Genomic DNA, 285,380 nt, shown 5'->3' on the forward strand with positions numbered 1-285,380 from the left:
ACTGACACACATCCTCCTTACCCCATATTACAAGACTGTGAAAATACAAGAATCACAGACTGAGCAGATGCTGGCAAACAAACAGGCTGACCCAACTTTTTAAGTCACTTCATTTCTGCAACTGAAATAGAACTCTACATTGAATTTGTACATCAAATTGCTCTGCACTGAATATAATATTGAGCTCCTGTGCTAGGTATAGCCATATTTCCTAAGAGGCTACAGGTTTATGTGGACAAGTAGCAGCTGGTGGAAAGAGACAGGAGTGAAGGCATTTCCCTTCCAGGCACAGGAGCTGGGGAGCAGGAGCTGGCTGGTGCCTGGTTATACATGGTGGGAATGCCGGGTCCAGGCTGCTGAGGCTGCTTGAGTTGGTGCCAGGGCTTGAATAGGCTGGCACTGCCAGGAGGGGTGTGTGAGCAGCAAGTGGGACCCAGCTTTGTGAGGATCCCTTTTCAGAGGGCTGCAGTGCTGTGAAACTCAACACAGCTCTGAGGAGAGAGTGGAAGCTTTTCAAATGTACACGCTGTACTGCACCGCTCAGAGAGGCCAGGGATCACATTCATTTACTCATTTTCCAAATCTCTTTATATTAATTGCACAACATCCACCAGTTTTGGCCAAAAAAAATGTATTTTTTAAAATCCTGACCCTTTGCCTGTGTGCGGATCTGTATCGATTTCAACATTTCGTCTCCTTGTACAGATTCTGAAAACTGCAAGCACAGTAAAGGAAAAGAAAACAGCACAAATAAGGCATCTTAAATCTGGGATTAACTGTCTGAGATCTTAAAATAAAGGCTTCAGATGAACTAATCCAAGACATAAGGGCTACCAGTGTGAGTGGCAGTGGCAAGCTGAGGCCATTTTATGGTCAGGAACGTGACTCTTATTGCTCTGACACTTGTATCATAAAATTCAGTTTACTTTAGAACTTATTCCAGTTGAAATCCAAACTTAACAGTCAAAAGTGCCTTGAGAGGTCATGTTAAGGACAACAATTATTGTCAGGGAGGCTTTTTCCCCTCAACAGTTTGAAAAATAAGCCGCATTTTACATATTATTCATGTGATAAACTGTATCTACAGCCTTCCAACAGAAAAAGAAAAAAATAAAATCAAGCCTCTCCTCTTCCAAATGAATTTGGCAATTAGCATTTATTTTAGAAGTATTTTTGGGTACAGTGATGAAGCATATGATACTACTACAGCTGGGACATCAGTATAATAATATGGATATATTTATTCAAAATAACATACCAGTCCTGTGGGGCAGAGTTGAAGAATACCTAAAATAGCATTTGCTGGGTCACTGGCTGCTGGTGGAACTTGTGACAGCTCCACAATTATGTTGGTATTTACACTGATTAAAAATTACTACTTGGGTTGTAAAAATGACTACTCCACTGTCAGCAGCTGTCCATAGCTGGTTTCCTTTCATATACTCTCTACACCTTCCCTAAGGGCCCATTGCAATCCTCCTTTTTCAGAATTGTATGAGTGTTCTTAAAGGAAATTTTAAATCATAGAATCAGAGCATGGTTTGGGTTGGAAGGAGACATTACTGCTCTCAAGTAAATGCCTTAGTATTAGTTGTTGAGCATGGTCCATACAGTGGGTCTGTAATCTATAATATCAGTAGTTGTTCATGTGCTTTTTTGAAAGCAACTCTAGTTCTGAACATAATTTAGGCAGAAAAATAAAGTAACTGCATCAATACAATGTTGTCCTCAGTTTAAAAATGAAAAAAACACAATAAGGTAATGTGGAAATGTAAATGTAATACCCTACATTTTATTTACAGCTGGTAGATTTAATTTGAGTTAAACACATGTTAATTAAAACACATTTCACCAGCTACTTATAAAATTAAGCACCATTTTGTTTGATGTTGGTAGAAGCAGGAAATTTGGAGTGATGTCTACTGCTACAGCTGTTTGCAGTCCTTATATAACAATCTCACCAGATGTGAGATTGATGTATCTGCATTTTGTCCTCTCCTGTGAATCACAAGTGATCAAACAGGCAAAAACATAATGACAGGATGATTGGACAAGTTTAGCATGAAGGGAATTGTTGAAGGCATTCATAAACCACTGCACAACCACACACACAGTGAAGGAAAATTTATTGTAATGTCACAGATACGCAAAACCATTTATATCTACAATGCATTTCAAATACAAGGGTATTAATGGTAGAAAAGTCTTTTCCATATCTTAACCAATAGTCTTTTGAAAGATGTAATGCTATCAACCACACAAAACTGGGTGTGTTTTATAAAAGCTAGGTGTGACAAACAAAGCAATGTGAGAACAAACATAATTTTCCACAAATTTATTCTTGTTATTAAATTATCCTCATATAAATGAGCTTTGCTGTGAAATACAGATGCTAGAAGGAGTAATCATCTATTTAAATGTAGCCATATTGCAAAATTAGTGTGTTGCTAAAAGTTGCTACAGCATCATCCATACTTTGCTTTTTCTGTTGCTAGAGCCAACCTGCGAATGTTTGCTATGCAACCAGCTGCTGCCTCCTGCAGAGTTTCATCTGTAGAGCCTACCATAGGCAGTAGGAGCTAGCAAAAATACAAAAGAGACACAGCATAAGAAAAATTAATAGGTGTGCAACTATCTAAATAATATTCAAATCTTATCCAGAAAAATAGCATGAATTTACCCCCACAGATAATAAAATACTAAAATCATGTTAATGTCACTATTATATATGTATGTATACTTATATGTGTACACTTTTGTAAACATATATGTATCAATGTACACATAGTGCACAATGCTTTATATTTTATCCTATTTATACCTGTCAATTGATATTTTCATGTCTGTTTTTCTGTTTATTGCATCATGCCTGTCTGTTGATTGTGACTGGGATTTTTTCTTGTAAGTAGAAATTACATTTGCTTTATTTGAAATCGTGGGTTTCCCCCCAAGGAATACAAGTATATTTGTACATGGTCAAGAGTTTTAATAAATAAAGCCATGCTTTTTTTTTTCTGTTTGGCCTTGATCATGAAACTGGATCCATGCGAATGGACCCTCGTGTCACATTGACTGCAGTAGGTTTCTTTATTGTCACAGTAAGCCACTCACATTAAAGTGCTTGGAAGGATACAGATCTGGGTATATCAGTCCTACACATGTGCACATAAAAGTAAAAAACAAAAGCTGAAGAAAGGTTCCAAACTTTTGGAGCTGATTCAGCTTTTCAGTCATGTGGTCTAGTCCTTTACTCTGGAAGTAATTCAGTTTTTTTCAGTGGAAATTCCCTTGGAGTAAGGTACTGCTCAACACAAGTATGACATAAGACAGGCCCTGGTGATAAAACATTTTTACATATCAGAAAACCATTAATAATGTTTTTGGATCTCACTTGTTCAATGTGTTGTAAGTCAGTGATGCAACTGCAAATGCAATATATGTTGGAAAACAGAAGACTCTTGCTTAGCTTAAATCAGCTCCATGCAACCCTTGGATCTCTGAAAATCTGCCAAGCTTAATGTGTGTTCAGGTATTTTGAAGCTCAGACAGCTCTAATTAAAACCTATATTTTCAGTCTGCAATACTTCAGATTCTGTGTATACCCAAACAATGTTGAGTCAAACCACAGAGAAATCTGTTATCACTCAACTCTGGTGCATATTTTTCATACAGCTAAAATATCACACAAAATTATGAACTGCTAAATATAAAAGCATAAATTGAATGCAGACACCAAATTCATATGCTACCTTTTTCTAACCTTCCAGCAATCATGAGGCAGGGGCCACAGCTGCACACATATGGCATTTGCTTAGAGAGATCAAAGCATTTTATACTTGAGGAAGTATTTGTGTTAGCCAAATGTACAAAACAAGCATCTTGCCAGTCACCTTTCACCCTCTGACCCCTACATGTAACTTTTAAGGTTGCTTGTGATAGGCCTGAAATATGTTGGAGGAGTATTATGTAAATTAAGCATCAACTACATATTTTTCTAGCAATTCTTCTTCCTATAATTTCCATTACTGTAATCCAGTATGTGGTTCTCAGCAATCTAATATAGTTGAAGGTGTCCCTGCTCACTGCAGGAGGGTTGGGCTAGATGACATTTATAGGTTCCTTACAACCTGAACTGTTCTACGATTCCATGATTTTGTGTCTATGTACAAGTATCTAGATAAGAACTCTGAAAGTATGAACACTCCTGAAAGGATATGCCAGAGTTAAAACCACATGAGAAGAAATTATATGAGAAAGCTTTATGTTCTTTATTTGCATGCAAAAGCTGGGCCAGGGTCAGCAACCAAAGAAGTCAGTGGAAGCAAGACTTCAGCTGACTTCAACTGGAAGTAAGACCAAGGAGTATGTCTCTGCCTAGTGATAAAGCTGCTCTACAAAGCACAAAGGCCAGAATGCAGGTCTTATTAGATGTTTAACTTCTTTTTTTTTTTTTTTGCTTAAGAAATACTGCTGCATGATGATCTTTCTTCCTTGCTATTTCCCACCAGCTGATTTCTCATCAGCTTAGACTATAAAGTGCTTCTTTGGGTGCCTCACAACTTTCTTGTGTAACTTACAGAATAAAACTGGTAGAGATACTTCACATCCCTGACTCAAAACCTAAAATATGTATGCACATACTGTTCGTACAGTGGTTTTGGTAAAGCCATAGGTTTCAAATTTGGGGGCAAAGAAACTATGTCTTATGTGATTATTCACTGCATCTTCACAGACCTAGTGCAAGGCTTTTTCAGTGTACTGAGTGTGGAAGTCAAACTTTCATAATTATTTCAGCATAGGACCTATTATCAACGCATAAGAGTGGAAGTTCATCACAAAAATAATGGTTTGAAGATACATTATCTATCAGAAATACAGCAAAACCCAAAGATAGACCTTTGCCTTAATAATGACTACATGTTAGGTAGGACTTAATTTAAAGTTATTAATTTCTTCTTTCAGCCACCACTTCTTTCTAGGCTCAGAAGACTTAGGAAAATAGGTATTTTTTTTGTCACTTTCTCTACAGAGCTCAACATTAAGCAACGACAACACCTCTAGGGGAGTGTCTGTGCTTTTTGTTGCAGGTGTATTTTGGAAAATCAGGGTTAAATATCAAAAAAGAGCATACATGACACTGGCTCAAAATAACCAAATAGATGCTTGAAGACGTAGAGGTACTAATGCAAACGGTGAGAACAGCAATTTTTAGAAAGGTATCAAATACTGATTGTTCTCCTTCTGAGTTCAGGAGATCAAGGATCAGTTGCTCTCTAATTTGTTTTTCTTCTAAATCACTTGCCAGAGGTAACATCTGTAAGAACTGCCACGTCATACAAAATCCTCTACTACACGGTGTCTCAGGATTTGCACAATATGCACAAGATGACTTCAAAGAAATATTCTTGGAAACACAGTCCAGTACAGTAGCTGCCTCTAAGGACTGAGGATATACAGCAACATTTGCCAGTTAACCTACTCCTTTTGTGCTAACAAAAAGACAGCTGAAGAGAAGAAAATTGAGAATGCAAAATATTTCAATATAAGTAGGTAATTCCGCATTTAGGAACCTAACTTTGAAGATTTCTATATAAATCCTGCCTTAAATGAAATAAAATTTTATTCTTTTTGTATACAAGAAGAAAGATACAATTCTTTTACTTTCTGACTGCCACTCCTTAACCCTTTCATGGGTTCAGTTCAATTTACTGGCAATTTGGGTCACACAATTCAGGTATGGAAATGTATTCATAGATAGTACACACACCCTATACCTACATATTAAAAATATTTGACAGGTCCAAGAAATCTTTCTTTTTTATTCTAACGTACCAGTACAATATAACATGTCCTTTTTCTTGATGCAATGCCCTTGAACTTCATGTATCCCTTCCTTTTACTGTTCAGGTATTGTTTTCTGACACACGTAAATGTTAACAGATGTGAGAAGCAGTAAAAAGCATGTGGTACAAATGCTTCTTTCTGGCACATATGAGGCATTTTCCATAGACAGAGAAAGCATTTGCAGCACTATGTAGCCTTCATTTTCTGTTGGCAGGTATCTATATTCTAAGGCAAGAGTCCAAAATTTTTTGCACAGTTAGCACGTCATACCAGCAAATAAGCACAAATACAAGCTGTTTGGAGAACGTACAGAGCATATGTAGCGTTTCTGGGTTCCAAAAGCAAGAGCAATGCACAGCCAAATCATTTAAATATTCAGAACAATTAAGATTTTGCTATTACTATCCCAGCTTTAAAATAGCACAGAACTGTGATACTATGTTAGGATTGCACAATCATAGAATAATTCAGAAGGGAAGAGGTCTCAGGAGGTCCCTAGTCCAATGTCATGCTCAAAGCAGAATCAGCTATGAGGTTAGACCAGGTTGCTCAAAGTTTTATTCAGCCTCACCTTGAAAACCTCCAAGGATGGAGATGGCAGAACCTCTTTGGGCAACCTATTGCAGCGTTTGACTGTCTTCATATAGAAAAAGGTTTTCCCTGCACGCAGTTACTATTATTTCAGTTTATGCTTATTGTCTCTCATCCTCTTCCCATGCACCACTGTGAAAAGCTTAGCTCTATCTTTTTAATGACTGACCTCCTTGCCCTTCAGTCTCCTTGACTTCCCAGAGCCCTTCAGCAACTTTCCTTGTCACCAGCATCCAGGTAGAATACAATCCATTAACTACTTCATTCTCAGCTGGATCATCCAAACAGTTTTAATCCATTTGATTGTTCACACATTTAGACTATATATACAACATTGTAACTTGGGTCAAAGTATGCTGTGGGAAACAGTTTTGAAAACCTTGCTAAAATCAAGGTAGATGACATCCACTGCTCTCCTCTCATCTACAAACTTAGACACATGGAGGGTGACCAGTTATTGTTTCAGATCATCTCCTTCTTGTGCCCACAAATGTGTTCCAAGGGGACTCCCTCCCTAATTTACTCAGATGCTGACCAGTCTGTAGTGCCCCAGACTGGAAGGAGGAATTGCTGCTCTGAAGAGACTATTTGTATATTGTTGTGTTTTACACTCTCTGGCATGCCAAAGGTGTAACAAAATCAGAAAGTCTTTTGTTCCTCAGGACAGCAGTAAAAGGTAAGGAGATAAACCGTAGTATTTTCTTGCATAGTCATGTATCATGAATGATGCCATCTCCCACTGTCTGGAAGAACAGCTTCCTTCCACATAGTATCCTTACCATCACAAAATAACCAATTGAAAATGTTATTTCAAACAAGATAACACAAACATCAACATAAGAACTTGTAAAAGTGTCGTTTCAAAATGGTGTGGATCCTTGGATGAGTAAGAAGAGTAATAGAAATGGGCTAGTAATTTTCTTTTTTACCAAGATGTTTTTCTGTTTTTTTTACTTCCACAAAAGAAGTAGCACAAGGGGATTTGAAAGCAGAAAAAATGTAGACAACCAACAAACCCTTACTCTGATGAAATCTCAGGTGGTAGAGATGCTTCATGTACTGGTTACAATAATTTGTAAGTACCTACTTTCCTTTAGACAGAGTCATTGCAGCTTCCAGACTCAGAGGCGGGAAGCAGAAAACATAGGAAGTGATGTTTTCAGAGAGAATAGAGTTTTGCACATATTAATCTTTAAATAAAAGGTTAGTCATGTGATGTGTCTTCAACAAGTTTTCCAAAACAGTGGAAAGTGTTAAACAATCCTGCTGCAAAGGGATTCCCTTGCTCATACAAAACAGATAAAACATCAGCCTATTCAATACTCTGGAGTCCTGTGAACATGAAAGCGAATAATGAATAAAGAATAACTATAAAAAATATTTAATGCCTTTATTTATGGCTTCTTTAGGTCTTGTGTCCTATAAAACAAATTTTATTTGATTTTTCTAATCAGAAGGAAATACGGACAAACTCCTTTGACAAGATTCATATCCATACTGGGAAGCTAGTCAGAGTTCACATAGAGCTTAAAATTCCTGGAAATAAAGGCATTTACTTCAATACAACATCTTGTAGATTGACATAGCATTTCCAGTTGGTGGTAGGACTTGCCATTTTTTTTTAAATTTAGCTTTAGTATCTGACTTCTTTTACATGCAACATTTCCTAAAGGATGCTAACTTTCTAACACTGTGATTTTCTAATTGTGCAACACTTCTTTTCCAAAAAAGACATTTTTCACATGCTTTTTATAAGTCTAACCTAAAAGAAAAAAATACTTTAAATAAAAGCATATGGTAGAAGCTTATCCAAGAAAGTATCAGTCTAGATCCAGCCAGCATTTTCTAACTTTCAACACCATATTGCATACTGGAAAATATTAAAGCACCTAGTTTGAGTGTTATGTTACACATATTCCTATTCTCATAAAATTAAATTATAAAGAATAAAACACACTCCACAATAAAAGCATAATGAAGGTTAAGCTAAGTCACTGTTTCTCAAGTAAAATTCAGGCCAGTTTCTTGATTTCCTCTTTCAGCTGAGTGAAGGGGTAAGACAACATGTACCACACAACAGCCTCCTAAGAAGATGCTCATCTAAGTTCTGGGCATTTTCTGTTAATTTTCTCAGGTGGCACAAAGATAATAGATTTTAGATATAAAGTCCTGTATGTCAGGGAACACTCTGACCTATCAGACATACAAAATCCAGCACTAAGAAAATCTAGTAAAGGCAAAAGATGGGCAGGGCCCCTCACTATAAGTGTGAGTGGCCACTCACTCACTGTGCTGATTCCCTCTTGTATAAGGTCTCTCCTCTCTGGGAACGAAGTCAGAGAAACCCCTGGTGTAGCCTAGTTCACTTGCTCTGCATGTAAAGAGGTGAGAGCTGAATCTTGTTGTCTGGGGTGGGGGAGATCCCAGGAAGATTGAACCTGGCTTCTTTTCCTTTCCTCTCTTATTTCTGTCTTTCTTCTTCTCTCTCCCATGAAACACATCTCCATTCTGGCAGCCACAAAAAAAGGATAACAACTTCTGGAGCTACGCAAGCGCAGCTTGGGACATGAGGAGGTACAAAGGATGTAGCTTATGCTAAGGTACACCTGATTATGGTGGTGATGAGCAGGCTAGCCAGGAGCTGTCTCTGATCCTTCCCTTCGTCCCTCAGAAAACCAGTGGAAGAGCATAGGGGCAGGCAAACCTGTGCTCTTCCTGCAAACAGGTGCAGGACACATTAGGATGAGAAGAAACTTGTCTGCAGTTTGAGGCGCACTTCCAGATATTAAACCATCTCACCTATCACAAGACAGGTGACTTGCTCTCAGCAAGTTTTTACTTTTTCCTATGTGATGAAACAGCTGTTGGTAAGCTGAATCCCACAAAATGCTGGGAAACAAGAGAGGAAGAAGAGTAGGGCTTCATAGACTCCGTGAAATATTCTGAACATATGACTAGTGGTACCTTACCATGAGATGTTTACTATTTCTTTAGAATACGCAGCTTTGGTGAACCTAAACTGATTTTATGCCATGATAGATTTGAAATTTAAAATATGCCCCTGCTATGCAAAGACATAATAAATGGGCAAAGAACTCTGAATGACAAGGAGAAAGTTAACAGAATTCTAAATGGTTAAATATAAAATAGTATAAAAAATGTAAACTTGCAGGCCACTTTAAAATACACTAAGTTTAAAGGTTATCCCATCTCAACGCATTACTTATAGGACTTTAGGGGATATTTATAACATTTTCAGATGTAAATCTAACTAAATATAAAATACCATTAAAGGAAATTGTAGCTAAATGAAACTCGTAATCAAAAGTATTTCTAATCATTAAAAGGTACAGTTATATGTAACCAATTGGAGTCCTTAAAGTTCAAATCTACCTTCAGCTGTAAGATGTTCTGTGTGATATTAAGAAAGAATCCAATCATCATGAACATTCCGATGTGCAAAAAGTCTTATGGGATATGAAATTCATCCCACGAAGAGAAATAGGCAGATCTGATAATCCAGAAGTGATGAAGACCAGGGTATTACAGCATATTTTTATTTGAACCACTTTCTCTATTCTATTTTTATTTCATTGTAGTTTTCAAAAGAAGATTAACATATAAAAGAGTTTTGGTGGGATAGAGGGAAAAAGAACTTTTTTTTTGTAATGTCAACGGAATGACATTTTTAAAAAGATTTTTCCAATTCACTATGAATTAATTTTGTTAGGATTAAAACAGGAGCCTGCTTACTTACTGCATAGTGGACATTCAAAGCAGTAAATGTGTCATGTATGTTCCTTTCCTTTCACAATCTGTTTTGACCCAATAACATGTTGGGGACTATCCTTCCCTTATATTGCTGCTAGCCTGTTCAATCTTTCTTCTTTGTATTTCTATCTCCTTTTTCACACTTTGCTTTATTTTCATTTTACAGAGGCATGGCTTTTACCTCGCCTTTCATTTTTTTACTGAGAGGTACTGTAGGAAATTGAGAAAGAATTGCTAACTCTGTTTTGCTTTTCCGAATTTGTTAATGTTGCTATCAATATGAATACTATCATTTTGTCTATCTCTTACAGTCACATGAAGATTATACAAAAGTTAAGAAGGGGCAGTTGCAAACAAACTATCAGCAGCAAGTCAGAGGAAAACAAGGAGGCTTAAGCTGTCCATTCACATACTGAAGGGTTCTGCTTGATGTTACAGCAATACCATGGAAACAGTATGTTTTTTTCTCTGGTTTGTCTGATATTCCTGAAATGCACTATAAGTAGTCTGTCTTTGAAGAGAACACTGAACTGCAGCAAAGAGGCACCATGGTTCCCGGACTACGGACAAATTTTGCAATGTTTATCTCAAGTTGCATCTTACCCCTAGAACAGGTACAAAATCTGACTGTAGTGGTATGTTAAAAGTATGTTAGATCTACTGGTATACGTGAACTGACTTCAAATTATCTTCTGTATTCAATTCCAAGTGCTGATTTTGATCTTCAAAGTTAATACAGCTTTAGGTCCAATGGTCCAAATGTCTGTCTTTCTGCCTACATATGATCATTTATAAGCAAAACCAGTGGGGTGCTTTTGCTAGTAAACATTACATATCAAAGTCTACAGATAGAAGCAGGATGTTCTCACTGTAGATCTAAACACTAGCATTTATTTCAAATAAGGAGTCAGGGTATTTTAAAGCTGGTTGTTGGTTTGGGTTTTTTTGTGGCATGCAAGAAGACTGATCTATAATCTCATGGTTTTAGATTTGTGGGTGGCAACAGTGCATATATTTACATAAACTGAAAGATGAGTGAGTGGTATTGTTCACCTTATAGTCTGTTTTTAGACTAGTAAATGTTCAATTAGAACATAGTATAAATAAATGTATAGACAGTATAAACACAGCTCAGCTTTATTCAAACAAATATGAATGTGATGAAGCAAGAAATAAGCGGGGGCTGTTCATGGGCAAAGATCTGTGTATAACCCACACATTAATTCACATTTGTTATTTGCTTAGATTTAAATATATGATATCAGAGAATTAAATATGTGATACCAGAAAAAAGGGAAAGCAACAATGGACATGGAGTGGAAGTTACTTTTCAGGACTGTCAAACTGCTTGGTTTTTTTCTTAATAGAGAAAAACATAAGAAATTATTTTATACTGGTGAGTCAACTTCCTAAAATCGACCCAAATATCTGAGTCGTTTGAGCATTTCTTTACGAACAGAGTCTGATACAAAGGTCATAAAGTATATTTACCAGTGACAAAAATCTATGTGCTTTTCTAAAGTCTGTGTTGTGGAAAAACATTACCATGTACACTTCCTGTGACAGAGAAATAGTTTGGGTTTTGGTGATTAAAACATGAGGGGTGGCTTGAACTAGTACTCCATTCAGGTCATATTCATCCAAAGCATTTGTGATTTGCATGGAGTTCTCTGCAGAGGAGTTAGATTTTTTACTTTTTTTTTTTTTTTTTAATAAGCAAAACATCTCCACATAACCACTCAAGGACTCACTCTGGCCACAACCTGCTCGAGTGGCTGCTGGATTTTGGGAGCTTTGTGAGATCAGAGATTCCTAAAGACACTGTGTAGCCTACGAGCAAGTAATAATAACACCTGCCTGCCTGACTTGTGTATGCCAGGCAGGAAATACTGGAGGCCTTCATCTGCTTCCTTATTAATTAATAGAAGTTAAATTTTAAAATTTCCTCTGATTAAAGTCTGTTCCTCACCTTTTTTATTGAGCAATTGCTCAACTTCAATTCCAAGCTTCAAGTTTTGGAAATGTTTTTGGCTTACTCGTTTGCAGTGCTTTTTTAGCTTTATAAAAACAAGGTTATAGCTGTGCTTGGGCAAGTGGAGGTTGTAGCACATGTATAAAAGCTCTGAAACTGGTTAAAGCGTGCGGGGGAAGATGTGAAAATCAATTTCCTAAACCCATGCAGCTCTGCTTTAATATAGAAACAAAAATATCATGTGGACCTTCTAGCTGAATGCTACCACTGCAAAAGGTAAAAAGAACCATGATTAATACTCAAAACATAGAATATTAAATAATAAACATGAATAACATGGAGGTTACTTTGTATCTCAGGTAGGATGAAATAGTTGGAAAGGTTGGTTAACTAGCTACTCAAAATATTATTTCACAACAATGGACATTCTTGGGTGAGTACACCACCTAATTATAACACTACCACCTAATTATAACAATATGTGGAAGCTGGTGTAAGATAAAGCACTACTCCTACACAGGGAATGTACGCTCTTTTTCATCAGTTCCCAAGTAAAGAGGCTACTTTTTCAGGAAAACAGAGCATCACAAGCTTGAGTCATGATGCAATTAAAAAACTTAACATCCTTTCCTTTGTGCAGAACATTGGCATTTGGCAAAGAGTGTTTTCCCAAAATACAGGTCCCTTATATGTATTTGTGATGCTAAAGAATTAAAGAGAGTAGCAGTTTTTCCCCAGCTCCCCAGGAAGTCAACACAAATATAAAGGTAAGTAACTCCTACATTCAGTTGCAACTTCTATGGGAATTTCTGGACTATGATAAAAAGAGCAGAAAGATTGATCATTAGCAAACCCAAGATCAAAGTCAGGGATTCAGGGTATCCCTAGCTGTGTTACATTTTTCTACCCACATTATTTGTGAGGACGTTATTGCCTCGCCCGAATACATAGACATCTTTTCAGTTCTAACAGATAGTTTCTGTCTGTTCCCTTGCATCTGCTGCACATGTAGTGTGTGGTACTGCCCAGTGTAGTAAATCCAGGTTTTTTAACAAAAGGTAAAACCTTCCATTGAGTTATGATGTACTTGCACAGGAAATTTGACCTCCATGGGTCAGCATCATGAACTGCAGTTCGCAACTGGCTATCATCCCTACTACCATGAAGAGCTTTACCCTCAGCAAAGTTTGCAACCTCATCATTCACCACCCTTCATATTATCACTTATGGAACACTTAATGGCAAATTAGCTGCAAAACTTGATCCTAATTACTACACTATGATTCCTCATTTTAAATCAGTTATTTATCCTTCTTAGGACTTCACCTACTTACAGCATAGCAGTTTAAGAGATTCTGGTGAAAAGTGCTCTTGAACGCTCCTTTAAAATCCAAGCATGGTCAATTCCACACTTCCAAATAGCAATAGGATTATTGCATATGAGCAGACTATACAAATGATGAAAAGGCAAAATACTTTGAGAAGCAAAAGACTAATAAAATATTCTCTGTACATTGAATGTCCAGGAAATCCAGTACAGAAGTATGACACACCTTCTTTAGATACATACACACTCCATTAGCCTACAATGCCTCTGGAGTCCAGCAAGTGCCTCTCTTTGGAATTCTGCAATGGAGCTAATCTACTCTAATAGCTGTTGGATTTATGCAGATTGCACAGATATAATGTGCAGAGATAAAAAGAGCAAATTCAGGACAGAATACTCATCAGCCTCATGCCGCCCGGCAGCCTTGTCAGGTCTTTAGACTTTATGCCAAAGTACAGAACACTGACCAGGAACATTAATACTAGAACCCATCCCATAATGTACACATTGCAAATGGACTTTTCCTTAGCATCTTTACTTTGAAAGTGACAGCAATAAGATGTGCCATATTACTTAAAAGGCCATATTACTTAAAAGACACCGCAGAGTGCTCTTTGAAATGGCGACATAAAAGAGATTACAATGACTAGGGCTTGAAGCCAATTTGAACTGGTGATTAATTCTACAGGAAGAAGGAAAGAAAGTTTTTATAGACGGCAACAATGAATGCATAATTCAGTACATTCAGGGCTTCTGAGTGACAATTCAGCCTCTATTTACACGTCTGTATACATATGCATGTGTATGTGTGTGTGTGTATATATATTTATATTGTTCTTGAAATTTCTCATGTTCAGCTGCTTTGAATAGCTCCTTCCATAGATGGCACCTATTTTTGATCAGCTGCATGCCAAAAATAATTACCTGGCATTCTGCCCTTGTGCATTAAGCCAAATATCTCTCAATTAAGAAAACTAATTTTAATATCTGACAATTTAGCTAAAACACTATTCTGTGAAGATAACAATATTTTAACATTCTGCTTTCTCATTATTGCCAAATTAGAAAGAAACATTTCACATAGTCACAAGGATAAGACTGGTGCAGGGAGCTAAACAATTGCGTGTTTCTGTGGTTTGGAAATAGTGCCAAGTCGGAAGGAAAAGACATTCTCTGCATTTTCTAAAGCAAGATAAATACAGAAAAGAAATATAGATGAAAGATGGAACTGCTATCTATGGACTCTGCCAGATTCCTTGGCTTTTTGGCACACCTACTGAAGCTGGCAGACTTAGCCAGTAGCAATCTTTTCCATTAAAAGGAGCAGCATATATTTCTGTTAAACACACTTTGTTTGTGCATTTCTAAGCTTCAAAAATGTCTGTGTAAAATTTTTTTTTTTAATGATTCCTTCTGTACAGTTGGCTGCAATTGCATTTATTTGAAGCGGCTCATTTATCACTGAGAGCGCTGCAGGCCACAGCTACCGTTAAGCAGCTCCAACAAACCTACAGCTTAGTGGGACAAGCTTCTTTTTATAAGACTAAAAGATGTTTAAAATGTGCCAAGAGGAGCTTTATGCCAGCCTCTAGGTTTGTTATCCAAACGTTACTAAATTAGAGGTCTTCTGAAGCACAGTATTTGGGCAAAGATAAGCTGATCTCCCTTAGGCTGCTGGTTTTTCCCATCCAGGATCAGCCAGATTTTAACAGAACACTTGCTACGTATCATAAACTTTAGTAATGTGAAATTTTGAAAAACAATTTAAAGTCTGAGGCTTAATCTACACTGAAGCCAAACTTCATTACCTTTGGCAACTGTGCAAAAGCAAAATGTTTTACATGTAAGTATGCCTATTTTATGAATGGTGAAATGTTGCTTATTAGGAAGGTAAAGGCTTACCAGTTTCTGCTTTCTGGAGCTAAAACTGTAAGGAAGATGTTCACACCTGCCAGTTGCTAACACAATAGAAATTGCAGTGGTGTAACCTTGTCACTTTTAACGAATCCTTCTGACATCAAACAAAATATGCCAGTATTGGACTTAGTTCATGGAACATTTTATACCTGAAATTTTAAAGTATGGTGTGATCAATATATTTGTGGGTGAAGGGATTGGGCATACTTCCTGTAGACAACAGACATGCAGAAATTTTGCCATCTAGTGCCCTCTTTCTTGACATCCAAGAACTGTAACAACTAATTTACAAAAAACAACAGGCATCCATCAGCTTGGAGCATGTGCCAACTGCTTTATCTACAGCCTGAACTGTGGAACCTGAATAGAGCCAACCATGGCAGCTAACAAGTGGGTTCTTCTAAACTTAAAATATAAATATGAAAATGTAAATATGCAAATACATACCATTGTACCTGATAATACTATTGTAGAGACATTATACAAAATATTTTGGATTGATTTATAAAGATCTCATCTTAAACCTTACTTCATAATGTAAAACTCTATATTCTGCATTCATTGTTCTCACCAAAGGCCTTCCACAAAAAAATCCAACCTCAGCCAAATACTCCTAAAGAGTAGGCGACAATACTTCTGTATTTTATATTCTAAAATCCAGATATATATGGTTTGTGGCAAAAAGGTTTTTTTAGAATGCGTTTAGTAGAAAAAACTAGCAATTGTCATCCATATTTTGTAATTCACATCTATTTATTTCAAAAATATGGTCTTATGAAAGTCTTTTCACCTAAAATGGTCAGCCAAAACTACTTTTTATGACTTTAGGAAACAATGATCAATATTCTGTGAGCTGTGCACAATAACATACACAACATATATTTTTAATACAGTCATTATAATAAAGTATAAAAGAACTCTCCAAATATTAAATCTACATTTCACAATAACTTTCATAAATCATGGTTAAACCAACTGGGTTTATATCTTAGATTAGGAGGAATGGAACAGCCTACATGTGATTAACCTTTCTACCACTAAGAACAGAACTCAGAAAACCATAGACACCTATTATGAATTTACCATAGAATTCAGAAAATCATTATAGCCTTTATTGTCCCCTCCCCCCAAGAAAAAAAAACCCAAACAAAACACAGACTGAAAAAAACCTCATGCATCTCTTGACTCTATAGTCTAAGGAGAAGACAGGAACAAATCTGAGGAATTAAAAAAATATACATATTAAAATGTATGAAAATACAAATCAAGTTCCAGTCTTGGGAGCACGAGTCTTTGCGTTGCCTGCGTTATTGTAGCAAGCACCGGAAATTAGGCTTTCAGCATCCCCAGTGAAGTTCCTATAAGCTAAAATTGATATTCTAGAAGACATCTATTAATATTTCATAACATTAAGAAAATTGAGCACTTCGATGTTGTGCAAATAATTCAATAAAGCAGACCACAGAGTAAGGCTAAGGATCAATTTTATGCACTGGTAGGCTGGATAGACACTTTCAAAATTTAAAAAGTCAGAAAGTGAATGGAAAATCTGATCTTCTGCATTCCAGATATGTAGTGTAATCATTAAGTTAATGCTTCCTCAAGCCCCAAAATAATTCTGTATGTATAATGGAACAAAAACGTGAGAAAATGGACTTGTTCATAGCTCACCACAGCAATACTGCCTTTAAACAACTTGTTTAGATACGAAAAGCAGCTCAGAACAATGCAGAGCTCAACAGAGGCTAATTTACTCTGACTTTGTGTAGTCTTCAGCAGACATATATATGCAAAAAACTGCCAACAGCACTAGTTATGGTTCCCATATGGTATAAATGCCTTAAAGTCTGGGTGACTGGTACTATCCAGTGGTCCTTGGTTTTCATAATCAACTTACAGTCAACGTTTGGTGTTAATGTTTTACTTACTATAATTGAGTTGTAGCTATGAATTAACAGCAATTGTATCTTGGTTTGCTTGAGCTATGAAATATGATCAATAATACAAGCATTTTATTTTTTTACTCTACTGCTCCATTCCCGTTTATTCACCTCTACCTCGTTGTACGCTACATTTAATTTGAGGTTTTCTGGAGTGTTCTTCCTCTATAAGTATATATCTGTCCCAGCAAAGCGAGCTACCTATCTGTGATCAATGGCTTTATGTATCATCACGTTACACAAGAATAAATGAATAAATAGAAAAAATAATACTTTTACTTTTTATTATTCAATTAGTCCAGAATCTGAGCACAAATTTAAGTCAGAACATCAAGAAATCTTCATATGAGATACTGGGAAGATTTCATAAATGCTTTAGAATAGTTATGTGCCACCTGAACAGGTATTTGCAAATATATCATTTCATTGGCAAGCAGAAAAGGCGTTTTTTAGTTTCATTGTTTGCAATCAAAGACACTGATATTCTTTTTGCAGGCCTTAATCCATTTGTGTCTACATAATTCAAAAGTATTTACCACTTCCTCAGCCAGTGAAAAACTTCAGCTGTGAAGGAGTGTCTGTGTTTAATGAATCTTATCTTTGCTCAACCTGGAATCCTCCATTGTGGAGAAGCAATATTTAGTTTTAAATGCAGTACAAAAAGAGTCAATGAGTTGGTTTCTTAAAATTTTCCTCTCTAAGACAATAAAATGCTTAAATAAATTTTGTGGCTGCTTTTAAATCATGAATTATTCTTACAAGAATGAAAGCAAACTCATCTGACATTTATAAAGTGTATTTGTCTCCTGACAAACAAAAAAAAAATCAACTTATATCACAAGGTCTAAATTCACTGGTGATTTACATTAACAATATTACCGAACTTTAACTCCTGTGTATGAAGGCCAACGTTATAGCATGCGGATGTCTAACCTGGGGAATAATTTCCAAAAAAAGACATGGAAGTCAAAGCAGAAAGCTGGCCTAGTATAAACTTTGAGGGCAATACTGTGGCCAACCAGAATAATGAAAACCTCTGATGTTCAAACAGAGCTCATACAGAAACAGGGAAGTTATTTTACCTGTTTTAAGTATTCATACAGATATTACTGGAATACCAAATTCTGTTCTGAACCAAATTCTGTTCTGAAGTATGTTGAAATTCAGTCCAAAAGGGAAGTTCAAAAACTAAAAATCAGAACTGACATACAAATATAATTAAAGAATTAAAAACATTTCCATCAGAGATTACACTTACTTGACTAATTAAAAATATTACAATGTGACAAGTATTTGATCTTACTCAATAAGAATGTGTATGAGAGTAGCAGCAATGTAGGGCTTTCCAGTTTACCAAGTAACAGTATCATACATGTAATTGCATAAGATAAAGCTAGACAAACCTTAGGCTACAAATAAGGTGCAAATGTTTTTATGGGGAAGGTATTTAAGTACTGGAACAAGTTATGATGGCTCTATTGGATTTTCCATCACTGGAATTTTTTAAGTAAAGAGTCAGTGTTTTTCTAAAAGATATACTCTATTCCAAACAGAAATAAATTGAAGCAATGTCTCTGGTTTGTTATGAGCAAGGCTAGTCAGTCTAGATCATTAAAATGACCCCTTCTAGTATTATAATGTGTGTACCTATGATAATTTATCACAAGAATAGTGTCCAGTGTACCTGACTAAAATCTTATTTAGGCTTTTTAAATATTGGCACATTACCTTTCTTCCAGCCCTACAACTTCCCCTGTACAGCAAGCTTGTTGAAAATCAACATTCAGAAGGATATTAACTTAAATTCAGCTGTCTGAAGCTAGCTGTTTAGTCTGAGCTAGTCACCCAGGTCCTTTCTGTACTCAGTGGAGAAACTAGGCACTTTCATAAGGCTGTTCCTTCCAGATATCTTGGGCATCTATCTTCATCTAGGACAAGTCTGCAGGTCCTTTTTATCTTTCCATTAACTACAGAAGGTGTTGTAGACTACTTTAAACTCCATACCTAAAAGTGGCCGAAGTTAGATGAAAGGAATACATCCTTAATACTCCAAAGATCTTTCTTTTTTGGAATCCCTGGATTCAAAGTTAGTTAGATTTACTAATTTAAAACACCTAGCTCCATTAAATTATGTTCAAAGTGTGCTTCAGCTACTGCTGGGCAGATAGTGTTTCATCACCATCATAGCATATAGATGCATCTCACCTGTATTTTTCTGGAAAAACAATAAATTATTTTTTTAAAAGCTCTTTCTTACTGCACTATTATTCAGAATTCTGTAATTCCTATCTAATAATGAACTGGACTGTATATTCATTTAAACACGTTCTCCACTGCCTTGGGATGGAATTCACCCTATTAAACATAGATACTTACAATGTAGTTGTGCAGATCTGAACTTTGAACCTGCACTCCCGTGATAGCCAAAGGAGACCAGAAAATACTGCCAGTAGAGGCTGAGGTGCCTTACCTCTGCATAAATGTCAAAATTAGAAAGATGAAACACAGTGAAGAATCTATTCCTCTTCCTTGACTGTTATTAAGAATTTGGGTGACTATTGCAGGTTGGCATGTCCACAATGTAAACATTTAAAGTTAAGATCAACTATGACTTTGATGAATTTTGTTCTTCCACAGGCTGATTGTGGGTGCTTATTTTCCCTTGTTCTTATTTTTTCATTACTTAATAATCTCTCATTAGCTTCCTAATAAAAGACTTGCCTAAACTCTGTAGGTGATGAGGCCATTCAAACTTCCCAGGCCTTCTTCGCACAAAAATAATAATGATATTCCACAAAACCAAATCCTTCATATTACTTAGAAATCAGAAATTAACTTCCACAACAACAGAAATTAACTTCCACAATAGATTGCCTTTCATCTTTCTTCATTTGCAATGTAAGAATGACCAGGGACAATCAGTTTCATGTTTTTCACTTGTATATACTTTTAATATTTTTAAATATCTGAAGTCTTTTAGAAGGTATAGTATGAGCAATATCATAAATGCCTATGCACACCACTATCCTCACTTACTGACTTCAGAAGCATATCCCAATTTATAGCTTGCCAATATAACCAAGAAAAAGTGTGACACAGAGAATCACTGGTATTAGTGATCAGTATTAGTCTGACACAATGACATGATCTCTAGGACAATTATTTAAATATTCCTTCAGGATCCTCAGATGACTTGAATTCTTCCTTTAAAACATGTTTAGACTAATTTTTTCACTACTAAAGTAGTTGCACTTCCTCATCTGTGTGTGCCTTGCAGAACAGTCTTTCTACAATTCGTCTCAAAAGAGCATTCCTATAAAAAATCCTGTGCTTTTTAGTGAACAGTTGGAGATTTTTCATGAACAAGCTTGATTGTTCTAAGGCTTCAGCAGCAATCAGCTGTAGGTGGACAGCTTTGCTCTTTTTCAACAGCAACATTTTAAGAGAGAATTTCTGATGTTTCTATGAAGAATCTGGTAATGGCTGGGTGCTTCCAGTTGTCTGCAACTTTTCCTTTTTTTCTTCTCTCTAATTGTGACAGACTCCGAATGTGAAGAACATTGCCTGGTACTGCTACTTATCTTGGCTATAAACTGCCAGTCCCCCACTGGATTTCTTTTCTCCCTTAGTCTGTGGACAGCTACCTCCAATTTTGAATTCAGGTCAAAGCCTGTTCCTTAGTCTGATATCTAAAAATTCCTCCTGCTTTCTAGTGTCCCACATGTCATTACAGGGTCTCTGAAAACACAAATCTCTTTTCCAGCACAGCCATGAATTTTTACTTCATAAAGAGGAAATATTTTCTGGTGTTTGGTAGAAAGAAAGCATTGATCCATCTGTCACAGATCATAACCATTGTTTCATTCCCAGTCATAAGAACATTGAGTGTGAAACTGAACATAAATGAAAAACTCTATAAAACTGCATTTCTAAACTTCCCCCAAAATCACCGTGTTTATCTACTCAGAATTTCACATGGCAACTGATATACACCAGTTATTTCCCAACCTTTTTGTCACATACCCTTGCTTGAGAAAACTGAGCGTATTTTGGGTGCAGTTACAACTAGGTAAAAAATCGGAACACTTTTTCTCTCACAGCCTTGTGCATATACCTGTTGTGTTGTGATTAGCAAATATTGTTTGCAGCAGTGGCAAAATGTGAAGTACGAGAATCTGGCTGAAATTACTTTCTCTCTCTGTTTTTATTCCTGGTTTCCTGGACAGAAACATGTATATACACATTGCTCAGTGAATAGTCAGAAAATATGATGCTTTGAGAAAGTCTCTGATGAGCTGTTCAAGCTCTTAGCAACTGTGTCATTCATGCAGAGTAAATGTTTCCCTGAAGCATCAGACTTTCTGTGCATGTTATCAATGTGCCAGAATTGAAACTGCTCACAATAAAGTGCACTATCATTACTGCAGGCATAAATTCAACATTAACAACACTGCATCGTAAGTCAACTCTTACTTTCAATATGTTTGCCTGAACACAAAGTAAAATGAAAAGTCTGTATGATGGTGAATTTTTCAGGAAATTTATGAAAATTAAGAACTTCTATCATCTCCACCTCTAAGGCCATAATCCTTATCTCTCCTTTGCCAAAGGAATAATTCTTCTGACTTTAACTAGGGAGATAAAACTTTGCTAAACAGATCTTTTTGAGAGAAAAATTCTTTCTAAAGTAAGGTCTTTGCAGAAGATGCTCATAATTAACCACTAAAATAAGAATTTTTATAAGTACCTTCAGAATTCATTTAAACAACTGCTGGTAAACTAAGCCTTTGTATTATTCTATCTTGCTTTGTCCCCAGATCCAGTTACTCTCTGTTCCTAAGTGACTTTCTGCCATACTTGGAAACCATCCATTAAGATAACCCAACTTCTTTTGCACAAGTCACTTGTGAATAACAAAATGCTGATGTGACTGATGTCACTACTGATCGGGTCAGAGTCATGCACTATAGAGGTGAATGTTCACATCATATTTCCATTCCCAACAGTCACCTAACTATAGTATCTTTAGCACTAAAATATGGTTCCCTAACTCATTACTCGACCAAAAATTCTTAGAATGAAATTCAGAAAATGTGAGGTACACAGCCATATTCAAGAACTATTTCAAATGAAAGTTCTCTTCTCTTGACCATACCAAGCCCCTTTGATTATCTGAACTCCAAATAAGAAAAAAATCCCACCTCACCTTCACCACTCCATTTTCATGCATGGTGATACAGTTGTTGGGATCCTCTGAAAGCTGATACAAAGCCTGAGCTGTAGCTCTGTGAACTGATGGATCATTTGACCTCAAGTAACGTACTAAAGGAGCTACAGCATTGGACTCTCCAAAGGCAACTCTATTTCTCCCCCACATGCAACAGTTGGAAATGGCCTCTGCTAAGTGACGTCTTAATTTGTCATTGTTCTGAGGAAGGTAAAAAAAAATAATACATTAAAGACAACATAATACAACAAAAATTTCCTAGAAAACCAGAATTGTATTCTCAAACATCTTTAAGGCATCCTATGCAATACAATTAAAAATTGGTGAAAGCTGTAAGGCATGGAGCTAGTAGTCCCTTATTATTCTCTCTAAAGGAAGTGCTGTGAATTTTTATGTTATTTCAAAGGTGCTTTTAGACTGACTGGAAATTAGGTAAGATCAGCATTAAAATTTAACATACAGACCATCACTGAGATTCTTTGCATGGTTCAGATTTATTGCTCTCTCGATCCTTTGTGCTTTTTTCATACAGCAGCTGCATCTCTCAAATGCAGTACTAAGCAACAAGGGCTATTAAAATTAAGCTCATCTTCCAAAGCAGTTTTAGTACCAGCCACAGAGTGTTTTCATGCCTGAAGTACATCAGCTACATACAGCTCTTCCTTGCAGCTGCTATAGGATCTTCTGCTTTTGTCATAACCTTTTATTTGGGTATAATGCAGTCTGTCATAAGAAGTTCATATACTCAGTATAATATGTTTAGATGTTACTTACTGTGTTTGCTAGTTTTGACAACAGAGAGACGACTCCATGATCGGTTAAAACAGCTAAATTTTCTTCATCTTTAGCTATATTTGTAATGGCTCCACATACACTTGCTAAAACTTCTTTATTCTTTGATTTTAGTAAATTGACTACCAGTTCCAAGCCACCAACAAAAGATCGAACCATTTCCCCAGCATCCTTAATGAGAATGAAAAGAAAAACTATTTTTAAATATTGAATCTGTACATACATGCAAACGTTAAAAAAGAGACTGGCATGATATATTTACAACTGCAGCTTTTGCTGTGCTTCGTTCACCAAGAAATATGATTCATTCAGAACACAGCTCTCTTAGTTGACATAGAAGAGTTAGACTGTCTTACACACCACCAGCTAGGCAGAAATTCAATGCCTAAATAAAGATTATCTAGTGTGACTTTAGATACCACAAGTGTCATGTTTAAGCAAGGTATTCTTAATGGCCTCAAACTGTCACTCCAGAATGGTGCAAATCACCCTTATCCGCTGTATTACATTGGCCTGAAGGGTGCCACACATACCTTAGAAGATCTAAAGCAGCAACAGACATCCCTGTTTAGGCTCTCATAGTGTCTTTTATTTCCTATATTAAGTCTGACAGCTAAAACAAAGGAGTGCTAATATTATTTTCTGGTAGCAGTGCCAATGAGTATTTAGGAATATTTAAGAGGGGAGGTTACAGAAGTCATGACAACTGTGGGAGAACCATGGTGCACCTCAGAGTATGAACAATCAAAGTAAAATGTGACTAAAGGACACAAACTCCTGATCTTGAATACAGAATGCAGATGCGGTCCACCTTTTCCATCCTGAAAAAGTTATAGTAAAATTAGACAAGGCTTAGAGACAACAAGAATAATCAAAGATAGGGAACTGCTCTGTAGAAGGAATGACTAACCAACTAGGACATTCAAGGTAATAAAAGATAAAAGAGAAGAGGTATGATAGAGGTGTATAGAATCTTGAGTAGAATGGAAAGGACACACAAGGATCTCTCTTCTAGGATAAGAACTGGGAGCATCAGATGAAATCAGCTGGTGGCATATTCAGAACAAAACAGAGTTATTTTCAAACAAAGCATAATTGAGATATTGAAGTCCTTGGAGCTGGATTGCAGTGGCTGTTAGAAGTTTACACATTATTAAATTAACAAAATTAATTAGACAGATTCATAGGGAAAAAAAATTCATTATCAGTTATTCAGTATAAAAGTATTCTCTCTGATTTGGAAAGTTTCTGAGTCCCAGATTTCTTGAAGGTAGAAGAGCATAATGGTTTGCCCCGTTCCACCTTTCCTTAGACTTAGCATGAGACTACTTCCTTATGGACTAGTATGAGAAACAATACTGTGTTAGTGAATCTTTGTTCTGACAGATCACTGGCTGGTCTCACAGTCTTGTGTTTATTATTGAACTCAAATTATCAAGCACATGTTTACATGTCAATGGGTAAACCAGAGAAAACCAGCAGTTTTGGCAGTGTGAGACTGAATTAACAGGTATGGAATCCATTTTGTTGCCCCAAGCAAGGAGGAACTGGCAGTACCTGATAAAGTGACACACAGCATACAGTACTTCATGTACCCTTACAAGTATGTGGGGTATAACTCTTAAGTTTTGTTTAAGCACGAATTCTTAACTGATTAAGTTACATAGTCACTTACCAAAGAGTTGTAAATGTTCCATACCTGGCAGTGTTCAAGGCCAGGTTGGACAGAGTCTTGGGCAACATGGTCTAGGGTGAGGCATCCCTGCCCATGGCAGGGGGTTGGAACTAGATGATCTTAAGATCCTTTCCAACCCTAACTATTCTATGATTCTATGGAACTTCAAGTGCCTAACCTGAGGATATCAAGTATTCTTCCAATGTCGTCTGGAAAAATCACTATTTCTGCTTGAATGGGCCTATCAGTTACTTTAGTTGAGTGGATCTCTATACTAAGCATAGGTATTTGTGTTTTATCAGGACTTCTTTATATAATCTAATAATCCAGCCCAGCATTTTTTGCTATATTTTCAACCTTTCAGATGTGGATCTGGAAAGATGAATGCTTCTCTTGAAGTACTTTGTCCAATGAATATAGAAACTAGCAAATGACTTATTATGGCTAACTTAAAGTTTTCTGTAAAAACACAAGACTTAAGAAAAGCACATGGACTATTGATTACAAAATAGATATGAGTCAGAAACCACTGTGGGCAAGAACTTCAGGGTTTTTTTGATGGTCATCTAATTTTTATGGAATTATTCACTAGAAGTATGCCAGTAGAGCCCAAATCATATCCTTCAAAAAGGGTATTGAAAACAGGAATAGAGAATAGGTGAGAGGAGATTCTTGGCGTCACTGTGGTGGCACATCTGCAGATGGCATTGGATGGCATGGTGTTAAACTGTTACTAAACTGGAAAGAGAGTAAAACTGATTGGCCAAATGGCTAGCAGTAACTTTGTAGAAGGAATTTTAGCCTGTGCACATCAGTGATGGTAAATGTGCAGAGATGGAAAGGAAGGTCTGCAAGCGGACTTACTTTCATCTGCTTCCTTCAACAGGTCAATAGGAAAATTTTCAATAAAAAATACCAGACACTCTCCTGAAATTCTTTTGGACTGAAAGGTCTTAGGACTTCATGAAAGTGTAAAGTTGGATAGTATAACTTTCCTAGGGCTAGGGAGTGACCCTGAGACCAAGAGTGGTTCTGATTATATTTTTCTTTTTGGGGGCTGATTTATGAACCAAGTAGTGTCCAACTGTATTGTGTTAGCTTTGTTGAGCAAATCCATCAGATTGTTCATGGACTTGGTAAACAAAAATTCCAGAAGATGATGCAGTTCATCTTTTTTAGTTCTGGGTCTAAATGCTATACAGAGCTCTTAGCTGTGATGTTTCTTTCTCACAGAAAGGACAAGCAGTGGGTAGGCCCATCAAGAACAAAATATTTTCCACCACAGGCAGTGCAATTCTTGAGATTGGAAGGGAGAGGTTGAAGCCATACAGTGTGAGGATCAAAACCAGAAGCTGAAGCATGTGGAAAAAGATTAGTACCCAAGAGCAAACTTCATGCTGAAGTCCTATAAAACCCAGAATGAACATATACCAGAGGTCCTTCTAGAAATCTAAATGGTTATGTGGAAGGACAATACAGGTTTGTGACTCAGAAAAGCAGCTGAGAGAAACAGAGGAAAGGCAATGCTCTGCCACTTCTACTACCATGTGAACTACATGTAAAGGGAGGTGGGCTTACAGTGTTTCCCACGAATACACTAGCATAAATGTTTCTCTGTCATTGTTAGCGCATGCATACCACAATGTAAATGTATCTACAATCACCCAAATAAAAACAATATTTCTCAGAATCAGTTTTCATGTCTGTCTTGAGATATTAAAATTTGACTAAAGGTGGTAGATAATGGGTTTCAGAAAAAGATTGCTACACAGAAATTTCTTATCTATACATATTAGAGGGATAGACAGTTACATGACTAGATATAGGAGAAGGAAAGAAAACAAGGTATTTTACATTTAGCTCAATTCCTTAAAAGTTACTACAGATGTGTCCATTACCTTGTATCTAAATAACAGCTTAACAAATGAGAAAGGCTTTTGTTCAACAGGTAAACTTTACAGAGAAGTGTCTAAGAGCTGAAAGGACCCTGCTATACATTAAAATGATTCTGCTTTACTGCATGGTTCAGATATCTGTGTATTATTCATGCTCTTGAAAGATGTTTCATGAAGAGATAGGATAATCTGTATCCCATCTTCACGAACTAGTATGCACATTTTATATTTTCCTACCTTGCATATTTTCTTTCCAGGTGTTTATATTCCTACTTGTTAAATTTCTTTCCTGACAAGCTTATATTTTCCACATTTTATAAAGGAGTACAGTCCAATTAAACTGATGGAATAATATATAAACAATTCAGCAGTAAGTAAAAGAAAAGAGTGTCAATAATCATCTGTGAAACCAGCTAAACACAGGGACAGAACCTTCAAACAGTGATGAAAAGCAGAGGGAAACTGCAGAAACCACATGTCAGGAAAGTTTCCCAAATGTGATTGTGGGTGTAGTCTGCTGGTCTGTTTAAGACAAAGAGAAAAACAAAGAAGCAAGAAATTTGAAGAACAATGAAAAGAAAGTTGGACTGAAGTGAGAGCTTTAAAATCCATTATGTTATATACAAATCTATTTTTTTTTTCCCCCAAAGAAATTTAAACAACAAATGCAATCTTTCTGGCATCATTTAGCAAAACCACATACTTGCTTTGCATAGTAAATTTCTACTCGTGCTGGGGGGGGGTGGGTGGTGGTTGTGTGGTGTTGTTTTAGGGGGGATTTTGGGTTGTTTTGGGGTTTGTTTTTTTTAAAACTGAAAGATGTGTATTTATTATATAAAATTGCCATACTTTAAAGATGTTTAAAGAAGAAATTATATGAAGTTGTGCCTGTAATTGCAGAGGTCTGGATTTAATTCTTCTGAATCTATGTTCTTTGCGTATTCTTGCATTAATTATCATACAGCTGTTCATACTATAAAACCTAAAGTAGTTTCTGTGATTTTAGTTTCCAGATACTCTCAGGCATTTTCATCTATACTTATTTTTGTAACATAAGAGAAGAAAATCATATATAACTTGTCTTTGGAAATATTTTTTACTTTTTGTTTCACACATGAAAAAATACAATCTTTAAATTCTATCTTCTAAATTAATTGTTGTGTTCTAAATACAGTAATAAGTTGTGTTTGAAACACAAAGAGTTTGTCATTTCAAGCTATTAGTGTGTGTTAAGCATTCATACTGAAACAAAGGGGGGGCATAACTGTAGTCCTTAAACCTCACTGCAGATATGTAAATGGCATTGTTTCAAAGTCTGGGTTGTTTGCTATGAGGTAATAACATGATTTTGCTATTGCAATTGAGGGCAAAAGTGTTCCATTTCCAACCCGATACTGGCTACACGTTACATGTGAAGTTATTCAAAAGCTTCAGTATTTTGAAAAGCTTAGAGTACATCTTTGTATATAGCTATACAAACAACAACTTGAAAGAAAAAGAAAACGCATTTAAGTGAATTTCGGTAATTTCTTTTCTCCCCTTACCTGTTGTGCCAAAACCTTACTTCTTGGTTGTCCTGAAAAGGCTAATCAGCTTTAGTTAGGCAGGAAAAAAAAATGGTATGGTAAGAATAAAGCCTAAGAAACACCCTTTATAGATAAAAATGTTGATAAAATCACTAATAAGCAATAAAACAGATAATGTTATTGTACACATCTGAGTGCATGTGTTAATGATAGGCTGACTGCTTCTGTTTTAACAATAATATTTCCTGAGATAAACAAAATAAGAAGCAAAATGCAAACATTTAGAGAAGCAATAAAAATGTTTCTGAAAACTGGGGGGGGGGGGGAGCAAAAGCAAGAGCATTTTACCGCATTAACAGGAAATATGTTCATTTTAATCTTCATCATTTTTATAACTTTTAATGTAATATTTAACCTGAGGTGACATATATGAAAAAATACAGATTGTTTAACTACATTTTAAGTGGCTGAAGAAGACAGGAAGAGATAACAGGAATTTTCATGACTTCATATGACCATGTCTTCTAACTAGTGGACAACAAGTTTTTATCCTCAGAATGATAATGCTATTTATTTTAAAATTGCATTAAAAGGGAGGAGTTTGCAATCTCAAGCAGTTAAAAAAAAAAATCTAGCATGAATTCTGAGGGCAACAGTTACCTGTTTTGCTAACAACAGACTCACCCTGCTATTCTTTAATCACTGCATGACTATTACAGTTAAAAAATTCACTTAATTTTCCGTTTCACTTATTTCTACATTAGCTTCTGCCAAGAGCAGAAATACTGTAAGATAGACAAGCTTCACACATTTTTGTTAATTAGGAGCAGAAAACATTACGGTAATTGCAGAAAGACAGATTTGGAAAAATCACTTGATCTTCACAGTATTTATACAAGGAAAACATTTGGGATTTTTGAGTTCTCTTGTCATTTTTTTTTTAGTGGTTATTTTCATTAAGTAAATAGAATTCTTCAAACTTGAGACATACAGTTCTTATAAAAGAGTTACTGAATTCTTTTGTAACTGAATTCCTTTCTTATTTTTTCCAAAGTGAATACTGGTTTCTTTATATGAAAGACTTAAAGCCAAACACTGTATTACAAAAACATTTTGTGTTTATTTTAAAAAACACTCCACTTGTAAAGATGAAAGTTTCTCCACTAAAAATAAGTAGTATTTCACTCTTAGAACTTCTTAAAAAGCTTAACATGTCAAAGCTGATTTGTCAAGTTGAATTGCTTTTGCCTAAAAAAGTGATGGTATAGCTGTGCAAATAAATTTTAGTTATCAAGAGTCATCTTTAAACCATGTTTTCTTCAATGAAGGAGTCTGTCCATTTCCATCCCCTATTGCCAACTGAGTCACTTAGTATCCTAAAGCACTCTGAAATTTAAAATTCAAAATGAAGAAATGCAACAGATAAATTTCTGTATTATAGTTGTTCAATTAAAAGGGAAACACAATTTATATAAAGAAGTTTCTATTAATTTTTCTTATTAAACAGCTCAATGGTAACATTAATCCAATTTATTTATATTTAAAGGCTAATTTTATTCCTGTCTATACAGCTGTGGAGGCTTCCACTGTAGCAGAACAGATGAAGAAACATCTTGTAAGATGACACTAACTCACTACATCTCACAAATTTTCTTCTGTGTTCGGAAAATACAATGTGTTGGCAAAACAACAGCAGACAAGCAACATAGATTTTCCTGTCCTCTTCGCCTCACTGAAGCAGCTAAAGCCAGAGTGGGAAAGCAGAGTAGCTTTAACATGGCTTCAGTGCAACTCTGTAGCCCAGAAGAACACAATTCCTTACTCCTGGCTCTTCAGGATTTGATCATAGAATCATCACACAGTTAAATACTTGGCAAGTATATTGCTGTTCATAGCTTCAAGAAACAAAAGCAAAGTCCATTAGCCAAGTGTACAGCCCAAGAAAGCATGCAATGCATGTTCTCTAAAAAGATGGTGGCTGAAAAAAGAAGTCCACATATTCAGTCATGCAACTTCTAATAGACCTTTCATCTATTGTTTTCCTTGCTTTTCAGTCTGGTGGCCTACACCTACATTTCCTTCCTCTCCTCTCAACTGTCACTGAAGTTCAGTACTGAGTAAATGCCAAAATCTACATTTTTTTCACAGAAGCAGTGAAACTACTACTATCAAAGTCCTTTGAGGCCATAGTAGAGACAATGTCATGATTTGCATTAGATTATTTTAGAAAAACATTTTAATAATGGAAGTATGAGAAACAGATAACATTGAATTACTGGAAAAGCTAGGCTTTGTTTCCATCAGTTTTGGATTGGATTGAATTGAATCCAAATAAGCGTCTAATATTCTTCATATAATTATTAATATGTTTATGAGATAGTCACTTCTAATACAGAACAATAGAATAGTTAGGGTTGGAACGGACCTTAAGATAATCTAGTTCCAAACCCCCTGCCATGGGAAGGGACACCACACATTAGCCCATGTCATCCAAGACTCCATCCAACCTGGCCTTGAACACTGCCAGGGATGGAACATTTACCACTTCTTTGGGGAGTCTGTTCCAGTGCCTCACGACCCTCCTAGTAAAGAACTTCTCCTTTATATCTATCCTGAACTTCCCCTGTTAAAGTTTGCAAAGGCCCTTCGCAATAGTTTGCAAAGGTCCAGTGGATTCTTAGGGGAACTCAATGTGGGTAGTGTCTCTGACAGAAGAGGAAGTCCTATAACCCAAAATGAGGGTGGGGTATGGATCAGCAGGCCAAATGCCCACCAGCATCAGTTCACACAGATTCCAGGCCATAGTGAATGCTTCCAAGAATGAGATGATCTTCCTTTTAGCAAGATGTCCTATAGGGAAAAGGTGATCAGAAAAGGACAAAAGCGTACGTGACTGAGAGCTGCTCCCCAAAACCTCACTGCTCCTTATAAAAAGGTCTAATGCCCTTATTAGACAGGTTTAGCTGGTTGCCAAGTGTATTTTTATTTTTGGTACTGTAATTCAGACAGATTTAAATACTACCATCCATAATTACTAGAGATTGAAGTTGGTACACTATATCTTTATTTTACCCATAGAGGAAAATCAATTGTAGGTCAGACATCTGCCAATGATTAGAATCAAGTGTAGGACAGCCAGCATTATAAACTCAAAAACTTTTGACCTGCTTCTGCTTACACCCTCAAACTGAACAACATCACAGTGTCTCCAGTAACGTTGGTCACTAGGACACGACACGTATGTAGCTTAATATTGTAGAGATGCAAGACAGCAATATTGGAATGTTCTGAGGACAGCCTAGGTAAACAATCACTGCAGTGACAATGCAAATAATAAACTGTTATAACAATTATTCTTTGTGTCCTTTCAACTCTGGCATTGTTCCATAAATTTGAGGTGGTATATAAGAAAGCAATCATATCATAATATACCACTTACCATTACAGACCACTCAGAATCTGAACAAGCATGAAGTATAAAATATGTTATAGTTCAATCAAAAGCTTCTATGTTAGATAAAATGATTGCTTGAAATTTTATTGTTTATATTATGCAGCAAATGAGACATGACGATCTCCATGCCCTTTTCTTGCCTTAAAATCTATGGAAGTTCCATGTGGCAAGTGAGAGGGTAAAGATAGATAGATAGGGAAAGCACGAGACAGAGAAGAAAGAAAACAAAGAAAAGATGAAAAAGAAAAAATGGGAGAAGGAGGGGGTTTAAACTTTTTACAGGTGTTTAAAATCCAATTAGCGAGTATAATTTAAAAGTACAGAAGCTACATGACAAGCTGTTGACCAGTATGTGTAGCTATTATAAACTAACTGCAAGAAAAGCTGGTCAAATATTTTCCAGTGGAACAGTATTCCATCAGAAAATGCTAATGGAATGGAACCAAAACCTTCCATAAGAATACAACGACTTCTTGAAAAGTTTTGACAGAAACCAGGCAGAAAGGCAGGCAAAATTACCAACGTGTCTCTTCATCTTTTCTCTTGTCAGCCAGATGGCTGGTGAGTAGCCTGCCAGGCTGCTTGGCTTCTGGTTTTCACAGAATCCCTGACTTCTTGCCTGATGGGCTGCCAAACAGCTGGAAAGCCAGATCTCCACGAGCTCCTAAGCTTTTTGGCTTCTTATGGTCTCCAAGCTCTCAGGCAGCTGCTTTGCATGGAACTTAAGACCTGAGGCTCCCCAATAACAAAGATATGGGTTATGTTCTTCGTTTCCCTTTGGTTCTCAGCTTTCAGGTTACGTGTCTTACAGGAACTGGACTCCTATATTTGTAGACACTAAGCACCTCAGGGCAACTTATGTCAGTCCATTCAGGATCTCCAGGGTAATGTGTCTATAGGAGGCCAAACACCTCCTGATAGCTAGTTCACAAAACTGGGCAGCCTGTGTCAAGAATCATTGGATAGGCTGGTTTTGCATGTATATTGGCAAGAAAGGCAGCCAGCAATTGATTCAGGAAGCCAGGTCCGGCTTTCTGGGCTTCCTAAATCTCCAAGGACTCTGGGGCTCTGGAAGGCCTGAGGGGCCTTTTTTCCCTCTCTTATAGTACTCTTTTGAAGTTTAGCTCATAACAAATGCTTAACCATTTGGAAAGTCTACATCCAGATATCAGGGATTAGCAACTGCATAAAAATCAGATCAAATATAGAGAAATAGGTATGACTGATGTTAAAAATGCTAATGTCTAGAGAAAACAAATAGGAAAATGGAGAGTGGTAAGAGCACTGAGTTTGAGGTGCCAAGGTTTCTGTATAGAATTGCAAGAAGCATAGCAAGGAAAACAAAGAAACTGGAAAATGCTGTACATATTCAAGTAGGGAATTTTGACATTATAGGCTTAACCAAAGAATGGTATATAAACAAAAATGCATTGGCACTATTTAAGTAAAATTTTTAAAACAAATGAACAACAGTGTGCATTATGGGCATGACTGATCCTTGTATACTAGAGTTTTAAATTAGCAAAATGTGTAAACAAAGCATCTTAATTTATCTAAAACAGCAAATAATTTTACTATTTGTTAAATATCAGAAGAATTTCCAAGTTCAACTATATTTCTTTGTTACTTTTAGTAGAGAATTATTCTCTGTGGTTTTATACATATGGTTATGTTAAAATTTCCATAACAAGCAAAATCTGTGTAAGAATCCTAAATAGCATGGGTCATCAGCAGCATATTTTCCACCCACAGGTTAACTCCAGACTGCTGGCTCCAGTAGAAATCACTTCCTCAGTATATAATACTTCTGCAGTAATGAAGGCTACTTGACCTCCACACACACCCATCTCATGACCCTTCCCTCTTAAACCTACTTTAAATTTTGATTCTGGACTTTTTTTTATTTTGTGTCATCATGGACATTCTTTTTCCCCAAATGTAGGAAATACATGGGCGATTTTAAATGGCTGATCATCCTTCATCACACCCATGAAATTGCACTGCAGAGCTGAAAGGGATGCAATAATTTGGAGGGTGGGGATAGAATCATGCTTTGTCGGAAAAGCGTGAAATGTCATTTTACAAGTACATTTTAAGAAAATACAGTAACTTTCTCTCTCTCTTCTTACAAATCCCCAGTCTCAGACTGTTTACTTAAATTATTTTGATAGACTTTATATGTAACTGGCTTCTGGAAATTCTTTAAGAGAGCCTTCACAGTTGTAGCTATAACAAAAGCTAAACTGAAACTCTGGGAGTTGAAAGCACCAACAAAAGACAGAAAAAAATATGACGGCTGACATTACCATTCCTAATCTAATGTTTGTACCCAAAACTACTAAATATGGGGATGGAAAATAACCCTTACAACTTTTTCTGTTTCTTCTTCTTTTTCTCCTTTTTCTCTTTTTCTTTTTCTTTTTCCTTTTTCTTAAATTTATTTCAAGACATTCTATTTAAAGGTTACTCTGTGAGGAAATAGATATTTTCATACAAACTCAAGTTGGCAGCGCTTCTCTTATTGGTACTATGCCTTTGGATGAATTTTATAATAGCCCAAATAACATCTTTGTAGAGTTTCTGTAAATTTTTCTGTTTGGGCTGATATACATTGCGAGAACATTATAAACACTGTTTTTCAAAGAAGCATCATAACTAAATATTGCTGTTCCAACATCAACAGACTTGAGTAGACTTTTTGTAGCCATTTTTCATAATCATTTGTGTTTCTTGGACAGTGCACTTACACTTTGTCATTACCATGTGCCTGCAGTAGTAACTTTTACTTTTGGAAGTAAGGAACTAATTAATAAGAAACTGCTCCTATTAAGATAATCCCTTTGAATAAATGACATCCTTGTCTACTTAAGTCTTATATTTTAAAGAAATGTGTGAACTAATTTATCCAAAATAATGAGAATTTTGTCTAAGACTCACTAGTAGCACCTTTAGGTGCTGTGCAAATTTGTTGAACCACTCAAGTTATATCACTGTCAGCCTACCCATAAGATCTTCACTCTCCAATAAATTCTTAAGTCTAAACACAGTTAAAACTAATCCTGGCATACAGAATTGGTGACTGATACCAAACCAATATTATGGCTGTCAGAGCTGTAACAGCTTATGTACTATAGTGTACAATTTATACCCTCTATTTAAAAAGTCTCAGATCTGTCAGGGATCAAATATCACTAACCTGTATCGTACTGCTGTAAAAAAAAATGTTCTTTAGCTATACCACATTGATACAATTCTATGCTATGGGAAGTATTTTGAACCAGCTACCATACTGTAACTCTTGACATATATAATATAGGGTTATTGGAACTTGGATTCTGTTCCCTTTTCAAGTTTAACTTCCTGTCTAACAGCAGGCAAACTAGTTAGACTCAAAAGCTCAGAACCAGCTAGCACCTAAACATCTTAAGAATTCAAGTCTTGGAGTTTTGTGACTCTTATCCTCCTAATAATAAAACAGAAATGATAGATTTTCTAATCTGAAACAGATTATGGTAAATGCTTGACAGAGAATCACATACTCACATACTACGACAACAGCCTTGTCATTATGATAGATTACCTTCTAAGATTTTATAAATATTACAGAAATTAACCTTTAAGTTAGACTTAAGTATTCATAAGTACAGAAAATGTCTGTGCAGAAAATGGATGCTGTAATACATCGTAGGAAAAATTTGGTTTTGATACTACTAACAAGTTCTATTACATCAACGAACCTCCACACTACAAAAGAGAACCATTACAACTTCCACAAAAGAATACAAAATGAAAACAAATCCAGATTCCAAGATCACAGCTATTTGAAACATGGTTTGCAGTCCCAAGTACAAGCTTGGAAAAGACAGAATGCACATAAACCTTTTAAAGTCATAAACTTATTATTGCTTTTGAATCAAGCACTGCATAAACCAAACTGTGCTTCTTGGAAGATCATGTAAGTTCTTGAATATTATTAACTTTGAAGAAAAAAATCAAAATTTTGTTGAGAAATAGTTACTGCACTTCCACAGTGTGGCTATAATCACTGCTTTATACATATTTCTTTCCATTCAGTGTCAGAGGAAAGGGTATTATTGGTAGGTTTGCTTCAGTGTGCCACTTTGCCTTCGTCTCACACAAAGAACTCTTTGTGGGGTCACAGATTAGCATTAGGGCAGGCAGCCAAGAGAGATGAAAGGAGGATAGCTACACTAAGGATGTACATAGCTTATACTTATCAAATATCCCCAGGGGAAAAAAAAGTAAAATCCAAGACAAAAATCCATGTAGTCTATAATTTCAGTAGCTGTCTTAGTTGTGGTTTTAGAGGAAGCTCTAGAAATGTGCAGTTCTACTCTGGCACTACAGGTTGCAGAGCCTTACACATAATAATTATTACCTCAGTACTGAGATCAAATATTATTTTAACATCCAGTTATATAGGATTACTGTTCAAAAGAGATGAAGGCATAGTCATATCTTGACTGAGGAGAAATGTATACACCCCATTTGGTAACAAAAAAAAAAAATAAATTATACTACAGTGTACATTAAAAAAAGGGCGGGGAGGGGAGGGAGAAGATAACCAGCATTTCTGAAATATGGCAAGCAAGCTGCATTTTAAAAATCACTGTGAAGAAATAGAAAATGTTTAAGTTATAAAAATCAAGACCAATGTTCTTACAATTCGTTCATCCATATATCTACATCCATTCATCTATATAAATTAAAAGCAACCTAACAGTGTTCAGTTTCAAATAGGAAACACTGCCTGCAAACAGTATCCAGCACTTTGAAGGAATTTCCATTCTTTACATAGTCAGGATCTCAAATGACACATAGAAGAGTATACATTTGTGGTACAGTAGAGAGAAGACGCAAAAGTTGCATTAAATATGGAGGTAAATTAGAAATGGAAGATATTACTGTACTGGGATTATGGATAAAAGACTACTTAGTATTCTAGGAAACTTTCAATGGGAAACAAAACCTTCCCCATTTATTTTTACCACAGGTCAGTCAGTGGTAAGAATACACTGCAGATGACTTACAGCTTATACTTGCCATTTTATCTCTATTTAGAAACTGACATGAATCAAATTAACAGCTCAGTCTTCTGTGTACAACTGACCTGCACAACAACCACTATTCACAACTGGCACTTTTTGTTGGCAGTCTGAGCAGAAAATCTAAGGATTACATTGGCACCAAGTCTGAAATATGCTCTGAAACCAAATGATGGTCTCTTGAGAACACAGCTGAAGTACCTCATAGTGAAGAACAACTACAACTATCTCTGTTATTCGTAGCCTGTGAGTGAAAAAAAAAAAAATCTGTTTTCAGCATTGTCAGATTTTCAGCATGTTTTATTTGGGAACAGTTTAGGTCCTGATTAAGTTATCAAAATATATTTTGCAAATACAGCAAGCACTGTGAAGGCAAACTAGAATGCTATCATGAGTGTTAGATGGAGGACTATTCACTTTTGAGAAGTGAATACATAATTTTAGTAAGCAGTTATCAGAATGAAATGAAGAAAGTGTAAAAAGCAAACAGAAAAGTACTGCTGTAAATCATCCAAATATAAAAATTATACATGGGGATATATATAACAAAACTATTCCTTTAAATACTTTCTTACCTTAGCATTATCAATGCAAGGACAAATAGCCCAGGCTGCACTTGCTTGAATATCTGGATTAGGATTTTTCAACAACGACCATAACAAACGAACTCCATCTAGATGGTCAATTATTCTATTGCAGAAACAGACCAAAAAAAAAAAAAAAAAGACATATTTAAGAGATAATTAATTATGGAGTAGACAATGTTAAATTTTAAAATATGTTTCCTTGGAACACTGCTTTAAGAAGTATTGGTATGATTTTCTTTAACATACTGTTTTACTTTATGTAAGTGCTTGTGCTGTATAGTCAGCTAATTGCCACCAACATATTCAGTAAACATTGCTTACTATAGCCAATGGGTGTGAATAAACGATGTAAAGACAGAATATGTTTTCTAACTAAACCTCATTAATGTTTTTTACTCTTTTCTCAGCACTGTCATTCAAAATTCTTACAGAAGATAAACTATATTATAACCAGGACTCATATAAACATGAAAACAAGCATGTGACTTTTTAACGATTGGCATGCAAAGTTAAATCTGAATTCAAGCATACTGGCTTCTTTCATATAGTAACAAATACTTTCCAAAACAAATATTTATGCCCAAAACTATGTACTTAACTTCTTATTCAGTCTATGCCTAATGTATTTACCTTACTCTATGACATACTTTAAAATACTATGTTTCTAATCTAGCATTAGAAATTAAAATGGCCACACCACAGTGCATCCTTTGTCGGGCATGAATAACATGTAACTTGTTTCCCCTGTGTGCTCTTTACCAGCAAAACTAACACTGAATATTATGTCATAATTATTTAAACACACTGTAATCAAAGTATCTTTGTGATTAGCTGAAAAATGAATTATCATCAGAATCATCTCCAGACCATCTGTGTTGTGTTTATATTATCAATTAGGCTTCAGGATCTTAACTTCACATCAGGATCCAGTGGAAAGGATGGTCCTTACATGGAAAGGAAGGTCAAACAACACTTAATAGCCTTTACAAACGTGTCTTTTTTTCAAACAGATATGTTAAAACGAAAGCAGGTGAGCTGAAGATAAAGAAAAGCAAGTACACCTTCAATGGCTAACCTCAAATTAAAAATCCAATTGTATAGAGTAAAAAATTACGTATTTAATTGTAAATACAAGATACAACTAAATACAGATTGTGCTTAAAATTGTCTAATAAAACATCTCATTTGTGTTCAGTATATATAGGTTTGCCAGGAAATTTTTTAACCAATAGTAAAATCAGCTTTGTACGTAATCCTATCATCATTTGAAGCAGAAATAATAATTACAGACATGAACTCTGACTAAAATAACCCAGGATTTTATTCATAACGCTTTGATTCAAACTGGTTAAAAATGTTTTTCAAAATAATACTTTTTGCACAAAACTATGGTTAAGATGAGACACTATAAGTTTTTTAAGGTCTGCTAATTTTAATACAACTTATTTTATTTTACTCAGCTCCAAATCAGCTGCAAGGAAAACATCATTCAAATGACAAATTCAGAAGTTTTAATGCAACAAAATACAACAACATGATCACAAACTATGCAATTACATATATATGTTCAGATAGTAATAGTGATGTAAATAAAAGCTTTGAAACAAGCTTTTCAACCCCTCCAAACCTCAAACACTTTAAAGCAATTTTAACATCACTTCCCTGTCGTTTCAGAAAGCACGAGGAATTTTTTTCCTATATGGGAATTAATTAAAAAATAACCCATGAATCTTTCTCCTAGTCAAGCAGAGTACTGATCATTTACCAACATGAGGTACTTCCTCCCAAGAGAGGCTAAATATAAATGACCCAGCTCCAACCAGTATATAAAAATCAAGAGACAGAAGCCAAATACTGAGCTGAGATTTTTCCACCATACTTAAACAAACCCTAGGTTGATTTATCTTTCATTTCTATTTTTTTTTTTAAAGCTTCCTTTTAAATTTAAAGTTTACTTTCATTTTCTTTTCAGATTTCTTGTTTTCTCTTCAGCTTTTAAAGGTTTACTTTATGGTTCATTTTCTTAAGAAGAGTTCTGCCTTTTGCTTGTAGACCAGAAAGACCAGTTGTCCTATACCCAACAGAACAGAATATCTGAAAGTGTAGTTCTCCAACCATTCAACATATATAAAATCAAACTAAAAACCAGCATGGACTAAACAAACAAATCTCCAAATTACATTGTTCATTGCTGATTACTGCTTTCTCTCAGTTACACTAGATTAACACAAATGAAAAGAACTCTACATGAAAAGAACTATGCTCTTATATTATTGTGCAATCGCCATACAAGCACAAACCTCTTTATTTTTATCTTGCTGAGAGCATATATTTGCCAGTTAAGAAAGCACTGCTGAAGAATTCAATTTTTCTATGGTTTCACTACAAAATGTAGCGAATGAAGAAAATGGGTGTTAAATGAGCATATCTGCTATAAAAGCAAAGGGAACACTAAAATAAATGGCCCTGAAAAAATGTTTCCTCTATAAAAGTGCTTAGACATTAGTTTCTTTTCTATGCGAAAAATCCTTTTTAAAGTGGACAAAAATACACATTTTCATGTCTTTAGAAATAAACAACAAAAAAAAAGGAAGAGATGGGGAAATATACCTGTATATCTTGCAAATTTCAGCTCTGATGGCATAATGCTAAGCAATATTCTGAGTTGCTTTTGTATATGGCTTTTGTATCTTCCTCAGATTTATTATAACATTATTAGCAGGATGCTGTAATAAGCTACTTACCACATTAAATACATGCAAACATACCTTAAAATTTACTATCGTTGGCATTCAGTTCTGTAATGATCCATGGTTAGTACATTAATCACTCTGTGTTTACATTCATGTAATGATATATTTTATGGTAGTTTTTTGACATTATGATGATAAAATTAAACTACAGTTAAATCTGCATTAAGCCACCACGACTGTTAAAGGACAGGTCTTTTAATAAAGATATGGAGCATTTTCTTTGAAAGCTGAAGGGAATCTTATATAAGCTGAAATAATGTGATATTTAGTTGATAGTAAAAATGTCAATATTTCACAAAGTTTAAATATTTAAATGCTTTATAGAATAGCTGAACTGTATGCATGTAATGTATCTAATGTACAGAACACTATTAGTAGGCAAAATCTTAACAGGCATGAAAGTCACCTAAAGTAGAAATAAAAACTTTATTATATGTAATTGCTGTCTGGTGTTTCCCTATAAGTAACACAACAACATATAAATACGCAGAGTTAAGAAGCAAGAGGCCAGATTCTGAATTCTTGTGCCTCTATACCTTAACAGGACAGAGGCATCTCCCAACAGACCTGGACCAAGATGGCCAGCTGGCCTCCTCTGATTCAAAGCTCTGTGCCTTGTCATAGACTGCTCTTATTTGATCATTGATATATTTAGAACAAGGTGTAGATTATTCTGCTCCTTCAAAATAACCAAGAATAGTTGTATTGGCAGTTAGAATTAGCTGGAGTGAAAGGGTGCTTCTATCATGTACTCTTGTCCTGGTCAGATACAATTAGAGCACAGGTGAAGGGGTATGCAGCTGACATCACTTTTACAAAAAGGTAACTGGAAGGTGTTAAACATGGTATATACAAAAAAAAAGGTATATACAAACCATCTTCCTGGTATCCCCACAGAACAGCTGATGTAAGGTGTACATAGAATATGCCTTATAGACAAATAATATTAATGCAATAAAACCCATTTAGAGAGTTCGTAATGTCTAGGTTGCAGGGAACTAGTATTTGCCGTTTGACCAGTGCAGATAATTTAACAAGATTTTTTTTTTTAGAACGTTTGTTGGTTGTTTACAATCAACAGTTGCTTAATAGACTTTTCACTTAATTTTATTTAAGAACCTTGATATCATGACATCACTGAATATCATGAGATCTCTGTACAAGACATGGGTCACAATTATAAAAATTTACTTCTTTTTTTTATATATCTGAAACTAGCAATGCCGTTAATCTGAAATAGTACTGATCTCTCAAATTCAAACTTAATATTGAACATTTCCAGTAGAAACTTTAACATGAATTTCTTAAACACACATACATATGCACAGCCTAGACATCTGTTTGTCATATCTACCATCTTTCTTTCTTACAATGTTATTTGCCAGAACTTTTGAGAACTCTGGTTTAATTGCCTGCCAATTTAGACCACAAATACAAATGTAAATAAACAAAGTTATACTGACTCTGTATTGCGCTCACTGTAAGATTATAGGGTTTAATTCTGGCAGAATGTAATCTCGTCTTTTTTGAAACCACAATTTAGCATGTTTCTTAAAACTTTCACTAGTTACTGTGGACTGATTTGATAAATAGTATTATATACCAATGTCTCAAACTCCATCTGTTTGGCTAAAATAATTGTACATTTTAGTTTTTAAGATTCCAAACACTCAGTTTTGAATGCTAGAGATTAAGTCTATGGATTTTCAAATTAAAATGGCAAATGATAATCTAATGGCAGTTAAAGAATAAGCACTAGTCCTCTTAGTAAGAGAAAATGAGTAATGCAAAAAGTTCCTCAAAAAGACAAATGTACATAAAAGATGTATGCAGCAGCATCCCTGCCAGTAGCTGCGCAGCAGACTTGAGTATGCAGAACAGCTTCACGCTGTCCACAAAACAGTAAGGAAGTTCAGTCACATAGTTATGCTTTTTGTAAAATAAGTCAACTTATTTTTTGCTGTGAGAGAAGCTGGATGCTGTTCTTTAATTTACATAGCTCAATAGAGTCAATAAGAATCACTTAATGGCTTGAAGTTGCCCTAAAGTAAAGGTTTGATGCAGAAAAGTAACATTGTTGTAACTTCCACTCAGCAGCTGTAGAAGTTAAAGTGTCAACTAGTAAACATGGCAGAGACAAAATACGTAGATGTAGAAGCTGTAGATCCACCTTTGCCAATCTACTTGTCCCTCTTTTTCAGTGCAGGCTTTCTCCATAGAACATATGCTAAACGTACAATATTTCTCTCAGAAGTTAACTGCACTGCTTCATTGAATGCTTCTCTCTTTTTTTTAATAATCCATATTATTATATTATTTCTCATATTAATCCCATCGTCTTCCTTACATACCCTTGAATCATTCACAGAAACTACATGAGCACCAGTCTCAGTCTGTCTGGTTTCCACATACCTACTGCTGCAAGTATAACCACATTCAAAATAGAAGACTGCTCAACTGAATATTTGGTCTGTAAGCCCCACTTTGTTAAACACACAGCTAATAAAATGTAAGAATATATCTGAAAATTCTCAATCCTTATGAGGGCTTGATACTGTCTTTAAATTTTCCTGCTTTGTTCTGTATTTCTGCTACATATGAAAGTCAATGATAGCAGAATCCAGAAAAATCATCACAGTTTTCAGAATTTCTGTAGTGCTAAATTAAAAAAGTAACTCTTTAAGCAGTTCTTGTCTGTAACAGATGACAAAGAAAACAAGCCTCAAGACCCATCAGCCAAATTTGTCAGGAGAAAAGCTAATAGTAGAGAACAACTTATCTAGAAACCTTGAAGCCATTTGGAGGAATAAGTAATTATGAAATAAGCAATGTAATAAGGATCCAGCCAGATGAACCAGGAATACCAGAAACAGCAAAGCACCAACCTGCAATGGGAAGTTCTCATCACTCATCATTAAGTATCATGTATATACTTCAAGGCTACAAGTGGCCTGGCTTTGCTTCTTTCTAGAAGACAATCCTGGCACATCTCTACATCCTTGTTAAGATCTATCCTTTTGCTTAAGAACTTCAGAAAATATTTACAGAATGAGAAGGAACTCTGCAGTAGCTTCTAACAAGTCTACTTATTGTTTTAGTCCCAAAATCTGTAAATTCCATAAAACAGCCTATGTATCTTCATGTCTTCAGTCACTGACTCTTCCCAAAAAGGAGAGTAGTTTGGATGAGGAGCTACAATTTCAATTCCTGTTGTATTATCTGACAGGAAGAGAAGGCAGAGGAATGGATGTCCCTTTTTTTTTTTTTGGGGGGGGGTGAGGTGCTCTTAACTCTGTGAGAGGCAGAGCTCCCAACCAAGCAATCATTAAATATGTGAAAAGTCTCTGGTGTCAATGCTCTGGTGTCAAATGTTTTAACTAAGTATTGTTTTTAAATACCTTGATGGATTGGTATCAAACTTATATACAACTGGATGAATCATGCCATGGGAAAAGACAGCAGCATTATCTCTTCTAGTACTACAAGTCTAACCAGCACAATAGAATCATAGAATCATAGAATCAATCAGATTGGAAATGACCTTTAAGATCATCAAGTCCAACCATTCACCCAGCTACATATCACAGTCTTGCTAACAATAGTATAACAGTTTTTCTGTATTAATAAAGTACTCTTGATCCAAGATCTTATTTACTTTGTCAATGTTTAAAAATATTTTTAAAAACATTTTGAAAGTTGAGAACCTTCAATAGAGAATTTTTTCAGATGAACCAAATCTGACATTTGATTCCTTTGTTCACTCTTTGCAAACTCTGTAAAATTTTGATTCAAACAACCTGTACTCTTTCCTTCTTAAAAACAAGATGGACTTTGTTCTATCACAATTTCAGCAACATATTTTATTATTTGTGCTTATACTGACCACATTCCAGTATGAAGGTATCCATGGACACTACAAGTAACAGTCCTGAGTATTGGAGAATCTCTGAGGCTTGATAAATACAAATTTGTATTTATTGGCACTCAAATTTCTCAGTTGGTTCACAACACTAATTCTGTAAGGTTAATATAGTACTCCAAAGGCTGATTTTTAGTAAGGTATGTTGTGAAAGTGATTTCATTTATTTATACTGTTATGCTACATGGCTAACTGTTCACACAACTCATGTTTACAGTTGTGTACCATCTAGCCTTTTGCCACTGGGTGACAGCCAAAGCATGAAAACAAAAGCCCTATTCAGAAAAGGAATTCCCTGCACTGCTATATGAATATCAAGTGAATTATGCAAATCAGAACAGGAGGAGCTTCATAAAACTCTCTTTCTGACCTTCCTTATGTACAGGGAGAGAAATATGCCATGAATCTTGAAGTAAATATCCCTGTAAGGGAACAGTAAGCACAGTAAATGTCAACCTCAGCATTTATCTGAAACACTTAATCATAAAACTCAAGGATCTTTTTAATTTGCACAAATCCACATCAAAAAACCAAAGAAAGCACTGACCCTCTCAGCAAAAAGTGAGCCTTTTTCTTTGGTTCTGCATAGCAATAAGAGGGGAGAAAAGAGTACAAAGTCTGAGTTCATAAAAGGAATGATGGAAAGGGAAGAAACAGATAAAATACAAATAATACTCTACTTCAAAATTTTTAGAAGTATTTTTCATTACAGCAAATGTGCATATCTCCTTTTAGAATTACTTTCTCTAATTTAGGCTATTATTTATGATGTGAGAACAGATGTAAAAGGAGAAGGCAAAACAGGTATCTATTACATAGCACTTTAAAATGGTGCTCTGTAACTTTGAATTTTAACTTTAAGACAAATCAAAACCTTTACTAAAGGTTTATCTGATCTTCCACAAAATGTAAAGGCTTTATGTTCTACATACTTCCTTTATTATTATTATTATTAAACATATAGCATATTTTACAGTAGAATGTAACTAACCCACACATCCCTGTGGAAAACAAAAAGTAAAGTCCTTTAAAGTTAGATTTTAAATGAGATTAGGATGATTATATTTGTGCCAGAATTACTTTTTTTTTTCCTTCAAAATTCAGAATGCTATGAATATGAAAAGCTTACCTCATACTTTCAGGTTCTGTTGCACAAGCTCCCACTGTTTTGGCGACATTCACAAGTAATGCCTGATTGGTTCCAGTAAGTAACTTCACTAGACGTGGTATTCCTTCACATGCACGGATAGTATTTCGATTTACTGTCTCCTGGCAACATTCTCCAAGTGCTCCAACGATATTTACAAGGACGTCTTCAGGCTGATCAGTAAGCAGTCCTACCAAAGTTTCAATGACTTTATATTCCCGAAATCTAAAAAACAGCAATAAAACCAAAGTTGGTATTTTCAGTATGTTACTGTTATAAGTTTAATTTTATAATATAGTTTACATTGTACTCTATTATAATTGAAGTACAATGTTTAATTTCTGTATGTAAATTAGCTTGTTGAAGAAATCACAATGCAGATAAACTACTAGTTCTTGAAAGTGTGACATTATCATCGTTTAACCCCTGCTGGCAACTAAGCACCATACAGCTGCTTGCTCACTCCTCCCTGCAGTGGGATGGGGAAAAAAATTAGAAGGGTGAAAGTGAGAAAACTCATGGGTTGAGATAAAGCAAAAGCTGTGCGCAAAAGCTGTGCGCAAAAGCTGTGCACAAGATCAAAATAAGGAATTAATTCACTACTTCTATCACAGACAGGTGTTCAGCCATCTCTAGGAAAACAAGGTTCCATCACGAGTTCTTTGGGAAGACAAACACCATCACTCTAAATATCCCACCTTTCTACCCTTCCTTCTTATTCCCCCAGCTTTATGTAGTATGAGATAACTCTTTGGTCAGTTGAAGTCAGTTGTCCTGGCTGTGTCCCCTCCCAGTGTGCAACCAGACTACTCACTGGTGGGGTGGAGTGAGAAGCAGAAAAGGCCTCAACCTCGTGTAAGCACTGCTCAGCAGCAATCATAGAATCATAGAATAGTTAGGGTTCAAAAGGACCTTAAGATCATCGAGTTCCAATCCCCCTGCCATGGGCAGGGTCACCTCTCACTAAACCATGCCACCCAAGGCTCTGTTCAACCTGGCCTTGAACGCCATTTGCACATACATTTAATGTTGCCCATAAATTATTATGCTGTTACTGATATTTATGAAAGAAATTCAGTGGAAAGCCATCACTTATTTACAATGGATGTTCTAAAAAATAGATGCTCAATATTTGTCTTTTGCTAACGTTTTTTTGCATCTGCTTCATAAATTTATTATAAATGTGCTTTTACTAAAAGATTTTCAGTCATACCATTGATTTAATTGCACCATGCATAAGTAGAGCAACCTGATACGTTGGACAAAATTCCTGATGGATATTATTTTTTAAAAAAATCTAATTTTGAGAACTTTCTTCAAAACTCTTGGGCTTCTCTGCAGTACTTTCAGGGAACTTCATACCTTTTATCTGACAGTAGACTATAAAACCATTGAATTGCTGAGGTTTGGAAGGTTGTCTAACCAACTTGCTTCTCAAACCAGGGTCAACACTGACTTCAGAGCAGGTTGCTCAGGGCCGTTTCCCACCAGATCTTGAAAATGCTTGGGAACAGACATTCCACTCTGTGCAGCCTCTTCAGATTCATAGAATCCTAGAATAGTTAGGGTTGGAAAGGACCTTAAGATCATCAAGTTCCAACCCCCCTGCCATGGGCAGGGACACCTCACACTAAACCATGTCACCCAAGGCCTCATCCAACCTGGCCTTGAACACCGCCAGGGATGGAGCATTCACAACTTCCCTGGGCAACCCATTCCAGTGTCTCACCACCCTCACAGTAAAGAACTTCCTCCTTATATCCAATCTAAACTTCCCCTGTCTAAGTTTGAACCCGTTACCCCTTGTTCTACCACTACAGTCCCTAAAGAAGAGTCCCTCCCCAGCATCCCTATAGCCCCCCCTTCAGATACTGGAAGGCTGCTATGAGGTCTCCACACAATCTTCTCCAGGCTGAACAGCCCCAACTTCCTCAGCCTATCTTCATACAGGAGGTGCTTCAGTCCCCTGATCATCCTCGCGGCCCTCCTCTGGACTTGTTCCAACAGTTCCATGTCCTTTTTATGTTGAGGACACCAGCACTGCACACAATACTCCAAGTGAAGTCTCACAAGAGCAGAGTAGAGGAGCAGGATCACCTCCTTCGACCTGCTGGCCACGCTCCTCTTGATGCAGCCCAGGATACGGTTGGCTTTCTGGGCTGAGAGTGCACACTGAAGCTGGCTTATGTTCAGTTTCTCATCAACAAACACCCCCAAGTCCTTTTCTCTGCAGGGCTGCTCTGAATTTCTTCTCTGCCCAACCTGTAGCTGTGCCTGAGATTGCTCCGACCCAGGTGTAGGACCTTGCACTTGGCATGGTTAAACTTCATCAGGTTGGCATCAGCCCACCTCACAAGCATGTCAAGGTCCCACTGCATGGCATTCCTTCCCTCCAGCGTATCAATCGAACCACACAGCTTGGTGTCATCAGCAAACTCGCTGAGGGCGCACTCAATCCCACTGTCCATGTCACCGACAAAGATGTTGAACAGGACCAGTTCCAACACCGATCCAGGAGGGACACCACTCATTACTGTTTTCCAACTGGACATCAAGCCATTGACCACAACTCTGCGTGCGGCCATCCAGCCAGTTCTTTACCCACCGAGTGGTCCACCCATCAAATTGATGTCTTTCCACTTTAGAGACAAGGATGTCGTGTGGGACAGTGTCGAACGCTTTACACAAATCCAGGTAGATGACATCAACTGCTCTACCCCTGTCCCTCAGTTCCGTAGCCCCATCATAGAAGGCCACCAAATTGGTCAGGCAGGATTTCCCCTTAGTGAAGCCATGCTGGCTGTCACCAAGCACCTCCTTGTTTTTCATATGCCTTAGCATGCCTTCCAAGAGAATCTGCTCCAAGATTTTGCCAAGCACAGAGGTGAGACTGACTGGTTTGTAATTCCCTGGGTCATCCATTTTCCCCTTCTTGAAAATGGGGGTTATATTTCCCTTTTTCCAGTCGTCAGGAACTTCACCTGACTGCCATGATTTTTCAAATATGATGGACAGTGGCTTAGCAACTTCATTTGCCAGCTCCTTCAGGACCCGCGGATGGATTTTGCCAGGTCCCATGGACTTGTGTACGTTCAGGTTCTTAAGATGGTCTAGAACCAGATCCTCTTCTACAGTGGGCCTAGATTCTTCATTCTCACAGTCCCTGTGTCTGCCTTCCAAGACTTGGGTGGTGTGGTCAGAGCATTTGCCAGTGAAGACTGAGGCAAAGAAGTCATTAAGAACCTCAGCCTTCTCCAAATCCTGGGTAGCCAGTTCTCCTGATACCTTCTGGAGGGGGCCTGTGTTGTCCCTAGTCTGTTTTTAATTCATTATGTACCTATAGAATCACTTCCTATTATCCTTAACATCCCTAGCCAAGTTTAATTCTAACTGGGCCTTAGCTTCCCTAACCTTTTCCCTAGCTTCCCGGACAACATCCCCGTATTCTTCTCAGGCTGCCTGTCCTTGCTTCCACCTTTTATAAGCCTCTTTTTTCCTTTGAATTTTCCTGAGCAGCTCCTTATCCATCCAAGGAGGTCTCCTGGCCCTCCTGCTGCACTTCCTTCTAGTTGGGATGCATCACTCCTGAGCTCGTAGTAGGTGATCCTTGAATATCAACCAACAGTCTTGGGGCCCCCTGCCCTCTAGGGCTATATCCCACGGGACCTTACTAAGCAGGTTCCTGAAGAGGCCAAAGTCTGCTCTCTTGAAGTCCAGGGCAGTGAGCTTGCTGCACGCTTTTCTCACTGTCCTGAGCATCTTGAATTCAACCATCTCATGATTGCTGCAACCAAGGCTGCCCTGGAGCATCAAATCATAGAATAGTTAGGGTTGGAAAGGACCTTAAGATCATCTAGTCCAAATGCCCCTGTCATGGGCAGGGACACTTCACAGAAAACCAGGTCGCCCAAGCCTCTGTCCAGCCTGGCTTTGAACACTGCCAGGGATGAAGCACTGACCACTTCCTTGGGCAACCTGTTCCGGTGCCTCACCACCCTCACAGTAAAGAATATTTTCCTTATATCTAACCTGAACTTCTCCTGTACTAGTTTGAAGCCATTACCCCTTGTCCTACCACTACAGTCCCTAATGAAGAGACTCTGTGGCATCTCTGTAGGCGCCCTTCAGATATTGGAAGGCTGTTATGAGGTCACCATGCAGCCTTCTCTTCTCCAGGCTGAACAGCCCCAATAATCCGTTGTACATGTGTCTTTTCTTTCATACAGAAGATATAATATTTTTTATATTTTGATGGCAGAACTAGCACTGCTTCAATAAAAGTTAATCTTTCCAATCTGGTTTATCAGTATAACAATTAGAGTAACTGAGGAATAAGAAACTATCATTTTTCATCATTCAAGTCTTTGCTTAGAGAGAAATTTTTCTGTGTTTGCTATAACTTGGAAATATCTATTTTTTTCAAGAGAAAACATCAACAGCATGAAAAAAGAGCAGCAAAGCAAAAAAAACAATTTAAAAAAAGCCCTGATTTTCTCTGGCTACTTTATCTGTGTTACACATCCGCTGCTTCCCAGATGGAAGGGTGTGAGCCGGCTCTGGAATGGGCAGGCTATGCTCTGACAGAGCTGTTGGCTCAGGCCATCTTGTGTCCAGAAACAGTACGGTTGCTTGCATGCAAACCAGAATCTGAGCTAGCTAGTCCAAGTATCAGCTCACTGCTGAGTCAGAACATCTCAGCAATGTACTTCAGGTATAGGAAATACCATAGAGTAGTTCAAAGATACATGCAGGAAACAGCAGAGTTCGATAGTTCTAGCTTCATGCCAGACTCAAGCTCATCCCTCTAGATCTACTTATGTGTTCTCATATTATCCTTCCTCCCTGTCCTGCAGTGTCCTCCCATCCTGAGTTTGGGTAGAGTTTACTGCTTCAGACTCAGCACTACATGATACATGAATGCAGCTCAAGCCTGGAGCTGTGCCTGGCTAGTAACCTTTGCAGAGCTTCAAGCACTTGCCAAAGATGTATGAGTAGCCCAGCAAAAATCTGTTTGAATTTGGCAGAATTATTTGCTACAGCTATTTATTAGTATAATAAATAAAAAAGGCTGGGGCTCATTCTCTAGCCCTGAGGAGAACAAGCACAACACAACACCCATATGGCTAAAATCTCTTACCCTCACAATTCAGGGTGGCCTCACCCATTCTGTCTAACGGAAACAATCTGTTGCCTGCACTGTTTTCAAGGAGTGTCTGGGCACTGTCTGAAGGAGCACTTGCTGGCACTGACCAAACTGTGTAAGGGACTGTCATAAAAAGTTAAACAGTATGGAGAAACACAACATAGTGCCTTAACCCTGAAAGGTTTGGCCCAGTTTATTTTACCAGTACAGAGGGAGCCATTCAGTCCATCTCATCACTTACTGATCCAGAACCCGGATTTCTTTGTGCAGATACCCAAAGCCCACAGAAAAGAATATATCATTCTGAAAACAGGTCACTGTGCAAACAAGAATGCAAAAAGCAGCGGAGTATGTAAAGACCATGGCTTTGTATACCAACAGCTTGGGAACTCATTTGGAACAGTAAAAAGCCAGACTATAAACCCTTATTACTAGATTCTTCGTGATTTTTATCCATCAGTAATCTATCATATCTGCTAGTCCAGCACAGTAAACTACAGAGAGAGTGGGGATATGAGATACACCTATGTATTAAACATTTAGTATGTAATAGTACCCCTCCTGATTCATTGTCCTGTATCTTAACTGAGGCACCAATTGTCCCCATTGACTCTTAAGATGCTAGGAACTTGATGCTATCTATCTCCACTGTACTCTGATGAGGTCAGGTGGCACTATGAAACCAGAGCTGAAAGCCCAACGTATTCTAAAGTATGTTTTTGAAGAGTCATGACATAACAATTTTGAAAACTATAGAGGCCCATAAAATCAAAACATAATAATGTAAAATTAAATTCTTACTTTGCCACATTTTCTTCACTGATTGCACATTTCCAGATTGCTCCTGTCACAGCTGCTAGAAGTTGTTTGTTTTCAGAGTTAGCAAGCAGAACAGATAGTGGCTGTAGACCTCCATGCTGTCTAACCAGGTCACGTGTTTCTTTATCTTCTGCACACTGTACAAGAAAAATTAAATATATATACAATGTGAAATGTTAAAATTATTTCTTCAAAAGCTAGATGTATTATGTTGTAACTAGTAAAAGCTAATACAGAACAAAACATAAATATTATATTAAAGTATCTGAATATGCTAACAACTGACCAAGAGAATTTGACAGCAACTGCTCCTATATATGCAGCAGTGCTTATACTGTCACATTGTCCACTTTGTGAGCAAAAAATCCGTAAAAAAATAAAGCAGCTCTTTGCACTGTATGCCCTACCTCTCTCCATTGCTATCTGTGCAATTTAGGGCTCGTGCACAAGAAGAGCAATTAGGAATTTAATTACAGTATTAAACATGCAGCTAAAATATTCTCATATGAATTATCCAAAGACCATCAACATTTTTATAAACACATTAGAGAAACAGTAAAACTAGAAATATTAAAACTGACAACCACATGAAAACAAAGGGCTAATCCTGGAACTGATCTACTGGATGGACTCTTCATCAGGGACTGTAGTGACAGGACAAGGGGTAATGGGTTAAAACTTAAACAGGGGAAGTTTAGATTGGATATAAGGAAGAAATTCTTTACTGTGAGGGTGGTGAGGCACTGGAATGGGTTGCTCAAGGAAGTTGTGAATGCTCCATCCTTGGCGGCATTCAAGGCCGGGCTGGACAGAGCCTTGGGTGACATGGTTTAGTGTGAGGTGTCCCTGCCCATGGCAGGGGGGTTGGAACTAGATGATCTTAAGGTCCTTTCCAACCCTAACTATTCTAGGATTCTATGATTATAACAACACAATTACCTTAAATATGGCACTTGCACAATGCATCTGAAGCTCCACATGTTCACTACTCAGATTTTTCACAAGGTACTCAATCATTCCTTCTGTCTTTATTGCAAGTCTGTAACTTGGCTAAAAAGATAAACTGCATCTTTAAATCCTGAATATTAACAGTTAATAATACTAGTTACAGTAATAATACAGTGCTACAATTCTAGGCTTTGATATTGAGAAGCCTTGTACTATATTTTAAGCACAAGGCATCTGCATTGCTTTGAAAATAACTATTCTGTTCTCTAAGTTAATCAAATACATAAATTCTCTGCAGTGCTCAAATCACATTTAAAACCAGGTGCTGCAATGCTGATTTTGTAGCCACCCGGCTTAAACAGAATTCAGTATATTCTGAAAGGTATCCAAACTCCCTGCTCACAGCCAAGGAAGAAAAAGATGCTTCAAAATGGGATCATGAAGTACCCACTCACTTCAACAGATCTATTCCTAGAACGAGGTTAGAAAAAACTGTTCTTAGAATTAATTTTTTTTTGTGATCTTTTCTTCCAAATTTTAACCCACAGGCACTGTAACAGGGGACCATTATTTAAGAGAAGGAAAACATCTGTGTAAGAGATGCATTTAGTGTTATTTCCAAATTCAGCCAAATAAGAAATCTCAAAAACTTCTCCTTCTCAATACAGACTTACTGAAACTAAAATCTGCCAGGTTGCTGTCTCATGGAACATGCATAAACCTGTGCAGTTTCAGGAAGTTAATTTTGAAAATACAAAGTATTTTAAAATGTAAAATCTTTCGAAAAATCATGTCTTCCATGTTTCAAATTCACCAAGAGAACTTACGTATAATTTTTAACTTAATGTCAAGTAAGTAGTCCACAAAAAGAAAAATAACCACTCATCCTATATGGCAATGGTACATACTACTTGTATTCAAATTTAAAAACTGAATATACTCAGACCTGTGAAACCTGCAAAGGCAACCTATAAAAAAATCACATATATTGCTTTCTTCTTTTTGCAATTGGTCAGACATCATCTTACCCAATTCACAAGGACATTGTAAACCATACTGTCCTGCACTGCATTGGATCTTCTTGGCCACACCTGCAGGTTAGCTTTGCAGAATTTAAATGTACTGATTAACCAGAATATAGCATCTTAAGTTGCTAAACTTGTCAAGTATGATGAAAAAAACAAGCAAACAAAAAAAAACCCCACAAAACAAAACAAAAAACAAAACCAGGAGAAAAATAAAGCTGGTTAAGGATTTCATTTCCATATGTTTTCTTTCACAAAGAACTCCTAGCCTTTTAAATAAAAAAGATGTTGTCTTTACTTCATTACAAGCTGTGACTTTCTCAAAACACTTTGGCCACACAAAGCATGAACTTCCAGATGGATAATTGCCCTGGTTTAAGTCAAATGCATGCTTCCTTTTAGTAGCCAATTGTTTTAATGTTTAGAAATAACGCAGCTCCGTGTGTTTACTTACCATTGAGGCACATTCTTGTAGCGTCCCCACTACTGGAGTTAAGATGTTTGCATGTGAACATTTGAGCCATCTAGCTAATAATGGAATGCCACCAGCTTTATGGATTGCTGCTTTATTTTTGGTATTTTTGCTGCAGCTCCAGAGTGCCAAAGCTCCACAACGTGCCATTTCACTATCTTTTGCTTGGTATGGTATTAGACTGCTTGATCCCACTGCATCACAGTCCAACAGCCCAACCTAAAAAACCAATTTTTTAATTATCTACAGGAAAGCTTGATATTATACTGCTTTTTAATTACGGAAAAGACTACCACAAGAATCATACATACAACACCACACATTTTTTTGGACAAAAATGTGCATATGAAAAGGGTATAAATTTTAATGTCTGCTTACCAGTCTCTTGATTCCTCCATGCTGCCTAACTGTCTTTTGTGCTCGCTTAAATCTAGCAACATTAGCAATTGTTTCAGCTGCCAAACATTTTAGTTCTCTATCTGGAGTGTCCAATATTTTCACCATAATCTCTAAGCCCCCAAGATCTGCAATTGCTTGTCGGATCAGGGTATTTTGACTAATTTCCTTCAGGATTTTTAATGAACCAATCTAAATAATGGAAAATAACAAGTTAAACATTATTTAAGTATACACAAACAGAAAATTATTTAAAATTATGGGCTATCTAAAACATTTTATCTGTGAAATTGAATCAGAAGAAAGAAACTGAAAGTAAAAGAAACAGATTTTTTTAAAAAAAATCCTTTAAATCAAGAAAATACAGAAATAAGAAAATAAATCTATTTTCTTTATACTGTATTACTTTGGAAATTGAAAAAATATTCTAAAAGAAAAGATATATTCCTTGCTGTATTTGACAAAGCTACTTACCTGACATTTAATTTCTTCTGTATCAAGCAAATTAATTAACACTTCAAGACATCCAATGTCCCTGATGGCCATCTGACAAGTTTCTTGAGCCAGATTGAAATCTTTCATCGAACACAGTGCAATCACAGTAGCTGTTGGATTACCTCCCTAAAATAAACAAAAAATAAACAAATGAGTAAAGCACATTAATATAAAACATACTCTATTCAACAGTACTAGTTAAACTACTACAAAATAAGAAACATGTTAGATTATTTCAGTTCCATGGTGTTAAGTAACACAGACTTGATAAGAAATAGAATTACTGGCTTTAAGATGACAGAGGGGAGATTTAGATTAGATATTAGGGAAAAGTTCTTCACTATAAGGGTGGTGAGACACTGGCACAGGTTGCCCAGAGAAGCTGTGACTGCCCCATGCGTGGAAGTGCTCACAGCCAGGAAGATGGGGCTTTGAGCAACCTTGTCTAGTGGAAGTTATCCCTGTCCATGGCAGGGGGTTGGAACTATATGATACTTTGGGTCCCTTCCAAACCAGACTATTCTATGATTCTATGATTATGTCTCGAAATGGCACAAAGATTGGAGAAAGAATAGCACAGTGTGATAAATGACTAATATGGCTTGCTGTGAACAGGCTAGTAAATTAGGCAGTCAAGTATTGTGAGTTTTCTAAGAGTGTCTGCAGATAGGAAAAGAACACAGTGAATATACAGACATTTCAGAGAAGCTACTTGCATTCTTTGCATTGGTATTCACTCTGGAAGAAACCAAAGTGATTCCAATGTGTATCTTCAATTGTGGACATTTCAGAGGATTTTTCTGAAACTGAAGCCACTGTAGGAAATTTTTATTAGAAAACTCTGACATTGTGAAGAGTAACAAACTGCCATGATTAGACAGTATTCAACTGAGTTATAAAGGAAATGGTAAAATAGTTGATTCAGTAAAAGTGGCATTTACCCTTTCACTTCAAATTGCCCTGTTGACAATGTCCTGGGAAAAAAAAAATGTGATGTCAACTTTGAAAAGAGTTCAAGGGTTATCCAAGGCCTTTTAGCCAAATATCTGTGCCGGACAAATTGGTAGATTGTAATAAAGAATTAGCAGACATCTGTCTAAATATGATATTCTTGAAACAATATGAGAGTCACCATGGATCTGTTATTAGATCCTTTCAAAATTTACCAAGCTAGTTGATAGGTCTAACTGAACTCCATAAGGATTTTTACAAAGTCCCTCCCTGATAGCTTTTAAGGAAACTAAGCCACAATGTTATAAAAGGAAAAGTCATTGCATGGATTGAAAAGAATGACTAAAGAGTTAGAAACTGAGGATAGGAGCAAAAACTCAGTTCAATAAAGGGATACGAGTTAGTGGAGTTTCACTGATCTATGCAGAAGTTACACAATTCAACATACTTATAAACACCCTGAAAGACTGGTTATGTGATCCAGTTTATTGATATTATGATTCAGGCCCAGTTTTGACAAGCTGCTGAAGAGCTTGCTAAGCCTAAGAGGGCAATAAAACAGCACATGAGAAATGATGCACATCAGAAAAAATAATCTTTATAGATGAAATTATAGTTTTTCAGCTGTCCATTAAAAATTAGAAATGATATCCTGAAGTTAGGGTAGATGGAAATAGAAAACATAATGGAATATTAGGCAAAAAATAGTGAACAGAGAATGTCAGTATAAGACAGAAGAAATCCATGGTTCACATATACCTTAAAAACTTCATGCAATTCTGCAGCCCCAGTTTCAGTAAGTTTACTACAGCACTGGAAAACTTTCAAAGAGCAGAAAAAATAATCCAAATATTTTCAGTCTAGAAGACAGATGCCTGAAGGGGTATGACAGTCTCAGGAATGGCACTGAGCATGACAGATAGTGATTGACTGGTAAATGTCTCTTTAAATACAGATACAATCTCTTTTAATAATGAGGTATAGTAGGATTGAGGTTGAAAATATAAAAAAGGGCTTGGTTCTTCAAATGAGGTAACAGACTAGTAGAACTAGTTGCAAAAGGATTCTGCTGTGAAAGTTAAAAGTTTTCACTGAAGGTCAGTAAAAACATACGTATCTCACTCAATTTTCAACTCCCTGAGCTAAAAACAAGTGGCAGCTTGGAGAGTATTAGTAATTAGAAAGTAGCAGAAAGTTGTGTGTTCTTACTTCACCCTGAGCATTCATTTAGGGTCCTAGGTTTCTTCTGCCTTGGTAGAATATGAACAGAGTTTCACACTGCTGTAAGTTACGCAGTTAAGTCTCCCACATTTGTGGAAATCAGAAGACAGGTCATCTGGAGTGCAAAAGATGAGCTTTAACCACAGAAAACTTCCATCCTGATCACTCTGTCTCACTTGCTGCTGCAGTCAGGTTATTGGGATATGTTATTTTTTGATGTGCCCAATACAGTTTCTTTTATGTCTAATTTAAAGGTCATACACTTAGAAATAATGAAAACAGGATACAGCTCAATGTAGAAGTTCTATGCTGGAAACAAGAGCATATAAAAAGACTTGGGATGCTGAATATGAACTTGAGATTACAATGTAATACTTGATTAAAGGATGAATTTTGGGATGTATAATTCAAAGTACTGGAGAGGAACACAGATATTATCTCTTTTTAGGCACCTGTGAAACTACTACTGAAATTCTGTGTAGAATTTTCCTTTATACCATTCTAGAAGGAAAGTGAAAATATGGAGATGATTCAGAAAAGAGAAATAAAACTTATTTTAAGCCTGGAAAATTGTTGCATTAAGACAAATATAAGAAGCACTATTTAGTTTATTAAAAAGAAAACTAAGGTATGATTTATTCATAATGAATAAATAAATCTATGAGGATAAGAACGTGATCACAGAGAGCTCTACAGTCTAGCACAGATGTTTGCTGATGTGAAGTTAAAGGTACTAAAATTTAGATGAGGAGTAAAGAGCTAGTTTTCTATTGTGCAGTTAATTATTCTTTGGAATAAATTACATAGAGTGATAAGATTTCAGCAGTGGAAATTTTTCAGTCAAGACTGGAAGTTTTTCTAAAAGATAAGCTCTATTTCAGTCACAGTTACTAGACTAAAAGCAAGAAAAAGATCAAAGAATACACCCTATGGTATGCAGAAAGTTAAACCATATGATAACAATGGATTCTTTTGAACCTGTAGCATAGATTTCCTATTAATCAAATTGGGGACGAACCCAGCTGCACAGAAATTAGAAGGGCTGTGCTACCATGTAGCTACAACAGAAGCTGGAGTGCATGAGCAATGCCAACTGGTGCTAATGTGGAAGTTACAACTCAGAGCACCTAGTAAATCAAACTACAATATGCACCTCCCACATGCCTCTGGAATTCCAGGGAAGCTTTGGCTGTGCTGCCTAAGCCCATCTCTTTCAAATTACAGTTCTGAAACTGTAAAGAACTCTGAGACAATCCTTTCCAGAGGAAAATATTTTGCTGAATTGTACACATCATACTGAAATACAGAATATTAAAAAAATGAGTAACATTTGCTAATATGAAACAAGCAGATCTAACAAAAGCAGAACTTTCGCAGTATATTTCTTAAATTTAAACAGAAACAGTAGGACAAATAGAGTAAAAAAAGTCTTTAAATTTGATGTGCTTTTCAACTGATACCATAAATGTAGCAGAGAATTGTAAGTGAGAAAATAAAGCCAAAAAGAATGTGAGAAGAATACTTCGTAAGGTTCAGTAACTTACATCGGCCGGAACACTTCTGATAAATCAACAAAGTGTATCCAGGTGGCACTTCATAGATAATTTTTACTTACACTTCTTGTAACAATAGATTTCCACAAAATTTCCCCACAGAAAACTGGTTAAATATAAGAGTAATTTTTTAACATCTGCAACATATAGTGTCGTAAAGGAAGATTCTTATGATTTTATGTTATCCTTTTTTTAATCTTCATCATCATCTTGACTTCAGAAGAAAATGAAACGCATCTTGTTTTAAGAATGTATTTTGAGAACATGTCCTAGGGAATATAATATTGTAACATTGTCTTCCTAGAGAAACTAGCTTATCCACACATATCAAGCTCAAGTCTAAATGATTAAAAAAAAAAATCCCTAAGATATGATTACAACACTACACAGAATATTCTGTAGCTCAAAAGGACTAACAGCTGTTCTTTTATGAAGTTTGTGGTCTTTTCATATAGTATAGACTTCAAGATTTACTTCGCTTTGTATTATAAAAATTTTGCAACAGGTGCTTAAAGAGAAAACTTGTCTTTTTACTATTTAACATAAATGTAAGAAGTATGTCACTAATCTGACAAGCAACATCTCTTCTTTTGAGGATCATTTCTCCTACGGTGAATCTACATTTATACATAACATAGTAATTCATAATTCACTTATTTTACATGTATAATGGTTGGCATATGACACCTAATATGGACCAGATTTTTTAAAAATAAATGACTTTAAATTCTCTTCTATTCAACAAGAAATAGAACTTTATATAAAATACATATATGCGTTTTATTTTTTCAGCTTCCAAAATGCATGCACCACTTTAAGTGTTTTTAAAGTAAAACCACAATAAAATATTTTTCATATGTGCTGAAGCATCAGTTCTACAAAATAAGAAATATTACTGATGGTTTCAACAATTATTTTTTGTTTCTTGAAGCTATCATTACAGTAAGTCTTGCAGTACTTACAGCATAGATTTTAACATGCATGGAAATAGTTACCTCTCCATTAAGCTGACATAAAATCTGCATCATGTTGTTATACCATTTGAAATCTGATATGTTGGATGCAAAATAAACTCTACTGGCAGATCAACAATCAATTTTAAGGCTTGAAATTAAACACAGACTTAGTTTAAAATGTGCCTCTCTTCCCATGTAGTGGTATAACATATATATCCACAAATTAAATTAAAATAAACCATATCAATGCTATGTTATCAGTAAAACATCTTCTGTGCAAATGTACGTGTAATGTCTCTCACGATACTAGAGATCACCACTGACAATTACAAAACTATAAAGAACATGTAGCAAAGCCTGTAGCTCTTTCGCTTCTATTTTTAGGTGTTTAACACTTTTTTAAAAACAATAATGAACAGATTAATCTAGTTAAAACTTTTAATGTATGTATACAAAGGCAGCTGCTTTAGACAATAGTAAGATTGTATATGAATTTGTTATCTGTGAGTCCGACCTCACTGGTTTAGCCACCACTATACTAGAAACATCTATATTTGGCAACATCGCTCCCAACATGACTACATGCACCAGTTAGTCCATTCTGAATGTACAGCAAGATGGAAGATGCATAAACTTTTGGCTGCATCCAGCCCTCTTTTCCCTGGCTTTCTTAGTGTCCTATCTTTCTCCATTTAAAAATTCTTGAGCCTGCAGAAATTCTTCATTATGATCTTAGGAATGCTGGATACTGTTCCTGTTACCTTTTGGCAGAAACATGTTCAAATATAGCATGCCTATCGCACACTGCTCAAAGACCTACTAGAAGATGTCCTGGCCCATGGCAGGGCATTTGGACCTAGATGATCTTCAAAGGTCTCCTCCAAGCCAAACCATTCTACAATTCTATAAAGTTATGGTGGCTCCTCAACAACAGCAGTGGTAGAAAATAGCTACCCATTTAGTTACTGGTGACAATATTTGTTAAAAATAGTATTTAAGGTCCTACTAGGGCTTCTCAAGCCACAAGGGTTCCAATGGGAGGAAAAAATGGAAATTAGCTATAGGGATATATTCTAATATCCTTAAGCATTTAACTTTTATCCCTATAAGATTGTTAAGTGAATTTTACAGTGAAAAAAAACTGGCAAAAAGTGCCTTTGTGCTTATTTTGTGGCCATTACCTCCTAAAGCAGCTGAAATCATCTTGATTCCCAATGAAAGTCAGGAAAGTTTGAAGGTTGGTGGCCCAAGATGTTTGACACCTAAACCAACATTTCTAGATGGCAGTGATAAAATAGCCATTAAATTAAAGCTAGTAGGAGGCCAGAAATTCATCCATTGTTGTTTGGTAAATTCAGAAAACCAGAAGGCATGATGCAATTGGAAAGAAGCAAAGAGGAAGCTCAGAAGAGGCATTAGTGCCTTTTAAAAATTATATAATGAGTACAAAAGCAAAAATCTCATTGAGGATGAAAACCATAAAGTGTAGAAAGAGATTAATTAGGCTAAACCATGAACCCTGATTTGGGTTGAAACTCAGGAATCAGAGAATGAAGACAACATCAAATAACTAAGAATGAAAATAAAAGAATAACACAAACATATAAGGGCACAAACCAAAATACGACTACCAAGGGACACACAGGTTAAAATCGTAATTCCATTGATACCTTCCTAATAATCAAGAAGAAAAAAACCTATTCAATGACAAGTGTTCAACAAATGAAACCAAGAAAGCTAAAAACATTAATGGGTCTTTTTTAATGCATTAGTCTTTACTGTGTTCTAATAATGTACCATTAATGTCAATGAAGATGTAGTAAACACTCTGCTTATGCTAAGGACATAACAAGTCAGTAAGTACTTAGATAACTTAGATTATTTTGTATTATCTGATCTGAACAGAATCTGTTTTATGGTACTGAGAGAACTGGCTGATGCCGAGGATCGTGATTAGTTTGCAGAACTTCAGAGAAAAATCTGGTGTTAACAATGGAACGCAATATAGATATTTCCTATCAACACCACAGTGTTGTCAGACAAAAAACCACACTTCACAGAGAGACTTATAACAAGATTTCTAACCTGTAAGATAGAAGAAATCATCTGTATTTGTTTTGGCACTAATAAAACAACAGCTTAAGTACTCATGCTGATGCTAGGTATCATACCTCAGAAAAGATAATGACCAATTTGATGAAGATCAGAAGAGGACAGCAAAATATCTCAAAAGTATGATCTAAATAGAAGAACAGAACTGGAGTTGTTTACTCTAGAGAGGAGAACAAGGTGGTGGTTTAAGGAACAGCTACAAAAACAATAATCAGTCCTCCACGTCCATTGTAGGCAAGACAAAAAAAAATAATGGGATTGAACAGCATGAGGGCTGATTTATTCTAGATATTAGATAAACTTTTTTAATAGTAAGAATATTTTCTTTCGGAATAATGGCTTACAGCAGTTATGAAATCTCCACCATAGGAAAGTTACAGAAATATTTGTCCAGAAGACACACAAATAATTGATGCTGCTTTGGAGGCAAGCAGGTAGGCTAAATGACCTCCTGCATTCTGGTTTTAGCCCTGTTTTCTATTAGATATATTCACAGATTTTTATTACCATAAAATTTTGGAAATATTAAACTTACCAAATATTTCCTTCTCTTCTTTAAAAAAAGAGGATTGATTCGTAGTATATACGATCACAGATACAGATGATAGATAATAAAATACACAGGCTTAAGATTTTAGTATCACATGTCCCATCCAAATTATAACCCTTCCTAGTAAACTCAAAGCTTTAAATTTTGAAACTATGATTTCAATTCAGTAGGCTAGGAAATAAAGATACAAAATTTCCGCTAGAGTCATCTCGGGAAAGGGTAAACACTATTGAAGTTTTTGCAGATGAACTGGCAGCAGGCAGAAACATAAGCTTTTCAGATAGCTGAGACTGTACAGGCGCTGTACGGGAGACCTATGGAATATCTATCCTGGTACAGTTCTCTTTATAGCACATATTTCCTCTTTCCTTTTGCTTGAACCCTCTGATATGATATGTAGCGTAATTATACTACTTTGACTGATGTTTCTAGAGCAGAGACCTGTATCAGAATTTAGAATTGTCACAACTGACACCAAAGAAAGGACGGCTCTATAAGAAAGGCCCCATACCTGGATTCAAGACACCAGTGGTCCTGGAGCCTTTGACAAAATTCCTGCCTGCTACTGGCTAGATGCCTTTTCACAGTATCTTTGTTTCCAACTTTCAACTGAAATCTAAAAGCATTATTGAAGCACAAGCAATGAAAGTACTAACAGGACTATAAAGAAGATGATTCCAAATGTGTTGCTCAATCTGTAGTAAAATACAGATACATGCATTGAAAAATACAAACATCATAGTAAAGTTATAGTGCATTTCAGTTTCTTGACAGAAAGCAAAACTACATAAAATGCAAATTATATACCTTTTGGCTCACAAACATCTCTATAAATACTATACCTACTTGGAGTTTTTAAAATTAATTTATTTAATTTGTGTTTGGATTTAGAGTGACTATGACTGAATGCAACCCGAAAATGAAATGTTGTTTTACTTCGCATGGCAATATTGAGGATTATTTTTTCATCTGTTTAGAACTATGGCTAAATATTTTTTTACCGTATTAAAAGTTCATTTTATTTACTGTGTTAAGTCCTAGATAGATGCCTTAATGTGCATGTCTGTGATAGTAAGCCTATGACTGAATAACAGGAATGAAAATTGCTGTTCATGGGCATTTTGTCATTCTTATGTATAATAATACCCTACTTCTGATTATGCATATATATAATATGAATAGAAAATACAATATACTTGACAAAATTAAGACTGAACATACCAAGACAATGTATTTTTAGAAAATACTGAACAAAATAGTTTTATGTTGAAAATAGGTCAAATTACAGAAACCTTTATTGTTATACCAGAAATTATTTAACTAACATGCATCAATGGAATGAAAAAACTCCTAGAACAAAAACAGTAAGTGGAATCCCAGCCCAAAATATTATTAAAATATTGCCATTTTTATAAAACAAGAAAGCCAAAGCAAGTAGTAAAGTGTGAAACAGAATTCTTCATTTACAGCTTTGTGACTTTTGGATTTTCTGTTGAACTTGACTCCCTCAAATCAGACAATTTTGTAATTTTCTGATGGAAAATACCTCAAAATTTAAACAAATTCTGATAAAGCTTAATGAAAGACTCCGTACTGCTGTATAATATGTACAATATGCTTCAGCAAGGCAGTTTTTCTGTGCTAGTGAACCTCTAAAAACTCTGAGTTTTGTTTTGGTTTAAATACTAGTTCCAATTTTTCATTCTAGTTTATAAAATATACAAGCTGCAAGTTGTTAAGAGATGAGTTATGGACAAGTATAACTGAGTTATGGAATAATTCCCTGCCCCATTTCCTGAATCTTCTGGCATTCTTTGGCTACAGCCTGGCAGTATGTAAACCATACAGATTAATATAAGTAAAGCCAGTGGAAAATCACAGGCATCACAAAATCACAAAATCCAAAATGCTCACTGCACAGAAGCTGCACGGCTTTAGTTGCAGATTAATACCTTGACCCTGACCCTTGACAGTGGCAGAAGCAACATATATGTTATAATCAAGACATAGTGAGTTTAAATTGTCACCATATTTTATGAAATTGAAAAGAAATGAGTTTCCAAACAAAAGAATAAGTCTATTATTTTCTAAGTGAACCAGAAGGTTTTGCTAGGCAACTGCTGATTCCCTCTTGAAAACTCTCACAAGACATGCATCTATCCTGTTAGAATTCTTTTTCTGATTCATAGTAATTGGATTCTACTATTGAGGAGGTAAAAGTCCATGTAGTTCATGTGCAAACATATTAACTTTTACTTCATCGGACTACGAATAGTAGAATGTTTTTCCCAGTAACTTCTCAAACCTCAAACTCGGAGAGAAGTGAATTGCTGACCAAAAAACACAGAAAACCCGGCCAAGGTAATATATAATATCTCAACACTTCACGTTAATCTTCTCATTTGTGAAATTTTCAGTTTAGGAGTGTATTTTTTCCCCAGTTACATCTGGACAATTTTGTAAAAACAATGGACCACACTTTTTTTATCCTAGGCAAATTTAAAGAGAAAACTATAAAGATTGCAATGTGCACAACTAACCTATTCCCTCTCAGCCCATAAGGATGCTCTTTATGCTGCCTCTGCAATCTCCCTCCTAAAAGATGCCAACCAGCTGAAAAATACCAAGTGAACAAGAGGTATTCCATCAGGAAAACTGCTAACTATGGCTAAATATGTGTTGCAAGAAGAAACAAACAAGCTCTCAAATGTATTTATGTGCCAGATAGCTGAGAACAGCTAGTTGGGCTAATATAGACCAAAGTAACTTAAAGGCCAAGACACAAATCTAAAAGTGAATCTTGGGTAAAGACAACAAAATGCTGTTTTTCAGAACAGTGAGTAACTTAGATCATACGATTTCTCAAAGAAAGGACATATGCATATTTTAGTGACTAGGAGGCAGATAAGGTCCCTTGCGTCTGTGTAGAAATTACTGGATTTTTTACTTTGTTTTTCTGATTGCTCAGAGATCAGTCTTGGTCAGATATCACAAAATTTCCACATGTTGCTGGGTTTTGGTCAGCTAATTCTTGCAAATTCCTTAGAGACATTTATTTAGTCCTGGTTTTCTCCAGAATCCAGATAGCCTCTCTCTTTGTTCACCAACACAGTGTCTATAGAACTGTCCAAAAATGTGAGGATGTGAGGATACTTTGCAGCCCACTCCCTGAAGAGCTCAAGATATAGTGCAGATCATGGCGACAAGAAAAAAGCCAGTAGGTCTGGTCTACTGAAACCCTGCTGAGGAACTAGAAGCAAGATAAACCTGTAGGATCCAGATTACATGCACATCATCTATGTAAACAAAACTCAAGCAGTCACAAAGCTGGTCAGGCCAAAGTTAGATTATAGGGATCTAGCAGATGCCCATCAATTAATTCTCCTATTAACTGCCAATTAGTTTTTAAGGCTAATCAGCTGATCTTTATAAAGCACTCCAAGGAATAAAGGCCAGAAAGCATGCAAAGCCCTGTGTCCAAATACACAAAGAAGCTGGAATAAGAGTAGGCCTTCAAAAGACTATTTCACATGACTCTCACTGATGATTTGAAATGCTCAAAAGTGTGGGGATGGGAGTCATCTGTGTAAATTCACTCATCTACAGCCAGCCTACATTCTGATGATTAAGATCGAGTCACCTATAGCCATCCTACGTTTCTGTTAATTGAGATTAAGTCAACAATGAACTTAAAAACCTGATCCATCTCATTCTGAATAGATGCTTAAAATATCAGATGAATCACATACTTAAAGTGCCTACTTTTTCCACTGATCATAAAGGTAGCCTTGAGCGCCCAGCTCAGCTACAAACACCTACTTTGTTTACATTTAGAACTAGGTGAGAAGAATTCCAATCTAGGCACTGACTTCTATGTCTTGGCACTAGAACAAGGTTACAGCCCTCTCCCTGCCTTTGACCACTTCATCTGTGGAAAATAAAGCATATCTATTTTTAGACAGAACATGCAGAAATTAGCAGGAAATTAGGGTTGAATAAGAAAAAGAAAAGGTTCTAGGATTAAATTAAAAAAAAAAAAAAAAACCAAACAAAAAAAACACACCAAAAAACCTACACAAGCAGCACTACTGTTTTTTAATTTAACATTGATACTTGTAAGTCCTGACTGCAGACTTGGAGATATGATATATGCCACCCATAACACAGATGTACTACTGACCTCCTGTGACAGCATCAGACTTGCCTAAACAATTTTGATTTTGCCTAGCACTTGGCTCCCAAAAGCCTTAATGTTATTACAGCTATTTTATCTTTATGGATCCAGCTCATTTGGGAAACCAGTGGAGAAAATTTAATGACGTTGAACTAAGAAGGACCTGTGCCTAGACTACTGGAGAGCTAGCACACTGTAGAAGCTTAGTAAGCACTGAGCAGACAGAAACGACAGTGTCACTTGAAACCAGGCAAAAAAGATTTTGCGAGAAAAACAAACAGATACTGATAGTTTATGAAAAGCTAAGAGGCAGATACTCTGGAGAAATAAAACAAAAACTGAGCTTAGTGAGAGTATAGGAAAAACAAACATAGATGAAGACATGGCTGAAGCACAGGCATGCTTCTGAAGTAACTGTGTATAGTAAGTCGTGATTAATTGATCCTAGGTCCAATGTGGAACATTTAAAGCCAATGAAAAATGCTGTTATCACTTCTTAAAACTCTTGATAGCTTTCAGACACAGCCATGTTATAATTCTTTAGGAAAGCCAGCAATCTGGTTATCTGCTTCAGGATTATAAAGCCTTAAACCAGTTTGAAACAGCTGTGGGAGTTTACAGTTATTTTAGAGGTACAGTAGCTACAGTGGTGAAACAGTAGCTCATTAATTTAGTATTAATTTAATTACCTGCTTATACAATAGAATACAATCCTGTAGAAAGAGGGAAATTAAACATCAGTTGTTTTTCATTCTTTTCCTTAGCCCTTAATTTTTTATATACCGTATCTTTTTTATTGTTTTTTTGTTAAGTTCTACACTTTTGTTTGTTTTTTCTTTATTTCTGTCTGGTTTTCCTTCTTATCAGCTATGAAACTCTAAGGAATGGGTCACCCTCAGAACATTAATTAAACTTCCACTACACAGAACTTCATCAGAGTTGGTGCTAATGGTCAAAACTCAACTGGTTGTTATGAATTTTATATGTCTCTTGTGATGAGGAATGATTGTTGGTACAGTATTTTGAGGTGAGAGCTATGCAAGTGCTTCAGAGTTGCCAGTTATAATAATAATTTGATACTTCACTATTTGCCAATATTTCCTACATAGTAAATTTATCATGAAAAGACTTCTTTTTCATGATCAGCACTGGCTAGGTTGTTAAAAAAATACGTAACTATAAAATGCAGTTTTCCCATATTTTTATTCCTCCTCCCCTTTTTTTTTTTTCAGTAACCACATTCTTTACCAAAATTTAAAAAGCAAAAAAAAAAAAAACAACTTGTTTAATACTGGAAGATAGGAACAAGAGATGTTCATGAATAGTGGAGAAGAGAACGATATGGAGGCTGACAGATTTGCCAAGGCTGACAGGTTAGCCAGACATGTGCCTAGAAATACTAGCAGGTGGTACCTGATTATGTCTCATACACTTGGTATTTTTTGAAAAATAACAGTCTGCCACTTAGCCAAACTACAGCAGAATTCATTTTTCATCTTGATCTTTCAGTTCAGTTCATTTCACTCCTTCAAATTACCCCACCACATACGTTGATAAGTGAAAAGATATATTGTTCAACAGTCTAGTAATAAGTTCAGGTAAATTATCCATAAAGTTGGTCAGTCCTGAAAACATCCATTATACAGTGGCAAAATTATTTTATATGTGAAAATCATAGAATAGTTAGGGTTGGAAAGGACTTTAAGATCATCAAGTTCCAACCCCTCTGCCATGGGCACTCACTAAACCATGCCACCCAAGGCTCTGTCCAACCTGGCCTTGAACACCGCCAGGGATGGAGCACTCACAACTTCCCTGGGCAACCCATTCCAGTGTCTCACGACCCTCACAGTAAAGAACTTCCTCCTTATATCCAATCTAAACTTCCCCTGTCTAAGTTTGAACCCGTTACCCCTTGTTCTACCACTACAGTCCCTAAAGAAGAGTCCCTCCCCAGCATCCTTACAGGCCCCCTTCAGATACTGGAAGGCTGCTATGAGGTCTCCACACAGTCTTCTCCAGGCTGAACAGCCCCAACTTTCTCAGCCTATCTTCATACAGAAGGTGCCTCAGTCCCGTGACCATCCTCATGGCCCTCCTCTGGACTTGTTCCAACAGTTCCATGTCCTTTTTATGTTGAGGACACCAGAACTGTACACAGACTCCAAATGAGGTCTCACAAGAGCAGAGTAGAGGGGCAGGATCACCTCCTTCGACCTGCTGGTCATGCCCCTCTTGATGCAGCTCAGGATATGGCTGGCTTTCTGGGCTAAGAGTGCACACTGAAGCTGACTCATGTTCAGTTTCTCATCAACCAACACCCCCAAGTCCTTCTCCACAGGGCTGCTCTGAATCTCTTCTCTGCCCAACCTGTAACTGTGCCTGGGATTGCCATGACCCAGGTGTAGGACCTTGCACTTGGCATGGTTAAACTTCATAAGGCTGGCATCAGCCCACCTCACAAGCATGTCAAGATCCCTCTAGATGGCATTCCTTCCCTCCAACGTATCAACTGAACCACACAGCTTGGTGTCATCAGCAAACTTGCTGAAGGCGCACTCAATCCCACTGTCCATATCACCGACAAAGATGTTGAACAAGACCAGTTCCAACACCGATACCTGAGGTACATCACTCATTACTGTTTTCCAACTGGACATCAAGCCATTGACCACAACTCTTTGCATGCGGCCATCCAGACAGTTCTTTACCCACCAAGTGATTCATCCATCAAATTGATGTCTCTCCAATTTAGAGACAAGGAGACAAGGATATATTTTATATGCATTTATGTATGTTTGTTTTGTATTTGATAGCTAAAATAACCTGTAATGCAAGTCTTGCTAATGTGATATCATAAAGAAAAAACAGTTAACTCTTATTATCCAGATTGTGGAAAAAATAATACGATGTACAATATATTTTTGACACAGATTAGACACTTTTACTTCTGCTATTAGATTCTAATATTTCCATCTATTCCATATCAAAAGCCAGATTTTAATATTACATATAGGGGTTTTTTTATAATTCTGCACACAAAATAATTCCTAAATTCCTATCAGACCAAATTCATAAGTTGTATGTTAATCATCTATGCATCCAATCATAGCTGTAAAGTTCTACCCACCAGTAAATTTCTGGGGAAATAGAAGCAGAGCCAAGAAACAGAGAGTTAGTTCCTCAGAATTTGTATTTGCAGTTGTCTTTGTATTTTGTTCTTCTGGCATATCCATAAACATCAGAGACTTTAGGTTTTTTCTGTGACTACCATAAAATTTTTGAGCAGTATTACAATGTGTAAAACAAATAATTGGTACTTTAGTGAGTACACTGTAACACTAATAGTATTTTTTCTTGTCTTACAAAATTTAAAATTACTTCTTGTGTAGTTTCACTTTAATTAGTACTTGAAGACTCATTTTATTCCTTAGGCTAATATGTTAATGTCTCTTTTGAGGTTCTGTGTTTCAGAATAAAACTGAACTACTTTTCTGCTAATCCCAAAATACAATCAATTTCTTAATGCATGCATACTTTATGAAGATGATTTAAATTTTTATGAGTACTAGTGTAATCTTAATAATGTGGAACATTTCCAATACCATTATAACTTAATAAAGCTATACTTTTCCATTATGCAGTTAAAAAATACTATCTATTCTCTATTTCAAACAAAAATTGAGAAAAATCTACAAACCACATCAATGCCTTTGCAAGTGCCATAAATTTATAATTGTTTGATATAAAAGAATTGCTGTATACACCACCTGTTAAACCACAGGAAGGCTGAGACTGCTACACAATTTTAATTTGCACAAAAAAATATTTATTTTGAAAGGCTGGACATTTTCTATTACAAAATTTTATGAGGAAGATACCTGTTTTTCAGATAACTGAATCCTTAGACCTCAGATATGACAAGTCTCATCTTGGAGATAAAGTGTGACTGACTTTATATTAATGAATAGTAGAGAAACATGCAAGCAGTTGTTGTTGACTGACTTTCCCTCCAAGTAGAGAAATGTCATATTGTAAACCTTCCATATAGAATGCAAAAGAACTCCACACACACAAGCAACTGCCATTTAAGATTTGGTCCTCAAATGTTCTGAAATAGGCTCCCTGTTTCTGCAATAGTTTGGACTTTCCTTGTCCATATTCCTAACCTTCACACATACATGGATTCCCTGCGCCCTGGTTTACCCCTAGCTCTTAAATTCCAATCTCCAGGTTTAAATTTCCAGCTCTTAAATTTCCAATCCCCATCTTTTCTTGGAGAATAAAACTATCTTATACTGTTCATCAACAATACATGAAACTTTCATTTGAGACTATGCATCTTAGATCCTGGCAGAGTCCCCGAATCATTTCACTGTCTACTTGATTTTCTGCATTTCTAGCCTGTTCCAAGAATGCTAGTGCCCTTCATGTACAAGGAGCTCAGCTGAGGATTCACTATTCCTTCCTGCAAGCCAGTATAAAGCTGCATTTCCCTAACTGAAAAATTTGAGCTTCCTGAGAAGAGGAAATAAATTCTGCCTGCAGTGCAGCAGCTACACTATGTCCTCCTGGCTTAGCTCTGTTCACACTGAACAGTGCGAAGGGGAAGCAGAAGTGATGGGCAGTAGTTCTTGCACAGCCAATACTCAATGCAACACATGCACTGTAAGAACTAGACCCATAGCTTTGATCTCATAAAACTTTCGTTTCCTTGACCCAGTTTCCTAGAAATAAGTGAGGACTTTCAGAGGAAGTTGGAGAGAAAGAAAAGGGAAGAGGCAAAGACCAGAAGGATCTTTGTACAGAAAATTCTGTACATTTCTGCCTCCCTGATCTGTTTGCCATCTTTATGTAATGTAAGCCCAACACAGAGGGGCCTCCTGCCAGCTACAGAAATGTTAGTTGAATGCAGCAGCTTCCAAAGATCCTGCCAAAATGCAGCTGTGGAGCAAACCTGAATACACCCAGTGTATCCTGCAGTTCTCTCAACCTTTTCCTTGTTCAGTGAACGAGTTTTCACTGAGTCATGTGACAAACACCCAGTGATCCCCTGCTATGCATTGCCAGGGCACATAGGCACCTAGGAACTGGTACTCAAGGCACATCCTCCCTAACTCCTGTGCAGTACATAGCCTTTCCCCACCTCCTGGAGCTGGTACAAGATGCAAACTGCTGGGGAGAGGCAGAATATTTGTCCACCTATGATTCCAAAGTACAAAAGGAACACAATGCTGTTCTAGGAATGAGGTTGGTCGAACTGAAGTAATTCAAAACAGATAGGAAATTAGTGGATACTTTACTTGATGTGTGAGGTTTCACTACTCTACTATACCCCTAAAATATAGCCAAAAGTAGAATACTTTCCAAGTAAGAAACTGAAAGAAGAATTCTGTAACTAACATAGTCCTGCAGAACTCCATCCAGAGCTCACCCTTGCATACGAGTACACATAAATCATGCCCTTACAGGGAACCAAAACCAAGCAGAACAAGGGTTTAAGGGATTAAAGACTTATTCTGAAGATTGGAGTTATTCCTGGTGCAATCACCAGCCCCAATTCACCCTTCAATGTCTCAACTTTATCTTAAAACTGGCAATAATCAGAGCTCAGCAGTAGCAGCACAGATCATTGTGCCCACCTCTGGGCAGGAAAGCTTTTCTTTTTTTTTTTTTCAGCACAGCCTCAGCTCTGCCACAAAGAAGATTCAGCATTTCTACCTGATGTTCCCCATTTCTTGTAAAATAGATCATTGTAAAACGTGACCTCTTCACCCTATCCCCATGTAAAATGTAGTCCTCCCTCTAAAAATCTAATACTTCAGAAGCACTACTTTAATAAATTAGAAATCTGAAGCAGGCTTTCCTGAGTAAATCTCATCGTTACAAACATAAAGTGAACACTTCATTCTGATTTTGTCTACTCTAGGCCCAAAAGATGCTTAACACAACACCATCACCAACCTCACTGATCAATCTTCACTGCCATTCTTAAGTTAATGGTGAGACATGGCAAGAGCACACATTCTCTTGTCTTCTGTTTCAGAGCCTTGGGAAGATTGAAGGTAGGAGAAGGAGCCAGACCACAAAAGCAGCTGTTTCCCAGTGGAGCAATTCCAACATGGCTGATCTTTCCCGGAAAGGAGAGGGAATGTAGAAGGGCAAAAAGTCAGAAGGGAATTCCCCCTGCACTGGAATTTTCTCTCCATGAGGAGGTATACAAATACATAGCCTACAGGCACAATCCACAGGATCTAGCAAGTTTGCTTTACACAGGAAGCAACTGTCTCTTTAAGTTTGAAAGACAATCAAACACTGGTATAAAAACTAGGTATCTTTCAGCTTTTATGGAAGTTTTATGTTTGTAAATCGGTCTTTTATAGAGTCTTGATGAACTGCAATGCACATTTACTTTAGCAGACATTCAAAAAATGGTCGCATCTACAAATTATTAGATTTTCTGTATTTCAAGCATCTATTATTTAAGGCATTTTATTAATTTTTTAACATGTGTGAACAATGTGTACAACCATTGAAGACACAAAACCCCTTGAAATTTGTGCTTCTATATAAATACGCTTGTAGATACTTAAATATTGCAGTCATAAATGTATTTTCTCTTATATTGCATGTGTCATGAACAATTGCCCACATGAACAACAAGAATGCCAAAAAATCTCCTAAGTCTGGCCAGAAGTGCAGTATTTATACTTGAATTAAAATGAATTCCATGTGCAAGCTAAAGTAGCACTCCATCAATAAAACATTTCAACCACTGTCTGTGGTATGGCACTGAGGCATCTCTTTTCAGCTTTATCTGACACTAGGGATTTCTTGCTTTACGTAGCTAAGAATCAACAGAGAACTATTTTCAGTATATCTTCAAGTACTTCATTTAGTTTATTTCTAATTTAAAGAACTATTGGAAGACTCAGGTGTGCATGAATACATAAACAAGTATACATTTGAATTTTCATAACAAAACTTTTTCATATTATGGAATTGTTGTATTAAACACTTCTTAGCAGGTACTCACAATTTGATAAAAATGCTCCCCTTTCTTTTTCTAGTTCTAAGCCATTAAGTAATTTTGCTTGTTGACAGCTGGAATAAAATGCACTAATTTCTAAAGCAGAGGAGCGTGAAAAATACTTTTCCTATTTGCCATTCTCACTCCTCATTCACAATGGTTTCATGCAAGTCTAGATATGTTTCAGTACTGAATCACATCCCATATTAAAATCTAAACATGACTATATGAAGGATCTAGAGAGGAAATGGAATTTGAGAATTATGTAACCAGGAGAGATGATCCTTGTTGGTAAAGAAGGTGGTTCAGACATGGCCTAATGAAAAGATTTCTGGGAGTTCACCAACAGTAATGGGTTTGAAGTATCCTCTCCAGGAAGACCTTGAGTGTTTACTAAAAAGTATCAAGGTTATTTCTCTGGGCTCCCAGAAAGAGGTGGTCCATAAGATAGACAGAACAAGCTATTAGTAGACTGACAGATTTGAAAACACCTTGAACTGTAACTACATGCAAATATGTAGTTACATACATAACTACTGTATCATGCAAAATGTATATATTGAGTGCTCATTAGGGAATACCTGAGCAAGTTACATTCTGAATGCTGCACAAGATTACAATTGCAAAGAGCTATTTTAGCATAGACAAAATGACAAGAATATAAAGGTCCAATCTAGAAAAGATAAAGCATAAAGAATTGTAGAGACTTGTATTATCCAAGTATTTCTGTATATCTTTGGCTTCAATCAGTAGCACAGGTTCTACATACATGAACTGAGAACAAGCAGTGTAAATGCACTGAAAACTGCTAAAAGACTGTTACTCTTCTACAATAAGCCAAAGACTTTGCTTATTCCTCCTAAGTATTTCTGCTGTACCAAATGCCAGCACCATTTTATCAGTCAGATGTGTGTACTCTATAGCTTTACTCAAAAAAACAAATAAACCAGTGCTTTTATTAGTAACTTACAGTACATAAATTCCAGTACAAACTTGAAAAGGAATTTCTCCTGAGGGAAAAACATAATTAGTTTTAGAGTTTTCCAGAATAGTAGAGGATTGTTAGGTTTTCTTTAAAGTGTTTCAGACATACACAGAATTCCAAACATCTATATTTATAGGTTCCAAAAGATTTTCAACAAGTCTGTGTAAAAAACCTTCTTTTTCTCTTTAGAGAATGCCTGTTTATCATACATTTTCTTGTCCACTAACAGCATCTATCCAGACATAAGACCACGTTAGAATTATTTCAGTCATGCATTAATCATAGTTGATGAAAGACTTTAGGCACATATTCAGTTTTAATAAAAACTCTTGAAAAAAACTCTTGAAAGTTATTATACACATAAAGAAATACCTTGGAAAGTTTCACCCAAAAAGCAAAACAGAAACCCAATAATTAATAAAGAGATTATACCATCTTAACTTTTAAATTGTGCACTGAACAGATGGTTTAATCTAAGGGTCTGTGTAAGCCAAAACCAGCAGATTAAAAAATATGCAGGAGAAACGGGTGCATGACAGGAAAGTCCACAGTTCCAGGGTTTGAACATACTGTGTAGCCGGGCTGTTCTAAAATATATGGAAGGTGGAAATGATGAGGAGCTGGTCTGGTGGCCTCAGATGTAGAAGGTAAAAAGTAGCTGTTTATAACATTTATCAATGCTTCTTATTTACCTTTAAATATTTTGCAAGTTTCTGAATTCCCCAGTATTCCGATGGCAAATCTGTGCCTCCTTCATGATGACGTACAGGCTGTTCTTCATCTTCCTCAGTCTCTGAGGAACTTTCACTAACATCACTAAGCCTGGATGATGTTTTACTAAAAATAAAAAACAGCATTACCCATTTTAAACAGCTATAAAGTAACATAACAAGCACATTTTAAACAGGTATGACAGCACTGCCTAATAAAAGAACTAGAAAAATATAACTGACAATACCAAATATTAAGTATGTTGATAATTACTGTAAATACTGAAAATAAATTAAAAATTTGAAGAAAGAAGAATAAGTAACCCATACCGTTTTGAAGCTGGTTGTATTTTAGCAGATTCAGAAGAAATGCCATTGCCTTTCTTTTTGATTTTCGCAGACACAGTCCTACTTCTCCTTCTTCCTTCTTCAGCATCTTTTCTTGCAGCTTTGTCAGTAATATGTTTCTTTTTATAAAAAAAAATATTTTATATATATACACATAGAACTAAAAAGCTGTAGTGGGAAACATGTCAGTACATATGAGCTTATGAACCTACACAATAAACTCTATTAAAAATAAAGAGTCTTGTGCCTTAACTAACTAATTTAATAGTGGAATATTAGAAAATATGTATTATGCTGACCTGTATGTGATACAAGAACAAAGAATAAATATATTCATACAGACCATAGGTCCATTTAACCTAGGATACCACCTCCAACCATGACCAGTAACAGCTATCTAGGTAACAGCAGGTGAACAACGGAAGAACATGGAAATTCTTTTTTTCAGCATATTCTTCAGAAAATTGTGATTCAGGGCACTCCTGATTGTCTAGCAGTTTTGGATGAATTTGTCTTCCATGAACGTGGCTGACTGCTTTTTGAACTCACATAAACAAATGGCCTCTACCATCCCATAGCAAAGAACATGACAGCTTAGCCACATGTCATATGATTCTCTTCATTCTGAACTGGTCTCACTGGCTCTTTTCATTTGATGCCCCTTATCCTTGTATTAGAACAGACAGTGACTACTTGCTCCCTATTCACTGTCTCAGTCATGATTTTCTGTATCTGTCTTATTGTCCAACCAGTCATCTTGTTTCCAGGCAGAAGGGTTCTAGTCTGCCTAGCTCTTCCACATGCTCAGCTGTTCCATACCTTTTATAATGTAGAATACAATATATTGCTTTCCTCACATAGACTCCTAGGCCTAGCTGGGCACAATCGCCCATGCTTTTTTGTCCCTAATTTCCAGTGTTGTGAAAACAGAATGTCCTTTCAAGCCTCGGCTGGTCATACTATCACAGTCACAACAATAAAACAGAATATTACTCATGATTACAACCAATTTTACTACATCTAGACTATAACAATGGCTGTGGAAAAAGATAAGCCCTTGCCCTGGAAAACCACATTTTTTAACTGATGACTGTAGGTCACATCCAAAATCTCTTAAAATATTTCTTGCAACATGTCAAATTGGCAGACTTGAGAAGATACTTTTTTTTTTTTTTTTTAGGATGTAGACTTTCCTTCAGATATTCTTCTTCCTAAATTAACACGTAATCAGGAAACACGACATCAGAACAGAGTTCTGATTTCAGAAGACAAATCCAACAATATCCAATATAAGTATGCTCTGCTTCTGTGTGTCCAAAGTTTGAGGTAATCTCATTAGTAAAGATTGCTGCTAAGCAGAGCTAGAAAAGTGGCTCATATAATATTAAATCATTAAAAATTGTAGCGTAAGAGTCATCCTGATTTTCCATCCTGGATCTCTTTTGCTTCTCTCAGAAAGTGTGGTTTAGATTAGACTGTCTACTCTGTTTCATTTTAAAGGGCATTTTACACCAAAAATACGATAGTATCAGAGTCCTGGAGGATCAGTATGGCAGATGGTTGCAAGATATTTCCCTGCTTTGCTGTGGAAATGACATAACATCAAAGTTGTTGCATAACAGAAGAAAACTGTGAAATCTCTTTAGTAGTCTGTACTTTCTTCTTAGAAATTAACATGTAGTAAATTCTGTTTTATTGCTCTTAATATAAAAATGCAAACCTATACCACGCAGTCCAATCATTAGCAGTTTAGAGAGATCTATAGGAAAATTTATTTATAAAGATAACTACTTATCTGCGGAGAACAGAAAGCCCAGCATTCTTCCAGTTCATAGATGGTTCTAATTTCTTCTTTTCAATGGATCTCCTTGACACAGAACTTTTTACTTGCTCACCTACTTTATTTTCCATAAAATCATGAAGGCTCTGGGATTGGCCAGAGACCTTAGCCTCAACTACTCCCATATGCTGGAAGTTCTTCTTATAAGTTGGTTCCTTAAAAAACCTGTATTCCTAACAAAATGAGACATGGTTTGTCAGTCATATTGCTATATGAATAATGCATATTAAAACAATAAGTTCTAAGCACAATTCCAGGATGCTGTGCTTAAAAATTTTTATGTATTAAATGTGGAATCAGACTACAAGCATAAAATCAGATTGCCTTTAAAATAATGAAACATTAATCTGGAAAGTAGCTGTTACCATGTGCAAAATAAAGCTTTTGAAATAAATGAGCTCAAGAAATTTGGAACTTCCTGAACATACTTGAGTATAGGGTGTTGGTTAAATTCTGAGATGTTAAATATTTGTGACACAAGCACTTTTATAGAAACTAATTCCAAATTAGTTTTAAGATCTAGAATTGCAAAGTCAGTCATTCTGTTTCAATGGATCATTCATATTAAAACTATTCCCCTGCATGAAGGATTTACAACAAATTCCCACATAAAAAAGAAAAATTAACAAAAATGTGAAAATAGGCTATGATAAACTTCTAGACTTCAGGTCCAAGTAACTTAATTTGATATAGCTTAGAATTTATATAAACACATTCCATTTCAGTTTTTTACATCTTCTGTCTCTTAGGACAAAACATTGTTGAACAAATCAGGTACAAGAATGGAGCTGAGTGGCACCTACCAATTCTTCAGCTGTCTGTGTTGAGTACCATGGCTGATCAAAAGTACCCATATCAGACAGGACTCTTGTCAACTCTTATTCTCTACTGGAACATATTCAATTTTTACAGGAAAGACAGCGTACAACCATTACCTACTATTATTATTATTATTATTGCAGCTGTCACTACCAGATAGGTGAAGACATTCCTTTCTCTATCTGATTCAAGGCAGTTTTAAGGAGACTGTCACAGTATAGTCAGTTTTCGACTAGCCCCTGACATGAATCGGCTGTTCCACACTTGCTGACTCAACTGTCTCATCATAAAACAACTCATGCTAATTCTCTTCTTCAGAAAGTGTACTCCAGACAGGACAATTTAACATATGATAAATAAGACAAATCAAAGGGGAATTGATGCTGTAGCTTTACCAGCTAAGCACGTGCTAGAAAGTACGTTTCCTACAGCCGTATACGCCAACACAGCAATTCCAAATGTTATCTTAAACAAGGCAAAGAAGATACTATAAAAGTTAATTTATTTTGCAACATATTTTTTGCAATGAGCTTTTTGAAGCTGACCTCAGAAAATAAATCAAAACTATTTCCAGCCATAATTTATTTCAGGCAGGCAACCTTGGAAATACAGCTTTTCTCTGCTTTTCAGAGTTCTAGAGTAGAAATCTTCCCTCAAATACGAATGTTCTGGATCTCTATAGTACTAACTTGTTTAAATTCTAGTTTTAGAATGCAGAATATACTAAACCAGCTTTTCAGCAAAGCAGTATGATATGATATTCCTAAATCATTAAAATGGTATAATTTGTACTCTTCAGCATAAACTTATTTACGCCGTCAGGGAGCACTAAGTGGTTTATATGATAACTGAAGGAAAATAGAATAAATTCTGTTTACTCTTATTTAAGAAGTGTACACATTTCTTGAATATCTGCAATATCTTTATAAGAGCAGAAAACCAGTACAGAATGGTATATTGTCTGTATTATTGACATTAACATTAACTTACATTAACATTTAGAACTGTAAAACACTATTAAAATATTACTGTATTTTATCTTTCAAGACCATCAAATGTAGCCAAATCACATTGAAAATACATTAAACAAACCATTATATCTAAAAACATTCATATATTGTCACATTTATGAAACGCAAACCAATGTGTAGATACAACATTAAAAAAAATACTTGCCTATGGGAAAAATAAAACATATTTTGGCATTTATTGCAAACAGAACAATTTACAAAGTTAGTTCCATTACTGTTAATATAAGCTACCATATTTATGTGTACAAGTTGAAATGTCTTGTCAAGTATCAATTTCTCAAAAAATATAAATATCAGCCCTACATCCCAGAAAACTAAAAGTACAGGATAAGAAAACTTCCATGTTAATTACCTCCTTTTTGCAATAATTAAAATTGCATATAAATAACCACAACAAAACTTTTTACCAATTTTAACCTGTAATGAATTTTGCCACCATGTTATTAACGTTATAACCACACTAGAAATCTGAAAAAAAATTTTATCAGAAATAATGAAACATGTAAAGTTGAAGTGGCACTGTGTGATTCTAGTCAATATAGAGCTCTAAATAAAACTAAAATACTTGCATCTTACATTGGATGAAGCAACACAGAGCATAAGCTGCAAGCTTAACTCTCAGCTCTGATATTTAAATCAGGCAATTCTCGTAAAAATGTTGGGCTATTTTTTATATTTGGATTACAAAGAATGAAGATAAAAATGTAAGTGGTTTTGATCATGGAAAAGTACTGTCATAAGAAATTGACCTTTTCTGAAAGGATATCATATTTTCCTGCTTTAATATTTCCAGTGCCTCATGGAGAGTAACACTAGAAGACAAGCAATACTTTTTAGGCAGAATTAGAAGCTGACCTCACATGTTGGATCAAAACTTATAATAAGATATGATAGAACAATATGTGCAATAGTATATTATTTGCTATTTACGAAAGGAACATATTTAGTGGAAACTGAAACATACCCAAAGAAAAATAACAAATGCAGTTTTTAGAATTCTTCATTTAATCAGAGACTTATCTTTGGTAAAGAAAGGTTCAGGAGGTTTTTAATGTAGTTCTTACCATTATACAATGTATGTTTGTACAAACTAGAATATACACCCAGTATCAGTAAGCACATACCTGTTTAGCCATATTTTCTACAAATTTAGGTGATCTCTCCCTTAAAAATGTGACAATATCTTTATATATATCACTTTTTCTTTCATAGTCAATGCGATCTTTACTATCTATCTGACCCTTAAAAAAAAAAAAAAAAGAATAAATTTGAAATTATTAATAGTATTGTCTTATCCAGGTAATTTAATCTGCATCATAAAATAGCATTAAAAGAGCACAGAGGTCATACTATAATGCATTAGGTATAGAACTCTCATGCTTAGAGTCTATTCAACTTCAGTAATGCTTTGTAAAGATGCATGGACCACCTCCATGGGTCCCAACAAATAATCAAGATCTTACATAGAATTCTGCAAGCAATTACAATCAGTTAATTGTGATGTGTGTAGTTTCACTGGAAAGAATTTATGGCTTATGGTAAATAACCAAGTAAATATGAGCTTCCAGTGCAATATAGCAGATGTCGAAAAGGATCAGGAGATAATGTAACCTGACTAGCCTAAGCTTTATGAGCTTAATCCATTAAAAACACGTTAAATCAAAATTTTCCTGGATTTTTAACTCTTAGGAAATCAATTTGACTGATGGACTTCAGTACCTCTTCAAAATGAATATAAGAGCTCTGTTCACCACTTAACACACATAGGGGACTATCATGTCTAAATAAAACCAATCTGTAATGAAAGAGATAACCACAATTAAAAGTAGAAGAGCTACATAATTTCCAGAAAGCTTCCACTGAAAGGAGAAAGAACAGCTTAACATTCATAGAAAGACAAAAGCAAGCTATGTTAGCCACACACAATTATATTACACCTCAGATCAAGAGCAATGAGGCACTAGAGAGACATCTAGTCACACAGTACCTTTAAATAACAGTAGTGTGAAGGACATGTTTAAAGACTAAGCAAACACTGCCAGCAAAGAGTGCAGAATACCATCCTATATATATTTACCAAAAAAAGCCCTCCAAATGTGTGGGAAAACAAGCATGCTTTTGTTACTGTGTTGTCTTCTGTACCAATAAACTAGCTCTGCAGGTCTCAATACTACTCCTCAATACTACAATCCCAATACTACTACCCTAAACTGACTGATTCTTGATTTTAGCATGTAAAAATATTCATTACTCCATGGTATCATTTATTATTACTTACTCCATTTAAAAACACTCCTGCTGTGCTGCAAGTGATACACAAAGGATCAGTGTCATGTGGGTTGATGACTAAGTAACAAATTTCTCCATGCACTTGTCTCCACGGAGGAGCTCGGCATCCATTAGAGAACACGTAATCTGTAACCAATTAGCATTAGTGTTTTTATCAAGTTTTAAAGTATTTTTTATAGTTATTCTTGATGATTAATATAACATATATACCCAAACAATACATTACTCTCAAGAATTCATACTGTTAGGAATTAATCATGCAAAGCTCTTAGACCTGTGGCCCGATTCAACTCGGAATTGCAACTGTGCTTAGCACAGGATCAGGGACGCAGTTCACTTCCTCTGTTTCCACTGAAGATACTCATAAATGGAGATTATTTCTGTACATAAAGGCTGAAGAACAGCATTCCATATATGAAAACACTTCCTATTTTACCATATAACTTTAAAATAGAAATAAACACTTTAAACACTTGAAATTTATTACTGAAATTAATTAGCAGATTTCACACAAAAGTCAACTATCACAGAATCATATGATAAGTGCTTTAATGAGATTATATATAAATATGAGATATGATCAGATCTGGACCTGATGTATACTCCAGTGATTCCAGTACTGTATCTTCTCCTTCCCCAGAGAAATTCTTGAGAAGATTCACTTCATTATTTACAGCAGCTGGATTTAGTCTTATGTCTCTGCAATTAATAGAAAATGGGTTAAAATGTATTCATGAAAAGGATGTACTCAGAGAAATAAAAAGAGAATATTACATGATTTTTTCCTTTTACACCAAGTCTTAATAGTAGCAACAAAATCTGGAAATGGGTCATCTTCAATTATTTTGCTTAATTTTATCTGTTAGTTGTAAAATATTAGTTTCATAGCTAACATGAAGTCCTTGTAGTTTCGAAACAGGCTCAATGTAATACTTACTATACTTCCATGAAGAAATAAACATTTCCTTGAAAACATTTAATTAACTAACTTTATTGTTTGTACAAATGACTTCAATTTGCTACCAAAATGCAAACCACATGCAACAAACCAACCACACTCACAGGCACACACTTGCACAGCCACACTTACAGCAAAATCTCCAGGAGAAAAAAAAAAAAGAAGACCATTTTTTCAATAACTTAGTGAACAGTGAAATTTATTTCAATCACCTTCTTCATGTCACACCAAAAGCACACACTGTGGGTTGAAACCAATCTAATTTAACAATAAAAACAAAAAATGCACTGGCTGACATGCTTAGCTTCCAATTGAAAAGCACTTACTGTGAAATTTGTTTCAAAGAACTATTAAGCAGTTGCAAATCCAACTGATGAAGCAGAAGAAAGATTTTCATTTTCACCTCTGTTTCAGGGTCACCACCTTTTTTCACTTTCTCAAGTAAATGCAAGATGGACCTATCGTCTCCTTCAACAGTCCCATATTCAGGGCCAAGAATTTGCACTATAGGATCTCTGTTAGCTGAAAACATGAACCAGAATCATATAATGTGATACTATGTTTAAAACTGTTAGGCAAAACAGTTTTTAACTTTTTATCTTTCTCACAAGATGAAGACTCAGGCAACCAAGAGGTGAATATTACATACTTTCCTTTATCAACAGCCACCTTCCCCAAAAATATGCCTGGCTGATCACAAAAAAAACCAGGAAATCAATGGATTTAAGTTAATGAAAATTGATAATTTTGTAAATATGATTTAGTGTTAAAGAACATCTTTAAAGTTTTCCAGCAGCATTCCCAATGGCCCCATTACTTCCTCAGCTATGCCAGCTGTTCTTTTTGGTAAACAGTGACATAATTGCATATCAATGGGTTTTACAAAATCAAATGAAGTCCCATGCATCTATGAATGCCTCTGCATGATATCCTGTCCATATTATTCTTCCTTATTATTCATGGTTGATCACTGTCAGTGACAGGACCCTAGATTATTGGATCAATCTGATGTTTGATCCAGTATGAGCATTTATATTTTAGCATTGCAGATGTAATTTCCAATTACCAAATTCCCAATTTCGGAATTTCTCAATTTTTTTTCTAATTTTCCAATTCCTAAATAATATTACTAATATCTTCTAGCTACAAGAGGAGGATATCCAGTTTAGCATATCAAGGGTCTTCTTGTTAGTTTGAAAATCTGACACACTTGAATACTTGGACTTGAGTATGACACACGAGAAGTACTCGATCTTCTATTTTAAAAGCCACTGTGAGAAGGACCTAGAAGTGCTCACTGTGAACCTTGTGCAGGTGAGAATGTCTTAATCGTGTAAGATTTTTCTTTTTGCTGTTTTTTAAGGATGTAACATTTTGAAAGAAGATCAAACTACAAATACATGAGAAACTGCTATTAGCCTCCAATGAGACATTCTTTTTCAGAAATTTAAACCTACTGCCTGCTGCAATAGCTAGGGTATTACTCAGTATGTGTTAATTTGTAGATGAGATTCAGCAGTTTCAGCTTTATTCCAGATTTCTGTTAGTGATTTTGTGAAAATAAAAGAAGCATTAAGTTCTTTATCAGCCCTTTTAGCCACCTTCCCATATACTTAGAATGAAGGCATGCCTTTCTGCACATCTCATAAACATGAACTGAAGAAGACATACTTTTTAAAAGAAATAAAATATTAAGAAAACAAAAGAAGAAAGGAAACCTTCAAGGCATGCCTGTACTTCCTTTAACTTTTTTTCCATTGCAATTTGTAGCACACAGGACAGCTGGTCGAAACTACGAACTCTGAGAGTTGATTTCGTGAGAAGCAGCAGTGATTGGCCATCTTTAGCTCTGGCTTCAGACTGAACAGTTGCTTCACTGGAAAAATGGGATTATATCCTTTTAGAACAAGACCTTTAACCACAAATTTTAGACGACAAGCTTCACATGATAAAGCATATACAATTTCTTTAACCTGTATTTCAGAGAACTTCCAAGGTAAACCAATTTTTTCACTGCAAATTTGGAGGTGGATGTGTCTGAAGGAGGCTGGGACACCATGGAGAGCCTGTACGGGAGCACTGGCAGGACCAGTGACCCGGTGGAGAGAAGACCCCATGCTGGCGGGACTTGTGAACCCGCAGGGGACCCACACTGGAGCAGTCTGCTCCTGAAGGGGTGCACACTTGGAAGGGACCCACAATGGAGCAGTTCATGAAGACCTGCAGCCCATAGGAAGGATCTGTGTTGGAGAAGTTCATGGAGCACTGTCTCCTGTGGGCGAGACCCCATGCTGGAGCAGAGGGAGATGGTGAGGAGGAAGGAGCATCAGAGACAATGTGCAAAGAACAGACAGCAATCCTCATTCCCCATCCCCCTGTGCTGCTTAAGGGTGAGAAGGCAGAGAAAATCAGGAGTGAAGCTGGACTTGGGAAAAAGGGAGGGGCTGCAGGGAAGGTGTTTTAAGATTTGCACTTATTTCTCATTATCCTGCTTTTGACTGACAATAAATTAAATTAATTTCTGTGAGTCAAGTCTGGTTTGCCCATGACAGTAATAGGTGAGTGATCTCCCTGTCCTTATCTCAATCATGGGCCTTCTGCCATATTTTTCTCCCCTGTCCAGTTGAGCAGGAGGCGTGACAGAGTGGCTTTGGTAGGCACTGGGCATCCAGTCAGGGTCAATCCACCACACAGGAGCCACTCCTAACACTACACAAATCTCAGGGTTAGTCACTGTTAGATGCTTTCTATAAAAGGAATAGAGAGTGTAAGCTGTAAACATCACTAACTAAATGGGTCTGTATCACATCCGAGATAGAACAGTCCCAAACTCTTGGGGGGAAGAAGCAGCAAATTTTAACTCAAATTTTCAATACATATCAGTAAACCCCCACCCATTTCAGCCTCCCAAATACACTAAAGCACAGTTTGCTTGGTAGCTCGCCTTCATAATTTCAAAATACACTGCAACTCAGACTTACGTGATCTCATAACCATTTCCAAATGCTGAACAATCCACTTGTGTTTTCCACTCAAGGGGCTCTTTGAAGACAAATGCTGCTTCCTGAGGATATCTAGTGCTGAAGTCCTCCACAAACTTTATAATTTGATTTAAAAGAGATTCGTTCAAAGGGGTGATTTCGAGTGTGCCAGCTCCAGAACCAGCAGCAGTCCACTGAGCTGCCCTGGCCAATGCCGCTCCCATGGTGTCAGTCAACTAGCATCAAAGTATCAAATACCTTTGCAAAGAAACAGTCAGAAAATGACCAACCTGAGCTCTCAAATGACAAATGCAATATGCTGTGGCTGTTATAATTTGAAATAAACATAGAATCATAGAATCATAGTTACTGAGGTTGGAAAAGCCCTGTAACATCATTGAGTCCAACTGTTAACCCAGCACTGCCAACTCCACCACTAAACCATGTCCCTACGCACCACATCTACACTTAACTCCCTCCAGGGATAGTGATTCCACCACTTCACTGGGCAGCTAGTTTCTTCTAACTTGTTTAAATCCTTGCAATGGGAAAAGGAGAACTGAAGAAGACAACTTACAAAATTTAAAGAAATAGGGAAATAAGGTGAAAACACAGGGGTTTTCCATGTTAATTAATTTCCGGTGCTATTAGAAACTCAGGGAGCTGACAGCAGCAGGCCTCTGTTGTGACTGTAACAAAAGGCATTTGGGTTCTCCTTGTGAAGTTGATCCCACTGTTAAAAGTTAATGTGCAGGTGGACAGTCACATACAACCCCAGCACTGACCCTCCCCAGACACCTTCTTTAAACGCAGGAAAACGGGGGGGTGTCAGACCTGCCCGCCAAGCCTGGACAGCCCGAGAGCCACCAGTGCGACGGGCATGGGGAAGCTTCACCCCGAGAAGAGTGCAAGGCTCCCGGCACGGCGCCGACCCACTACAGGCCGCGGGAGGAGGCGGGAGGGATCCTGGAGCCCGACGGCCGCTTGCGGGTGCCCCGGGGACGCACGGAGCCCCGCGGATGGCCGCCCCTCACCGCTCGCCCCCATACCTTGCCTTGGGTGAGCCGCGTCGGGCCCCGCCATCGGCTCTGGGGCCGCGGCGGAGGCTGGCGGCGTTGCTATGGGGACGGGCCCCGGCGGCAGCCGTTACCCGGTAAACACAGGCGGCGCCTGGAGGTGGGGAAGGGCCGGTGTCGAGCTGCCGTCTCTTTCGCTAGGCGTGCAGATTGGCGTGGCGGCCTCGGCCCTGAAGGACAGGTTGGAGGTGTTCTGAACCCCGGAGAGCAGGTGGATGGGTGCGACGGATAGTTGCTGCTGCAACTGCTGTCCACAGTGTCCCTCAGACTCTGTTTGCGCAGAGATATGGACGCCTTAATAAAGCTTGCACTTGAAGTAGTGGTAAGCAGAAAGCTTTGGGAGCAGGGCCCAGGGTTGTGGCTAGTGAAGCTGAGGCTGAAGGGGCAGGACACTTCTCACTAGCAGGTACGAGGACTTAAAGTGATAAAACAGGCCGTGCTTTTGGTGTGGGATTAAACAATGTAATGATTAGTTACTTTACACCAGAGTTTAAAGCAAAATCACTGAATACTTTTTAGCTTGAATGTTAGCCAGTACAGCTTAAACTTTTCACTAGCATTCAGTCATTAGAAGAAAACAGCTTTAATTAGTAAGGTTAACATTGACCAATTTTAGTTCTTGAGGCAGTGTGACACATTTTGCTTAAAAGGCTTATTGTTAAAAAAAAAAAAAAGTAACATAAAATTAGTGTTCTTGAAAGAAACTAAGGAAATACGTATGGGCAATGCCAATGAATAGAGTCCATTCACATACTGAGGACAACACAAAACTATAAATATGAAAATAAAGCACCTCAAATGCAGAATGGAAATTAATACTATTTCCCCAAACCTATTGTTGATCCATGATGTGAATGAGCCATCACTCTGGATAAATTTTTGAGCTATAAAGTTGCTACTGTACTTCCACCTGCCTGTCTCCTCTTTTGTACAACTGGGCCTATAAGAACTGTATTCCCTGTCTTCCTTTCCAACCTGTGAATTCTGTTCAGTTATATGGGTCCACCAAAACACCTATCAGATAATAAAAATCATACTGAGATTTGACCTGGGAAGGAATGGCTACCTGTTGCACACTAGCTGAATAGTGTTAGGAAACTATGTTCAGCTTTCCAGTATATGTGTCCTTCTGAAGGCATAGGAAAATAATCATTTCAAGGACAGTCCAAAGGAAGTACCCAGCTGTTCCAATACCATAGAGTTAACATAGCCACGGTTTATTTTACCAACTGAGAACTCAGCTGGGTAAGAAACCTCTAATAATGAGGAAGGTCATGGAACATACGTGGGATGCATCTCAGAGAATAACAGTGTGGGATTAATACATCTTTTTCACGGAGATGATTGTCCGTATACATTTTACTTGCTGAAACTTTCAAGCAGTAACTACAGATAAATACATGCAGACTGCACAATAATGACTTAAGAATAGCATTGGCTTTTTTTGTTTGACTGCATCACTGCATAACTTTGAGAAGATAGAAAATGAATCATTTGATTAGGTGAAAATGAAAGAGCATTTTTAGTAAAAAGCCTGAGTAAAGACTTAATGCCATGATGTTTCTGTATGGAATACTATGTATGAATGCATTTTCAGTAAAGATTAAATCTCCTCTTTTTACTGAAATAATGACTATTAAAAAGTTGAATTTGATGGGCAGAAGGTGCAAACAGCAAAATGTGAAAGGGAGTAAAAGTATCCCCATCATGGGTGGTGGGGAGTGAAGACAGTGAGTTTTCACACAGAGCTGGGTATTTTAAGCAAGAAGTCGGTGGAGTAAGAAATAGAATTCCTGAATGAGATCACTCTGTTCCACTGAACAGCAAAAAGGAAAGATATTTTGGTGGCAAAGATAAATGGAATTATTTGCCCTCAAAGAGTATGCATCCCCACTGGCCATAAAAGGAGCTTTGCTAACTGCTTTAGGCTTAGTTACCAGTGGAACTTCCTGTGGGGACAGATAATTCAAAAATTAAACAGCAGAACACATCCTGCAAGCCAGCAGCAAGGAATGCTGCTGGGATCTGGTATTAGAAACTAAAGGCCTATGGATGATCTAGAGATTGGAGGTGCTTTTCTCCTTTCTTCTTTGTGGCAGGCAAATACTGAGTTTTTAGCTCAGCAGAAGACTGAGAAGACTTTACTCATAGGAGGACTGGTGTAACTCTTTTGAAGACTAGAAACCATCTGATTTAATTTCTAACCTCAATTCACATGACTTTTTTGTGTCTGTGTGTTCTTGTATCAACACTGGTCCTTTATTTTCAGCAGCTACTTTTCCTCCTTAGATTTTACACCCAGATTCTGAGTTAGAGTATTTTTCTCTTAGACTTCATTTTGCTAGGTTAAACAAGTTTAGTTCCTCTAGTCCCAGCCTGCAAGGTCTTAATTTCTCTTACCATCTTAATATCACGTATTTTCTGTATTCCAGGCTGAGCTTGTTTTTCTTAAATAGATATGACGCTATTTTGAAGGTCACTTCACCAGGACTCATTACAATGGCATTAACAGTCTTAATCTCTTCTGGAAGTTCCTCAACTATTATATTCTAGGATTGCATTTGTTTTTCAAATCCTATTAGGGATTGTTGTCACCTTGCAATTGAATAATACAACCAATTTTTAATCCATTACTTTTATTTTTACCTGATGAGTTTGTAGCTTTCTGCAGGATTTAAGTATAAGGATGCTGGGGAGGGACTATTCATCAGGAACTGTAGTGACAGGACAAGGGGTAAGGGGTTCAAACTTAAACAGGGGAAGTTTAGATTGGATATAAGGAATAAATTCTTTACTGAGAGGGTGGTGAGGCACCGGAATGGGTTGCCCACGGAAGTTGTGAATGCTCCATCCTTGGCGGTGTTCAAGGCCAGGTTGGATGAGGCCTTGGGTGACATGGTTTAGTGTGAGGTGTCCCTGCCCATGGCAGGAGGGGTTGGAACTAGATGATCTTAAGGTCCTTTCCAACCCTAACTATTCTATGATTCTATGATTCTATATAGTGTTGCACTTATCCTTACAAAATCAAATTCCATTTCTAAAGAAAAAGAATATTTCTAGCAGTCTCCTTCTTTTGGTCCCTATCCTCTTCATTTTTCCGACATAATTGTTGAATGTGATATCAAATTTGAATCATATTTCACAGAGGGTTGTAGTCTTGGAAATAATTAAGCTCCTACAAGTGTCGTAAAACCTGAGGTTGTTGAATTGATGGGAAAGCAAAATTAATGCCCTAGCTGAGGTAAAGACAGGCATATGAGCTGCAGGTCATGTTCTGTAGCAACCAGCCAGCCAAGTGTTATGTTCAAACTATGCTGGCTACTTAGAACTTGAGTAACCTCAGCCTTACCCAGTGGGTGTTTTATGGAGAAGTTGGACAGCAGAAGATTAAGGGACAAAGCACATAATTTTATAAGAAATCAGATCTCATTACTTTTGTTGTTCATGAACTCGTTCCCTGACCTTCAAGTCAGATGAGAAGGTTAGGGAGTCTAGGGTACAGTTTGTGGGTGCAGGGACTTCCGGATGGTGCCTGTTCACACACAAGTACTCTGCCATGCTTGCCCTGCACCTCGCTAGATTCTGTGAGCTGCATTCTTCAGTGCCAAACTCTTTATTCATTCCCTTATGTGATATGAACAATTTCTCTTCCTGCTGTCTGCTCATAGTCCGTGTGCTCTATAGTCATCTGCACGTTTTCAGACATGTATTGACTATAGCAAGTCATCACTGCAGTTACTGCATTGGTAGGTAAGCTCTGGGTCATTCCCCCGGTTACATTCAAACTTGTCTTGCTGGATGACAAGAAGTCACGCCTTCTTGCATCAGCTGTCCCTAAGAAATAAGCTCTTTGGAACTCCCTTACTGAGCCAGACCGAAAGATATTTAGTACCACCTTTTGCTTTTATGAGATTTGATCAATCAGTGCTATTAATACCTCCTGGCACAAGACTATAGAAGGGTATCTTAGAAAATTTTGTCTGACCGCTGAAGTGTTACATAAAGTAATCACTTAAAGAATTATGAAAGTGTTCTCTTGGTGACTCAAAATAGGGGTGCAAAAACTTCCAGGCAATGAAGTCATAATGTAGTCTCAAAAGCAGCTTACTCAGGAACTGAGAGCACCCAGTGATGGCATTTGCATCATGTTTGACTAATTCTATAAATTAGTAATAGTACATTTATGTGCTAGTGACTTTTTACTGTAAGTTATTTTCACTTTTTTTTTAATGTAAAAGACATTTTATAAAACAGTAGGTAAAATGTTTGCCTGAGCATAGTCAGAGATGAGATCATTTGTTACTGGCACAAAGAAATGGGGAATATGAAGAATTTGCTAACATGGAGAGAAGGGCAATTGGAAATCTTTTTTATAATCTCAAAGCTGCAGCCAGAATGTGTAAGCAATTCTTCTTGTATATTTTTCCTCACATTATTGTAGACAAGGGTGTAGATGATTACTGTTAAAGTAGAACAGTAATACAAGTTGTAAAAAACCCAGTTTTAAAGGCTTACATAAAAAAGCCATTCAAGGTGAATAATACCAGCTATTCCTTCTGCTAAATAGCCGTAGCTTTTTATGGACAGTTTGTCAGACAAGTTGAAAATCAGAAGAAAACATAATATTTGTTGATTTCCTTTTATTGTTCATAAGCTTGCTTTTGTTGCAAAATTTACATATTTTGGCATTCACAAACAGAAGTCCTACTGATTTGGTGAAAACGGCTTAGCTAGAGAAATAAAAAATCCAGTTGTGCTGGCTTTCTTTCATTTTGTATCAGTACAAATGCACTGTTTAGGTGCCTAGAGTTGCTAATGAACATTTTTATGCATCTTAAATTCTTTTAGTCCGTTGTTAGTTTGTTGTTTTGTGTTTAGGGGTTTTTTTTACTTAGGGGGTTGTGGTTTATAGAAAGGGAAAGTTTCAACTCAAAGGGTAACCTACCTGAGAATGTAAAAAGAGGGAGAGGGCATGATGAATCTATTGATATCTTTTGTTTAGGCATGATTTTATGGCAAACAGTGTTCAAACCCTAATCCTTTGAAAGCAAATGGCTACTCATTTTTTCACTGAGTCTGATTTCTGTGCTGTAATCTGCTACTTACCTCTTGTTTTCTGCACAATTATGAGTTTCAAAAAATGCCAAATGATCTAAAGTGAGGACTTTTAAAGGTTAGACATTGTGCAATACACTGTCTTGGCCCTAAAAATTAAAACCTAGAAAAGACCATTTTCCAAATGGGACTCAATGTAGGTAACAAAGAATTATCCAGTGTCTGCATGGATGTCTGGCAAAGACACAGTTACTTCAAAAATCTTCAAGGAAAATAAAGCAGGACAATATTTTGGTTAATAAGTTATAGATTAACAATAACTGGATAGTTATTTCTGAACAATGACAATAACAGAGATTCTGCAGTTCTTTTTTAGAAATGGCTTCCAGATGGGAATCATGGTTTACAGTCCAAGACTGAATATGATTTGGTAAGTTTTTATCAGTAAAGAGTATAATATTTCATCATATGAACTATTTCTAGATGGTGCTTCACTCTATTCATAGATGGTTGCTTATTCCCTTTTGTTCATTTCTGTTTACTTCTGCCCAGGTCTGTTGAATATTTCTGAGTATAATTTGGAAGAAATGATCAGTGTGGTGTAATAACCAGAACACTGTGACTATGTCTTAATAATATTTGGAGTACAAAGTTAAAAGACTCTGATTTTGAAAGAAGTAGTAAATTCATTCACATGTTTTCTTTGTAGCATCTGAACAAGATAAAAGTCAGGTTATCAGGGGCTTAACATGGTGGACTATCTTTTTTTTTTATCATTTTTCCTGGGTTTGTGATACTTGAGTGGGGAAATAATTGCATTTGAGGATTTTCCTTTGTAATTTCTTTTTAATTCCTACATTATTCTTCTGCCACTATCTGCAACCTCAATTCCCTCTTCATGATACTCTGTCTGAAATTTCTGTGATTAAAATATGTATACATAGTAACTTTGAAAGAGAAAGCTTCAGAGAAAGATATTCTGGAGTAGAGTTATTTAAATGTATGAATAAATTTTGTAGACTTTTTTAAATATACAAATAAATTTTGACTTTTACAGGATGAGTCACCAAAGTATTGACTCCATCAGTTACCTTGACTTGTTCATGTACTGGTGCAACCTGTTACACACAGAAAATATTAATGGCTGATTGTATTTATTTTTCTGATTGATTCTTCCTTGCATAAATAATTTGTATTTTGCTTATATTTTCCCTTGGGGAAAGAATATCTGTGCATTTTGATGTTTATATAAAATGCTTTTTGTAGAACTGGTTAAGTATTCTGACCTTAATAGTACAGCAATTCAGTATTCATAGAAGCTACATGATGTCTTTTAAAGCTTGCTCATTGGTTACTTGAATTAGTTTTGTGGGTGGATTATAACTACAAAGTTAATACAGGTTCTCTACAGCCATCAGAAAGCTACAAAAGCCTTTTAAAGCTTCAGTGTAAATCAGGCATTCTAATTTATATTAAAAAGTTGATGGAACTTCAATAGTGATATTTTTCTTCGAAGTAGTAGAAATTCAATTAAAAGACAACAAAACCAACAGAATATTTATCCAAAATAGTGTGTGCCAAGTGGAATGGACAAAGTGGTAACCCTGCAAATCAGAGCACCTACTCTACATTGGGGGTATCCAGAACCACAAGTCACCTTTGCAATTTAGAAAAGATTTTGTCTGCAAAAATAAAATAAATTGAGGATTATTTTTAAATGTAGGACTAAAAATTGCCAGCCATACTTATTGTTCGTATGTTTACCCTCTGGTGCTAGACATTTGAAATAACTTGATATTAAAAGTAATACTGCAGACAGGGTGTCTTGTACTGTGATTGAAGGCAGTGTTTTTAGCTTTCAAACATAAACCCTTCACAAGTGAATGTTACTGACAAGCCCAAATGCTTTTGCTTTCTTAGAGGTTTCTAAAAATTGTCTCTTTTTTCAAGGGGAAGAAGAGAGAAAGGATCGGGCTGTTTGTTTTGGGGTGGGAGTGTGAAAGGGAGATTGTTTTAAAATTAGAAATAGAATGACATAAGTAGTCTCCATTTATGCCTTTCTTTTTCTAGAGGAAAAATGAGAGGTATTGGTGGAAAGTATTTTGGAGTGTAACATTTCAATATTAATTGGGAAAGAGAGTTTTGCTGTTTCATGAAGACTAATTCTCACGCTAGGCACTAATACAAACATGCAAAAGACACTACATAGTTAAAGAGAATTTAAAATCTCTTTCAGGCATTCAGCTTTCCACTTATTACTGTATTAGACCCATTTCACTACTTGGGCAATCACCAACAGTAAATCTGGTTAATTCCCTGCATAGTTTTTATGAAAAGTAACATAAAAATAAAAAAAAACACAAGTGTTTTTCCCCCCATTATATAATCAGAAAGAGAGCCAAGACTGACATCAGGGCATTTTCTCTTCTTTGTAGGTCATTTTAAGGCAGGAATTCAAGCACCTTGGAGCAATCACTGGTTTTGAAGAGACTGCTTCTATCATTTATGGTGGTACAGTAATATTATATGGGAAATTGTAAAATTGTGAAAGGAGTGAAGATCAGAATAAAGCCAAATCACTACAGGGTTTGAGCAGCAACTGGCTGGAAAATTAATATGGAGCAAGAGTTGGATGTTGCAAGGTTGAGCATTAATCCAGTGCCTGGCAGAAAAATAATTTATTTATCTAACTTTTTGTTTCATAGTGATTGTACAAACAGTACAAGGAACAAGCTATGAAACAAAATGAAAAAGCAACTCTCCTTTAAATCCATATAATATATTTGATGACCCTGACATCTTCACTCAACTTGGATGAAAAGTAAGTCCTGCGTGGATGAGAATAGAGATTATAGTTCAATTCCAAATTGTTTTACAGTAGAAATTCAAATTAAGGCAAAATATTGCCTTTTTATCAAAATAATTTCTAGTGAGAGAAGCAGAAACACGTGTTACATATACATGTCTTCTTGCATAGTGTACATTCTGATACAGTTAATTCAGCCAATTTTCTGGTATTATTCTCAAGATCTGTGCCACGGATATTATAGTCCTCCATATGGGTACATTTTTCCTTTGATTTTTTCCATTTCTTCCTCTGATAATAACTGTATAAAATCAAGCATTTTAGTTAAAATTTAGAATCATTAAGGTTGTTCTAGAAGATCTGAAGCTCTCCCACATTTTGGTAGTTAGTTATTTTATTGTGGAAAGAGTTGCATCTACCTGTTACAACTTCATTTATTTTTTAGCTCAAGCAGAGATGGAGATTAAACTATCTGTCTATTCTTTTTGCATCCAGTTTATTCATAAACGAGTATTTCCGTTTGTTACAAGAGCTGTTGGTTTCCTGCAAGCCTTCAACTCGTAAAATTTGGGTGATGAAGCAGGCCATTGTTTCACAATGCATGCCCATGTGCTCTGTCTAGATTTGGGAAGAATAGCACTGAATAGTTTGAATGCAATCCTTCCTGGAATATCAAGTTAGTACCTATGGCTTTGGTATTTAAAAGGTTGCTGATTAGTCTTACTAGGTAGTTCAAAATAATTTCTCAAGAGGTGGAAGGGAATTCTGCCCCTACTGGAAAATCATACATGGCAAGACTTTAGTATCTATTCCATTGTCATGAACATATTTCTGTCATCGATTTCCACGGGAGGAAAAATTCAGTCAACGTCAACAATACAGTGAGACAGCAGACAGTTAAACATAATTTTTACCAGACTCTTTCAAGAAATCTAGTACCTGTGACATTCTAAAACATAGTTTAGTTACATTAGTGACATTGTTCTGCTCAGGTTTCAGGTTTTTAATGTTTGTGATTTGTGCTGGTTTTGGTAATCAGATAGTCTTTTTATACCAGAGATTGGAAGCAATTAGACTTAAGATTCTGAAGAAATCTACTATTAATTAGCAGGTTGCTACTGCTGTCAAGTAAACATAAGCATATTTAAGCATGCTAAGCTGAAAATTATATGCTTTAGTGATTCAGATATAATGGTATTTTATTCTTTTGATATTTGGCTCAGTAACACCACTAAATTTGAGGCAGTGACATTTAAGAGTTAATAGAAGTTTTGTGATGTTAAAATGAATAAGTGCAGAATAAGATTCAGGGATCGGAATCTGCAAGTTTTTATGCAAGCAGTCCTTTGCATCTCCTGCTAGATACACTATACTGCACAGTAAGTACGATGTAGAAATTGGTGCCAAAGCTGGCTCATGGGCTGGAAGCAGGCTAGCCTGTTTGTGCAACGCTTTGCCAAAGCTAATTTACTTTGCTAAAAACCAGGGTAAATTAGACAGTGTGCAGCATTAAGCAATGTGGTTAAACTGCTTCCAGTTACCCAGGCTGGCTCTTTCTGAGCTGCTTTGGCTGTCTCTCCACAGCACTGTGTTGTGCAGCACAGACATACCCTGACTACAATTGATGTGTGTGAAATTTTATTCATGTAAGGAAGGACTGACGAATTGTACCCATCCTTTCTTCTCCAGAAATTCTGTCCTCAGATACATGCAGAATGTACAACTGAGAATGTCTTCAAATAACTACAGTATAACTGTCATTGCATTTGACCTCAGAAATGTGATTCTCTGAGTAAACACAGAAAATGGAGGCACCGCAACTGATTATAATTAAATATAAGTGGCTAAGCACAGATCTGCGGTATAAATAGATGTGTTACGGCTGACAGTTAAAGTTTGAGTTCAGCTTACGTGTGAGGCTTTGCATTACTCATGTAAATGAATGTTCTCACTTACAAGAGAAACCTCATAATTTACCACCACCCATAAAGTATCCTTGCTGTAATCAATAGTGATTCCTATATGGAATTACTGTGCAGAGCAACCTTTCTTCCATCCATATCCTCAGCATGATTGCTGTATGGTTTGGCACCATGACAGAAAAATATCCAGTGAGCTCAGTAGTTTTCTGCGTGGAAGGTCTTAGCTGTCCTAATTTGGTACAAAAATTCCATTCAGTTTAAAGTAAGCAAAACTGGAATTAAATACTCCACATGGTGAAGGATTGAGTAGAATCTTCAGTGGGGAGTTTGCAATTTCACTGCATTGAGACTTTACAATTAAATTCAGCTTAACTTTATTCTATGTAGAAGTAGAATACCATAGTTAAAAATACTTGGTGTTATCTGCCACACTGGTAACATTAAAGGATTATCTGGTGATTTTTTTCATCTCCACTTTTGGTCATAATTATATATGCTGCACTTGAGACAGAGAGCAAACCACTTTCAAATTAACCTCAGAACATTTTACTGCTTTCTGATTATTTGAGCACACCATGATATACATCCATCTGTGCTGTGCTCAGCTCTTTAATCTGCCAAACAGGAATGATGAGCACAGGGGTGTTTCTTATCCCCACCACTCCTCTTAGGAGCCCAGGGTTGCCCATGTGGGTGCAGGGCTCTAAGGTGCTTTCCTAGGCCATTTCATGGAGCCACAGTCCCTGCCTGAGGAGATGATTGCCTTCTGTAAAAGAGGCTGAAGCTTTAAACAGTAAGGCAGTGACTCTGAAGCACGCAGGAACCTGAGTCCTTTGTAACTCACCACTTCACTAGACAACTCCACACATTCATGAGCAATCATCAAGTAGCCGCGGGCCCAGCACATGAGCGAGTTCCCTCCTGGAAGCAGCCAGCAGTGTCCATAAGTGGTAGGTGTGCTCAAGAGTGCCTGGATTGAAATGAACCACTTAGGGAACTGAGTGCAGAGCTGTCTTTTAGTGGGGTTAAAAGAAGCTGTAGCTAGAAGTTCTGAGTTTGGTGTACTCATAGAAACCTGAGTTTTGGCACTTAGGAGACAGGACCATAACAATGAAGCCAAGTGAATTCAGATTTAATAGTCAATAAAGCAGAGGTTTTCTGAATTGCTTTGTGGATTTGGATTGCCTGAATTCCACTTTTGGTGCCTTGTGTGCATCCTGAGCGTATGGCTCTGTGTTCCAACAAAAACATAGGCTACATCTCAAATAAACAAAATTTAGAGAATAATTGGTTTTCCATTTCAGTATGTGTTTGTGATTACTAAAGTAAAAAAATTCCTGTATTTTTCTAGTCACCTACGTAACTAACACCTCAGGAGCATACCTCTTCTAGTCACATAAACCAGATACTTCCAAACGTAATGTTTTATAAAGCTGTGGTTAACTGATAGAGGAACAGAAGAGTTTTCTAATAAAATATGCTAAACATGCTAAGTGGCACTTCAAAAAAAGAAATCATAATTCCCTTGGCATTGGATTACAGCATCAAGGAGTGACAAAGTATATTTAAACTGAGAAAGCTATTTATATTACAGAAATCTGTGAAATTATGTGCTTTCCTGTTCTCATTGTTCCATTTCTCATATGAAAGCTAATTTTTTTTTTTTTGCCCATCTTGATACAAGGATAGCTGTGTATTTATCTTCCATGAAATTTGTGATTTATAAAATACACATTACACAAACCATCATGTTTTATTTTGAGAGTTAGCAGAAAAGTAACTCTTCACTCCAAAAAGTACCTTCCCATAAAGTTTGTCTGAAGTGTCTTTTTTAACTTTTACCAACAGAACAGTGTAGTATTTTTAAAGTGTTACCATTTTGCTGTACTGCTAAGCCTATGTTTCCCATGTTAAGACTATGGGAAAATACACAGAGGCCACTGAATCCCTAATGATTGCTTTGAATCTGGTCAGTAAAAACATACGTGTACTCAAAATATTGATTTATTATGGGGTTCTTCAGTGACTTTGCGTAGTGATACAATAATATCTCCATTTTGAAAGATAAAAAAAGGCAAGACAGATGAGTGACAGGCAAGTGCTAAATAGTAATTTTACTAATTCTCAGTTTAGTGCAAGTATCTTAAACTCAGCAGTTGTTCACAAATGCCGCATTTGTATTTAGCTAGCAGTTTGCTGTTCTTATTTTAGGTACGAAGAAGGTCAAGTTTAAGAAGGACAGGCCCGTTCAAGCTGTTCTCCAGCCATATAAATTGAACTCATGAAGATTTATCTTTAATTCCTGCCTCCGCTTTTCTTAACTGCCTCATTGGGATGCATGGAGCCTGATTTCTCAGTATTCATTGCACAGCAGTGCTTACAGTCACAGCACAGCTCCCGCTGCCTACAGCTTGCAGTTGCAAGTGCTCAGCACTTCTACAAATTATCCTCCACCGTACCCAGCACCAAGAAAAACACAATTAACAACCACATGTGCAAAGTGACTAGTATCACACAGGAAATCTGGGGTAGAAGCAGGGATACGATTCAGCTCCCCAGGGCTGCACTCATGCCTTAATCATGAAAACATGTTCTCTAGAGTTGTCTGCTTCATTCACTACGTACTTCCAACAGCTGCAACAAAGAAAGTACAGACTCCATAGAGCACACTTGCTTTTACTACACAATGATTCATCCTCCAGCGCAGGTCTGTTCTATGCGCTACATAACACAGAAGACCCACGGAAAACTCTTCTCTGCTCTCAAAGGAATCACACGCAGTTCCCTCTCCCGCACGACTCACATAATCCACCAGAGTCCTTGCCCCTTTGTCTGCCTCTTCTACCACCAAGAGAGCTGGGTGCTCATGAGTGACAGGATTCCTGATCCAATTCCTATGCTTTACCAGGCCCCAGATTGCAGCAGCAATAAGCGGCAGGATCAGGGAGGACTGTTTTGAATGCCAGTAGCCCAAGGGCTGGAGCATGCCCAGATGTTTTGTGGAATGGCTCCAGCAGGCCAGTCGCACACAGGTGTTTATTGGCTTGAACTGAAAATCAGGAATACCAAGAATAATTCATCCACCACTTGGCTCTTCAAACAGAACAGGAACGAGCACAACGTGCAAATCTAAATGGCAGATAACAGCAACTATTATCTAACAAGCATGCCTTACTCGTGGAGCTGCTTGTGTGATGAACTTTTTCTTTTCCTAGACTGAACTCATTTTAATATGAAAACTGATTATGCAGAAAGTATTGGTAAAGGTATGCAGCTGAGCAACCTCAAACTCGATTTTTCACTAATATCTATGATTTTAGCCACAAAAGATGCTGCTGCTAACTGCGGGAAGTACAAATCTCCTTCTTAGAAATGTGATTTGTTGTTTACTTTCTCTTTACACTTAAAAAGCAAACCACATATAACTGGATCAAAAGTAGCACTGTGCACTTATATTAAATGTATTAATTTTCACACCAGAATTACCTAAGGAACAAGATTTGCTGTATGTGGAAAATGAAAGGAGAAATGTAAGAAACTGTTCCAAAGAGGTTTGCTACTCTGCACAGCAGAAGCCCTGCACAGCCCCTCTGTGACCTAGACTCCGCACAATTTATTGGTTATCTTTAATAAAGTGAAATCCAAGCACCTCTTCTGTTTTGTTACTTTCATTTTAACACTTGTGGTAGCAGACAGACAGACAAAAGTTTAGTTTTAGCCTGGGAGCTAAAAGAAATACTTCTAACATACATATGTACTGCTACAGCCTGACTTATAAATGCTCAGTAGTAAAGTCAGCAGGAATCAAGCACTAAAACTGGAGAAGGGTAAATGGAAAGAGACCCTGCTGTATTTGCAGACTTGTGGTAATACAGAAAGCACTCCTGACTGCTCTTGGAAACTTGACATGTAAGTGAGCAAGGGGAGAGGTCAGGCAGTGACAGACTGTGCTTCCAGCCTGAAACAGGGGCTTGCACTGAATCTAAAAAACTGAAAACAGTCTGAAACATGCATTTAACTAAAAATGAATGTTATTAAAACAAATTATACCCATCATTTAGAAATGTAATCTCAAAGTACTGTAGCTCCTGGCTTCCATTCAGATGATGTCTGGCAATGTGCTGTGTATCATCCACAAAGTATCTTCCAGAATCCCCAGTACCCTGGCTTCGGGGACCGCTCTAAATCTCCCTAAATTCTGATGATTCTGATGTCACTTTCTAAGCTTAAAGTGTTCTTTCAAGTGACATCAATCATGACTCAACCTGGCCTTTCCTGCTATATATGACAAAAGCTCCTATTTTTAAACTTTCAGACAAATACAGCCCGTATAACTTTTTTTTTGGCCAAAAATACGTCAGTTCAAATCTCACTGTTCCGAGCATACTCTGTTCTTTTGGGATTCTTGTCAGCTGGCCTATTTATATCAGGTTTGTAAGAAATTAGATGTTTTTCTAGAAGTAAAATAACAGACTTGAAGAACAGAGCTTCCACCTTGCGTTATTAATAGAATTCATGATAATCTGTGGTTATAGTGTCAAGAAGCACAGAGACTAATTGCACAGAGCCAACAATTCACTCAGCCTGGTGGTTAAAATGGATAAAGGGATAAAAATGATTTGTATTAGTGCCTGCAGTCTCTTGTAAATGTCAAATACTTTCTTGACATTCTAAAACCCAGGCTGTACAGCAGAAGTGGGAGAGTAGCATTTTGTATTAATTTAAAAATGCATAAAACTGATTATCCTTTTCTAGCACTCGGTATTTCACTGTTTCATGAAGACCCTAGATGCTGCTCATAACTGGCTGCGCTCTTTCAACTCATCATGTGTCTCATTTTTCTTTCAGCAGAGCAGTGAATGTTTTACTTATAAATAAATAAAATTTTACTTCCTGTGGAAGAAGATATTTAAGAGATTCCCCACAACCAGTTTTCCCACTTGGAGAAAGTTGTGAGTATTCATCTCCCCCATTTCCCGTGCATGGCACTCCTACCATTCCTATTAAATGAGCTGTGTAAATCCCAGTCACATGCATGTATCTTCCTGTATTTCGGTACTGTCAGTTCAGCTTCTACTGCTCACTTTAATCACCTTGCAGGGTTCAAAGAACACCTGGATGTATTCTCATTCTCACAGAATGTTCTAGTGTAAAGGATTTATGACATTTCCTTGGTTCACCCCATTCATGTACTTACCGTACGTCTGTTAGACTCTTTTTTTTCCTCTGCTATAGTACAGTGATGCAAAGGTGTAATTGAACTGACAAAAGTGTTAATATTTTTCTAAAACAGATCACTTATATTTAGCACAACCGACATTTTACTCATTGTTCTCGTTGTACCCACATTTATTCCGAAAGAATTGTGAAATGAAATCATCAAAAAGCTACCAGCTGCACAAGTCTTCTGAAAACCTCTGTCGTCTGAGTCTGCCTCGCACATTACAAAAACATGCAAAAAGGCTTAGAGATAGTTTCAAAAGAAAAGACTAGAAAAGGAATATCCAGGTGGCTTTTTAACTGTAGAATACAATAAAATAGTTTGGAAAGTATTACACAGAAATATAATAGCGAAAAACCCAAGATATGCAGTTTACAAGTAGAAATATATAGTGCTGAGCCTTTGCTCGAGCCGAAATCAGTAAAGCAGACGGAGCTCTCTTTATATGGATTTACTAACTGCTCGACAGCTCCAAGTTTACAGATGTGTGACTGGCAGCTTACAGGCATGCTGATCAACAGTAGAAAACCTTTTAAGGCTTAAGGTTAATTAAGGTTAATTATTCTGAAACACTGTTAGAGATTTCAGTAATAATTGCCTGACGTGACAGAGATGAATTGCTGCCTCCATTTTGAGAGCACTTGGGAAATTACTTAGAAGTGTGTGAGAAGCTTTATCAGGAAGACATTGGAGGTGTAAAAGAAATGAAACCCTGGATGAACAGCTAAGCAGCAACGGGCAGGCCAGTCTAACACAATCCTACAATTTGCATTAAATACTATAGACAAAGTCAATAGATTTATCAGCAGCACATATTTACTTGCTTGACACAACTTAGGTGAATTTGCATTGAAATTCACTTCCAGATACTAATCCAAAGAAAATAGCCAGAGAGCTCTTACATGTTTGATTACTCGCTGAAGTATTTATCATCTCTGCTGATTGCATCTTATTTCAAAGCCAGACCCCGATCCCAGAGAAGTCATCAGCTTAGTTCCAGGGTAAGAGCTGGCAACCCTATGGTGATTGAAGTCAAAGGGACCACACATGAAACAAGGCACTAAAGCTCAACAGTAAAAGTCAGCAATACCTGGCATTAGATTACAAGGTCTTCAGAGCAAAGGCATTCCTAATTTCCCAGGCACAGAAAGACAAGAGGTAAAACTCTGATATCTGTTACAATAGAAATGAAACTTTCCTAACTTCACTAGCACCGCATTTTTATCCACTTGCATTTCATCTGCGCTACACTGCTTAACGGCATGAACAATCGTTTGCTGTTTAAGTGGTACAGATGAAAGTCATTTGAGGCTAGCTCTAGGAGGAGTTCCTACTATCACTCATTTAGGGGTTGAAGTGGTGTCAAGCTATCTGCTGATATTTCATACTTGTCCCATACACATAATACAGAAAGCAGCAGCAGCCGTTAGGTACTAATAGTAAAGCAATCCAGACTAAGCACTTTCCAACAGCAAAAAATGAGGCAATTTACCAGGAAGAGAGGGAGTTGCATTAGCATGAAAAAGATTCTAAGTTATTCACAAGACGCTAAAAGAGAAGGAAGAATCATCAATCCTGAACACTGGAACCATGAGGATCCATAAGGATTTTACATGATGCTAGTGAGGCCAAGCCAAGTAATCACTGCCGTAAGTGGAGCTGTGCAGGGAGCAGAGCAGTAGCATTGCCTCCCTGCAACAGACCCTCAGATTTAGAGAGAGTTTGGCCTCTTATGTTTTCCACTTAAACTTTGTGACAGACAAGTTACTGTAGCTGGGAGCAACCCAGGAGTTCCTGCAGAAAATCTGAGCAGAAGTGGCTTACTGAAGGTACTTAAATGCAGTCTCAAGGACAGTAACACCAACTGCATAAATGCATCACATTTTGCCAGTGGTAGCAAAGTTAGTACCAGCCACCACCATGCCTCTGGTACAAAGTAGGTGAACATGAGGAAGACTCAGGATTAAGAATGCACCCACCTTGTCAGTGATACACAAACACTTCAACCTGTTTCCGGACTTGCTGGACTTGAACAGTCTCTAAGAGTAGGCAGGTTTTGATGCCACTTTTCAGAAAATGACTTGTGGAGACCATAAAGTCAAGACCCATGTTCAGACCATGACACTGAAGGGAAACCATGCATGTCTGCCACGATGGAGTTAAGAACTGCATGTTGGGAGTGCTTTGCCTGGCATGGAGAGTAACTCAACTGCTCCCTACTGAATGCTTACAATGAAAGGCACAGGGACAGAGACTGCTCCTTCTCATAGTTAAGAGGGAATAAACAACACCTTGCTGCTTAAATCATCTTCCCATGCTGTTTTCACCCATAGGTTGCTCACTTCTGCACTGGGCTCGCAGACTTCCCAGTTGTTCAGAGCCTGGCAGTGCCGCTAGCTTCTCCCTTTCAGCAGTTCCTGGCCAGCCTCTCCTTTCTCTCCACACTGGCCCTTGACATAGAGACGCTTTTTGAGAAGACTGGTTAGGAAGAAAGGAAACAAGATTAAACAGAATAGGTCACTTGAGAACAGTTGCAGAAATTTTGTCTTTATTTGCTTGGTCTGGAGGCTTTGGAAGATAGGAACTCCACGTCTTTTACAATTACAGTTATATAAAGAATAAAGGCTTTAATCACAGCAACTCTTGCTTTCAAGCTGGCAGCAGGGATGCCAAAAGAAAGCTAGAAGAATTTGCCATCAGTGTTTGATAATCAGAAGTGCCGCATAAACTTCTGAAAATTAAAAATGGAATAATAAAGCTTCCTTTTCTACTAAGTTGCCATACAACCTCATCAGAAATAGCATTTGTCACTTCAAATACTGTGGTGTTACCTATGGCAGCCTCTACCATGGCAAAGGAGTGGCACCTCCTGCTTTGCTTGGAACAGCTTCCCTGCAGCTCCCTTGCCATGCCACAGCATCCCTCGAGCCCATGTGGCTGGCTGCAGTCATGGAGAGTGTAGTTTCAGAAGCAGGGTACATGTGTAGTTGGATTTTTGAAGGGAAAATAGAACTTGATACTTCAGTTCCCACAGGACACCACCACAGAGACTATTTTCTGTAAAATGAAACCGGTGGAGTGGTGTTTTACACCACAGTATCGCATAAAAGGCAAGACAGTTGGCCCAGTGATACTCCTACACAGACAAGTTCCTGTGTCTCCTGACAGGTTCACATTGCTTTATCTGGCAAGCATAAAATTCAAGCCCATGTACAAAGCAGCCTTTTCATTTAGGGAACAATTAAGCTAATCCCAGCAAGATTTCATGTTTAACTAGGTCTGCAGTGAACAAGCTTGCCGTCTGCATTCAATCAAGCTCTTCTGACTTTCACAAAACAGAGGCTAAACCGTATATTTAAGATGTAAAATTCTCAGATTCCTGAGATCTGTGAGAGTCCTGCCAGCACTGAACCATGCATCTATTTGCTAAAACTTTGTTATTATATCAGTAGACTTCTTCAGCCTGTCATTAATCTTCCAATTAAGCAGTAAACATTGGTTTTATAAGCCTGCTTTTTTCATTAAAATAAAAGGGTATACACCGCAACACTTGGTAAATACATACACGCATATGCATATGCACACATGCACAATAAAACAAAGTTGCTATTGGCAGAAAGGTAACATCAGCTGCAGCCATTACAAGACGCAGACTCAGCCTTCAAAGTCTCACCTATTCAAAAGTGCGGTCAGAGTCTGTGCTTTGTTCAGTTTGGTTTGAGCCGGGGCTGGATCCAGCTGGGGGTAATGATGGTTTGAATTCAATGAAGTCAAGAGAAGACAATAATTCAGGTTCAGTTCTGGTTTTTGACAAAACAATGGTTCAAATCAATCTTTGGTTTTGGTTCTACTTCCTGCTTAACAGCTGTGTAAAGAAAAACGTCTGGAATAATACCCCAGCAGGGCCAATAACCGAGGCTGCTCTTTCATACTACCCAGATAGCACCAATAATAACAAAGCTTTTAGGTCAGTTTTCAACAACAGAAAAATCAACCAGACTTCTTTTGTGCCTTACAATCAATAGTAGCCAGAACTGCAAATGGAACATTAAACATGCTGCCTCCATCTGCACCAGTCACTAAAATGAGCCAAGGCCTGTTGTTCTGGCTCTGAAGGAGAGGCAAAGCACAGCTCATACAGACAGAGCTGAATTCCTTCCTGCAGTCAAACTGGCCTCACAGCTTCTAGGACCAACCTTTTGCTACCCCTCAGCTGTGCCTGGACCTAGCAAAGGCTGAAGCCTGGCCAGCAAGCTCCCGAAGCATTTCATCCTCTTGTGGTATGCTGAATCCCAGACCTAACTGCCCTACTGTGCCAGCACAGCCTCCGGTGCCAGCTGATAACAGGAGTTGTGCTCACTGGATCTCTTTACACCTTGTTGATGGTCTGCACTGCTCTGTGATCTCTCTGACTTTTTTATGAGCTTCTTCAAACCTGGGACTACATCTTTGTTCCATGTTCATAAGGTGCCTAACATAGGCCAGTCTGTACTTGGGAGTATGGCTCCAGAAGCTGCATCAAAGTAGGTTTTATGGGGAAGCATAACCCATACATAGGTATGCAAAGATCTCAGAGAATACAATGTGAAAGGGCCTACATGCATTATGGAGTGGTCTCAACACATGCTTCCATGTGTGCAGTTGCCCCATCATAAATGTGCACCTTGATCATGAAACATGACTACTCCCACCACTTGAAGACTAGACTCATTTCAAGGAATCATCATTGCTTAAAAATAAGTCAGTAATGCAAACCTAGGAAAGGGAGGGGACACACCGTGAGGTGTCCAAGGTCACACAGAACAAGCGGAACTGCTCTCAGATGCTATTTTCTTAAACAAGAGCCCCTGAAGCCAACACTGGTGGCACAAAATTTAAAATTGCTCCTGGTCCTTTGTACCACAGGGATCTCTCAGAGCAGTTCTGTTTTCACGGCACAAAACACTGTTCATGTGATTCTCCATCTTGATCAAGTGCTAGCTTTTCACCTCTGTTGCAGAAACACATCACCTCTAGAATCTGTTGGGAAGGAGGTAAAAAGTGTCCTTTTATCAAATTTTTAGTGTCTGTTTTTCAAGACATTATCCCTTTCTACCCCTTGTAATGATTGAGATTACTAAACTAAAGCTCTACGAGAGCCAAGAGACAAAACCAGAATGAGATTGCCAGTGATTAAACGGAGTTTGTTAAGTTCATGTTAAAGCTGTGATCACTGTACTGTTGCTGTAAAAGTTAACAAAACCAGAAGAAAGTAAAGCAAGAGCTCTGCCAACATCACCAGGATGTGGAGTACTCCTTCTGGGTACTACATTTCAGCTCTCCATAATGCCAACGATTTTGGCTTTGCTAACCAATAAAGATTTACTGGCGCTTATTTATATTTACCAAGGAGGGAACAGAAACCACAGAACATTCGCCACCAACTTGCCAACCTCCTTGTTCAGTGACTTACAAAAACAAAGATGCATTGCTAGGGTAGTACTAGCATTTGTAACATTCTCAGTCCTTCTCTGCCATACCCACAGACCTTTAAAACATGTACCAAATCCCTTAAAACTAAGCTTCCATGAGCCTATGTATAATCCTATAGAATCTAAATTTTACTTGAGGAAAATTACAGCATGCCTTCATTCTTTAGTGTATTCAAGCCATAACTATTAATACGGCTATTGAAAAGAAATAGATCTAATTACAAAAGACATTGTGACCTACTTTTCTCTCTTTATTTCTTATCAAGAAGCTTTCAAATATTTTTTGTGCCATATTGATGTCCCTTCCAATCTCTAGCATACTGTGATACTGTGAACCCTCCTAGAAATCTTGAAGATGTTTCCCTTCATTCATACACTGAAATCTGTAGCTGGCAGCTCTGTGCATTAAGTCTTTCAAAATCTTTTAAACAGACATATGTGTACAACTGAAATAGAAGCAAAACAAAGTCTCAGTAATCATGAGGATTTACCCTCTTTGTTAAAATGTTGGATGTCAGCTACACAAAATACCATAGCGTTTTATTATAGAGATGTAAAATCATTCCATACAGTCTTCCAAATATCCAACTTGTATTTCAGACACAGATACCAAGAGGGAAAAAATCTCCAGCTGTCTAGAACTCCAAATTCTCTTATTTGTACTGTCATTTACATAAGACAAAATTTAAGACCAGACTTTAACTGTTTCCAAATGTTTTTGTGCATGTTTCTGCTGAAATCTTTAACCATTATCTAGCACCAGAATTCTTAAACAACAACTACATTCACTGTGCTCCTTCAACTTAGTGTTCAGACATTTTCCTGTTGAATGCTTGGTATCATACATTAATCATGCTAATATATGATAAATACTTAATGACTTTGAGAGCAAAATGTTCTTGGGTAAATTGCAAATACAAATGATTTTAAGCTCTGATGCACAGAAAACTCTTAATCCTGTGGGGAAATGACTGTAGAGACTGCAATAAAAAAAAGTAGATTTAGATTATAACTTTAAATCTCTGAAGAAACTATTCATCCTTTGAAACAATCTAACAAAAAGTAAATATGAGCTTTACTGAGGAATAATTCTCCACACGCAGTAGAAACCTGAACCTAAGTACACGTGGGAAATGCAGAATACTGCACTGAAACAAAACAGAGAGGGCTTAAAGGTCTCCTCTCTAATCCTAGTATGTGTTAGGCTTTTTTCTAGAAAAGACATAAACCACTGCAAAAAGTGACTTAGTTTAAGCATTACTTTCATTGAGTCCTCCAAATGAACACAACCTCCCGTGTCCAATGAAGCACTCTGAGTCGGTAACTTGGATAACACTCTAAGCACTGACCCACTGACTTAAGCTTTCTGTCTCAGAAAGAAAATGGCTTATTTTAGAAAAGTAGGCTGCAGCATCCATTCTGAAGGAGAACTTGGCAATGAAAAGTAAAAATTAAGTATTTTAGTCCCTGTTTCAGGTTGCTTTATTTTCCCATTTAAAGATAATTGGAGCACAACTGTTAATAAACCTATGAAATGACTTACTACTTGGGCATTTCACCTTTTCAAGTCATTAAGCCTGTACGTTATGGTGCAATTTACAATAAAGAAAAAACACCTTCAGTGATATATCAATAATTTATTGTTTTGCATAAGAAGGTAAGATCAGATTTCAGGTAAGACATCAACCAAGGACCTGGTGGCAAATTCAAGTATAGAGCTTGGTACAGTATTAAAAAATGCTACCATTTGTTGGACTATGACAAACAGCTAAAACACAATAAAAACATCTGGACTTGACTGTCAAAACATACAGTTCTCTAAAAACCCACACAGCACAACTTGAATATGTGGAATATTGGAAACATGTTTAGTTGTCTTAATTCCCAAATTCTTAGGAGTCGAAGGAACAATCCCGCCCCCCCTTGGTATCCCAGAACAGTTCAGCACATGGGCTCAGCATCCATCACGATAAGCAGGCTCCTGTCCTGTTGAAACTGTTGGGCTAAGACATTTTTTGTGCCTTGGCCTGCTCCCATCTTTGCCTGCCTCATGGAAAGCAGTGGCTTTGATAATTATTTATTTTTAAGCTAACACTGCAATAATGTTCATTTTCAAGAGCCATCTAGAAATTTAATTAAAATTATTTCTCACTCATCGAAGTCCCTGTGCACATTTTACTCGGTTGGTTGGGTTTATGTTTTTGTGATTCCCTTTCTTTTGCAGGTGTTACAATTTGGGAATTAGCTCCTGGCTTGAAGATGAGGCAGGCAGCCATCCATCTAGAAAACCCCTGCCAGGACTGTGCTGAGGATCAGAGGGTCAGTGTCTCTGTGAACACAGCAAAGCACCGTGCTGCTTACTGCTGCCCAGCACAGCAAACCTGTGTAGGTCACAGAATCACAGCATGGTGTAGGTTGGAAGGGACCTTAAAGATTATCCAGTTCCAACCCCCCTGCTGTGAGCAATGACACCTTCCACTAGACCAGGTTGCTCAAAGCCCAGTCCAACCTGGCTGAGTCGTCCTAGACCACACTGACCCAGGAATGGGAATTATATTAATTTCAAAAGGACAAGAAAAACAGCCTGCAGGACAGCCAGATCTGTTTCTACCAGGCAGTTTGCAGATTATTCTAGCATCTATTTCTTAAAGAGAAAAGCAGGTCTTTCATGTGATCGTTATCATACGCTAATGTTCTGAGACAGCCCAGGTTGGAAGCAGCATTAAGAGTGTTTCAATAAGGACTAAAGCCCCTCTTGTTGGAAATGGCCAGATCCTGAGACATGCTGAGTGCCCTCTCAGTTTGCGTTGCAAGAGGTAGTGAAGGCACTCGGCATCTTGCAGGCAAACAGACTGGCTGAATTCCAGATCCCCTGAAAAACAGTTTGATTTTCAATAGTAATAAAAAAAAGTAGAAAAAGTTTTTTCAACTTGCATAATCTGCATGCAATTAATTTAATCATCAAATTGCTATTTATGCTACAAAAAAAGTTTAAGTCCACCAGGAAAATGGTGAAATTTGACAAAAGTTACATTATAGCTGTTGAAGCAGAGCATGTATCCGTACTGGGATTCAGTACATCTGTAACTCTTGCATAAACATTTCCAGACTCCTAGGAATTTCGCTGTTGTTGCTTGCATTTCATTTGTTTCATACGACTCTAAGCCAAATGCAATGACCCACACATTAAATACACATTTAGAATAAAACTGCAAAATCTGATGGGTATATCAGTGTATGAACTGAAATAAAATATTTACATGGAATGTTCAGCTCCATTTACAAAGACAGCGTTTCAACTTACGGACTCAGTAATTCTCTTTAATAAATGATCACATTGACAAGAAATTTAAAAACTTAACATCCCTTTTCAACCCTTTCATAAATATATAAAGTTTCACTAAATTCTTTATTCTTTAAACAAGACAGCTATATTCTCTTTACAGATTAACATGAAATGACTGTTTCCTGTTTGAATGCCACAGATGGGATGAACAGAAGTCAGCAAGTTCCTATACACATTCTGTACTTACAAGACATATTCACAACACAACACACAGGTATAACTTGGTCTTTACAGCTGTACTCATTTCCTGCATATCAGTAGTAAAGAAAGAAAAATACCAAATTATCTATATTAAAAATACATCATCTAATATACATTTGCTTACATTGCCACATTAAATTGTAAAATGAGGTTTCCAACTGTGCCTGACCAGTGACAAGGTTATTTTTTACAGTGAAGTCTACAGCATTAATTTATTTGAGTGGAGACAAAATATCTGTTATGCTACTAAAAAGTATCACTAGATATTAAACAATAGGAAGAATTAATCTGTTGTGACTAATTCCCAGATTTCCAAGGTTTCCTCACTAATTGTTTGAAAATTTTTGATGGGAAAATTGTTCTAAAGGATGCCAAAGATATATGAAATCAATTTGAAGGGGTAAAAAAGAAAGATACTCTTTACATTCTTGCTATGCATATTGTTTTGCCACTGATTTTACAGAAGATTAGTCCCAAAGACTTTGAAGTTATATACACAGTGACTCCTATTTTTCCTTATTTAAATAAATATTGTAATGAGTTTCCTTTGTTGTGCCACAAAGCATGCGTGAACGTATTTTCAATCCATGCATGCTCACAGCAGAGTATTTCACAATTAAGCCATCAAATACATCTTTCTTTCCACGACTGTGTAAGTGCAAAGGAATACTAAAATCGTTCTGTACATAGAAGACAAGATTTACGTCTAGAAAAGTAAAACTCTTATCTTGATATGTGATTAAAACTATGATGTCTTCCTCATAAAAATGTTGGTCACTTTTCCCTATTTCAGTTCTCTCAAGCACTTAAGGGGTAATAAGTTCCAAGTGCTCTTTATGGGAGCATTTATGCTTAAAACCATCAAAGTGCTGCTCTCCAGTATTCATTAGTATCTTCTGCAAACTCTCCACTAAAAAAACTTACCTTGGAAATACATAGATGATGATAAAGAGGTGTTTGGCAGTTTTGTTACACTAGTGTTAGCTCACTTTATAGAGCACAGTGAGACTTCAGTTTAATCTGATTGTTCTGCCTCTATAATTGTGGGCAGGAGGACTGAAGACACAGGAAAACAAGACCAGTTCCAAGTGGATAAAGAGTGTACCTGCTGTGCAGGTAGAGTTAGAAAACCCTCCTACTAAGAAAATGGCCATGGAGTAATGCCCAACCACAGCCTGTACTTAGCTGCTGAGACAACAGCGGATATTTATCTACTTGAAACGTTCTTACGAATGTAGCCAGCTGACAGGAACCCAGAAGGTCTCGGTCTCCAACCTGTCAAATGTTGTTTTAAGCTCACTGTAAGCTGTAGCGAGGTCGTCATTGACTATCACCTTATCGAAAAGGTGCCCATACTGGCTCTCCATCACATGGGCAGATTTGATCATTTCATGAAAATCTTCTTCCTAGTAAGATCAGTGCAAGGCATTGTCAGTCCACAGCAACATCATGTAACTCCTTCTGTGGTAAACTCAAAGCTCACTGCTTACTTCTCATCTCATCAAGAGATGGAAACTGTACTTCTAATAAAATAATTATAGAAATTACCATTACAAGTGATCTCAGAGAGCATTCTCACAAATAGACTATGCTCAATAGGCAACTCTTTCATCTCTCCCCTTGCAGTGACACAATTAGTCACTGCATAGTAATTACACAGACAATTTCTGTTAGCAGTACCAGTGAAAAACATTTCTAGCTGTTTACTTAGGTGATACATTTAAAGCTTCACTACTTAAGTCTCAGCTTGCTATTAGCATGCAATATATTACAGCACAGCCTTTATTCTTCTAACAGCTAGGTAGAAGCTGTATATGCCTGGTTAGACGTGGCTCAGTGGATTCCTCTTCATGTTTGGGGAAGGAACAAATCTTAGGAATTCAATTGTTTACATAACTCTGAGAGATTAATTGCATCCTAACTAAGCAATATCCTGAAGGTTATTCTTCAGAATGAACTCCTCTTACATTTTACATGCTATAGAACATATTCTTACAGCACATTATCTCCAAACTATTTCAAACTCCTGTTCCACACAAATACAGAAGGTGACTACATCTGTGACTCTGAAACAAAATCTAAAAAATCCTAAATAACATCTGAACAAGGGAAAATGATAAAATAAATGTAGATAAAGTCTAATGATGATCAGCTTTATTTTAGCTTCAATTGAAACAAGTTTTCATTGTATTTCAAGGAAGTAATTAAGTTACTGTTGGGTAATCTGACTTTATTGTCAAAAAGCAGCATTTGTTACTTGCTTAGACTGTTCTCCTTTCTTACATTGTTCATTTCCTTATAACATTTAAAAAATGCTTTATCTTACCCACAAATACTTTTTTAATTAAAGTAGCATTACTTTTTTTATTGTTGCTTTATATTTGAGCTTTCCTCTAAATTTAGACCCAATAATACACTTGATAAAACAAGGAAATTCTTATACTTGAATAGAAACATCAAACTCCAGATGCAAATTTTTGAAAGGAAATCCACAGTGATATTTCTCATAAACATATACTTGCACTGTGGGGCTTCTTCAATAACATAAAGTCAGAGGACTACGGAAATGTAAATACCACAAACAATAAAAACACCACAGTAAATCTGTGATGTGTGAGAAGTTGGGAAACAACAAGAAACTACACGCAAGCCCTGACAAGTACTGTCGATGAGATCCACTGATGACCTTTATTTTCAAGGCAAACCACTACAACAAAACTCTGAACAAGTTTGCATGTTTTACCATGTCTGAATGCACTTACTGTAAAGGGTTTTGCAGTTCCCTTATCATCTTTACTTGAAATAATCTTAGCATTTTTTCTGGTCTCTCTCAAACGGTCAAGTGATGGAGGCTTTATAAATATAACAAATGGCTTAAATTCATATGTCCGTAAGTGTTTCACAGTCTGGGAAGAGGAAAGATTTTTAATTAGTTAGTTTATTTTGCACAATGGAATTTACCGTAACAAAAGAAACACTCCAATAACCAAAATAAACCCATAAAGCACTGCTAGAAGGCTATTTTTCATTTACTGCCATCCTGTTCTGCTGATAGGCATTGATTAATGTGAGGAGAATTTTCATATGGATGGTAAGAAAATCTCTTCTCGAAAGGTGACCGTGTCTCTTGATTTCCACAGAGGCTGCTGGTAAACCCCATCAATCCAGCAGAGGCTGGGCTGTCCACAACAGTGCCACTGCCAGTGGGAGGACAGATGGGAGCAGCAGCGTGTTCAGGAGAGGAGGAAAAGTTCAACACAGCAGGAATAACACCTCTGTACCCATGAAAAGTAGTGGAAGAAGGTGTCTGTGACACTCGGTCAACAACAGGTCAATGATTTTTCTCTTCAGTACTGTGTGTCCACCACACAAGCCCATGCTATTAGCTCTTCCTGAGCGAGTCAAGTAATGCTACATATGGAACTAGAGATAGGTCTACAGCACAGAGTGAAGCAGGGATAGCCAGCAGCTTAGTGTGAAGTAGGGCTGGCCAGAAGCTTTCTGTCTTGTTCACACTGCCAGGTCCCTTAGGAAAATGCCATGTTGAATAATGGGATCCCAGAATGGTTCACAAGCCTGGGTCCCCGAGAGAATTTGGTGCTTTGCTGGAAAACAGGCCCATCCTGGACAGGCAAGGATCTTGCAGAGCAGGAGCCCCTGCCCAGCTCCCTCCTTTCCTTGCACAAGGTCTGGGTTCCCCAGGTGCTCCTCCTTCAGCGCAGCCCTCTGCCCTGCTCCTAGGGCACAGCCCCGTGTCTAAACTGCCTCAGGAGCTGTTCACAAGCTGCCAGGGTTCAGAAGTCATGGGCTGGCCACCCTTGGAGAAGAAATACTTTGGCTGGGTTTACACAAACTAGTCCAGCTCCTGGAAGCACTGTGGTTATTAGTAGCATAAAAATTCCCAGTGGAGCTGTTCAGCAGGGTTGAAAGACGGGGTCAATGCAAGAACAAATGCTTTAGAGAGGAATGTTCTTAGCAATTATCCAGCCAACATCACATTTAGTGCGTTCCTTGACTCATGTCCACCCTGTGTGGAAACCCTTGGCATGAATGGTCTGGTTAAACATGTGAAAGAGAGCTGCTGGCCTGGGTGATAGCTCAAAGTCATTCTGAAACTGAAGTTTGAGAGAAAACCTCTAACCCAAACAGCAGAAAGAGGAAGGGAAATATAGGAGCATTTTGTAATTAGGTCTTTGGTATTATGCTTCAGGTTTTCAATTCACCTAATTACGAAGCCGAATACTTGCCAACATGTATTGAAGTTTCCTTCCTCTCCTTTCACAGAGCCTTGCTGTGATAAAGGTACCCAGCCAACCCACTCAACAGCCATTCAGCATGGAATAAAATACTCCTTTTTAGAAATAATATTTTTCCTGGAATCCCAATATGCAATATGGGGAACTACAAGATTCCAAAAGATGTCCTTACTTACATGAGGCTGCACATCCAACAAACAAACTTTGTTTTTAGCTAGAACTGACCGAACGGAGTCTAAACTTGTGCCGTAGTAGTTGTTCTTATACTCGCCATACTCGATAAACCTGTGGCAGAAGGTGAAAACAACTGGAATCATTTCCATTTTCTCCAGAAGAAAGACAGAAATTATCAGTTTGGTTTATAAGATCTAATTCAGGAGCAAAAATATTTTACTTTACATGAGAGTTTTACCGTGTTTTGTAAAGGAAATGCTGTCAAGTACTTCAGCATGTCAATTTTAAGAAATCTTCTACTTTCCCACTTTCAAATCAGTAACACCTGCTTGTATTACAGTTCAAGAGAAAAAAGTACTGTAGTCCAACAGCCCACTAATGTTTTCCATCACCTCTTTTTCTGAACTAATGCAATGCAATAAAACAGTGGATAAGCTAAACAATAGAAACTACTGAAATTTCATTGCACACTACAGAATATCCAAATTCTCTGTCTCAGAAGAGGAGGAGGAGCTAATGACAATGGTGCTAATGGAACCAAGGCGGCTGGTTATGTGCTATAAAAGTAGAAGCGCTATTTGCCAAAAAAGCAAAGCACAGTTTGAAGTTTCAATAAAACCCACAGCTTTGTGTCTAATACACTTTTGCCCTCTGAAACACTGGGGCAGAATTTCAAGCTAGTTTTTTACGGGCTGCTGGAGAGCACGATGCTACCATTGTCTTCATCTTAGTTTAATTTCTGGAGGCTTTACAGGCAGGGGCTTCATTGTAGATCTCTAAACTCAAAAGCAGAGGAAGTGCCTGGCCTGAAAGAGAGCAGAACTACATAAACATTGACTCAGGCACGTTTGCAGCACTTCCAGGCCCTCCCTCCCACCCCGGGCTGCAATGCTTTATTGCTATGACAGATGATGCTCTATTAAGAGTGTTCCCCCATCCTTAACACCTACAATTTCAGTGTCTTCTCTTTAGGAGCTGAAGTACTGAAACTACTTAGAAGCTTAGAAACAGTTGTGTTTTCACATACTGCTTTTTTTTGCTGTATGTTTTTGCCAGCTGCTTGTATATCAGAATGTGATTTTCACACATCCTCAAAGCACTGCAACTTATACTGACTTTGATTTCTTATCTAAAAATACAACCAGCCCTATTTTATATTAAAGCCATTGTTTTTACTACAGTTCTACTTAAAATCTTGTTGACATACTTGTTATTCTGTACGTCTGTCTCAAACAAGTGCTTGGAAATGAAAGTGTATTCAACACCGTCACTTTCTTGGCTTCTCCTTGGACGGGTAGTGTCTGCAGTTTGAGTAAATGAAGGAAAAATAAAGGAAAGATGCACAAAACAATATAATGCAAACCAGTTCAGGAAACACTGAAAAGTACACAACTGTTGTGCAATATTAAGTGTAGCAGTTCCCTCACTTTTGATGGGCTTGAAGCTGCTCTGGATCTGGCAGGCAGCACACAAGTACATGACAGGATTCAGCTTTAAAAGCATGCAGAAAAAAGCAGGAAAAATCCTACTGGACAAGTATCTGATTATCATTTTTACTAACTAGTGGAAAAATCCAATAAAATGAGGACAGCTGAATAATAAAGGGAGCAGCAGTCTATAACAATTACTCCAGCCTTGCCACTTGTTAAGTGTATTAGCATACAAGACCATAAAGGGAAACAAAGCTCACTAACCTGATTTATAAAATATTACGTTCATTAACAACACTTGTAGCTGTGGTATGTGAAGCATGATGGTAAAAAAATGGGGGGTGAATTTTATGGTTTAGTGCTTTTCTTTTTCTGGTGTCAAAATCAAATGCCTTTTTCTTTCAATAGCTTTGTGGTATTTGCACTTCTCACTTTCCCTGAAGTACCAGGTATAAGGAGTTGGCTTATAAATGAAACTTATTTGTGGGGCTGCTGCTTATAGTTAACAAACCCATTCAAAAGTCCTATTTAATACAGGTTGTATGTTACAGCATCATGTATTCTTCCTTGCATATGAACATATACAACTCGCTTGCAGTAAGTTAGAAAAGCCATTTGATATCAAGTTCTCCTTAGGCTGACACAAAGAGAAGCGTTTCCAAGACAAAAACCCCAGTTCTCCCTGCAAGTCCTGACTTACTGCATTTCAGGGAGAGGGATTTCTTTATGTGTTTGTTTTAAACTATAACCACAAATTTGGAAGAGAAGAGAGAAAGACAGCTTGATGAATTCTGGCACTTTTTTGAGAAGTAATTTTGGGCAAATAACTGCAAATGCTCCGATGTGTTAAATATTTGGGAACATCTGGCTTTTTTTTGCTGTTGTTTTCAATACCCAGCTGAAACAAGTATGTGCAAAAGAAATTACTTCCAAACCCCAAATGTATTCATTTTTCATTCATATATATACAATATATATTCAAATTCATTCATATATATACACTGTATAGAAAACCTGTGACAGTATCTCCCAAATTCAGAATGTTGGACCTGTATTTTTCAAAGATCCTGTATAGGAAGCACAAGTACAAGAAGAAAGCAATCCAAGGAACAGAAGTCTGGAACTGTCAAGTCTTCCACATTAAAGAAAACCCAATAAAGTGCTACAGAAGTTAATATAGCACAATGTTATTCAATGTTATAAAAATCATGCTACTTAGATAAGGGGAAAGAGGAAAAATAAAGCCCCAAATCAACTTTCCTAAAGCTAATCAAAGGGATTTAATTAATTTATTCACAGGATCAAACTGTTTATCATCAGTCTTCATTTTCATAGAATCACAGAATCATAGAATAGTTAGGGTTGGAAAGGACCTTAAGATCATCTAGTTCCAACCCCCCTGCCATGGGCAGGGACACCTAATACACAAAGGCCGTTTTGCTGAAGGCAAGCACTGGTAACAGAGTACACTTTTTTACAGCCAAATCCAGGATGTTCTTCAGCTGAGTTTCATTTACTAAACCTCGCTGACATCAATCACGTTAAGCTTGTACTAAAGGTCTCCTGCAATGCCTGTGAGCCAAAATGTCCTATCAGTTTAATCAATGCTATTTAAAATACAACTGCAGCAGCACTTTTAAAAATTAGAAAAGTAATCTGGATGCCAAGCATGCATTTAGAGACCCAAATTTGAAAGTGCCTTAAGGTAATGCAACGATAAAGGGTAACAATGCGAGTTTCACATTAGGAGAATAGAAGTGTGTTTTTACTTACGTGGCACTGTTACCCCGTAATGCTGGGTGTCACTGATCAGCAATTTCCGTTTAAGTTCATTCAGCCCAACCCCTACAGGACCTGAAAGAAAGAAATCATGCTGTTTCCCAGCAGCCAGTTCTCTTTCATAGTCAGGTATATGTACTCTCTCAGCTAAGACTATGTAGCGTATAGCTATTATATATACTGGCTTTTAATCAGTCATTTGGAAACGCCCATGGTTCAAACTCTGCTAGAACATACAGCGCTGACAAATTTCAGGTGATGTATTTGGCAGTTGCTCTGCTCTGACTTTATTACTGAGCAAAAATCTGTGAAAAAGTTCACAGCAAAGCTAACTTTCTTTTCTACAGCAACTACCTTCAGTGTGCACCCATCTTCATCCACAGCACTACTGGAGACCCCAGCACCCTAACCTGCAGCCTTCTAGCTGGTTGGGCTATTCACTTTGCCAGAATATCCCCAACTCACAGACTAGAGGACCCCAGCTGGCATGCACAGAGTCCCCCTAAAGCCTCTGCACCTCGTGTGTCAGCACAGCCTTTTCCTTGCTTCCCTCCAGCTGCTGCATCCCCTGTCTGCACCAGATCCCCCTGAAGACAACGCTCCCACCTTCTCCCCATAGGCCTGGGAGCTCCTTCCAGACCTGGCTGCAGGCAGGAATACTGCCTGGCCTCTGGCTGTAACTCTCTTTTTGACAACCATCCACCTTTTGACTGTGTGAGGGTGGCATCGCACAGCGGGAGAAAGGAAGGGGCAACACTCCTCAGGTCACAACCTCTTTGGGATGTTTGGGTTTCCTTTTTTGTTGTTGATTTTCTTTTAAAATATGCTTGTCTCCTGCCTGCTGTCTGAACTGGTCCAAAGCAAATGTTTCCTTCCTCACATGGCTGCCAAAGAGAGACCACCCTTGGAAAGAGGATGGCAGGAAGAAACAAAGACTGCATGGAATATTTTTGACCCATCTCCTCCACCTCCTTTTGAGTACTGCTGTCCTAGAAGCTACTGACCAGATGCTCCTTTTGGCTTTTAGGTCATTCCTATTCCTTGGCCATTTGCCAGTTGTGCTTTAGGTCTAAGGCCGACCACTCTGTCCTGTGAGGTCTCAAAGGCTCCAAGGGCAAATGCTGCCTGCCCCCAGGAGCCCTTCATGCAGGGTTCCAGCCTGCCTGGCCCCTTTTGCGGAGGGTCCATGATGCGTGTGTGAAGGGAGCTCAGGTCTTCATGCTCATGTGTCTCTGACAGTGCAGTCGCTTCATTTCCGGAGAGCCAGGTCAAGAACAGAATGCAGAGGAGAGTGAGTCACTGGAACCACATCCCAAACAATAAAAGGATAATAACGTGGTTTTAAGAAAATTCTTGCTCTTCTAGTAAAAGTGGCACGTTTACACATGGAGTGCTTCTTAACAGAGACATTTTAAACATTAGAAAAAAAATACTTAATAAATATTGTAATGAAGTGGTGATGTATTGGTTAATTACTAGTGAGAGTCAAAAAGCAAAGACTGATGCTTCAGCACCTTCAGGTGCCTATTTGTAAAAATTACTATTCATCTGCCTTGTCTGAAGCTAGAAACACAATGATGAAAAGCAAATGCTTGCTACTTTGCTGCTACCCCCAGACTATGGTCTCTCTGTAAAATCTTAAAGAGTTTCTGCATTTATAGTTTTCATATGTTTACTTAAGTTAAACACACAACTACATTTCAAATTTCATCTCTGACCTGCCTGTAAATTAATCTATCAGTATGTATAAATGTTTATTTAATATGGTGTATAGCAGCCTCTACTGGTGCATGTCTGCAGAGGAAAGTAATGCGTTATGTAGATAATGGCATTACCTTTGTTCTTATAAAAAAATAGTAATATTTTTTAAATTATTTAGCTACTTAAGGCAAATATAGATTCTTATAGGAAAAATAATTAAAATTCTAAATATTTCCTAGCAAGGCAGAATGAAGCAAGTGAAATTATAATTTTAAAAATCACTGTATGCCTTTCAAGCAAAAAGTGTTTCCCATCAAATCTACACAAATATTATTTCCTCAGTCTACATGCTGTCAAATCAACAATATGCTTTTAGCTCTATTTATATATAAAGAATCCAGGCTTCGCTTCCTGTGACAGATGCTTTGGAAACTTAGATCAAATCTGTTTCCAGACCATAACCTCACAACTACTGTGTCTTCAATTCCAGATTGCTGTTTTTAAATCCTCTTTAACTACTGAAAGGTGTAAATTCTTTTGCAGTGCTGTCTTCTTCTTCAGTTTTAACCATGGCATATGGATGCTGAAAGCTGATTCCTAATTAGCAACATCATCCATTATGCTGATCTTTATACTACATCTCTGAAGTGTAATATATACTTCCATTCTGAATATTCTTTTCATTTTGATGCAGCAGAGAAAGATGCCAGTTTGTAATAATTGTGAATCTCTAAGACAAAATTTGAACTCACAAAGAAAATAAAGCATCAGGATTGAAAACGACAATCCAGATTCCTATAGTAAAATGCCAGGCATGAGGGATCCATGACCGTAGCATAGTTTTGGTTTACTATAAATCACCCCAGACAGCAATATTTAGTGTTAGGATGGTAGCTTTAGAGATATTTTGTTTATTTTTTTCAAGGAATATTTATGTTGCTTGCTGTTGCATGTTAAGCCATGTAAGCTAAGCAACGGTCAAATCCTGCACAAAAGGACTGTAGTGCCTGCCTTCCTCTACTGAGGGACATTTGCAGAACTAAACCACCAATCATTAAAACTTGCATTACATTTTGTATCATTCAGACATGTCTGAAGGAAATTGAAAAAACTATCTGATGTAAGTTCAGGTCTCAGAGGATTTAACCCAACCAGCCCAGCCATTCTTCACTCATACACACATACTGAGCTCCTGGAAGTCTATCTGAAAGAAAAAAGGGAAAAAAAAAAAAAAAAAAAGGAAGCAGTCTTCCAGAAAAGACTTTGGGAAATAGGTGATAACATCCCTGCTGGGATCATAAAGACCCTGTACAAAGCATGCCTTGACAGAGGCTCTGCGTCTCAATTACTAGTACAACTGACCACTATAATGCAATCACTGCACATGCATGTCCGACTGTAGCTCAATGGAGAAGAGTAGAACCTCATTTTTTTTGAGTTACGGTAAACTCTAACTAGTAGTGGGAGTGTACTTCTGAGATCTGTCATTCACTGAAACAGGATCAGTGAGTTTATGTTCATGTTCTCATGTGCAAGGCTAGGCAATGTGTTACATCCTATGCATTCATTCCTGAGCCATGCTAACTTACCCATGCCTTCAACCTGGAAGGTTTAACAAAGATGGCAATTGTAGGTCTCTTTCTTCATTGTCCAGATAGTTTACCTGAAGTAGTATGGCCATGGGAGGCCACTTTCCTGCACTACTGCTATAGATCTATTAAGTCTCTATAAGCCACTACTGAACACATGTTAAAAGCAAGCCAGGAAACATGGAGAGTTAGGAGCCACTTCTATTTCATTCTCCTCTGCTCTAAGACAGACCTGGCCCTCACATAGCTCCTTCATGATAAAACCAGAAGTGATGGATTTTTTTGTAAATATAAGTAGTATAACAATAGAGAACTTTTCCAGACCCAGATTCCTTTTATTCTTAGTGATAACACCTTTGTAGAGAGTACTGACAGTCTAATTCTGAGACAGCAGACAGCTGCATGCATTCTGGGGAAAAGATATCTATGGTTTGTTATTGCTGACCTTGCTTTATCCTTCAGATAGCTCTGACTTTACACAGCATAGCTGAAACTATACCATGTAAAGTTATAGTATGTGGCACATCCATTCTGACTCTTTGGAAATAAGTTCTGTGCTAGTTTGGCCCTCACAATTACAGAAGAATCCTTTGTGAGCAGAACTTATCCCCCATTAATGTAAATGAAAATTCTATTGTCTAAATAATAGGTTTCATGGTAAAATATTCTGCCTTTGCCTGATAGGGCTGCCAGGTATCATGCTTAACAATGGTGTAGGCAATATTTGTGAAGTAAGACTTCAAGGATTTGTTTGCAGCCTGGGAACAGAAAGTTACCAAAAAATAACTGGTGACATGATATTAGATCATTTTGGTTTTAGCAGATTACCACATTTATAAAAACTTAAAACGTGACAGAAGCATCTGTATCATTATTGCTTCATATGTCTGTTATTTTAGCCCCAAGGATAAGCACGACTTTATTAATGAACCTACATTTTCAGACAAGGTAAAATTGTGACAAACTGATACATCTGGCAAAACTTGAGACTAGCATATATCACAGTGCAGAGTGCTAAAAATTACTCTGTGTGCAATTTGCTTCCTGTAAATTGGACTAGACCGATTTAAAAGGAAGCCAAAACAAAGTTCCATTTCAAAGTTGTCAAATCCCTTCGCCTACAAAAGGGCAAAACAAAACCTAAAAAACCTTCCAGCAGTAAATTATACATTTACGCCTAGCAAAACAGAATAGGTATTTACTGCCCCAAATTACAGCTATGAATTAATTATCCATCCCTTTGTTTCCTGGTACTAATATCCAAACTATATTTGACAGATTATACTGAATGCTGCTACTGGCACACAAAAAAGCTTTTTAAATGTGTTCACTTCTACTCTACCTGTATTGCTTAGCTCTGCTAGTTTTTCCACATTTTGCCCAAGACATTTTTATGGTATTGGCCAGACTTAAGCTGCTCTTAATATCCAGAGAAAAACATTAGAATTACCAAACTCTGCAATAAATTTTTGAATTGCATTTGTTACTGAAAAAGCACACTTTCTTCTTTTGATTTATTACAACAAAAATCAAATGAAATCTCTAGGTATGCCTTAGATCAGACATATGCAATTTGTTATAAAATGTCTACTTATCACACTTTTGCACTGCACTCTGTTGATGTAACTGTAAAATCAACTCAACCGTGTTATTACTTGTTGTATATAGCCCACAATCTCACAGTGATCACACTAGTAGGTGGCTGAATTTTAGTGCTAGAGAGTGAAAAAACTATTTATTAAAAACTAAGTTTAACGTTCCCTTGGATATGGGCAATATAAAAACACAGCTACTCTAATTCTTAACAGTGCCTGATAGAGGGTCATATTTCTCTGCTCTGCTGCTTTCAGAATGAAGGAAACTTTACTAATGAAGCATCAGCCTATGTGCTACTGCAAAAGAAACAATAAGCAATGAAACATTTCTCATTGTTACTTTAATGGTTACCTCTGAAAGATTCAAGATAATGTACTTTCTCTTTTTTTAGGAGACCGAAGCAATGCATTTTGATTAGATAATAAATGCTGTGGGGAAGCCATGGCAGTGCCAGAAAGCTGACTAAGGATGACATCTTGAGTCTTCTGCAGCTTTGCTTGCACCCGTTCTTGGCCTACAGAAGCCTACCTCTCATCCACCTTTCTCTTCATTTGTCTATGTATTCTAACACGGTAGATAGTTTTGTTTCTTTCCACTTTATATATATATGTGTATATATATAGTCTTTGCTGACTACAGGCATTTATTCTGTTCTTTTTAAACGTATTGATTGATCTCTAAGAGAAGAACGCTGACCTAATTCGTCTGAGTTTTAGTATAGCTTGACTGTCAGGTTCAGACTGGTAACCATAGTAGCTATATTGTAATATCTCCTTTTGGTATAACAAGCCTTTAAACATGATCTCCTAAAGCATCCTTATATGCAAGCTGGGACATCCTGTCTAGAGAGGTTGACTACTAGACAGGCAGAAAAACTGGATGGATGATCATGTTCAAAGGGAATGGGTTATCAGTCTGTACTCTACTAGGTGTCTCATTGCAAGTGGAATTCATCAGGTATCTACACTGGGACATATTCTGTTTTGTATCTTAGTCAATAACCTGGAGGAGGACACAGAATGGGCCCTTGTCAAGTTTGTAGATGCCAAAATGGGTGATGCAAGTGACTTGCTCAAGGCCTTCCATTCAGAGGGATCTTGATATGCTACATGAAATTTGATGAGGACAAATACAAAGTCCACAGCAGGACATGCTGCAGACTGACTGGCTGGGGAGCAGCCTAGATGAAAAGGACTTGGGAGTTCAGATGGGCAGTGAGCTAAGGAGTAGTCTACAGTTATTGCTGGTAGCAATTAAGGCTAACAGAAGGCTGAGCTGTATCGGCAAGAGCTGAGCCTGTAGCTAGAGGGAAATTATTCTTCCTCTTTAATCATCACTTGTTAGATACTGAGAGGAATACTCTGTCCATGATTGGCCCTGCATTACAGCAAAGATGTTGATGAACTGGAGCAAGCCAGTGGAGGGCCTCCAAGAGTGCTTGTAGTTGAAGCACACAATCTGTCAGGAAAGGCTGAAGGGATTGGGCTTGTCTAGCTTGGAGAAGAAGTTTTCAGGGGAACCCTTCTGACTCCTGTTGAGAGGATGGGGGCCACCTCTTTATTGAGGTATGAGATGGCAAGACAAGAGAAGACACAGGAGGAAGACAGGCTCTCAAAGTTGTTGTCATCAGCTACTTTGAGTTCAGTGTTAATCCTGCTGAATGAGAGGCTAGACCAGGAGACTGCTTAAGATCCCTTCCACTTTAAATAATTTCATGGTAACCATTGGGCTAATCAGCAGTCCTATGTTTTATCAGGTCAAAAATGAAGAAAACCAACTTACCAACCAAAACTACAAGCCTGTATTTGTCATTAGGTTGCCGTCTATATTTTGCAACTTCTTCATATGTTGGGATGTCTGCTGTATCATACTGATCACTCTTCTTGCACTCATACATAGATTTGTTTGTTTTTTTGTCTTTTCTGCTAAGGCGAAAGCTTCTTCTAAAGCCAGCTGCAATAAGAACAGGATTTTTTCAAAGTAAGAAGTAAGTCTTCTCAAAACACTTGAAAACAGTCTCTTCCAAACATTGGAGGATTGGTGCATGGAATAAAAAAATGTATTATATGTTTAATAAGCCAGGTCATTAGAACAATATTTTCCTGCAGTTTAAACTTTATCAGTGCCTATTTGAACTGCAAAATTAAGATTACCAATAAAATCGTTAAGTTGCAACAAGCTGCAAAATATAATTACAGTAAGTTGTTAACATATTTAGATAACTTGAGGATCTTACACATTAGTATGTATACACAAGGAAATTCATGCAATCTGGACTCTCATGTCACACTTAATGCTTTTCTATCAAAACACCATGGCACACAGACATCAAGTACAACATACGATAGAAACAGACCTGGTAGTTGAAAGGGTTAATGAGAATTAACCTTTGAACAATTTTTTTGTTCTTAGCTCCATGCTGATAGTATAAAGAAGTGCACAAAGCCTTTCCTGAAGATGTTTAAAAGTAAAACCAAACACTGTTAGTTAGTTAAATTCCAAAACGCTATGAAACATCTTGTACAATATGGCACCCATATTACAGATATGTTAGCATGCAATTAAAAGTTAATATTCCTACTAAATTTACATTTACGGTTGCATCAAGAGTGTGACATCTACAGTGCCCATCTAGAAGGCTGGACATTTCACGTAACTTTTAAGCACTCTTAAAGGAGATAATCATATGTATTTTCAAGCAGAAGAGCATAAAACCCCCCACCCTTCTACAGTATATGTGAAAGACTAATTTACTCCTTTGTTAATTATTACCTTACAGTTTTTAAATAAATTCTTTACATCATATTATATTACAATTTACTGGTATCTCTATGGCACCACTTTTGTTCTACAAAGGAACTACAGGAAGTGCTGCAAAGAAGGACTGCAAAGCTGATTTGGGGGTAATAAAGTAAAACATAAACTACAATTTAAATACTGAAAAAATCCCAAGACCTTTCCCCTTCCCTCAAAACATTTCGTAGGACAGTTAACATGTGTAAACTTTTGGTGATCTCAGGTTTTTCAGCAACATGTTTTCATAAACTTGTAACAGCATTTATGTTTAGGTGTTTGAGAAGTAATCATTACAATTTTTTCTGCGAAGTTAGTATATGGCAAATTCAAGACTCAGTTCTGCAAGCATTCAGAAGAAGATCTGAAGAAAAATCCTACAAGGCTTAGTTACAGGGTTTAGCATTTTGCAAACACAGAGCTTCACTTGGCATAAATCATTACAGAACGTAGATCTCAGAGGATGTTAACCAAGTTATTTATTGACATGAATCCCTATACCTATGGGAATCTACAACACATGCATATGCACAAAAAACGGGAAAAAAAATTCTTTGAGAATAGTGACATCGACCTATTCATATTCAAAATATGAGTAAGTAAAATGAAAATTGATGAAAAGGAGAAGAGCTAGCATCCACAGAAAAGGCTGACAACACTTTGGAGAGCTACGGTTTTGTCTAGACTGAGAAGGACATGGGCTGGGATAGAAAAGGGACCAAACCAGAAGATATGAAACCAAAATGAAATAAACCAAGTCATGTTGTTTTATTATTTAAAGAAGAATGCTAACGCTGAAGTGACTGCAGTCAGAAAAGCCCTATTGCACTTACACACCCAAGACCTAAGAGGTTTTGTCTGCCCTAGGGTGAAGTCTGTCGTGAGAAGAGGTTGTTTTTTTCCCCACATAACTATACCTAATTGTATAGACAGTTACATAAAGAAAGGTTAAAAGTAACATTAGTAATACAGACGTGAAATGGGCTACAACTTTCCTGAGGCCTCATCTAAAAGGCTCCAGGTTTAGAAAGAAAAAAAAAAACAACTGCCCTAAAAGCAAGCTGAAAATGGTTCTGATGTTGGGTTTGTTTGTTTGTTTTCCTGTATAATCATTTTATGGAATAATAACAAAAGAATAAAAGGAAGAGAAAGAATAATTCTTCACATTTGCTACTAAGCAGTTTACAGAATAAAGAGTTTTGTCACAAAAACCAGAATCTACGTATCTGGAAAAGGTAAAGAGTAAGAGCAGTGATCACATGAAGTTAAACCAATTGTGTCCGTTCCAGTTTGGTATGGACCTTACAAATTCGAGAGCTCTGTGTGCCCAAGTAGCTGTCTCAGAGTGCCATTATCAACAGCTTCTTAACCTCAGCTTAAATGTCAAACTGCAGAATCTTTAGGAAAAAATTTTTTCTGCAAAGTCTTCATATCAATTCAATCTCTGCTGTTAGGTTTTAGTAAGCCCACTTGTAACTTGTTCTGCTTTTCTCCATCTACTTCATTCAGATTTCATTACCAAACTACCAGGTGGTGGTTTATTTAAGAATTTTCATTCCTTCTTCGCTTAAAAGAGGAAAAAAAAAAAACCCAAACCACCAACCCAAAACCCCAGATTTTTTTTCCTTTTTTTTTTTTTTTTTTTTTTTAATCAGAAAATCTTTCAGTGCTGTCTTCAGGCTGTAAGGATTCATCCCTTGTCACTTTTACAGGCTGCATTCGACACATCACAGTCTCAGGTGATATGGTTCCACTGCTAACCTGGGCTTACCTTGATTAAAACATTTGATATTTCTGTGACTGAAACTCACTAGTAAATGAAAATAGTAACAATGTCCTGTATATTAAGAAGGTTCAACAACAACTAAGACATTACGGAAAAGCTATTATATTAATTACAAAGAACAAACATGGGAGCCAGAGATAACAAAGATGACTTCCACTGTGGCTGTTTCTCTGCAGTGTGCTGGTGAAGGTGCTTTGTAAAACTACTGAATATTAAAAAAGTGTGATATGCTGGCTGCTTTGCTACTTTAAGACTATTGTCAACTTGAAAGTTGTTCTAACTGTTCCTCAAAGCCCCTACACAGAAACCCAAGAAAGCTCACTTCATGCAGCTTTCAAACCAAGGAAAACGCACAGTTCAGAGAGAAAGGATGAGACCAACATTTTTATGATATTGTTACTGTGCTCCTGGAAACATAATTCTTTCTCTCTCACATCTGCCATTATATGTCCTCATATGTGTGGCTTAGTTTTATTGTGACCTTCAGAAGCTATCCGATAAAGAACCATTAATAAATATTTACTAATGAACTCTGCATTTACTATTGCATTATATGTTGGGCAGCCATAACTGCAAAAGGATTAAACTGAACTGAAACAACATTGTGCTTGCAAGCAACAAAAACATTCATGTACAACCAAAAAATATTCTGCTAATGTTGGCATTTTACAGTTTAGGAAAGATGAAAACCAAGCTTCATATAATTAAATTAACAATCGAGCATTATTAAAAATATAGTGAAAGTCACTAAAGAAAACCAAAACCAATACTGATATGCAAGAGGCAAATAAAGTCGTATAACATGATTAAGCTTAAAAGTAAATTCCTATAAAGAACAAAGGGGAAAAAAAAAAGCATTGCTTGCCCAGAACATTTTATAATATAACCTTTGATGAATATGAAAGGAGCTGCAGGCTACACTGTTTGTGGAATATGGATATCAGCAGAGATTAACCTTAGTTGCCAAGTACGCAGACTATAAAATAAAAGGGGAAAATTCTGTCACTAAAGCAACATAAAATTTTGAACGTTGAGAAGCTTGCACCAGATCTCTGGTTTCAACAACATGACTAGAAGCTTACTGAACATGCAAACCCATAAACTAACCGTGGAATGTAACAGATTTGGTGAAATAAGAACAGCCTCTGGGACTAAAATATGAAGAACAAATGTTCTCAAACTACTGATGTCTCCAAACCTCAACATGAAATGAAAAATCAAAAGCCACTACTAATAAACTTGATTGAGGTTCAACAACAATCCAAGAGAAACTACTTACATCTCTGAGAAAAATAATGAAAAAAAAAAAAAAACAACCCAACCCCGAAACCAAAACCAAAACTAGCAGGAAAGTGTGATTATTCTTTTAACCACTAGCAATATATATTTCATCATTTCAGAACACCACCCTTATATTTACATACAGAAATCCACTTGGACCTCACAACAGAAGTCCAGACTGGGAACAGGCAATGCATGAACTGTCTTCCCTAAAATACTTTTAAAAAGGATGCTGATATAACCTACATTAGCTGTGCTAATTTAGACTTAATCATATCATTCTAAAGAGGAAGTGAACAAAAGATTGCAACTATATTGTGTGAATTTAAATCCAAATACATTCATGAAAGTATAAAGTTAATTTCGCAAAATGAGAGAAATTATACTAACAGGAAACATTATAATTTAAATTCACCTATGCTTCATAAATTCACCACTAAGGCTTCAGAATGCTATAAAGTACTTACACATGCTTTTGTTCATTTCCATTCATTAAAACAAGTGCTTAAGTATGTGTTTAAATTATGTATATTCTTCACTGCAGTCTAATCTTACATAATTTAGAGTGAACAAATCCCGGTTAATTGTAAATGCATTTACAAGTACTTTTTGTATGCATATTACTGACAAAAGTAAGTTTGGTACCATGGTCATTATCTAGGTTTGTATGAACACAGTATTTTTACTAGATACTTCTGGATTTTTTTTTCTTCCCCCAAATATTGGTATTTTTTTATACTGGCTTGTATACTAAGTATTTCTATTGCTATACAGGAACTGCACGAACACAGAGCAGACTTCTGCTCGCTTCTGGACTGATTCCCAGCTTGCACATTTAGACAGGGTTAATAAAAATATAGATTATGTCTGGATTTTTAAGACAAAATTGAGAATAGTAAACAGATTATATTCATCTATATTTACTGTATGTTCATAAAGGTTCAAGTAATGTAACTAGAATTTAAGCTTGGCAAAGACAAACCTCAATGTTCTCCCCAGCAATTCCTCAGGAAATTACTGCAGAAACATACAACACTATACAGTGACTTACATATTAGAATCTGGTGAAAAACCATTAAATTTATCTGAGTCACTTCAGAAGAGGGGGTTCAAATTAACAGCAGCATAACCTTGGACATAAAAAATCTGACCCCAAATGGTATGGATATTCTGCTTTCTGAAAGCTGCCTCTTCTGTTGCTCTTCATGATCACTTCGTGAGTGTCCAAAATACATATCCTTTCAGAGAGGGTCAGATGTTCACAGAATATCCTAAATCACTGGATTGAAATGCCAACAAATATACAACCTATAACAAGCAATAAAATCAACTGAATATTCATTAATTGATATTAGAACTGTTGTATTTCATTTGATTTGATTACATACTATCAAAAGCAGCAAGTACTTTCTTTTTGTTTTAGGATGTATACTTTGGAAACTGTTTCTAGAATTTAGGCATACAAATAATTCACCATACTTCAACTTATCTCATTCTATCATTCTAACTGTCCATATGTGTGACTACATATACAAGGTAATAGAGGTTAACTCTTTCAACAGCAGCTAAGCTAATTCAGGCCACCTTGCTCTTGTAACAGGTTACAACATATAGACAGTTATTCAGGTGTCATTAAAACACTCTGAACTTGTTGATGTGACAATGTTTTAGGTTTTGTTTTCAGTGCAGTATGAATTTATAATAATGAAGAGAGTTGTCTAGAAATTCTTAGTTACTTAGTAATCAAGGGGTACCATAAATGTCTACTATCTTTCAAGAACACGCTTATTCAGAAGAATTGAGATGTTCAGAATTTACTTCAAAAAACTTTATTGCAAAACATAGGTGGACATTCAGAATAAGCTGTTTTCAAAAATCAGACATATCTATTTTACCACTCTCCCAAAATGCAACAAGCAGGGAAGAGGCGTATCTTTGAGACTGAAAGAATATATACTTGTACCAGTGGTATTGGCTCCCATGTACCTAACAGAGGGTTTATTAAGTGTCTTTCCCCAGGACCTTTACCTTACAGACTATCCAAGTTTTATACCTTGCATAGCACATATTTAAGAATTTTGTGTCCTCCCCGCAGCTGGTCAACAAGTTTTGTTGAAATTAGTACACTTTAGGCAGTGGCATTTGTCTAGCACAGGAAGTTATTCCATAGCAGTTTGATCCTTTAGAAAATACAACTGCAAAATAATTTAGGAGAAAAGCAATCCTAAATGTGTCTAATACGACTGGGCTCCTAATGGTTTGTGAAACAAGTAGGGCATGAGAGTTTGAATTATAAATCACTGTGTCCTGTTACCATATGCAAAAGAAGGTGAATATACAATATATTTGTGTCCTTATCCCAAAAATGGTCCTAACCTTAGACAAGTCTTTTTCTTCCTGTTGTTCTGTCTGCTGTCTCCCCTCTCCAGCATGTTGCTTCCAAAAGCACAGACCCAGCATGAGAAGGCTGAAGGTACCATCTCTGGATCGATTGCAGCACCCAACTGGAAGCTCTCAGGAGATAAACCATGGCCTGAACCGCAACATTAGTTCTCCAACAAATTTTGTAAAGTTGCCTAAGTAAACTACACCCCATCCTGATTTTTTTTGGGATCAGGAGGGTTGCATATGGGACAACAGTTGCTTCTTCCTCAAGACATCTCCTTCTAGGATGACTGAGCCTTTTTGGTAACTGTACAAAAAAATGTTTCACTGAAAGGGCTATAGCACCAAGTGGGTTCAAATGAAGTGTTCAAGGCCAGGCTGGATGGGGCTTTGAGCAACCTGGTCTAGTGGAAGGTATCCCTCTCCATGGCAGGGGGTTGGAGCTAGGTGATCGTTAAAGTCCCTTCCAACCCGAACTATTCTGCGATTCTATGATTCTGTATCGCCACCTTTATGGCAAAACCATGATAGTCTCACCTTAAAAACTCATGCACTCTGTATTTGCAGACAGCAAGAAAAGATGGGGGAGGGGAGTGTCTCTTCTGTTTCAAGGAGATGATTTGATAAGGAATCACATCCAAAGTATCATTTTCCAAGTATATTCCAGTTTCTCAGTACACTCACAACTGAACATTAATTTAGTTGGTTAACTAACAAAGGTAAGAAGTTTATTTTCAGTATGATCAGATGGCCACTAGTTCCACAAACATGTGATGAAATTATTCCACAATAAGGTTTTGGAAAGAGGTCAAAGTTCTTTCAACTATACAGTTTGTGTGTTCCTGATGTAGCTGCTATACCACATTTAAAAACAGTATACTGCAATATGAAAACCATCTCTAATTTACCATACTGGTCTTGGCTGCTTCAGTGAGCACACTGGCTTGGATGTACTAAAGCACTTTGACAAGTTTCTTCCCATTCCTCTTGTAGTAGGAGGATGAAAGCCTTGGGAAAAGGGCTGGTTGCCACAAAATTAGCTCCAGCCAGCCTTCAGCTGGCAGGAATTCTGGACAGTTTCAACTAAAATCATTTTACATAGCTTTTAAAATGGCACAAATTAAAAAGCTGAAACATATCATGGAACATTCACCTTTTTAAAATGTTGCTTTTGTTTGAAATTTGGAATCTTGAGGCTGAAGCCAAAGGACTCCTTTCCCTTCTCTTCCCCAGTTGCCCAAATGATACACTGAGCTCAGACTAGCTTTAAAGCTAAATTTAAGCTATTGAGTTGTTATAACCTGCTTTATTTTCTAATGTGGAAAAAGAATTGGTGCCTGCAGATCTGCTCTGTACTCACACTGAATTCTCCCAATATTGTTAGATAAGTACAAAGAAAGAAAGTGTAAGCAAAACTTGAATAAAACCTGGAAAGTGTGTCTTTAAAGACTTACTCAAATGTTTCACGATGAAATAACCTTTTTGTTTCATTAAACGCATTGCCAATAATGTACCTGAAAAGTCAATATTTTTCCCAAATTTATACATTTTTTTTATTTTGATTTAAAAATCAAACCAGTATTTTAGCAGCTTATGTATAACCAGATAAAGGCATAAAATACATAAATCCTTTATGTCAAATCCAATGAGCCATTTTTGAAAACTTAATATTCATGCTTTTTGCATGCAGAGTAAGGACATTTGTATGCAGATTACCCCCAAAAGCAAAGTAGTAGTTCCAGGGAAAAGAAGCTGAAAGAAAGGAAGAAATCGTCTTTTGTAACCAGTTGCTCACCTAAATAGGATCCACTGTTGTGACCCGCACATTCAGCATCTTCTGGACGAAGGGTAAAAGCATACAGAATAAGAGCCAAGAAATAAAGCAGAATAGTTAGAAGCCCAGCAAAAAATACAGAAGAAATTACTTACAAAATGACAACTGTACAAACCATAGCATTAAAAAGCCTTCAATAAGCCATTTTCTTAAAAACATAAAACAATGTTTATTGTTTTATATTTTAGCTGGAGATATTCTGGAATTTTGCAGCATGCACACTGATCTTTTTACCTTTACAAGCAAAGATTGTGATGACGGCAAACATTCTAAAAAGAATTCTAGCACTGTATTATTCACACTTTATCAGTTAATAGAAGGTATGATGCCACTTAAAAGAAAGCAAAACATATTTGATGTAAATCAAGCTTTTTTGTAAATTATACATTATCAGACTTTAGCTTTAAGTTTTGGCTCACTGGATTAGACAGAAAGGGTTTTGATCAAAAACACATCCTCTCATTTGATATAAAATAACTATAATGTATATTTTTACATGCCAGAGGCCCTTTGATCAAAAATATGAGCTACAATTTCTAATGCCTTTATAAACAAAGGCCCCTTAAGTTCTTAAAAAAAACAAAAACCAAAAAACAAGAGATCAGCTGCTATTACTTTAACATATGCTGCAAGCATAACAGTAACCGGCTACACTCAGAGGGAAAACAGTAAAGATGATACTACACAGATGAACTTTCTACCATCTCAGAGAAGTATATTCTTCAGTAGTAATTAGAAATGCAAGACCTCTCGTGGCTGTGTAATTAAGTTGGAACCATCTCTTTCCATCCCAGCCCACCCAAGTCTTGCTAATATTATTTTATAATACTACTTTCCTATACATATCTTCCAGAAGTTCAAAAGAGAGAAAGCAGTTTAAAACAATAGTTCAAATTACTGATTTTTACATGAAGCAACTAGGAATATTCTGGTATTTTTATCTACTGCAAAAGATGATCCAATGTATTTGGTGGCAATATAAAAGCATTGTAAGTATAACGTGTCTTAGAAACATTGGACTATATGCAATTTAATTCTAAACACATGTTCTCTAAATAAAATTATTGGGCTATGCAGGGAAACTTTTGTACATGTACCTTCAATTTCCTCTGAGAAGCACAAAGGAAAAATAGGAAAGGAAATCATTAAATGGAGTGAAAACATAACTTAAGAAAGAAAAGTTAAATTGAAGAAGAAAAATGCACCTACCACACTCAACCGCTTCCTCATCTTAGAACAGCCAAAAAAACAAAGTAATATTGTTTAATGCTCCATAAATAGGAAAAAATGTAGCTATGTAAGCTACTCTAAAATCCTCTTGATAGCACCTATTACATTGAGGCATTTACCAACATACCAGCACTGAGTTCAACTTACATGCTTAACTACACTGAGTTAGAAAAGACCTAAAAAGACATTGAAATGTTATGTGCATTTTTTATTTCCTACATGAGATTCTCCTACTATTTATTTAATAGCAATGACCTTACTCAGTCGTCATGGAAGAACTCACTGGTACTAATGCAAAGTTTGTTAATTCCATTTAATCAGTCTTAACCTAGAATTTCTACTGTGAACACAATCTCAGTATTTTTCTGCACTTACAGTAACAGCTGCTACTGCCCTTGAAGCTGGGTTTTGGAGGGGGCTGTGGTTTTTTGAACCTCTATAGTTCTGTCATTTTTTCTCTGGCACTTTCCTAGTCTAATAGATCTACTTCAAATTTTCTGTTTACCTGTAGTAAGTCAAGAAATTTCTGCCTCCTTGATACTGGAAAACATACATTTTTACAATCATCTTTGGGCTTTTAAAGAAAAGCAAAATAAATATAACGAATTTTTGATCACAAAGATACATACTAAGGTCTAGATTTATACAGGGATTTTTACAGTCTACATCTCATTCAAATTTCCTTTGGAATCTGAATAAATATGCCTAAAATATAAATATTTCAAGGAGCTTCCATGATGCACGTCTTTCCTTGGAATGTGAAGAAATAATTCGAGAGATATTTTACAATCTTTCATGTGTAACTCATGTATCAAACAAAGGCTAGGTCAAAACTCTCCTGCCTATCTCACTACATGGAAGAGCTCTTCCCAGTTCTCGGCATGTAGCGGATAGAAGAGTCTTTTCTGCCAGAGTCAGAAATACAGAATCATTTCTTGTTGTTTTTTTTTTTTTTTTCTTGAGGACTTATGTTTTAAAGTATTAATTTGGAAGATATCTCTGAATCTTATTTAAAGTTTATTTCTAAACTCAAGGTGACCACATGGTTTTAGTAAGCTGGAAAGTCCTTTAAGGTGAGCACTGCTTGGTTGAACACATCTGGTGCCTTAAAAGTGCCAACAGTTTTGTGAGTTGAGACTAAAAGTGTTGGATCCCTTTTCTTCTCCTGACCTTAAAAGCTTCCAGTTCTTGAAATGACAGATGCCCTCAAGCTGGACCTGGGACGGCAGGCTGGCTTCCACGTACTATTTCTTTCTCCTTCTCTGTGCTGAAAGACCTCTTACATTTCCTGATATGCATGACAAGTTATTCTATATTTTCATTTCTATCACTATCAATAAAGCTGCAATGTGCCTCCGGAAAACAAGTCACTAATGCTCAATTCACATCAAAATACCTCAAATTCAACAAAGTGCTTTGACTTAACTAGTGACTATGCATTTTAAAGTATTCTGTTTGTATTTTATCATTGGAAACAAGACAAGTCCTCATTTCATAAACACGAAAGGACCAGGAGAAAAAGAGGTCTGTGTGTACAAACAAACAGGACAGGACAAAATGGACCAGGAGAAAAAGAGGTCTGTTTGTACACACAGCTATACACTAACTCTACCCTGACCACTGCAGACTTCCAGAGAAGACCCACAGGCATGGGAGATGGTGAAGCTACAGCAGGAGGACTGAGAACATCTGAGGGGAACTCAGGCTCCTGGGCTACCCGTGCTAGGAAAAGGAATGGTCTTCTCCACAAATCAAAGATGTCAGGATTCTAAGTGAGTAAGCTGATCCCAAACAGCACAAGGCAAAATTTCTACAAGCTGAGGTTTAACACAGATAAAGTGAAGGAGTTCTGAACTTTTTGTATTTTGTTGAAAGCCTTCCTTCTCTTGGGCTACTCCTAAGGATGAAGGTAGCAGTCTATAATAAAAAGAAGTGAGAAATTAGTGGGTCTTCATAACTTAATGCAGCTATGAAAGTTATCAACATGTAGCTCCCAATTTGAATTTTACCAGGAATTTTACCAGGCCCGTCACTGGTAAAGCCACAGGTTATTTGCCAGGAAACTTTGTACTGTGATTCACCACTAACTACTACAGGTCTATGTGTCTGAAGTAGTTATACATATGCAGCAGATACACTTAGATACATGCTTGAATTTCAAAATTTAGAGACACGGAAAATTGGGATAGACCTCAGGCCAACACAGTTTCACTAAACTGGGGTGAGAAAGGAAATAGAGTTGTTTATCTGGAAGGAACAAATAAGAGACTAAAAGAGGACAGAGACTAAAGAAAAGGAAATTTGATGAGAAAACAAAAACACCCAAAACCAACATAAGGCAACAAGGAGCAAATAAAACACTGAGAAAAGAAGAAATACCATCAATTAAATGTAGTGTTGCAAGAAGGGAGAGGAAGTTACAAAGAAAATAGTCATGGTACAGGTTTATGAAAGAAAAACAAAGCAGAACCAAGATATAAGTGGGAAAAAAATAGGAAACAAAAGCGTAAAGGAAGGTTAGGAAGTAGGTGTTTTTATTCATTTTAGAAAGATTTCAGCGTAGCAAATATGCTAAACTACAACAACACAAAACAGTATCACATACACTGTATTTCTGTATGCATTTTAACTGAAATATATTAAGATTTGGTTTTGGGGGCCTCACCTAAATTATATTAGTTAAGAAGCTCAAAACTAGTGCCACTCCAGGAACTTCCTCAACTCTTTGGATCAGTCGAGCACCAGATTAGAATGTTTAGCTTCTGCTGCCTTTTTTCAACAAAATTTCCATCAAAGAATCATACTTAAATGTTTCTCAGTCTAAAATTAGATCCAGCAGCTCTGTTGTAGCTTCTTATCACAAGAAAGTTACATTATGCCTTAAATTCTATTTTGCTGTAGTAAGCAAGAAATCGTGACATACAATGATCTGCATTACAGTGGATATATTCAGCACTCCTGATACTTTAGTGGTGAACAGCCCCACACAGCAATCAACATTTATACTGTTTTGCAGGTTTTTATCCTATAGATTTCTGTAGATTGAACGATACACGTTCATGCTATAGGAAATTTAAGGTGATCTAATTTAATCCTCTTATCATCAGATAACAGTATCACTACCAAGGTAACTTGGAAGATGAAGATAGTCTTGCAGTGAAGGAAAGAGCAAGAGTTTATGAGATCCACTTCCACTTCTGTCTTGTGACCTTGACTCACGTGTCATCCAGCTTCAGGTTTCTTTAATTTCTCTGTGGTAGCAGGAAGTTAATATTTGTAAGGACAGAAGACTTCTGAACAAAGATGCTAATGTGCTAATTTTACTCTATAGGTCTGGTTTACTTTTTGGTTTTACTCATAACTACCTGCAGGTGGGCAATCAAGTTTCAAATATGAACACAGAAAAATACTGAGAAGAAAGGCAAAGTTAAGATTGTGTAGCAATTCTAACAAGGAAAAGTGTCCTATACATTTATCCTAAACCTTTAGTCTTCAAATACAAGTGGTACAAAGCATTCATTCTTTTAGCCTGTTTAAATTCTTTTGTTGGCAGAACACGATCTTCAATTCACAAGACACTCGTCTATGGATAAACTGGGTTACATCTTGTTCAAATGAACACCATTTGGCTGCAGTTAAATATTTCCTCTTGCTCATGCAATGCCAATCACATATGGTAAATCAAAATTGAAAGTAAAATGGCTTTTAAGCCCTAGAAAAAAATCTATAAGATGATGGCTTTGCCACAGTAAGTATTTACATTTAGCATTAAATACACAGAACAAATGTATTTTCATGGAAAAGACATTTCTGAACAGCTCTGTCATATATGCTCCATACATATACATGTTTATATATAACTATACACACTGGGTATGGATATACACATACACATATGCATGCACTGCACAAGTTAACAGAAGTTACAGACTACGCTAGTATAAAATATAAAGTTACCAGTAATTTTCATACCAGAGACAAACACATATATAACATAAGAATAAACACAGTAACCACTGTGAAAGCAAAATTATGCTGAAGGAATATAATGTCTTGGCTGATTATTGTAGTTTATAACATCTGCAGAGCAGTAAGTCATTTGATTGTTATTCAAAGAAATATATTTCTTTTTCCCTCAAAAAACCAGGTGATCACGGTTTTATTTACAAATTAAAGTAAGCTACAAATGCAAGAATGATCATGTTTGTTGGTAGTGATTATTACAGTCAGAACATGAGCAGTCTTTGTATTCAAGTTAACAGACTGGGAGCTATTGAACAAATTAATTCTTCCCGTACTGAGTGTCATGTCGCTCGTAGTTAGCCAGGATGCACTGACAGGAGAACTCACAGAGCCAACTCTGGCTGCAAAGTTGTGCCCAAGCTAAAGTGACCTAAAGCCAGGAATGCTGTTAAGTATTATTAAGGAATACCAGGTGAGCAAATTTCTAGAGAGCTGACATTCAGCAGTGGCTCACATGCTCAGACATACCAAAGCTTATTGCATGCAGCCAGACACACCTGTACTGTACCTCCCTCTGCATCCCACAGAACTCCCTCTTGCCCCAGGTGCAGGTATACTGCACGTTCACCATCCCAGCACACAGAGGGTTAGTCTACTCACAGAATCTCATGCATCTCTGTTCCTTTACTTTTATTCCATTTTCTTATTTTCTTTCCTATGCTGCTTTTTCTTAGCATTTTTCCCTCATTATAATTTCCCATAGTGTTAATTCAGAATGCTGCTATTTGCCGAAAAGTCCTATTAGTTACTGAGAAAAACGCTGAAAATATTTGAGAGGTTTGTTATCCCTCCACCAGCTCTGCACTAACCCAGAGCCTGAGAAGTAACACTATCAATCTCACCAGCAGGTCAGCACATCTAACTGCCACTTATCTCATGCTTTTAAAACTTATCATATATTAATGTTGAATTTATTGAGGTTTTCTGCCAACAAGAGCAAACAAAAAGAAGTCAGAGTTCCTATTAGTAATCTTGTTAAATTTTTGAAATGGGGTGAATGTGAAAGCAAATACATTAGTGTTTGATTTAAAATGAATCAAGAAACAACTAAACTATAGTAATGCTCTTGTTTATTACTGTTAATTGCATTAATCTAGTAATTTCTTTGTGGGATTTTGCCCAATGGAGCTGAGGGAGAGGTTTTGTCTATCTGCTCTTCCACTGCCCTTGTAATACCTTCTCCTCTTCTTCATCCTCGATACAAAATTTCACTTCCCTGCTTTTCCCTTTTTTTATTCCTACTTTTTCTGTGTCTTCCTCTCAATGTAAAACAATCTCTTGTCAGCATAGGCTATACCTATACTACCAATCTCCTTTGACCTTACTCCTAGATACCAACTATGTGCCTTCTCCATTTGCAAATGAAAATGTGTGTTTTCACTTACCTTTCAGGAAGGAGTGTACACTGGTTTGCCTCTTCCTCCAGTATACACATGATATATTAAAGGTTTTTCACTTTGGTGCAATGTGAGAATGATTCTATTTTGCCTTTCAAGAAAATGGCTAACTGCAGGGAGAGGGGTGCATGTGGTATCTTCCACAAAGCTAAGGTATGTACTTGTACTTCACACAGAGACGTAATGAAACAGTTGACTTGGCTATTAAAGTGAAACTAAGAATTGGCATTTCTATTATAAACTGATTGGTTTAGGTTTCTGGTTGTTTTTGGTTTTTTTTCCAATGCAAATAATTCTTGCTGAAAAAGTTCTGTGGAAAATAACCTCCACTCTCTTTCCTTGATATGTGTGCACATACAAGTACCGCCAAAAAAACCCACTTCAAAATTTATCATACAGAAGTATGTGTACAGATTAGCAACTTTAAATAACATGCACTGCTATGCTGAAAAGACTAAAAAAATCAAAATACGAAACAGCTTTCCAAAAGTAATCCAATCTAGCTCCTTGTAGGTTTTGAAACATACTTGATTAACAAAGCAAATCATATATGGATGATAATGTTTCTATAATGCAGTTATTAACTATATTTCAGAGAGCTCTTTTCTAGACAAATACAACAGTCCTTCCCAGTTCCAGAACCGGCTTGAGAAGAGAGGAAAAACAAGAAGTTGCAGAATACTTCTGATATATGTTATATGATTTTAACTGATTTTTAGATTAACTTTCAAGTAGAATGACACTACCACCCTGAAAGCCCACTTAAGAAACCAGAGCTGACTCAGATTTTCTGGGTATCTAAGAAAATAGAATATTTCTCCTTGATTCTCCCTATTAAAAACAAAGGCACGTAACCCAGGTTTCTTCCTCATTACAAAACGTGGGATCTGTGAAACGAGTCAACTGAGCAGAGCAGGCTGACACCCAGTGCTACTTACCATGTTGCAAGAAAGCTTCCTAGTGCAACTCCCAGTCCTGTCAGGAAAGGGACTTTTATTAGCAGCTCTGCTGAAGTCAACAGGTTTTCATCTTTGGGAAGCTATAAGAATATCAGCTGAGCAAATTGCCCTTTCCCTCCAAACTGCTGAGGAAATTCAGGTGATAAGATTGGATGGGATCAACTGTAATAGCAAACAACCTCTCAATATACAGCTAGTTTGTGAAGATCTGCAGAACACCAGTTTCCCCCCACAATTACCCTTCTGAACATTGGAGAATCCTGTATCAAGCTGAAGGCCAGTATACAGGATTAAAAAAGAATCAGATGAAATAAAACATTACCAATTTCCCACCTCCTTACAAGGAAACTTGTTAAATAAAATTTTAGAGGACAATAATCAGTGGACCATACCCCACAATACAGAAAAGGGCTACCAAAAAAAAAAATCAGATCCAGAAGTTCTTCCCAAATTTCTGTTCTCTGTTACCTTCCTTACATGTTTCCGATGCTGGCTGTATGTCTTTTGCTCAGCTGAGCAATACAAGATTTTCCAGCATCCTCCTGTTCTGGCAAGGTGATTGCTGTGAACAAATACAGACAGGGCCTTCCATTCCACAGCTTTTCTGACATGTTTGGTAACATGAAAAAGCTGCCTAACCTGAGAAAGATCACAACGGTGTGGAGTTTCCCAGCTTACATGGAATCTTCTGGAAAAGCCAAGCAAGTGGAAGGTTTTCCTGAGAGCAACTCGAGCACCATCCTAGTCAGTTTTTCTATACCTGAATTCCAGTCCTTAAAATGCCTCCTCCACGAAGGATCTGAATTTCCTCCCAGCACTAAAAACATATTTTGCCTTTGAAAAATGGGATGGACCTCCACTCAGAACAGCACTTCCCCTCTTCCCATGGAAATCTGGCAAATATAGCAGCAGATTATCCTAAGAAATGTTGAAGAGAAAAAATTACAAGCCTCCATTAGTCTGCAGTCTTTCCTCCATCAAGAGGCACCACCGCCTTCTAGATGATATTTAGCTGGACCTTGCTTTGCTTAAACAAAGTCTGAAAGAGAAGGGTAATAGGCCTGCTGCCTGACCTGTCATGTTTTAAAGGAAAGTGAAGGAAGAGAGGAACTCTTCTCCCTTGTTTAAGCCAATTAAGGCAAAGTTAGTGGAAACAGCAGAGACAACAATAGCAGACATACTGTGGGTCTTCTTTGGATTAAAATTTTGGCAATTCCCAATCAAGTCCAGGCTGTCTATTTGGAAGGGTGAGATGCATCTTGTAAAACCTTTCACTTGAAGGTCACTAAAAAAGATGCAATCTATTAGAAAAGGAATCATGCAGTGTTGCTGCAGCAGCTGATTTACCTCTTCAAAAGCATCAGTGCCACCTTAATTGAAGGCTCTTGTTGAGGGTATTATCCAGATTCAAGAACAGTGGACAGAGAGAAATAGCTATACCCTGGGATCAGACACTTTTCCAAAACTGGGGCAGAGCAACTTGACCTAGAACCTAGAAAAACAACAGATTTACTACAAGCTGTAGAAGCTCCTCTTTGTTTCTAAGACCTATGCAAATTAGAAAAGGTATAGTGCAATCACATAGTCCGTTACTGTAATTACAAAGCTTATCAAGGGCTTTGGAGTTAACAAAAGCATTAGGGCACACAATCAAATAGTGAAATGGCATGAAAGATAGAAAATGCAAATTATTAGAAAACTAACAGTAACTGAAGAACGTCAGAACACAAAAGCCATAGCAAGGAGTTAGGGAAATTGCAATAGAAACATTGGTGAGAAGTTCTAAAGTTAAAAGCATTTAGTTTTGCACGTAGTGTGCCAGCATCCACTGTTTGCCATAGTATTTATACTTTTTGTTTTAATGTTAAGGAATGAAAAATGGCTGGAAATTTTAGATCACTTTCTGAATATTTCTAGTTGAACTCACAAACATGTTTGTATTTAAGATTTAGAACATACTGAAGCGTGATAGTTTCTTACATTGTACTCACTTTGTTATGAGTCTATACAACTGAAAGAAATAACAGGTCAAGTAAAATATGCAATGATACTTAAAACAGATGTTGATGTAAATTCCAGTGGAAAGAAAATATTTGTTTCGATGTATTGCACTTTCTTAGAGCTCATTTTTCTTCCAGTGTGCAACTATTGTATTTAAAAGCAGAGACTGTTAAGAATGAATTTGTTTAAAAAACAATAAAAACTGGTTCTGTGAAAGCCTGTCAAAGAACAGAATGTCCTGACTTTTAAAAATCTGTGCTACTTCATAGGATGCAAAAAAATCACCAACTATACAGGGGAGGGAAGGGGAGATTATCCAAACTTTTTTCTCACTCTCAATATAAATTTCACTGTATTGATGCAGTCCAAATTATAAAATCTGTTGAGCCAATTCTATACTATTTCAACAGGGAAAGAACACTCTTCAACCTTTGAAATATTATATATCAAAACACTAATTGAGCTCGGTGGTTCTAAACCAAAGTTGGAGGGTTGGGATAAATTGTTAGCTGCTTTTAATTTCAGCTCTTATATTTATTTTCCTACTGATACAATGTACTCAAGAAGCTATTGTGCCCAGGAGAAATGCATCCTGTAGTCACAGGGCTGAAACAAACTGCTATTTTATAAGGTTAGAGATCTGGCGTATGATTTCTATTCCAGGTTAACAGACTTACATGACTTTCTGTTGGAAATTTTCAGTGGCTGAATCTGCACTTCTGGTCTTCTTACTGCAAATCTCCTATGAAATGGGAGGTAGTAGGGGAAAGACACAAACTCCTCAGTTTTCACAGCAAGTTTGGGATTAATAAACACTTAACATCATGAGACTATTGCAAAATATCCAGGAGATTTTATAAGAAGTTAACTTAAAACAATGCAATCTATTGACAATCTAAAAAAATTTAATCCTCAGCCTCAAATTTTTGTAAGCTTTCCAAAACCTGCTTCAGTTCCTATTCCTGCATAGTGCATCAGTGTGAATACAGATACCGATGTGCTATTTTCCATATGTTTTTTCTTTCAATCTGGATCAGCATTATCCTATCAGGTTTTGTCATTATTAATTCTAGCCAGACAAATAAGGAAATCCAAAGTATTTCAGCAACAGGTTTCCAAGTTCAGCTGTCTTGTTGCAAATGCAGGTTGATCATACCATGTAATCTATGAGCATTACACATGACAACTATGCTAACTTAACTCGGCAAAGAATTGTCTTCTCTTACTACAAAAAATAATGAAACTATGCTTCTCAGTAGCTCACCTCTCCTGGAAATGCTTTGAAGGGATCAAGCCTGCTCTGGGATTGGCATCGCCTTCGTGTTTGGCCTGCCACCAGGTTGCATCATCCTGGCTCATGATCTGAAGGATATCTCCTTTTCTGAAAGCAAGTCCAGCTTCTTTACAAGGAATTGCTTTATCCTCATTAGGATCATAGTCAAACAGAGCTCTGATAAACATCTGAAACAAACAGTGTTTTATCTTTAGAATCAAAATATTAAATGTAATCCAATTTTACTTATGCTGTTCAAAACCACTGAATTAAATAATGTAAAGCAATAACCATTAACTGCTGTGAAACATCCTGATGGACATCTAACATAGAAGTTCATATGTGAACTTTAAATTCATTGCTTCTGCAACCGCAACCCCAATGTAGTAAAGGCTCTATGATCCGAGGCAAACGGATCTATAAAGGTGAGTTGTGTGCCCATATGGGGAACAGAACAGAAGATACGTTTGAACCAAGGTGTTATCAAGTGTCTTCTACCAAGTTTACGATGGAAGAAAAGGAGTACTTGGAAGCAAGCCTGGTCCTCTAAGACGACAGAAGATTACCTACGTCGACGTTACAGCTGTAGAGTTAGGGCTTAAGAACCATGTTACACCCACTTGTAAATCCAGCACATGAATACTGAAGTGTACAGTGTGCTACACATTGTCACATTAGGAAAATTAAATCTGGAGGACTAAATCACTTTCTGGGTTCTGTCATCCAAGCAAACAATATATATCCTCAGCAGAACAGTTACTGCAATGGTTTCTGAAATAGTCTCGCCTACCTTGCCTTCCTTCACTGGCATTTCTTCCTTCACACTAGGTATGATTTTAAATGTAATTGCTCCTTGAGACTGAGCCTGGTGAATGTTTGAAAAGAAAATACACTGAGAATAAAGCCGTACATTTCAAAGAACTCTTGAAAAGAAAAGAAATGCAAATTAATTTAAATATACTCAAATACAATGAATCTATCCTCTCCCAAGAAAGATATGTGGAGTCTGACAGCTTCACCATACCAAATTTTGCATTGCAAAGATTAAAATATTCTCTTGAAATGCTCCATTTTATTTACTTCACTGATGGGCAGAGAGGGACTGTTAAAACCTGCATGTTTCAGAGGTCCCACTTCTGCACTGAAAGCAGAAGTGCAATGAAAGCACTGAAATGCTACAGCCAAAATGTATGCATATTAGAAGGAAGTGCTGGACTCCTGGCACAGTTTGGACATCCCTGGAAAAATCCAACTAACATTTCATTTTTCAAAAAAAAGAAAAAAAAAAAAAGAAAGAAACAGTCAAACAGGCTTGTGCCATATTTATCATACAGAGCTATTGGGGGGGATTTATTCTTTTGGCAACTTTAAGAAACAGAAAAGAAAAACATATTTGAATAGATTACGTGTACTAAATGGAAAAAAAACCCTCCACTATAAATCTTAAAACAAGTTAGCCATCATCAACCACCTCATCCATTCATCTTTCCCTATATCCCACTTAAAATGTGTCTGGCAGCATTTTACTTATTAACCACAATATATTCCCACTGCCTCAGTGACATTTTGCTATTGAAGGAAGTGCTAATCAGCTGGAGCCTCTGCTACTATTGCATGCAGCCGACAAGTTTCATGAAACTAGCAGAGTGCAACAGACAGCCAACGAGTTAAGCAAAATGGAAACAGACCCGTCCACTACCAAGTGAGACATACTTCTGCCGGCATGTCTGCGATCCAAGAGCTCACTGTTTGACAAGCAGCAGCCAAGTTCTTATTTCACCAGCCGTAGGACTGGAATCAATAATTCTGTTACTTTTGAAACAAGCTCTAACTAGCGTTTGATGTTTATATTGTACCTCGAGGAGGTAAATGGGGAAATTGTTCACACCTTTTCCTAGTGCTATTGTGTTTCTAGTGATTTTTTGATATTAATTTTCACAGGGAAATATGTTTCTATAGGGAATACAAAACCATAAAGCAAGTATGAATATCAGCAGGCTAAAACTTGAAATTAATCATCTTGGTTAATGAACCAAAACTGTGAGACAGCCACTCAATTCAGCAAGACAACAAGGCATTTATGTATCTAGAAATTCCTACACCATGAATATAAAGAGCCGTCATGACCCTCATTGGTTTCATAGTAAAATAATTAAATATTTCTGAAAAAGTCTAAATTACTTAATTTGCAATAGTGCTCCATAAGTGAGTAATTAGGTTGGCTTTAGAGACTGTGTAGTTCAGAGGAGTGCAAACATAATCATATATATGGCTATATACTGCAAATCTATGTAAAATATATTCTTAATATACCAGTTATACAGTCTATTAAGTACATGTTATGAATTAATTTTCACATGGAGTTAGTGCTTTATTAATGCATAAATTTAAAATAGTTTTAATTCAACAGATCATGGTGAGCCTTAAAAACTGTAGATTATACACTGAGGTCTGCAACATTCTGCAACACATTTATAGCCATATTATCATCATTAACTCTTTACAAGTAATCTGTAATTGCATATATATGTAATGCACAGAAAACAATTCTTTAAGAGAAAGGAAATAGAGGTTTGTAAATGATGGCACTGAAAGAAAAGGCATTATTGTAGAATATACTTTCTTTTCTAAGAAATACACCAGAAATTCTAAGTGTAACTACTTGTTCTTCACTCCCCTATATTAATTTTAAAACTTCTGATATTTACCAAAATGTGTATTATTTCTTCAGGTTTTTTATCATCCACAGGAATCCCATTGACTTCCCTCAATTCATCACCAACGTGAATAAGACCTACAGAAGACAAAGAGGAGTTAGTAAAGTGTAGCTATGTATTATACAAAAAGTGCCATTAACATCTAGCTTTTTTCTCCCTTGTTCATCTGCTTTAAGCTCTAATTTAAAAGAAGGAACGTCTGGTGAACACAACAACAGCTACTGTCCTCACAGGTTTGAGATGGTTGGTTTACTCACCTCCCCTCCTTCCTCTTGAAATTAGTTCTCTATGGCTTTTCCAGGCTTCTATGCAGATGTTTGAAAAATGTCTGTGCCAATTCTTTTTCTACTCATGCTACTTTCTCATTGCTACACAGCTGCAAGTACCACAAGGATCACTGAGGCTGTGAGTGCTAATTTGTGGCACAAATGCTTGCTAATTTAGCAATATGTACATCTAGACTTACTCCATTACCCCATCTAAGTGTGAAACACAGCTGTCCTAGAGTCTCTTCAGTGAAAAGAAGCACTTTACAGTATAATCCAGGACTATTTGCTTGAGTTCTTGCAGACTTTGAGCATCCCAAACTGAACACTGGCAGTCAAGGATGTGCTGGTATTTTGAGAATTACCAGCTGAAACTCCAAATGGATGTCCAAATAGAAAACAATGCAACCATCCTGAGTTCCTCCACCAGCAAGTTGTAATCTTGGCATATACTATAATTTCTAAGTGGATGTGTTCAATTGGAAACAAACCATGATATAGTTAAAAAATACCCCTCTATCTGCTAACTGAAAGATACCTTGTTGCAACTGAATTGGGGAAAAAAAAATAGAATACTTTCACCAGTATTGAAACACCACTTTAGAAAACTGTCCAGACCTCAAGTATTTTTGTTTGTGATAGTACTTAATTTCTATAACATATGCCATTTTAGCTCATCTTGTTCTAGAACTTGAATGGCTAGTGCCAAGCAGCAACACCTTACCACTTCTATCTGCAGCTCCCCCGCGCATTATCCTGGCCACCACAATTGCACCAGTCTGTTCATCCCTTTTAATAGTAGCTCCCTTGGGTAAAAAAAGAAACAAACAACAACAAAGTTATTTGGTTAATCTCACCATAATTTTCATTCACTACACTAAAAGACATTTGATATGCAAAACTGCAAAAAGTTGACATTACACTGATATGCGAATAAGCCAGAAATTATACTTGCCTATGAAAAGAATATAGAAAATACGTTGCTCTATTACCATCCTCTTATAATGTGACCATTTTTCCATTCAGGAGTAGCTTACAGAATCACAAAATGGTTTGGTCTGGAAGGGACCTTAAAGTCATCTAATTCCAACCCCCTGCCATAGGCAGGGAAATCTTCCACTAGACCAGGTTGCCCCATCCAGCCTGGCCTCATGCATTCTGTATGTACACAGCTTTTTTAAAAAAGGAAAAATAATAGAAAAAGTTTACTTTTCACCTTAACATTAACTGCAGTGTAGTTTACATGCTGCTAGAACTGTATTAAACTACTGCTGAAAATTGATAAATTGCTGTTCCTATGTTAAAAAAGTTCATGTTACATACTACAGGCACAAAAATTTCATGTTTGTAATTATTACATTTTATGCTTAGAACTGCTTACACACCCACTGACCATCATTTTGCTTTACAGTGTTATTAATAAACACGAATGTGAGAAACGTCCCTGCACGTTGCGGCTCACCTGGAACAGCCACAGGACAGAAATGCAGAGGAGGGGAACATTTCCTGAGTTAGTCATGACTATTTTCATACGTTACACAAACACAGAGCAAAGCATTTAGGTAAAATGACATCATATCATTAAATTTCCAGCTAACAGCTGTCTGGATGAGGAAGATGCCTTTGTAACTAGAACACAGCGAGGGTGCACTGAAAAGAAGCACAAGGTGATGAGGAAGCTGCAAGCAGCAGCAGTGACAAGTGAGATGGGAAAGGGACATGGAGTCACGAATCCACTGCCTATGCTGTGATGCCAATCCTAGTCAGGCAGCCAGGAAGGAGTGAGTGGGGAAATGCTGGCCCTGCTCTGGAAGACAGAATCCACAGACTAATGAAGAGGACTTGAGCTTGATAAGTCTTATTGTATAATCACCTCCAAAAAGGTTATATCCAGTATTTTTAAATAACAACATAAAAAGAGCATCCCCTGGCCAAGTGCTTTTTACCTGCACAAGATTACTTTGCCATGTAAATGTCATTAAGTTATCTGTGATAGCTCTAACTTTGCGATTCAACAGAGATGTTTAGGATTTTGGCAGCTAAGTCAATTTTCTGAACACTTCCGTATTTGTGATTAGTGAATGAACAGTAGTACTTCACCTCTGAGTACAAGACACTGCTACGTGCACTCTGCCATCACTGCTTAGAATTTCCTTCCATCAGCAAAATGTTGTCCTTGAAGTAAGCTATATCAGTACTTTACAAAGTTCCTCAAATAATTAAACTGCTCTTATAGCTACCTTCCTATATTTGTTTAGATTAAACATGAGCATCATGGTTATCACAACTTCATTTTTAAGTGTTTCATGAACATAAAAAGCTGAAATACCTATCAAAGAGTAACAGGAGTGACATTTTACTAGTTAACAATTTTACTGACTTAAAATCATTAAAAACAATAAACTTCTTCCCCTTTCCTTCTACCTCTAAGACAGAAAATACAAGACAAAAAAACCAAGAGATTAATTTATGGGGAGTTATATGCAAGCCGCATTTCTTGCAAATAAATGCAAATATTTAAAAGTCACCACACAATATTCTCTTTGGATGAAACTTTAACAGTAGCCAGCACTCTCCAGCAAAATTGATACGTGGTGTTTGTGCATTTTACTATACATCTTAGATTTATAAGTTTGAAATTCTATCCATAAGCAAAGTAATTCTGCAGTTTGCTAGCCTTATTCTTATGTATTATTTATAATGTAATTAGAACAGTAAGCATTTGCTTGTATTACAGTTTTAAATGAGTTGAGGGTTTCAAAAAGATAAAGATTTAGCTACAGCTAATCTCACTTTAAAAACTCGTGATTAGACTTCTTAGCAAAAAGAATTGCATACCGTTAGGAATATATTAAACAAAGCATTAACCCCTCTAGCCTGTATCTCAGTATTAAGTTCTGACCTTGCAGCAGCAGCTATTAACTTGAAGTTTATTATTAATATCTGGAAAGTTACATCTGGTTGAAAGTACAAAGTGTCTTTTTTCTGAATATATCCATCAAAAATTAAAAAAGCAGCATTAGGATGATAGAGCTAAATAGAAATACAGGACATTTCCACTACGTTGTCCATATAAAACAGAGGCTCTCCTAATTAATCAAGGGAAAACAGCCTTGAACAGAAGGGCTTTATGCCTTCTACCTGGAAGTCAATGCTATTAAATGCCACCAAATGCAAAAAGCAAGCGATGACTGAGCCTTCCGCTGTGATCACCCAGCTAATCTCAGCTCAGGAATGATGTCTGTTAATGGGTACTTCATGTCACTACACCTTGCTTTTAGACAGACCCTAGAAAAAATCAAATTTGTGTGCAATTTAAGATCACAGAACTGACACAGACAGCATCTGGAAGTAACAATACAACTCTTGTCCAAGTGGAACACTCACCTCATGCTCTTTGTGATTATCACTACTGGCACAAAATGAATTTTCCTAGCACAGATTAGCCAATTTGAAGGATGTCCCAGTAAAGACAATGGGTCAGTTGGACTTTTCAAACAAAGCACAAAATCAGGTTTGAATTTACAGGGAAATTCTTTAACCCAAGTTAGATCATTGTCAATAATTCCTCTATGGCAAACTGCACGTAAATGGGCAGGCCCATGAAAAGCAATATTTGTGTTTGTGTATTTTTGTTGCACCTATAGGACATAAAGAAAAAAGAGGGTTCCTTAAATTCCTCTTCTCTTCTCATTTAGAACACTTAAACAGAAATCATCAAACACAAGTGGATTTTTTTTTTTTTTATCCTGAAGAGTTGATTTTCTGAAAAAGCAGCTTCTCTTGTACTGCTGCCAGCCCTGCTTAAACTATGAGGTATATATAATCTGGCAAGAATTTCTCCTTATGAGATGTTCAGCTCCAGTACTTTCAGTTACATGTGCAGTGCAGCTCCTCATTTAGAGCTTTAAAAATGGAAGAAGGTTAGACTGGACTTTGAGAGCTGGAAAATATTTTCAGTGTTGTGAGCCAAAATGTAAGTTACCCTAAATGAGACATACACAGATGTAATAGCATAGCTCAGTTTAAAATACTTTTAAAGGGAAAAATAAGGAGTTTGGGAGCCATATGGTGATCAGACCGAGAAAACGTTTAAAGGTATACCATGCAAAAGCACTAAAAATAATATAAGCTCCTTCAGCAAGGCTCTTTCAATGGTGTTTGGGTTGTTGGTTTGGGGATTTTTTTGTTGTTTGGGTGTTGGGGTTTTTTTGTTTATTTGTTAGAGGTGGTGTTTGTTTTTTTCCAGTTTTCATGTAGTAATACTGATTGGTGAACACCACTCAGGGTTTCAGAGACATGAGCTTTATTACTTCATTCATTTATCTGCTGCTTCCAGAATCTAAACATTATAAACCTGTATATTTAAAGAAAGACTGGCCTGCAAAATAAATTACTAAAAAGAGCGTTGGAAACATCAGTAACATGTTTTTTTGCAAATAGGTTTTTGCATACCTTTCTGTTAAATAAAAGAACGTGCAGATGTTGAATGGAAAGAAGTACTTCAATAAGCCTTATTTCATGCTGTATTGAAAATGCAAATACATTTGCCATCTTAAGGTAAACTTAAGGTAAGTAACTATACTTACTTCACTTATAGTGAAGAGTTATTTAAAAGTTGATGCCATTTTCATGTAGACTATACACACTAAAGCTATCCCTACACTCAAATTAATCCCACCTATAAAATAATTGGGTTCATTCACTGGTAAGAACCAAGCTAAGGGGACTCAGAGTGACAGGCAAGGAAGAGCTGTAGAATCTGCACAAACCAACCATGCAGACGATGCTTTTAAAACACCATAACTCATTTCTCCCAAGTTCAGCTATGGAAATCAGGTATCTAGTTCAAGCCAGGTGTTTAGGCTTCTCCTATAGTTAATGAAAAAAAAAATAAAATTAGGCAACTCCAGGGAATGAATAATCCTTTCATGAGGGTAGGCTTCTTAAATAGATGGCGTGGTTTATTCTCTAGATCTGCCTATTTTCCTGTTGACTATAGAAACAGCATAGAGATGAGTTTTCAAATAACTAGATTTATGTGGAATGAATCTATGTGATGAAAAAGCAACTATCTTAACACGAAGAAGCATCCTAATCAGAGTAACTGCATGACAGCTGTTAACAAACCTGGAATATCATTTGGGAGCTGGAAGCAGTGAGAGGCCAAGAACTGAACTTCTGGTAGTGTGGCTGTACATCTTGGATGTCAGGAGTCCTACCCAGGGACAGGGCTGAAAAAGCCCTGAGGAGGTACGCAAAAGTAAAAACCCTCCAAGCTATCTGATAAAAGTCCAAATTATAGCCAGATGAATTTTGGACAGTCTCTGAAAAGAGATGTTTCTCTTTACGTAAGGTTCAGAGATGTTCTGAATCACTTCGTTCAGATAAACTTCTTAACACAATTTCACCTGACTTGAGCAAGACACTGCTAGAACGGCATCTATTAATAGACCATTTAGGAAAAACAAAAACAAACAAACCAACCAACTGTAAAAGGATTAGCAAAATGTTTAATCACCTCTTCCAAAAAACTGGATAAAAGTTCCGCACTGACTTCAGAACTGATGAAAACTGGCAAACAGAAGGCCCTCCCACAAACCATGTGTTTTCCTCTCTTTTCAGATGATTACTCCTGGGAATTCAAGCTTAACTTCAGGAAAAGCATGAACAAGAGTAAATGTGGTGTAGTTTTATATAAAAATGGTCACTAGATATATTCCAAAGAAGTTAAGAGAGTGCCTCATTTGCTTCACAGAGACCACCGTTGAAAGTCATCCAAAGGAGACACCCAATTCAAGAAAGCCCAGGGCATGCAACTGATGTAAAGCTTACTACTTTGCAGAAAAACAATCTCTACTGTTTGTGTACAAATAGAGAATGATAATCTATTTGAGGTGAAAGAAAAGTTCTAAGAGCTCTGTATCTTCAAGTCAAGAATCCAGACAATCTCTATCCCAGTAGAAATATTGTAAGGTGCCTCAGTCTCAAACTCAGTAGAAAGAATCCGGATATAATGATGCAGGTGGAAGCCAGACTTTTTGACAGAACAGTGAATAGATAAACCAAACAAGCAGAGACTCTTTGATCTGTACTAAGAATAGCCGAGAGTTCAGAATGAGCTTTGAAGGAAAAGCCACTAAAAAGATATGAAAATAAATAGAAAATGAAATTTTAAATAGTTTAGTAAACATATGGCATATATTTTCTTTAGTAAACTAACTCAAGAAAGCATAAATGCAGCAGCTCTAATATACGTAGTATAAACCTGTCTTTATTCTGCCGTGCCATATTTTGGTAAGACCTTACTGTCCATGTTTATTCTCACCCTTACCTAAGGGACAAAAAAATTGTAGGGAAGATAAAATAAATTAATAATAGGTTTGTTATGTATAGTGGTGATGGTGTCGTAATAAGTCACTATAAAGCTGCTGCAAAGAAATTCATGTTTGATGTTAACATTAATAATGTTAAAATGGATTATGGGTGGGTTATGGAAGAGGAGGACAACACTACACACTAATGAAGTACTTCTGATAATTTCCAGTCTAAACTTCCCAGGGCTGCAACTTCTGGCCATTGCCTTGTGTTTTAGCATCTTCCATTGTTAAGAAGAGTTTGACTCTACTATCCTTGTGAGCTCCCCACTCTCATGTAGTTGTAGGCTGCAATTAGCTCCCGCCCTTTGCCTCTTCCTAGAATAGGTCTATTACAGATTCCATTATAAGGTTGGTTTTGCCTTGGTAAATAAACTAAGCAGTCTTAAAACCACAGAACTGAGTTCTCTCACATTTTTTGTTTTCCATGGCTGCCATCCTGTCTAGTAAAAGAAAGTTCTAAATAAAACCCTCTCTGTTACCTCCTTAGCACAAGAGCTGTGCTAATTGTGGATGCACCTTTTAAGAGATTGTGCTGGGTTTGGCTGGGATAGAGTTAATTTTCTTCATGGTGACTGATATAGGGCAATTTTTTGGATTTGCGCTGAATACCATGTTGATAACACAGGGATGATTTAGCTATTACTGAGCAGCGGTTACACAGGGTCAATGCCTTTTCTGCCCCTCACACCACTGCACCAGCAAGTGGCTGGGGGCGCACAGGAGGCTGTGAGGGACACAGCCAGGACAGCTGACCCCAACTGACCCAAGAAATATCCCATACCATAATGTTATCATGGTCAGCATGCAAAGCTGAGGAAAGAAGGAAGTGGGTGGGATGTTTCAAGTGATGGTGCTTGTCTTCCCAAGTAAACATTACATGTGACAGAGCCCTGCTTTCCTGGAAATGTCCTGCCCATGGGAAGTGGTGAATGAATTCCTTTGCTTGCACATACAGCTTTTGTTTTACCTATTAAACTGTCTTTATCTCAACCTACAAGTTTTCTCACTTTCATCCTTCTGATTTCTTCCCCCCCCCCAACCCCATCCCACAGGGGAAAATGAGTAAGCGATCAGCTGTGTGGGGCAGAGATGCCAGCTGGGGTTAAACCACAACAGACACACTGGTATCTGGAAGTGTTCAGTGTACCACTGGAGTAAATGGCTAAGAGTGGAATTTGAGGAACAATTCAAGAATAATCTTTGGCTTAGGCAACCCTAACTGTCCCTTTAAAAGGGCTTAAAATCTGAAAAACTTTATTTATCTCATGTTAAGTTTTCCCTCAGTTTTGTTTCCAAAGTTGCTGTTTATACAATACATTTTGTAATTTACAGTATTTAACTCACAAAAATCTTAGTAGCAAATAACGTTTGAAACACGAAACTATGTAAATTCAGATTTTTATGAAAATTTTCCTGACAAATGCAAGAAAAATCAAGGGTCTTTTCATTAACACTAAAAATAAGCTGCTCAGTTAGAACTCATTTCATACTACATGCTCAAATTTTTTCACACCTTTCAGTGACTCCTTTCTTTGGAATATACTGGAATAAGAGTATCCTAAAGCAAGTTTGTTTTCTTCCTCAAAGGATTTCTTTGATGAAAAAGAGGAAAGCTTAAAGCTGTGATTTAAATATTTTGGGGAAAAAAAAAAAAAAAAAAAAAAGAAAAAAAAAAGAAAAAAAAAAGGCTTAATATGTTAAAACAAAGTAAAAACTTTCCATACGGTCAAACTTTTAATTATGCCCATGGGCACCTACAGTCAGCTAATACCAAAACTTATTTCTTGTTTACTGATGCCAGAAATACATCAAGAATAAAAGTGATAGTAAGTTATCTACTGTGGGACAAACTACCCTGTACGTCTAACAGAGGCATTGCTTTCCCACAGTCATCTCAAGTACAAAATCATAGCTTTCTCAAAGTAACTTTGCAGGTATTTTTTCAGGATTGCTATCTGTTAAAACAAATACAAAGTATAATACAAACCAAAGCTCTTACTGGTTTGCAGGAGAAAAAGAATATAGTTAAACTTTATGCAAGATGACTTCCACTCTACAGCAAATAAAAATAACCAAATCAGTAAAATATTTTAATATTCTTGTAACACAACCTAGGCTTAGTCCTTTCATTTTTCCAGATATCCCCATGAAGATATTAACTTTCTAGTATTCATAATCCAAAGTACAACAACAGACATCTTAAATTTGCCCAGATTTCAATTCAAGTGTTTTAAAATATGTTTTTATGCTTTCTTTTCAGTGTACTGGAAGGTCACATTTTTTTACATGACAGGTAACAGGCACAGTTCACAACACAGGTCAAGATTTCTTTGGGGATTCATTCGCTCTCTCTCATTTTAAAACAAGTTCATGATTCGAATTCAAGATAAAAGGTGAATATATTAGTGATATAAATGCTCAGTCTGGCCCACATATATAATGCTCAAACATCATGAATGAACAAATCCGTATTATTCATTTCATGTGCTTTACTAATAAAGACTGCGAATGGAATTCACAAGGGTATTATTGAATGTTATGAACAAACACACGTAATGTCTGTCTGTCCACATTTCAAGTTAATGTCACCTATTCCCATTTATTACCTGAACACTCCCCACCCAGTGCACAAACACAAAACCTCAAAACGAAAGACAGGATTGCTTACCAGTGGTTCCCTGTTTTTGACCAGCCTGATTATTTTAACTGAATCTTCTTCCTCATCAATATCATCAGGCATGGGGGGCAAGACAGGATCGTAGTTCTTCTGAGCAACAGTATCATGTACAGAGAGCAACGCCTGGAAACATTAATAGTATATTATTTGACATCTGAAAAGTTTATGAAAAACAAAGCAGGGGATATTATTTATAGACTCTAGTAGCATGATGCATGTAGATTTGAATATAATTTTTATATATGATTTTAACACATGTCAAATTGATGAAACAACTCCATAAAGTATGTTTTCATATGCACAATGTATGCATCTAGTAAATTGTGGATACAGAACACTGTATTCCAACACACAAAACCAGCAAGTGCTTTGCACATTAGCTTCAAATTACAATTATTAGGAACAGGAAAAAACCTAAGTCTCCTAAAGTAAGAACATCATTCTTCATGTCCTACATAAAAAGTTCCTGCAATACGGTAAGCAGTCTTATGAGACAAATAAGCAAAATAAGCATCTTCTAGTACTTCTGTTCAGTACTTCTGTTCATGAGATGCACGATATCAAGCTGTTGCTCAACCATTCCCTTCAGAGGAGCTCTGGAAGCTAACCTGGATACTGGATCCCTTTCATATAAGCTTTCATATAATTTTAAGAATTTTTAATTTATTGTGGACTTAATGATTGAGATTGAGGAACATAATGCTGAAATGATTTGGTTTAGGCAGGTTCTTGTCAACCATGTGTTGTATGCCTTGCCTCCCTTCTTTCTCTGTTGCATCTCCAGCTCATGCAAAGCTCAAACAATAGATTTTTCAAAGAAAAGTCTAACAAAGCCTGACAAAAGGTTCAGCCTTAAAAATAAAATCATTTATGAACTTGGTGAACTAATAAAAATCTTCAAAGTCAAAAGGAGTTAAGAAAGATCATTCCCCTAAGGCTCTAAAAAAACCCCAAAACGCTCAGCTATAATCTAAAATTCACAGCTTCCTCTAGATACAGAACTCGAAGTTCTTTTCTATTTTGAAAAGCTTTCATTATTTATAATACCTTTTAAACTGGTAAAAAATGTTTAAGTAATGCTTTTATTTTGTAGTGTAAACTATGCATTGTATCAGGAATAACAGCAACAGCCATACATATAATTCTATCTACTGCTTTCAGATGCTTCTGTTTCCAAGTAGTTGCTCCTAAATCCCTGAGTATTTTATATTTTGGCCTGGTATTTTTTCTCAAAGAGTCATTATAACAAAATTTGTAGTCTGAATAGCAGAAGCAATTTACAAATTGATAACCTTCCTGACAATAAAGCAGTTTGCAAAATGTTGAGATGTTTAGGATAAAGCAGAATACATCAACATTGTTGACATGGATGACACGGAATATATCATCTCCATGACTGCAATAACGAGTCTATTGTAACAATTACAATAATGATTAAGAAGAAACTCCTTAATAAAGACCAGAAAATGGCTACATTTCTCTGATGCCAGTTTACTTTCTACTTAATAAGAGGCAGGTAATATTTGACTGAGTACACAAATGACCAGAAAATGTATGTTCTTGAGGATAATGCAGATGTTTTAAAAAAGCATGACACTTCCATTATGCTATTCCAAGATTTTTTTCCTGAATGGAGGAGACTGTAACAACAAAACAATTTCCAGGCAAAGCCATCATCTATCATTTCAAAAGCCGAAGGCAAAAAGCATATGGTAATCTTGAAATACTGAAGTTTAAATTTGAACTTAGCTCTTCAAAAAAACAAACACAGGAGATGATGATGCCTGTTTCATGAGAATTTGTATTATTCTACTAATTTCTACGCATATTGAACAATTTGATAAAATCATTTCAACATACTAATTACTTCTGGTATTCTTCCCTAGACAGAGTTATGAATTTGTACTATTACCATTAGAAATCACCAGCTCCCTCCCACCAAAGATTAGTTTTACTTTACATCTGAGCTGAAAACCTCAGGCTAGCAATTATGGTTCCTCCTGGAAATGTGTATTATGAAGCATTATATACATAAAAGCCATGCAATCACATGCAGTCCTCTAAAATGGATGTGAAATATCAAAGATATACTAAAACAGAAGTAGTGTTTGCTTTTACTTCAGGCTACTTACAGTTAAGACTTCTAATACTAGTCTTCTTCAATCACATTTTTCCACATAAAGCTAAGGCACATTCATGAACTAGTTCAATTTAATGAGTTTCTATATTGCAGTTTAAAAACAATCAGGCAGATAAACAGATGAATATAATCTAATACACCACTCCCAGACTAAAAGGCAGCAACTTAAAACATGTTCAAAAGAACCTACCCTGGACAATGAAACTTGTGAAACTGATTCTGTCCACTGCTACACTTAATTATGCCACCAGTGTTAATAAGATACTTCCCTGCTCTGACTGCCAGATCAGGCTCCTGGACATCACTACGATGTAGCCTAAGTATTATAAACCAGTGCCAATCTACGTCTCATTTATGATGCTTTTCTTCACTCACAACTGCAACTTATCAACCTCTTCCCTCCTCTTCCCAAAACACATATTAAATCACAAAGTACTATATTTTTCAAATAAGATATTTTCCCCTAACTGTTGTACTACTTTATTTCAGCGCAAAGATGCATATTTTAGATGAGTATGAATGCCAGAAATTGTCTTTTCTCAGTGTAGCTTCCAGAAGAGCTTCCGTCATCACAAACTTGTTTATGCTGTACACTGAACATGCTACGATTTCTTTCTTGCTTGTCTTCCATCATTGCTTCTTTTAATACCCTACTCTGTCCACTGTAGTTGCTCTTGAAATAGTCAGCAGCATAGACATTGGGCAACAATTAATCTGCCAAAAAAACCTTATAAAGCCATTTTGATTTCACTTTATGTGTTCAAATATGAGCGATTAGAGCCTGTCTTCAAGAAAACTTCCCTATGTTTTGAACACATGAATATCCATATTCACAGAGTAAAAGGACATTTCTTCAGCAGCTTCTTTGTACCATGCAGTTAATATAATTTATGCTTAGTCCAAAAAACTATGCCTCAGACTAGACTTTCTTAGAAGAGGTTGGGATTTTTTAAAAGCAAACAAATTGCAAGTGCCAAGAAATAAAACTTGGATCCTATGATAAACAAGATGTATTCAGCATAATTGTGCAGTCAATACACGAGGCAACGTAAAGCTAGTAATGTTCTCTTTTTGTACGTAAGTGATCAGCTTATTCATTTCCATGATACTAAGTTTTACCTATCACAAGGCACTGCAAGAAGTGCAAATGATTTTTTTGTTTTTTGTTTTCAAATACACAGCTCTTCAGAACTATGCATGTATGATCCAATATTTGGGTCATGTATATTTAAGCACCTCTGGAGAAAAAGATTTTATTTCAGCTCTAAGTTCTATGCTTATGATTCACTAATGTAAACATGGTCCATATTTAGAACTTGAAAGAAGGTATGATTCAAACTCCTGCACTACCTAAATATAAATATTGATGTTCAGCTAAATTCTTAGACATGATCTAGCTGGAAATGAAGACTTTCATCAGGCCTCTGAAATGCCTAATAACTAGTGCTATATTTTTCATATTAAAGCTATCACTGATCATTTCACAGTTTATAAATTGGAATTTTACACTATCAACTTACACAAAGAAAATCTGACAGTGGAAACATTCAAAGTTCTTTTTCTTAAAGTGTTCCAAAACTTTAAATGTTTATTTAAATTGAGAATGTTATTAATAAAAACAGTTCTATATTTTCAAAAATGCATATCATTTACCTACACTGACTACATTTTTGCTCCTCTAAAACAATGACAAATTTTATATTATTTCTTCTGTTTATATTTTGAGACCTGTAAGATTATGAGTAGATCTCAATTCATGAATACAACTCCTTATGTTTTTAATTCCATTATTTAAAACAAAAAAAAATATGTATCTCAACTTAAGCTTTACTTGTCAAGAAAAACTTGTCTAGAAAAACATTTTAGAAAACAGTAAGTGAAATAAAGAAGAGGGACAGAATTGACAAAAAAAACCCAAAAGCAGACTTTTTCCCTATGTTACTTGAAAAAAAGCCAGGCACAGAAAATTAAATGATTAATAGTCAAGATTACCGACATAAAATTTGTAGGGACTTGAACCAACTTCTTTGAAAGTCAACAGCTGGAGCAAACTGTGACACTGTCAAACCAGCTGCTGGTTACCTTCCCTATTGTGTAGACTGCTGCACTGGTAGCAGAGTCAGCAAATGGAACAAAATGGTCCATGACTTTGCTGCCCCAGTCACAGCTTGGATCATTAGCACCAGCCACCTTCTCTGGCTGTTCAGTTTGTACTCTGTCAGGTGAGACAGGAACATTTTCTCCCACTTCTTTGCTTTGCTATGGTGACAGGAACTTCCACTGAGGCTGGCACAGAGAAGTTACACGGGAGGAGAAAAGTACCTTCATCAGTGTCATGGTTTAAGCCCAGGCCATAAATTAGAACCACACAGTTTCTACTCCCCCTCCCACCCCCAGAGGGATGCGGAGGAGAATCGAAAGAACGTAACTCCCATGGGTTGAGATAAAAACAGTCCAGTAACTCAGGTATAACACAAATCACTACTGCTGCCACCAATAATAATAATGATAAGGGAAATAACAAGGGAAGAGAATATGATACCGCCCGCAGGAAAAGAGCCCGACAGAGAAGAGGACGTGCCCTTCCAGGTAGCTCCCAGTTACCTCCCCTGGCATGACGTGCTGTGGTATGGAATACCTCTTTGGCTAGTTTGGGTCAGGTGTCCTGTCCCTGCTTCCTCCCGGCTTCTCCTCCTCCCTGGCAGAGCATGAGACTCACAAAGTCCTTGGTTAGGGTAAACATTCTGACCAGCAACTGAAAACATCGGCTTTATCAGTATTATTCCCAGGCCGAAAGTCAAAACCACAGCACTGCACCAGCTACTAAGAAGGAGAAAAACTCACTGCTGCTGCTGAACCCAGGACAATCAGCAACATGCTGATTGTCATCATGCCCCTGAAATTGCCTGGCAGAGCTCATCCTCCAGAGAGTTCTAGCCATATTATTTTTTCCTTTGCGATAAGATTACAGAAGAAATACAAAAAGACAAAAATGTTGGTAGGGAAAACTATTCAAGACTGGAAGGACTGATTTACAAGTAACTTACAGAAAGTTAAAGTCAAACGAGTGAAGTCATCCAGCAACAGATATCAAAGAAAGAAAGCTGAAAGAGCAGGGAGGAGACTGAATCCGCTGAAGGGTAACAATTTAGATAAGAGTGGGAGAAGGAGCAACCTTTCTTCTACAAGAAAATTAGTCTTTAAACCTACTATCTTGAGTACATAGGCTAGATTTTATATTGATGTACTGATGAATGCCATCCCACTAATTCCACTCTCCAGCAAATAGGTGGTAAAACAGCCATCAGAAAAGCGCAGTGCATGGCAGACTCTTAACCAGCAACACTGCCTGCAAAAGGAATACGTGCTACCCTAATTCTGATGCAAGAGAAGGGTTAACAAGACAACAAGAAGGCAGGCAAGAATGAGCATCTCAACTAACAGAAAAGAACAACATGAGCTGAATTCTCCAGCTTGGCTAAAGCATAAAGCATAACCTGGAAGCAGAAGCAAGCAACAGAACTACAGGCAGGAGGAATTCAGCAGTGCTACTCAAGCAACCAAAGGGTAGCTGGGCTAATCACTGAACTGAACTTTTTTTTTGGCAGTAAAAAGACTGAGTGAGCACACAAGCTACAGCAACCACTTATCAGGCAGAAAAGCAATATTACTGCCTTTTTTTTTTTTTTTTAACTATTTTTTTTTTAATTTTTTAATATTATTAACCATGCCAAGTGCAAGGTCCTATACCTGGGTCGGAGCAATCTCAGGCACAGCTACAGGTTGGGCAGAGAAGAGATTCAGAGCAGCCCTGCAGAGAAGGACTTGGGGGTGCTGGTCGATGAAAAAATGAACATGAGCCAGCTTCAGTGTGCGCTCGCACCCCAGAAAGCCAACCGTATCCTGGGCTGCATCAAAAGGAGCGTGACCAGCAGGTTGAAGGAGGTGATCCTGCCCCTCTACTCTGCTGTCGTGAGACCTCACTTGGAGTATTGTGTGCAGTGCTGGTGTCCTCAACATAAAAAGGACATGGAGCTGTTGGAACAAGTCCAGAGGAGGGGCACGAGGATGATCAGGGGACTGGAGCACCTTCCATATGGAGACAGGCTGAGAAAGCTGGGGCTGTTCAGCCTGGAGAAGAGAAGGCTGCGTGGAGACCTCATAGCAGCCTTCCAGCATCTGAAGGGGGCCTACAGGGATGCTGGGGAGGGACTGTTCATCAGGGACTGTAGTGACAGGACAAGGGGTAATGGGTTCAAACTTAAACAGGGGAAGTTTAGATTGGATATAAGGAAGAAATTCTTTACTGAGAGGGTGGTGAGGCACTGGAATGGGTTGCCCAGGGAAGTTGTGAATGCTCCATCCCTGGCGGTGTTCAAGGCCAGGCTGGATGAGGCCTTGGGTGGCATGGTTTAGTGTGAGGTGTCCCTCCCTATGGCAGGGGGGGTTGGAACTTGATGATCTTAAGGTCCTTTCCAACCCTAACTATTCTATGATTCTATGATTATTCCTTCTGGTGGCACAATAATCTAATGACTTTCCTACAGAAATCTGAAGTTTTCTGTTCTGAACAAAATTCCCAAGTTACACATGCACTACATAATGTTAAACAAATCAGTTAACTCTCAAAGAAATGAACACTTTTTACTTGAACTACTGAAAATAATTTACAATATTCAATTGACACAAGCAAAAAACCTTTGACAATGATAGTAAAAAATAAGGTCCTTTAAATTTTCTGGTTGCAATCAGGACACCAATGGGTGTGCTACTTCATGAGAAACAAACAAGGGTTAATTTCCTTCTTTCCATCCTTCAAATATTATATTTTTCCTATATATTCTATACAAAATCCCTGGAAGTGATATACTGTGTGAGAATACAGCGGTTACACATGTACAAAACAGAAAAAGACATGCTTCAAACTGTCCCATCTGTACTTAAACCAGAGTTGCCCTCTAGCCCAAGCTTGTCAAACTGGCAACTAAATCCCCTTCTCTTCCAATTTGACTTTGATGCTGTTGGGATTACAAAAGTGATTCTAAATATTTAAAACATACTGCACATGTGTGGTTTTGTGTTCTTAATATCTACCATATATTAATGTTCTAAACATAGCAATATCTCAGTTGGATCAATATTCAGTATATATTATTTTCCTCTTTACAATAGCAGACTTTATTCATGACTATATGAATGTCCTTTCACAAAAGGGTAATTACCTTGCCTGAAAATGCAGTTTCTTGATTTCAGATTCACCACTCTGAACTGATGGGTTTACCTGCAGCTGGTAGCCAGACAGCAACAGCCAATAGAAAAGTGAACTTTCTGCATCTTCAGACTCCCACTTCCTCTGGCTCATTGTTTGCAGCCCCTAGAGATGCTTCTGAAGTCAAGCTATTCTCAGTGTTCACAGAAACATGCAGCCCGCCTGCGTCATCTGGTAAAGGTGTTAATATTCTTCCAGATGACAGGCCTATGTTTTTCCTCAGTTGTGGATAATAGCAGAATAAGCTCTGATTTTAAATCAATAGTGATGAATCTGAACAAAATCTGTTTTATATTCGCAATGTGATTCACGTAGCTAAAGTGTTCTTGAAGATTTAAGCCCTATTCAAGTAACTTCCAAGAGCACAAACACATGGTTTTCAGAGTGGAAAATGCCGAGACAGGAGCACTCTTCCAATATCTTGGCAACCCTTGATCAACTCATTTTGAAGAAGTGGCAGCATCCTGACAATATTAAGTGTCTACAGCAGTAGAATACATCTTTTCTTGGTTGAAAAACACATGAAGACACCCTCCCTCCCAAAGGAATCATGTGAAAATATAAGCTAAAGGAAAATAAAAGCTGAGGTTGCAGTTGCCCTCCCTGAAAAAGTGTCTTTTAGAAATGACCAGCCTTTGACAACAGCATGCTGTCTAAAGTCTTAAAAAGAAAAACATCTACTGATCAATGAGGTTAAAAGAATATGGATTCATCAGTGAATTAGAAGGGAGAAGACTGCTGAAAAAGTGAATGGAAAGTTCAAGTAGAATATGGTCCAGCAAAGGAAAAGCAACACTGAAGGAAAAAGCAGCATAAAAAGATGACAACTGAAAAAAAAGGGGACTATTTGCTTCGTATTGTGCAGTTTCTCCAATTTTCCTAGCTGAATAGAATTAATACCTGAATGGGATATGATTTTGTCCATACTGATTTTTTCCTCCTCTTAAATTACCAGCTTCGGTAATGTTGCCCACTTTCATACACTGTTTGTAAATGCTACAGTTACATGTATGCAATTCAACATTCTTATACGAGTTAGAGCTGGTTCCTTCATGTGGGAAAGTCTGTATATATAACCAAAGAATTTCTTTTATTTACTTTCCCAATTTTTATTTTCTGCTGCCAACCTGCCTGGCTCCACTTTTGTTTATTTTATCTATCACTTTGTTTATTGTATGCTGGCTCCCAGCGAGCACTCTCATATCCATATGTCCAAGAAGATTGACAGACAAGCTGCCCATCAGACACTGGCTGAGTTATCACATGAATCGGACTTGAGAGCATTTCCAGAGTAACATGATGGCTGTTGCTTAAACATATTCATGCAGTATTCTTTCATCTCCTTTATATAATTTTATATCTACGGTTACGATACATTGCATAGTTATATGTATGCTCTGTCAGCTCCTCCACGTTCAGGAGTAAGCCACAACTGCTTTCTGATTTTCTCTGCCTGTCAGATGTGAAAAATCGAGGTTTTACTTGCTGTTTTTAAAAGGTCTATTTTGCTATTACATTTCTGTTTTACTTACTACATTCCAGCAACATGAACATTCCAAAAATAAAGACAGTAACATATTCTTCCAGCACTCCCCACCCAAAAAAAGTTTTCTATAAAAAACTCCTTTGAATTATGGGTGCAAGCAGAAATGGAAATAGGAAGTCAAAGTCTAAAGCTGAAAAGAGTTGAGAATAAAATCTATTTTTCCTCTAACAAGGTTGCCAAAATGTGTGATGGATGGCTTCCCAAAGTGGCAAATAGTTTAAAGGCAAATAGTTTAAAGGCAGGAAACACTGGGCAGAAGGATCTCATCCACTTGCCAGCACAAGTCTCCCCAGCATAGCCTTGTCTTCCCCAGCTTCATGGCTGGTGTTCTCTGTACATCTATGGGCTAATCCACCAACCAGTGTTATCAAACCATCAGTGCTATGGTCCTTGATTATTTTTTCAGTCATTTGCATGTATTACTCAGGAAGAAAATAAATATTTCTCTCTCACTGCTGATATTTCACAGTCCATGATCCAAAAAATCAGGCAGGCTCTTGCAGATTCAGAAATTAACGACATCTGATTTTGCAAATGAGGATTAGGTAGGTAGCTTTTCAGTTGACATATGAAGTACAATTGTACTCCAGCTCACCATATTAATAAACTGGTTTGTATGGTAAAAATCTCTTAATTTAGGAGCACAACTCCTGCAATCAGTCCTACCAGCAAACCTCAAAGTCCACTGATAAGTAAATGGTTATAAACAATGCTAAATTATGCTTCCTCAACAGATACTGCAGCTTGTGTTCATGAATATTTCATGAATATTTCATAAAGAGGAGGAGAATAGTCTCTCAGGGACATGAGCATTGGTGCACTCAAGAAGACAGGTCTCTAAGGGGACAGGGCCAAAAGGCCCTCCAAGTGCCTGGGATACAGTAACAGCCCAAATTTAGCTCAGATGTCAACCAACCTGAAATTCGTATTTGGGTTCTCCAGATGCAAAACCTGAACAATTGTAGGCAAATCCCAACAATTTCCAGTGGAAAACGTTGACTTTCAGAAACTGCATATTTCAGCAAAAAGCCCTGATGGAAAATCCTCAGCAAGTCTAATTACAAAGGAAATGTTGGAAAGATGACAAAGTTTAGATTAAGAGTTTTTTTAATTACATGTTATAAGAAATGCTTCATGAAGTTTTCAAAGCAAAACCAGGTTTTGTTTTATATTATTGTAGCTTAGTATTTTCTCTGAAAGCTTTGTATGTTAATGTTCTTGTAGAAAAATGCCTGTTTCCTGCAGAGTAAATTGTGTCAAACTTTGCCAGTGACTAATGCAGCTTTACAAGGCTCCACTGATAAAGGCTTAAAATGTTTGTTTGGTTTTGTTTTGGTTTTTTTAATAGAACAAGTAGCACTTTGATCAGAACAGTCTATTGGGTCACTGTGCAAATCTAGTGAGCCTCAGTATTTACGTTCCAGTAAATACAAGAAAAACAGAACAGGACAGAACAACGGAAAAGGTATACTTCAAGCAAAAAGAAGCATTTTTTATATTTGGGAAAAAAAAAAACCAAAAAAACAAAAAAAAAAACCAAAACACCAAAACAAATACAGGAAACCTATGAAAAGCAAAATGTCCTGGCTTCACCAGCTGCCGATTTAGTTTTGTTTAATTCATGGTCCTATTCCTAAGGAAAGCCAGGGAGGTACTTACTGGATGAAAATCTTTACAAATCCAAATTGTTTATGCTTTGTGAAACTGAAAGTCAGGTACACCTCAAATAATTTGCAGATAAAAAAGCAAGCATAAATCCTATTTACAATTTTCTGGTGTATGCACCTTTGCCATTTGAAAGCACTTTTTGAAAAACTGAAAACAACTTAAGGAATCCTTATTTTCTCTGAACAGCACATAGAAGTTCTCCGTGGATAAATTAATCTGAAAACATTTCCAGTCATCCAAGAGTGGTTTTCCCTTCACTCTGCAAGTTACCTTAAAATTACTTCCAAAATTCTATTCATTCTATGGTAATGAAAAAGAAACCAAGAAAAATACTTCAAGTACATCCATCACTTGTTCCCTGTAAGGTTACAGGTACAGTGTCCAAAGTGATCCAAATACTTTACATTCTTGCATACCATGATGCACTGAAGTTATTCACAGTCCTGACTTCCATCCTTGTTTCAGAACCTGGCTTATGTTTCAGACTTGCAGCTGGCAAACCTTTCAGCACACAAAACCAGAAGATAAACCCCACTGAAACAGGCAGAACTACCATGGCATTCTTAGGAGGTTAAAAAAAAAGCTTAATTTCCTCTGGATTATAAAAAATAAAAACATCCTTCAGAACAGTACTAGCACAGTGGCATAAGCTTTTAAAATAATTATTTTACTGTCCATTACAGCAATGATCACGAAGGTCATATTTTATATTAATTTATAACACACTATATTTACCCTAATATGGCTTAAATTCAAATGGTAAATTGTTCATTTCAATATGTAAGTATCAGGAATGTAACTGTGCTATAAACACAAAGTTAAGAGATAGCTGGATTACAATAATATATCCCAAGCCTGTCTCAAAGTTAGTACAATTGGGATAACAGTGTTCAATGGACTAAAAGACTCTTTTTGTAGAGTTTTTTGTTTACAGCCACATCAACAAAATATTAACTCCTATAGGTAATAGTTTCAGTTTTCAAAAAATTTTGAAAATAAACGATTATGAGCTTGTGCTATGGCACTGTCCTAAAAAAAATACAGCTTTTATCAGCTTGTTACAAAAGGAACTGAGACCTACCATTCAAGAAAGCTTTTTAGTTAAAGTGGAAGAGAATTTGGAAGCTTTAAAATCTTTCATTCTTAGTTTGACCATCTGTCATATTTACTACATTTCCTTAGTGTCTGTTACTGGAGTTCTACCCTGTGACTGATAGAGCTTTAGCACTCCTTCTTCCCATTTGCATCCTTACTGACACATAAGACTATTTTGCTAACTTGACTGTGACATGTAAAATCCATGTGACATAAAAAATCCAGAATTAAATTCCCTTTTAGATATATGTTAACATCATAAATCTTCATCTTCCAATTATGGATTCCAATTTATACAATTGTAAAATGATTAAAAAGTATTTTGTCTCTAGAGAATGTAGCTAATTAAAAAAAAGTATAGTGCTCTCAGACAATAGCAATTCTTCCAGATTAATTAAAAATGCCAAATTGCTCTATAAAGACATCTCTTGCAACTGTAGTGGTGCCTACCTGATCATAATCATAATCTTTAAAATTTTTATTCCTAGTTCCAAAGTTTGGTACAACTCCCCTCTTCACATGCATTCAGCTTGCTGTCACATAAGTTTCTGAAATTTCTCCAAATCATAAACTATTAAAGCTGAGAATACTTATTTCTTTATGCTGTTATTCTTTTTTGCTTTACAAAAGCACACACATGGGTGTGTCCTGGGTTCAGCAGTAGCAGTCAGTTTTTCTCCTTCTTAGTAGCTGGTGCAGCGCTGTGTTTCTGACTTTCAGCCTAGGAACAGAGCTGATAACACTGATGTTTGGTCTAACCAAGGCCTTTGTGAGCCTCATGCTCTGCCAGGGAGGAGGGGAAGCCAGGAGAAAGCAGAGACAGGACACCTGACCCAAACTAGCCAAAGAGGTATTCCATACCACAGCACGTCATGCCCAGGGATGTAACTGAGAGCTACTCGGAAGGGCTAGATCACTGCGGGGTGGGGGAGAGGTATCGGTCGGTGAGGTGTTGTATTCTCTTCCCTTGTGATTTCCTTTATCATTATTATTATTGGTGGTAGTAGTAGTGATTTACGTTATACTTTAGTTACTAAACTGTTCTTATATCAACCTGTGGGAGTTACATTCTTTTCGATCCTCCTTCCCGTCCCACCGGGAGCAGAGGGAGGCGAAAAAAAGGGTGTGTGGAGGAAGTAGACTGTGTGGTTCTGATTTATGGCCTGGGTTTAAACCACGACAGGGTGTTTTCTCTTTAAACGAGAAAAACAAAAATTTCCTCATGTATATCCCTACTATATATTCTGCTCATCATGTCATAGAAAAATAATTAAAACCAATTAAGCCTTCTGTAAAAGAGAAGTTTAGTGTTATGTCAAGCTTCATATGTTGTGTATTTACAACATACATTAAGTGACTTTAATGCTGTCATTAGACAAGGAAGCTAAGGAACATTTCTTCCTTTCTTTACACATGAAAAACACTATATTACATAAGTTCTTAATTGTTTTTCACTCAAACATAAAGTCATATAACTTTAATGTAAATGTAAATCTGTAAATTGTAATTAAAATTTAATTGTAAACCTGTAAAAATGCATAACTGGAATGTAAAGCCCAAATCTTGAAAACAAACCACCTTCTAAATGCTTCCTTCATAAAATTAGCAAATTATACTTGAAATATGGTTAAAAATAATCTAATCCATGGTTACACCTTAAGAATTATAAAAGTCTTAAAAAGTCATTCCAGGAACTGAGGAAAAACTCAGGAGTGGGTGCAGCACCTACTCCCACACAGGCCAGGAATTACCCCACCTTCAAATACAGCCAATTAGCCTGAATTACACAGAATAAAACCTTCCAAGCAGCAACACAGTCCTCCCTCTATTCCTTGCTCATGTGAAGTTATAACAGACATTCCACACTGCCTGTCACTTATAATGGAGATGGTGGCAGCACTACACATAATATCTAATACACAATTAATACATAGCACCAGCTCCTACGTTGAACAAATGGAAAGGATTAACAAAAAATCTCAACATCTGTCAGAAGACAGGCCAGCAGGCAGGGATTGTACAGCAAGTATGTATGTACATATGTATGTACATACGTATGTACATATGTATGTACAGGTGCGCCAAGCTGTTGTCTGCCTCATGAGACCCAAGCTGGAGGGGGGCAGAGAGGCCTGCCCTACCGCAACACAGAACCTGTCTTTGAGTGCTGCTGCTACAATACTCAGGAAGCACTGACAGCAGCAGAAGTATGAAATTTCACTTTCAGAACTTTAAAATACACTCACAGAATGCTAGGCAAGTGGATCCAAGCCTGCTCTGCCACCATTTCAGATCACACAGGCATGCCCTCATACAGGTCCAAACAACATTCAGACTAGAACCAAACAGCACTGCCCACAGGCTGGCCTGGCCCCACCATGAATTTATATATCTTTTATGTTTTATATCTTTAAAGTACGTATTTTATTGCAACTTAATAATACAAACCAAATAAAACCCTCATATACCTTACAGCTTTAAGAAACACAAGCACAGCAATATACATTTTGGTACATCTAGTTCTGGTTATTTACCATCATTCCAAGTTTGACATGTTAAATTCTCATGCTATTTTTGAACAACCACCTCAGCAGACCTTTTAAACTTGCATACTTATTCCCTGAAAGTGTAAGCATTTATTAACAGTTATCTTCCTCAGGTGATTGCAAACATTTGATCGCACACGTGTGGCTATGACGGAAAACAGCTGAAGACACTGTAACAGTAACAGTACACTGTTGTACTTATGCTTTCCAAATGAGAGATAACAAGGTGCATTTTAAACAGCTAATTGCAGGTCTGGTTAAAAATCAAATACTGCATTCAACTGGATTTGGGTTCTAAGGTACAGAAATACTGTCCTATTTGTTGATACCTTTACCAAGGTATAGCAGGTTTACATAATGTAAACTGTAAGTTTTTATTCAACACTGAAAATTAAGAACAATAGACGTGGCTGGCCTGCAGCCATGCGACTCCACAATCATATTTTAAATCCAAAAGGAAATGCAATTCTCACACACAAACAAATTCACTTGATTTCCCAGAGCTACATGCTCTGTTCTACTTCCAGAGTTCTGTTTTAATCAGAAAAGATAAACTACAACCATTATTAGCTCATTTAATTATGGTAAAGAATACCACATTTTAGACCAGCAGAAAAAAACCCCAAACCCAAGCCACTCAGTGTAACTGGATATTGCATCCAGTTTTTAAAAGACTAGAAATGTCCAATTTATTTATTTTTTTTTGCCAAAAGAAAATGCACCTGACAAAACCTTGGAATCACTTTTAGGAAATTTGGAAATCTCAGGTCTGATAAATGTAACTGCCTCAGAGAAATTATTTTCTTCTTTAAAATACTTCTGTATGGACGAAAACCACAAAGAACACAAACCTGTCAAAAGTTCAGTCATCAGATGCAAACACTCAGATATATATTCAACAAAACAATTTTATAACACAAAGTGAAAATACAGAAATATTAATTTAATCAGTTGCTGGAAACTTCTCCCAGCATCTTTTGGCATGTTAACCAAACCTGCAAAGTTACAATCACCTTGCTAAACCAGTCCCTCTACACCATCCCACTTGTGGAAAAACTGATGTAGTGCAGTGAACTAATCCTAACCATCCTTCACCACGCCATGAACGTTACAGCAGAGCTGTAAAGAAGTTCTTCTGTCAGCTCCAGCTAATGGTGCAGTTAGAAGCGAATCAGGAGGGATAAGTTTCCCTCACAGAATAGCATACAGACAGTTTAAGTCAATCTCACATTAAGCAATATACAAGTTTTTAGATAAAGCCTATGCATCATCATTGGAAAAGATAGATCAGTTATCCAAATAATTTCAGATGTGTGAGAAAGAGTTGCTCTAGACATCATTTTACACAAGGAATCAAGAAAGAAAGAAACAAAGAAACCCTCTCCAGCTATCAACATAATAATGAAAGTCTTGAAAATCTTATGCAATGTCCAGAATAAGCTCAGATACAACTGAACAGACTCTAGGGCTTCTCTGCAGAGGAACTGGAAATACTGAGTTCCAGCAACCTCCCTCCTTTTCTGCCCAAGAGAGAGCAGGGAAATCAGTAGAAGAATCTCAACTAAACAGCCTCTGCAGTACACTTACCTGGTCAACCTGATGGAGGAGGAAGCTGTGGTAATTTAGCATCTCTCCCAGGCATGTTTGCCATGAGATGGCAGGTGAAGAAGGTAATGGATAGGCAAAAATATCACACATGCTGCCAGTTCTTTCCCCTAATGCACACGACACCTGTAAGCTATGCAGGGCAGGGAAACGTGTGCTTTGTGCAGGATTAGGCACTCCGGCCATGGAAAGGGCTTGGTAGCCTGCAGCCAGCCATCTCGCTCAGCAACCAAGAAAGACATTTGCTAAGTTGCTGCAGTTGTTCAATCACATTAACCATGCTAAAGGTAAGGCACTTTTCCCTGAATCCCACTAAGATTATCACATTGCATTTAACTGCTTCCAAGAAACAGGGAGAGTGACTGAATAAGAAAGTCACTGATGGAGAGAAGGGAAGCAAGGCAGCAAGGGGATGAATGAAACAGAGAGAGAAAGCAAGGAGAGGGTGAGATGCAGTTGGGGTAAATGAACTGTCTTCAGACTCAGTCCACTAAAGCTTCAGAAGTATGAAATACACATGGACATTCACTCTTGCAATACCTACAGTGAAGCTTAGGATCTCTGCAATTTGATGATGCACCAAGAGTTCTTCTTGTAATACACCACTGACATTACTCATGCCTTCAGAGAAAAACAGCTTGTCACTTTGCAAACTATGGCATAACCAACTGTGCAAAAATCTTTAAAAAGTAGGTATAATTGATCTTTTTTGTAGCACTCTGCAAATACCATACTGTCCCAGGTTTTGAGATCAGTGATTTACAGGGAATATAGGGAAGCAGCTGTCTTAAAAAGAGCTACTTACCACTTTACGGTTTTCCTCTAAACTTACCAACTGCCGCATATAATTACCATTGTGATATGCATCTAGAGCACTAAGGTCTTCCTTTTCTTTAAAGTGGAAAAGAAAATGTGACAGTGTGCATTAAAAATGATACACAGGGGAGGTTCTGACTGGAAATAAGGAAACCATTTTCACTAGGAGGATAATTAGAAATCCACTCGGTGGATAAAGAACTGGCTGGATGGCTGCACACAAAGAGTTGTAGTCAATGGCTCAATGTCCAGCTGGAGACCGGTAACGAGTGGTGCCCATCAGGGATCGGTGTTGGGACCGGTCTTGTTCAACATCTTTGTCGGTGACATGGACAGTGGGATTGAGTGCGCCCTCAGCAAGTTTGCCGATGACACCAAGCTGTGTGGTTCGGCTGATACACTGGAGGGAAGGGATGCCATCCAGAGGGACCTCAACACACTTGTGAGGTGGGCTGATGCCAACCTTATGAAGTTTAACCATGACAAGTGCAAGGTCCTACACCTGGGTCGGAGCAATCTCAGGCACAGCTACAGGTTGGGCAGAGAAGAGATTCAGAGCAGCCCTGCAGAGAAGGACTTGGGGGTGTTGGTTGATGAGAAAATGAACATGAGCCGGCTTCAGTGTGCGCTCGCAGCCCAGAAAGCCAACCGTATCCTGGGCTGCATCAAGAGGAGCGTGACCAGCAGGTCGAAGGAGGTGACCCTGCCCCTCTACTCTGCTGTCGTGAGACCTCACTTGGGGTATTGTGTGCAGTTCTGGTGTCCTCAACATAAAAAGGACATGGAACTGTTGGAACAAGTGCAGAGGAGGGCCACGAGGATGATCAGGGGACTAGAGCACCTCCCGTATGAAGACAGGCTGAGAAAGTTGGGGCTGTTCAGCCTGGAGAAGACAAGGCTGCGTGGAGACCTCATAGCAGCCTTCCAGCATCTGAAGGGGGCCTATAAGGATGCTGGGGATGGACTATTCATCAGGGACTGTAGTGACAGGACAAGGGGTAATGGGTTCAAACTTAAACAGGGGAAGTTTAGATTGGATATAATGAAGAAATTCTTTACTGTGGGGGTGTTGAGGCACTGGAATGGGTTGCCCAGGGAAGTTGCGAGTGTTCCATCCGTGGTGGTGTTCAAGGCCAGGTTGGACAGAGCCTTGGGTAGCATGGTTTAGTGTGAGGTGTCCCTGCCCATGGCAGGGGGGCTGGAACTTGAAGATCTTAAGGTCCTTTCCAACCCTAACTATTCTATGATTCTATGAATCTGAAGAGGCTGCACAGAGTGGAATGTCTGTTCCCAAGTATTTTCAAGATCTGGTGGGAAACGGCCCTGAGCAACCTGGTCTGAAGTCAGTGTTGACCCTGGTTTGAGAAGCAAGTTGGTTAGACAACCTTCCAAACCTCAGCAATTCAATGGTTTTATAGTCTACTGTCAGATAAAAGGTACGAAGTTCCCTGAAAGTACTGCAGAGAAGCCCAAGAGTTTTGAAGAAAGTTCTCAAAATTAGATTTTTTTAAAAAATAATATCCATCAGGAATTTTGTCCAACGTATCAGGTTGCTCTACTTATGCATGGTGCAATTAAATCAATGGTATGACTGAAAATCTTTTAGTAAAAGCACGTTCATAATAAATTTATGAAGCTGTCGTGGTTTAAGCCCAAGCTGAACCCAGGACAGAAGCAGATGCAAAAAAACGTTAGCAAAAGACAAATATTGAGCATCTATTTTTTAGAACATCCATTGTAAATAAGTGATGGCTTTCCACTGAATTTCTTTCATAAATATCAGTAACAGCATAATAATTTATGGGCAACATTAAATGTATTTCCGATTAACATCATGTCCCTTCTTAAACGCACACATATTTGTTAAAGCAGACAACCTTCTGTGCAGCCCACAGAAGCAGATGCTCACACCCATGCTGAGAGCACTTTAATGAGAGCACCATGATGAGAGCAACGTGTCCTTACCTTGAGATTGGGTTTTGATAGGAGTTTCAACAGTTCTCTGATGTCACTGTTCGGTGGCTTGCTCTGCAGCTCCTCAGCCAGCTGGGTGGGAGATGGAATAGACACAAAAACCATTAGTAAAGCGTTGTTTTACCCACTGCATCAGTAACAATCCAGAATCTATCTTATTCAAGGTTATTACTTTCCAGCGTGTTCAAATAGAAGCCAGCATGAAGAAAAACACCACCAATAACCACACTTCTTTTTCTGGCCCTCAGTGGACCAGATTTAAGCCAGGACTTTTGGTTCAGTTTAACACAGGGAATCATTTCTGGCAAGGGTGCAGCCAGATCACATTCTGATTTATAGTGATGGGGGCAAATCCCAGCACTTCATTTAAGTGAATGGTCCTTTGCGTGCAGACAAAGGACTGCTTGTAAAAACGACTGGATCAAACTTTGACGCTGTCTATAAAAACCAGTTTCGAATGAGGTGGTGAAATCCACACTGCTTCCAAAAACCCACAGTAGCTGGGCTGTTTAGGACTGGGATAAGAAAGCAAAGTGCCCCTACAGTGCGAGCAATCTGAACCTTTTATTATGTTTACACATACACTGGAAGGAGCTTGTTAAATGTGAAACGAGTTAATCACAATATAGTTTATAACAGGTCAACAATTCAAGCCCCTAAAATGCACAAACTACGTCCTAACAACAAGATCATTAATTTATGTTTGGTTATACTACAGAATTGTGGTTTGGTGAACAACAGAGCAGCAGTCTAACATTTAATCCCACAGCTATTTGGCTCATTTCTTGAGTTTTTCTTATCATGACATTCTCAACTAATTTGGACTCAAGAGGCATATTTTACTGCAGGATTTCAGACTCAAACTATTTTTCCAGAAGAAGGAAAAGCTAAAACATATTTCACAACACTGAACTTAGGTTTAAAATTCTGAAGCTACATGGCTTATAATCCAAAAAGTGATTTCAGATAATCATTTTCTTTGCATTAAATCAGTACCATAAAAACATCTCAAAGAAAGTTGGCTACTTGCAGCAAGTAATTTTATTCATCTAGCCTACTTTTAAACTTGTGCTTTCATTTTGTATAAATTTTCAAGATAAATGGATATATTTTGCATAATTATATATAATAGACAAATCTAGACTTTTTTTAACCTTCAAATTAGTACAGGGGTAACAGATCGAAACAAAAATTCATCACCTACAGCCCCATAGCCTTCTAACTACAACTCATAGATAAAAACATCCATCCAATACATCACTGCTAATCTTAACAGTATTTGGTCTTAATACAGAAAACAATCTCTGTAGGAAAGGTCAGAATGAAATATTTTTGGCACACAAAGCCAAGTATTGAGATAATCTGACTGCAATCTATGAATTGCAATCTAGAATCCCATGCTCTATGAAAAAGCTTTGCAAAGCTGAAAATAATCCATGACAGGAATGACAGCAGGTATATGACACATGTTCCCCTTGGTTCTCTTTTCATTTTTTAGCCTGTACTACTCATCGCTAGAGAACAAAATCTACTAATTTGTATTTCATTGACAAAAACTAGCAATCACTCAGTAAAAATGACTGCTTCATCATTTCTCTCTCAGATGAATTGTACACAAACATGTATTAACTTCAGCAGCATTTGCTTTGGTGCTGCAAATGTAAATACATGTACTTAAGGTTTAGAGCAGTAAGAAAGAAACAATATTTTGTTATTTTTTAACTTTTTAATCTCATAATTTAAAAAGTATTTGTTCAGGGATAAAATACTTAGAAAATTGTTTTATAAGGTTTTCCTAAGAATTGCTGTAAGTCTGAAAGGCACATGTAATGCTCCATGATGGAATAGGAGGATGACAAAGCCATGTTTCCAGGTCAGCAAATAGGTATCAAAAGAGCTGCTTGTTGTGCTTCTAGGAGTTCTGGACTGGATTTTTATTTGTTATGTTGCTGTTGAAGTGCCCAGGTTTGTGACAGGTACCAGCAGTACAAGCTATATAGCATACTTTGGGCACATTGCTAGCATGCTGACCACCTCCTATGCCAAAGATTGCAGGAAAAGTGGTCTGAGAACATCAATGATTCTCTGTTGAGTGAACCATAACATTTCATTATTTTTTTTTACGAACAGCTTCCATGACAGAGAGGGGAAGTCAAAACAAGGGAGAGGGGCACATATGGAGTGAGCCCGACAAGATGAGGAGCACCAAGGCCTGGGGGTTTAAAGCTTCTGGAGAAAGTCCTAAAACTTCTTTTGACAGAAAACTCTTTCTAATAATCTAGAGGCCTTATTTTCCATATATACCTATACTCCCAGCAATGTTTAGTTTAGGTTATGTGCAAGAAATCAAGAGTCAGACATTGCTGCTCAAAAAAAAAAGGGGCAAATATAATCTTTCATGGGAAATTCAGCCTAAAGGTCACTGGGGGTAAGAACAAAGAAGTATGGCAGATAGGAATATGAAAATAAGAATAGGAATATGAAAATAAGAAAAGAAGCCTCACCACAATTGTTACCTCTAAAATTGCTTTAAAAATAACACAAGAATAAAAACACGCTCCATAAACAGGTTTTGGTTATGTTATCAGCACCTCAAATTTAGATTTCAAATCAAACAGGAAATACTCATTTGCTAATAAGAATATTTCTTTCTTTAACTACAGAACAGTTATTACCAGTAGGAAGAGAAAACATTAATTTAAAGCCTACTGAACCAGAAGTGTGCTTTATATCATCAACATGCTCTTAAATCCCTAAAACTGAAAACTAGTCAGAAATGTGACAAAACTTGAATAGCACTTTAATCCTGGAGCTTCATGGACTTTGGAGTTACAAATCCCACTGCTCACAAATTAGCTTCCTCAAAGTTTGCTGATAACTACTGAAACATAGAGAATCCTGCAGCGTGCTAGCCTGACTTCAGCTGCCAAAGGACATCCTTATTCTATGGGCTGGTGCTCATAAAACCAGCTGCTTGCCTACAAATAAGCAAAAAATGAAGAAGCAGCAAGAACACTTTTAAAAAGAAGCTGTGCTGAAAAAGTAGGCAAATGTCTAGAGACACTCAAAGTCCCAACATACATATCTACATAACTTTTAAATATAAAATATATATAATAACACATTCATATGGTTAAAACCTCTGACCTCTCTCAACTGAGACAGAGTACTTTAATTTGTGGATTTCTAAAAGTATATGTTGTAAATGGGGCTGAAAAAATAATGACATTACTCAGTATTTCTGAAAATACCAAGTACTAAGTTTTGCATCCAAAAATAAGAAATGATCCTTATTAAGAATTTTAGCCCAGAGATCCATAACACAAATTTTAACAAGGATTATTAATATGTCACCAAGAACTCAATGAAGAGAATTTCAATCAGCTTTCTAATTTTCAAAATTACTATCAACATTATTCAGTTACTTGAAGGTTAAGAAAATATTACTAATATATACCTGATGGCAAAGCTAATGCATTATTATATTTGGTATGTTACAGGATATAATTCTCCTCCTACTGAACCATAACTAAAATACATTCTCTCCTATTTTCAATAGACTTCAAATATGTTTAGTTTTTTGTTAAAATGTTACCATTCTTGATTCACAACATCTAAACATTTGTAAAATTCAAAAAATCAAAAGCTACTAAAAGATAGTTAAGATTTCAAAACTTCTATAAGGTACATGAAGTTTCAAACATACCATATTGGAAACAGATCCTAATACATACTGCCTTCTCCAAAAAGCAACCTGAGGTCATCAAATACAACAAAGATTTCTGGATTTCACCTAAACCACAGTTTATTAAACATTTCTCTATCCTGGCCTACCTCAGGTTCAGTCATAGTTTATACAGGTGTGTGCACAATTCATCTGAATCCTAGAATTAACCAAATAGCAAGAAATGGCAGGTTAAATTTTTTCTTTAAAATAAAAATTATTGTAACAGGAAATTAACTACTCCATCAATGCTGACCACTTTTACAATTTATTCTTTGGTTATGAAGGTAATTTGGAAAGCTCCAATATCAATAAATCACTACTGTACCTTTTCTTAAATAGTTTTCTATTTTTTAACAAGCCTCCTTCCTAGGCATTTCATATGCTTCATTTCTGTAGTATTATCTGTCATTTTTCATGTTCTGTCAGCAGTGCTGCTATCTCATTTGTCTTTATTTTTTCAAAACATTCCTCTTACCTGTGACTTTCTCAAAACACTAATAGTTGACAGCTTTTCCCCTCCCTGTAGAGTTCTAACCTGTAATTTCTATGACGTAGTTACTAAAGCAGAACAAGAGGCTATCTAGACGCAATGTTTTTGTAACAGGCAAGTGAATGAAAATCAAAGTAATATCAGCAACAAGCCCAGTGATGACAGCCCCTTTGGAAACATTTGCAGCTTCTTATGATTTCAGCTCAGAGGATAACATTCATATGTTTGCACTATGAGGAGTTCTGCTTGCAGACAGTTTTTTGGGAGGCTTGGTACCAGTGATCTCAGCAGGGGACACTTACATCATCTGCCAAGGCTGCTGCACCATGGAGTACGGGCATCGGGTTCTGTTTTTCGTAATAATGCAGTTTTTCATGAATCTGGAAGACAATAGCACAAGGTGATAAGTTTATTTAGCAACACCAGAAATGGTAGAAAATGACCCTGTTGAGCTAAGTGATCTGTTGAGTGTCTGTAACTAAAGAAACATCCTTGTAGTAACCTACAGGCAGCATGTAAATGTAATTTATCATCATCCTCTGTTGAAGTGCTAAGAATATGAAATCAGATGGAAAAAATGCTCAGTATGTAGACCAACCCACAGAAAAACTAAACATTTGTGATTTTTCTCTCCTGGCTTTCTCTGTCCATGTTTCTAACATATTGCTCTAAGTATCAATTACATTTTATATTGCTGCTGAAAACACAAAGCATAAAGTGTTTATCCCCAAGATGGATATAAAAAACCTTGTAAATTATGATTTATGAAGTGAAATAATAGTCCGCCACCCACATCTTGACAGACAGATTGGTGGCATGGCTGCCATCATTAAAATAATTCAGAAATAAGGGCAAAGTAGTGCTAATAAGGATTCTAACACATCTGAAAGAAAAAGGCAGCCCTTCAGCAACTTGAAGTCATTGAGGAGCATTTAAAGTTTTTAATAAGGAATTATCAACATTAAAAATGCAGTGTGCTTTGGGTCTTTCAAAAGGGAAAAGGATACACTATCATGTAAATACCCACCCTCTTCCCTCCTCCACAAGTTATGCATTTCAAAATTTAGATTCTTCTAGTGTGAAAGCTTTAAAGAGCCAAAATATTTTAAAGCTTCTAACAAGTTTCTCAAAAGTTATTTCAGAATGGCACAAAGTACTATATTAAACACTCAATTTTATTTATGTTATTTTTCCTAAAGACATGCAGATGTACAAATATTAATTAAAATATAAGAAAAGAAGACAACGGTAGTATGAACCGATGCAAACACACCCCATTCTTCTATTTTCATTTCAGTTCCACTGCTCTGAAGGAGGCATGGACTCCAGATGGTTGGAGGAGTTGCGGAAGGAGCTAAATCAGGGACTTCTGTACTTGGCAAGGAGGGGAAAACTGGGTCTGGCAGAGGCTGCAGGGTGCAGAATTTGGCTGGGGAGTGCCGTATGTCCTTGGGGGGCAGGAACCCCAGTGGTACCCTAAACCTCCCCAGCAGTACCCTAAACCTCCTCAGCTTGCTGCTGTGGGATAAACGGGACAGGCAGCAAGGCCAGCTTTAAACAGCAAATAGACCAGTGGTCTTTGCATACTTAAAATGTTTGTAGTTGACTAGATCATCACTGTTTTTCACTGGCTGATCCCTCCAGCCTTCCCCTTTCTTCCACACTTGCTTTTCTCCACTTACATTTACCCCTGGCAGCACTCGCTCCTCTCACTGCCCAGGACTCCCCTAGCCTTCTCCCCAAATTTCCTTTGAATTTAAATTGGACTCCTAATAACTACACCCATCACAAGATAAAGCCATGTCAGCGAAACTTGTGCTTGAGGTTTTTCCTGTATTCTGCTGCGCTTCATTACAGTTTCTAAGTCCATGTATAGTTTTACTTATTCAGACTATAGGTTCTTTGAAGTAAAAACAGAGTAATACTTTGTTAATGCAATGTGGCATAGTAAGATCTAAGTCTTCATCAATTCCTTCATCATTTCTGTTATCTTAGTAAGATTTATTTCTATAGATCATTAGTTAAAGAATACCAAAGTTCTCAAACATCAAGATGAAGCATGAACACAACACAGTCACTCAGTTGCTAAGTTGTAAAATCATGTGTTCTGAACAGCAAGTTTTGTACCTCATCTGGAAACTAAATGCAAGGCGCTATTATCTCCAGAACATGTCTGAACTTTACATAGCTTATGCAGACAATTTTTACTGAGCAAAGTAAGACTAATCCACACTGGATGTCACCAAAAGCGTAAGTGACTGGACAACTTCATATGTCTAGCTCATAAAGCATAGAAACTAAATAAAGCAAGGAGCTGCAGCTCCCTGAATTTAGCAGAAATTTGTGATTTATTAAAGACTGTGAACTTGCATAACTAAAAGGCATAATAAATCAAAAGTCTCAAAACCTTCAGGTTTTTTGATTGCTTTAGTCAACATCTTGATTTTATCCAGGCTGAGCTTCCATCAACTCTGAGGTTAAAAGCAGCTCTCTATGTTATCTTCTGCTTTCGTACAGAAATTAGAAGTGTCACTGCTGAGGAAGCTGTTTTTAGCCAGGACAACCTGCAGGTGTGTTTAGCAGTGAAATTAAAAGACAGAAAACAAGCAAACACTGAGACATTCTTGCATAACCTACCTTTGAAAAAAAAAAGAAAAAAGAAAAATTATACATGCCCAATGGATGCAGCACTAAGGTGGGAGATGTGGTGTGATTCAACTGACAAAGCAAAAATTTCACTGAAGCAAAAATGCCTTTTCAGGCAGCTTCTCTCCACATCTCTAAAAATGTGTTCCAAGACGTTTTGGTCTGTAATTTTCTTCACAAATCACAGTAAGGCTGACTGGTCTCTAGTTTCCCACATTGTATTTTGACCTTTTTTGCAGACAGGTACAGCACTTGCCTTTCCCTAGTCGCTGGGGACTAGGTTCTTTCTGTTGCCTTTCAAGGATGACAGAGCACGCTTACAAACTTATCTGGTGCCCTTTGAATTTCTCAGACTTCAGGGTGACAAATGATGGCATTTACAACAACCACCTTTAGAAAAACTACTGTGCACACAGCCCAAATGTTTTGGCAGCTTCCCTACATGTGGTCTTTCAGCTAATTATTTTACCGAATCTGAATTTTTTTAAATCATGCTAATATATGCACAACTAGCATTATATTTCCAAACTTCAATTCTTATGCAAGTAGAATTTGGAATTTAAATATCTAGATTAAGTGACCACATTGATGAAAAGGAACACAGTGAGCTCGGCAAATGCAGAAATGAAAAGCAAAACAGGATAAGGTGGTGCAAGTACTTTGCCCCTTTACAAATCTCACTCAATGAAATTAAACTATAACAGAGATTAAAACCATCCTGAAACACTCTGAGAGAAGTATGAAGTATGAGACGCTTAAAAAATAAAAATATAGTACATCTGTTTTAAGTTCTGACATTCAAGTGTAAGGCTTGAACCCTGAAAAATCTCTTCACAGATGAGACCAAGTCTGTAAAAGCAGGAGTTACGTAAATAAAACATATAAAACTGTTCTGCTGAACAGATGACTAAGTTGCTGGGGGTTTGGGTTTTTATTATTTTTTTTATGACTACCTATTCTTTTCACTGTAAGGGTACTTTGGGAAGACTTACAAGGTTCTCCAAAAACTGACAACCTACCGTGAAGATATGCCCCAAGAGGGAAAAATAATCATTTGCAAATTTATACAATTTTTGGCACATTTGTAGGCAAGAGAAATTGTTTCTGGATTTTCCCAGAGAGACTGAATTAAGCTTTTGCTAAGGAAGTATAGCAGTAATACATTTTCTGCAGCGTCCCCAGCCTGGATTCTTTAAGAACCCACAGGGAGTTTTGTGAGTCAGAAAACCAAAAATCTTAAGCAAAGAATCCTACAAAATAATCTGTTTCTCCTTTTGGATTTCTTAATTTCCAGGTACAGTTCCAATATCATACGGCTCAAAACACCACAGGATGGGGACAAGCATGTACACAGAATATCACCATCAGTTTCTAATACCCCAGCTCCTTCTGGGAAGGAATCCCCTTAATACAACAATAGTTTTATTAGCATTTAGTGGGCTCCAGTACAGTTGTGCAAGCAGAATTTTTGTGAAAGGCTCTACAGAACAATACTACACACCTACAAACTACATACCTGGCTTCAGATAAGATGCCTCCTATCGGTATTAAAATCCAAGATTTAACAGCTATCTTTTAGAAAGTTCTCCACTTACAAAGTTTCTGGAAAATTTAAAACAGCGCTTCAAAATGGGGTATTTTCATTATAATATGATGCCACCCAAGAAATGCAGCGTATCAGACATGTTATCTCCTTTTTCTGAAGCTGAAGAAATACAGTCTTTAACTGCTTGATGTTCCTACAGCCTCATGCATAAGAACAGAACGGTTTTAAAGGAGATACTGAAAGCTTTGGCAAATAGAAAGTAGTTTCCTGTAACTGCTTTGGAAAAATAGTTTCCTATCAACGACACGGAGCTATACTAAAGATGCAGAAAACTGCTAGAATTAATGAAGTTTCAAATGTTCTGTACATCAAAGCAAAATAAATTTCCAAAACAGATATGGAACCCTAGTTATTAGACATAATTTTGAGATCTAAAAAGAACATTAAGACTTCTGTCTTTCAGTTTTTACAACCTCCTCCATTCCTATCCCTGCTTCTCTATATCACATCGGCTTTGTCTTTCTGTCCTTTTTTCCCCTTCTTTCTTGGGGGTAAAAAAAGAAAAAAAAAAAGGATTTTTCCAGCTTCTTTGCTTCCACTTTCTTTTTTTCTACTTTCTAACAAAAGATTACTGACAACCAACACATTTAAGTCACCTGGAACTATCTTACTGCCCATATGCTTATATTCATATGAATACGCTCTGAGTATGTACTTAATGACTACACACCTCAACTATTTGAGAAAGCACTAAAGCTAAATTTTATGTACACAATTGGTTAAAAGAAAGTTTACCTTCTTTCTTCCAGATTATTTTACTTGTTACACGGATTGATCAATCTAAATTTTAAGAGGAATTAGCAAAGAAAGCAAACCAAACAATCAGACTGTGAAGACATATTATGCTGCAGTAGTCAAGTGCAAGATTAAGAGACCAGAGACATGCCTTGTTTGAAAAGCCTCTGCAAAAAGCATTGGTGGTGCAGAGAACAAGAGGTAGCAAAATGCAGAAAGGGCCCAAATCAAACTAAAGCTTTAATTAATAATCAAAAGTAACTAAAGAATAAGGTGCCAAAAAGACCAACTTAGTCTTTTTGACAGAGTAACTGGCACTGGTAAAGAGTAAGTGCATGTAAGCATATAATATGCAAACGTAACAGAAAAATCCATTGTATCAACATTAGTGAGCCATACTAGCACATGAAAGACAAGAAGCATCACACACATTTATGAAATATTCTGACAACTATGCAGGGGTGTCATAAAGTACTCGGATGTGTCAACACCTCTGGATAAAAGATTTTTTTAAGGCAATCACATCATCATGACAGTATGCACTGAAGAGGATCTTGAGCGAATATTGTACTGACCATCATTCTACAGCAGACAGTAATTCTGGAACAGTGAACCAGCTTTTGAGAAACATCAGAGGCCTATATCCTCCTATTAGTTACACAAACATTCCCTCACTTGTTTATGATTTACTGGATGAGGTATCTCAGTATGGAAATAAAATACATGCATGCACAAAATTCGGCTATCACGCATGCATAAAAACATGCAACACCACCTTTGTTTAATGCAACCGAAGAATTAGCATTGAGGACCTAATCACCATGCCACATATTATTTCTGGGGCTTTACTCTGGACTAGGCTAGTCTAGTCTTGCCTGCTGAATTCCCATTAGTAGCTAATCTCCTTGTTTAGTTTCAGTAGAAAGGAATCCATCTCATGTACTCGACTGCTGATGCTTGCTTATGCAAACCAAAGCAGCGTAAGTTAAGAATATGGGAAATTGCTTTATAAAAGTACACTCCTGATCAGAACTAGGATGCCAACAAAAACACGCATACAAAGCACCAAGACATATCTAGAAGACAGGCATTGAGTATATTGTTGCACAAAGTCTGTAACAGTAGACATAACATTTTTTCTAACTGCTCTCTTCATTATATTCTTCATAACAGATCAACAACAAGAATGCCTGAAACAAAGCACTGAGAAAAATCATGCAGCTTCTGTATTTATTGGTTTACTTGCATGAATACATAATGAAAAACTCTCTTATATAGAAAAGCTGCTAACTATCCATCAAAGGTTCAGGCTCATGCACTGTTTGCAAGAGTCTTTAACTCCATTAGTCACACCACAAGCCATAGAGATGTTACTACAAAAAGGACCACGTTTATATTAAGAAATGTCAACAGGTAAAGATAATGGTGAAAGAAAGCAAAACAGAAACTGGTGAGACAGTTAAGTGCTAGTTCTGGGTTCATCTGCAATTTCTGTCCTGCTTCTATAATAACCGGAACAATCAAAATCATTCCAAGGTACTAATGATGCAAAGGACACATTTATGAATAGTCCTAACACTTACACAGTGGTATTTCAAGATGAGTATTAGGGTTTTCATTTGATCACTAATAGTACTACCTTAACTCTAGATAGGAAGGTCACTATCTAAACTGACCAACAACTTTGAGTCCAGGAAAAACAAAGTACTTTAGAAGCAAAAAAATAAATGATGGGCTACAATGAAACAATGATAAAAACATTCAACTATAACTGCATACCATACTGTGCTGAAAGAGTGTGCATATTTTGCTTGATGTAGAATTTTAATTATAAGATTGTTTATTTCCCCCCTTTTCTCCTCCCAGAACCCCACTGTGTCAGATGAAAGGAACCAGAAAAAATTGCCAATTTTTTCTTCATTTATAGTGGGTGTCTGTAAGCCTATTTACACAGCACAAAATTATGCACTGAATGCAAAACTACTAATTTGTTCCCAAACCTTCTTATAGCATTTATCATTGCTGCTTTGGCATACTAATGATCTTAAACATATCAACAACTCTGCAGTAATATGGTGCGATGAACACATGAGGTGTAGGAAAGCTGAGCACCAAATCAAATGATAACTCATTTCAAGTACCCAATGTGCCATCTTGAAAAATTACTTTCTTAGAACATGTAGAGCTTTTAAATCACATTCTATTCAGGCCAATTGATTTGTATTACAGTTAGAGACATAGAACATTGCTAAGAATATAGCCTTACGCGTTTTAGAAAAGACAAAATAAAATTGCATAAATCATAGCTAACTACTCAAAGTTTGCAAAGAGAATTTCATTCCACATAGTAATATTAAATTGCCTCAAATATAAATTGATTGCACAGTACAGAATGTTACAAGTATTAGACAAGCCTCTGAAGACATAAAACCAGATATTCAGATACCTCTATTCTGGCCCAATTTTCCACAGCAAAAGAGTTTCATCACAACGGATGAGCAATTTTCTTTCAAACTCTTGTTCCAAAGAGCTGAAATATTAGTTCATAAGAATTCAAATACTGGCTAATAGCATAAAAATACTTAGAATAGAATCATAGAATAGTTACGGTTGGAAAGGACCTTAAGATCATCTAGTTCCAACCCCCTGCCATGGGCAGGGACACCTCACACTAAATCATGTCACACAAGGCTCTGTCCAACCTGGCCTTGAACACCACCAGGGATGGAGCATTCACTCCTTCCTTGGTGTCGTGGTTTAAGCCCAGTCAGCCACGCAGCTCCCTCGCTCCTTCCCCACGCCTCCCTTCCTCCCCCCACTCCCGGAAGGATGGAGAGGAGAATCAAAAGAATGTAATTCCCACGGGTTAAGACAAGAACAGTCCAGTAACTAAGGTATAACACAAACCACCGCTGCTACCACCAACAATAATAATGATAAGGGAAATAACACGAGAAGAGAATACAACCGCTCACCACCCACTGACCGATACCCAGCCTGACTCCAGCAGTGATCTTGCCCTTCTGGGTAACTGCCCCCAGTTTGACACCCTGGGCACGACATGCTGTGGTATGAAATACCTCTTTGGCTACTCTGGGTCAGGTGTCCTGTCTCTGCTTCCTCCCGGCTTCCCCTCCTTCCTGGCAGAGCATGAGACTCAGAAAGTCCTTGCTCAGACTAAACATTACTGAGCAGCAACTAAAAACATCGGTGTTATCAGCGCTGTTCCTAAGCTGAAAGTCAAAAACACAGCACTGCACCAGCTACTAAGAAGGAGAAAAATGACTGCTACTGCTGAACCCAGAACACTTGGGCAACCCATTCCAGTGCCTCACCATCCCCACAGTAAAGAACTTCCTCCTTACATCCAATCTAAACTTCCCCTGTTTAAGTTTGAACCCATTACCCCTTGTCCTGTCACTACAGTCCCTGATGAATAGTCCATCCCCAGCATCCTTATAGGCCCCCTTCAGATACTGGAAGGCTGCTATGAGGTCTCCACGCAGCCTTCTCTTCTCCAGGCTGAACAGCCCCAACTTTCTCAGCCTGTCTTCATACGGGAGGTGCTCCAGTCCCCTGATCATCCTCGTGGCCCTCCTCTGGACTTGTTCCAGCAGTTCCATGTCCTTTTTATGTTGAGGACACCAGAACTGCACACAATACTCCAAGTGAGGTCTCACGAGAGCAGAGTAGAGGGGCAGGATCACCTCCTTCGACCTGCTGGTCACGCTCCTCTTGATGCAGCCCAGGATACAGTTGGCTTTCTGGGCTGCGAGCGCACAGTGCTGGCTCATGTTCAGTTTCTCATTGTTACTTCTGCCTAAACAGTTGAGAGCCAGTAGCCAGAACTCATTCAGAACAACAATAAATAACCTTAAGAACTAACAACTTTCACTGTGATAGAATTATAAGCTTCTTTATCACTATAATCACTATAGCATAAAATTACTTTGAAAAATCAGAAAACCTGCAGAGTGTCTCTTGTAATGGGCTTGGCTGGGTGGAAGTTCATTTTCTTCATAGCAGCCTGTACAGTGCTATATTACAGATCTGTGACCAAAACAGCACTGGTAACACAGCAATGTTTTAGCTATTGCTGAGCAGTGATTACACAGCATCAAGGCCTTCTCTGTTCTTACTCTGCTCCCCTGCCCCCCACAGCAAGTAGGCTGGGGATGGCCATGAGTCTAGGAGAGGACACAGTTGGGACAGCTGTCCCAAACTGACCAAAGGGATCTCTCATACCATATGGCGTCATGTTTTCTCAAAGCCGTTATTACTTGGGGACTGGATGGGCATTGGTCAGCTGGTGATGTGCGACTGCTTTTGCATCATTTGTTTCCACTCCCTGCAAGCAGCTGAAACAAGGGAATAACCCAAAAGACATCTAGATTCTTCGATGGAAACTGCAAAATGCAAACTTCTTAGCTTTAGCCTTATCTCATATGCTGCTAAAGGGTGTTTTCTTCAGAGAGGAGAGAAGAAGGGTTACAACTGGAGACCTTAATACGCTTTGAAAAATGAGATGTTTCTAGCCCTTTTTAAACTCGGTAACTAATTCCTTTATGTCCTGGGTTCAGCAGTGGCAGTCAGTTTTTTGGTTTTTTTTCCTTCTTAGTAGCTGTTGCAGTACTGTGTTTTTGACTTTTGGCTTGGGAACAAAAAAAACTGGTAACACTGATGTTTAGACTGACCAAGGATTTTGTGAGTCTCATGCTCTGCCAGGGAGGAGGAGGGGCCGGGAGGAAGCGGGGACAGGACACCTGACCCAGACTGGCCAAGGAGGTGTTCCATACCACAGCACGTCATGCCAGGGGATGGAACTGGGAGCTACCCGGAAGGGCACGTCCCCTGGTCGGGCGGGCTGTCTTTTCCGGCGGGCGGTATCGTATTCTCTTCCCTTGTTATTTCTCTTGTCGTTGTTATTGTTGGTGGCGGCAGTGGTGATTTGTGTTATACCTTAGTTATTAAACTGTTCTTATCTCAACCCGTGGGAGCTGCATTCTTTTGATTCTCCTCCCCGTCCCTCCAGAAGCGGAGGGAAGAAAGGGGGGGGGGGGGGGGGGGGGGGGGCAATAGACTGCGTGGGTCTGATTTACAGCTTGGGCTTAAACCACGACACTTTAGTACTCCTTTAAAGTAAGCAACTCATTCACAGAACTGAAATGAGGCCCCCAAGAGTGAACTTGATGGGATTTTATTAATTTCTCTCAGTTTAAAACATTTTATCCATCGAAGACTAAACCCAGTCATGTCAAATCTACAGTGAACCTGTTATTATCAAGGTCCTAAAGTTGCAAGAAATGGATGTGATTTCTACTGAGTTCATTTTTGTGCTACAGCAGAGCACATGAAACAAAAGAAACTGTGAACACTCCCTTTTCCAGGTCATATGTATACTTGAAGTCCATTATTTGAAAAAAGCCAACAAACACAAACATGTATATCAAGACCAAAGTGCTCTGGGATCATAAAAATCTTTGCAGTTATGTTTAAAGCATACAAACCATGCTCCAAGCATAGAATCATAGTCTTTAAAGATCCTCTAGTTCAACACCCTTGCCATGGTCAGGGACACCTTCCACCTGAGCAGCTTGCTCAAAACTCTGTTCAACCAGGCCTTGAACACTGCCAGGGATGGGATAGCCACAACTTCTCTGGGCAATCCGTTTCTGAGTCTCATTGCCCTCACTGTAAATATTTTCTTCTTCATGCCCAATCTAAATCTACACTAGCATCTATTCAATCCTTAAAGACAATGTTGCTAAGAGTCCATGATTGTGCTGAACGACACTTAAGAACTGTCCTTTACCCAACATTCAGAATCCCCTATTTTCAAAACAGAACTCCAGAAATTTCTAATTGCATTGCAATTTCAGAAACACATTTTCAAGCTATATGCACAATAACAGTAATTTTTCTAAGTTACAAAATGTGGTAATAGAGCTAGATTAAATTATATTTAAGCGCATTTTCCTTGTCAAGGTTACCTTTTGTAAAAATTATATAATGGTGTGTTATCTACAGATTTGCAAAGTTATTGGGGTGGAATTATTTTAAATTAAGTGTTATCAATGCAAATCAGCAGCAATGCCTGGAGAAGCCACAACCTACACTCTCAAGAAGCACTTGCTGCTTGAACTTTGATTCAGCAAGAATGTGGTTATGGAGTGCTTCTATGTGTGCCAGAGGTGTTACGGCAGAAGTGCCCAGTTATCAGTGATGGCAAAAATCATGGGATTATTATGAATTAAGATTGTTAAAGCCAATAAAAGCAGCACAGCATGCTAGAAATTAAAACAAGCAACCTCATGGGGAAAGAAGGCAGCTTTTCTCACCTAGCAAAAGGAGCCTTGCTAAAAAAAAAAAAAGAAAAAAAATCAGATCATGTGAGTCGCTAGTCATTCCAGCCAAATTACTAGTTTTTATTATCTAGCTAGAAATTGCACAATAGAAAAAAATGGCTGTGCATATTGCAGTAAATTGTACAGTAAAATCCTATTATCCACAGATTTTTTTAAAATCTGTGGTTTCAGAGTTTCTTCCTCAATCATTTAACACTGTGCCTCATTAACCTATTTTTCTGTCCTTCACCCTTGATCAATCTTGATGAGCAGGAGGCATATGAAGAAGATTATCGTGACAGAGAAAATGTAATGGTTCAGGAAGAGACAGGAAGAACACCTGCACTGAGAGGTTTATTTGTGGCAGTCTCACATATGAAGCAGTTCCGAGACTAGTCTGACAAGGTCACAAGGGCATTGGCAGATGGGATTTTGTCTTAACTAGATCTAATCAAATTCTCAGGCCTATAAGGACCCATCTCTTGATTTTTACCATAAAATGAAAACACATCTCTTCCACTCTTCCAGTATTGAGAAAAACAAGACAGCCATTAAGTGAGCAACTGATGAGCCTGGTGATCCTGCTCTTGCTTCTCCGTGCCAAGTACACTGTTTACTGAAATTGCACCTTCCCATCACATTCCTTTTTTAATGGAAAAAGTACTTCATTATCTGTTAAGTGCTTAGGTATTGACACTTTTAACACACACATACTTCATGAACAGTGGGGTATGCCTGCAGATCTATGTCTTAGATCTACGTCTTATTTCTAAATTCAGAATTTCACATCTTCATGCTAGTGTCACCAAAGCATATGAAAGAAAATTAGTGAATGCCTCCATTATGCTCATACGCCATGCCTTCCTCCTTAGCTCAAAAGCAGAGAGCCATTAAATATAAAAAATTACATTAATTGGGAACATTTTAGAGCAACAGCTATAGCACCAGAGAATCAGTTTTCTTAATCTGGACAGCACACTGTAAGCAAGCAGTTGTTCACCTGTCAGTAAGATTTAAATGCAGAAAAAATACACCTGACAGAGAAGACTGCTTTTATTATCCATTTTGAGAGCACAAAAACAGGTAAGAAAGGTGTGAGTTCAGTTAAGTGTGGGATTAGTGGCACAGCAGCTCAACAGTAACATTTAGTCCAGACACAGTAACTTTAAAGCAAAAGTTCTAAAGTATAAGCCTGCTATAATGGGGTGAGCAACTAATTCCCTACTTCACTACCGCCTTCCTGAATGACAGTCCATCTATTCTCTACTGTAATATGGAAAAGTAACATTTCCTTGCTTAACGTGTGGTTAAAACCAAGACCAGGTAAGTACCTTGAAAATAGTGTGCCACCTATTTAAATTAATTTGGGCGCTGTATAACTTCTTGGGGTAGCTGAGGATGATCCGACACTTTCATCAGAAGGAAAGGAACAGATGTATCCTGAACTTGATGAACACAACCTCTCTGTCTGCACATACAGAAACTGAACTGAAAACGATAGAGGCCATATACAAAATGGCAACACCCCCTCCAGCTGCTTCTGCTCATAGCCAAGTCAAAGAGGTAAATTCTATAGATTTCTAATGATACAAAATGCTCCAGGTTAGGCTTGCTCATGAATAGCTTGCTCTTGGTATTCTGCCAACAATTTAAGCAGCACCTCAGGGATGTAAGCAGAGCCTAATACTGTGCAAAGAATAGGCAGGGCACCCCAACACAACAGGAGTCAGGCATCCCTGCCACACAGAATCAAACCATTGCTCAACATACCAACAATTTTGTCTAGCACCTGCAAGGAGTACCTTCTGACCTGCCTCCGAGCCCCTTCTGAGATACTACAGCCACAGTAGCAACAGCTCCTCACTTCTCAACCGATCTTGGGGAACAATTACTCACTTTGTGATGGCCTCTTCAACACGAAAACTTAGGTATTTCTCCAGACATTTTTAAGCTAAATCCAAACACTTTCAATCTGTCCCCAGTTTTTGCAGCCCTCTCATCAGTCTGATGGAACTCCTGCAGTCTGATTCATTAGTGGCCTTACCTATAATCTGCCTATGATCGCATACTTTTTCCTTAACTACCAATAACCCACAGCATGCCACCTACTTTTCATACAATTGGTAATTATTTTTCAAGTAGGACCCTGAAAGTACTAGAAGGTTAGAGATTAAAATAGCAAATACATGAAATGTTAATTTCCTTATTCATTTCCATTTACAGAGTACTCTAAACACGGTTATTTGTGATTTATCCCCATTATAACTTATCTTGTGAAATGCTGCCCTTTTTTTCCTTCATTTTTAAAAGCCTGTATCACAAAAAAATAAAAATAAAAAAAATAAAAAAGGCAAAAGGACTCAAGAATAAGAAAAACCTGGCCTGGATGAATATAAAAGCATACGGTAATAAGACTAATGCATTAGCTATTTTATTTCTGCAATGTTAAGCAAAACAGATTAAATACTGGCTACAAACCCAGTTATTCCTTGCAGAGTTTCTTAAAATGTTTGTTTTTCTGTAAGAAACACTTTTCACTTTGAATTCATTGTTCCTTATACAATAAAATAAAGCTGCTATTATATGAGATTTCATAGACTTCATTCAAATGCAATTTTTTTTTTTTTTGGCAGTAACAAGAAAAGGTTTTGATGACTTTGCTTATAGGAAGAGGGTCCCTAGGTAGACAGAGGAAGTTCAGACCAAAGCCAAACAAGTTGCATTTACTCCAAAATAAACTTCCCTGATCCTTTAGAGCCGAACAGCCTACATGACTACTGTATACAGTATTTTCAAAATTGTTTTTCTGTACTTCTAACCCCATTTCCAAAGGAAGAAGCATCAGAACAATTTCAAATTTGAATAAAGCCACTCTCTTGTGTCAGCTAAGGACATGCAGTCCTTGAACAGCAGGAACAGAACAACATCAAACCTTTTCTCCTTTGAAACAAGCACTCTTCAAATTGAAGTTCACGGATGCTGAAAGATCCTTATAATTTTAGTGCATTACCCTTACATTTTCAAGTAAGACAAAATCTGAGCAGTAAAGCCATGAAGTACCAGTCTGAACTGTACCACTCTGAATTTGCTAAAATAAAAATATAACAATTCTTTTCTCCAAAAGCACACACTGACCTATATAAAAACATCTTAAATTCAGTAAAAGTTTGAGGGAAATTTTTCAGAAGAACAATACAGAACTCAGGATTCCAGGTCACAACTTGTGCCTCTTCACTCTCCTGTCCATACCCTACCACTTTGGCAATCTTTGCCCACCCATGACCAGTATTATTACAGTAATATGTCTACTTTTTGCAATGAAGCATTCTCTTAAATTCTGAAACACAGAATTCGAAGTGGGCATGCATAAATATCTTTATTTCTCTCTCTTCCTTTCATTACAACAATGATAAGGATTCATCACTCACATCATAATACACCAAATCTTTCATTAAAGGTCCTGACCCAACTGTCAGGAAATTCTTCTGTGCAGTATTGCAGACATAGCAAATAAATCATGCATATAAAAAAACTGTTGAAGTCGATATGTAATGACTGCAATTTTAAAACATTACAATTCTCAGGATTATGACACCACTTTTTATCTAGAATTTCAAAGCACATTACCAAAGGAACTAAACATCAGTTTCTTTATCACTAAATAGAAGACAAGGACTTAACACGGACACAGAATGTACTTAAGTTTTCAAGCCAATACTTCTAAAATGACTTCTAACTAGAAAAAAAAAATATTGTAAGCTTAAATCTTGGGATATTCCAGCTATTGATAGTGAGATACTTATAACCAATTGCACTATTTGTTTACATGACAATTATATTAGGAAATGTCTAAGTTACTTTAAAAATAGACTTTTACTTAAAGAATACTTGATGCAAGCAGTAAAGGAATTGTAAAACTCCCACTGAAGCCCTTCAGTTTTGAGAGAGTACTCAGTAAAGTTGCACAGTTGTAATTAAACACAGATGGAAATAATTCTTACTGCAGCTATCAAACAGCTGATGGTTTCACAATGATTCTAAAAACAAAACTTGAGGAAAAACTATTTAATTCAAGACACTAATAAACTTAATCAGGAAAGAAAAAAATATATACGTGTCAACAGTATTTCAATTCCACATTCCAACAACAGACTTGTTTTTCTTTCTTTAAGGAAATTTGCCAAATTTTTTCACTTAAATACTCTATTGATACATTTGTTTTAGGTATCACCTGAGTCTGTAAGTAATGCGACAGAACTGCAAAATATATGTTTAACTAATTTGAATTGTTATTATGAGTAACAAATAATCCAGAGAAGTTATCTAAAACATCCGAAATTAAAAAATTCTGCAAGTTTTGGTATTGCTCAGATTTTAAGAAATGTAAACGTTTCTTTAGCCTTATGACAAACCTTTTTTAAACAGTACCTGTATAATGTTACCATTTTATACAGCAAAAGTGTTTCTCTGTTGGAGTGTGGTACTTTAAAGATCTTTATGAATTTGAGAGGAGGATTTTTTTCTTAGAAAAACCAGCCTCCTCTACTACAGAAAAACATATTCATTCTTGCTATTGAAAATCAGATTTGCATATTTCAAAGAAAAAATATTTGAAAGAGAAAAGTAATTATACTACTAAACATGAACTGGAAAAGGAAACAAACAGACTGAATGCAGCTACAACATAAAGAGCAAAGATCATGTCAACAACTGACTGACTGGATTTTGGAAGGTATCACTGTTTGAAATCCTAAGCAAAAAATATACCAGCAACAACTGACATCTTATTGCTGAGACACATCTAGGAAACCTGTAATACTGAACATTTCATGACTTGCGACTAAATTTTATTATCTAATTCAGCAAATAAATAAAACCTCCCAATATTCCACTATTTCCCACTGCTTTATGCTGGTATGTTGATTAGCAATGGAAGAGCTATAAAGTGAATTCAGACATAAATTTACAATATTTTCTGTGCCAATACTAATACCCATTCAATACCCATCTTGCCCTGAGCAATTAAATTATCCCCAGAATCTGAATTAGAGAACTGAAGAGGTAACTTGCTAAAAATAAGGAGATAGCACTAAAGAAAAAAAAAAAAAAAAACAAAACAAAAAAACAACCAACAATTAATTAAAAGAACACTTTTACAAATAAAGAAGCTATCAGGACAAATGAACAACTGTAAGGTTGTGCTTTGTCAAATAAATACAGCTGAAGAAGCAGCTTTAAAGTGAGATGGAACTGAAAGGTGAAAGTTGTCTCTGGAAATCTGATAGGAAGGTAAAGGAGCACTGCACAGTAAAAGCAGGTAGTCTACAATTCATTTCTGATAGCCTTTCTTGAAAGCTAAGTTCAAGATTTCATTTGGATGCTAGAAACAAAACAAATATGTGCTTAGATTTAATATTTCACTCAATAAATGCCTTGTCTGTTCCTTCAAAGAAACACAAAAAAATTATATAAACATTAAAAGGTTCTCATTTGCCCATAAGTACCTTTACTCATTAAGGATATGCTCTGTAATCTTCAATTTTCCCGATACCACTGTTTTTAAACACTCATCACAAATTTGAATCAAGGTCTTATTTTTACATCATTATAAGGAACCTAATTTCCAGACATTTTTCCAAAACCAAGTAATTTCCACTGCTCTGTTTACAATATAAATCCAAAGGAAAGAACTTTCTTAACCCTGCTCACCAAGTAAACAGATTTCTAACACAAAGGCTAAACTGCTCATCTAGTTGTCACATTTATTTTTTTTTCACCAAAACCCACATAACTAACACTTTACAGAAATGTCAATTAAAAATTAATTAAAGAAAGTGGACAAAAAAAAAAAAAAAAAATAGAATTTGCCGCAAAGAAACTGAGAAACCTTGGCATAGTCTTGTGCTTTTTCACTTTCGCTATTCAGGCAGAGCCTGCTAAATGTAAATCATGAAGAGTTTGGTTTAGTTCTGCTTAGGGCATACAGTAAACATCATCCTTACAGCCTTTACTCAATGCAACTCAGTCCTAATCCAATTCAATTCAGGTTCCCCAAGTTCCTAGTAATATTGATGAGATCACTTCCGTACAGGTCAATGATACAGAATCAACCCATTCAAACCACAAAATTTAATCACAGACACGGACAGCTATGCAGCTATGCTTTCAATTAATATTAAATACTTTTTTATATATATATATATATATATATATACGCACACACACAGACATACATTTATCAATTAGCACCATCTAGTGGGGTCAGTACAATTTATGTGATATGAGGAAAACTTGTAGCTCACTCTTCAGGTTTTTCTATGTCCTCTGCAACATGATACAGCAAAGGTCAATTAATAAAATTAAGATGCAAAAAAGAAAAACAAACCCAAACAAACTCTCTCATTTTAATTCATAACATCATGTTATTCCACTAAAAGTTACATTTTAAATAATAATGACACTAAAAGCTGCATGCGTATATATATGAAAATTTATTGTTAGGAAGAAAATACCCCACCTTTGAGGCATTCATACACATGCAAAACACAATTACCATCTAATTACTATTTTCTATTTTTACTTTTCTGTTTGCCTATCACACACCTCAAGAAAAATTTGCCACTCTTTAAAAGAAGCTATTCTGAGGCATGCAAACAATGAAAAAAACCCTTTTCATTTAAGGCATCCACCACCAGAGCAGAATTCCACTGTAAGCACAACCTGATCAATGTGCTACACACGCTAGGTCACAACCCAAAATGCTAATAAAACGACAGATTAAAAACTTCTGAATTTTTCCAACACTAAAAACACATGCTAAGAATTAACCATACTCAAATATGTAAACTAGAAATTTATTTTTAGTCAGTTTTATATTAAAAAGCATAGGGACTTCAGTCCCTGCAAAGAATGCTGAAGAATTTCAAATGCAAAAGCTAACAGTAGGAGACTCCTCCTGTATCAGCCATGCACAGGAAAGACTCAGAAATAAAAAGCAGCAGCACGTGGGTGCTTAAATGCAACAGGCAAAGCAAAATCTCCACCAGCCTTTGCAAACAGACAAGTGAGCTAAAAACAGCCTTCTCCCATTGCCTGCTTACAGCTGAGGTTAAAAAAAAAGCGTAACAAAACAGAAAACAATCAGTAAAACTAAGAAAGTGTTTAAGGTTGCTAGGACAAGTCGCAAGTGTGAGATTTAGCATTTCCTTAAATGGTTTTTAATGAAGCCATGGTCATGAAACAATGCCTACAAAGGCATGCATTGTATTCAAGTCTTCCCATGCTTCTAACAAAGGTGACTGACAGCAAAGTTTCCAAACAGAGCACAACAGATCAAATGGAACCTGGAAAATGAGAGGCAGGCACATCTCTGGTGAAATTCCAGACCTAAAGCTAACATGATAATATAAAGTTGTGAAATCTTAAAAAACAGCAAAATTAAAAAGCATCTTATGGTGGTTAGTAAAGGATGATCTTCCCTACTACACTTGGTATAAGGTTAAAGTCAGTTTTCTTTCTGTTTCTGGGAATAATAGTAAAAGTAGGTGAAAATTATGGAAAATAGAAAAATGTGGAGAAAATATGTAGACATGGGGGGAAAACCTAAGATCGATAAAAAACAACAGTGGCAGACTTGCCATGAGCACTTCAGAAGAACATTAGAGCAGAAGATGCTGAAGCCTGCACAGTACAGTCAGGTGCCAGGCTGCAATTTAAAATAAATGGAAATAAGACAAAGGGATTATAATAAATTAATACAAACAAACTAAGAATTTTAATTTAAAAATAAGATTAAGACAGTATCTGAACTTTATTTAAGAGGATAGAAAGATGCATTAGGAATAGAATTTCCTAAATAAGTACAAGCAAATAATTACAATAGTGTTAATGGATACAGCTAATTCTCAGTCTTCCCTGCAGAGGACAGAAAAACACCAACACTGAAGTGGAATGTGTACTGTAGGATAAAGAGGAGTGTGAAAAATAATGACAAAATATTGGAAAAATGTTGCAGCAATTTAGGAGAGATTTACTGCCATTTCCCCATACCATTTCAGACCACTGCACTTGAGGCTTTTGCATTAAATCATCCAAACACGCAAACCCTTTTTACAGGAAGCTTCAAATCAAAGCAAATACACTCATTTATTTTTATATTGGAAGAGGTAACACAAATATATTTCCACAGATGTGCAAAATTACAGCCGTGACATATCTTTAAATTTTGGAAAGCTGGTAGAAAACAGCAAAAACTGCCCAATGACAGACAAGACAACAGTATCAAAGATAGAAGAGCTGTATTGGTAGTCCTACTATTACGAAAAGGCATACAGAGATAACTTTAGCAATTTTAATTCTTCAAGAAGTAATGATCTATGAAAATACACAAGAGATACAAAATATCTACTACTGGAATGCCAAGAGATTTCGTAAGAGTTTCCAACCAGGAACTTCCCCCCAGCCCCCTTTCTTTAAGTAGGGTGTAACCAAAGGTACATTTTGCTAGCATGGAATCATACAATGGTTAGGGTTGAAAGGGACCTTAAAGATTACCTAGTTCCAACTCTTCCGCCACGGGCAGGGACACTCTCCACTAGACCGGGCTGCTCCAAGCCCCGTCCAACCTGGCCTTGAACACTGCCAGGGATGGGACAGCCACAGCTTCTCTGGACAATCTGTGCCAGTGTTCCACCACTCTCACAGTGAAGAATTTCTTCCTAATAACTAAGCTAAATTTATCCTCATTTACACTGCATTTGAATATGAAACCACCAAAAATACAAATAATATTAGGAAGAAGTATCATTAACCAGTTGTGGTTTTCTACATTTGTATAGATAGATGATAGATAACATGAACAAAACCAAAAGGTAACAGATGTCCTTTTACATCAAGCAAAAATATAAATTTTCACTTGACAGAACAAGAAAATTACAAATTGATCCAGCTTAATTCAGTTGAACTCAGCTCAACTGAAATACACTGAAGTACTCTCTAACTATATCCATCTTCAGATGATCCACCTCAGTGTATGACAGGTCATTCTTACCTACATTCTTAAAGGTTCAGAAAATCAGTGGAAAAAGCCAAAATAATTAAAAACCAGCACAATATTCCCACAGAGAAGCCATGACAGAATGGTTATGGAAGTGTTAATAAAAGGAGAAGAAATACACGTAACACAAAGGGAATTAAAGTTCTCGTACATTAAAATTTTATTTAGCAGTAGAAAAATAAACAGAAAATAATCCAGTTCTAATAAGCTTAAAGATCAATATACATACTCAGAAAACACAGAAACAGAGCAGAAGCAGGACACAAAATGTGATCAAGCCATAGGTCTTACTCAGTGATTACCTGATATGCAAGAGGAAAATACTGCTTTCCCTTTGGGAAAAGACAATACTAAAACTCAGTCAGATTATTAGTTAAATTAGTTAGAAATTGGTAGAAAGTGGATGTTTCAAGATGAAAGAGCACAGGCACACATCTACAAATATTATATTGCTTGGCAAGTGCTATGGTATGATTTGTAGTTAGCCTTTAATGACATACCGGACTTCAACATACCAGCTTAGTATTTCAGATCCTGATTAACATGATTACAATAATGGGTTACTTTTTTCCTAGAATGTTTGAGACTTGAAAATTCAGAACTGCACCCTAATTTATGGTTTGATCCTGATTAAAGCCATATATATCTGTGGTGTCATTACTGGCTTATTTAATCACTAAATCTCAACAAACACTGCTCTCTTCTGTGAAATCCAATCTGTAAAGCACATTAAAATTGAAGATATTTTATTAAGATGATATTCATACTAAATATAAGGCAGTGCTGAAGCTATCCCTGACATAATCCTCAGCACTTACAACTGGCAGGTTTGGTTGGTTTTATTTTTTAACCTGTAAATGTCAAAGTAATCGAGGCAGTGGTGTTTGAGAGTAATTGACATTGCTGGCATTTAACTTGTACAGGTTGTGTTTTCTAGCAAAAGTCAACAAGTTAGAGATAGTCAGACAATACAGACTTACTTTCCAACAAAATAGTACTGTTTGCTCTCCCTCACACATCCCCACCACTCAGTAAATATCACGTTGTTCATGAAGGGTCACACTGTATATCTGAGCCACTCGGCCAGAAAAGTCAGTGGCTCCAAGGTTCAGAATCTCCTCTTGGGAGCAACAATTTCATGTTAGAGGTCTAAGAAAGGTGAGGGAGAAAGGCAGCAGGGGGGAAGAGAGAAAACAACCTAAAATTGAAGGGGAGAGTACAAAGTGCCTACTTACTTCTGAAGCAAAAGTATATCCTTGCTGACCAGAAGATTCATCAAGAAGGGCATACTGATGCATTTTGTAAAGTGACTGAAAGTAGGGATAATTAAATTAAAATAAGAAACTGAATTCAGCAGTCAAAACGGACTATTGTTTTACTCCTTTGCATTAATAATATTGGTGGGTATATATCTGTGGGTATGAAATCCAACTCTATTTTCCTAATGAATTTAATCATGTGTGTACTTTGCTGGCAATCTTTAAGCTGGAATTGCCAGCAAGTAAGAGGAGACCTGTATCCAGAAGGACTCAAGGTCTTAACCAGCAGCCGAGTAAAGGGCCCAGGGTCCTGGCACGGCTATTTAATTTGGACTTAGAGCCTGTACAAGTATTGAAGTTATCTGTAAAAGTGGTTCTGCTTAGAAATCTAGAGAGTGAAGGTGCATGTGTTTTCAGGGGTGAACTTCAGCCCTGATCAGCTGCAGAGGATAAACAGGACCCGGCTATCTGATTTTTTGTTTATATGAGCACCACTGGTGCTTACATGGGCAAAGACACTGCTCTACCTGTGGTAGCCTTTCTGTCCAGCTGGGCTAGTGGCATAGGTGATCAGCCTCACTACTGGTTAGACTTGCAAATGGGAACAGCAACGGCCACATCCTTCACTCAGTGTGCCAGATTGGGCTTCTGCAGCCAAGATCAGAGTCCTGGGGTCAGCTACACTCGGCAACTCTTACAATAGCCTCAAACTCCAGCACTGATGGAATATAAAAGGTTAAGTATCTCGTCCAGTTTGCATGTAATGAAACAGCATAACTTCACAAATACATGCCAACTAGGTGAGAGTAATGTTTTCCCTAGGAATTTATATGGTCATGTTAACATGACATACAAATATTTCATTTTTATACACTTATTACCTTAATGTCCGTAAGATGAGGAATTAATCCAATCCTTATTTAGCAAATAAGAAAAAGAAGCAGCCTGCAAACATACATGAGGAAACATGCTCTGGGAAAAACTGGGTCTCATTAAAATGGAGGGGATGGGGAAGACAGCTGCAAAATACAGGACCATAATGTAAACATGTGCAACTCTGGCCCACTGAGGCACCAGTGTTTTTTTGAAAATTAACTCAAGACAGCTCTAACTTTAGACAATTCAATGCTTTTAGAACTGTCACTAAATGAATAGGAAAGATTTTTATACCACTGGTACCTTAGAGTGGTTCAGCTGGAGCAAAGAGGCATGAAACCCTTCTCTCTGTAGCACAGAAATGGACTTTGTCACCATGCTGAAGATGCACTGTCAAAGTGAATCTAACCATTTAGGTTTTGCTATTGCATTGAAGGTATAGTCAAGTTAAGAGCAATTGCCCATTGTAAATTACCCATCCTTGGTGGGGAAAGACATTTTAACAGTCCTCCAGTACCTAAATGAGGCCTGTAAGAAACCTGGAGAAGGACTTTTTACAAAGGCGTGTAGTGATAGGACATGGGGAAATAGTTTTAAACTGAAAAAGGGCAGATTTAGACTAGACATTAGGAAGAAATTCTTTCCTGTGAGAGTGGTGAGACACTGCACAGGTTGCCCGGAAAAGCTCTAAATCCCTGGGAGTGTTCAAGGCCAGGTTGGACGGGGCCTGAAGCAACCTGGTCTAGTGGAAGGTGTCCCTGCCTGTGGCACAGGGGTTGGAAACCACGTGATCTTTAAGGTCCCTTCCAACCCAAACCATTTCCTGATTCTACAGTCTGTACAGATGAGTAACGCTTATGCTTTGCATGTTTTTAAATCTTATTTCTTCAGCACCTTATTTACTCCGTAATGACTCTGCACCACATGGATAGCATCAGTATGTTAAGTGCTTACATGCTACAGCTCTCAGTGTAATTTATGCTTGAAGTGAACTTCCACTGACATCACTACACCTCTGAAGTGAGTGCTGGATTCTACACAGATGCACAGAAACAGCTGCGACTAAGAGAACACTGCTATACCAACAGTGCTATCTGTAAGCCAAAAGGAATAGTGCACATGCATCACAGTATGCTAGAGACTGGAAGGGACCTCAAAAGATCATCTAGTCCAATCCCCCTGCCAGAGCAGGAACACCTAGATGAGGTTACACAGGAATGTGTCCAGGCGGGTTTTGAATGTCTCCAGAGAAGGAGACTCCACAACCCACCTGGGCAGCCTGTTCCAGTGTTCCGTCACCCTCACTAAGAAGAAGTTTCTTTTCAAGTTTAAGTGGAACCTCTTGTGTTCCAGTTTGTACCCATTACCCCTTGTCCTATCATTGTTTGCCACTGAGAAGAGCCTGGCTCCATCCTCGTGACACTCCCCCTTTATATATTTATATACACTAATAAGGTCACCCCTCAGTCTCCTCTTCTCCAAACTATAGAGACCCAGCTCCCTCAGCCTTTCCTCATAAGGGAGATGCTCCACTCCCTTAATCATCTTAGTTGCCCTGCGCTGGACTCTCTCCAGCAGGTCCCTGCCCTTCTTGAACTGAGGGGCCCAGAACTGGACACAATATTCCAGATGCGGTCTCACCAGGGCAGAGTAGAGGGGAAGGAGGACCTCTCTCGACCTACTGACCACCCCCCTTCTAATACACCCCAGGATGCCATTGGCCTTCCTGGCCACAAGGGCACAGTGTTGGCTCATGGTCATCCACTAGGACCCCCAGGTCCCTCTCCCCTACACTGCTCTCTAACAGGTTGTTCCCCAACCTATATTGGAACCTGGGGTTGTTCCTGCCCAGATGCAGGACTCTACACTTTCCCTTGTTATATTTCATCAAGTTATTCCCTGCCCAACTCTCCAGCCTGTCCAGGTCCCGCTGGATGGCAGCACAGCCTTCTGGCGTCTCAGCCACTCCTCCCAGCTTAGTGTCATCAGCAAACTTGCTGACAGTACACTCAATTCCCTCATCTAAATCATTGATGAATATATTAAATAATACTGGTCCCAGTACTGACCCTTGAGGCACTCCACTAGATACAGGCCTCCAACTAGACTCTGCCCCATAGACTACAACTCTCTGGCTTCTCTCCTTCAGCCAGTTTGCAGTCCACCTCACTACCTGATCATCCAGACCACACTTCCTCAATTTAGCTATGAGGATGCTGTGGGAGACTGTGTCAAATGCTTTGCTGAAGTCAAGGTAGACCACATCCACCGCTCTGCCATAATCCAACCACCGTGTTATTTCCTCATAAAAGGCTATGAGGTTGGTCAAGCATGACTTCCCCTTGGTAAAGCCATGTTGACCGCCCCTCATAACCCTCTTATCCTTGATATGCCTTAAGCTGGCACCAAGGATAAGGTGTTCCATCACTTTCCCAGGGATGGAGGTGGGGCTGACCGGTTATAGTTACCCGGGTCCTCCTTCTTGCCCTTTTTGAAGACTGGAGTGACATTTGCTTTCCTCCAGTCCTCAGGCACCTCTCCCATTTCCCAAGACTTGGTAAAGGTGATGGAGAGTGGTCTAGCAATGACTTCCGCCAGTTCCCTCAGCACCCGCGGGTGCATCCCATCTGGACCCATGGGTACAAACTGGAACACAAGAGGTTCCACTTAAACTTGAGAAGAAACTTCTTCTCAGTGAGGGTGACGGAACACTGGAACAGGCTGCCCAGGGGGGTTGTGGAGTCTCCTTCTCTGGAGACATTCAAAACCCGCCTGGACACATTCCTGTGTAACCTTATCTAGGTATTCCTGCTCCGGCAGGGGGACTGGACTAGATAATCTTTTGAGGTCCCTTCCAATCTCTAGCATACTGTGATACTGTGATTTATGGATGTCCAGATTGCTCAACTGGTCTCTAACCCATTCCTCATCGACTAAGGCAAACTGCTTCACTGACCTGACTTCATCTGAGGTCTCAGGGGTACAGGGCTCTTCAGGACTGCCTCCGGCAGAGTAGACTGAGACAAAGAAGGCATCCAATAACTCTGCCATCTCTGTATCTTCTGTCACCAGGGCACCCATCCCGTTCACCAGTGGGCCAACCTTGCCTCTGGTGTTAGTTTTATCTGCCATGTATTTGAAAAAGCTCTTTCTGCTGTCCTTGACCCCTCTCGACAGATTTAATTCTAAGGAGGCCTTAGCCATCCTAGCTGCCTTCCTACATCCTCTAGCAGCAGCCTTATACTCCTCCCAAGTGGCCAGCCCCTCCTTCCATGACCTGTAAACTCTCCTCTTCCACTTGAGCATACCCAGCAGTTCCCTATTTAGCCACGCAGGTCTCCTGGCCCTCTTCCTTGACTTCCTACGTGTCAGGATGCTCTGATCTTGAGCTTGGAATAAGGAATCCTTGAATGCCAACCAACTCTCTTGGGCCCCTTTACCTTCAAGCAGCCTTGCCCATGGGATTTCCCCTAGCAATTGCTTGAAAAGGCCAAAGTTTGCCCTGCTAAAGTCCAGGGTTGCAATTCTACTTGCTATTCTACTGGTCCTACCACACAAGATCCTGAATTCCACCATGTTGTGGTCGCTGCAACCAAGGCAGCCCTCAACCTTTACTGCTTCGACCAGCCCCTCCTTGTTAGTGAGGATGAGATCCAGCAGCGCTCCTCTCCTGGTTGGCTCACCCACCATTTGCATGAGGAAGTTATCATCCATACACTGGAGGAACCTCCTGGACTGTGGCTGGGTTGCTGAGTAGTCCTTCCAGCAAACATCAGGGAAATTAAAATCCCCCACGACGACCACGTCCTGTTACTGTGAGGCTGCTCTCAGCTGCTTGTAGAAGGCCTCGTCAACTTCCTCACCCTGATCTGGTGGCATGTAACAGACACCCACAACAGTATCGCCCCTGCCAGAATACTATGTTGCCCTTTTTTTCCATGTTTTAAAAAGGAAAAGTGTTAAAATAGAGGTAACTGAAAGAATTTTAAAAACCAGAAGCGCTAAAGGCAGCACAGAAGAAAGAGAAGCAATGGGGAACAGAAAAAGAAAAGATGAGTAAAAACTGTGAGTGTAAGCCTGTGTTTCATGCAAAGGAGGAAAAATAGTGAGGATGTGTGTCATATTACTAAACACTACAAATTAACTTCAGAAGGGTTAGCTACAGAATGGATACAACCAAGATTTCCAAAACAAGAAGAAAAGTTAACCTAAGCAATAACAAAACCTGGTGGTAGGAAGCAAGGCAGGCTTTTTTTTTTCCTCCCCCTAAAAATCTTATTTTTAAGATCTTTATTAAGTCTTACTGCATCAGTTTCTATGCTGCAGAAAGATTTTATAACTATCACATCCCATCTTTCTTAACTCTTACCATGTTTTTGCACTGCAGGGGCTTGTTTGGGTAGTTACGACTTTCTGATCTTTAAAGAAAAATAGTCCAAGACAGTAACAAAACAAACAAACAGATTTGTTTAAAACACTCCCTCACATGTTCTGCCACAGAACTTCTGGTCAAGGGAAAAGAATACTGCAGAAAAACAGCTTAAAATTACATTATCCTTGCATGTCTTGGATTTATCAGAATACTATTACTGAGCAGCTTATGAGACCTTTGTTTGGCCTCTGTATCATAGACAAAAAATGTATCACTTTGGTTAAATAAATACTGTACGAGCTTTGTAAGACAAGAAAAAACTGGGCATGAGCAAAGATTTCTTCTCTTCAAACTGCTGTACCAGTTTGGCCACTAAGCTTGTACATTGCCCTCTCAGTAACAATGAAATTACAAACTATTTGTCTTAGAAGGATTGATTTACCTCTTTTATGTCCAGTACATTTTGGCTGTGTTTCTGCTACTTTTTGGAGGTTTCCCAGCAGAAACTTTAAATCAATTACAACTGATCCAAAAAAATGCCTCTGTCTGGATTTTAACCTAAACCAAAGTTTTTTCACATTCCAAAGCACTGATTTATTCACAAGTTTCAAGTAATAGTCATAGAACAACACTTCACACCTCTGATTTAGTAAGCTCATCTGCTTTATTTTTCATTTCAATAGTTGGTTGGTACACAATACTTAGAGGTTTCTGATATCAACCCAACTTCTTCAGCTTTTATGAGACTAAACTGTCAAGAAGACAATCTAATCAATGCTTTGGAAACTGATCTTTGCATTGTTTTCTTATTTTTAACAAAATGGGCTGAAAGGAGGAATTGATGGCAGGAACAGGACTTCCTTACAAAAATCTAGATGAAAAGTCACAAGTGCCTATTACCAGACATATTAGCAACTTTGACGTAGGAACTCCAAGATGCTAGAGTCCAAATGTCCAAACTTCTGACAGTTAAACTTGTAACAAAAGTACAAAATAAAGGTATAATATTTTTTTTTTTTTAAGTACTTATCACTGAAGAATCATTCAATAGCCTTCAGGACAAAATGATTAGTTATATTTACCAGCTGTGTGCTTCCTAGTAAACTATCTACTAGCCACAGTTATAACAAATACTTGTAGTTGAAACATCACATAGAATCCGTATTTCACCACAACTGCACTAACCCATCCATTTGATACTAACTTAACATGCATTTTCCTACAAAGTTGCACCATCCAAAGCTATGCCTGACCACTTCTTCAATAAACTGGAGGTGCACTTTTTCATTTTATTAAAGGCACGAATAAGCACAGGTATGTATACACACATGGCAAAACAACTTTGCCTTTATTCAAAGAAACAGTAAACCTGTTACATGTTATATGTGGAAAGTTGGGGGGTTTAGCTATGATTTCAAACAGGAATCTATTTTTTTTTTTTTGCCTATTTTTGCCCAGCTATTACCTGAGGTACTACATTTTTATTCAATAAGGGCACAAACAAGTTAAAGGGTTCAACACACACATCAACAAGATCACCCTTAATCTCAACAAAAGGAGCAATCATTTGCTCAATGCCTGGCTGCAAGCTACCTTTTCCTTAATGTTTCCATGGAAACAATATCAGCCTGAATAAAGATCATGCACTATTTTCTATAAAACTTCAATTACCTTATTTTGATTAATCTGATCACCGTTCCCATGGAAATTAAGTTTAAAGGCAGCTGACTGCCTCAAGCTAAGAACGATCTCTTTACTTGCAGATTTCAGTTGCTGGCTATTGAGCAAGTCTCAAAAAAATCACTTTGGCTTCAAAAGAAACACTTTAAATTTATGTGGCATTTCATAAGGAATAACACCTTGCATTACACTTCTTTTGAACGCAGTAATTTTGATGGAAGTAAAATGACTCATTGCTTCAGTGGTAATTACTCTAAATATGAAGGCAAACTCCTTTAAATCAGCTAGAAGCTTGCTTTCAGAGTATTGTTTTTCCAACAATTTTCATCTTTAGGTAAGCAGAAAGCATGTTGCAAGTTTATATTTCAGTTTATGAATTAGATCATTACCTATAAATAATTTGGAAGAGAAGAGCACTGAATTTCTAATACTCCTCTACATATATTCTGTACATACAATCCAAGAGGAAGCTTCACATATTAATTGGAGACCAAACTTCCTTTCCAGACAATGAGAAAAAGACTTAAATTTCTTCCGTGCAGCTTTCATATTTCTTTGCAGGTAATACTGCCCATGTCTACCTTACTGCCAGATAGGTCTGTAGAGTTGAAAACTTTGTGTATCACATTTTGCCAGCAGGACTTGAGGCAAGACTGGACAATGCCTTTTTGAAAGGGAAACGTTCGCTCAACAAGGACATCCTTACAAAAATTAAGATTTCCTTGATCCGAGATGATCTGGATTTAAAGAATGACCAATAACTGCCACCTATTATCTAGTACATCAATATTAATGAATTAATTATAGTAAATTCCTTCTCTCCTTGCCAGATAGAGTAAAAGTTTTCAAACCGTCACAACGGACCACATCCGTGAATTGTTTAGACAGTCTGCATTACAAGAGTGATTGCTTTATTCTTGCATGCTTACTCTGACTGAAAGATGTAAACTGTAACTTAAGACACAACCTTGCTTGATTCTCTTCTAGAGCATGAAGAACAATAATTTTTCATTGGCCGTAAATTGCTACTGGCTGCCAACCACCACACTCGCACCTCCTCATCCAGACGGCCAGGTGGTAAATGCTTACTCACACAACCTTTTCCTTTATTTTTTCCCATCTCCAAAGCAAACAGCAGTTCAGAGTTCCACATGAACTTACAGAACTGCAGCCTATTCCCTTTACCAGGGAGGCACAGCTTTTTTAAAACAAATATGGCTGAGAACTCAGCAGTAAAGAACCTTAAGGACTTCAAGTATCAAAGCACTATTTTAGTGTATAAGCTTTCAGTTTCAATAATTCCTCCCACCCCAAGGTGGCCTAAATATATCTCCAGCTCTTCAATGCTTTCCCCCAAAACCATAGCCCACTCATTCCATTAGATATGAGGTTAGACGCCACCTATGCCTACCAAAGCCCTGTTCCACTTTCTCTTCCAGTGCATTTTCAAGGCTTGTTGTTCTTGGGTAACACAGCTCCTCTGAGCTTCTTCTGAGGTGGCTGCTTTTGTCTACCCTGAAATCAGAAACCACTCTTGCCATTCTCTTAACAGGTTCAAACATACTATTCACCAAAATTCCCTCACAACTACACCCTCGCCCTCCATCTTTTATATAACATAATCGTTAACAGCAAAAAGTGTTCCTGTGACCCACAGCAAAGATAGTTCCAACAATAAATTATGAAGATGGTATAAATATTAGTTGCAGAGAAAGTATACATAAAGAACAAAGTAATGAGAAAGTAAGTAACTTTTCAGTATTTCAATATCAGTTTCAAACTTGAAGTGCGGAATCAGTCAACATTTACATCACCGGGCTGCCATGAAGAAAGCCAAACTCCATCTCAGTACAATCTTCAACCTTCATTCTATGTCATTTGTGTCATGCTCAGGTCCTACACTACCTAATACATCCTCCTCAGCCACCATCACCCTCTCGGTCCTTTGACCCAGGTGTCATTCCCTCAGTCCATCCATCACCCCCATCAGAACATTGAGTTCAGAACAATCAGTTGTCACACACATCTCATTGGAACAACTCATAGAATCTGAAATCGTTTCCTCTGCATTCTCTTGGGAAGAAAATCAAAACATGTGGATGCTTGAGCTCATGTCCAGGCAGGAGCATTCACCATTCAAATGCACAACACAAAAGCACATGATCTGTGTAGCATGCATCTGGATGTTGGCTGCAGATTGTCTGACACATCAGAGGGTAGGAGAAGCTGCACCATACAACCCCTCCATAAGCACCTAAAGAACCTGTATAGCTCTTCCCAGGTGAAGAGTTGGACAGTTGTGAGTTAGTCTGTCCTCTAACATAAAACAAGGCATGAAACCTCACAGAGATTCTCTCATTCTGTACTGCAGATGCAAAGCTGTTGATTTTACAGATTAACATGGAGTTTTGTGTGTAAAGTTCTGGGTAAAAACTGTAAGTATATATAAACTTGCCTATGAACTAGGCTTGTGCCAGTCCACATTGAAGATTTAGCACATCATTTGCAGATCACTGATTTTATCACTATAAGCATGTGTCTAATCAATCCTTTTTGATTTGCCCTGGTCAGCTCATTTTTGTAAATGCTATCTTTACTTTTCTCATTACCAACAAAGGAACCACAGTAGACTGAAAGCAATTTTCATATTAATATAAATATTATATATAATATATTCATATTATTAAGATTATTATATGATCATATTTAATATTCATATATGAGAGCATTTACATATTGAAAAATCTGAGCCTTCACACCAGAAATTCCAAATACTTTTGTACAATGATTGTAAAATTTGGGCTATGTAATCATATGATTCAATTTACATGCCAAAGAAATTACACCAGGATACATTCAGCTATTTCATTTTTGGAAATAGTTGTTAGCCATTGAAATGGACAAACATTAGCACATACAAAATAATTTCTCAGAGCTTCAAGTCAAGTCACATCCAGGTGATACTAACAGAAAATTAGCACAAATTTAGGTTTTGCAGGGCCAGCCATCAAGATAGTAGGCAATTGTTATAAAATCAGACCAGATTCACCAAATATTCCTTAGTTTTGCAGTAGTTATTTTCTTTTCCAGTGCCACATACTGCTGTTTGGATATACAAACTCCTCCCTAGCAAGAGGGACAGCAACACCACTTGATGTGGTTTCTTTTCATAATGCAAAGTACAGTACTGGCTGAAGAACTGTGCATGCTCTGAGCTGGCCAAAAACAATCCCTAAACTGCAATTGGTTAAGAAGCACTTCGGTAGCAGCCCAACAGATCAGCTTACTCAACTCTTGAGCATTACATCCACAACCAGAAATGTTTAAGGCAGTGGAAGTAGAAGTTTCATCCTGGAGCTAAACAGACAAACAGTAAAACGTGTCTGGTGCACTAACAGCAAGCAAATGCACATGGAAATTCTTGCAGCTCCTCTAAAAATAAGCTAAAAGAGTAGTTAGAACAGATCTTTATTTATCCCTTCTGTTCCTCTTAAAAAAGAAATCCAAGCAGAGCACATGTGTACTACTGCAGGTTTTAGCTACGTAACTGCTCGTAATTACTCTGAAGGATGATCTCTTTGTGTTTCTTTTCTATAAATCTCTACAGAACTACTGAGATCTCTGCTACATAAAAAGTAATGAAATGGCTGAAGATTTTTGGTAGAACTTAGGAGAGTCATGTACTAAGACAAGGAAGTAACAAATTGAGGGAATGAGAGACAAATTTTAAACATTCACTTATCCAGAGCCAGTTTTCTCTTCCAAACTGTCAGCAATGGTTGTGGGTTCCCTCTTCTCTATACTTTGCAAACTAAAATCTAATCAACAGATTCCTTTCTTGAGAAAAGGGACAGCAAGAACAGTTGCATCAGTTTTTGCTGGTTTTACTTACTACAATAGGAATGTACTGCAGGGAACAATCCAGTATTTGCAGGGGAATGAACCAGATGATCTAATACAACTTTTCCATTTCTGACTTCTTAGAACAGCTCAGGCTGATCCAAGTTCACAAAGAGATTTCTGTCCAACAATACTGAATGAAGAGAACTTCAAGACCAGGTTTGGGGCTTTTTTTTTTTTCTTTTTTGTTTCTTTTCAATACTGTGAGAGTCAGAATAGCAAACCATATGCCATAATATGCAACCATACAAAAAACACTATGAAAAAACACTTAATTATCCATAAAACAGAGTATCAGTACAAAAGTAGAAAGCTCATTTTATATGTCAACCTTTTAAGCAATTTGGAGCATTTTACCCCTTAGAAAAACAGCTTTTTTCTAATACCTGAAATTATTTAACAGTAAGGTAAGAAGATCAGCATAGAAACTTTTATTAAGCAGTGTGTCTATCTTAAATAGAGAAAGATTTGCTGTCTAATTAGTAGTAGACCCATGCTCATTTGCTTCCAAAACCGACACATACCAGGATCGCAACACCCTTGGCTCTAAGCTAATGCCTTTTTTTTTTTATTACAAAAAATCTGCTGTCATTCTCTGCCTCAGGAATTAAAAACATTTGTTGCCTTTGCAAGTACAGTTGACTTTAAGAAGTCACTGCTAGGAAAAAGAGTCTTTCAAATAAGACACCAGAACCCAGAAAGCAAGATTTGGCACTTCCGAAGCCTTGTAACAGGGAAAGACTATGGCACATGGGGTTCATTCTTCTCCTCTTACAGCTCTCTTTGAAAAAGCCTACGGACTGCCTTCTCTGAAACTTGATAGGATACTGAATAATCCTCCTAAAAATGTGTTAAAGGTCAAATAAATACCATTAGTTTCAGATAAAGTTACGCCCATCTTGGGTGAGGGATATGAACTAGATAACCTTTTGCAAGCTCTTCATGCCCTACTTTCTACACCTCAATCCCACAGAAGTCAAAAGGTGAGGTTCGACAGCCTGTGATATACACTGCCTCAGAGCAGACACTCTTAATTTCAGCATAATTTTAAAGTGTTGTCTTTTCGAATTAAGTTTATATGGTGCATTAAAGAAGTGCAACTAGCGAACACTAAAGATGCAGCTTCAAGAATGAACTCTATTTTAACATACTGTGAGACTTACATTAAAGGAACCATTCACATGGTCAGTTACACACACATTTAATACTTGGACCTAAACTGTATAAGATAAATAATAAAGATCGCTAGAATACTTCAATGTCTTGTTGTAACTGCAATAAAGTGAACATTCGCTATTCCCCAAATCATTCAACCTGCCTCAAGAAAGCTTTCTCATGACTGCTTTTTTGTTAAAATTAGAAAGACCATCCACCCTGCAATAACAAGCAACATGGTAACTAGGGCAAGCAACTCTGAGAGCCAGTAGGAGAGCCAACTTTTCCAAACAGAGTACTCAAGGTGAGTAAAGCAGTAACTGTTGTGCTATCTTTGTCATCTTTTGGAGGAAAGGGCAAAAGAAAGCAAGTGAAGGAGTTTGAAAAGATTTAGGCTTTGTCTCAATAGAAGATTACAGCAGATGTTGACATCTCAGTGTTTCACAGATCCACACATTTTCTAGCCAGCCTTCTTTAATTCCCAATCCAGAAACAAAACTAGTTTAGCAACTGACCTAACGTTTGCTTAGATGCACACCACTGTTCAGCTCATATTAGAAAGACAACTGGTATTCCCCTTGCAGTGATCTTCTGAGCCACCTGAACAGACAGCTGCAGCAAAGCAGTAAGTCTGGGAATCACCACATTTCAGAAACTTTGATGAAATTCAGTAGGCAAGCAAGTACTGCCAAATACTGTTCCCCTATTTGTTGCTTCTGTATATCAACTACCAGAGTGTATTTGCATTTACTTTTACATGCAAATTCTCAGTTATTTTGAAAATAATTGTGGCCAGCATTATTACATCTTTTTCCAGAATAAGATAACTGAAAGAAATTGAGAAAGATGACTCTTTCAAACCTACATGGAAATGATCCCGATTTCAGGCTTTCTCTAGATCAGTGACTGACAAGCGTAACAAATTCTGCTCAATTATCTGCGAATTCTGTATATTCAAGGCACGGGTTACTACCACCTACAGATTCATTTGAGACCTCAGAATTTCCTTCCAGCTGAACTAGCTCCGTACTGGAGACTGAAGACATACTTTGGTAGGAGTGGAACATTTCTAACCAGCTGATTGGCCCCATTTTTCTGCTATAAGCAATTTTAACATTTTCAGGGTAGCTCTGCATACTCCTATGGCATGCTTTGATTTCTTGTTGCTGATCATTTTCCTAGCAGGACACTTTACTTAAGTATTCTTCCAAACTTATTTTAGGTTGTACTTAAGTCCAACATATTTATGTGCAAAACACAATTTTAAATGGAGGCAAGCCAATAAAAGAAACAGCTTACTAGAATTTCAGTTGACTTTGTTAAAGGAAATTATTTTAAATTAATGTGGCTACTGAACTGTTGCCATACTTGACCTCAGAAAATATATTCCTTCTAATTTTTGCTGCGAACATTTATTTATTTAAGCTAAACTCCAGGTCTTGAATGTTGACCATAAAGAAGTCTCAGATTTCCTGCTACTATTTCGTATGCTTTTTTTCTAAACAAGGCAAACAACATATGTTTGCTACATTAGCATCACACTGCCAAAACATCACTCTTAAATGAAATCATCTATGTATTTTTGGTAGAATCTTATTTAACAACTTCCACCCCGACAGAAACAGAGTTAAAACAAGGCAGTTTTGTTTTCACTGAGCAACAGTTTGATCACTGGTTTACTAGATGGCGCTCAAAACATTTTTCCATACGCTCTTCTCAAAGAGAATCTGACTTAAATGTGGTTTACCTTCACCAGTGAATGAAGGCTTTTTTCACCAAACATATCCCAGAGGAAGGTCAGGTCTTCCTGGCTGTCCACATGTGGCTGCAGCTGGGCTGGCAATGCAGCCAGCAGCTCGTACAGACCTATAAAATGAAAATAAAACACAAAGTGTAATCTAGGGGTGATCTCATTAATTTCACTTAACAGTTCTGTGTAATTGGCTGCCTGGAGCATGTCATTTTAACTCTATAGAGAGCATGGAGTATCCAGCATAACATTAACGTGTAGAACCAAAAGGAACATTTAAAAAAAAAAAAATACTAAGAAGTAAGTATTAGCAGTGTACTTTTTACCTTGTCACAGTTGTCAAGCTTCTACATCCATACCTATTTACACAAGGTTATGCAGAAAATTCATACAGGTTTTGCAAAAAAGGACAAAACCAGAAAAAACCATACATTCCTTTGCTTAATCGTTATTCCATTTCCCTTGATGTTAGCCAAAGAGTGAAATGAGTCATGAATAGGAAAAACTTCCTTAAAAGAACAGAAACTGGATAGGGTGGTCCATTAAAAAAAGTTCGTGGTTTCTCTAAATATTTCTTGCTAATATATTGCTTAATATTTTTTTATCCCTTGTTCAGTAGGAATCCACAGCAAGACAAAAGGAACTACTCTGCTTTGCAGGACTAAACCTTAAAAACCAAAACCAACATAAGCTTTCCCAGACACACACACACAGAGAAATATTTCAGTAACATTTTTAATTTGCAGGTATTTGAGATTCTCCGTAGGGTTAAAGCAGCTGCTGTTCCTAGTTATTTGTGGCACACCTCACCAGCGGTCTCTGAGGGGCAGACAGTAGCACACTGTTCCACAGTAGCATACAGCATAAAACATTCATCATGCACACCGGCCATCAATATGCTGTCCAAGAAATGGAGTAACAGTGTTTGCAGCAGCCCTCTTTAGGGAGGTAACCTGGCATGAGCTGATATCAATTCATAGCACATGTTTAATTTTCCAGTGGGATTACTTGGGGTAAAAAGGACAAAATGCCTTTTTCTCCAGTCTGCTGTCTACAAAAACACCAATAGTCTCTTGGGATCCAAGATACACGGTCCTGTTATTATTTTTAGTCTGAGCAAGTGCTGCTGTTCATCACAAGGACAGATTTACAAGATATTCTACTTGTAAAGAACACTGTTGTAAGTTAGAGGTTACCTAACATTATTATGCCTATTATCTCCCTAAAACTTATGATTCAGAATATTTATTAGTAAGCGTAATCTCACAACCTTTCCAGACACTACATATCCCTTTCAAAATTACATGCAGCACCTTCGGGATCCAATTATTTAACATTTTTGTCTTTTTACTGCCTCTCAGTAAAATATTCTGGAAAAAAAGGTTCCTTCCAGATACATTCCTTTTGTGGTCCAAGCGTTTTTGGTGGTTGACATTCATTTCTGTTAGAATCCTGCTTTTATTTAAATCTGCTCTTGTTTATGCTTCAGGAATACTGCAAAAAGAGGATACAAGTCAAACCACTGCAATTTTGCAGAAAAAAAGAACACGGAGCCTTGCCTAGCGAGACACAGTCAGTGACTGAACTGACACCCAGAGAACAGAATGGGACTGCTGGCTCCAGCTTCCTGGGCTATTAGGATGTCAGCACTTAGCAAAAACAGTTATTTTTATCACGCAATTTATGCTTCAAAAACATTTTCCTTTAGAAAACTGAAAAACTAAAAACCAAAATATCTTTACACACAGCCTTATATTTCTGGACATGGACACTTCGGTGGCTGCAAATACATTCACCTCAGAATAACCTGGAGGTTGTTAGAAAATAGAATATAAAATTCAATGTAAGCTTACACTGTGGCGTAACTGCTGACGAACCATCCATTTGTGCCATTCCAAAGAAAGAAAATATTAGCTTCAGTCACTCCCTTCAAATATGAGATGTATGACAGAGTAAGGTTTCTTTTCCTTGATCCATCAGATCTGCCTAAATTTCGCATATGATCAACTATAAAACTATTCTATCATTGTAATTTGCTCCTCAAAGCTTTGATAACTAAATTCCCAGTGAGAATAAAATGAAACTTCATGTTTCCTTTTGAATTAGCTAACTACAGCAGTGATACACTTTGAGACTGAAACTGCCTCTAATAAGACTTAGGTTTTATGCACAGAAAAATCCTGCCTGCCAGCACTCCAGGACCAACTAACCCTGCAGGTGCTTACTCACATTAAGGTTTCATTCAGCTCAATTTTTTCCCCATTCATTGTATATCAGCTTCAATTATTCATCAGCCCTTAATTGCCCCTGCTAGGGAAATGGGTGAACATCCTTTACGTGCTACTCCAGCTTTGACAGCAATGCACCCAATCCATACAACTCTCCTGGGGAAGAAGACAAAAATCGGACAAGTGCTGACTGATTTTATCCAATATCATAGCTATGTTTCTAGTTCTGCCTTGCTTCAGCTCTACAATCCAGTATTTACAGCTTTCAGCCAGACGGAAATAAGAATCCCACCCTTTGCAGCAGCAGAACCCAAGGGCTACCCCATGCAGCATGCTGTTCCTACAACTCCTGTTCTTAAGACTCCTGCTGAAACAAGCACTATGTAGCCAGGAATACAAAACCCTCAATCAATGAGACAAATGAAAATCAGGCAGAAGGAGGACTTTGGGTATTTAGGTGGGGAGAACAGAAGACAAAGATCTAGAATATGTCTAAAGTTAAATCTGTGTAATTCCAGATCATCCAAGTCAGCTGTAGCCTCCTTCCAAACAGAAGGTAATGGCAGCAGAAGGTGCTAGCCCCTATAAAGGTTTACCTTTACAGACAGTCTCATTTTTTCCTTGTTGCTTTTGTGGTGCCCAGTACCACAGAATCAGAAATTTTCAGAGGGGCATTCAGATCTTTATACAGGAAGAAAACAAATATGGGGATCTTCTTCTACACACACAGACCTACAACATCAATCTTATTTTATTTGTGTCTCAATTACATAAAGCATGGTGCTGTTATTAATTCCAGCATGAAGAAAACAGAAAAATGTGGCTGGCATTTACTTTACTGGCAAATGGAATTTAAAAGAAAGTGCTTCTGTGATACGGACAGGGACAAAATAACTTGTCAAGTTACTGTAAAAACTGGTAATGAAGTTGAAACCATTACATTGGCAATTATACTTTGGCCTAATTTAATTTACCAGATTTGATAAGTTGTCACATCCATCTTTCCAACACTTGAAGGGTGGTAGCTCAAATCTCTGCACCCCTGTAAGGTGTCACTGTACAGAAATGCTACCATGTGGCAACAGAGGTAATCTGACCTTGATAGCTCCAGCCCAACCTCAAACTTCCTGCAACACATCTAACTAATATCTCAGGTGGTTCTGCCAAAGCCAGAGCCAAAGGCCACTGAAAGAAATGCAAGTTTCTCACTGTTTTTAGTGCTTCTAATCTTTTCAGTAGGAATTACAAAGACTGAAGTCATGCTATACTGAATACTTTTGATACTTTTGATCACTTCTAAAACCAAAAATTAACTCTCAAGAAGTTCATGGCTATACCCCCCCCCATATTCAGATGAACTGGTTTGGAAATTAAAAACACGTTTCTTGTGTAAGTCATAGAATAAGATGTATCTCAGCCGTCTAGAGCTGAACGCTACTGCTGTAAGCACATGGCTGCCAGGCCTCAACTGTGCTCTTGGTCTCAACCTGATGTCTCTCTCAACATCCCACCTCCTTGAGTCATATGACATGCATGGACTTCCCATTAAAAAAAGCATTTTGCACATATTTTTTGGGAGATGACCACAATTTAAATAAGCACACACACACACAGAGAGAAAAAAAAAAAAGCTTTTAAAAAAGTATCAAGGATTTGTGTTTAAAAAAAAAAATTAAAAAAAATAAAAAAAATCATGAAAAGAAAAAAAAAAAAAAACCCACAAAACAAAAAACTAAACCCCTGCTGTTCTTAAAGCCTGATGTTGGCAACACTGTAAGGAGTCTTGAAATTTTTTATTTTTTTTTTCCTTTTTTTATACACTGTTCTATTCTACTAACTTCTTTGTAATTCTTTTTTTTTTTCCCTAGTTTGCCTAAATTTAACCAGCTTTTAAATATAAAAGGAATCACACGCCCACTGGGACTCTCTAGTACCAAAATACTTCAGGTGCCAAAATTCCATAAAGTAAACATGACTTACACAAGAAAAACACATTTACTTCAATTTTTAAAAGCAGATCATTTTTTAAAAGGTCCCAGAAGGCTTGAGCATACAGTAAAAAAAAAAAAAAAAACAAACAAAAAACCCAAAAAAGAACCAAAAAAACCCCAAACCACAAAGCAAAACAAAACAATGAGTTTAAACATAGACATGTAAGACTACTTTGCAATTACAAGAAGGGAAGTAAGTCCTATCAGTTCTGCGACTTGGGGAAATAAACCAGAACAAAAGCCGATCACAACATAACCATCCCTGGACATTCCCAAATGACTGAAAAAAGAGGAAGAAAAAGGTCCCTTTCTAAATTAAACAAGGTCACATAATACAATGGCAGTAACAAGGGTCAATTCCAGATAAATAAGGGAGCTTCCAGTTTTAGATATTAGTATGCTGTTTATATTAATTTTCATAAACTAGGGGCAGTATCTAATATTTATGTGAACTAAGTAAAAGCCTATGGCATGGAAACATTAATAAAAGACAAGCATTGCACATAGGAATCGTATAACACTCTTTAAGAGTGGAAAGGGGAGTGGGTTGTTTGAAGGTGCTTATATAGTCTACTAAATTTGATTACCTGATTCAAGAATAAATTAATACTGGACATGCAACACACTCTTCATAAAATTTAATTCAGTGACACAGAGAATTAAAAACCAATGACTAGATAAGCTTGCCTACAGAAATAGTCCATAGAAACCATACACGTAAAGATAATCTAAATGCACATACATAATCTAACACTAAAATTTACAACAGTTCATCATGGATAGAGAAACTACTCTGAACATTCTGGACTTGTTGCAAAAGCAAGTAAGATAAAATGGCTTCAGAATAAGGCTTGTAGCATTCTGCCAGCTTGGACTAAGGAAATAATTTCAAGAGAAAAATCCAGCTATGTTTGAAAACTCAGTACTGTTCTTGCTTGAAAAGGTATTAGATAAATTTCAATCTGTTCTTTTAACACACTCAAGGAGTTCCTGTCTTCATTGCATCTTCAGCTTTTCCTAAGCTTAATTAATATAATTTAGTTTTAATCAATCTGAACAGAGCGTATACTAAATTTCCACATGCAATAAGACCTCAGACTAAGCAGCAATGGAAAGCTTTTAAATCAGAAACAACGGGACATAAAGAATTTTCCCAGTTCTAGAAAATTGTTTCCTTTGTACTGTTATATTCTATAGAAGACTGCTTGTTCCTAGGAGGAGAATAAATGGCTAAGCAATTGATGAAAGTGTTCCCATACTGAACCACTCACACTGCAGATTCCAGATGCTCTACATTCTTGACATCAGAATGGAAAAATTTACTGTTAGTCTAGAGAAATTTAATATCACCATTCTTGTCATATCCTTCATAGCTTCATTATTAGGACAAGTCTGTGGAAGCTATAAACTAGTGCTAAATGATAAAAAAATATGGTCTCTGCGTTCCATCACTCTTGCATATTACAAGAAAACACCAGTTTTGTTTTGGTTAGTGTAAGGAAAGAAATGGAGACAAATGGATGTGCATTTACTTTCATATGTTAATTAATTTCCTGAGCTAGCATTCTGAACCATGATGCCAGACTTCAAATCAAAACTTTTTACAGGAACTAAGGGATAATAAACACTAAAGAACATATACCTAAGCCCAGAACAACACTGTAAAATTTTATTGTATTAATAAAATGGGACACACCAACCTTTAAATTTTCCACTTTGTCAGAGGTAAAATAATCAGCACCATTTGCTGCCATTTATAACAAGCTGACATTTTTTCACATTTGAACTGTACTTTACAGTTCTATAAAGGCTCAGACAATACTTGCCTTACACAAAACCAAACAGCATTGCAGTAGAAACACTCCTTCTGACATCCTTGCTGCTCCATAGTAAAATCAGTCACTAACACCAAATACTGAAAATCATTTCATTCTGAAGTTTCAGATCAGTATTTAAGCACAGGCTCAAATAAAAAAAATATGCAGGACACATACGTATTAGGATAGCCATACTGCACTATCCTATCAGACTCCAGTTGTAAAAAGACCACTATATGCTCAATTTTATGTGCTACAAATAGTTCTTTTTTATGCTCTCTTAAGTAATACCATCAAATATATGGGCTTCCTGACACTGCAAAATGTTAAAGACTAATAATTTTTCTTTACAGAACAAGAGTGATTAACTCATTCCAGCATGTACCTTTTCTTTCATTTTGCAGTTTAGTGTTTAAACAAAAGATTAATCTAATTTTCAAAGGTACGGAATACTGAGTAACGAGATAATCACAGCATGCAAGTGATCAGCGTCTTTGAAAACAAAACAAAATTGCTTTCATTTACTTGCCAGATCATAAAAAAATGAAAACGCTGAAATCCTCACAGATGGCACAGCAACAGAAATGTCAATGTTCCTTTTTTTTTTTTTTTCTAATGAAAACAAGGTTTTTGCTGTAAGTGTCCTCGAAGAACAAGATTACATACTCACTAAGGGCAACGGTCTTTTAAGTAAAAAGTTGTACCTAATTTTTATTCCTCCAAGCTACAATAATTTGTTAACCCACCTTAAAACAATGTTATGACAGAAAATGTTGAAAGCGAGCAATCATTTAAACACACCACTTCCAAAAATATTATTTCCTTCAAAATGGAAAAGTCTTCAGCTTTGGAACTTGGCTCCCGGAGCTGAAGAATCCACAGTTGTTTGAAACACTTATTGGTCTTTTAGGATTTGTCTCAACATATGTATTTCAGATTTAGTACACCACATACCGTTACATTCTTATGCAAGTTAAACAGTTGATTCCTATTTGCACTCATATAGGGCAAGACTGTTGCTGCAGAGTTCTTGCTCGTACAGCTCAAAGCTGCTTCAAAACTGAAACCCTTCAAAATGTAGCTATTAGACACTGTGTCAACAAGGATACTTTAAAAGCTCATAAAATGTACTTTCATGAGTATTCAAAAGCTCTCCTATTATCTGCAAGAATAACACTTACATAAAACTGATTTAAAGTGACCTATCAAGCACAAATTAATAACCCACTTGTGGAAAGCTCATACAAAGATCTGATGCTCTCTCTTTCCTCCCCACCCCAAAAAATCTCTTAGCTCCTTCAACAAAGCCAACATACTACGACACCTTGAATAACCTCGACTAATTGACTGGTCTTTTTGTATAGACATCAGCTTGGCGAGTCTTCAGTATTTCTATCTAGATCTTCATCAACACCAGAGGCAGGATAGGAAGTACCTGGCAGGCAGTCAGGAAAGAACTCATTCCAGCACTAGGATGTCACTGGGCACGCTTACCATGTTTAACTCTTTAGTCACAGTCTGCAAGGTTAAGAGACCTGGCACTGGGGGAGGGGTGGCAAGAAATACCATATGTGGCATTTTACATCTGCAAGAAGAGGACACAGTATCTCATTAAAAGACTGAATAAAGACTTACAACAGAAGTCTACTTTCAACTCAGATGTCCCTAAAACTATTGGAAACACCATTTAATTAACATAGATGTCAACCTTTCATATTGTGTCTTGATAGTAGAAGAAAAAGTCCTCCACATCCTAGGCAGTACTGATGCCCCCAAACATGCCAGTATATTATTTTAATGCTGTGATTCACTGTGTGACTGAGTTTAAAGTTTAACATTCAAAACAAGTTATGCCATTACATCAATCAGTCATATATGTATATAGACACATACACGTGATATACAAGCTCTACAGAGGTATATAGGAATATACGGAAATAAATTAATTAGAATCAAGTACATCATCACCTTGTCTCAAAAGTTTAGAAAATTAAACTATTTCATAGTTTATCCTTAAGATTAATATGGTGCATTTAAGTGTTTTTTGTTTGGTTGGGGTTTTTTTGTGTTTTGGTGGTTTGGTTTTTATTTTTGGTTTTGTTTTTTTTAAAGCAAAATCATATTTGAACCCCCATGTTCCACAACAAGCAACTAAGAGCTAGCAGTGAAGCTTCTCACTGCTTCTTAGCAGTACTAAATTTCATTCACATTAACAGCATTGAGTTCTATTAAATCAGCCAATACTTGATGTGATGTTGGGCTGAGAAGCCACAGAACCTTCCATCTGACAGCAAATGCACACAACACATACACTCCACTAGCTAACCTGGCCACTGGCACAGCTACACTTGAGCAGTACACCATGGAAGTCTGCTCTCGGCAAAGGACATCTGGTATCGCTAGGATGTCAGCCATTTGTGTAATTACAGCTTTTGGTCCAATAAACATAGCTATATATTTAAGCCTCTGGTTAGAAACAGTATAGGCTGTCATACTTTCGTATTTACCACAAAACCTACAACATTGCTTACCAAAAAACAAAAAAAAAAAAATTAGAAATTGTTGCAGCTGCCAGACCATTTGAATTTAAATTTGTGTCCAAGAACTTAACAGTTTTAAAGAGTTTACCATCAGTAAATATAATTGCACACATTTTCTGATTCCATACTGTTGAATCAGTCTAGCATAAGATATTAACCCAAAACAGAACAGTTTAGAGAAATTTCATTCTACTCTGAACAAACTTTCCAACAGTCACCATAAATGTTGATACCAAAATGAATACCCTTTCCAATACCAGCAAGTTATATTTTAAAAAATTAAATCTGATAGCAATTAAAGCTAGTCATATATCTCATACTTTCCCAAATCTTTCATATTAGCATTAGCCTAAAAGCCATTTAATGCCTCTGGCAGCTGGAGACGGGGAGAATTCAAGAATGCATGGTAAAATACTGGCTTCATTTATTAATTCAGTGTAAATTTTGCCCCAGCTTGTGTTTCGGTTTTCACAAAAATCTAGCCATAGCTGTGCATTTCAACATGGTGAAAAATTTACATAGCCTTGCAATCATGATGCACCCACAGGCATTTACATGCTACATTTGCAGCAGCACACCTATGCCTAAGTGGTAAGCATCGGTATGAAGCAGGCGAGCAAAGGCTTTCCCCCTGCTCTGTTTCCACTGCAGCATGTCAGCAGGGAAGCAAAGGCGGTCTGGAGCAGGATTCAATCGCCCTGCAAGCCTTTGCCCTGGCAGCCTCCAACGGAAGAGCTACTCCCAGAAATCTTTCCTTCATCACTCTCCTAAATTCCCTTTCTCTTCATCTCATAACAATGAATGCAGATCTTTGGCCATCACTTTATGTTATCACATTTTTTTAAACAGGCTGTAAAAATAGAAGTCCCTGATTTCCAAGTCCTCCTTATTCTGAAAACTGGTTTAAAAGGCTAAAATCTTTAGCCACTTCAGCCTAATTTGTCCTTATTCTCCTACAGATGTTTCTGATGTCCCCTTCTCAGCTGAATCAACTACTCAACTTTTTCTTCATGTTATTACTGGTTTTTTTCCTCCACCTTTTCATTCTTTGCATTACCAAACATTCTTAGAAAAAGATTATGTCAAAACTAGCAAGCTGATTGAAAATGCATTAGTTGTAAACAAAGGGAAGACATCTACATGAAAACAGTAAAAGCAAGGATAGCATCTTTCGGTGTGCAAAATCGTCTTCGAACTTCGCATTGCTTGCAGTGGTCTTACTTCACTGAGAAGTAATCCATATAGACTACATGGCTATCATATTGACATGATATTCTATCAAAGTATTTCTATCAGTATTCAATACACACACATGAACAACATGTAGCTTCAGAAGTCAAGATGATTCTTAAAGAATGACAGTATATGCTACTAAAAATGAAGTTCAGAAAAATAGCCACCATTTAGGACGAACTTCATAACTTTATTTTGTATTATTACAGAACCAAGAAGAAAACCCCAAACCTAGAAATACTATAAAGGCCTTATGAACTTACAATTTGGTTAGTAACAAATGTGTTGGGTCTTTTTAATTTAAAAAACTAACATGCATTTATTTTAACAGGCTTGTAATACTGAAGAAACTACACTATCTGGCACAGCATTAGCTCCTATATGTACTCAAGAAGAAACTTAGTAAGCCCTGCACATTTTTTCTTTCTATAATTTACAATATTCAAATTCAAGAACTGCTTCTGACTTTCATTAAATTTAAGCAATTTCAGACAGTTTTACTTGGTGGCCAAATTTGGCCCATAAATGTGACTTTCCTGCAGACAATATATGAATCAAAATCACAAAGTCTGCTTTGCACGTTCACGCACCAGTTTTTAAGGACAAGCAAAAAGCATTTTTAAACTTGTCAGCTGAGCAAGCTTGATACAGGGATCACAGGAAAGCAATCTGTAACAATTTTATGATGTTTTTCACACTAAAACAACACTTAAAGCATAATGATGTCATCTTGGTTCCACCGAAGTTAGCAATGAAGCTGCCATCAATTACTACAAAGCCAAGACTGCAAAGGTAAACCTTCCTAAATATATCAGACACGTAAAAATGCCAGATCTTGCAGACTTTCTTTACCTGCAAAAGTGCAAGTAGTCTTTCTCAGTCTTCAAGCTCTATTTGGTGGGCTTACACACAGACTTGAGACTTTTACAACACAAAGAATATTTAAAGCTTCAAAAGCAGCCTCAGGCAGGAGCTCAGCCTTCCTTTTGAGACAGCTGCTTTAAGATAACTTTGACCTGACACTGACAGGACTATAAACCTTCAGGGAGGAGTAGGACCATGCACATGCTAAAAAAAAAAAAAAAAAAAAAAAAAATTACATTATACAAAATTACGGTTTCTAATGGAGAGGTTTGCTAATGGAGAGTGGAATACAGCATATGCACACACATAAACGCTTCTCTTCTGTCTTTAAGTTAAGAAGCCAGGTCAGACTGGTAAGGTACAAGATTAAAGCGACAAAGTCACCTGATGAATCTATATAAACTAGACAAATCAAAACTACTCAATATTTGCAATATTCTGTTTAAAATGTTTCTCTTAAACTCTTGTTAATGCCTCTGAAAATAGGTGTAAGAGGTATGGTCTCTGTACAGAAGACTACATAGGTTAAAAAACGGTATAACAAAAGCACGTATATGAAGGAAGCAGCTGAAAGGACAAGGCAACATCACGAATAAAGCCTGCTGACAATGTAAAAGCAACGTAAAATTAACATGAGTAGATCAACGTTCAGTCTGATCACACATGGCCCATCATGAACACTACTGTGCTTCTGACAGTGGTCTGATGCCTAAGACTATACTAAAAATAATAATAATAAAATATTATGTTTCCATACTAGTGTCCGAGTTTCCAACAGTCCATGACTTGGCAACTTTCCGATATTCACAGATGACGCATTTCTGTAGGTTGCCCTCAATGAATTTTTTCACTCATTCTTAAATCCAGGCTTACTTTTACTTCACCAGCATATGACAGAAAATAAGCTAGATGGGGGTTTTGTTTGAATGCATTAATAGAACAGCCTTAGACAGACTAAATGAAGTTGCATCCTTTCCCTAAAGGTGCATTTTCGTTAGGTCCCCACCATGTGACTTGCTAACTCCACAATGTTCCAGGTAGTCCTCTCATGGACTAGAGCAGTTTCAACTCACTACATGTCACAACAGCAGCTTATGCAGGCAAGGCGAGAGGAAAACCAGTCTATGCACCAAGGAACAACAGAGGTAAGAAAATCCAAAATTTTTTGTGTTTCTCTTTTTTTAACCTAAACGTAAGAGTAATGGCAGAAAAATAGGGCTCTGATTAGAAACCACCTGTATTATGAGCAGGACAAAAAGCACAGTTTGATGTAATCACTCAAAAAATACTTAAAAACTTATCATCCACATCAGGAAAAATCATAAAGAAAGTGAAAGAAAATAAATAATCCCCTTTTCCCTCCAAACGTAAATTTTTATTTAAAGAAACAATTTGCAACTTGTATCAATAAACAAATCGGATTTAACAAGCAGTGTTATTTAACAGATGGTATCAATGGTGCGTATCCTATTTTACTATAGATTTCCTGGGAGAATCAGCTTTATCACACACCATAACTACTGAAGGTGTATTTGAAGCATCATATGCATTCAATATCACAGCGAAATATGATTTTAGAGGCATTTTAACACACAGGTTTAAAATTTGGAATCTGCTTTTCACATTTTGAAGCCCTTTCTTTCTTTATTCAGAGAGTATACATCCATGACTATCACTTTTTGACATGCTAACATTCCTTAACAATAAAACAAGTAAAACTGTCAGCAGCAGGCACCAGCCATCACACATCCCACTGCTGTTCATCTCATCATGTTCTTGAAACTTCTAAAATGTCAGAAAGCCTTTGGCCAAGTAACAATCAAGGGGAAAAAAAAAAAAAAAGGCAGGTTTTGGAGGGACACAAAGGCTTGTGTGATAGAGAAAACAAAGATAGAGAATGGAAAAATCAGACCGCAGTAGACCCTCACAGATTTTCAAAATTCAGCTTTCTCATACTAAACAGCTTCAACTGCACTTATTTCCATGGGGGCAAGGGGAGAAAAGAAAGACATGTAGAAGTAGATTTTGGCGAGATGATAGTCAAATCCCTTTAATACAGGAACAGGGAAACAAAAAGAGCCAATAAAACCAAACGCAACCCTCCCTCCCCATGGTAATAAACAAACACACACACTCAGCTTCAAAGATTAATCTTTTCATCAAAGAAATCTGACATAGATTGGAGGTGTGGAAAAAAAAATTATTGCAGTGTACAGTCTATTTAAAGTAAGAATCCCATACAGTTCCCTATATATGTATTTTTTGGATTCCTGACTCAAAGTCTCCCTCTTCATTTCCAAAATACTGCTGTAACTTCTAGTGCAAAAAACTATGTGATCTAGCGTAACAAGCACATGGTGGAAAGCAGATATCTTTGTATTGTAATCCCAGCTGGATCACTTATTTACCAAACACCCTCAAGCAAAAATACTAACTTTAGTTGTTCCTAAAACAGGGACAAAAATGTTGGCAGAAAGAATGCACACACAAGAGCAAGATGAGATTTAACCTTGGAATATAGCTTAATATTGTGATGAAGAAGGTGAAAGCTATGGAAAGCTACGTATCTGCAATCCCACTGCCTGCAGTCAGAAACTGGAATCTGATGTGGAAGGCAAGGGAAAGAAGAGGACTTGAGACAGTATTTTTCTTCTCCTAATTTGTTAAAGAAGTGTCAAAACTAAACAGTCTGTATTCAGAAATAACTTCACTGATAACTGTAACTCACAGAGGGGATAGTCTAGACTGCTGCAAATATTAAGGCATGTATGATATCATCCTTTTTTTCACCTCCTTTTTCAAGTTAACATTGTAGGAATCATGCTCAGAGGTGAATCCAAATTCTTCAGATCCCTATATGTATATATATATCTGCTTGGAGTTCTTTTTTCTTTTGGGGAGGGTGGTTAGGGAAAAGGGAAAGCAGGTAGTGGTGGGACTTTTAAAAATTAATTTATTTTACCCACGGTATTTCATATATCTAAATTAACTTCAGGGAGAAAAAGTTATGTTTAAAGTCTTAAATTAAACATCTGTTGAGAGCGTAATTAATTATCTTACTTGACGATTTCTTGAAAAAGAGACTGTAGACTTAACAAGTAAGATCTGGAGGAAACATGCAGTCCTCCTTGGCTTGCGTACCTGTGTCACTTCCAGATCCAGCTGATAACGCTGGCATGATTTAGTCTGCAGAGTTTCACGCAGGAACGTCAGAGTAGCACTCCGTAGCCAGAAGGCAGAAGTTAATTTCAGTTTAACTGCTTGCAGCCAAGTTGTCTATGAAGATTTATATTATCTCCTAGTTTCTCCTAGAGAGAACAGAAACAGAATTTTACAATTAAGAACATTGTTAAACTGTAAATTACTGCAGCTAACCAAATCCAATCATTATCACAAAATAAGCTTTTAAGACTCTCAAAACAAAGTACTTTGCGTTTATTTAAGACTGTTAAGATTTTTTCCCCCAGGTGAAAAAAGTTTTGTTTTCCTCAGTCTAGCCTATAATCCCATTCTGCTGTAAAAATAACACATTTCTCTCAAGCAAACTATGCTCTTTAACTCTAGTGTGTCAGGTATTTTGGAAATAAAGTCAAGGGTTATTTTGTTAAAACAGAGAATAATTTAAGTCACTCAAATTTCGCTACTACTTACCCCAGAAAAAAAAAATGCTCACTAGCATGGTAATTTATTCAGCGTTTCCACTTAACCTCCTTTCAATTGTTTTCAGTTCATTTCAGGATCTAAAATGCAATTTTTATAGGTTTTTTTTTAAAATCTGGAAATATAATCTGAATTTTAACAGAAGTTGTAAAAAGCAGGACTCGGGCAAACACTTCTCTAAGGTAAACAGCAGTCTGATTCATGGAGTTGATGGAGCCATTATCATGCAGACCATGTAAGGAATTTTTCTGTAACTCATTACTACAAAGTCACTATTTTTATAAGACATATTTTTTAATAATTGCATAGGCCTGCTGATACTAAATTTTGGGTCTTTCTTTTAACTGTGGTTTTGGGGTTTTTTTAAGGACAATTCAGAGCAAATGTAACAAAAGTAAAAAACTATTTCAAATGTAAGTGCACATATTTAAATTTGAGTGTGTTAAAATATGAAACTGGAACCGAAACTTGTTAAAAGAAATTCTGAGTGAAGACTGGAAATGTTCACTAAGAGCAGGGCAGGGGCTTACGTGTCTGCAGGGAGAAGAAAGGGAAAGCGGGAAGTAGAAGCTAACAGAAAACAAGGGTTTTCTCCAGATTTCAGTAAACAAAAAGGATCCTTGCAGAAAGCAAGCAGCATAGTTCTGCATTAGAAAATAAACAGAAGAGCATTTTGCTGATGATGATGCTGGATTGGATTTTGTTGAGGTTGTTTCTTTTTTTTTAGAAAACACGTTCGTATCAATCAGATGACTTTTTAAGTCATCCTGGCTCTGAAAGCGTGTATTTTGGACACACTTGGACTTGGCAGCAGTCTTGTTGAGGAGTAATATACAGGTGCTGTAAACACTGTATACTGTTCAAAATTTTGGTTTTCACAAAAAAAAAAAAATTAAAAAAAAAAAATCCCCACATTGCTTAGAGTATTGCAACATATTAAGGGCCACCCACAAGATTTTGTTTATTAAATTTTAAATCAATTATTAGATACAAGCTAGCTGTTAACTCCGCCCTAGGCATAAGCCTATAGTTTAAATAGTCTGGCAACTTCTTAAAGGGCTTTTGGGTGGTGGTTGTTTTGGGGTTTTTTTGTTATTATTTTGGTGGTTTTTTTTTTTCCCTCCTCTAAGCGTTTACCAGAAGAAACTTCTTGCGCATCAGCTTTCAAACTCCAGTGACACTGATTTTCGTGAGGTTTGTTTTGTTTTTTTTTCTTAAGAAGGCAAATACAGAAGAAGTTATGACCTTGGATAACTTCTTTTATGATGGAAAGACCAAATAAAACTTAAAAACCTATCTATTAAGATTGCTTTAGCGTTTGGGGATTTTTTAGTAATAAAACTTTGTGGTGAAGGAAAAAATAAAAGTAAGCTTTCACTAAAAAAAGCATCAGGTTCCAAAAACCTATTTTGACATTCATCAAATCAGCGCAAAGGCCCTTAACTTAAAATTTAAAACACAGAGATAGAAGTTAAGTATTTCAGAACAAAACCTCATGATGACAAAGCTGTAAAACATCTATAGGCAAAGTCAGTTGTGTACAGCTTAAAAGAAAGGGGATTAAGGGGGGGAGAAAAAGATATCCTAGCCAAGGACACACTGTACCAATTAAGAAGAAACATATTCATTTTGCATTAATTCTGCTTGTTTTCTTTCTAACACATACAAGTGCCATAAAGGAGAAATCATGACCTAAGCTCACTTAGTCTCCAGCGTGAGCACAGCCATATGAAGGATGGAGGCATTTTTAGTTTTCACATGTGTAAGAAACCAGTTAAACCAAAATGATTTACCATTAATGGGGCATCTTTGGTTTACATGCAGCTTAAAGTATTTTCATCTATTTCAAATAAATAAGTAAAGCTAAACACGCACTGCATTCTCATCATAAGTGCATTATTATTAATCAGAAATTCAGGCTTCTTAAAAAAGTTCACTGTGAAATGTGAAAAGTCTTGTTGATCCACATACATGTCATACATTTAAACTTGATTTCTATATTTTTCTTCATTTCATGGTAAATCATTCACTATTTTTAAAAAATCAAGCTCCTTATTATTTAAGAAACTTCTATACAGCATAAAGTTATTCCCCACAGATCCTAAATATATATTAATGAAAAATAAATGACCTGATGAAATCCTTTACCAGTAAAATACTTAATATTTTGCTGGAATGGAATGGGGATTTTTTATTTTATTTTATTTTTTCTAACTTGCAAATTAAGCTACATTTTTGCAGTGATGATGTTATTTTCTTTGGCTCACTCTATTTAAAATGCTTTGGAAGTTTTTGCCGGAGCCCAGCCATAGGCATTGCTGACTGCTGTATGGAATCGATTTGCTGCAACACAGAAATACCAGCTGTTACAGTATGTCCTGAGAGGGATTACCGAATATTCTTAAATTGAAGTTCAATCCATCTTTCCATAAAAATCAGAAGCAAGCGCCAGGAACGTAACAGCAGTATCAAGTGCACCTGAGGCATTTACAATACCCAGCAGGACTGTTACAACCAGCCTTTAAAAAGGGCTTATTTTTGAAATTTCATTATTCCAGTCGTACCTTGCTTCTATATATCGCACTGTATCGGATTCTGCTGGCACCCACGCCGTGGAAACAGGGAAGGACGCGGGACGGCCCAGCGCGCTTCCACAGGAGCGGCTCCCGTCTGACCCCTAGCGGCCGCCAGGCACCAACACCGGCCCTGCCTCGCTTCCTGCGGACCGGGTCCCCCACACCCCTTCACGGCTCCCCCGAGCTCTGGAAAGGAGCCTCTCCGCAAGTACAAGCGCACTTCGGTCACGTCTGATACTAATTACAGATGCCAGCAGAAGGAACCGAAACGGCTCCCTACCTGTCGCCAGCTCCTGCACACTACACAAGCCGGACGCAGTCCCTGTTGGCTTCACTGCCAGGTTCATTAAGGTGACATAACCTGCCGGGGTGCCAAATCCCCCCATTACAAACAGGCAGGAGTGGGGCAGCCACCTCCTGGGAACAACTTCCAAAACGGCAAAATCCAGTTTTCCAAGGGAACTGTTCTTCTGTGTACTCCACAGGTAAGAGAGGCCCCTTACCAAGACATGAGGGGATAAATCTTGCTCCCCATCACTCATGCTGTCAATACATGGGGACTGGTAACAATGGGCAGGGAAGTCAGATAAAACAAGCGGATGGGGGACAGTTGAAGAGTGCTAAGATGAACAGCCTCCCATGCCATTTTAGCTCTAGTAGCTTCTTTCTAGCATCCTCTACTGCTTTTGGATGGAAGTGACTTCATTAGTCATGCACACATTTTATTTTAGTTCATTTTTCTACAAAAGATGAGGTAGGGAAACATTCAAATTGCCTTTATGGCAAGAATCATCCATTTGGAGACAGCATGCATGAAATCTTGAGTCTACCTTTGACTCCCTCTCTAAACCTCAATAAACTGCATAGTATTTATTTCTGAAGTTATTTCACAAGTTACTTAAATGAAAATAAATTGATTTTATTTACATTTGAAAAGCAGGCTGAAGACTTTTGACTGATTTAAAAGAAAAATAGAAGAAGTATGAACCTAGCAATGTTACTAAATCTGGGGGAGGGTTCACAACATAAAAATGGGTTGTTTGATACAAGAAACACTCAAACTGTTTTTCTAAAGGATGCTACAGTTATGAAGACTATAACCTTGACTTCCAGAACTAAACCAGCATGCCTGCAAATGGTATTTCAACTACCAGATAGAGATTTCATGTGGAGACAGGAAATTTGACAGCCATTCGGTCTTGTATTCGTCATGGGGCCTCAAGTAATTGAATGACTAGTGGCAGGTATACAAGTCTCCAAAAGCTAGTCAGCACAGGAAATTGCCAGAGGAGGTTTTCTAGACTGGGAGAAGTAAATCTGTTTCGGTAGACAAAATCAGAATTGAAAATGGTGGTCTACTCTTGGAAATTGTAATGTAATGAGATCTACTGAATCCTTAAACTCTTCTCAGGAAGCTTCCACCTCCTCAATCACAGGGTCTCCGACAAGCTACTGGAACCTGCCTGCAAGTCCTGACGGGTTTCCAAAGCTGGTCAGCCGCCCTTACACGCGGTACGTGCATGTTGTCAACAGGAACCTTCAAAAAAAATCTTGAACTGGAATTACTGCATAGAGCACACAGAGCACAAACAGTGAGACTTCAAAGGCACTGAGAGCAAGAAGCTACCCCTGTGACTCACCCAGCTGTGGGTATAATGGAAATTAAGAGTGGCAAAAAACTCTGGGTATAGAGTCCAATAAACAAACCAGGAATATCTATGGCAACTACCAAATGTTATTAACCAATACACCAACATAGAGAACATGGACTGTCCCAAAATGAAAAGGACAAGAGCTGCCTTCACTAACTTTCTCCTGGCATTGCCATCACATCAGTCTTAAACCATTAGAAGAATTTTAGGCTTCTGCAAAATGTTTTTCTGTTCCATCAGTGTTCTTCATTTTTTTTTAGCTTACACCATAGGGATGTTAGAAAAAAACTTTACTTTGTTAAAAGGCCATGAGAATAACAAATAAGAATTTAGACACTCCGAAGCATCCACTGAGAATGTATTAACTGCTTAACTTCTAATACATTTATGGGGATGTCTTTAACAAATACACAGTTTGGAAAAACCATACCAAACCTGAACTCATATCTTGTAGTTCCATAGCTCAAATTTAATTGTGCAGCCCAAATGCATCAGAAAAGAGATCTCCCTGGTTTCTACTTACTGGATTTTTTTTGCAGACGGAGAAAAAAGAATATTATCTAAATGCTAAAATGTGCAACTACTATTAATAGAGTCCTGAAGAAGTCACATGCTGAAAAACATTAAGACATTAGAAGTGAAACCCTATTAGTCCATGGTGGCCATTTCCAAGGGTGAAAATTTCCAGGTATCACTGTAGTGAGTAATTTGACCAACACCAGAATGAAGCAAGGCTGATTTCCAGTGGCCTTTCTAGCTACATATCTAGGATACACGTTTGGGCCTTTACAATTTTATTCTCTTCCTTTTCAAGGGTGAGCTCCCACTATACCTCTCCCTCCCTGGATCAGCAACAGAAGACGCAAAACTGCAGTCACTACCTGACCATCCACTTCTGAAAACATACCGGAAACTCATGTATTGAGGTCTTTCCTCTTTCATTATGTTTGGCTGAATTTGTTCAAAGGGCTCAGAGGACATAAAGGAGAGGGGAAAGAGCACAGCACACGATTTGCTTCCTTCACTTCAGTGATAAAAAGGATCCTTGAAGGGCTTAATCTTGTGTCAATTGGAAAAATCTCACTTACCTAAGCACTCCAGTGGCCACACTGAAATTGATATCCCAATTTTCTTCTGATAGACAGCCTTCCCCCATGATATTCCTTCACTCACATGGGGACCATAACACAAAACCTGTTTATCCTACCACCTTTATCTAAACCCTTGCTACATACAAATGTGAAGTACATTCCTTCAACAAGTCAGTCTAATGTAGAACAAGAATAGAAATAAAATATATCATATATTAAAGTATTAAATATCTTACAGGCAATATAGTTATTAATTTATATATGAATTATAACCTACTGTACATTAAAAGTTTTAGACAGATCTGTGCTGCCTTAAAACACAGCCATGCCAGAAGTGAAATACACTCACTAAGCAGTGATATTTCAATAGCAGCAAGATTGTTTGCAACCTGCATCTTTCCTGTCTTAAACACAAAAATCCCTACCTGAGCTCTGTCCAGACTCAGATTTTAAATGTCAGTTTTGGAATTCAGCACATTCCTTTAAATGCATGAAAACATTCCTTAAAATACATACACTAAACCTACCAGTTTAATTTAAACCAGCATCACCGTAGTCGATGTCAGATACCCTTAGATGGATTCAATTTTCTGCAAATAAAACCTAACAACTGACAGAATAACATTAGTTTAATAAACTAGTTTAATAAAACTATTCATTAAAATGTGACCTAAACTATGTCTGAGATCAAAGGTTGCTCTTTTGGTTTGAGTTATGGGTTTGGGCACACTTTTAACACTTTTTCCTTAGTGCAAACCATTCCTTTTCTTGGAAAATACCTGTCAGCAGGTACCACAGCCTCTCCATTAATTACTTGCACAAACAGTTTTGTTCTGGCATGGTTTCTTGACAGTCTGTTTGAAAAATATAACCACAGCAAAAGACAAACCTTACTGCCCCCCCAAAACGCTGAAAAAAAAATGACAACTGTAGCATTTTCTATAAATGAGAAAGTTCAGCAAATCCTGCTGCAATGAGTCATTAGATAACCTCAGCACTCCCTAAGAGACAATTACACACACTTTGCATCAAAGGGCTCTGCAAATTTCAGTTTTAGAAATAGACTCCATATTTCAATAGTATTATAATGCAGCTTGATCCCACACCTACAAAAGCCAATGGAAAATCTCTAGTAGAAATAAAACCAGGATTAAGTCCATGCTTAATAAAAGAGTAAATATTTATTTAAATAGCTTAGCCAAGTATTTTTGTCAACAGCATAATTTACTTCATAGTCCTGTGTCTCAACAAATCATGCATGCACCAATTCTGAGGTCTGTTAAACAGCTATGTCCAAAAATTATCCTCAGGAATATATAAGTATTCCAATACTATTATTTCAAAGTCAGAAATACCCCTTATAATGTTAGAATGTTATTTTTCAAACTCATAATTTTGTACACCTCTAGAGCCAAGTAAGGCGCAGATATTTTACAATATTTCCATATTCTATTTCAGAAGTTTTGACCACCCCTTCTCTTTCAGATTAACTAATCTTCTCCTTTGTTCAGCATAACTTTCCATAATCCAATTCTGTCAAAACACGGAATTATTTCTTTGATGGAGAAGAAAATGGATAAAGAGATGAATAATTAAACAATACATATTCTTTTGTTCTGAGTGCAAAAGCAGAGTAAACCCCACTTTCTTAACAAAAGGTTTTATTAAAAAAAAAAAAAAAACCAACCCTCACTACAATGATTTTCATTTTAATTAGTTTCAGATTGTTTTCTTTAATGTGAAGTTGTAAAATTTAATATGAGCAATCTGAAAAGTATATGACTTTAGCTCAATTCTGGAAAAAGTTTTGATTTAGAAAGTGGTAATTTATTAGTTGTATCTTGAGCATAAGTAACAAAATACTTCCTTACGTGTACATGTACACAGTAAAAACAAGGCACCGCACATGGACAGAGAGTTAGTCAGAGGAAGCGTATGTATTTGATTTCTAGAAGTTTACAAGCTTTGCAAGCCACATTTCTCCAGGATGCTAAGCTTGTAGAACAAAATGAATGTGAAGCTGAATAGTCAGGCAATGACACGCTCCAGAGCCCCTGCACAGCTGGTACCCAAGGCACACCAGACACTCCTTGCAGTCTTCTGTTCCTCCCTGGAAGCTCCCTGTGGCCAATCTTCATCCTTGAATTCTCAAATTCCATCTAACTCACAAATGCCATCACCATGCTCTCCTCCTGCTTCACACCCTTCCCTCCTCCTCAGCAGAGCTCTGGGAGCACCATCACATCGAGCCCACTCTGTTATTTGTCACCCAGGACACACTTCCTTCCAGTTTTATTTTCTTAATTTGCTCCATTTCCCTCTTTCTAGAAATGAAGCTCTCCTTTCTTAGACCTTGCTGACCCAATTCCATCTTGCACTTTCTTGCTTCACATCTATATCCATCTTACCCCTTTCCCTACTCTCTTACATGAATTTATGATGCTCCACTAATAAAATTAACTTTTACCTCTCTCTTTACAAACATCCCCCACCTCCTGACACTTTGCTTTTACCTCCCTTACAGTTTTCACTTTTTCCTGTTGTCCTTTCTACTCCTGCCCACCACCACCACAGCCCAAATGACCCTCCTGATTTTTCACACCATTGCTTTCCAACCTAGATTTACTTTACAAATCTATTATCGACAAGCAAGTCCTTGCTATACTACTCTCCAAAGATCTCCTTTAATGCTCTTCCCCTTCTTCTAGAACATGAATTAGCCTAGTTCGCACAGGCAAGAAACCTTAAGTGTATCACACATGCAAGCAGCTGCAGATAGATCAGATGGGGAGATTTTTCTGCTTATAGCTCTGTACCATCTCCAGGCTAGAACCACCCTCAGAGCAAAATTTTCCTGTGTTCTGAATTACGTACTATCAATGCAAAAAAAAATTTTTGGAACTAATCATATATGTAGTTTCCAAAGTTATACATTATAATTCAAAAGGGATACAGTTAAGAGTTCGTCTTCACTGCAGCAATTTAAGCCTGATTTACTCCATGAGTACAGTCACTCTGCACATTTTAGTTACACACAAATTTAATTAGCAGAAAATAGACCAATTAGAACTAAATGTAAGTTCTGTCTTGCCAACCCATATAGCTTAAGTTACATTCCCATTGCAGAGTGCCAGTGTCTGAGATTCAAGTCATATCTTCAAGTTTAAAGCCACTTATTCAAATATGAGATACTGATAATAGATAAAGAAGAGTCAGATTCCAGGCAAGGGGTAAACTGTATGTCAAGTTCACACTGCAGTGAAGACAAGCTCTCAGATTTCATATCATTTGGCCAAAAAAAATTATATTCAATCTTTATGAAGAAAATTATTTAAAATTATATAAGGTCAATAAACACAAATGGCAACAGAACTTAGCTTGGCACTGTTACCCGCATGAAAATTTTTTTCTGTTTTTCTTGTTCAGCTCACAGCTTAATACATTACTTTATGTCTTAATGTATACCAAGAAAACATAGGATATATGAAGAGTCCAAGTTAATGTTGCTGTTGGAAACTTAATGTTTGCACTTCCTGGATTTTGCAATTTTAACTAGGTGAACAATACTGCATTGATTCTATTTTGGCATTTGCTACAAATACCAAAGTATTTTTTCTTGTGTTGGCTGAAACTACATAAATCAGAGCTGAGCTACTGCTGATAGTGAACCTTTGACATTTTTTGTTACTCACAGTGGTCTCTCCAGCTTACATACCCTGCAGTTCACTATGTAATGACAAAGGTGATGCTATACAAATCAGTCAGCGTACTTGCTCCAGCAAGCGTACCTATGTAGAAGTGTAGAAAGAATTAAAAATTAAATTCTGATGTTTTGAAAAATAAAAATATTGTGAATACAGAAGTTCTGATGAAGGCAAAATATTCTACAGCAAAAATGTTTCTTTGAGATGGTGTCATTGGAGTTTCCCTAATAACAACTAAAGAAGATGGGAATGTGCACCATTTCCTGTGTCATATACTCCCTTACACTCCTATGCAAAGGTGTAACCAGAAACAGTTTAATCTTCCTTCTGAACTGAAAGGCTAAAAATACCTGGGAAGCCAGAAAATAGAGGGATGGCAGGTAGCTGAATTCAGCTAAGTGGTTCCTTGAGGAACCAGATCTATTATACAAAAATTACAGTCACCAAGTAACTGGTCTCTTCAAGTACTTATTGATTTGTTCCTTGCATCAGTATCCTTGAGATGGTGAGATAAGGAACTGAACAGTGGCTACTGCTCATGTGGCACTCTTTGGCTTGTATTTTGACAGATAATTTAAAGGTACTGACAGACGCCAGTTGAATATTTATCATCCTGCATTCTCAGAATTAAGATATTCACTGTTCTGGTTTGGTGTTGTTTGTTGGAGTTTTGCTTGGTTTGGTTTTGGGCTGGTTGTTTTTGTTTGTTTGTTGGGAATTTTGTTTTAAACAGCAAAGGTAAGAAATCTGTCCCCAGTGCCACCTGTTCCAGGAAGGTTCCCACATTTGGGACTGATGTTGCATGGAAGACTCGGGTACTGCCCTACCAAATTTAAATATCTACAGAACTGCAACATTTCTCTGGAGATTTGCAATAACATTGAAAAGGCTATGAAAGAAGAATGATTAAATAAACACAAACATCAAGGAGTCCTCCTCTCTCCTACCACTCCCCCTAGATAGAAGGAAGAGGAAAAAAAGGGGTCACAATATCTGCATCAACTGTAAAGCCCTTTCAATGTTCTTAAAAGATCCACTTCTCCTCCTTCCTGATTGTATGATTTATAGCACTTTGTACCAAGTGACCATCAAGGACTCACACCACTATTAACAGCTGTGAAAGGCTCAGGTGGGACTTCAGTGAAGAGATCATATGGGAACTGCAACTTAGACCTACATTAACTGTCACTGTGGTGCCATAACAGCAATACCACGCTGACAGAGAGGACATCTGCTGTCTACCATAGTACAGAGCAAGAAATAAACACTGCACTCGAAGCAGAATCCAGATGGGCAGCTGAGGGCCAAACCACGATTTTACAACGACTGCCAAGATAGAAGAAATACACTTCTGCGGGTAAGTATCCAAAATAAGATTTTTTTTTTAAAAGATGAATTGAGAACTTTCCCATAAACTTTCAATTTGAAGCTCTCTACGCCAGAAGAGGGAGCTCCTGCACTTTTCAAGTAAGCCCACAGGGATTTTATCTTGCCTTTGGAACAAAGCAGCTCTCATCTCATGCCACACACTAGTCTTCATCTGGTTGCTTAAACAGCAAGTATACAGAAAGAATCTAATTTGAAACTTTAAGATATATAATGCTATAAATTATACATGAATGATACAGATTTAAAAAAAAAAACAAACAAACAAAAAACAAACCCACAGTTAAAATTAGCTTTATTTCACCTCCTCATAAAAATGATAATTTTCACATTATGTAAACATACAACTGAAGTAATTGGCTGCAAGCTGTTGTTTAATAAATGAAATTACATGACCTGTAAACAGTGACACAATGTTCGAAAACCCACTGGATTTCCTAAAAGTGAAGGGACACTTATCCTGTGTTTAAGTTGAGTAAATTGAACACACATCCTATTTAGAATTGTAAGAACGACAAACTGGATTTTGATAATTTTAAGAAAGTTAAAAAAAAAAAAAAAAAAAAAAAAAGGACAAGTGCCAATTAAAACAAATATTTGCAATTTATTGCCAGAATATTACTGCAGTTGCATCTCAATCTTTTTATGAACATGTTTTTTAAAACTTCTCAATCCAGAATAGTTACTAATAAAGCACTTATTTTTCTGCTTTTCAAATGAAGATAAAGGACAGGTATTTCACAGATTTTGTGGTCTGATTCCTTACTACAAAGGCAACATTTATCCAAAATAAGAGCAGATCACAAAAAGGTTATAGGGGACAAATCACAATTTTTCATAACATGCTTCATCAGAACACGTTTCTTATACCAGATTCATAACTGTGATACCAGTTACAGTTTCTAGGTTGAGGGGAAAATTCATAGAATAAATTGGATATTTAAAAGATCTTCCTACAGTGATTTTTTAAGTCACTTCTCTTAAAAGTACACAGATAGTAAATTGCCTGGTTTACAATTTAACTAATGTGCCTTAATCCTGGAAGTAACTCGTGTTTTTCTTTCAGTAAAACTATACAAGACTAAGCTAGTCCTTACTTTTATCTACAGTAACAGTCTAGAAATGAATGTCCAAGGAAATTTTTCACATTGAAAGCAGCTCATCTGTGAAAACTTCTCACTAGAATGTATATGCCAATTTGAAGAGGAAAGACATCTAAGATGCTATTTTGATCAAGACACAAGCCTTCCAGGTTCCCAGGCCAGTGCTTTGGACCTTGACGTGTGGTTCCATTTTCCCTCATGGCAAAAGTGACAACATTTTGGATTTCTTCCAAACAAAATTTCTTCCGCTCCTTACTGATGACTGTATTAACATTCCCACACAACTCTCATCTTAATCAGAAATAAAAAATTTAGCATCATCATATTCCAGCAACCAATTAGCCATCTGGTCTCTGTAATTTCTAATTTGATGATCATAACATTCTTGAACTAATGGTCTGTGCTTAAAACCAGAATTGATATACAGCAGGATCTACTCATCAGTGACAAAGTCAGTGCAACTGCAATAGTCTGTTCTTCAAAATCTGGAAATTTGGCCTCATTATAAAGGAAAAAAAAAAAAAATATGACCAGATTTTTCCCATTGCATCTGCTATGACCTTCAATGAGGGTGGTGAAGGAGGAGAGCAAGAAAAGCCATAAGGATAAAAAGCAGGGCAAATCAACAGTTATATTTGCTGCCAAATTTCACATCACTGTCAGCTTTTACAGTATAGCAATATAATTATGTAGTCTAAATTTCATACAGTTTCATAACTACTCTCCTCTCACTCATCAGTAGGCTGCAGATCTATGGAAAATATTAGAGTATAATTCTATTTTTCATGTCATGTTATTTGCCAAAATATCGCTTTCATACATCATTTCAGGTATGGCAGTACAATTAAAGCATACTAAGAGGGTATTGACTTGTAACTTAATTTTCACAAATACTGTAATTATTACTCATGACATTACAAAATAGTTTAAACAAACATTAGGGCCTAAAAGTTAATTCCCTAAAAGTTATTGAGTAGATACTAGAAGATATTTCATCATTATGTAGCCCACCAGTCTGAAACAAAACAAAATACCACCTTTCAACTGAAAGTATTATAGCCATCATCAGCAAGGGAGTGGCAAGGAAATGGAAGTAGAAAAAGCACATAAGCACTCTAGAAGAGTTTCTCAGCACACTCTAAATTCTTGCATCCAACAGCCCAATGGAAAAAAAGAACTGAATACAGAGAACACAATGACAACACACACCCCGTGCTCTTTGCTGTTAGACAATGGACTAACAAGTTTGATTAGTGCTGGTCAGATAAAAGGTTTATGTAGGACTTTTACTGGTTAACCTTTTGCCCAAAACTTCAGAGGTTCACATTTTCAAAAGGAAGTTTCTCTTCATTTAAGGGTCAAGCATAGGTTAAAAAAAAAACCACAAAAAACAAAAACCAAAAAACCAAAACAAACAAAAAAAACCCAACCCCACCCCCCCAAAAAAAACAAACAAACAAACAAACATATTTTCTTTTGAAACAACTCAGTTTTAAATATGTTGTTACTCAAGGCATTCTTGAAGCCCATCTGTGCTTCTCCAAGGTCATCAGCTCCTCTTCTGGTCATCAAAGTCTCTGCTACAATGACATTGCCCCTAGCTGGGAAAGTAAGGTGGCAGATAAAGGAAGAAAGAAAACTCTTTTCACAATGTTTTCTAGTGTGGAAACAAGTAGAATAAGAGAGATGCAATTTCTCAGCTTGTAGCTTCAATCCCAGCTTACTAAAGTATTACCTTTTAAGTGCCTTATCACACTATTTCAAGCAGAGACTGTACACAAAACAAACAGAGAAATTAGAACAACTAGATAAAAAAGAAACAAAAAAAAAAAATCAAGGGTTAATCACACATAATATGTACAGGTAAGTACATGTAAATAATAGTGCATTTTGAAGATCAGAGTGTGTTTCTGTGTTGAATATATATCACACATGTTGACACAAAAGAGGATGAACAAGAGTTGTAATCTCTCTCTTGGTCACATGCAAAACCCCTTCACAAACTACAAACGTACTGAAAAAAAAATTTTAAAAAAAATCAGAACTAGGAGCTCTACCTTGGAAAGCAACACAAAACCAGAGTGTTGATAAGAGATTTAAAAACAAACGCACTCTTTTGTATTGATACGTTTGAATAATATAAAACAGCCACACTGGACATCGCCCAGCCTCTAACCTCCCCACAGTCATAAGCAACAGCAGGGTTCGCAACGTATTTAACTCTCTAAACACCCTGTGATAACACTATCATTTAAGTACAGAAACCAAAAAATCTACACTATGTCAAGGATGAAAGGTGTTAGTAATGTCATGGGTTCTTGTGCAGTAGCTACCAATATGAAAATGCACAAGTATTTGAAATATATACCACTGCTGCATGAGAGGAAACTTAAAAAAAGAGGGAGAACAAAAAGTGCCTGTAGAAATAAAGCCTCAAGTTGTAAATTTAACTCTGAATAAAAGAATAAAATTCACCAACTAGTCACTCAGTAAGTTCTTCATAACCATTACAATTACCAAAACATGCTGTTCAACACTGAGTGAAGGAGACAGATTGAGCTAGCCACCACTCTCTTCCCTTTTTCTGAGACCCAAGGAGTTTGACAACCTGCCAGTATCAGCTGGTCAGCTTGATTCCTGAAGCTGAATACCGGAAGTGATCAGCCCAGCCACCACCTCTGGTACCTATCAACAACAGAAAGCAGCCACCGTGCTGCTTCTTCAAAGTGGCTTAGTGAGACTCCAGAGACTGGTGAGGATTCCTCACCCTCTTCACTGCATCAACATAAGCATGATTTGTCTGTGATAAGCAGCTGCATATGTTTAATTGTGTTTGTCTTATTTTTCAACACCAAATAAACCCACCCTTGCCTGTGAGTTTAAAGCAATCTGCAAAATTAAGTCTTTATGTGGGCAAGGGAGAAGAGTATGAAGCTAATGGGGGGGCAGAGGGAGGAACCCAATTGTCCTGGCCCTCACTTAGAGCTAAAGGAAGACCTGAAAATGCAGTGCAAACATGTATGACAAGTGAATTTGCTATCAAGTCACAAGGTGACTTTCCTAAAGACACCTGCAACGTCCAATAGTCTCACCATAAAAGCTAGCTTGGAAGTGGCAGGTTGCTCTTCCTATAAAAATGTAGCAAGTTTATCTTGAAATGTCCTAGGTTTGCCCAGGGCAGTGGTGGAGTTGCTGTCTCTGTAAGTGTTTACAAACTGCATAGACAAGGCCCTCGGTGACATGATTTAGTGGTGGCCTTGGCAGGGCTGAGGAACAGTTGGACTTGATGATCTTAAAGGTCTTTTCCAGCCTAGCTGATTCTATGATTCTATGTTCACTGCTAGGACTGGAGTTATCCCACATCTAAGCCCATTTTTTCTGCAGTCATAAGTAATCAGTCTTCCTCTCTTTCCATTCCCCAAACTGTACCCCATCTCACTCTTTGTACAGAACAAATCATGTTCACTAAGTATTCAATTTCTCCTTACCCTCTGACATATTTGCCTTATTTGCTACAATCCCTCCAAACACTGCACTGAATACAAGATGATCTTCTCTTTCTTCTGCATTTCCACAATGCTTGCTCGATATACCACAAAATATCAAAACATTATAAAGGTTAATTCCCACTTAAAAATAAAATAGCCTAAAAATAAGGGCATTTCAAAGAGACGCTTGATATTACAAGTTCCTAGTCACAGCCCAAACTGACAAAAAAAAAAAAAAAAAATTCATACAACAGTCTAAATTTCAAAGTCTAACAATAAAATGAAATATGTTCAATGGACAGATTTTTCTGGAGTATTACACTGGATTACTAACAGCCATTTTACATATGCAGAGAATATTTCATTTATTTTAGGTTACTGAACCAATTACTATCCTAAAATCTAAGTGACCAAATAGGAACTTCAATATAGGAATGCTTGTTTTCATTTTCCTGTATACAAATGAAAAAGTAAGCATGACAGAAAGATCTGCTTGCTCTACTTTCTCAACAGATATTAAATTAGATGCATTCCTGTAAAATACCAGAGAGATGTTTCACTTTTTGTAATGAAACTGTTTACATATATACTTGGTAAGTGTTCCCATAGGAATGCATACCTGAATTATAATTTATATATTAAATTATTGATTACATTCATTATATTTTCAATTCAGCAATGACTTACTGGGTATTTGGTGGAAATAAAATTTTTAATATAATATTTTTTCCTATTAACAGTTTCACATTAGTTTTAGCAGTAAAAGTGAAAGAAAAAAAAAAAAAGAAAATTCATGTTACACTACTGATCTGCTTAAATAAAAATGTATAGAAGTACGTTGTATAGTCTTGTTAGTGGTGTTAACTAACAGGAATAAATGTCTTCAGAACAAGCCAAGACATCCCAGGGCAAATAAAATTAGGATTTACTTGAAAACAAATTTCCAGATTCTTACATAATTTTTTGTTAAATCTGGTTATTAGAAAACAATTTAAGTTAAATAAATACTTTGCACTATGCTGTTGTTTTACATTTTCCACACATTTTCAAAATATTCAAGAGAACACTGTACTTAAATCCCAAATTCAAAGAGAAGGCACAGATGGGCTTAGGTCATAGGTACTGATTAATCTGTACTGCCCTTTTGAGATGCTCTGGTATTTAAGGGCATCTTTTATGAAGACCTATACATGCAGCAGCACAGCTACAACTAACCTGAAGCTCTGCTGAACACAGAGGACTTTTGCAAGCCAGCTTCCAAAGACTCAAGTCTTTAGCAACATCTCTTGAAAAGTTTTACATTACCTAGAAGCAATTAAAATGTGATTAAACTTACAACTCAGCTGCAGAAGCAGAATGTGATCTAATTCTCCATTCCAGTTATTTGTTGCCTTAACACCTGACCTTCCTTTTCCCACAACCTTTAGAACAGCCATAAATCATACAACTTTGACAATAACTAAGACATAGGCATCCGTTCAAAGAGCACATTGCGTCATATAGGAACATCAAAACATTTATACTAAAAGAAATAAATTAAGCTATAAGTGCAAATCTTAAAACTGCTGAATTTTAGCACACCTGACAACAATTTTAGTGATATTCCTTCGAATTAGGGTGTGACAAAACAGTTTCCCACAGTCTTCACACAAAACCTACATACATTATCCTGACAAATCATCATCAACACCTACATGGTTCATTAGCTGAATAGACCAGAGCTTTCTGAAACATTGCACAAATCTTTGCCACTACAGCTTACAGCAACTGGCAGCAGGTATTTGCCACCACCTACATAGACCAGAAGCAAGAGGGCACTACACTTGGATCACAGGAAAACCAGCACTACCAGCTCAGCTATATAACCTCAAAGACCTTCTAAGCTCACTGATATTTGGCAGGCCATGGCTGCAAAACTAGCTTAGTGGAAAGAGTGAAATAGTTAATCTGAAACATAAGAAGGCAGAATTTCTGTAGCCTGCTGCTAAACAATACACGTATTTCAAGACTTGTTTTGTGTAAACCCCTCAGTTTCCACAGCTCTCCTTGCACTAGAAAGGAGAACCTCAAAAAACTGAATGAGAAAATGCAGATTTTTTTTTTCAGATTTTTCCCCCCCGTTTTTCCAGCAGAGAATTCACAAATCAGCCTACCACCACAGGGAGAGGAAGATCTAGATGCAGGTTTGTTTATGTGCCATGAAGATGCTGTCTTAGTTGTCAGTACACAATGTTCTCCCCACTTTCAAGAAACCGCATGTCTTTTTTTAAAAGACTAGATCAGAAAAAACAAGTAATGGGCAATCAGCAAAAAGAAAGGCACATGTGAAGTTATGAAAGGACCAAGAAAAACAAGGTGAAACTTGCTGTCTTATTAATCTGCAGTAAGGCGCTGGGAGGATGCCAAGTTAGTTAATCCGAGTACATAAACAAGTTAATGATGACCTGAGGGAGCAACACTGGATTTACACATCGAAGGAAACACTGCACAGGAAGATGTTGAGAAACTGCATGTATTTCAGAGCTCTATGCTATTATTTCAAAAGCTTTTTAATTCACCAGATGGAACCATGTAATGAACACAGAGAAGCAGAGCCTCCCCCAGGAATCCTACTGCAGTCCTCATTTCCATCACGGGATGGGAATTCACAACAGAAACTTCGAAGTAGTAAGACTAAGTAGTACCCTGGTTATAAGTGCTTTTGGAATACCCTACCATGAACCTTTTATGGACCCAAAATGGCTTATTGTGTTCAGCAAGTTCACATGATCTAAACAAGAAATAACTTAATTTTTTAAATTATCAGAGTGTAATGAAGAGACAAAATCATGACCTGCTTCAAGTTTCCACTTAATATAGAATTTCCATATTTTAATACCAGATAGCAGAAACCCAAGTTCTCTAAAAAGGAAGGAAAAGATACTTGCTCGCTCCTGGCTTTAAAAGATGCCTACGAAAATATTTTGATTCCCAGTAAATTCCTGATGTTAAGTAAGAAGTTTGCCAGCCTGAGGAGTGAAATTATCCACCTTCTGAAAATAATTTCAAGCTTAACAGTGAAAGTAAAAGAAAAAAAAAAAAAAGGCATTACTTGCAGTTTCGTAAGTAGAGAGTAGAGAGATCAGTTTACAACTTCAAGACAGGATCAGATTACTTATATAAACATGGGACAGAGAAGTCTACAAATCCCAAATGCACTGATAGACAATACCCAAAATAATTGGGTTGTGCATTACATCTTCCCTAAAGCACTGTTTAAAATAATTCTCTAAAATCATGGTAAATAAGGACAAATATCTTGCTACCTCGCCCCAGAAAAAAAATATAGTATCTTCCAGTTATCAGAATATACCTGATGTGAACAGAATCACTGTATGCCTTTTCGCTGCTAACTTCAACTACATTCATATGCTCCACTGCAATTTTATTTCATTTTGAAGTTACAGTAGAATTGAAGCAGAACTGAATCCAGTACTAGTAGTTGATTTGTTATGAACCAAGTGTCCCCTCCTCTAAAGGCAACCTTTCTGCAGAATCAGGAAGTTCAGAATCCAGCTGCAAAAAGATTCCTGTATTATACTGACGACAGGCTACTCAGTAACATGATGGCTTTTTTGTAGGACAATCTCAAGTACCTTCAGAAACAAATACTCATTTTACATGCTGAACAGTCATCCTGATATAATAGATCCAAATATTAATTATTCAACAGGAGTCTCTCCTCTCCCTTCTTGCTGCTATTACAGGCATTAAAATACTCCTTGGCTCAGTAAGTCTTTAACACACAGGCGTATTCCAGTATCTTGAGGGCTACAATTTTTCCTAGTACCCTAGAAACAGCTGTCCCAATCTCCTGTATTTCACCTAATTCAGGTAATGACATAACAAGCTTTGCTTTAACAGTTGACAGAAGCACCACAAAATATTCTGCTGAGATCTTAAGAAAAGCAATCATCCCATCAGCCTTCTCTACAACTCCTAAATGTTTTCCTCTATGTAGTTATATTTGGTTGTATAAAGCGACTCAGCTGTCATTTGGGACAAGTTAATTTTTCACAATCAGTGGTGGTGTAATTGACATGTAGAATGAAAATTTCTTTTAACAAAGTATTATTTTAGCGAGTTTAAGACACACTGTCTGTTTAGGCAGCACCCATTAGCCACCATCTAGTCTGAACCACAACTAATGAAACAACCATTACCAGTCTTTCCTGAGCACTGTCCCAATTCCCAGCACAAGGTGTGTACAGGAGGAAGATCTGAGCAAAACCTTGTCATCAGCTTGCATACTCTACAGCCACCTCCTCAGTCCTACTAGGACAAATTGGAACCAAGGGATAACAGACTCATCCATTCCACGTCAACTGTGGAAATGCTTTCTCTTAATCATTCCTATAATACTGCTATGCCACACTATATGGAAACGGAGGTTAAGAGAAGTAAACACGTGGGAAGTACCCAACTTCTAGTTTAATATAAAAATGTAGATGTTTAGAACTATTTTTAGTCACTTATTTTAGGCTTCTATTAATCCAGAATACATCTGCAATGCCACCACTATTCTCAGTTTTGCTGCTTTCTGATCTACCTGTAAATAACACATACACAGCCTGAAAGTTAGCTTTATGCCCTTAACATGAAAGCAAGCCACCGATAATCTAAAACTGTTAGATTACCCAAGATCACTAACCCACATTCTTCCATCGCTAGCATAAGCCTGACACCACCTTGCCACTCTCCAGCCAACTTCATATAAGGACAAAAACAATACCTAAGAAAAACCCCAAGCTCTTCAATACTTAGCCAAAGTCAAGCCCCATATAGTAGAGAATCCTACCTTCAGAAAAGCCAGAAAATGATATCTAATATACTCTGAAGATAACACAAAAAAAATTACTTCTTCCCCCAGCAACCAGCAGCACAGTATCCATTTGACTCAGACTGACTCTGGACTACCACTGGCAACACCAATATATTTGTAAAGTTCCTGGTTGAGCTCATTTTTTTGTTTTGACTCTTCACAATATCTTGTGAAAATAAGTGCTATAAGTTATACCAAGCTTAAAGCATTTTTTTGCATCATGCTTGGTACCCCAAATTCTCAGAAACAGTGAATAAATCATTTCCTATTAATTTCCTTCCACTATTCATAATTATCTTTCATGTCTTTCTGCAAGCACCTCTTTTTCCAAAGAAAAATTAGTTTCTTTGCTTCTTTTTCCTCCTTTAACGGGGAAGCCATTTCATATTTCTCATGTTCCCTCTTTTCATTACAGTGGCTAAATATCCTAGGAGATTTAGAATTACACCAGTCCCAGGAAAGCAGCAAATATCCAAGCATTCACAAAATCCTGGGAAGAAGTAATTTTGCCCAGGATATTACAGACAGGCTGTGGGTTTTTCTATATCCTTTGTGTCTCTACAGAAGCTCAGGAACTTCCCAGGATTTCAGCAAATATGTAGGAGTCAGGGCCCATACACAATAATTGGGTCAAAAAATTCAACATACATCACCATAGCACATGACTTGCTCTGGGGGATGGAACAGGGACACATGCTCTACTTCTGATTACAACACGCTACATGTCTTTTGTCTTTCTTGATTAGGGAAAAAGAATGAATGCACAGCTTCACCACCTTACTGCAGAGTTATCTTCCTGGTCTAACATTTTTAAGCCAAGCTATTTCTTGCCATCCAAGCCTTAAAACTCGGCCATTTTTTTCATGGTGCAATTAAAAAAGCTGCTTTCATAGTAATACATGTTAAAAGAAAGCACTGTTTGCGAAGCCTAACATATGCATATACACAACATTTTTCTATGCTTATCCCAGATAAAAGTGAAACAAAATCTTTTACAGCAGGATGAGAGAAAGCGTAGCTGTGCCAAGAACAGTAACTCCAAACTGCATATGAAAGTAGTCACAGTCAGAAAAACCATAATGTGAATAACATACAAGTTGTCATAATCAGTCATCAGCTATGAAATAAACATATAATAATATTTTGATATTATATTTCAGCATAGATGTGTAAGTCTGTTTTGCCTGGCAGGTCTGTTGAACATGGCAAAGAAAATGTGAAATCCCCACCTGCAGCTTGTAAACATTCTAGAATGCAATAACCAAGATGATTTATTACAAAAAGCTATCTTCCCAGAGTACTTTTTATTCATGGCATAACAAGGAAATTGTTATTTTGAAACAAAGTAAGTTTTGACACACATAATATCTAACTAACTTAAAACCCTAGGGCTACCATTTGATACTTTCTGTAAAATGTTTTTGCCAGGGAAGATTTTATTTTCCTTTTAGGAAAGAAGATGTTAAGAAGTTCACACATTAAACCACTACTCTCCATCACATAATAAAGTCCTTCAAATTCAACACCTCCTTAAGCTAATCATTACAAATTACACACTAGAATCACTTCTTAATTGATCTAGAAATAAATACAATATTGATGAAAGTGCTAAGAAACACATTTAAGACAGAAACTATCTAATGCAAAACAGAGAAAAACAAGAGAGAAAGAACTCAGAATGCTCATTAAAATGAAAAATGCCTTCTGTGATTACTCAATAGGAAGCTGAATACAACTATTCACTAGAATGAACAAATTAAGTTTGCCCTCTTTTCTCTGAATTCTATTAATACACAGACATCATAATGCAAAGGAAGTCTGCACATGCACTTATATCCATTTTTATTTTGGTTTGAACTGGAACGCCTCATCTTTGCAAATCTATTTGCAGAGGCACAGAAACGTGACTAATCTGCCTTTCTCTAGATGCATCTTCCTTCAACTGTCCTACACACTTACCTATGTTAAATTTGTGAACAATTCCTACATAAATAAAAAATTAAAAAAAAAAAAACAAAAACAAAAAAAAAAAAAAAACCAAAAAAAAAAACCACAACAAAAAAAAACCAGCTTATTGCTTATATGACTGCTAAAATACAAATTAGAAAACTCCTTAGTTTTGTTCTTGTTTCTTGGACCTTATATAGCTTCTAGTAGGATTATAGCCTCACATATTTTCTTCACACCTGATGAACTTGACTGTTTGAGAAGAGGAATTTAATTTAGATTTGGAGTTGTATTGCTAAAGTAATTACATTGTACGTAAGAAAACATTCACATTCTTAAGCCCTTAGCACCTGTAACACTGCAGCCTCTGACTTCAGATCCTGCAAGTACAAAAAATTTGTCGTTCCAGGCTAACAAACTACAATGTGCTCACCTTTGAAAAGCTGGAAGTGTTTTAACTGAAACAATGAAATTAAGGTACACAGCCTAAAAGTAACAGTGCAACATTACTTGTAATCCAAATACCTGTGATCTCCAAGTGCTTAGAAAGCAACCATCCAGCTATGTGACAATTTTGGGACCACTATACAACACAGATGCTTTGGAAAGATGCAGACGTCTTCCCTCAGTGCTCCACTGCAGAACACAAGGCCACCATTAAGCTGGAGTCAAGCTTGCCTTCTGGTTTAAGAACAGTAGCTGCCTTGCCTTCATCAAGGTCTTTTGACATGTAGAAAGTGGGAAAGAAAAAATAAGGACTACCAAAAGAAATGCATTCATTTTACTTACATCTCAGGAACATATGCCTCAGAGCAGTATGAGGGAAAGCTTCAAGACATTCATATGAAGATTTAAGGCAGTCATTAAGGGCTGACTAGAGGTATATCCCTACACATCAGCATATTGTTGGTGAGTTAATAACAGGCAGGATAGGAGTAGACAATGAAAGGACTTTGAAAGGAAGTCTGGTACCTTGTATATAACTCAGTAAGAAAGAGGAATGCTGCAGAAGAAACAGAAGAATTACATGGTACAAGCAACAGCCTTGCAAAATATTTGCAGCAAAATTGTGTTGCAAAAAGCAGCATTACTAGATGCTATGTATTACAAGCAGACGAAGGTTGCAGTAATTGACAAAGGAGATTATGAGATCCAAAATCTTTTCAACGCTTAAATATGTATGAAAGAATATATCTTACAGCTATTATTACAGGATTTTAAATGACTAAGACTTAAATATAGCCTTGATATGATGCTGAATTTGGAAAATATTTTCCTGTTTATGAGCTCAAGTGAGACACAGAATAATGGCATCATTCATAGAAAATCAGGAAAGAACATAAGAGGAATTTTAGAAATGTTGATAAAATTATGGTATGAATTGTATTGTTCAAGAAAGAAAGTAATGTGCTTTTTAAAATTACAAGTTAAGAGTTTCCAGTTATTTACTTGAAAACTAATAGTAACAAAGTAACAATACCAATAAAACACTTCCCAATGCAATTTATCAATAACATTTTTTTATTAAAGCTGACAATATATATTCAGACATTGCAAGCAATGACAAATGTACTTTACATTTTTGTAATTGATATAATCACAGTTTGGGCTACTGACTGTATGTCAGAAGAATTAATCTGAAGCAAGACAGCAATGTAGAAAAACCAGTCTCGAACGAATTATTTCACAATCTGCATCAAAAACATGTAAAAATGTGAAAGTTAGTGTTGACCCAGGAAAACAAGGCACAAATAAATCAGCCTTTCTAACTTAAACTTAATTCTGTGCACAAAATCATCATCATCATCTTTTTAGCTTCTTACTGAACTCTGGTTAGTAAAAAACAAGGGATTTTATTTCCCTCAAATCAAATTAGAACTCATTACCTTCTCATCTTTTTCTGTACCCCAACATATCAACTAATACAATACTTTCATCTGCTATTGTCTCTAGTGAGCAACTGAAAAAAAATAGGAAAAGGAAGCCCTTCCATTAAATCAATCTTAAAGTACAATCTTGTCTAGAATGATCTATTTCAATTTAAAAAAAAAAAAAGAAAAAATCTTAGTGCTGTTACTTTCAAGCTATGATTTATTAAGCAGGATGCCTCTGTAGCTTTTAAGTTCAGACTGACATTTGAACTATGTAGGAGTAAATCAAATTGAAGTAAGCCTAGTTTTCAATGAAGACAAGAAGGGTACTTCAATCATCACAAATTTGGGAAAGACAGATTTCTTCTACTCCATTGATTCCAATGAAAGCAATGCACATTCACAAGAACTTGTAAAACAATGTTCTGTCAACTAAAATCACTAGTTCTCTTACTCCTATTCTGATACTTTCAAGAGTTTTTCATTATGCTTATTAATAAGACAGCTCAACACCTTCATCTCTTAAGTAACACAATCAGCTCTCTCCCATCATCTCAGTTCTCCCCAGACAACATCCTCCACAATCAACCTATTAGAGGACCTGTCACGTTAATCACATTTCTCAGTGCAAGGCAGACACCACCCAACTTCTTTACTACCCTTTGGATCTCAGTCCTTGACAACCTGCTGCTCCTCCTTTCCCATCCAAGGAGCTGCATGCCACACATTTTGAGCAGCAGTACAGAAGATTCCTTTCCCCAGTAATCTTCTTGCCTAGATTCTAATAAGGGTACTGTCATCTCCTTTGCCCCACACTTTTTCCTTCCCATTAGAAATAGAACAGTGCTGAGATGGTCCTTTATCTACCACTCTTCAGAGAAATTCAGTTAGACACCAGGGCAGATTCCCACTCCCCAAGCTATTTTTCAGTCTTAAAGAAAACACATTACTTTGAAACAATATTCTGAAAAGACAGCTATGGTGTTAGAAAACCAATTATGCATCTATACCATTACCCTACATTGCCCATAGCAGTAGCATTCACAGAACAGATGTTCACTGCTTTTAGTAGTTCCAATGCTGTCCAAAAGCAGTACTCAAGCCAGTGAACTCAGTAATGTTCACTGGTTGAAGCAGCAAGAAATCTTCATTTTACCTTTTTACTGCAGCACACCAGAACAAGTGATTGTCGGCTATGTAACATAAGCCTTAGCCTAATGTTCATAGTTATGGCTGCTATTCTTCAGCTGGCAAACTCTAGAGGAATACCAATAAGCTGCACAACTGTGTTAAAACTGATTTACACGCAAATGAGAATCAGTCAACATGCAGAGAAATTACAAGCTTCCGGAAAAAACCACACTTATCTTCCAGCAAAAAAGCGATGTTCCAGTGTGTTTCACGTTATTACTTAGAAGCATTTGAACTGAATGTCAGTAAATACCAGCTCATGAAAGAAGATTTTACTGAAAGACGTGTGCTAACATTATAATATTGCTTTCTGACTTCTAAATAAAACTGAAGTCAAATACCTCCACTTGAAATACTTAATTAGGCAGGAAATCTAAATCTCATATCCAAGTTTGTTTCACCAAAACCTCTTATCCTCAACATTACAGTAATTTCATTTACTCTTAACATTAAGAGGTGCTGTTTGAATTCAGTGCCAAAGAGACGATAGGACATAAGCATAATATTACATTTGGAAACATGAGTTAAATTTGGCATAAGCTAACGTGCTGAGGTATCTAAGACACTGCACATGTGCTTCTTGTGCTGAACTGTGCCAACTACGAAAACTAAACCACTTTAAGGTAAGATGCCTTGCAGATCAGATGTATGGTCTGCACTTACCTCATATTCCAGACAAGACAGGGCACAAAACCAAATCCCACGATGGTCCTCCAGGTACGCATATTTTCCTTGGGTTTTACAGCCAACCCCAAAAGGGTGCAATCATACCAGTATTCAGTATATTATTATTCAATATTCAGTATTTTTCATTATTGCTACATTATAGCACCCAGAAGTGTGTATCTAAAGAAGTCATCGAGGCGTGAAGGCAACCACAACCTGCAGATTAGCACCCTGTAGCTAAAAGCAACGGTTAATATGATTATTTTCATTGTTTCATTCAACAAAGTCTTTTACAATTTTCTTCCACTTTTAAGGTAAATAACTCACTAAGAGCCAAAGTTGGCAAAATTTCAATCTTTTATAACTTGGCCCAGGAAGAAAGACAACTTTTAAGGGTGTCGTGGTTTAAACCCAACCAGGCAGCTCGTTCACTGTCAGCTGTGTTATCAGTACTGTCCCCAGGCCGAAAGTCAAAAACACAGCTCTGCACCAGCTACTAAGACAGAGAAAAAATGACTGCTACTGCTGAACCCCCGACAAAGGGCTATCACACAGGAAGCGAGCAACATGGAAATATGCACAGCAAGTTTGTTGGTTTTTTTTTTTCCAATACTTTGGAAGTTTAACAGCCAGTAAAGTTTACCAACTAGGCTATCCCCTTCTAAGATCTCCCATTTTCTGCAATATTGCCTTCTTCATCTGGAGAAGGAATTTTTTGCACAAGTGTTATGCCGCCACTTAGGAACAAAAGAGATTTGCAAGTACATTCATAGTTGTGTCTTCCAGCATAGCCTGTACACACAGAAATTATCTTTTATTTATTTCAAATTAGCTTTAAATTCCCTTTTGTTGATGGATGTAAGGCAGTAGGCAAGAAGTCTGAATCTGCAGTCCAGTGGTTTGGTCACTTACCGAAACATGAATGACTGGGTTATGCCACTCTCGTAAGAAGAGGAAAATGTGGGCTTGAGATCCATCAGGTTGAGAAGGACGTAGAATCAAAGACTAATAAGCTAATTAGCTGCTAGCCTACTATGTGTAAGATAGGTATAAAAAGCATCTTGTTAAAACTGCAGAAAGTGGTATGGAATTTATTTTCTGATTAACATAAGGGTTATATAAATGTTATATAAACATACAGGTACACCCTGATTTCCTACTGACCAGTTTCACTGCACCTGTACTCCACATTATGGATTTCGAATTCCAGCCAGGAAATCAGAATCTTACCAGCATATAGTCCTTCAGTGCCTGCCTCTATATTTTCTTAGCCAGGAGTCTAATCTTCATGAGCTGTAGCGTTGAACATTAGAAGGCTTAAGTTCTTTCTTAAACCTAGGATATAAAACCTTCCACTGCATTTTAAACAGTGTCAAGCATTTGTTTTATTTTTTCCAACACAACTGCCTTTAGGATTTTAACTGTGAAGAAAGTAGGTCTGGTCTTCCCACTGAAGCTTTTTCTAACTTTTTTTTTTTTTTTTTTTAATTTTGTAGTTAGATGCTGCAAAATGTACCCACCTTTTACATTTCATTAATAACCGGATAATATACATCTTTGAAGAGTACTTTGATTTATCAAGAGCCTTAGAAGTAGAGAGTATCTATCAATATTAGTCAGAAAAATATTTACACATAACTCAATTTTTTTATTCTTTGTAATAGGTCTGACTAATCTTTGATCACGGATTTTTGCAGTATCTCATTAAAAATGCACAAAGAATTTGTCTGTGCACAGATCAGCCACAGAATACTGATGTGAACACTTAACAGCCTGAGGGGAAAGAAAAAAAAAGAACTAACAAAAAGAACACAAAGTGGAACACACACACTTGAAGCAATCAAACATCTGCCTGCCTTTCAACGCTACTTTCATAGGATTGCCTGTATTCCTAACTTAGAGGCTATACTGCCAGTCCCTACTCTTTGAACAAATTCATACAATGCTCAGAGTTTAAACCACAAAATTTTCTACATTCACATTTCTGTTGGTGTACTGCAATAACAAGGAAGCTACTATTCACTTCTTTTATCAGCAATAGTACAAAGAATAAGACACACCCTTCTCAGGGAACTGGAAAAACCTGCTCTATGAAAACAGAAGTCTCCGAGTACCCAAACCTTCAGTTTGCTCTACCTTTCAATCAAAGAACTGAAGGCAGCCTGCAAGGACTTGGTCTTAGCCTAGCAAAATTAAAGCTGAGCAGAAAAGTAAGGACCGTGTATAAACACAGAGATAAGTAAAATAATAATAAAAAAACTATTTAAAATAAAAGGACAATCTTGGCACAAGAACTGGTTATTACCAACTGATGGTGCATAAGCTTAGGCTGAACATTACAAGCAGCTTCCTCATATTTAGGGCGATCTAGCTTTGGAGCAGGCTTTTCATTAAAGTAGTGAGGTGAAAAGGCCCAGCTGCTTTTAAGACAGCACTCCATATGTCTATGACTGTATGACATAAAGCCTGCAAGAGCATGAAAATAAACTTGATGAATAGGGAGGTCCTTTCCCGTCCTGCATTCCTAAGAGAACAATAACTGTCAAGCAAATAACATCATTCTGATACAACGCTAAGATAAAACCATCTGTCAAGCAATATTCAAGAATAATTATACCACAGAAAGCAAAACCAGATATTAATATCACAGCAGGACAAACTCTGCCAAGAATAAACTTCACAGAATATCTTTTCACAAAACATATTAGATCCGTAACCTCACTTCTCATAATATCATGCTACAAATGTTGTCCCTCTGCAAAGAGCTGCAGAAAGCACACCTCTGATGCTGTATTCACTCCTAAATGTGAAAGATCTCATCTTATTTGGTCTCCATGCAACTAGGCATACTATCATCTGCACCCCTAGCATTCTGCAAGCATGTAGCAGATCATCTTACCTGAAACAGTATTACATCTAACATGCTCAACAGGCTTTTTATTTGCTACAGTCATTACTACATTCTGCTCTGGCAGGATGATTCAAAACTGGCTGTCAACTGCTTTGCTACTGGAAGGTTCAAATTGCCACTTTTACCCATGTATCACCATTAACCAGAAAAACTGCAGCAGCCATGATGGTATAAGACAATTGGTTAGACACAATCAGTCCACAGAAATAACATGTTCTATTTGAGTAAGCTTTACAGTTTGAAAGAGCAGACAGTCTTTCAGGCACACCAGCATTTCAACTTGCTTGACATCTAAACATGTATGTACCAAAATATGCAAGCTTGTTTAATAAAGACTATAACATGCCCCTACAAGTCTTTCATGTTAGGAGGCTGTTTTACACTAACAGGTACAGGCCTGGCTAGGAGGGATCTTTATATCTTTGTTTTACTACTGCAATGTATCTGAAATTGAAGACAAGCTGCAAAATATTTTTGGCTGACAGACTCCCTCTGCTTATATGCAAAGTCCTTGATCACACCATGTTGTGAGCTACTGTTCCCTTTCAAAGGCTCATATGGAAATGCCACAGCTGAGTGAATTGTAAAAGAGGGGAAAGTATGAACTCTCATCAGGAATTGTACATCAAAGGCAAGCCAAACACAACCATTTGCTACTTCTCATAACACACAAGCTCAGGCCACTCAAGGAAATTACCTGGCACTGTGAAAGCGCAAACTATAGGAATTTCTTTTTTTTTTTTTTTTTTTTTTACCTATTCAATACCTGGTTAAGTTGTAATAGCCAAAATACAATTATTCAAATAATAAGTACTTAAAACACATTTGGTGAACAGGTTCTTTGGCTGCTATCAAAAAAATAGTCCAGACACAGCCTGTCAAAGACAAAAGTTGATACTGATCTGTGTCAACAGCTAACTGTTAAACAAAAACAAAGGCTGCTTTGCAGCTATCTGTTATTCCCTTTTCCAACACATCCTCACATTGTCACATCTGAAGAAAGTATAACAGCTCTTACTTTCTCATCAGCAGACCTATGCATATAATTTTTCCTCAATTAGCATACAATTTCACTGTAAATTTAGAATTCAAAGGCATTTCCTTTTTTCAGTTGATTTCCTCTCTTCCTATGCCTTACAAAACCATTGTGGTTAAACACATAGAAAAGTTCTGCAGAACAAGAATAAAACATGTATCTGAGCAGTAAAATTCATGTAACTTAATCTCAACCTGTGTTTTCTTAGCTTTATTCTCTTAGCAAAGCACAGAGCATGGTAGCTGCAAGAGAGTATTACAATCCATTTTCAGTTAGTTTATATCACATGATACTTCCCTACCATTTTAGTTCATCTGCTTATACTAGAATACCAATGCTTTTTTAAACTTGTCATCAAAATAGCATGCACTTTTATTCTCTCTGAGAGCCTGCAGATCTGATTTATAGCATATTCCAGACATATGACTGCATAATTCAGACAAGTTTAAAAAAAGTATGCTGAAACGAGATACTTCCCCATAGCCCTGCTAAGCGCAAGAGGACAGATTTTACTTGACCTACTCTATTAATCTCAGCAAGTTGGTCCTTAGCAACAGATGCAAAGCTCAAATGACCACTTTCAAATCCTTGTTGCAACTTCACCTCCAGCCTTTGATCATTTTTCATCTGGAGGTGACAAATGGATTTCTGCTCCTCGGCCTATGTAACAGCCTCCTCATAATCCACCAGCTGATCTCTCTAGTACCAGGAAGCGGGATTACTCATCTCACCTTTACCTGCTTTTCTCCCCATCACATACAGAAACTGATATATTGGATACTAAAGAGATAAATTTTGGTTATTTTAACTGCTTACAGACTGTTTCAATTATTTTGCTATAGTATTACATATCAAATTACAAACCCGCAAGAATACATGCATTAACATTTAAATTGTGATATTCAGCAGTCTGACACAAAAGTAGCTAAACTGTAGGACAACATCTACTTGAACTGGTTTCAATTCCTCTAAATATTATAAAATTGTAAACACAAATTGCTTGAAGCTTAATTAACTTTTGCACAAACTTAAACTGGAATAAAGGTAGAAAGTATATCACAAATGGTCTTTAACATAAGCATTAAAAAAGGCAAATCACATTCTTCAGAAACACTGTAAACACTTGAAAGAAAAACAAAAGTTGCCTATACAAACCTGACTTTGAGTACTCAGAAAACATGCAGATGTTAAGAATTGCACCCATCTCAAAACACACTTGCTTTCTGTCTTCTGCTTCTTCCAAGCTGCACCCACAGATGATTTACAGAATTCCCTATCAGATATTCCGATTACTCTCCTACGCTCACCCCTGGCTGGTTTCCAGGCAGCCTGAATGATTTTGCTATGCCACTGCAAAGACAGCAAAGGAATCCTGGGTCTCAAGTAGAACAGGGTTGGTTTGTTGTTTTTTTTTACTATATTATTTTGAAACAATACTTTTTAAAATACTGTCTTGGAAATACAATGGGGGCAATTGCTGTACACAATCTGGATTGCAAGTGTAGTTGTTTATGCCAAGTTCTGGGCTGATGAAGTGACACAACCTTGCAGGTTTTGCTACATTATTTTTCTTTTCTTTATTTTCATTTAGTTCCATGTTTTAGAAATACATAGGACATTCTGGCAGCTGGTACAATCACAAGGCAAGTCATAAGCAAAAGACTTCCATGACAAAATGTCAAATTAGCAACCCTATGATGAGACACCAGCGACAGAGAAATAAATTGGCCTCATCTTGACTGCCAGAACACAGCCTGGTTGAGCTACACGGAGCAAGGTCTCAGCATCCAGTCAGGAACTACGACAAGAAGCCTAAGCCAGCCTGACCATACTATTCTCTTTTCAGTATTGTCTAATAAAGAAAAGAAAAAGCAGAACAAACACTATGCCCCATGACGATGCAACTTACTGACCTAGACAGTGGTACTGTGACATTAACACAGACGCTAAAGCTGGAACCAGTTTCTTACTTGGAGACCAGACTTGTTCATCCCTTAACTCCTTAAAAAAAAAAAAAAAAAAAAAAGGCGTCTCTTTTCTAAGATTGCACCATCCCTCTTTTAGTTACAAGATTCCTGTAGGATCCAGAAGATTAGATGAGCTTTTCCTTTCGCTTTACTTTTTCCAGGAGTACAGAACTACTATATTACCTTCCAACAGAAGTTCACAAAGAAATTTTCCTAAAAGGTGCTGACTCTACTAAAAGAATAGCAAGTACCTAACATTTTCCTTTCTTCACCTCATTATTCTTTTTGCTTTTTTCTTTCCTTAGTATAACAAAGGTTCACTGTCAAAGGAGGTGGAAACCTCATTACTGAGAGAGGTTTGCTGCAACAATTATCGACAACTCAAAGTCAAATGTTTCTCTTGGTAACAGCTGTAGACACATACACAGACAAACACATTCAATCTCCTCTCAGTGAGGGCTGTCTTGCACTTAGGTACATACACTATGGAGCAATTTTTATGTATATTAAACTTGCATATGACTTTATGCATTAAAATATCCAACCTCCAGGAGAAAAAAAAAAATCCAAACCAAAACATTACACAGAAGAAGAAATTCGTAGGTTCCCATGTGTGTGTAACTTCTAGTTGCTAAATCTGGAAGTGGCTTTGCAATAATGTAAACATTGGGTTTTGGATTACCTTTCATATTGCAGTCTACATCCTGCAAAGAAAATACAACATAGTAAAAACCATCACAACATCTGGTAAAAGATGACCAGACATGAGCCTTTCCATCGGGCTGTGGCATATTCTTAGTTCTCCACCAGGGAAGCAAGCTATGTGTTCCTGTCACATATGGCAGCATCAAAACTCATCTGTGTAGTCACACATTCAAGTGAGGAGACAACATTTCTGAGTACTCAAGAATGAGTTTTGGAGAAAAACAGAAAAAATACAGAACAATATATCACATGTAAGGTCTCTAAAAAGTGTTCCAAGACCTACAGAGAAATCTGTTTATTCTGGAGGCAGCAAAAGAGATACAGAGGAAGAGAACACAATTTCCACTACCCAGGAGGAGATATAAGGCAGCAACAGCAGCAAGGCGGAATGAAAACCAAGCCCTGCTTGAAAGAGGAAAAGGGTAATGGTATGTTTTTAATTCATGTTGGATGGCTAACACATAGGTTTTAAGGCCACCAGTAACTGGAGGACACCAGAGGAAAGTTCAGCCCTTTGCTTACTGTCCTCTCAAATGCACACCTAAATAAAAGGAAAATAAAACTTTGAATTTGACCAGCCAGTGAAAAAGCAGCAGACCACTGCAAGAAAAGGGATGAAGACACCTGGCTTCCATAGTAAGAGCACTGGTCTTGTAGACTGGGAGCCAGGAGCAGCAGAAGAGGCTGGAATCCTGCAGACAAAGCGCAGCAGCTCTGACCACATCCTCTGCATGCACCGGGTGAAGGACACACTCTCTATTTTTATCCTAATGATGAGGGACCTTATGAGCTGGTAACTAGCAGCTATACAAACATTTAGCTTTAAGTACCGCAAATACAAGATGAGATTTGCTTTTGGACAACCAAGAATAACTTATTATTTAGATCTTCACAGTGTGGGCAAATAAAAGACATCTCAATTAACACATGTAGCTGCCCTGACACACTAGAAACTGTTAATACAAACACAGCGAACAACCACAGAAGGACCAATTACTTACGTGAATACTTTGCTACCCCTACAGCCTGTTGGTCTCAGACCATATTAATACGCAGGCCATGTTTTATTTTCAGGAATCTGAAGATACTCCATTCATATAATCAAGAAGGTGTTTTTACTTCCTGAAGTATCACCACCAGCTCAACTGACCATGTTGTGAAAATGAACAATGCACCTGCTGGCACTACATGTCATTCCCGAGACTTTTACTTGGAATGACAGCAGGTTTACTTTAATAAACTGCAGTGTTTTGATAAGTAATGCATGTATCTATTGAACTGATACATATATTTTAATTATTAATGCTCTATCCAAGCTAGATGAAAGCATTGGAGGAGACAGAATAAGTGATTTAATAAGGTGGGACATAAAATTCCCTCATGTAAGCTAGCGGCACGTAAAAAGGTAGGTTCAGTCCTTAGATAAAGCAGCCAGAATGCCTCCCATTTTCTGGCAAATTTAATTGCTATCACTCATGTGAAGCCGAAACCACTATCCAGAACTCATTAAATAGTGTGATAAAGCTGAAAGTCTGAGGAGTAAAATGTAAACTTGACACTAATGAAGTAGCATTTACTCAACTGTCATCAATTACCTTGTCCACCTACACAACAAAGTTACTGAATTAAGCACTCTGTTACAGCTACTGTCTGTCGCTATTCATAGAGCAGTAAAAACAGTATTTAACTAAAACCTACTTTCCTACTAGATGTTTTGGTGCTGATTAAAATGAAAAAAAAAAAAAAAAAAAAAATCTAATACAGCCTTTGGTCTGCTGAGCCAGAAGTGAACCACTGGTAAAGAGTTACTCAGTTGATGGGTTGAGACTACCCATTTTCCTATTACACAGAGAACATAACAACCAGCATCTACTTTTCTCAGTTAAGGTGATGATAACCAACCAGTAATGATTTAGGTCACTCACACTCCACCCCCCCATCTCTTCTCCAAATATGAAAGATAGCATTTTGCAAAGTTTCTGAAGTTTCCTTGGTATCCCATGACTTAACTAAACATAATTAACAAATCAGCCAGGTCCTACAATGAGAAAAGGTTATTGAGTTTGCAAACCTTTCCTAAAAGATACCATCTAAGACTCCTGTGCTGCATGGAACGTGTGGGTCTGTTTATTTCCAAAATTCAAATATCTGTCATATTCATGTCTATAGATCACATTTTAAATCAGGGACCTGGGGGGGAGGGGAAGAATGTTTTACAACTCCGCTATAACATGCTTCTGTACATAAAATATTTAAACTCTTCCTCTACAGCCATGGCAGCTACAGATTCTTCCTTTTAGCCGTATTTCTATAGCTGTTTCTAACACCCTTCTGTCCTACCCGAGCCTTTTTTCCTTTTGAAATTAAGGTATTTAACAGTCTTCATTTATCACTGTAAACAAATTCAGTAAAAAGCCCTAACGAGAAGGAATGTTAATTATCTTTATTAAGTAATAAGTGCATATTTATCATTAAATCAGGAGTTAATTAATATTGCATACAGCACATAGTGTTAGAAAACAGTTTTCATATCTTCTAGGAAACAAAAGCTGTTTACAGCTGGCACAATAAAGTTCTCAACTTTTTTTCCAATTGTCAAACTGGTCCTTTGACTCCCATTTCCTCCAGTCACTGCCTTGCAAATCCTTCCCTTCGTGTCACTTGCAGCAGAACTTTCCAGATCTAACTGCCCAGGAAGGTATTTTCACCACTCTTGCAGTTCTTAAGTCTGCTATTTTTAGTCACAATTTCTCCTTCAGTCTGGGTGTTAGCATGCCCACCATTCACTAGTAATCTTCCAGGAGGAATGAACAGAGGGAAAGTGTGACAGTATTCAACCATCCACATTTGCTAGCTATAGCCTTTGGTTCTAAACAAACGACAACATCCATCTTTTCTACACTTCCTTCCAAAAATATGTTTGCTGTATGACTTCTATCTTGCCTCAGTACTCAGCTGCTGCACATGATTTTTACTCTCGCTTTAACTACCAAGATTTCTTTAAGCTGGATAGTCTTCCCTGAGAAGCACCCAGGGTGTCTCACCTGACCTGCTCCAGGTCTCACGACCCAGGCACATGACTCCTACAGCAGTCAGATGAGGGACCAAAGGCACCACTCAGCACTTACCTCAAAGCATGCCATTCACAGTTTTATCCCCTGAGGTTTGTTTGCCATTTTGATACCCTTGCTCAGATTGGTTGTGGCAGCTGGAAGGTGGTTCAAGTCACTGTATCTTATTTCAAACACACTACAAGCTTTTGAAGCAAGGAGTGGCACACTGCAGCTCTGTCAGGGCAGTTTATGACTTGCTGGCCCACAGTACTTGTAATGTCTTCCTAATACCAAGACAAAATTTCTAGCATAGTATAATTTTGATGTTGAAAAACAGATTGGATCTTTGGAGAAGTAACCAGTCTCTGAATAAGAAACCTACAACAGCTCTGTGGTAGAGACTGGACGTTCCTTTTCCCATACAAAATTAAATGTTAAAACTTAAGTTGGCAGGACTGAAGTTACAGGTTACCTATATATGTACTGGAGGTAACACGAACTTACTGAATCGATTAACCTCGGAGAATAGGCAGCTTTCAGGGTCTCTAGGATCTACAGATGGCAAAGGGAGCAGCAGGGAAGCTAGGACAGGGTGTGCCCTGGGCAAGGCAGCTAACAAAGAGCTGCTGTTTGTCCTGATGGGAGCAGCAGTAACTCTGCCTGGGGCTGGTGGGAGGAAGAGCATTAGGGGAGGAGCAAGGATTTTTAGATATGACTTATAGAGTAGCCATTTCATATCCTCATTAGACTTAAGCTTCTATTCACCCTAACAAGGGAGCAAGCTGCTCCCTCAGAAGTTGGTTTTAGTCACTTCCCCAGTACTGCTAGTCTCAAGATGATGCAGCTTCAACTTTCCCCTTTTTACAATGCAATCCTAACACAAAAGTTAACTTTGTTCACATATTCCCAATGACCCAGATTGCAATGAGATAATTAACTGCTCATGAACAGCCATTCATTGAAAACCTCTATCCCAGAATCTATTAAGCTGTTGAAAACCTTCATTACTGTATCTGTCAAACCTCTGAAAAGACATTTAAAACTGTTTCCTTAGATCACTTCTCTTTTTGCAACTCTTCTGGACTGTGGATTAAAAAAAAAAAAAATAAATAAATGGCAGCAAGGCTTTCTATGAGCTGAACTTGCAAGGTGTTTTCTTAAAACAAAAACCCCTCTCCATCTGCCAGTTGAAGCTTCTGATTTGACAACATGTAATGTGTGAAATCATTATATTCCACTCTATTTATAATCAGCAATATCAAGTCTGTTTCTTAAGATAGCATTCATAGCATATTGTGTGTGAAACTCTGCATTTCATATCTGAAACAACATTGTTCCTTTTGAAACAACTTCATTTGCTGAAGCCAAGCTCAGTCCACCACACAATATATTACAAATGTAATAAAGATTTCCTCTGCTCTTTATATAAATGGATGTGTACACTTCCAAGTTCTGAGACTTAATTAGTAGTTCTGAACCAGTTTTACTCTACTTTTAACTTCAACTTGAGTGTGTTTTGCAGTCAATCATCAACTGTTGGCTGTATTACCAATACTTACTTTCTTTTTCAAAACTTATACCATCATACATAATGAAATAGCATTCCTGACTCAAAAAAACAGAGACTGCCTTTACAAGACAATAAAGCAACACACAATTAAGAATACTTAGACCATATATCAACACAATGGTGTTTCACAGCTTCATTTAATAATACTAAGTGTGATAAAAAATTGTTCTTAGTCTTTCAAACTAACGCACACATTGTTCGGAATCGCTGAAAACAAGCAACAGCCTAGTCCAGTATCAGAAAACAGTGGGCAAAAGAGTAATCATAAGGAAACTCTACCTGGATGACCACCTTTACTTTAACAGGGACGCAGGATGCATTTTCCAGACTGTGGAGCTGAGAATCTATGGAGCCTGCAAGAAGAAAGGCTAATAATAGCGTGATGCCAGTGCTAGTCAGTGTCAGAAATACTATGTACTTTCATGTTTATATTCTAAATGTTAGGATCGTGGTTTAAGTAGTTAACTTCCCAACCACTGTTTTGCTATGAAGCCCTGCATAAATAAAAAAAAGTCAGAAGAGACTTATTTAAGCTTTGGGAAAGAGGATTTCAAGTTACACACTTGTTCTGCCTCCATGCTCGTCCTAGACAAATTGGTCTTAAAGCAGTAATTAAGTAACATTACTTCAAAATGGGTACAGATAAGGTTTATCTAACGTAGAAATACCCATAAGACTTCACAGAAATATAATCACATTTTATATGTGAACAATATGCAAGTTCTGGTACAAAGCATTAGGTGTAAGCTTTCTCCCATTGTACTTAATGGGTCCATTTTGAAAAACCTTTTAAGCACTTATGACTTCATGCTTGTAGTAAAGATTCTCATTTCTCTGCTTCATGGTAGCTAATCACTCTGCTTTGGAAAGTCAGCAATAACCATAAAACCGTTACTAGCTGTGCACATTTCCACTCAGCAAATCTCTCTTTCAACACTCCACCTGGCACTATGCATTTCCTGCTTCTTGTACAAACTAGAAACACCTCATGTCTCCTCTTGACAATAAACTGCAGGAGCAGAAATGGTGCAGCAGACCACAGAATGCATGTAGGGAACAGAAACATGGCAGCCCTGTTACATGCATGAAAAGCACCTAACAGAAAGCCAAAACACAGTTGAAAACATCAATATGGGCCTAGTCTTTCTATGTTTGTATGTCACCTTCTCTTCTGCACCTGCAAAATATCACATTCACATCTCTAGTTTCATAGTTCGTAGTTCAAGTTTATTGATTGCTTCAATTATTAAATACTGATGTCATTGAGGATGCATACAATGAGTTCATTTCAGGAGTTTTTTTGGTTGCAGGCTTTTTACATCACTGGCTATACTGCACACAGTTTAAGAACTAAGTAAGCTTGTATTTTTGTTCTTTAAAACTAGCAAAACCCTGTCAAGGCTATTTGGGTTTTGTTTGTTTTCTCCTATTAAAATATTGTTTTATTAAAATATTACATACTTCAAGGGGGTGGTCTGGATTTTAACTTGTTCTGTTATTTCACATAAGTAACATAAGAACAGCAATAGTGAGATCACATTAGCCTTCATGGCTGAATAGAAAAGTGACAAAATCCAAGATATGGGTCACAGTAACAAGATGTGATCCCAAGAGATTAAATATACTTAAACCCTTTCATATTTGCAACCCATCTTTTCTCCAGAGCTAACAACTTGGAGATAAGGTTGGTCCTACCCATGATTCATAATGTAGGTTGATAACTCATTTTCAGGACAAAACCTGGAGTCCTGGAAGCTAGTCTGTTTAATGCTATTGCTTGAGAACACATGGAATCTGTTAACCTTCCAAAGTGGGAGGAAAATTCAAGATGTTTTCTTTGGTAGCTAAGCATAACAAGCATAGATATTCAAAAACACCAAAGTAAAGTTTTGTGCATCTTCAGACACGTGCTAGTTTTGTTTTCTGCTGCTTTTCCCCTAAATGCAAGGCTGCTAGCTGAAATAAAGACCATGTCAATGTACTGCTATCAATTATCTTCGTCTTTGAAAACTCATTTGTCAAAGAATTCATCAAATACCTCATGGTAATGCTCAAAATGGTTCTGCAAAATATGCAGATGTGGAGTCAGAGCTGGTCTCTGACTAAATCCTGCCATACAGCCAGCATGAACTGGGACAGAGCTAGTGGACTGAACTGTCACAGAATGCTAGGGGTATTGCACTGTAAAGTGCTTGCTCCTGGTCCGTCTACTTTTGTAATACAGGGGAAGGCACTGTATTGGATATCACTGTGTGATATAAACATCCATGATCCGCTGAAAGCAGGTATGAATGAATTTTATTAATAGACCTGTCTCTTTCCCTTAATGAACAAGAAACAGCAGCAATCAGGATCAAAACTTTTCAAAAGATGGGGTCACTTGAAGGAAGAGTATATATGCCACAGGCTGGGGTTAAACTGAATTACCACAACTATGTGGGAAGCTTTTGTGACTCCTACACATTATTCATGTAGCTCTAGACAGTGAAACTTGCTAATTCACCACAACAATTTTCCAAAATATACTTTAGAAAACAACTAACAGACACTCTACAAGCAGCAAGACTGGATTTTCTCCCTGCTTTTACTTATTATCATAGCAAGTTCTATAGTAAACCTTAAGACAGAAGAATCAGTTTAGAAGGAACATGCTACTGAACTATTTTATGGAGATCCCTTCTGCTCCTTTTCATATGCTAGAGATAAATGAAAGGCTCACAGGTGCTCAAGGACTTGCCACATAAAAAGGGGATATTCGGCACAGGAAAGCAGAACTAAGGCTGGGATTTCAGCGAAAGACAACGTTACAACATCATAAGAACATTTGGGAGTTGCAGCAGATTCCAGCACGTTTTCATGAGAAGCACAGTACTCCCAACAGGGCACTCAGGGAAGCACGGGAAGTTGCCACTTACAAAACATACTTGTGACCATTTCCTATCAGGAGTTGGGATGTCCTATGAATGTTAACAAAAATGTAAATAAGCATCCAAAGTAATTGTACATTCATCAGCCTGCTATTGACTTTTATACTATACTCTTAATAACTCACAGCTCTGACTCCTGCCTAATTTAAAATCTAAATTCCAAATGGCATACTACTACACAGAAAACACTTTATTACAGACAAAAATGATGTACTAGCTCAGGTCCAAGGTCCATCCAACACAATATCCCATCTCTTATAAGGACTGCTAATAGGTGCCTAAAGAAGAGAACAAGATCAGAGTAAACATACAGCAATCTTTCCTTGATGCACTTTGCCAGTTGACAATCTGCAGCTCTGGGATTTCCTCTGTCTTCTCTTAAGTGTACACATAAAAACACATTCACATTAAGGCCCAAAGCTATTCTGAGTCTCACATAATTTAAATCAACTTTTCACTGTTTCGGTTACCACTTTACTCCTTTCCATTTCAATCAACAAACAGGCACACTTGAAACTGATGAGTTCCATTCATTCATCCCAGTGCTCGAAGAAATTAAATCCCAAAACCTAAATTAACTGTCGCTTTAAAACAGCTTTTAGAAGCTACATGCAATCATCCATTCTGAATAAAGAAAAAAAAACCACCCTTATTCAATCCAAACACTGATATCTAGCAAAATCCTAATGTTAATTCTAAGTGAGATTAGAGATTTGAACATCCACATGAAGTAAAGCAAACAATACTTTCAGTAAGTGAATAACCTAGTTGTAAAGATCATTTTGTAAATATAGCCAAGATGTAAACATTCCTCTGTAACAGGGACCTTAAGGATGATGGCCTCATACCAAAATTCTAATTGCTATATTATAAAACGAACACCTACAAAAGACAGGTTTGACAGAAAAAACACGCTCTGTTAAAATGAGGCTCTTGACCTAAGTAAACTTAAAATAAGAACTCTTAACCTCAGTAAACTAAGAACTCTTAACCTCAGTAAACTTAAAATAAGAACTCTTAACCTCATCCAAAAAACTTAACTGTAAAAAACAAATGATGAATTCAAATACTGAAGATAATCATGACGTCTAAAGATGCTAATCATCACTGTCCAGACTACACAACCTACTTCACAAGGAAGAACTCTGAAAATCACTGGAAACTATTGCCCCTGAAGTTATTCCAGTTTATTTAGAGCAACTAAAAGGCAAAGATGTGCCAAGCTGTTTGAGAAATCAAGTCAGAGAAAAACTCTGGAAATGCAGAAAGGTGGATTTTGTTATAAATGCGGATTAAATAAAGCAAAGCCAGGAATTCAAAGGTGAAAGCACAGAAGTAGCATGCAAAGGCACCCACTGCTCTTGCAAGTTCTTACATAAAATATCATTTACGTTCCTCGCCTCCAACACGCCAAGTTAATAGCGCTGTTTATTGCTCAACACAGACTAAACGTAGGCATTAACGATATCAGTAGGAAACTGGTTTCACAGGTGAATTAAGTTATTCTCAGCCAATTCATAAAATCACCTCATGGTACTGATAACCTATAAATTAAAGTTTACAGGTCTCCCGAGTCCAACCGCCTAGTCTGATGTCATTGACTGCTCCAGTCACATCCATTACTCGCTATATAAGAGCTCTGCTCAGCTCCTCCCGACAGCCCGGCAGGGTTTAAAAGCGAGGCACAGCCGAGGACTAGCCGTGACTGAGCCCTCCTCTCCCCGCAACCTCTCCGCACCGTGTGGATGTCACCGCGGTGCCCGCAGAGCGGGGGGGTGCCTCCGCTCCAGGCCTGCCCCCGCGGGCGCGGACCGAAACCCCCCTCACGGTTCCGCCGCAGCCGCTTCAGCCCGAGGGCAGCCCCCGCGCGGAGGTACCCACCCGTCGGCGCCTTGCACGTGCCCAGGGGGCTCCCCCTGAGGGCGGCGGCGGCCGGCCAGAGGGCGGGGGCCATCTTGAAACCGGCACCCCGCGCAGGGGGCACAGACCCCCGTCACACACACACAACCCTGGGACTGAGCGCCCACAGCCCGCCACCTGCCTCATCCTCTCACTCACCAGCCGGCCCCCTTCCTTCCACACCGCCAGCGCGGTCCCACCGGCACAGCGCAACCCCATCGCGCCACTCAGAGCCCCTCGCCCTGGCTCTGGGGAACGTGGTGCCCCCCGCGCCAGCTCTCGGACCCCCTCTCGTGGCACCGCCCCACGAGGCTGCAGCTCGAGGCTGCGGCTCCTACCTGCAGCCAGGACTCCCGGGCGGTAACGACAAACACACCACAACCTCGCTCTAACCACCGAGCCGCTCTCCCCGGCTCCCCATCACCGCTGCCGGGCTGGGCTGGGCCGGGCCGGGTGCAGCCGGGCCCCTCCCACCGGGCGGAGCTCCGCGGCTTGTGGAGCCCAACGGCTGCTCGCCAGGCCCGACCCCAACACCACCACCCCGATGCCCGCACACAGACACACGCTACGGAAAAGCTCGCGGTCTATTGGCTAGAGCAGGGAGGACCGCGCAAAGACGAACGCTGATTGGCCGCAGGGAAAGGCGGCTGCCCGCCCCGCAGGGGTCGCGTGACACCCTGTGCCGGGGGGACCGGCGGGAGCGGGTGGCTGGGGTTGGGGCGGTGTGTGTCTCTCCGGTGGTGCGTGTGGTCCGGGCATAGATACGGCGCTGCCCCGCAGTGCCGGGGGAACAGCGGGGGTCCTCACGGAACGTGTGACCCGTTTGGCCTTGGCTTTGGGGAGCTCCGGAGCCACAAACCGAGACTGAGTCTCTGAAGTCTGCAGAGGGTGAGCTCAGGAGGGCGCAAGACGAGTAACGCTGTAAGGTAGGGCTGAGAGATGGACAGGGCTTGGGGGCTGTCAAACGCAGCGGTGGCTTCCCCAGAACTCTGCAGTCCTACCTGGGTGTGAAATGAAGAGACTTTATTCATTCGGTGAATCTGTGCTTAACAGGTTTATTTTTCATATAGTAAAACATGCCGAGGATTCTTCCAGTCTTTTCCAAGGAAGGAAATACACTGGTATTATAAATACATATGTTTGCAACAGCAGTGCTAATGTCCACAGAAGCCAACATATAGTGCACAAGGCAGTCAGCTTGCACGAGTGCAGCCCTCGTCTACACCAGGCTGTACTCATACTGTTGTTGGCTAATCTCAAAATACATCATTACAGGTGATTTTGGACAGCTTTCATCTTCCCGTACCTTGTGGGGATTTTCTGCATTGTCTTCAAGTAACATTTGGAGAGAAGTGTTTGATAATGCCAAAAGTTCATTCAGACACATAAACAGTTCCAAAGGACTATCAGTTTCTTGCTATTTCCTCTCATTTCTTGGGGCAGGTCATTTATTACTAGGCATATGTAGCTGTGTAGTGTGTGATGCTACTAATCTCGTTCGACCTTCTCTGACATTTGTTCCTATTGAATTTAAAATTGTGTTTTTTTGGCACACTACAGGATTACATGATTTCATTATGTTGTCAATCATTTTTGGTTTAGATCAGCAAATCATTAACAATTACTTCCTTCTTACCCATATCTTCAAAGACTTGGGACATGATCCTTCCTTTTGTGATCCATCAGCAGCTGAAGCATTCCTGAAAGGAAACTGGTTGAACATATGTGGTTGTTTTTAGGATAAATTATGTCAAAGACAATAGAGTGATTGCAATGCCTAGAGGTGCTAGACACCTCAAAATGTAGCTCAGTTTCTGAATGAATATTTTTGTGGGCTTCTTTTGAGATCATATTTTAAGTATTTATCTTACTTTTAAATAAGTCTATCACAAGATTAAACAAACTCCAAGTCAATAATTTCCTTCTTTTTATGCTGAGTACCACCCAAGTAGTTTTTCATATCTTAAGACTTAAACTTCATTTGGAAAATTAATAGAAATAAACCAGTTCTGAGTTCTGATACTTTATATGCAAACTTTCAGCTATGTCTGGGCTGTTGTAGCAGAAACTTAAATTCCTCAGGATGAAAGTGCTGACAGACGCTAAGCAACAAAACTCCAAAACAAGGCTTGCAGCCAGAAAATTGAATTGCCATTGTACCCATCCACATATTACCCTTATTTTTCCTATTGTAGGGTCTGGCAAGAGTGAGTTGAGCCCTACATTGGTTTTGAAAAAGAGTGTATTCTCCACAAAGCCAGAACGAAGTAACTCCTGTAAACTGAATACTCCCACGTGGTAGCAAATGAGATGAAACTAAGGAGAGAATGAAAAGCTTTCATGGGTCACTGCTTTTTCCAAACCCAAGGGAGACAACCATATCCAGAGGACATTCTCCAGCATGACTTTAGTTAAGAGCTAAACATCCCAAAATCATTAAATCAGCCTAAGTCTGAAAATCTAAGAGCCAGACTAGTAAAAGATGGCTATGGGGTTAAATTTAGGCAGGTTAAGTGCCCTTCTCCCTTTAATTTTCTCCCAGGAGTTTCTCTGGTGGAAAAGGGCAGGAAGAAATAAGACACACTAGTCCCCAAAACACTATAGACTTGACTGGTATTGCTGAGAGAATTCTTTCTGCTTTGCTGACATGGTTGGAAATCTGCAAAAGCTGCATCCTATATCACTTTCAGGGGAATGCAGCAGTAGAAAGACATCTCAGGTGGTACCACATCTGCGGAGAACTGTGGACCCACAGTATCTTCCTGGTTGCCTCTAAAGATCTAGCTGATCACAAGGTGTTGGCACGTCTCTCTTCAGTTGCTAAGTTGTTGTTACAAGGCAGCTAAAACAAATACTTTCCTAAAATTATTTTTCATGCAGGCAATTGCTGTATCTGGCACAAAGATGTTACATGATCATTAATGGGAAGTTCAACTGAGCCAGTTTCTCTTCAAAATGTGCCCAGCTCTACAGGACAATCTGAGAATTCCTGTTTAAATATGTTCAGCTGTGTGTGTGTAGAAGCTGCTTTGGTGTGCTTCACCTCCTGACACTGCTGCTTTTGTTGTGCATACCTGAGATTCTTGCTTAATAACAGAGCCATCTCAGGTGTCTTCCACTCTGTTCAGAGCATTGAGCTGTGTTCTCTGGATTTTGGCACACGGCTTAGATCATGTTACATTTACAGAAGAGTTTACCAGACACTTATTTAGAAAATTTCCTAGAGAACAGGTTTGGGTTTTTTTTTAATATATTTGAATGGCTTCCAAAATATTACACAGCTGCCTCTGGTCAAGTTTTTATTTCCTTGATTTTAGTCTGATGAGAGTACAATCATTACTATCGATTTTTTCTGTCTCAAATTCCAGCATTGTTGGTGCAAGTGAAATAAATAGTTGTAGGCATCTTTTATTTTCCAGACGCATTGGAAATGCTTGCTAGGTTTTTTCTGTTGCTGTTTCATCTTTATAGAATTCCAGCAGGCAGGCTTGTGGCTAACATGAAGGACTGGCTGAATGGAACTGGAACCAGCAAAAAGTCTGTTTCAGTCATTGCAGACTGAGGACACTGGAAAATATAATGTTTCAGTCATTGCCAATTGAGGATACTGGAAAATATGTAAAACCAGATTAATTTATTAAAAGCATATTTATTTTATTTTCTCACTTTTTCCTATTATAATTGCAAAACCTTCTGAAATCTGTTGTTCAGCAAAACTCTGAAATAGATCTAGGTACAGTAAATGAGTTATGCAAATGATTTTATTGAAAGAACATGCACATTCATGTGTACACAGTATTTGCCTGTTCTTCCTATTACAGATGCAACCTGCAATAGAATTCTAGTTTGTTAAAGCAACGAAGGGCTCTAGAGTCTCCGTAATTCTGACTGATATGGTAGAAATCTGTCATGTCCATGTAGGGCACATGGAGCTTGAATACATTAATATGAATAAATATTAAAATATGTTAAACATTTTTTGTTGTTATTTTCCTGAGGAAATAGGACTTACGATATTTTGAACTTCATGAGCAATCTGCTTGTGAGTCCCTCTTAGCAGTTTCTGATTTTTTCTAGCTGCGTTTCATGTGATTTTAACTCTTCTTTCAATACATTTATAAAAATCTAAAAAATACAGTAGCTTTTTCCCTTCAACTTGTAAACTTTTGCTGTCTGTAGAGTTCTCAGTGTTTTTCTGTGAGGCCACCTTTACGATTTTCTGGTATATGAGAATTTCCCCTCAGGATCCAGCTCTCACAGAATCATAGACTGGTTTGGGTTGGAAAAGTCCTTCATGATCATCTGTTTCCAACCTCCCCATCATAAAGGTACATACATGATGTAGACAGACATCTTTAGGTCTGACCTTTTTATTCTCCTACATGCTCATTGAGCTTGCCATGGCTGGTTTTGCTGTGCATAAGCTGTTTTGAATATTCATAGAGCTTTGATAAATAACAAAGCTCAATTTTGTCCCTTCACCAAATATCTCTTGTTCTTCTTGCTCAGTCTCAGTTTTCCTTACTGTAAACCACGCTGATATCCCTTCTGCCATTCATACCACCAATTTCTCAGTTACGAAGCAGAAACTGAATAAAGTTCATTGAGCAGAAATACAACAATTTGCCTGACAACAATTTACCTGTTAGATTGACAGTTCAAATTTTGTTTTACTTTGTATTCTTTCCTGGATGTCTTCCTCGTGATCATGTTTCCAAACCATATCAGATAAGCTGTTCTGTAGTTTTACTGCTCTCATCCAGTGTCATTGATATATATATAGCATTATATATATATAGCATTGTATATAAACTTGTCTAATTATCAAGCTACAGTCCAATTTGCTGAACCTTGCAATACAACCATTGATACTATTCTATCCAACTTGAGAAGTTCTGTTGGAGCCTTCTCTGACTTGGAGTGTTCCTGTTCTGGAAAGTTAATTATATTAATTATGAATGCTGTTTCAGGTTTTAATGGTGTCAATTCTCCAGTCCACGTAATTCAACCATTTTTCATACAATTCATTATTGTATAATCAGTGTCAGACAATCCCTTGTTTTTCTTACTAGAATCTCACATGTTAATGATTTATAAATCCTGGCTTGCAGTTAAAACATTTCTATTACTGACATGAAGAATCAAACATCTCAGGGTTTTGCTGCCACCTCCTGATCCCTGGCACACCTACTGATACCTTATTTAATCTTGTTTAATGGTTTGGATTTGCTTAACCAAGGCACCTACTACCATCAAACTGCACTGAACCAAAAGCAGACATATCCTTCATACTGCTTAATATTAATATTATATGTTAATAGTGTTTGAAGAGGAGAAATACACATACAGTTGAAACTAAGAACAAAAAACTAGTGTCTGCAATCCTTCTAAAGAAACTTACACATGAGCTAAATGCTGATGTTAAAGTTTCTCTTAAAACAACTTCAGGATTTGTGGAGGAATTATGAAAGAATTAAAAACATAATGAGAGTGAAGTTTAGGATGTATCATCCCTAATTAGGCTTCCACTGAATTCTGCTGAACTCCTGGGAGTGTGAACTGTTTGCAGCGCAAGACAGTTAAAATGTCACTGCTTTCTTTATCTTTCCTGGCAGTTACAGAAAACTTCTGCTATTAGCTAATTTGGATGTGGCTGCAAGCCAAGAATGTGCTGTTTTGTAAGTGTGATCCTGCATGTGCGTTTTAGTCTTCCACTCACAGATTAAGGAGAACTCTGATGCTGGGAGATCGAAGTCAGAAGCTAGGTAATGAGATCCATCAGTCTCAGATGTGGTTTTGAATGGCAGACAGGAGAAATATGTAGAAGAATAGAATTTGGTTCAATAAGCAGCTATAGTTCCATTTTAATTTGCCATCTGATTGCCTGCTCTCATTTCCCTACATTTTCTCCCCTAAACCCTGTCTAATCCCCTTCTGCAGCCAGAAGGCAGAGTGCTGAACACCTGTGCAAACCAGAGCTAAGACAACAAGCACAACCCGCTGCTCCTTTCCCTTTGGGCAGTGCGCAGCTATAGCGTGGAAAACAGATTGCCCTCCGGTATTATAAGTTATCATGTACAGTTTGCACTACTGAGTTTAACCTTTACAGAATGCATTAGAAAAGAGCCAACTGCTGAGGTACAGACACGACACCAAGATTAACACTAAATATACATCTATAATCTCAGAAAAGCACAGCACCTCGTAATGAAGAGGGAGACAGATGTATTTTTTTTCACAATCTGGCATATGCTTGAGGTATATTCTGAGTTTAGAATTTTTCTAATAAATTAGTGATATTATGCTGACAGGAAAATGGGGTGGCTGATGCTGAGTGCCTCTGGCACACAGTCTGTTCCAAAGGAAAGAGTTTTGCTTTGGAGTTAACTTTGCCCTCCCAATTTACAAATGTTGCTATGTATGTGGCTGCAAATTAGGGAATATCAGAACTGGGAAGATGGTAGTTCAGAACAGGCAAAAGTTACCAGCCCTATGAGTGTCTCTGTAATTAAACAAAGTTACAGGAGCCATAACACTCAAACTCCAGCACTTGTGCATTTAGCGAGTAGTAGAAAGGCATCTTTCTAGGCTGAAAAATTAGTGCCTATTACTCATTATCAATCCAGCTGCTATCAATAAGTATTAATCATACCTACTCTGTATCAGATTGTTAAACTAATGTTTACCTGGTTTGCCTAACAAAAACTGAGAGCCATGTACTCCTCCAGATATCAAGAAAGACTCCAGAAAATAATACACAGTTTCCTCCAGGACCTAGCAAAAGCAACACCTTCCTCTTACACCTAGCAAGGTATGGTCAAGCTTACCCTTAATATCAAGATTGCACCCAGCTGTGTTGCACTTAGTCTTTACCAAGCAGCCACAACAGCACAAGGTTTACAGCTTCCTGATATGTGCCAGGTGCTTTAGCATCTGTCATTGTCTCTGGATGATTCAAGTACCGGCAAATGCCTTGTGGGCAGTAGTATGATAGTCTCAGGTTTACTTCTTCCAGAGTACAAGCAGAGATGCTTTGAGCTCAGGCTGCAGCAAAGCTTGCACCCAGGAGGAAGTAGATCATGAGTGTCTTCTGCATAAACCCACTGGCAAACCTGTTCTTCCTTCCTGAGTGAAGCGGTTGTTTCTCACGCTGCCCAGAGCTCCTTCTCTCTGCCTGCCTGTGAAAGGTGATTTAGACCGAACAGGATTACGAGCCACTCAAGATCAGCAGAAATAGGGACCATAAGTCTGACCAGAGCTGGTGAATGCCATACTCTTCCTTCCATAGACACCTCATGTGCCAGCTCTTCAGAAGGCTGAGTTAGGAGCTCTACTCTTTCTGCAACTAGAAGATTAGTTCCTTCTTAACATGACTGAGAGAAAGGCATGTGACTGCAACTCAGAACTATCATTTTGTCTCTGAGTGGTGGTCTTTCCAAGTCAACATTTTTACCTCTCTAGACTGGGTAACACACTGTGATTCTTGGTTTCTATTTTTGGTTAGCTCATCTAGGGCAAATTGTAAGCAGGCTGGCTCTGCTTGCTGCCTGCCAGCACAAGCCAGCCGATCTAGAGCAAAATCTCATTATCAGTCCTTTATTTTCAACTCACTTAAACTCTAGTGCTGTTCAGGTCTGCCAAAAGTGCTCTTCTGTCTCTATAGAGGAATGGTCTTTTCGCCTGGAGAGTACCTTTATTCCCATTTTGCTCTTTTTGTGTGAGTGTACGTGCACACATAAGGGAGGGATGAGAGGGAGGGAACAGCTCCCCTAAGAGACAAACATCCATTTCTCTCCCTAAGCTGGAAACCTATTTAAATCTGCTTGCTGGGAATCAGCCCTTCAGCTGATTCCCAACACATGCACAAGGTAGGGTGAGCAGCTCTGCTGAGTTTTTAAAGAGCCCATACAGCCTGTTACACAGGGTTTGACATTTCTGACACAAGACTTAGCTTTCAGCTGTTTGTGCCAGGCTACACTAATTCAGATCGGAGAAGTCAATACTGATGGTCTGCATCATATTTTTCTTGACCTGAGAAAATATCAAAGTGTTTAATATTTTCTGAAATTAAATGTAGGAAAGCTATGTTGTTTTTAAATGGGAAAAAAGAAAATCAAACTTTATGGAGAAAGTTTGCTTTGAAATTGAGGAAGGAAGGCCTTTGTTGGGTGCTTTTCACTGCACCCAAGAAAATCTACTCTTATTTGGCCAACTTTCATGGTCTTTTAAATCTCAGCACTTGCTACTGCTTAAGGGTTAAGACTGTCCCAGAGCAAGCTTATGCCTCTCACAGTTACAGTCCTGTTGTTTGTGCATCATTCCCACAGTTCAACTAAGGCGCTTCGGCCTCTCTCAGCTCCTAGCCCAGGCATGCACTCTCTGTACAATGCCACTGCACATGCTGCAGCCCAGGATGACATGATGGAGACAGTTCCTCGGTAATGGTTGTTTCCAGCTGCTGCACACTGAGCTGGAGCCAAGCAATGAAGGGAGAGCAGGGACACTTTTCTGTGCTTTCAGTGACCTTTCTGCTGGCATCTAGGCAATGTGAAGGAAGAGGCTATCTGCTTCAGAGCCAGGCCTAAGGCCTTGCTGTGGGGAACCAGCAGGCTGTACTGGAAATAGGAATGTGTGGGATGAAAACAAGGACTTGCAGAGAAGGCAGGTATTCAGGACTGGCAGGTCAGGAATACTGTTTTGAAGCCACCAAAGGAAATTACTACTGTCAGAGACTGAGGATCCAGAACAAGGATATTAGGGTCGTAGGCTAAAAGGATGATAGAGGTGACTGTAGGGGGGAGGACACAAATTGCCCAAGAAACTGAGGCACAAGCAAAAGAAACTGATAGAGAAGTTGGGATGGAGAGGGAAGGTGAACTGAGAATGCAGTTCCAGGAAAGAGACTGGCACTAGAAGCCAGTGGAGGTGGGTAGTGCTGGCAAGTGGACGAGGGAGCAGTCTCAAATGGAAGAGAGCCAGGCAAAAAAGTCCAGAGAGAGTTCAGATCACCCAGGCAAGAACCGATGGAGTATAGGCTCAGCCGGGAGTTTGAATAGGAGGGGTTCAAAAAGAATGAATGTTGGTGAATAAAAGAAGTAAGGCAACAGTTGCAACAAAACAAAAAGTAGCCAAATTATCATCTTTCCATCAAAGGCCTCTAATTGTACACTCCGAAAAGGCAAGAGGGAGCCCAGGACAGGAGCAGCTATCAGGCCTGAACACAGGATCCTCGCTTGTACCTCTCACTCTCCTGACTGGCTGCTGCAGCTCCTCCCGGCACTGTCAGACGGCCAGGGACACCGAGATGTGCCTGCTCGACCGGCTCTGGCAGGGATGTACATGGGAGCCCATGGGGGAAAGGGTTGCTGGTGGTGGGAGTACCTGGAAGTGGCATTGTGTCATCGGCATGGTGTCACCTGCTGCATGTGCGTCTCTTCCAGGGTGGATCCTCTAGATCTTTTAGTATGATTTTTATTTGCTCTCTGTTTGACACAACTTGGTGGTCAGGCTGTTGGCTGCATTCTGATGCCAGATATCAGGCAGACACATTTTGACTATCTCAGGTAGTGATACGGCTTTTACTGATTTTAATCTACCAATGATAATAATAATGACAAGATTAAATGGTGAAATCTGAATGTATTGCAGGCCACAGCACTCATCAAACAAGTAGCAGATAATTATTATACTTAATGCTGCTTTCTTGGATGGACTCTTGTGTTTATTTTGGAAATAGTTCCTGACCTTCCTGCTCTGACCATGACTGTGAGTGCAAAAGCTAGGCTGATCCTCTTACTCTGGATTGCGTTTAACAAAAACTCCAGCTGTCTCCAGGTTTTCTGTGTGCAGAAGGTTGTTATGCCACACAGCCTTTGGCATACCTGACACCAGTCTTCATTTCTCTCTGCAGCGACATGTCAGCCAGGTACTATCAGCGTTCAAGAATCTCTTATGTATGGTGTTTTGTAGACCACAAACAAATACATTCAGTAAGGCTGGTGCTAGCACAGATTGTTGTGGGAATCACTTCTGAGGTCCAGGGGTGGGTCTGTGGCTTGTAGCTCCATGAAAATGACTAACAGAGTAACAGCTCAGTTGCCAGTGATACTCCTTGAGGAAGCATTACTGAAGGTTTTGTCAGTGGATTAGTATGTCAGATGGTACCGGGGTTACTGTGAGCTGAAGTCAGCAACACTTTTCTCATTCTTTTGACAGTCTTTTTTAACATATTTGGCGATTGTGATGGTGTTGATGTTTCATTCCAACAGGAAATCTGACAAAACGCCATTCACGAGACCCTACCAGGGGATGCCAGGGATGGTGCCTGTCCTGCCAGCTACAGGCATGGGTGTCTGCAGCTCAGGAGAGAGCCAGGAAATGCTGTTGAAGTGGCACCTTTGTCTTCAGTATCTTTTTGCCATATCACAGGCATCTGCAGCCCTGTAGCATCACACAGATGTGGAGATGGACAGACAGTGCTTAACGTTTCTTTTCCAGTTTCTGTAGCAATTACAGCATTACATTGTCAAACCTGCATATTAAGCTAGATTAAAAGTATCCCTTAATTTCCGTTTGTGATTCTTAAGATCTCTTTTTTTCCTGGTGGTACCTAGTGCTATGTATCACCTTGTATGTTCAAAGCAGAGTTTCTGCATCCTGGGCTACAGCTGTTTGAGTGTGTCTGCAAACCAAATTCTAGGTTGTCAAGTCAGCACCCAAAATGATAGGTATGAAATTAAAGACTAACACAATAAGAACTCGTCTGCTGGAATTCTCTAGCAGAAGCAGAACAGACTTCCATCCTCCCGGAGAGCATTCTGCTGTTTTAATTGTAAAGCAATCCTGTTTCTTCATGCAGTCGCCTGTGTCATTCACTGTTCATTTTCCAGTTTCAGCAGCAATGGGAAGAAGGGTCTGGCAGACAACAGACACTTTTGATTCATAACCCACAGCAGGACTGAAAAACAAATATGTGATGTTGTAAGTAAAAACTATGTTAAAAGTTAAAATTACAAAATTAGCTTTGCCAAGTTTTAATGATTGACTGTGCAACATTAATATTGTTTGTCTGTATTTTTTCCTGAATACAGATTTGTTTATATGCTCTACCTGTTTGTCAGCTCAAGTTCTTTCTCATCCCAGGGGTGTTGAGAAAAAATTACAGGAGATAGAAAAACCAGGAAAGTTAATTCAGACTAGTCCAAGCAGGCAGCTGGAATATGCCAACATTACCATTTCACTCCTATTAAGAATAGGAAAGATTGACAGAAAGGGCTAAAGGACATTTTTGCAAAGAAACTCCTGGAAGCAGCTATGTTGGGATAAGCATTAAGACTACACATATGCTGTTTTTTAAGGAAGGTTATAGTTCCTCTGTATAAGGCTTCTGCACCAGTAAAATATTATTTTGGTTTATAAAAATGGATTTAAAGGTAGACTTAAAGAAAGTCAACTAGACTTTTCTTCAGGTTGGTATTTCATGTGTAATTCTGGAAACACCATATCTAATCTTGCAGCAAATAATGGGGTGGTTTCTATCACTGAACAGACCAGAGGGAGAGAGGTGGAACTATCATCTGGCTCCAGGTTGTTTATGCTGTACTTTGCAGCAGTCACTGTCACTGTGTGCAGATGGCCTTTAGTATATTCTGCTTACGGTACTAACTTGTGGAGCTCCTGCTTTTTGGACTGACTGGGTGGGAGCTCCGAACCACTCTCCTGTCTGGGGCACTCGCCAGACACAGCATCAGAACTGAAGCATTACAAAAGGCAAATAAAATGCAAAATTATTGAGGGAAAACTTGTGTACCAAGTATGCTGCTTACTAAACCTGTTTTTCTAGACACCAGCAAAGGCTGATGAAAAAGACTCTTCTATAAAAACAAAAACAGCGTGTGTGTGCAATGTAATGTTTTTCCTTTCACAATCAGGTTGGCAGTGTCTCTTTAATGTACAGTGCTGTGAACTTAAAAGAAATCTCATTATCAGCCTTCCTAGCCTTAAGCACTTCATCAAGTATTCCATGATTGCTGGCTTGCAGATGCTGCAGTTAAGGTGCTGGGTGGTGGGGTTTTGCTTGTGTTCCCTTAGGCTCTTTTCTTGGTTTTGCATGTGGCTATAAATACCTTAACGCTGAGAAAATACATGAAAGTAATCATATAGACATTAACTAGTTGCCATATGATTTTTCTTTTTTTTTTTTTTCTGGAGTCACAAAGCATAGCTTTTAATTACCCGATTTTGTTTTTCGGAATAGTAGTTTCTTCAGACAGATAACAACATGATCAGAAATATGTATAATTTCTTCTCCAGAATTCTTTATTTCCACAGCCCAACTTTTAATAAATAAACATTTATGCTTGAATCAAAGAGATAGGCACCCCTGAGTAAAGGTTCCAGTTCCTCTGTTGTGGGTCTCAGCACTGTATATTATCACGTATTGTTCAGAGAGATCCTCAAGATAGAGATCAAAAACTTATAGTTCATTTCAGTTCATTGTTTAAATTCCAAATTAAAGACAGAAAACTTAATTCCAATGTAGTCATATCCAACTCGCTAGGTAACTTTTTTCTACCCTTTCCCTACCCCAAAATAGCTGGAACAATGAATACATATATGTTAAACTGCATCCAGATAATATTACATGCTTATTGTGTACATTCAGGCATTAAGGAGAGGAGTCCTTTTTGCAAACAGTTTTGCAAAATCCAAGTATGTGACTTTAGAGTGACTGTTAGTGTGGTGTTTTGGTTAGGTAGCTTTCATCAAAGTAGAACTTAGTAATGATCCATCGGTGTTAAAACCAGCTACAAACTGCTGAGACACAGGATCTTCAGCTGAAGATCCACTGCAGCCAGGATTCACTGGTTGCATTACTTTGGACTTCAAACCTCTTGCTGTTCCATTCCCGTCAGCATGCAGAAAATTATTGCAGAACACAGGACTGTGTAATAGCTGCACTCCACAGCTGCAGAACCTCCTCTGTTGCTGAAGCTTTTGAAATAGCTGAGTGGAGGAGGAGGCTTTTGTAGACTTCTGAAGGTATCCTAATGACTTTTACCCTTTGATGTGCTTGGGTTAACCCAATTCAGTTTCTTGGTACATACAAAATATTGTAAGATTTTCTGATGTCTAGTTTCTTTCTTTTCCCCTTTCTTTCCAGTTTCTTTCTTTTTTATTTAGTTTCTAAAGAATCAAGGCTTAGATATCTGTGTGTTCCAAATAATTCTTGGATTTGTTAGCAAGTTTAAGTCAGGGTTGATGCAGGTCTCAAAGGTAAGTTTGAATTTACTCAGCGGTAAGTTCAATTTTGTGAAAGCGGGTGGCTGATAAAGAAATCAAAATTGGCAACCCCACACCAAAAAGCTACAAGAGCTCAGCTATTATTAGATGTCAGGGAATCTGTTCTGAGGAGCAATGTCTGTCAGCACCCAAACCATCATAAAAGCTTCCATCAGAATTTTGCATGGGTGGAAAATGGGGGAAGCACAGTTACACATCCTTGGTGTAGAGAGAGTTGTGCTGTGGCCATTTCTTTGTCCAATATGAAAGCAGAAACAGACCAATAAATATGATATGTGTGCCCTCCTTTTTTTGTCTTGTGCTGTCCCAATGTTCGCTCCCCATGCTGCACCCCTGAAAGTTCCTTCCTGCCTCCCAACTTTGAATCCTAATGCCAGAATTTTATGGAGATTTGAATTCCAAGTATTTGCCATCCAAATGAGCAATTCAGCTACCCCATGCCTGCTCTCCTAAATATATACTGTAAAAAAGCTATCCTGTGGTCATATGCTATTTGCTATTTTAATTTGATTGCTGTGTCTTTTTCACACTGGCTCTCATTTGCTTTTTCAGCTCATATTCTTATCAGGAACATGTTTGTCCAAATTAATGATGCACCCATTCTATGATCATAAATTGCCATTCTCAGTAATTTAATTCTTACCTTAAATTTAAAGTTCTCTGTTTCTCACAAATATTCTAAACCTGCTTTTCTAAGCTTTACATCTTTATAGAAATACAACTCTGGATTGTGAAAAGTGACTTTCAGGGTCCTGCGATATTTTGCTGTTAGAAATTGCTACTATTAAAAATTCCAGATTGCCAAAGATTATGGATTACTCTGAAGAAAGAGCCACATTCTGGCAGAGTGTGCTTGGTGATCACCATGAAAATTACTGTTATAAGCTGCTTTAGTGATCAAAGAATAAACCGCTGGGCTCCAAGGGAGAACTGGTAGTCACTCAGTGCGCGCTGTGTTTATCCTCCGTTTCTGATTTTGTGAATTATGTGAGAGCAGACCTAGAATTCTGGAAAGTTATTGACTAATACATGGATGACTGTGGAAGTGCTGGTTATCCTGGTCACAGATGTCTGTGGGAAAGGCCAACATTTAAAGCCATATAAATGCACTTCAGTGCGTATTTGAATTTTTGAGGCATTAAACAATAATATCTCCCACCTGTGAAGGAAGAACAAGAACACCAATAGTGGCTGTTTTCAGGTAGGGTCATATTTTCATGGAAGATAAGGGCCAATTGCCAATTTCCCAATGCTCATTTTTTTAAATATGGCTATGACTTGAAAGTTCAACCTTTCCATGGCTGAAATGAGCTTGAACTATACTTTCTGCCACTCTCAAAGCTGTGTAATTCTGAATGCTGTGTCAGTGACCACCTACACTTCCCCATCAGCAAACAAAACTGATGGTATCTTATCTTGTGGCACACGTATGGTCGCTGACTGTGGGTGTAGTGGACTTCTCGTCTCAACTTTTCTCCCTTGTCCCATGGTCTCTGTCTAGAGTGCTCTTGTTTCTTCTCTTTTCTCACCTCTCTCTCTCCAGCCTGTCCTTTCCTTGGATGACCATTTCTTCTGGGTTGCTCCAGATGAGGAGCAGGGTCCAAATGGGCAAAGGAGAAACTAGCTGAAGAAAACCTTGGTCAACCCCAGACTAGCACAGGATCTTTGAAACACCAAGCTGTGAAGCTCTATCAAGACCAAACTGATCTTGCTCAGGTTCATAATTCAACTGAGCTGAGGCAGATTTCCAGAGCGGTTAAAGCATTCCTGCCAAATTTCATGCTTTTCCTCCAACGTACAGGGCCTTTGGGACTGCCTAAAGAAGAGGCTGCCATTCTTTTTAGCGTGAGGGAAACAGGGGAAACAGCACATTTTTTCTTATAGTTGCTGAAGAACAAAAACATTTTGGCTGAAATTATTGTACACACTTAGCCTGGGGCAGTTCTTGATAGACACACACATGCATCACATGTATCCAGCCTTAGGCAGACACCTGCCATGGAAAATGTGAGTCCCGATGGCTCAAGTCTGACAGTGGCATCAGCAATGGAAA

The 285,380-nt window shown here is 37.5% G+C and overlaps 3 protein-coding genes across 3 annotated transcripts; all 3 read right to left on the bottom strand.

The window, feature by feature from the left end:
- Window positions 1-2,465: 2,465 nt before the first annotated feature.
- On the bottom strand, window positions 2,466-54,803 carry LOC308217912 (outer dynein arm-docking complex subunit 2-like; the record flags this gene model as incomplete). Its single annotated transcript, XM_080611398.1, has 10 exons — window positions 54,681-54,803; window positions 54,189-54,398; window positions 53,793-54,029; window positions 52,305-52,415; window positions 51,348-51,502; window positions 45,386-45,628; window positions 37,573-37,687; window positions 23,364-23,552; window positions 22,569-22,790; window positions 2,466-2,579 (listed from the first exon to the last, which is right to left on the bottom strand). Exons 1-10 carry the CDS (start codon window positions 54,786-54,788, stop codon window positions 2,466-2,468), a joined length of 1,704 nt encoding a protein of 567 aa, XP_080467524.1. The 5' UTR covers window positions 54,789-54,803.
- A 20,104-nt stretch (window positions 54,804-74,907) lies between these two features.
- Window positions 74,908-85,433, bottom strand: LOC308216923 (outer dynein arm-docking complex subunit 2-like; the record flags this gene model as incomplete). The annotated part of the gene is made up of 9 exons (XM_080609626.1): window positions 74,908-75,070; window positions 75,274-75,410; window positions 77,191-77,304; window positions 80,106-80,222; window positions 81,260-81,396; window positions 81,863-81,969; window positions 82,555-82,750; window positions 83,947-84,104; window positions 85,210-85,433. 9 exons carry the CDS (start codon window positions 85,431-85,433, stop codon window positions 74,908-74,910), a joined length of 1,353 nt encoding a protein of 450 aa, XP_080465752.1.
- A 26,100-nt stretch (window positions 85,434-111,533) lies between these two features.
- On the bottom strand, window positions 111,534-227,939 carry MPP7 (MAGUK p55 scaffold protein 7; the record flags this gene model as incomplete). Its single annotated transcript, XM_080610929.1, has 16 exons — window positions 111,534-111,713; window positions 113,070-113,213; window positions 114,740-114,848; window positions 115,945-116,038; window positions 117,941-118,021; window positions 124,615-124,785; window positions 143,199-143,263; window positions 143,786-143,982; window positions 144,585-144,659; window positions 146,503-146,588; window positions 147,502-147,583; window positions 155,826-155,957; window positions 174,485-174,565; window positions 179,013-179,090; window positions 214,086-214,204; window positions 227,903-227,939. The coding sequence occupies 16 exons, from the start codon at window positions 227,937-227,939 to the stop codon at window positions 111,534-111,536; spliced, it is 1,731 nt and encodes a 576-aa protein (XP_080467055.1).
- Window positions 227,940-285,380: the final 57,441 nt, after the last annotated feature.

The sequence above is a fragment of the Psittacula echo genome (assembly GCF_963264785.1).
Source record: "Psittacula echo genome assembly, chromosome: 2".
Taxonomy (NCBI): domain Eukaryota; kingdom Metazoa; phylum Chordata; class Aves; order Psittaciformes; family Psittacidae; genus Psittacula; species Psittacula echo.